Source organism: Ostrinia nubilalis, chromosome 7, assembly GCF_963855985.1.
Source record: "Ostrinia nubilalis chromosome 7, ilOstNubi1.1, whole genome shotgun sequence".
NCBI lineage: Eukaryota > Metazoa > Arthropoda > Insecta > Lepidoptera > Crambidae > Ostrinia > Ostrinia nubilalis.
In genome coordinates, this window is record NC_087094.1 from 5,655,422 (window position 1) to 5,884,359 (window position 228,938).

Genomic DNA, 228,938 nt, shown 5'->3' on the forward strand with positions numbered 1-228,938 from the left:
ACACAGGGAATTTTCAATTACGGCAATCCTGCGGTTTTTCATTCGTAATGTGACTTTTAAGGGTGCGCTTCGAGCGATTCAGTCATAATTGCACGCTCGATTCGCGAGCGATTCGTGTGTCACAACACTAACCACTAAAGAAATTAAAAAGGTAAGAATTAAACAAAATCCAATCCAATCCAATTCGACCATTTTACTCGCACAAGATGTGCGAGTCCGACTTGCATAATAATTTGAAATACAAATATTGCACATTTATAATTACTGAAATCTAATTTTGATGTTCAAGTGGAGGCAATTTTAAAAATTTCCAAAGTATAACGCGGCGATAGGGTTATGCTCGCACTCAAGTTTGGTGGGCGCTCATTTTAAAAAACACGCGGGGCTCGCAAAGTAATAATTTTTGTAAGACATTATTTACTTTTCTTTACGTAACTTTTTCATACCAAATATGTCAAAAAACTATTTGCTTCTTTCCTGATATCCCCCTACTATAATTCAATTAAGTACCGACTGTATCTTATCTTGATCTGTAGTAGAAATCAAATACAACCTCTACATCGTAGTGTACACATACATATAAAGGTAACTCTACAAGCTATTCATAAAATTTTAAAATAAATCATAGAGCTATAGCCCTATTTGCCATTGCATGATTACGTTCATAAATCTTGCAATTTAGGCGACCCACTACCCAATGCGCGTCACATAAGAATTTCTACTGCGGAAAATTTTCATAGCCATTGAAAATCGCGCTTCTCAGACCGATCACAACGCGCTGAAGCTTTCAATAAAAATTTATTGTAATGCAAATTGCATCTCTTCGGCAGAGTATGCTCTCTACTTATTCCTGAATGCTTTCAGTAGATTCTTTATGGAGCTGTCTAGTTCCTATAGCCTTTCATTCGTATGCGCTGATAATACTCTCTCAAACACTTTGAAAGGCTATGGATATCTTAAATCCTTTTCTAAATATTATAATTCGTGAGTATTTCTATTTGACGTGGCAAATGTTGAAAAAGTTTCGAGTTTAGTAAAAGTGGACTATTGAAGGCAGTAGCCGTTAGATTGTTTCGTTTTTTTTTCTACATGGGTTGAGATGGATTCAGGTCAACTCAAATTCAAATTCAAACATATTAAGTGTTTACAATTGGGTCTTAAATCTAAACAATGAGCTTATAACTTAATAACTCGTAAGCCTAATAGAACAAACAACAGATTTTATTAAAACTACGAACCTATTCTTAAATGTTACATGACTGTATAATATTACAGTTTAATATTAATAGTTACATTCCAGCCAAGGTTACATAAGCTAAAGTATAAAATAATATTTGACTATTCAATATTATATAAACTTTTCTTAAGTCAATAGGCGTATTTTATTCGTAATTTAAATTGAACGATGAAAATTCCAAGTTACAAGAAAGTTCGTTCAATACATTCTTCTCTTAATTAATTTAATCCTTTACTATGAACTGAATGGTAAGTCCTTTTAAAGCGTAGGAATAATACTTCAACGTGAAATTAAGTTGGCTTCGTCAAACCTAGTGAAAGAAAAAGTAATAGAAACGATAGTTTTAAACTCTTTCGCTCGTTGGTCTTTACCTTTAACGATGTTACTTCTCATCAAAATAAAAGTATTTTTATAGAAGTTAAAATTTTGATTTTACTCGTATCATCTATTAAATTAATATGAATAATGAAGCAATCGAACCAATTTTACTAATTTAAGTTTGATTTTTACTTGTTAAAGGCGGGCATTATTTTATTTCCATGTCATCATCATCATCATCATCATCTCAGCTATAGGACGTCCACTGCTGATAGGCCTCCCCCAATGCTTTCTATGTTGCCCGGTAGGTAGCAGCCTGCGTCCAGCGCCTTCCTGCTACCTTTACGATGTCGTCGTTCAACCTTGAGGGGGGACGTCACACGCTGCGTTTTCCGGTACGCGGCCTCCACTCCAGAATCTTGCTGCCCCATCGCCCGTCAGTTCTCCACACTATGTAGTCAAATAGAAATAGTACAAAGAGCTATTTCTCTGCATTTCTCGTTCACCAAACCAACCTGATAATATCTGTTTTCATAAGAAAGTAGCTGTCATTTTGCGCGTCATCTGTTTCGTAAGGAAAGGAAATTAAATCGGTTATCATAGAGATAAAGTCCATCACATTTTTAAGGCTGTTACGCTGACTCAGGTTATTTCGATCTTGACTGAGATAAAACGTTTTTATCATTCAATTTTCTGATACGATTGAAGCGGAAGGTTCATGAAAAAGATATGCAATTTTACAGGCAGTATTTACGCTTTTCGAACTAAATAAAATAGGACGTCGTAATTAACCCTAAATAAGTTTATATTAGAAACACCACTCTTTCCTAAAAAAAAAGTTGTAATATCAATTTAATAAAAGGTCGAATACGAAGTGGCATAATTAAAATATTGTTATTTTCGTACACATAAAATATTTGTGGGTAATTTGATCAAACGCCCACTTTATTTATTTACATCTGGCGATTGAAAAGTCGGCCTTAATTTGCGAATATATGTCATTAGGGTATTCAAATGCTCAATAAAGCTCTTTCTCATTTTTTTTACTTTACATGTCATTCAGTAGGTATAAAAAGGACTGTCTTTAAAAAGGTCGTATCTTCAATTTGTCAAGCTATAAGGTCAAAACTTCCATCATTTCTCCCAATGGCTAATTATCCCTTGAAAAGCTCCATTTATGAATGCAACAGAAATCTTGTTACGCATTTAAGAAATTCCATTCAAAGTTACGTCAGGTGCCCATTAGCCGTGTTAAATCCACCGAAACACCGTGCAACGTTGGCTTTGAAAAAATGGGAAAATTAAGAAAAGAATTTTCTTTTCAAAAGATATAACGTTGTGGCGCAATTGATGAAAGGGGCAGTAGGACCGAACAAGAGGACCAACGCGTCAGTACCTATTTTTATACCTTAGAATTTCGAAATATCTACAATATGAATAATGCAAATGTTTGAAGAGATATTGTTATATTTTGTGTAAATCACATGCACATACTTATGCTTGCCAATTTAATTCACTATATTATTAGATCCCCAGCTGATTTACTGTAAATTCATTCATAGACATTTATGCATAGCTTCATTCCACTGTTACTTCGACGTGCCAGTTTTATAATAATGTATTTCGTAATTAAATACATATAACATCTTTGTCAACATCACCATTATTCTCATGGCTGTATGAAAATTTTTGTTTTTGAACGTGTCCCGCTGGGGCGCTGTACAATCCGTCATACATTAAATGTCATTTTTTGACGCGCTCACTAGTGAGCGCGCGTTTGATGAGAACGCACACTCAGCCCTCTGCACATATCTTGCCCTACTGTACTTTAAGATGCCTATTACGATATTCACATGTAGAGTGGGGGTGTTGCTATTCTACTCAAACGGAACTACACATCTAAGACGAAATAAGTTCGCCTACTGCATACATTTCCATTACGCCAGCGCCGTACGTTCTGTCCCCTACGAACCGGCTAATTACGAGCCAGCAAAAGGCCGACAGAAAGAAATGTTTCGATGTAATTACGGCCCAGAATTTCTCGCTATGATTAACAAATTCAAAAGTTTCATTTACATTCAAAATTAAAATACTTTTATCGGATAATTTTTGTTCTTTCCTTTTGACATGTTTCAGTAAAAAGCTTTGTACTAAGTACCTATACTAAGTCGACATTGTTTTTAAGACATAATTAGGCACTATACTGTCTCTAGTAGGCCTAAGATGCGCGCCATGATAACTTTTATCGACGTCAAAATGTATGGGGAAAATCGATAAAATGGCGTGATAACCGCTTATCGCGGCGCGCATCTTAGGCCTACAGGTATTGTCCAGACTTAATTTATGTTACGAACACTAGATTATTTTAATATTAGAAAAACTTCGAAATGAAATGCTTCAAAATTAAAATCTGATGAGCTAACTTCGAATTAGTTTTCTTCATCGAATGTTTTATTGGTTTAATATTCTAAGAAAACTTTCAGTCTGAAGTTTTAATGTACATTAAGGTGTATTAAAATGCACAATGTAGGTACGTTTACTAAACTAGGAGTCTGTGTGCTTAATTTAATAAAAATCGCATATTTTATTCTTCTTATCATGTTGATTACCATAACTGAGGTACTCACTGATGTGAGTGTGAGTCCATGTGTCGTATTTTAAGAGCTGCCACGTTTTAAAAATATACTCGTACATAAATTACGTAGGCAGAATATCAAAAACACCCAGCAACTACACAAGACAAGTTTCTTGTTTTTTTTTCATACATTCATCCCCTTCTTTATTTTTAGAATCAATCTGAAAATAAAATATGCATCAGATATTGTACGGAATCATTAGCTACCTATATTTAAACACCCCAAGTTTTCTTCAGCTAAAGTTTTTTCCCTGGGAAGTTAAAGCCCGTTAGGGCCATATTTACAGTAACTCCTGAACTTCTGCGATAATAGAGGAAAGTTTCGTCGAGTTATCTTTAATTTTTTAATTAAGAAAGACTGTATTTTCATACTTCCGAACTAAGTTGCTTCATGTTTAAATATTAGCTATACATGCTTCTCAAATAATAAGGGGAACTTTTTCTGTCGTTGTTTATTTCTCTACCTATTCGGAATGGAAGGGAACCCCAAGTAAGACTCGCCTAAAGCCGTAACAAGGCAAAAGTAATCACTGTGCGCAATATCTTCGCAAAAAACGGGTAACATGCTAATGCCACGAGGCTTTACCACAATGGGGGTGAATTCAGTTGGCTTACACAATATTGAGGCTCGGTTTCTGCTTAAACCGTGAATATACATATGGTAGATGTACTTGTAATATTCCTTATGCCATCTATTGAAGCTTAAAATTAATCCTTGTTACTTTTTTAAACTACTCATGAAGATCTCCTGAACCCTAGCGACCATAAATTATTATAAGTCCATTACATAATGTGATATAGGCTTGTATAGCTTAATTTCTTTATGCACTAAGAAGAAACGCCTGCTTATAATATTACAGGTTGGTGGATTCCCAAAGCTTACAGATGAGCTCAAAAGGCATTAAGTCTGAGTAGCACCATTTTATCTTAGCTTTACCAAACGTCAAAAATCTGTCAAACTCCATACAAAAAGAATCGGTTATCGTTATGTTACCGTTAAAGTTAGGTAGCCTCAGCCTTAGAGTCAATGAAATAGATGGATTGAACCCTCAGATCAGAGAGATCAATAAAAAGGGGAAAAGAGCATATTAAATTGAGCCTACTGAACCTAAACACAAGTACTTCCACTGAAGCATTACTGTGTAAATAAAAAAGGGTTGGCGGCACTGACAGCGGGCGACTTTATCCCGTCCTCTCCCGCTCCTAATAACGCAGTAATTTTGCAATTAAGTTCCACCTTTTTCTTGTCCGTTGCGATTGCTTGCGCCATGGTGAATTGATGTTGATTTCTAAATTGTAGAAAAAAGATACAGTAAGAACTTCAAGATTTACTAAGCTTAAATATGAGATATCCAGCTAAATACAACTGCGACTGGACAGTTTTCTGTTAAGCTGAGGCTGGATTGCACCATCTTAAGAAATCGCAGCGTGAGATGTCCACCCACAAGGTGGACCGATAACATAAAGGTGCTGGACGCAAGCCGCTGCCAATCGATCAACATGGAAATCATTGGGGGAGGTCTATGTTCAGCAGTGGACGTCCTATGGCTGAAATGATGATGATGATGACTTCAAACTATACAAACAAAAAACACCGGTTATCGTTAAAGTCACTGTTAAAGTTAGGTGGTGAAGCTCAGCCGTGTTTGACTTTGTATGTTACACAAACTGTAAAACAAGGAATAAAACCATGTATTTGTCCTTACTAATTGCTGCCAGTGAGTGAAAGAGTGTCAGGAATTTACTCGCCAGTAGTCACCTACTGGTAGCGTACGATATTTTAGTGTATTTTTATTTAGTCGCTTATTTTGGAACCTAGGTCACCTATCAACGTACATTCACGGATCTTTATTCAATTAGCCAATGCTTTGTAATATAATTACGTGTGAACTAAACTACTATGAGGCATGAAATTGCAACAGTTTTTTAACTACGTGACGTCTAAGTTACGATGCTTCCTTATTTTAACTGATGCAAGGTTAAAGATATAGCTAGGTAGGTGTTATATACTTTAAAGTCTTCATAATTGATAGACAATGGTTATCTCAGCCCCCGCCATACAGAAAATTCGATTACACGGAACATTTTCGGTTAAAAAATAATTAATTAAAAAGAAATTAAAAGGTAAGTCACTGTTAATGTTCCCTCGTGCATACCTTTTTCCACTTCACTGTTTTTAAAACTTTTCAAATCAAGTCACCAATCTCTGAGAGAACAGAACCAACTGATGAACGCTGCGGGCTTTATACTTTCCCACCCATTAAGTATGCTTTAAATTAAAAAAAGCTGAAATACAACAAACAAACAAATAACAAGATTACCCCGGGAGAGAAATAAATAATGTAGCCGGAGCTAAGAAACTTTTTAACGCTCTCTTAAAACTTTTCCTTGTGCTTAATTACATTTTCATTTATCTTTCCTTTCATCCGTCTGGCCTAAGATTCGGGAACACGCCTATAATAAACAGCTTCCGTGTTTTGTAGTGAACCGACAAATCCGACTTTATTTAAGCAGCTTACTCATTACGAAAATTAATGAAGGACTAATGATACTGTCGCATTTGTTACATCTATTATTTTCATGTGAATGCAAATACATAAATGATTATGTGTTTTGAACAAATCCTATTGTTTAAGACTTTCGAATTCTTCATACTGTGTCTCTGTTCATCATCATCGTTTAGGTATGGATGATAAAAATCAAAATACATAGGTACCTATGAATTCATACAGACTTTAATTTAACAATACAACTTTATCTTAATTATTTTTAATCGTAACGTTCCATTTTAGCGAAAAAAATCAAAACACTTTAAAACATATTTATTATCACCTAAAACAAGGCATATTATTAATTAACATCTATGTATACAAGTCAGTCTTATGAATACGGGCCTACAAAATCCGACATTGTATTAAAATTGCGAAGAGATAGAAATGAGGAGGGAACATAAACTGCACCCTCTTGGCTCCTAAATGGTTTCGCAAAGGACTTGATTAGAATATTAATTTGGTATTACGACACATTAACATTCGCTGTACATTGAAAGTTTATCCTAACATCCTCAATAGTCGATAACTTGTAGGGGTCATTCTTACTTTTTTCATAGAAGACTTTCGATTGCGCAATGGTAAAAAATCTACTTCCAAAAAAAAAATATTTGCCATTTTTATTACAAAAGCAATTTGTAATGTAACTCTGTAGTGGCAAAATGCTATAAAACCCATTTATTCAAGATGTTATAAGAGTACCTAACCTAATTATTCAGCAAGGCTGCTAATCAGTAGAACCTCAATTAAAACTGCGATAACATTCCTCCCCACCTTATCGCAGCCAGGAGGGATTCTGTCGAAGTGACGTGAGCGAGCACCTGGTTCTTTCCAAAATTAAAAAAGTTTCACAACACTGGAACTTCGCAGGTCTCCTTCATTTAAATGCTAAGGGATTCCGCGTTAGTATTCATTGTGAGTTTTGTCATTTATAGAAAAGTTTCGTTTTCACCGGTTCCACCCGGTTGCCGGATTAGATTTTGAATTTCCATTTTTGCACGCACCACGTTGTGGCGGCTCGTTTTTTTTGTTTCTCTGACAAAACCTGTTTGCGAGTTTTCCCGTGGAACAAAACATGGATTGCTTTGGTGATTGTTACAGAAGTTTTGTTTGTACATACGCCGTGTGGGGTTAACTGTTTTTTCATACAGTTCTGACTATTTCTCTGGGAGTAAGGTCTTTTATATGTCAACATGTAGCGCTTAATTGAATACTAGCTTTAATTAAGTTTTCCTAAAAAGTACCTACCCCATTACCTAATTTATTATAATAACGCGTACTTTACAAGTGACTTCATCTTGATTGTTCATGTCATAAATTTAAGATACAATTTTTACACAACATAGACAGCAAATTTTAGCGGGACTTTATTATTATTCTCAAGTGACTCGTGCATTATCATCAACTCCTAACAAAGTCTGGTAAGTACAAAGTTTGTTTCTCTTCAAAATTATGATGTTTATCAATATACATTAAGGGGATGAGATTAAAATTTAACGGGAAAACCAAATAAAAAGTTTGACATAAAGAAAACACAAAACATTTTGGTTGAAAACAACGAAACAAGCTTTTGGAGTAAACAGTGCCTTTATTATAATTACATCGACTAAAAATAACAAAACTCTAAGTAAATAATTTCCAAGCGTAAAGTTTAAAGGTCAACATTGTACATAGTTATCGTAAATTTTAACATACTAATTTACATGTCTATGAATAAAATATTTAATATTACGATAGTTTTCCTTTGTATTTGTATTTTTTTTTAAATCGACTTGTCTCAGATGAAAATAGTGTTAAACTAATTGTTAGTCAGGTCAAAAATTACCTACTCTATATCAACTTAATTCTGTAATTACTAATGTCATTTGACTGAGGCTGCTTGAATTTTATTGGGATGTATTGACCTTTTGAAACCTTACACTTACAATTCCAGCTGTAAAAATTGTTCTAAACGCCAGTATTTCTCTTGATCCAGCCCCTCACGCTAGAGACATTCGTGTATACTCCTGGAATACCAGGTCTGGCGCAGCCTGTCCCAAACGAGACGACGCCCACTTGCAGTCCGGTTGCGTCGTTCACTGCTGGTCCTCCAGAATCACCCTGTAAGATATTGATTGTTTTTTGTTTATCTATTGACCACTATCGCGGGTTTGAAATACGCCACGCTTGGCAGGTGGGTTGGCGAGCAGTGTGGGACATCCACCAATAAGGTGGACCGACGACATCATAAAGGTAGCAGGAAAGCGCTGGACGCAAGCCGCTACCAACCGGGTAACATGGAAAGCATTTTGGGGGAGGCCTATGTTCAGCAGTGGACGTCCTATGGCTGAGATGATGATGATGATGATGGGTGTTTTCTATGAACTCGTAACCTATGATTTTACGATTTTGTCGTTCGTTTCAGCCAAATGTCGTACACTGTTGGACCACCATAATGGTCCTGCGCTGCCCGCATTCAGGTACATCCCGCGACCTTCACTAGACCATCGATCCGTGAGAGTCCTATCCACATTATGTCTTTCAGCCCGTGGTCGCCATTCTAGAACTTTTCTGACCTAACGACCATTTTGTCTGTTAGTAATTTCACCATAAACACCCACAACTCAAGGTAATCAATTACTTTGGAATAATGTGTTCAATGAGGGAGGTAGACGCGAGGTCCAAATGCTGCATGATTGGTTATTTTTGACATGACATTGACAGATATGTCAAAATCCACCAATCACGCAGCATTTGGACCTCGCGTCTACTACGAGTATTGCCATCTGGCGGATTTTTCAATCGCGAAAACCCTCAATGTGCTGTTTCGAATTTGAATTTTTTATTGGCAGTTTTGTCTGACAATAAAGTATTCTGAGTAAAAATATCAAACCTGACAGGAGTCTTTGCCGCCCTCGGGCACTCCCGCGCAGATCATCCTCTCAGTGATCGCGTTCTGGCCGTACGCTTGCCGGCAGTCTGCTGTCGACACTGTGGGTATCTTCACCGACATCAAATATCTGCTGGTTTGACCGTTTTCCTGAAATACAAAATCCATATTACTGCTTGAAGTCAAAGTGCAAAAAAGTATTCAATACACCGTGTTTTATTGCGCATGTTTGTCCCATTTGGTCAGTCAGCTGTAGGTTTATATTATAGCCCTCTCCCAATACACACCAATTTTCTATAAGTATTCAATACACCGGGTTTTATTGCGCATGTTTGTCCCATTTGGTCAGTTAGCTGTAGGTTTATATTATAGCCCTCTCCCAATACACACCAATTTTCTATAAGTATTCAATACACCGGGTTTTATTGCGCATGTTTGTCCCATTTGGTCAGTTAGCTGTAGGTTTATATTATAGCCCTCTCCCAATACACACCAATTTTCTATAAGTATTCAATACACCGGGTTTTATTGCGCATGTTTGTCTCATTTGGTCAGTTAGCCGTAGGTTTATATTATAGCCCTCTCCCAATACACACCAATTTTCTATAAGTATTCAATACACCGGGTTTTATTGCGCATGTATGTCCCATTTGGTCAGTTAGTTGTAGGTTTATATTATAGCCCTCTCCCAATACACGCCAATTTTCTATCTTGTCGCATCCAGCTCATGACCTTTTGCATGTCGTCACTCCACCTAACTGAAACGCGTTCTGCTGAGTTGCCAACGTTGCCGTCTTCACTCAAGAACTCGTTTACTCCAGCGGTTATCGGTTCTTCGACTGATATAACCACCCACTTACTACTACTACTCTACACTTCAGCTTGCTAATCTGGTGGGCTATGTCGATGACTTTTAATTTTTGTCCAGTCCATTATTATTACGTAACTTTATTGTTGAAACTTACGGTAGTATCTCCCCACCCAGAAACGAACAGCTCAGTGCCAGCCGGCACCTCCTGCCCTGCTTCTGGTAACGTCACCGCCTTCATAGTGGTTCCGTCGAGGGTCAGAGTTCTGGTCAGCCTGACGACGGCCACGTCATAGTCACTTGTCGCCGGGTTGTATTGAGGATGCTGCCTGTAGATGGAGGTAGAGGACATCTTGCCACCGCTCTCGGAGTCATCACTACCTGCTCTGACGTACACTCTTGATACTCTGCGGATAGCATTAAGAAGAACATCATCAGGTTTTAGCAGTCAAGTTTCTATCTACTTGACCCGTTCTTTTTAAATCTTAGGCTCAGTGGCACCATCTTATTTTAACCTTAACAATGACAATAACGGTGCTTTTTGTATGGAGTTTGACAGATTTTTGACGTTTGTCAAAGTTAAAGTAAGATGGTGCAACCCAGCCTTAGTGATTTACTGTCATCAGAGTATATCTATATAAGTTATCACTTATTATCTTATCTTTATTATATTCCGGACCCTATAACATGCTAGAGTGGGTTTGCCCTAACTAAAACTCAATGAAGTCATTTTAAGGTTCCTTACAAGTATGTTTTCTATTTTAAACTGAAAAATAAGTAAGCTTACCCAGTGAGACAATGCGCAGCTGTCAGGATATACCTCGAGCTGATGATGGACCCGCCGCACTGGTAGTAGTCAGTTCCTATCAGCACCAACAGGTAAACTATGTACGGAACGTTCTGGATGGTGTCATTGTACCCACCCACAATCTTGCCCCCGTTATTCTTGACGGCATGTCCGTGTCTTTTGCCTAATACATCTGTAAATTTAAATATTATTAGTTGGATTAGGGGAACTACTCTGATGTTTTGAAAAATGTCTTATGGATGATGATGGTATTTAAAGAAGAGAAGAGAAGGATGAGTCTCTAATGTAGAAATAGGATCATTATTTTTCAGGAAAACTATCATTTTCAGAATTAACTTTTGCCTTTTTTAATGTAAATGTTGCAGATATATCTACCTACTTCATTATCTAAACTTTTATTTAGATGTATTTCATTACCAGCAACAATACCTTAAAAAAATATGGAACTCCAGAACGTTATTATAACTCGCATTTGTTTCTTTTCAAGGTAAGAGTTCATTAAAACTACTTTGATGCTTCATTTTATAGTTACTTTGATTCTATTAAAACTATTTAAAAGAAACCTTTGACTTCAGTTTTATTTTAATCAAAGTTTTCAAACTAATTAACAGCTACATTGATCAAATAAAACTGTAGCGAAATTAAAGCCATGGCTGGCTAAGCTTCGATTAATCACAGATTCACAAAGCACTTCTAAATTAACTTCGTGCTTAATTAGCAAAAAACCTTCTTCATTAATAAATAATGAAGTTCATCTTTAATGAAATCCATTGAAACAAACTATGCTATAGACAAATGTTTGTTCGTATCTTTTGATAGTTTAAAATCTATCAAGTCACAAAGTTAACACTCATACATAGTTTACTTACTTTCATGAAGTTCCATGGCTGCATGATACAAGATAGTGAAACTTTATCGGGAAGTTCTGGATTCGATTCCATTTACTTACATTTAACTAATTGTTCCTTCTTTGGTACCGAAGACATTGCATAGGCCAAAGAAATTTGATTCCGTGCTTCCGATGGCACGCTAAGGCCTCAGCCTCGAGTTTAGCGGGCAGCGGGGCGGGAGCGGCGGCGGCGCGGGAGCGGGGCGGGCAACGCAGACCCGTTCTCGAAACAAGCGGGCAGCAGCTCGCGCGGCGCTTTAGCGGCGAAGTGTTGTGTTCGGGGTTGTGTTGTCGAGATATTTGTTTTTATTCGCAAACGAAATGTCTGAACAACGGCGACAATTTTATTTCGATTCAAATTTATTCCTAACGCTCGATTTATTGTGGGCAAAAGAAGGAGTGCGCTGCCCGCTCGTTGCCCGCTCCCGCGCCGCTGTTTTCGAGAACCGGTCTATTTGATTTTACGCATAAGATCCTGCCGCTCCCGCGCCGCCGCCGCTCCCGCGCCGCCGCCGCTCCCGCCCCGCTGCCCGCTAAACTCGAGGCTGAGGCAGGCCTGGCTCACTCCGCGCGGTACATGAGTACATCCGATAATTACCTACAGCGAAGCGCCCCGCCGGCGGGTATTATATCAGTCGAGTGTCACGCGCGCGCCCGTCAGGACGCTGGCGTGCGTTGTAGTATGTACCTAATTCTATGATCGAAGTATTATTTAAAAATGGACATAAAGAGAAATACATATTGTGCGGGGTTCGGGTGTTTAAATTCGAAAAGAAATCTACACCGGATTTATCTTTTTTTTCGCTTCCCAAAGATGCTGAAAGGTATGTTGGTCATGTAGGTAATCAATAATTCTTAGGATAGTATAGGAACCTAACCTACCAAGGTTTTCCATAATGAATGCGTACTTACCTACATACGTACCTCATTACATATAAGTAGATTAATTAATTTTTCACTAGACAGCAACCCTAACAACGTAAGAAGAGTTCAGAGGCACGCGATAGAAAGAGACAAAACTTGTAGGTGAATAAAATTGTAGGTACGTAGTGCTGTGCGAGCTGAATTCCACTGTATCGCGTCGTAGCAAGACTCGCATTTATTTAAATCGTCTTGCGGAGTAATCCTTCTGTACCTGTACTATTACTTATTCTGTGGCTGAGGTCTAAGTCGACGTCTGGTCGATCGTGACATTTCAGACACACAATGCCTATCCCCAACCCTTCTGGGGGCGTAGTGTGAGTTTACATCAAACGTCGTCACTAGTGAGCGCGTAAAAAACTACATTAAATGTATGACGAATTGTACAGCGACCCTAGCGGAACTTTCAAGAACTAAAATTTTCATCTATTTTTTAACGCGCTCACTAGTGAGGACATTTGATGTAAACTTACACTAAGCCCTCTGACCAGCGTGAGTCATGCAGTGGAGATTGACATTTCTTGATGCTGATGGTGATGATGATAGTTAGTTAGTTAGTTTTGCGGGGCAATCGAATACCGCACATAGCCTCATGATTGGGCCATTGTGCGCGATTTGTGGTTTATCTTCCTACTCCAACCACCCCAGATCCCCCCAGAAGGCGAGCAGCCCGTCTAGGCTGCTACATAGCGATAGCAGCGATAGCATACATGCTGCTGCCGTAGCGACGATGGTGATCGAAGAAATTGAGCCCGTTGTTCTTCCACGCTACTGCACTCCATGAGCACATGCTGCGGTGTTTCCTCTGCCTCCATGCAACCCCTGCACAGTGGGCTGTCTATAACACCTATGTTGTGTAGGTGCTTGTTTAGCATGCAGTGTCCGGTTATGACACTGAGGACCTTGCGGATGCTGTCCCTCTTTAGTCTGGTGAGGCTGCGGGAGAACTTTTTCGATACGTCCGGAACCGCATCTTTTGTTTGCCTGCATCCTTCGCTATTTTTCCATTCTGTGTGGTGTTTTTCTTCTATTTTGGAACGCAGCCAGTTCCTGATCTGTGCTTGTGGTATCGGCAGTATTGGTTCCGGACCAAATACTGTTGTGTCCGAACCTCTTCTTGCCAGTTCATCCGCTGCGTCGTTGCCTAAAGAGTTACTGTGCCCTTTGATCCATTGCAGGGTAACGCCATTTACAGCTGCAATGTCTTGAAGCGCTTCATGGCATTCCAATATAAGGGCCGTTGTTATTGTGTTGCTTTGTAGTGTAGCGCTTGCAGTACGGATGCACTATCCGAGATAATTCTTATGTTTAGACCTCGGATGTCTCTGGCTGCTACCGCCTGTGCTGCTTTGGTAATTCCAATGCATTCTGCTTGGAAAATTGTATTGTGTTTATCTAATGTTGTTGATATTCTTATATTTAGGTCATGATAATGATGGCAGTTCATTTGATCTGACAATATAAAGCCTCGGGGGTTTGATGTATAAATGCTACTAGCCTATGTAATTAAGTGAAATACATCATAAATACCGTTATTAATCGCCACACAAAGTACTAATCCAAGAGCGAGGTAGGATACTTTACACATGTTAGAAAACTATGGATACTATGTAAAAAAATCTCTGAGTTTCTCTTAAATACTATGTATCTCTATAGATATCAACATAACGACCGCAATTTCTATAATTGCGGATAATAACAGTAGGGGCGATAAGAGGATGGTTAAGAATCAATCTTAAAACCTTGTTGCTTTCAATGTCCTCTTATAATAACCATAATGACACTATTTCAGATACCACATAATTTAGTTGCTCCTACGCAAATGTACATAGAAGCTATATTCCTTTAATTACTGCCCGGATAATTTACGACAATAGTTTAGGCTTAATTACGCGTATTAAAGAGGCAGTTTGGTACGATATTAAATTTCTTCAACTCCAATTACGAATTCGTTAACAGTATGTTTACTTTGACAAACGATATGATCGTATTTCAAGAAAGCAGTCTCAACATGGTAGGGTAGAGTTTCCTTCTACGTAATCCACCATCTCTAGAAATTCTTAGTACTTCAAGGCAATTATCTCTTTGTGATACCAGTAAATGTAGGTACATATATCGATGTTGGAAATAAAGATACATTGTACTCGTATTGGCGTTTGATACAAGTATTCGAGAACTCATCGGTAATAAACAATGAGAATCGATTTAATTAGTACTAATAAAAAGAAAAACAGCATAAAGTTTTAAAGTTTAGAAGTTTTATTTGAGCAGCAACAAACAGTTTTTTTTTTACAAAACTAAGTAGTATGACTGAGCTGCACCACCTAACTTAGTCCGTAACTACACTCAACATCAAATAAACAGCACCTTCCGCGACGCGAACTTTAAAGATTTTCTTCTGACACAATTATGGTACCCCAACAATATTGGTGTTATTTGAAAGCCCAATAAATATCCTTAAAGAAAAATACATTTCATTTCTAAATAAATGATTAACATATACCATTAATGTGACTTGAAAATAGACCTTACTTTGGGCTCACCTCTGGGATCAATTAGACCAATTTTTATGGTTATAAAACCAAATAAAGATCTCACGTGTCCTCTTTAACAGATGGATAGCGATTAATCCCAACTTAACAGTTTTATAGTCATAAAAAATTACTATAGCGTAACTACCTATTTTTTGAAGAAGTGACTCTGGATCCTTGTAAAGACACATTTTTGGGGTAAAAACCTTTCCTTTAATGAAATGAAGTTTAGAACTAGGCTTTCAAATGGTACCAATGTTGGTAGGAAGTGGGGATGCATACGTTTGATAAGTGCTTGTCGCGGGAGGTGCTATTTATTTGATGCCGAGTGTATAACGATAACCGCTGTTTTTTGTATGGAGTTGGACAGATTTTTGACGTTCGTCAAAGTTGAAGTAAGATGGTGCAACCCAGCCTAAGATTACATACATCATTCACCATCAATGGAAAAAGGGACTTGTAGAGCAGCATGGTCAAATTTACAAAGGGAAAATATTATTTTATCATGGCAACATGACTGGTACAATAACTAATCGATATTTTATTAAAATTGCTGAATTAACTTGAGCCTAAGATTTTTTTTGCGACCTTAGAGGTAGACTTCCAGTAGATACCTACTTGTTAGCCAACATTACAACTTTAAAATTTTTGTGTTGTTGTCCAAGCCAGCCCGGTAAAGTCCTGTCCGTACAATTTATTTTCCAATTACCCTCTGTCGTGCCGATTATTGGCATTGAGCCATCAAAGGCGATCGCCGTAATTTTATTGTGCTCTCATTTGTAATTATTAACTTACAAATTAATTATCAAGTTTTATTAATTGCCTACAAGAAGCGGAATTGCCTATTGACGTGAACTGATTGATCGTTGTAGTTAACAGCAATCAATCAATGGACGGAATATACAATGGCGATTGTAGTGACCTAGTATGTATTAGTAATGATTTGGTTTGAGTTTGGGAAATTTAGTTTTCTGTTGTTACCAGAATATTCTTCGTATTAGATGCACCAGCTTTTGCCCTCGGCTTCGCCTGTGTGAATTTATAATATCATTGTAATCTATACTTATAATAAATCTGTAGAGAGCTCAATTCTGTACATGAAATACATTTTCAAAATAACTATCAGGGGGTGATTAGTGATCGATACTGATGCCAAAAATGCAATCAGTAAAATTTTAGTCTGTCTGTCTGTCTGTATGTTCCTTATAGAAACAAAAACTACTCGACGGATTTTAACGAAACTTGGTACAATTATTCTTCATACTCCTGGCCAGGTTATAGTATACTTAGGAATTCCCACGGGAACGGGAGTTAGCGGGAAAAAACCTTTGTATGAAAAAATCTATACCGCGTAAGATAGATGAAGGGGGTAATACGGGATCCACGCGTACGAAGTCGCGGGCGGCCGCTAGTAAAACAATAAAACTGTAAAATTTCATCAAATCCGTTCCGTACTTTTAGCGTGATAGAGCAACAAATATCCATTCATTCATCTATCCATCATCATAAACATTATAATTTATAATATTAGTAGGATAGTATCCTACTTATCCTCTTTCAAAGAATCATCTTTGCAGGGACTTAATGTTGTAGTTACAAAAAATGACGTAAGGAATCGTGATATAATGTTTATTATTTTGATCACAATATAAAACATTAACTTTGTTATAACTGACTGCAACAAAAGTGTATACTTTGATGTGCTTTGGCTCTACAATGACAAAGTGACCGTTCAATGGAAACACTGAAAGTAATTATTAGATCCTTTTGAAAACAGTTAATTTTGGTTCCTAAAGTCATTGAAAACTCCACTGTAATCAACTTTGACCTATTTATGCATGATAATTGCTATAATAACAAAGCCCAAATAAGAAAGTCGAATCGTTTACGGTAATCACAAACAAAATAGAATAGAAAACCAGAATTGGACTGTTTTCAGACTAAAAACTCAATCTGTAGGATCCACCAAAAAAGAATTTGACCAATAATTTATTATTAATTAGATGTAATAATAATAGAGCTGCTGAGTTAATGCATGATTAGGTATCTATTTTACGTTGCAATCATAAAGGACATCATCCATTTTGGTCCAAAATCAAAAGTGCCGGCCAAAAAATAAAAGTGCTGTATTCTGATAGAATACGTCCGCCTTAGCATTTATTACTATGGCACCAAAGCTGTAGCACCACTGTGCATCGTAGTATTTGAGTTCTAAAAATATATGAAACGACTGACTTTGATCTCAAATACTACGACGTACAGTGGTGCTATAGCTTTGGTGTCATAGTAACAAATGCTAAGGCGGACGTATTCTGTCAGAATACAGCACTTTTTTTTTATTGGCCGACATTTTTGATTTTGAGCAAAAAATGTATGAATCGTCGATGAATTTTAGATCTCAAATACTCGACGCACAGTGGTGCTACAGCTTTGGTGCCATAGTAACAAATGCTAAGGCGGACGTATTCTGTCAGAAGACAGCACTTTTTTTTATTGGCCGACACTTTTGATTTTGAACAAAAAATGTATGAATCGTCGATGAATTTTAGATCTCAAATACTCGACGCATAGTGGTGCTACAGCTTTGGTGCCATAGTAACAAATGCTAAGGCGGACGTATTCTGTCAGAATACAGCACTTTTTTTTTATTGGCCGACACTTTTGATTTTGAACAAAAAATGTATGAATAGTCGATGACTTTTAGATCTCAAATACTCGACGCACAGTGGAGCTACGGCTTTGGTGCCATAGTAACAAATGCTAAGGCAGACGTATTCTGTCAGAATACAGCACTTCAAATGCTAAGGCGGACGTATTCTGTCAGAAGACAGCACTTTTTTTTATTGGCCGACACTTTTGATTTTGAACAAAAAATGTATGAATCGTCGATGAATTTTAGATCTCAAATACTCGACGCATAGTGGTGCTACAGCTTTGGTGCCATAGTAACAAATGCTAAGGCGGACGTATTCTGTCAGAATACAGCACTTTTTTTTTATTGGCCGACACTTTTGATTTTGAACAAAAAATGTATGAATAGTCGATGACTTTTAGATCTCAAATACTCGACGCACAGTGGAGCTGCGGCTTTGGTGCCATAGTAACAAATGCTAAGGCAGACGTATTCTGTCAGAATACAGCACTTTTTTTTGTTGGCCGGCACTTTTGATTTTGGACCAAAAATATATGAAACGTGGATGATGTCCTTTAAGTATGTTTAAACAAATATTAGTCATAGGTAATTGGTTAGTGCCGGCGTTTTTTGTGGGCAAGATTTCTAAGTATAATAGCATGAACTACTTTCATTAGACTTACTACAAATTATCCGTGTGTAAACTCGTGACATAACAGTTTATGCTATCACAAAGAAAGAAAAAGTATTGCCACCGGCTACTGGCTACTGACCTACGCCAAGCTTTATTGAGTTATCTAAAATGAAATAACTGTTATCTTTGGGCTGTAACAGAATAGAATCACGTACAGGTGAACAACGTATTAAAGGTCGGTTGCGAAATTCACGTATGAAACACATAACTATAGAACCGTAGCGACATTTGCATAATTTCGTCAGTTAGGAAATCTTTTGTTGATCGTTGTCGAAAGCAATCGTTATCAATTAAATTGTTCATTGTGCCGCGTGTCAATTACAATTTGAGTGTTTTACGTGAGTACGTGTAATTGATGCGAGCGTTCGCTAGAATAGTGTGCGTGTTTTTTTTGTATTGCTAAAAATGTGATGAGTACAAAAAGAAACATTTTGAACTTGTACAAAAGTTTTGGTTGGTGAAAGACTACACATTTTTATTGCAAAACCAGATTTTGGCCGTTATCTACAAGTATCATGCACGTGAATTTCAGACTGTCGCAGAAAGTCTTTATCCCATGTGTGTCCCACTTCCAAAAACCGGGATAAAAACTGTCCTTTGTACCAAATTCCGTCTAAATCGGTTCAGTAGCTAGTCCATCCTTTCAAAATTCACATTTATAATACTGGCAGGAAGTAGACTTATAAAAATTAAAATTTATGTACCTATTTAGCTGAATATGCCGCCATCATTCCTACTTAATATCATAGCAGTTCACAATTTTATAACGAATCAAAACTTTTAGGGACGCCATGGTACGATTTCGCAACAAACTTCACCTGCAACTGCAAATAGCAGTCATTTTCAAATTACGAAATGAAATAATTAATATTCCTGTATAGAACTTAGATGCAAAAAGCGGTTTCCTATTCATGTAAAATGAACGAACTGAAAGACGGTCGTCAAAGCACACTGAGAGACTTTTTTAAAGGAATCGAGTGGTCTTGAAAACATAAAAGTGTTCTTAGTTTTAATAATTTCCAATTTGCCTGAGAGACGTCGGAAGCTTTTTACTTGTAGTGTCGCCAATATAAGTTCTAAGGAAAGTTCTAAGTTGTATGAGGAATCGACTGGTTTGACTTGACCAAACTATCGGCCGACAAAAAGTGTGTTTTCTTCGGGAACTCTTAGGCTAGGTTGTACCATCTTACTTTAACTTTAACAAACGACAAAAGTCTAGTCAACTTCCATAGAAAAAACACCGGTATGGTTATAGTCACGGTTAAAATAAGATGGTGCAACTCAGCCTTATATGCGTCAAAATTAAAGTAAATATCTCTTTTGCACGGTCTATAAGTTAAAATCATAATTATTTCAACAGATGCACATTTATTTAGCGTGTTGATATCAACTTAGGAAAATCAATTTTATCATTGTCATGATTTCAAAATATCTGTATCGTATGAAACTTAACCCAACTGTAACTTTTCTAAAGGATTTAATGTTATATCTACATAAAATGTACATTGCATGTTCATTTTATTAAATTAGGATAGGGTAATTCCAGGATACATGCCCCAGTGGGATAGGTGTCGCGATTTTAAATACACTATGTTACAAGCAACTTAGCCTAAAGTTATAGTACGTATAATAGAAAGGGACCTCCCCGTACCATTTTTCGCCTCGCAAACCATTAAAGAGTGCGTTCGTTTAGCCAGTGAGAGCAAAAATATTCCGCGGCCAAACCTTAGCGAGCGTCGAAATAAAATTGGTAAGTATGTTTTAATGGATAATTTTTATGTCAGCTGTAAAATGAAGCAGATTTTTATATAATTTGATAGACTATCTTATAAATTAGACGGGATAGCTATGTTTAATTCGATTTTTAGTGTTATTATATTTTTTATTAAAAAAGGCACCTATCCTATGCGAAAAGGATAGTTGCCTAATTTTTTTTTGGTATAGATGCCCTTAGGGCCATGTCCCATGCACCTAGGGGCATCTATCCTAACCTGTTCTTTTTGTCACAAGTAGCAAGTAAGAAGAAAAAAGAATGTAGTACGGCTAACCTTAGGAAAGTAATAAATAGGGTGCCACTTCTGATCGAATTACCTTTTTACCCGACTTCGGGTGGATGTACTATGTACTATTTTTAAGAAAAAATATTAAATTTCATTTTTAATTCATTTAATAACAAATAATCTTAAATTATAATACTTGGCTTGTTTGATTTCAAAATGCATTTGATCCTTAGAATTCAAAAACTGTATTAACGAGTCATCTATCCCTGCATCAGGCATCTATCCTTTGAAGCAATCATACAGTGAGTCTTCTATCCCCCACATTAGGCGTCTATCCCACTTTTTAGAGGTCAATTAAAATGGTATTTACTCAGAATCGGTATAACTTAAACTAAAATAATTACAGTAATATCATAGACGAAAGACCAAAGTTTACAGATACTAAGGTCAAATTGTTGATAAAAACTTACTGACTGAGTTACAGAGCTGTTTCAAAAAGTGGGGCATCTATCCTGGACTTACCCTAACGGTGTTGACTGTCCAATTAGTCTGTATATTTATTGAACTATCTTAAGAAAAAATATGTATTGTTCAGTTGTTTGTTTTCCTAAATAAATTAAAAAAAAAAAAAAAATATCTATCTAACTATAATAGCAGTTATTTTAAGAAACTAATGCAATACAAATAGTCCAAGTGATCCAGCTTAGATCTCATTCAGTTTAGATAGGAAGACAAACACAAATTCAGTTACAAATAAGTAAATGACGAAGAACGATTATAAAAATAAAATAGGTCATTCAGGTCCTTTCCGTACTGGAAAGCGCATCGTAGGACGTCCACCCACAAGGTGAACCGACGACCTCATAAAGGTAGCAGGAAGGCGCTGGATGCAGGCCGCTACCAATCGGCCTTTGTGAAAATCGTAGGGGGAGGCCTACGTTCAGCAGTGGACGTCCTATGGCTGAAATGATGATGATGATGATGAGGTCTTCCTTTCTAAGGCTTACAACACATTTTTCAACCTATTGCTCGAATCACCATTCCCGGCAGTGTCTCTACAGAAAGTTGTTCAATTATTGAGAAATAATTACGGAACTTAATATTAAATCAAATTAAATGTTCTCAACACAATAAGGAATCACATTTTCATTTGTACTTTCAGAGAGATTGATTGCCAAGATAACAATTTTATTTATTTTGGTATACAAAAAAACTTGACCGTTAATTTGAAACGCCCACTTCTAATTTGGCTTGTTTTACCGGAGATTTTTTATACTATCATGCACCTGTCACCCTTTATAATGATCTGTTGTCATTGATTGATAGGAAAATTGTTAAACAGCATATATTTCTCAATGTTGTCAGTAATAAGGATTATAATTGCTTATGTTTTTGTGTCCTACAACTATTTAATTAGACATAAAAAGTCTAAACGCATGTCACTATTAGGCAGTTGCATTATCATAAGATAATGATCGTTTCAAGTATATCGAAACACTGACGGAAGTTTACAAATAGGAAATATCGTTTATTTACGGGTAATTATACGATAAGCCCTTCAGTAAGTCAATTAAACCCTTATCTAATTGATCTATTAAGTATTTGAAATTGAAACTTCTGTTCAAATCAAACTTGTACAGTTTTAGGTCATTAAATCCATAATAATATTATAATTGAATATATTTACGAAGACAGATGAACATTATACATATTTATTTCTTGCCAGCAAAATTGAATTTATCCACAGCATTAATTGGAAGGCAAGCAATAAGGCCAATATGCGTAAGAATTAAATGACATCAAATCTAAGTCTAGACACATTTTTAATTATTTTTGTTTTGATTTACACAGTCCAGCACTAAAATCACAATACTTATGTTCATTTCCAAAATTCCAACTTACTTTATTTGCTACACCGACTTTTTAATTTATAATTTACATTTTCAACTCAAAGCAGTTCATTCACTACTTAAGTTTTTGTCAACCCGTCGAGTCACTGTGCTACGATGATAATTATAAAATACCTAACAGCAGTAAACCATTACACCAATTACATAATCCAAACCATTAACCGTTAAAATATTCATTTATTTTACAAGAAGCCAATATTTTATGCCAGTATTCGCTCTCATTACATAGCTGAAGAAAGTTAAACAAACTGAAGAAAAACAAAACACCATCGGCAAAAAATAACTTTCGTTCATTCCAGCCAGCGCCAAAAAGTTTTTGGCGGTAAAAATAAAAGGCATTAAAACACAATAAATTGTTTATCGGAAAAAGGTGGAATCGCGTAACAGTCACGTTATCGACGTGACTATCGTACCGAAATCGTTTTAATTGGCACCTATAGGAAATAGCTTGATGATGTCTTTACTTGGGATACACATGGCTGCGGCAGACGGCGAACATCCCGTACGTTCCTCATATTGAAGATTAAATACCTGTAAAGAGAAAATTGTTATTCGTCAAGATGCAGACCAGCTTCCCTTTTGTTGTTAATAAATACATAATATTAAGATGTAAATATAAATAACATTGCTAAGAGTGATTCAACAACAGTTGACTTTGTAATCTAGTCGATATGTGGGGGTCTCAAGACAATGTGACATTCTTGAATTTCGTGACAGATTGGTACAATTTCGTGATCTCTTCCCAAGTTCCCTAAACAAAGTGGGCAGTCACTTTAACTATTTTCGAACTCCACAACAAATATTCGTAACATTGTAACATACAAACGCCAGGCTAATACTAATGGAATTCAACGAAATCCAGCAAGTTCGCGCGCCAGACCGCTCGTGTGTATCGCGATTTTTCTCCTACGCCTTCGAGCTAATCAACCAGTGTTGTATTGACGCCTCATGTTACACTCACTGGCTCCGGCAAATAATTGGATCTAAACATTTTCCAAGAATATACCGTAACAAGGGGTAAGGCGATAACTCCCTTAGGCACGTCATTATTAGATCTCGTTTGCTAATAGGCAGTGCCCTTCGGATATCGAGTGTCGAGGATGAGACGCATTGTGTATAAGGTAGCCTTTGTTTGTCAAACTGGAGGAACCTGAGATGATGTGTTAAAACCATCTGCTGTGGGTCATACTCCTACTGCTAAAAGGGTGAATCCTCTAAAGGGGCTATTGTTGCATTGCAGGGTTTATATCTTTTCCTATTTTCAATCATGTTAATCCATCGTTAATTTTAGTAATTTCAATTTCTACCTGTTAGGGCCTTAACTTTAGCACTCCTGCACACGACGCCGCCACCGGCGTACATAGGGCTTTACTCGGTGCATAATGAACAGTGTAGGGGCGCGGCGACGGCGCGGCGGCGGCGCGGTGGCGGCGTCGTGTGCAGGAGCGCTTAGGCTAATCTTTTAAAAAAAATTAAGCGTCATTAATATCAAATTTAGGATGAAACTGAGTATAAATACTTAATTTCATAAGAACAGATTATCATATTACTTTCCAATTAAATTATTATCCTAAGAGATCACATCTGCATCCTTAGATCCGATTGTGAATCCAGAGTTTAAAAGTACTAAAAGTACAAAATTAAAAGTTAAAGACAAAAAAGTTAGTATCATAATTTTAAAGTACGAAACCACTTCGTAAGCATTCTTCATTAACTTAATTTCTAGACTAACTACCGTTAACCCATTAGGCATTGTTGCACCCACAAACTGTTATGTATTGTCTCATTTTGTACCAGATAAAGGTTAAATGGGTAATAAATCAAGAGGCCATCGTTAGAGAGGTCACTTCATCCGAACTATTAGTGCTTGTTACAGCATACATAATTGTTACATCGCGAAGGAACAATTAAGCTTTAGGTAAAAAGTACAAAACGTACAATCGAAATGAGTCGTGAGTGTTATTGACCAGGGCCTTAAAACTGATCGGGCATTAAACTTAGTAATGAGATTTTCAAGGTGCCCAAACAATGTTGATTGTCAGATGGGTGTTTGGCAAATAATATCGTATCTAGGCTTTCATTAACCACTCATGCAAAGTTTATGTTTTTATAAAAACCTATAATTTTTAGTTGTAGTCTTTGACATAGACTTTGTCTACTTTATTGGCATTTGCGTATTTTATTTCAATTAATGCAGTAAAAATAATAAAAAAGTTATTCCAAATCTTTTCCTAGCTTTCTTTCCCTCTTCTAATAAAATAACCACTCATTTTTAACAGAACAATTTTAATAAATTCTTAAACAATGGTAGCCGCATGCATACAATTGCTGACGCCTACTGCCATCTGGCGGCAAGTAACAGCATTCTAGAGATTGCTCGGCGCGTGCGGCTCTCACCAGCTTTCCGAATTTAGTTATCGTAGAAATACTATCACTCTTCCTCCAAATTAATACTCGTGTAGATATTACTTAAACTTGTAGTAATAAAATAAGTCGATTCCGGAATAGGGAGGAAATAGCTCCCTGGTGGTGAAATAAAATCATATGTAAAGTAGGTAATCATGGTACGTTGTATTTTTGTTTATAACTACTTATCGCTAATCAAGAGAAAGTCACAACACTGATACTTATTTGTAAACTAGACATTTAAGTCGTTAAGGCTGGGTTGCAGCATCTTACTTTAACTTTAACAAACGTCAAAAATCTATCAAACTCATAGTCGTCATAGTTACGTACGATCAAAGTTAGATGGTGCAACCCAGCCTAAGTGATAACAAACTTCTGAATGAATACATTCGTATTATTGACTTCAGGAAACAACGTAAAGAATTCGCGCATCTATCCAATGCGATGGAATGACGACCGGAACCGTTCTCTCTGAAAGTCAATATCAGCCCATTTTTAGTACTGAACATCTAAACAGAATGATAAAATAATAATACTCGTACCTTCTCGAAAATAATTCTTGGATCGTCGCCATAAATAAAGAACATTGTCTTGTTATTTATTTGGTAAAAAATATAAATCAGAAAACAAGAACAAATCAGATTCATTGCTGCAATTCACATTAGCAGACACAAATAAATAACAATCGTGCTGCGAAACTTCGAGACGATATTTTAAAGAGATAAACACGATAGCTCAATGAACGAAAATAGTCTAGATCTAGTTTTATTCTTAACATATGTTTTTTACCTTTTCTTACATTTTTTATCTGTTGTCAAACATGTGATGCATTTGAAATTATAACAAAAATATTCTGAAAGATTACTTTTTATGCAAAATATCCATAACTAGCGGCCGCCCGCGACTTTCCGTGGATCCCGTTTTATACCCTTTTGGGGTTATATTTTGCAAAATCCCGTCTTAGTGAGCATCTACGTTCTAAAAGGAATCCCAATGCAAAATTTGAGACTTGTAGGTGAGATTTTGTGATGAGTGCGTGAGTCAATCAGTCAGTGACCCTTCGGTTTTTTAAATATAGATTTAATTATTTTTCAGGCGGCGTGAATTTAGATTTCGTTCCTGAACTTAAGTGGCTTCGCTGCAATAACTAGCTGCACTCTACATTCTAATTAAGAAAAAAATGCTTTGCTCCGAATTCAACTCGTAAACTTAGCTCTAGATTAGATAGATTTTATTCTGTGTCCTACGTGCCTTTTCTCAGTCTCTGTGCTCAGGATTCAATATGCCGCTCGTAACAAAAAGACGATCACCTGTCTTCATAAGAAGTGTTTCGTCAACTCAACACGTGCACTGGAATAACCGTAGCCGTACTTATAAAGAATAGAGTTCGACTCGAGCGCAACTTACTGCAAGCGCGCCGCTAATACAATTTATTTTTACAAGTAGAGTTCTCATCAAGGACTAAGTGACACTCTTCACTTCCGTCCCTAGCTGAACCTATGTACTTAAAAATCTAGATTTAAAGAGCCTTACTTTTCTAGGCTAGGAATTGAACTCCTAAACTTTGCACTTACCTTACGCTGTGTCCTACATAATACATTCCTTCATCATGCTCCTAACAAAAAAGTACCACCTGAATTGAGAACCTCCACCTTTTGTTGATGTCAGTTAAAAAGACGCATCATTACCCCATGATGCAGAGCGCGCCGTAAAATATCCACATGAAGTAGAGTTCTTATACTGAGGCTCATCCAGGACTAAGTGACAGTCTTCGCTCCAGTTCCTAGCAGTACCCATGAGCAAAGTTTCAAAAAATACCTTGCTTTGCTCGAGATCTAACTCCTAAATTAAGCCTTTTAGTACTAATTCAGTGCCCTTAGCTGTTCAATACTCGCTCGGAATTCAATATTGTGTAATATGAAGACGATAAGTACTATAACCCCATGGTGCACAACGTATTTAAACGTACACATCATAATATATTCAATTAGAGGCAAATTACTGAATTCTATACCATTACTCATACACGTTTCGTCAACTCAACACGTGCACGAATGACACGCACTGGAATAACCATAGCCGTAGCCTATATACAATCGAGTTCGACTCGTGCGCAAGTATTGCAAGCGCGCCGCAAGTATCCTTACATGACGTGACAATGTTCGAGGCGGCGGTTGCGCGTCGGCGCATCTTTAGTGGTCTGTGTTGAAATAGTGTTGTGGCAGTCACAATAGCATTATTGCGAGCGATACGTGTTATTGGTGGATATGGATGAAGAAGTAATACATCATCGTTTTGATAATTTCATACCTAAGTCGTAAATCTCATTTACAACATTTTTCAAAATTTAAATTATCAATTTCATTTATTATAACTGAATATCCTACCATGAGCAGATTTTCCAATCGACGTAGATTTTTTTTTACTTTTTACATTTCAATGTAAAATGTCATGACAATTATTTGCAATTTGATTCAATTAGTTGATATAAATTACGACTAAATTCTGAATTTAAAAGATACATTTTTTAATTTTCAGTGGTAAGTATTCAAATAGTTACATATTCACCAACAAATGTAGAGTATTTCATCCAACAAACTATGTTCACCACATGGCAATTTATTCAAGCTCGAAATTCCAATTGATCTTGAGTGCATTTGTATTTTCGACTAGTTTTAGTTTGCGCCGCAGGATTCGAACCAAATTTATTACTCCAACTCTATTTTAAAGCCATACTACGATATCTGCGTAAATTTAACTGGAAATACTTTACTTCGCCTTCGAAAAGCGATAAACTGACCAGAATAGTTAAAATTATTTTACCAAAAACTCTACTTACATTTTTATTGATATATTGTTATAATATTACTTAAAGTGTTATTTGTCAACAGTTACTAATTTCGTCCTCATTAATGTAGATATTTCAAAATTGTTAGACCTTATTCAGAACCTAATAATCCATAGATAACAAGACGCACAGATTATCGCACGAAGAACATCATGAGTATAATCACGTAACTCATAATTTTTACGAATTCATTGACTTGAATTAAGTATGAACTATTAAATAAACTGTTATGACGCAAAATCAGCACTACAGATTCTTTCCCAACTGTTAATGAAACAATTAAGTAAACCATAAATGCTCTGATTGTGTTCTATGGCCATTAATGCACGCAATCACGCGAAAAGTGTCCATATGGCACCGTCACTGCGTATCCTTCACCTTAATATTCGGGTGCGTATTGTTGGGAGTTAGAACTCGAGTGATTTCTGATTTACGCGGCGCAGTGGACGCCCGCTTTTAGTTTTACTTTAGGAGAGCGTGCGCCCGCGCCACCACGCACAACTCTTCCGCCGAGCTCAGTGCAAGAACGACACTGGCCGAGTACGAACTTAGGACTGACGCGCGACTGTGAACTGTGAACTTGCGAGTGCTGTGTGTGTGATTTGTTTCCACAGAGATCGCGGTAAGTCATTTTTAACAAAGAAAGCACTTACGACATTCTTACGACTTTCGCTGAAGAAAGCGCTTAGTTGTATCTTTAGGACGTGATAAATGATTTTTATCGCATATAATTTATGCGGCTTATCAATTTATTATTCATGATGAATGGACGCTGAATATATTATTATGTACTTATAAAATAATTACGAGCATCAAATTGACATACGACCTGTTATTTAATGTGGCGGACTGACAAATTATGCTTATCAGCCATATTAAACGCATTAAAGTTAAAAGCCTCTTTTAACTAAGCAAATTGCCTTATGAATTGGAATATATTGTTATTATTATTAAATTAAATTATCTAAAGTAATTTTAAAAAAATAAATGTTAAACGAGCTATTAAACGTTTAAGCCGAAAAAAATTGTCGTAAAAAAATAAAAAAAATTAAGACAGTTTGTGTCAATTTTTTTTTAATACTATAAAAATGTTTAGTAATACGACTAATTAACAAAACGATGAAAACACGCATAATTTATACGACTTTCATTATTAGGTAAAATAAGACAAACATTTTTTTAATAAGTCCTTCTTAACAAGAAGGTGTGAACTTGGACCTTTAGCACTTTTACTCTACTTTTTATAATTAGGTCGGCATACAACACGATGCAGATTTGTCACCAAAAATAAATTAAATAAAATGTAGCAGCATGCATTTATAATTTTGCTGTCCAAAAAATCTGACGGTCATATTTTATTTTTATAAAATAAAATCTAAAGAACCTTTGTAATAAATTCAAATGCAGTCGAACAGAAACCCGTTTGAAGCTGTATATCACCGTGCAAGTTCATTGCATCCACTGCGGTCAATACCTGTTTCGGACCGATCCCTTTAGAATTAGAACGAATTGTATCGGACGAGTTTCGGACCGATTCATCTTTTTGAAATTAGAACGAATGAAGTTATGAAAACAAATTCGGGGAAATTGGAACGTCGTGTGGAAACCGTTGAGTTTGAAATTAGCATGCACATAACAATGTGGGTAACGATTTTTTCATCGACTAGTGTTGTAAGCGCCACGCTTGGTTAAATGTATAACATCATTGGGCCATAACGGATGAAAACCTATTAGCGTGATTAGGAACATTTTGAACGTTGCACCTCATCCTTTGATTAGCGGAAAGGATAATTGGTTGATGTCTAAATCAGAAGAAATATTGCGAGATTTTCTAGTCGTTCCAATTACTAAGATATTTAACGGATTTCAAACTAATCAAATGTTGTATTTGAAAGTATCAGTAATTGTTATGTATTTTTACGACATACTTAATGTCGTGAGATATTAAAAATATAAATTAAAGTAAAATCTTCTAAAATAGATAACAAAACCAACTCTATCATGGTGACTGCTATCTACGAAACGCGTTGCTGAATAATTGTCTTGAAAGTCCTCTACTCAAAAACTCTTATCATATTTTATAGATAAAGGACATTCGAAGTGTTAAAAATAAAAACAATTACTTACCTCATGCAAATAGATTTATTCTTAAATAGTTTGTGACTCATAAAATACTCGTAGTTAGTATTCTACGATGCATTTGCAAAATCCTTGAATTTTAGTTAGACAATAATAATATGTTAAATTTTTAAAACATTTTAACGCTTAAATAAAATTAAATAATGCTTGAACCTAAGTTTGTATGCGTCATACTTACAGACCTAAATGTGCGATGATCTATGTATTCAACGTCTCATCACTACAAATAAATCAAAGTCGTGAAAAAAATCATCCACAGATTAACGCCCACGTTAAATCGTTAGACAGGTAAATAAAAACTTTTTTTTTTCATAAGCGTTTGTGCGAATCGCCAGTGTCAATTTTATTATTTCACATTAATTCGGTTACAAAAATAAAAACAAAACTGTCAAATAAGACGCTTCATTTTCCCGCTTTAATAATAATGATCTCCAAATAGCTCTCTTAGAAAAAAGTTTTCACTAAATTGAGCTATTTAACAGTTTGTGTCTGTTCAATTTAAAAAGTGCTCCTTCGGCGGCATTTTCAAATAGTATGAAGGCTATTCAAAGACGATAAATTATATTTTAAAAACCAGACTCAACAATGCATTGTCTTCGCACCGTTTCACTTTTAAAATGGCTTAAGCTTAACTCAACAAACGCATAATTATAATTATTGAATAGCCTGAAAATGGGGTCACTTAAATTAAATAACTCGTGCGAACGCCATTCTTCTTTTATTTCATGAGAAAATTAGTCGCAAAGAACGTTCTAAGCGAATGTATGTTTATGGGTCCTACTCACATAATAAAAGGTATAATTGCATAATTTCAAGTGTAACATTGTCTTATTCTACGACAAAGTAGGTAATTTCTTAGCTAAACACATAATTAAATATTTGGCGCGTAATAACGTTGCGCAAATAAAATGATGAATATGGACTGAAATTATAACCTAGTTAGAATAATTTATAATGTTAGGTAGCAGACAAGTCTATGCCTAAAAGTTAGTTAGTTAACTGTTTTGCTCTTGGATTTGGCACAATCAAATGATAATTGAAAAACTGACTTTTTACACACCTCGTTTACCGTCTCCAACAGTAAACCTGTCTAAATTTATTAGTTACTACTGCAATCAAATAGACCATAATATCATCACTTTAACAAAACTTTTTCATCGATTCAGAAAAAATAATCGACTCTCCCATTAATCTTCGGGTAATATTTTTTCATCTTACAAAAATAACATTTTTTCATTGATAACAAAACAAACAATAACTAGGGCAATTCACGTGTAAAACAATAACACGTGCAATTACACGAATGGCTTATAATTTGTGGCACAAAACGAATAGTTTTCACTCGTCCCACGCTCGTGATCACCGACCTACAAAGATTTACTCTCACTGTCGTACTCTCGTGAACTGTACTTTACTCGGTTAATTAGATGTTTTACTTTAAGATTTCTTATTAATTTAGGTCACATTCATTATCAGTTTTAATTAAAAAGGTAAATATGCTTGTAAGCATTAACGGCATTATTCCCACCTCTCGTTCCCACCGCTGTAACTCCTGTGTAGCCAGGATATACAGATTGACCGTCAATAAACACCCAACCAGTGAAGGTCAAGTTTGTCCCGGGGGAAAGTTAAACTGTCATTGGACCCGCAACGAAATTAATCAGAAGAACCTAAGAGGAGTTTGAAGTTAATGTTCGACTTACTTACATGCTCCTGCAATACAAACTAAATGACCTGATGATGAATTTATTCATATTATTAAAATTTACGGCTAGATTTTAGTAGGTAGTAGGGTATTCTACTCTAATAAGCTTAATCGCCGTTTTACCAACGATTTCAGGTTCACATCCCTATAATTATATTTATGTTTATTAATAGATTTTTGAACACTATCATAGCGGAAAACAGCAATACGGAATCAAATGCACGCTTATTTTATTTGATTACATAATTACTACCTGAAACTTCTCAACTTGTATAACTAGCTGGTTAAAAAAACTTTTGTTAGTTAAAATACTCAACAATCACTAAACTTGATAGTTAAAAGCGTGACTAGTGTTAAAAAATTCAGCAAACAACAATTTGTTATTTATTGACTCTTGATAATTTAATGCATTGAATATTCATAAAAAAACATGTTCGTGAACATTATTTACTTTTCTAACAATTATTTGTGTTGTGAAACAACTAAGCTTGAATCTAAATTTCAATAGAGATTTTTTATAGCTCGTTCTTGATGCAGATGCGATCTATGATCTATACATATATCTATTCTGTAAAAACCTGTTTTGAGACAAATTATAATAATACTTTCTATCTATCCATGGTAGAGCTAGCTTACCCTGAAGATGCCTGTTCACTTGTGCCTTATAGCCTACAAGGGGTGGGGGGTAGCGGCATAAGGATGTATGATTTCTGAAACATAGAAAGGGGAATTCCACCCTTTGGCAGCACTTATTGTAAAATAAGTAGCGCATAATGCGAGTTTAGATTTCAACCCGTGATTTGACCGAATATTAAAGCTCCAGTAATTAAATTGTGTGAAGTAAAGTTTGTAGCTTCATCTCATACAGGCTTCTAACATATAAACATTTATGCAAATAGGTACTCATTGTTTTAAGGCTAGAAGCCTGTAGGCATCACAAAATTCTAGGTCATGACCAAGCAAAAACATCAGTTATATCATAGTTAGTGTTACTCGAAAATAATAATTAATAGTTGCCGGTTTAGGCCTAATTTGTAAAATAACTGAAATACCATTGAAGGTTTTAATTGCATTGTATAATAAAGCGTGCGTGCGCGCTCTACTAGAATGAATACATACCAGTTGGATCATAACAATTTCAATAAAACTAGTATTTTAAACAACGAAGCGGCATTGCGAATTGTTTAATTACACTCTATGAATATTTCATACACGAGTTACTACTAAGGCCAACGATGAAGGTAAAATTAGTAATTATTCGGAAATTTTGTATACGAACAACAAAGCCAGTTTGTTTCACTGGTTTAATAAAACCCATCTTTGGAATAGAAAACGGTTTTTTATGCAGAACAAGGCAGGAATTTTACTGTAATCGCACCTGATGATATGAGATGCACTCTAGGATGCATACCCGCCCTGTAAGTGTTTATTCACTCTTGCCCTGAAAATTGTTACTAGAATAAAGCACAATTACCATATTATATTAAGACATAATATACTTCAGTATAAAAATATAATTGGCTATTGTCATAATTCGCATGTCAAACTAAATGAATTATGCATTTAAATAAAAATAAGAGCATACATTTCCTAAAAATGTTAGGTGTAATCTACATGATTGTTAGTGCATTAGAAATGCAGTCATGTTATTACGCAATGGCTTAAAATAAAACTCAAAAACCTTGTGAGTTTTTTATAACGATCGAAAAGAAGTTGATGTTTTGCATCCTTATTAGACTATTATTATTAAATAATGTATTTCTGTGTAGGTACAAATTTTAAATTAATATAAGTACCTATGTATTTGAATATCGGTCGTTAGAAAGTTTATTCCTAAATGATAGAATGCAAAGTTATTTATTTATTTATTTATAATATTAGCATTCTATACTTAGCATTCTAAAATAATAACAATCGCTAATTAAAATCCGCAATAGGCAGTCTATGACAAACTGTACTCTTCTCAAGCGATGCAGCGTCGTCAAGGTCTTCTTTATTCATATAATTTATAAAACTAAGTAGCCGTTGGTTAGGAAAACTTCAAACGTAGTTAAAATCCGCGTATTGACAATGCGCCACCAAAAATTCAACCTCGCGGATCATATCCGCGTAAATAGGCAATTCGAAGTCCGACCGCGTAAATCCAATCCCCCCAGTTGCAGAAACTCTGAAACTAATTACGCAAAGTGAACCACTTCGATCTGGTCAGTTCCAGAAGAAATTTATGTTACACGCCGGAGAGACATATAGCGGGGTGCCGCGGTATATTCGTCACGCGGCGCGCATTGAAGATTTGCGACGAGAAAGTGCGGCGCGTAGCGTAAGCTATTCCACGCACGCGACGAATCTACGGCCCGGTATGGCACTGCGCACGTAGCGGTACTCTGACGCAACTAATTATACATAACGCCCGATAGATCCGATCAGGGCTGGCAGACGTGTTATTGGTGGTATTACGTGGAGGCAAATTACTAGGGTTAGCTTGACTCGTAGCTATTAGGAAATATTATAACATTTTTTAGTATATTTTTAGGTGCTATCGAGAAATAGAAAAAGAAAAGTCAATTTTAAATAGCTAGGCAGTAACCAATACCTCTTTTTTTGCGAAGTCAGAGACCAAATCCGAAATTTGGCATCAACCATACCCTACAGACAGTAAAATTATAAAACTTTTACACTTACGAGCAGAGAACATCATCTTATCTCCTACCTAGAAAAATACTAAGATGGCAACCATAAAATTCGTCTGATAACCCTAAACACGATCGAAGTTGCGGGTCGCCAAAGCGAAGCGAAAGTTCGACGTAATACTACTTAACGCTTAACGCCGGGGGCCGATGAGCAACAGATTCGCAGGTTTATCGTGGGAAGCGTCCGCTGCTCGTCAACCTAAGACCTTCAGGGCTACTCCGAAAGACTATTTACGTAGTTTCGAATCCATCTGTCACCGTCACTCATGCTGGCATCCCGCTTTGCATGACAGGGATAGCATTTGAAACTGCGGATCGTTTTTCGTAGTAACCGCTTTCCGGCTCTTAAGTTTTTCTTCTAAACTTTTCGGTCGTGAAAAATTTCGCTCGATCGCTTTATGGTGATAAGTCTTCGATACTTTAATTATTTATTTAACGCGTTAGCGGACAGTGAACGTCTAGCATGATAATAAGAGTTAATACTTCTGTTGTGTCTGGGAAACTGTTTACGAATGTGTTAATTAGGTAAATTAGTATAGTACTTAATGTTATTGAGCTGAACCTACATTGAGGTATCAATTGTATTTTTAGGTAAAGTTATAAGGTGATTAATTTGTGAAAACAAAACTTTGAATAAATTAATAAATATTATCTTGTGTTCGTCTTCTGCTCTGAAATAGGTATTTTAAACTGCCTACATTGAATTCAGTTTTTCCAAAATACCTGTTGGCATTGGTGTAAATTCACATAAAAATCTGGTTCCTAAATTGCAATGGCTGTACATTTCATTTCATATGAAAATAGAATGCTTACGTTCATTCCAAGCTCTACATCGAATATATCTACTCAATTACTAATCTTTAAATGAATATGCAACAGCTGTTAATAAATTTGAAATCTGTCAGTTCATATTAATTCGTGATTAAATCGTGGATGAAGTCGTAACATGTTGCTTGTTATGTAAATAGTCAAGTTTGTTTGTTTACTTTAGCGATGTTTGATCGATCATACAAAATTGATGCGTGTTTATTAATTTATACAAACTTTTCATTAGGTTTATGTTAACAGGTGTCAATATTACTCCTCATTTTTTCAGAAGCAAAATACCTGTTATTTAGGTCAGTTCTGATTCTAGTATTCAAAATGTCAAGGTTCTTCTCATTCATGATTGTTTTTACAACACAAAATGATGAATAAAATAAAAAGCTATACTTTACAAAGGTAACCTTTAGCTTTTTTCCAATGGAATTTTATCGGCAACTTAAATTTTATTTTGCGAAAGTTAAGCACTTTTACTGCACTATCGAGGTGGGTTTGAGAAATTCCTTGCATTTAGAGAATAATAACTTGAATTTTAAAGGGCATAAAAGCTTTAGTTCGGTTTTTACGTGGGAAGTAATGGAGTGAGGTGGAATATAAGACTGTTTTAAGGTGACATAAATTGTATAACGCCGGTGCCACATCGGTCGGGAGGGTTCGTGGTACGAGTCAATGCACCCGCGGGGTTCAGTGCTCCTCTCCTGACATTCGGGACACGTGCTGAATGTAAGTACTTACATATCGGGCGAATGTATGTGACAGTTGAGGTTTTGCGGGACGCCCCGGGAATTTCTATCGGGACACGTCGCAAATATTTTCGTCTCAATCGATGGTTGCAATCTTTCATTTCGTTATTTTGTTAATATCATTTTTAGCATATGATTCATTGTGAGGTTTATTTTCAAAAGGATTTATGTTATTCTCGGCCCTTCAACGACCATAATGACTAATGATAACCAGTATCAACAGCTTTTAGGTGTAAAAAAATTATGTTGTGTTGTCACACTATCGACAGCTGTTTATAAATCAATACATCAAACCCACTTCACTTTAAATACAAACACTTCAAAGTCAATTTGTTTTTGTTTTTAATCATTGTGTTCAAACTTACATAATTGTTTTTATATTTCATAATATTTTAATCCGCATAATTCGTCCAATTATCGTTTTATAACCGCGTTACGTCACACTTCCGAATTAATTGTAGTGATTCACTTTGTTTTCAATGATAAAAGCTTTTATCAAATTTAACCTCTTCAATGTAGAACAGTAATTAAGATATATTGGCAATAATATGTTGTTTATAAAATTCTAGACTCTTTTACCTGGCACGAAGCCAACCAAGATTTAATGTCATCAGTAGGGGAGAGGGGGGCAGCTTTGGACAGGGGCAGCTTAGAACAAATGAATTTAAAAATCACTGGTTTAGGCTACAATGGTATAAATCATAATTTATATTGCCAGCACTGATGCGCATAGCCGTCACATCTTATTTTTAATATCTAACTGTAGGTTAACCGGCAAAAGTGGTTTTTTGTTTTTGACTGCCAATTTCGCACTTTTTTATTTTGGTTCTAAGGATTTTGTGGACGTAGTTTTATAAAATAGTGAGTGGTTTGTTTACTATATGGAAGTTTAAATAGTTTCAATGAAGATTTGATAAGAAATTGCGATATAAAAGTATGTTCCGTTATTAAATTTATGTTTTTTTCTGGAAATAGACCCATGGGGCAGCTTTGAACGAAATGGTTGGGGCACCTTTGAACTTTATAAATTTTCTTTTTTAAGTAGTATTATGAAACCTTAAGTTTTCTAATACTTTGTAGAAGGTTTTTACATAAAAAATAAGCAGATTGCTTTACTGTGACAGATAAAATTTCAAGCTGGGTGAAGTCCGGGCAAAAGTTATTTTTAGTAGTTGATTGATATTTTTAAAATTATGCAGTTTTGTCTTTGATGTGTCATTAAACAGAAAGTTTATTAGAATTTAGTTAATTGATATATCTTATATTTACTTTTTTTTAATAATATCCCTAAGTTTTGTGTTACTTTGTACAGAGTAATGTAAAATACAATAAACATGTTACATTGATCCCAAATGACACTGATCATTTAAAATTTTGTTTATTAATTATTTTAAAAATACACATTCATAAATATTCAGTTTTATTTCATTAAAAAAAATACTAATTCAAAACTGCCCCAGGCGTGTTCAAGGCTGCCCCGACTACGGGGCAGTTTTGAACGTTTACAGGTCTGTGCAAAAATCTAAATATCTTAATAAGCGTTCATGAATAATTAAGAAGAACATCATTATTTTGTTGTGTGATAACCATGACCTCTATCTAGGAAGAAAAAATTTATGAAATCGTTCAAGTTTGGAAGATATTTAATAAAGTATGAAAATTGTTCAAAGCTGCCCCCCTCTCCATAACTTAATAAACGTCAGAGATTTTATTAAAAGAAAAAACGTGCAGTAAGTTTCAGTATTTAAATTCGTGTTAAATCATCGTAATGATAGAGGTGTCCTACCTACATTTTTTTGTATCTCATCTATTCGTGTGTAAATGAAGTTATATTCTTGGAATTTCTTTGTACAGTCGCGGAATGAAAAGGTTCGTCACCTTAGTGTCGGTTTTCGCTTGCACTAGGTACTGTAAGAGTCAAACCTGCCAACATAACAGTGCATGAAACAATGCTGCTAACATTTAAATAAATATGACGTTTGCTAACGAATAAGGTTTTGCTTGTTTATTTTTGTATCCCATCAGGGCAATGCAATGATGACATTGACCAATTGACAATAGTTTTTTTTATTTAATAGAAATAATAATGGCAGGTTGAACCAACAAGAAGGTTTTAGTTTATCAATCATAATAATCTTGACAAGATAAATCGTCAAACAACTTTGATCTGAATAATTTTGAACTTTACTGACGAACAGTTAAAGATTATTTTCTCTAAATCGAGATTATTCTGTAACATTGTTTCAAAAGGTAATAATTATGTGCTCGCGATTCGTTGAAGGAATCAATTTGAAAACTGACGAACCTTTTCATTCCGTGACTGTACATACAAATAAAGATTTGCATACTAGACTATTATGCCATTGCTCGCATAGTACTTGTAAGAAGATTAAGGCTGAGTTGCACCACCTAACTTTGACCGTAACTTTAACAATAACCGGTATTTTTTGTATGGAGTTTGACAAAGGTCAAAAATCTGACAAAGTTAAAGTAAGATGGTGCTACCCAGCCTAACTATTTTTTCTTATTCTCGTGTATCGCCTCCGCATGTTTTTATTGTTATTTTAATTTCTTGAATGATTTTATCTCAGTTACTTACCAGTTAAACAAATGCAAGAATGGAGTCGCCTGATATGTACAAGTCCTCGTCAATACCACATCCTTTCTTGAAGACTCTTGAGAAAGAAGTCTCGGTCACAACCTTAGTTGTTCGAACGTATACCTACATAATCAGGGTCACATGCCTTTTGATAATAACTTTTGCAGCAGAGTGACGTGCATTATAAGTAAGACTGCCTATTTAGCAAATGGAGATTTTTAATGAAAACTTTAGAAGAAATTTTCATCATTAACGTCTATTATTAGGCTGTGTGGTTTGAGCTAAGTCTACGGCCTCACTCTTCTCGTGGGTTTCGTAAGAGGCGACTAAGGGAGAAAGGGATAGTAGGCCATCCATTTGCCTCTGGTAAATTAGAGAAGCTCATGCACCTTATGCAATGGAAATTGAATGGTCAGTTTTGACCATTCCTTGAATGAGCTACGGAACCAAACAGTAGAACGTGACAGATGTGGTCCTATCCCCAAATAGTAATGTCCATCTACTTTAAATATAAATATTCTCTGCTAATTTTAAATTACACAATATTTAGCGTTATAGAGCAATATTTATCTTTAAATTTTCTACACAAATTACATTTAAAAACATGCATCAAAGTCATGCTTGCTTTCTACTTGATATTTCACAGATTTTAATCTAGCGCCTCTCTGTTTGGTTTTATTCTGCCGATTGATTGCAGCGATAGCCGTGTCGGTATGACCCAGGCCATTAGGTATGTAAAATGTTGCACTTTACTTGACATGCATTGTGACAGAATACTTTATATGTTACCCTAAGGAAGCGAAACGACGATGCTTCAAAATGTACGAGTATAGTCATGTAGAGTCACCAGTTTCATGATTGAGTATTTTTATGAGCCTCGTAGTGTTAGAATATAATATCATCACACAAACTATGTACAAAAAAATCTACAAGTAAGTTTGCATTCTACAACGATACCGAAAAGGTATCCATCCACTCAGCATGGTATAATGCCACGACAATGGTCTTTCGTGGTTGATTTAACTTACGAAAGTGTGAATTTGTAGTATAAAACAATCATTTCGTCTGTCTTTTTGACTAAAAAAAAATTATAAAAAAAGTAGATATAAACATATGAATAGCCTAACAAATAAAATAAGTAATATTCTACCAGGTCCTTCAAATAACTCGTCAACAAAATACTTACCTACGTATTCGACTACTATTGATTGCATAATTAGCGATAATTTTCTCCGTCAAACTCCGTTTAGTTACGTGCACTATTGTACAGAATCATTATATCTTGGCATTTCCGCGTTGCCCTTAGGCGTGTCTAAAGTTTAAAAGGTTCTCATCTAAGCGGAGATCGTTAAATATACAGGGTGTGTTCGCCACATATCAATATACAGATCTTGATGAGGTCCGAATATATTAAACAAATATCGTCACGGTCCATTTTAAAGGACAAATGACGCTCCTAAAAAGTTTGTTTCCAGCAAATAGGCTTAAAAAGTGCTTTTACATGTTCTATTATAGTTAAATACAACTACAAGTTTTGCTTTGTCTTTAGCCTTTGTCCAGCAGTGGACGTCTTTCGGCTGAAACGAACGAACAAGTTTTGCTTAATTTGGGACTAGAGGCGCAGTGTAAAATGTCCAAGGATTTTTATTAGGTAATTTCGATTGTTATATTGATTGTATTTCACAACCAATTTCATATACCTAACTCAACTAATTGATACCTATTACTTAAGGTATGTACTCACATGTATAGACTATAGATAGATAGATATATCTGATAGGTTAGGACTGGTATAATCACGGTAATAAGCATGGGTCCGCTAAGGTACGGATGGTGATTACAAGCCGGACCCAAGTAAAGGTAACAATTAGGATCATTCTATTCCGAAACCTAATCAAAGATTGCACAGTCTATATACCCACTGGAATTGGGGCTTTAACTTAATACAAGTTTAAGAAAGAGATATAATGTGCAATTTAGAATAGGTATTACTAATTTATTTTAGGTATTCCTCGAAACCTTCCTTTTAAAGTTAAAGGATTTTAAAGTTTATAATATGTATTTACTAAGGCTGAGTTTAACCGTACCACATTACTTTAACCGTAACTATAACGATAACCGGTGTTTTTGTATGGAATTTGACAGATTTTTGACGTTTGTTATAATTAAAGTAAGATGGTGCAACCGAGCCTAAGATGAATATAAAGTACCTACCAGGGCAACATAACATAAAAATAAATAGTTTAGGTGCGCTTTATTAGGTGCACCTCAAGATGGGTGCGCTTCGAGGAATGCCTCCATATTTACCCGACTGCGTCACAGGTCATTTATCCGAGGATTTTAAAACTAATGAAGAAAATTTCAAAACCAATAACGCCACTAAGCCATCGATCACCACTATTTATAACTTACTTTTAATATGGTAATTAGGTCTGTTTACGTTTGCATAATGTATGCGAGGTGACATTCAGGTCATATTCCGAGCCGGCACATAACTAACACTAACAAGGCGTTAAGTCTCTGGAAGAGATCACGATCGAAAGGATACATACATTGCTCTTGACATTTGAAGTAAAACTGCATATTAAACTGTTTAACGATAGCCTGCTTTGTGTATGCAGGTCTGCACTCAATCAACTAGCTTATAGAGACACCAATGCTTTAAGTATGCAGGAAAAACGTGATTCCTTGGTTGTAAAAGTTGTTAAGGCTGCATGCATACTGCGAAATCGACTGAGCGACTGGCCACTTGGAAACTATCTTGGCCGTTTTTTCGGCTACCTAAGTAAACTCCGACAAACTTTACTTCGACTTTACGTTACTCCGACATTTCTGAATATCGACATGACTTTACTTCGACACTACACTACTCCGACAAAGGATATTCGCCTTTGTCTAAGTAGTGTAGTGTCGAAGTAAAGTCATGTTGATATTCAGCAGTGTCGGAGTAACGTAATGTCGAAGTAACGTTTGTCGGAGTTCAGTTTTTGAGCCGTTTTTTTCGGCTACCTAAGTAAACTCCGACAAACTTTACTTCGACTTTACGTTACTCCGACATTTCTGAATATCGACATGACTTTACTTCGACACTACACTACTCCGACAAAGGATATTCGCCTTTGTCTAAGTAGTGTAGTGTCGAAGTAAAGTCATGTTGATATTCAGCAGTGTCGGAGTAACGTAATGTCGAAGTAACGTTTGTCGGAGTTCAGTTTTTGAGCCGTTTTTTTCGGCTACCTAAGTAAACTCCGACAAACTTTACTTCGACTTTACGTTACTCCGACATTTCTGAATATCGACATGACTTTACTTCGACACTACACTACTCCGACAAAGGATATTCGCCTTTGTCTAAGTAGTGTAGTGTCGAAGTAAAGTCATGTTGATATTCAGCAGTGTCGGAGTAACGTAATGTCGAAGTAACGTTTGTCGGAGTTCAGTTTTTGAGCCTGGAAATGGCTACACGTCATCTATTTCAATCGCATCCACGAATCTCTACGAAGGTTTGCAAACAAATGCAAAATAAAACCTAGTGCTAATGTCTATCATAAAATAGTAATTTCCACTACTCCTGCAGTAAATCAGTAAACCTTCAAAGACCTACTCGATCGGAATATAAAGAAACTTAACTATTAACATCTTATGTTGACATAAAGCGTTGTCGAGCGCGACATTAGGTAGAGTGAACACAAGGTAGGTCATGGGTTAAATTCCGACACCATTGCAAATGTTATCTTCCAGACAAAGGTCTTAAATACCTAATTTAGATTCACATAGCCCAACTTATATCTTCGATACTGGTGGTAAAATGTTTATGTAGAGATTTATTCGCTTCCATTGAATCAGAACATATTGATGAATGAGCGTGTTTTATACATAGGATAATCAATATTTTAAAAATACCTATTTTTCGTTCAACTATTGTAAATGATTTGCTGTGAAATATTTCATAATAAACTTAACTAGATTTTGTTTCTTAGAAAACTAAAGATAAGACGTTATTTTAATCTAGAGATTTAGAGATTTACAATTTTAATGAACTTTCATTAACTTCAAATTAACAGCTTCCGATGTTTTGTACTTTATTTCAGACATCAATTTACTATCTAGGTATAGTTCTTATTTATGAATGAAAAAAATAAGTACAAGGCCGGACGAAATAAAAATAAAAGCAAAGCGTTGATTTAAACGCCCTTAAATTAATTATGAACAGTTTCACTACTAAATTACTAAGCCAATTATCTGGCATCCGTAATCAAGTATGCATCAGCATATTCGATTCAACTTGTCAATACAAGAACTGCAAATTATAGTCTTTGTATTTAAATTAACGAGACACAACGTAGAGTCTTCTCGATCAAACCCAGCTGTTGATAATATCTGCATTCCTGCAAAAGTAATTTAAATTCGTCAAGACCGAAACGTTTCAGTTGTGGAAGGGTTTTATTGCTGTAGGTAGAGTGAGACTTGCTAGAAAAATTGTGAGGAATAATACTACAAATTGTGGTAGAGAAAGGTATGCATATTTGGATCGCGTACTGTGCCCTGAAAGGGACAAAAGGAAAATTGAGTCTGAATGTCCAATGCAGTCATATAAAACATTTAAAAACTTTAACTTAAATTACATGCATGGGATGGGTACAGTTCTAATCATATAGTTAAAATATCTACACTTGTCTTTTTCATTGTGTAATTGAAATTACGTAGTACCTACATCTCAATCGATGTAATTAGAATTGAGCATTATTTGGTGCATTAAATTAAAGGTAATCATCATTCTACACCTCACTTTGACTACGATCTTACCCGTACAATTCTTTTTGCAGAACAATTCAGGTATTTGACCGCAATGGCACCTGATGTTATATGAGATGACTTTATTAAGACTTTGTAAGTTTACAGCCAAAACCTTTCATAACCAAGCAAACTGTTCCCAGAATTGTTGAGCTTCAACTATCGGTGCGCCAAAATAACTATAGGTAAATAGCTAAGGCCGAGTTTCAATCAGCCGTCTATCTTCCGAGATTCCGAGAAATTTAGTATACGCTCAAGTTCGGCCGAACCTACGGAGGTAGGGTTGTCAGGTCCAAAAACACAAAAGCCGGACTTGGCGCGTAATTTGGCCGTACATTTTACCCTAAAAGCCGGACATTCATAGCGTACAAGTCTTTTATTCGGAAATATATTTTTTATGTGCTAGCAAATTTTCTTTTATGCTCTTTTTGGTGCGTAATGCATTGGTTGCGTCCCGTATAATAAACAAAATTTTTATAATTCAATATTAAGAATCAAAAGTACAGAAGTCAAATTACTTTTTCGGCCGGGTGTGTTTCACTTCAGTAGCCTTTTGCTCCAGCGTACTACCATGAAGGTTTTTCGCTAAAACATACTTCGCTAGATCGTCCTTCGCAGATTCGCCACGCCACTACGTACGGGATCCAAAAAGCCAGACATTACTTTAGCCGGACACCTGGCAACCCTATACGGAGGGATAAGATGCGAACCTCATAAACCCCGCGATTTAGATAAACCTATACAATCGGAAACGTGTGAAGATCGGGGATATTCAGGTCCGATCGAAATTGAGAGTACGTGCCGGCGTACAAAGTGGGTATTACGCTTTTACCAAATTACATGAATACCTACCGCTGATAATATTACTCTTCTTAAACCTCGTTTGAGAATACGGATGCTGATATTACTTTTTCTTAAGCTTTGATTAAGAATACCAAATTCATTTTTCGTTAATATTGGTTCCTTTGGAAGTTATTACTCTGAACTCGAACTCTTTCGCTTTCTGGGCGACAGTTCTTACTGTTTTTACCCTTTGACAGTTTTTACGAATCCTTGAATGAATCACTTTTATTTTAGTACGTCAGGACTTAAAAACATCAAAGTTTGTGCGGAACATCATTACTTACGATTTCCATTCAAGAAACGCAGTTCACTTGTTTTAGTCTTCGCGTGTAATATGTTTACTTCGCAAACCTGTTCATTGGCGTTTAAGTCACGTATTATCCTGGAATTGAGGTGCAAGATGCACACAAAACACTAAAACTTACATACAAAATCTACCAAATTACACTGGGAAGATGGTTATGTTTTTATAAACAAAGTGTGTATTAAACTACCATACAATAAACACAAATTACCTAGGTCAAGTACGAAATAATTGAGAAGATATCTTGGATATCTATAAGCTATAAACGGATGCACTTCGGTGGTACAGTGTTTATTATTTATATTAAAACTAGCTTTCCGCCCGCGGCTTCGCCCGCGTGGAATTTTGTCTGTCACAGAAAAACTTTATCGCGCGCGTCCCTGTTTCAAAAACCGGGATAAAAACTATCCTATGTTCTTTCCCGGGACTCAAACTATCTCTATGCCAAATTTCATCAAAATCGGTTGCGAGGTTTAAGCGGGAAAGCGTAACAGACAGACAGACAGACAGAGTTACTTTCGCATTTATAATATTTTATAATTATAATTATAATATATAATAATATTAGTTGGGATTACGTGACTATAATTCTATTAACTTTAACAACCGCGCGACGTTCATTTATTTTATGGTCTGTATTGAAATATTTTAGGTGCAAAACAAAAGATGATGCAAGACGATGATGACTTGACGACGTCATGGTGGTTTAAGGTATAAAAACCTTAGGAACAAAATAATAATAACTTGTTTTGGGGTCTCAGATTCAAGGTTGGATGAACTTCGAGGATCACATTGGCAACATACTCACATTTTAGTTTATTTTCAAGCTAAATATAGACTTAGAATTTAACTGTAGACTTGTATAACATATGCTAATAAATGAATGCAATAAGGCGTAACTTTACGTGCATACTCAACTTTGACGTAATGTTGTTTTAACAAGCAAATAAAACATAAACTAGGTAATTCCTTTCCCATTCCGTATTGAACTTGCTTGGTTGTGGCCTGTAGCTTTTATTTTTCTTCCTTTATTTTCGAATGTATTAGACATTATTCATAACATAAATCGACCTAAAATACATTTATTATGTGCTCTAAAAACGTACTAAAACTTTCCGTGAATATATCGTACTTTACTTAAAAATATTGTAACAAAGCACTTTCACCTTTCTTAACAGTAAACGATCATTAAGAAAGCTATAAACTATAAATCCATCGAATAGTGTCTTTAAAATAATTGATTCATTCACAGATGTAATCACATTAACTCCCATAATATAAAGCTGGGACAGGTCATTAATTAGAATTTTTATGAAACAAGTGCTAGACGTATGCTATTTTTATTCAAATATTAATTCGGTTAAACGCACATAACATGCAGGTGGTGCCGCCAAAAAAATTCAGCCTTATTTTCATGGGCCTAAGGAGCTATCTTTTTTTATAGTGCCTGTACATTACATCAGACTAAATCACCACTCGAGAGGACCTCGCACCGCGAATACATTGCCAGTTTTTATCTCGGAATCTGCATAAATATACACTTACATGATTTTACTCAGCATCTACAAGTTAAATTGCCGGAGACACGCATTTTTACTCTCTTATCACCATAAACTCCGTACAGTATGGAAGTAATAAATTCAGCTCATTTTTGTGCTGGTTACGTTGTATAAACTAAGAATTATGCACAAATTACCCAGTAAATGTGAATGTGCTTAATGGGACGATGGAAATAAAGATTTAGTTTCGCTGAATTAAAAGAACCAAGCGTTTATTGGCTCGCTAACTAAATTGGGACTTGGCCTCACACGCTGAAGAATTATTTTTCTTTTATTTACAAGTTCTGTGCCAATGTCTGGGATTTTGGAAGTATAAAATGGATTTCTTTTTGAGTGTAAAGAAACTGGTAATTAATTTAGAAATTCTGTTATCAATGACAGATTATGTACGAGTACAATAGATATTTGATTTGGTATGATTTTTACGTCAGAATTAACTTAGTCTCTTTCTCTCTCTGCTTTAAATAAATAATTTATTTCGTAATATAAAAAGGTTTACAATAATTAAAATATTGACCAAACTTCCTTTTAGGTAAAAAATATACCTTTGCCAGGAAGTGAGGCTCTTCTGTATCTAGGTATTTTGTTACTTATCTAAACAATTGTTTTGAAATAAAATAAAAACTAAGTTACATTACATAAAATACACTTTATACGCTTTCTAAAAGGATATCGGTACATTATCGTAAGTCCCACATAATTTCAATCTTCCAGAAACGCACATTATTCATGCCTAGTGAGCCTCGTTTACTCACAGTTCCGTTAGGTCACTTTATTTAAATACTAAATAGGTCATTAAATATTTATATAGCAAACAAGATACAGACTTTATTCTATCAACAACTTAATGGAGCTTGTTAAAGTAGATTAAAAGCACGCTAACTAATAGGCGGGTCGTTCTTATATGCAAAGTGCTATTCAATCAACTACAGTGATCGGTTCTAGAGAATTATTTTATTTACGAGCACTACATGAATAAAATGCTTAACTAATCTAACTACTAGGACTAAACTAGGTAAAGATAGTTTTATGGAACAATATAGACTGCCTTTGCAACGTTATTTTGCTAACCTAGAGATTAAACAAACTCATTAAATACCTACTTACAACTTTTCAAACTATCAACTATAGAGTCAAGCTTTATTTATATCTTAAATAAATTACTCTCTTGGGTGCAATGAAATTTATTAGAAAGTTGACGAAATTCGCGGAAAGTAATAAACCTTCTTATTTATTACTATTTGCAATTAGAGACAGACACTAAAATGGATTCATAAGACTTCTTTCTTTTTGTTGGACAAATCTTGTATATTCTCAAGATGACCTTCCTAAAGACATAATTATCCTATCTACTGGCTTTTAATATCTTTTTTTTGCCACTCTGGCTCGGCTAAAATGAAGTTGTATTCAGACTACTAAAAAGTTATTGCATGCCCAGGCAAGCAAATAGAGAGGTTTTTAAGACAATGTGACACAGAAATATAAGCTGATAGTTCGATGTCGGTGAAATGACACAATATTTTTCGCAGCAGTCATAGAAGGTACCTGTTCAGTTTCTTGCCGAAGCGTATTATTACGCGCAAGTCCTGATCACTTCCGATACTACGAAAGGAAGGTAGATTTCCCATGGGCAAGCAAGTGCATCATCAGACCAGCGATAATATAAATCTAATCCGATTGCATTAAGAAACCCACGCAAACCCTGCTGCTTGTTTATTCATTCAGGCTAATTGTGTACGACTTGTAATTGAGAACTAATTATTGAATGAATATGAGATTACTCAAGAGATTTGTTTAATCGAAAGCCACATTGTTGGCTCAATGAAATTTCAGATAATGTAACAGTTTTCCAATGAATAATTTATGCTAAAAGCTCGCTAAATTAAGCCTTTTTTCTTTCTCCTCTTAAGATCCTTTGGTAGAGCTTTAATATACCTAGGCTGTACAAGACAGTGTGGCCAAATCAAGTTATTTCAGAGATTGAAAAATATACATATGTGAATTATAATTGATTGGAAAAATAATAGTTGAATTTAGATATGATATTTTATGGTCTAACAATTTTCAGTTTTGTATGTTTCATAATTATTACCTACACGAAAATATCCTATACCCCTACTTGTTGTAAAACATATACATAAGTACCTACTTTATAATGCAAAATATCATATTTGCATGAATACATGCCGCATCAGCCTCATCAAAAATACAAAAACTAACTATAATTAATTACAACAACCGCTAGTACCATAAATATTATGCAGATGATAAAAAATGTACCTAATAGTTGCATAATACCTTATCTAATCTATTAATTTTAGGTTCGACCTTCCCGTTTCTTACGACCATCGAAGGACGGCCTCAATAGCATTCCATTCATGGGTACCTAACAATAAATATTATACAGACTATAAAAATCTACATAATAGTTACATAATCCAATAATTGAATTTTAGGATCGACCTTCCCGTTTTCTTAATACCATCGAAGGACGACCAAAATAGCCTTAATCACTATTATAATTGGAGTGAAGCAAAACAAAACAAGTCTTAGGCCGAGTTGCACCATGTTACTTAACGGTAACTATAACAATAACCGGTGTTTTTTGTATGGAGTTTGACAGATTTTTAATGTTTGTCAAAGTTAAAGTAAGATGGTGCAACTCAGCCTTAGATTTCATATCATTCTTCGTCCATTAACTACTAAATTTATTCCTAAGAATTGCAAAGCAAAGAAAAAACTTATCGACTAGTATTTTTGCATATTCATATTTTTTATTTACATATTGATTAATACACCAATGCCCGTTTTCACCATCAATTCCTAATTTTTAAGTGACCCCTATGGTATAACAACAGGAATTTTGTTTTCATATGGGTCACTTAAAAATTAGGGATTGATGGTGAAAACGGGCACTAATCACGTATTTTCTCGACCTGCCAGTGTTTTGTTTCTATCGCTGTAACTGTTGCATAAAAAGTAAGACAAAAAACCGTGCACGTCCATTTCAATCTTCTTGCCCGTAGCGAATTAACATTATCTCTCCCATCTAACTCTAGTCCGCGAGCCGTGATTGATACCGGAATCCAGTTTCACTTTCATTTTATTAGCGGAACAATATTCTTAGGCCAAAGATATTGTTCCAAGCTTTCCTTTTGCCTCAAGAAATGTATCTTTACAAATATTTGCGGATTCCACTGCCCACGACGACTTTCACTCTTTTTAAAGAAGCCAAAAAGAAATGACGATTGCGAGATATTAAAAATTCTAAAAATAATTTCAATACACTTACCTACGTTTCTTAAATCAGTGTATTGTACACAAAAATAAAAAATACAGGCGAGTTTCATCTTCGCAAAACAAACCGTAAATGGAATACTGGACCATAAATAAACCTGGCCATAAAGGCGTTTAAAAATACTCATAAAGGACAAAAATCCTATAGGTGCATACTTTGCTAGCATCAGTTTCTATAAGTTATCGCAAATGAAGGCGCTGCGAACAGGTTTGCGGCTAAGTATTTATTTCGCGCGCGATCTATGTCAAGATCAAGGAGTTACGAACGAGTTTGTTAGTCAGTCTGTGTTTACTATACAAACGTCAATGACACACTAAAAGGATTATCGAATTTTTAATTGGCGAAATGATTTTGAGATGGAAATGATGACCGGAACACGAAGCTAAACCGTACACGTTACACACACAACATCATCATTTCAGCCATAGGACGTCCACTGCTGAACATAGGCCTCCCCCAATGATTTCCACAATGGCCGGTTGGTGGCGGCCTGCATCATACACACACATATAGTTTGCAAATAATATTATGGGAGACGATTACCCGAAATCCTCAACCTTCTTAGAGCAACCTATCATACCTCTATTTGCCAGAAAACAACAATGCTGTTTTTACATTGTTGTTATGTGGACATAGACTAGCCAAAACAGATGTTGCCTCTTATGACATCCACGAGGAGAGTGGGATAGATCTGTTTTAATCTACCATTAAAATTAGATCTTTCAAAAGGTCTAGCAATACCTTTTTTCACGACGCACTCCCACGCATTGGAAATTCAACAGATTACACTTACAACACAAAACCATTTTGAACCGCAAAAGCTTTACGAACCGCCGACCTGCGTAACTAGATAATGGAATTTGTTAAAAACTCCAAATTCGATTACACGTCCACGCAAAGGAACGAATACCAATTTGTTGGGCCCCTCTTTTTTCCCATTACACACAAACTTAAAAAAACGTAAGCTCCTCTAAATCTGGTATTGAAATTGTGGAGACCTTAAGCCTATTTTATCCCTCGCTGAATAATTTTAACACATGACCAGCCGCCAGAGCCATTTTAGAAACGTTGCCTTTGTACAAACCCAACAAAAACAGAAATGTGAAATGAGAGCCAAGTTCTTGTTGAGAGCCTAGTTGTAGACTTCAACGACAAAAGAAGTGTGATCTAAATGGGTGACAAGTTCAATGGTCAGTCCTAAAATTTATTTATAACAACATAAAACATCATTTCTTCTTATAACTTAGGATAATATATTGTAGCCTAAGTTATGAGGGGGTCAAAAGTGGCTCCAAACGGCCACTGCTCGTGAGTTCTATTACTTGAACTTGGCTTGACACGCTACCGCGTGCCTAGATTATGTTTAAGCTTCATTTTACAATCTCAAGCATTTTTTGATCGAAAAGTAACATCTCATTTAACTTTTATAACACGTGGGGAATATACAGCTGCTCGAACAATTGAGTTTTACTTGCGTATATTTTATCACACTTCAGTTGGAAATCAGTCGACAAGAAACCATAGCTGTACTAAAGCTTATCAACTGGAGTGTTTTTTTTTATTTGTGCTTTTTTGAGCTATAAGCAGCCGTTTGGTGTAGTGGTTCTAGAACGGACTTCTATGCCGAGAGGTTCCGGGTTCGATTCCCAGCCGGGCAGAAATTGAATAAATGATGAATTTTCATTTCTGTGATGGGTCTGGGTGTTAGATGTATAATATATGTATTTAAAAAGTATCTATGTAGTATATCCGTTAAGCTAGCATCCATAACACAAGCATATTGATTGCTTACTTTGGGGCTAGATAGCGCTGTATGAAACTGTCCAAAGATAATTATAAATTTATATTATACCATTTTTTTATACCAATAATCATTTTGTAAAATATACGTAATTAATTGTACATTAAATAATTGCTCCAAACATTTAATTATTTCATAAAAAAGCCACAAGGTAAGTTTAAACTCCCCGCGGCAACTTCAATCAGGAGTTACGTACGGAAATAAGTCAGACTTAAGAGTTTGGAAGCCACGAGCTGGTAGAAAACATAAAATAATGTTTCGCAGCAGCCGATACTATAAGTTAGAGCGTTAATCTTAGTTCAGCTTGCTACTTGGTGAGCTCCGTTAGAACTCTTGTACACTTCATGTTTTAACAGCAGAGATTAACTTTATTGGAAAATTACAGTAGATTTAATAACCCATACGTCTTAGACATCAGACTATTGTGGTATATAATACTTACTGTCGCAAGCATACATTAAGGAATCTTACCAAAAAGGGGAAAAAGTATTTATTTTTTTAATAATACCGATAAGAAAGTGAAACGGCGTCAGTGACTCGGGAGCGTGCGGTTCGCTGGACGCGTGGGTTAGCGGTCTGCTGTCCACAAGTACTTCTGCTTCATGAAGAGCAGTGCACAGAAGCTCGTCTTTGGGCACTTTGCTCTACCAGGATAGCTTTCAGTGCCGTCTTCACTGTTCGAACCATCCGTTCCCACTTCCCACGCTCCCAAAAGATATCTGTAGCCTGTAATATAAATCAGGCCCAGTGTTTTTTCAGTCTGCTGCTATTTTAACGTCTAATAAATATAAAGTAAGTCTACTATTGATTGATGTATAACATCTAACTCAACCCTTATTCATACAAAGTGCAGAACGAGTCCGTTCTCTTAGCAGGAGTTCTCTGGTAGGTAGGAAACAGTTTTATGAACTGCAGGTTGAGAATACAGTGTTTGCTCGTAACTTTTTAATAAGTTATACTATAATAGTAACGAATAATTTCATTCCATCTTGTTTTACGATGTGCACGTTTGTATATGCATTGTTATAATTTTTTCAATACGCTTGTTCGTGATACTGCTATTAGAACAATTTTATTTCGACAAATAAACAATAACTTTATTCATTTTGCGAAGAACTATATACATCCGCATTATTGTATTTTAAACTTATTCCCAAGTGGTTCTTAAGATAGCATAGTTTATAGGTTTATAGTGCCAATCGTACATTAAGTAGGTACACAAATAAATATAGTTTTAATAGAGGATTCCTTCTGTTCGCACGCTATTTTTTCACAAATTTATATTATTATTTACCTATTTAGCTCACTAATAACGTTGTATAAAATGTTTGAGTGTGGGATATTCTACCATTATAACTATTGTTTACTTGAGTAGCATAAATAGTGTATTTTACACAAATTCAGAAAACTAAACATGCATATTAAGACCTTGACTTCGTTCACATAGTGTCGAAACAAGACAACTTGAGCGTAATTTTAACGCCATTCAACATTGAACTTATGACTGACAATGTATGAAATGTCTATTTGTTGTCACTCAATGAAAGTAAGTAAAGGTCAATGACCTGCTGAATCATTAATGTGAATTTCCAAGAACATTTGAAGGCTTAACGCACAGTTTTTCACGCGACTTTCCTCCTAAAAACTTGTCCAACCTAAATTTTTCGAAAATATTCTTTTCTAACACAATCATAAAGTTGATTACGAAACTGTCGATTACATCCAAGTAAATTATTTGCAGAGAAAGCGAATTTAATGGTTGCCTTCCATTGATATCATTGCTGATTCTTCACGAGCGATATGAATAATGATGCAGTTTGGAACCTATAATTACTTGAACATTTCTATTCAAATTTTAAATGATTTGATGTTACATAAGTTTTCTTAGGCTTTTTAATTGAGCCAGCAAACAATTTAAGTGGATAGAACTTTTGAGTGAAGTTAGTTTGTGTTTTTGGCATATGTAGAGCCACAGATTCGTTTACGCCTAAATCTGAAAATTGTATTGTGTTCTCGGTTGTTACAACTCAAACGATGAAAGAAGAAAAATATTGTAACATTATTTAAAAGTAAAAAAGTGTTTATTTCTTAACGATGACAAATAAGCGTACGTGCTTGTTTATTCATAAACACTTCAGGAAAGACCTTTTAGGTTAATCTTCCACTAGAAAATAATCTATTTATGAAACCTATTCTATTATTTAATAGATCACAAGTGATATTTGTCAGACGAACTGACCATAAATTACAAATAAATTAAATAAATATACCAGTAATCCAAATAGACCGTAACGAATAGCAAGACCACTTTATGTATATTAGAAGATCTACTACTTATAGGGGCAAGGTTATGGTACGATTTATCTTCTAAAAGGATAATATATTTTCATAAATCAGCTGTGATATATTAGCTGTCAAGATATGATCTTTGACTTACTACATTCTGAAGGGATATACTCAATATTATACAGATCATTTGGTAGTAGTTTAGGTATCGGATGATAAATATTATTCGATTATATTCAATACATCGAGGAGTTAGCGGGTGATTTGGTATAATTGAACAATAATATCTATCAATTTGCGGTAATATATTATTTTGATTCATGTCATGACACAATATAATTTATTAGCCACCAATTTTATCAAAATCCATTATTATAGGCGGATTTTATTAAATCTGCATTGTGTAATTAATCTAAGGCTGGGTTTTACCATCTTACTTTAATTATAAAAAACGTCAAAAATCTATCAAACTTAATACAAAAAACACTGGTTAACGTTATCGTTATGCTTAAAGTAAGATGGTGCAACTCAGCCTTATTCCATGATGTGACATTTATTACGTTTTGTTTGTTTTGTTGGGTAATATTGCAAGCTCCTAGAGGTCAATAGAGACAAAAAAACAATCGAATTTATAGATCAAGATTTTAAAATAGAATAAGTACTTCTATGAGGTGTTTATTGTCCCTCAATTTCAAAAATAAATAATAAATGTCAGGATAAGATCTCAGATGCGTTGCGCTCCTCCGAGTGACGCCTACGTTCCTAGTCGAGCAATGCGTCGTGTGGGCACGCCATTTTTAAATTAAATTCCAAATATGGATATCCATATTCCGACTCCTTTATTGAACTTAGAACTTCAATAATAAAAGACGACAAACAGTAGATTACCATTGAATTGACTTAAAAAAAATGGATCAAAGTCTGGATGTTATTAAGCTATTTAAACAACATGTTACACAATCTGTTATAGCATGAAAAGGACGAAACATTATTTTGTTTATCAACTTGACCTTTATTTATAACCATACCTCACATTAAGATGCGCGCTTTCCAATAAAAAGTATTTTATTAACATAACAACATGCTGTCCTTATCACTTGGCTATAAATGGAAAAGGACAATTTTCATCGACGCATCTTGATATCGGCCTTACAGTACAGTTGACAGCACATCGGACTTTATTGTTGTTGGAAAATGGCACTTATTGCAAGTGAATAAAATGCCACAGCTTAGCTTGATGATGAGCTGTCGGTACGATGCGCGCGCGCCGGTTCCGGCCACGACTTTCCAATGAAAGCGACAGCGGCCTTGCTTCACGGACCGCGGGCTTTAGGGAATTTAGTTAGCCCACTTATAGTAACATTAACATAAATAATACTAGTTTTGCTCTAACAACGCAATAATCACAAAAAATCTAGGTGTAAACGCTCGGTTAATAGAGACAAGTTTTTGTGGAGTTGTAACAATACTAAAGTTACGTTAGTTTCACGCGAACATAAGAATATTAATATAAGTTTGTTTTATTGCAGACACATTTACCACTTCCGTCACTAGACACATTAGTTTGCTTTTTATGAAACAAATCCAACAAAATGTTATGTGTATCAAGACTAATGGCTTTTCAAACGCTGTATTAATGTTTCCATGTTGTTCATAAACCCACTTCCCTTATTGAAAACAGCTAGCTTATTGCATACGATAATTAAAATATTCATTGAAGGCTTTCACTCGATTTTGAATGCAAAGTATCAAAATTGTTTCGTCGGAGTAGCGTCGGTTGATGTACCTCTTAATTTCCCAGTACATTTGTTAGGGATCTTCTGGGAGAATTACATAACAATCACGGCCCAAACAGGCTCATTTGCCGTATTTTATTGCCGTGGAGCGGCGGTGGATCAGCGCAGACGAAATGGGGCCGGTTCAACCGCTTTTAGCTTCATCGTTACCGCGAAATAGAGGTTGATTACGGTTAATTTCAAATAATAGACTACTATTATAAATTAATACGCATTTAAAAAAAATTGGCGAACAATAAACCGTAACAAATACTTATCTCTACTTTTTTTTAAACGTGAATATGGGGCCGACTCTACCACGCGATGAGTGATTAACTGATCATGAATAGATTGGCGCCCTGAGAAGACTAAATATGCAAATTATATCCAAAATATTTGTGTGTATTGATTCAACTGTAGTATATTGGTTTCTTGTGGGCAAGTCATAATGGAATGGAATGGAATTATTTTTTGTTTAAGCAATATCTTTGAGAAACTCATTTTAACTGCAGTTTAATTTTAAAGTGCAATTAAACGGGACTTCCTAGAGTGTTTTAGCAAAACAAAAAGCAAAGTTCAGGACATCGCATCGCCCCGGGACACATAAGCACAAGTCTCGCAGTAGTGCAACCGACGTCCATACGACTTCTTTAAAGAAACTTGATTAAACTGCATGTTTATGTGTTTTCATATACGTATGGGTATAAAAATGCATTTTCATTGACTGTAAAGCGCAAATTTATATGTGACTTTTTAAATTTTAAACGAAGGGAATGTGCTAGCTAAGGCTAGCTAGCACATTTCCCAACCTGTCTGGTCACCTGTGTAGAGGTCCTTATTTTTTGATTATATTGTTGAAACATAAAAATAATAAAATATTACGAGATTCTTGAGAGAATTTATATTGCATTTTTTACGATTATACCTACATGCTAATGAGCATCAAATAATAATATTTAAATCAACACCTGCACTGGTTTCATCATGCAATTATTGCTTAGGAACTATTAAAATAGAAAAGCATGTATTTACACGTGAGACATAATAATACAACTACAATTAAGTCAATTACGAGTAATTCAACAATGTTTATTGTTTAAGTAATTTCGTATTTCCAACTAATTTCAATACTTAAAATTTTCTAAAACTAAGAATTCTTTCTAAGAGAGCTAAAGAGCTGGCCGTAAGAGCTCTCCGCGTCCATATTAGCTCGCGTTGCTGATTAAGCTCGCGGGCCAGTTGCTCGGAACTACCTCACTAGTGCAGCGTGAGAGCTATAAACGAACTCGTTCGCTGCTGAAATTTTGTTGATAGAATTTTTCTAAAACCTCTCTACCTCTTTTTTTATTAAGGTCATTAAATTGTTACTTATCGTCATTAACACTTTTTAAACACTTAAAATAAGTACCTACACAGTGAATGAATTACAATCTAATTTAAGTGAAAAACATTATTTTTCTTTTGTTAATATCAAGTTTTCTACATTGAGTTTTTATATCGCTATAAAAGTGTTAATAAGCTAGTCATTGAGTGCACTCGGCGTCCATATTAGCTCGGAGATGATTAAAGTGCGATGCGAGCTACTTGCGCGGAACTAGCTCGCTAGCAATAAGTGAAATCTTATATTGCTGCACCTCTTTTTATGAACATTTTAAAAAGTATATTAAAAATCAGCGTACTTCACAGTTAATACCACGCTATCATCCATTTAGTAACATAAAGTATTTTAATTTTTTTTTATCTCAACATGCGACTACGTAAAACAGACGTCATATTAATTAACCAGAGGGCTTAGTGTGAGTTTAAATCAAGTTCACTAGTGAGCGCGTTTAAAAAATGTATGAAAATTTTAGTTTTTGAACGTTTTCCACTAGGGGCGCTGTCCAATCCATTTAGTACCAAATAAATATTTTTTTCTTTCTTTCTTTCTTTCAATCCGTCATACATTTAATGTCATTTTTTGACGCGCTCACTAGAGCGTTTGATTCTCACACTAGGCCCTCTCAATACAAATATGTTTTTGACCTCAAAAAACAAACCCTGTATTTTTGGAATAATTTATACATTTGCATTGCCACAACGTGTCATAGAAAAATGACGCATAAGTAAAACATTAGCTCATTCAAGTACGTATATCCGCATTATATGACACCGCTTAAAATCTTGCGTTTCGTCATTATTATGCATTATAACCCATTATAACCATTGCGCTGTGGTTTTTGTTACGAATTAAACTATCTAGACTATGCGGTTAATAAGCGATAGACGTTAACTAACCGTTGTGTGAAAGCGTTGTTAATCGATCAAAATCGTCATGAATTATCGCACCTTTGACATAGTTGGCACTTACCTAATCTAACTGTTGCTTGAGAAAACAAAGATTCGTAGAAACAAATTCGTTCGAGGTGCGTTTATTTAATCGTTTACTTAAATTGTAAGTAAAAAACTACATTGGAGATAAATTGTTAACTAAAACAGAAGTGAATGCATAATGGTCACTAATTGCAATGTCCGTCTACGTGGCAGATGTTGTTTTATTGATTTACAATTACCTACTTCTTTGAATTAAAACTAAACGCCCGTTACTGCCTATACGAGTATACTCGTATGTACGTTAAAAATCTAAGCAATGGACATATGGCCTGATTTTTTAACCCTGAAAAAGAGTCTATATTCGGAAGAACGTTTAAAAAACTGACACAATACACATCCTAGTGAAAAACAATTCAGAAATCATGTCAGCCAGCAGTAGCGACGCAGACGCAAATTTCTGTCAATCGCCGGGACAATGGGTGACACTTTTGACAGCTTCGTTAAACCTGAGCTATTAATTACCTTAACATCTGGTAATTGACGATTGACGATGGTCCCCTTGGCCTACAATCTAAGTCGGTTTAATATTAAATTTTATTTACAACCCACTTAAGATGGAACGGATGGAAGATAGAAATATTACCGTGGATGATTAACTTCCATAATTGACAGTAACCGTGTAAAATCAATTATTTTAGTTTGATTTATTGTGTAAGTTACAATACAATCGAAATATTTTAATGTAGTACTTTTATTTGGATAGCTGAGTTATAACGTTTAATGTATTATTACGTGTAATATTTCACAATTGTTTTAATTAGTAAAAGAAAGTTAGTCTGAATGCGTCTAATTTTGTGATGTAAAATAAGTTTGCTAATTATTTTTTTCTTTTTGCAGATAATCAGCCATTACAAATTGCAAGACAAGCGAAATACAGCAGGTAAGTTTTGTTTTAAAAAAGTGTCTCTGCATATTTCTAAAAAAGTCAATCTCAGTGCATAATAACAATGTCATCTAAGATGTAACCTAACTTAAATATTTTTGGAAGTTACTTAAAAAGCCCTTTGTTTTGATACCCCACTCGATAGGTTTTGAAAAAAAAAATTTCTCAAGATTTTAAATTTTAATATAGCTAGTGCCACTCTCACGATTAAGACGAATCTAACGACACCTCTCACGCTAAAATCCGTCAAGCCGTTTAGGCTGTAGGACATACATACATACATACACTCGAAAAACATAACCCTCCTTCTGGCGCAGTCGGGTAAATAATGCCGACTCAATCACGATTTTAAAACAGATTACAATAGTTTACCACCAGTAGGTACTCTTGGTGCTGAAGCCCCATTGCGTTACTGTATTTCCATGTTATACAATAATTGCGTCGCTCCGTCAGTTCTGATGCAAATTACGGCAATGACACTTGCGCAAGCGTTAAATAGATCGTTCAGTATCGATCTAGATCGCGGAAAAGGTGATCGCACACCAAACTATGTTAAAAAAGTATTCAAATTTTCATTAATTTAAAAAAAAATGTAATTTAAATAAAGTTTTGCAAATGCAAGTGGGATATCTAAGACATACTTATTAGGATTTGAGTACATATTTTTGCACCGCCTTACTTTCTAAGTCTGAACAGTGGTTGATTAGTAGAGAAGAAGTCTTTAAGTCTGCTAACAATACAATTTCACGTGTAAAAAGATTGAAATTAATAATTAAAATACCTATATTTTCGACGACAGCTTTGTTTTACTTTGAAATTTAAACGTAATAGCAACACTTTCAAAATGTGTCAGTACTTCTTCGTTTTGTCGTAGCGATCGCCGTAGAGCGATGCGCGCGCGCACAAAAGAGTTCAACGCACGCGCCGCTACGTGCGCGAGCGCGAATAAATACAATAAAACTTGTTTGTTTAGTGTTTGTTTGTCTGTATATTTTTATTGTTAGGGCTCTGAGAACCTTACTATTTTTAGAATGAGTTATTGTACGTCTTTGGAGAAGTTCTTATTTTGATCCTGGATTATTTATTACAAAATATTTCCTTACCTACTTTTCTGTTATAAACTAAACGACAAAAATGATACTTGGACCGTGCCTTACAAAGCAAGAAGATGATCTAAATGTAAAAAATAAGGTATTTTGTAGAATGTCTAAAGTATGATTTAAAATATTTTTATAGCATTGTAAATGCATCAATGTAAATAATTATTTATGTAGCACCCTGGTTTATACACACCTTTACAGTTCAACGCACGACTCGGCGCGCACGCTCTGTGCGCTATGGCCGAAATGCGCTTGCGCACTTAATTGTGGAAAAAATATGATTTCGGAAAGTGATACAATGCACAAAAAATATATGAGCAACTACTAAAGTTTACAAAATTGATAGCAATTACATTTTCAAGTCGTAAACTTTACCGAAAACACGTTTATCATCAGTGGGCTGAGTGTGAGTTTACATCAAAAGATTTTGTTTTGTTTAAAATGTATGAAAATTTTAGTTTTTGAACGTTTCCCGCTAGGGGCGCTGTACAATCCGTCACACATTTAATGTTATTTTTGACGAAAACTCACACTAGGCACTCAGGTCATTTTCTCTCCGCTTTATAATATGGAGGCAAATGGAGGATTTGACTATTTCCTCGCGGGCCAGACAGGTTGTGAAGGCACGATGCTCGCATATTTGTCCCATAATCGAATTATGAAATCTATGGGAAGATAAGAAATGGTCCTAATCACTTGGCTTGAACCACACGACACTTAAATACCTTACATGATCTAAACTGCCTATCGTGTATATGTTAATCTCTACATTCTATGTATATTTTATGTTAATGTCTCTACACGTTTTCAGTTACAGGCATATGTATACTGCGAAATGTATGTTTAAATTAGCTGTGTGTTACAACGAGTGTCAATTACATTTGTGACAAAAAACTTATATTAAAAATTAGATTAAAGAAATGGAGTAGTAACGCAATACTATGTAACACAAAGAAACATGATATAATAACATACTTTATGACAAAGTTCCATTCTAATAATATTCGCAATTGTATTAGTAACTGCAAGAACTGTGTAACGAATGACTAAGCGAGAGTTGTTTATTTTTCAAATATTGATTTTATATTTTAAATTATGAGATAAAAAATATGTAGAAATAAGTATAACAAAGAACATCTTCAACTATCTTCAATAATATTGTATTGTTTGTTTGTTTGAATTGAATAGGCTCCGAAACCACTGGACCGATCTGAAAAATTCTTTCACCATTAGAGTCCTATATTATTTTTGATGAACATAGATGATAGATAAATTTATATTTTATTGAAAAGTTCGATAACATAATATTATTAACTCCGCCATTTTCCGCAACTTACCCAGACGAAATAAAATTGTAACAATAAATATTATTTATGTAAATTCTGGAATTAAAATAGTCTTAATAATATTGAAATGAACCAACCACAGGTTTGAATAAGTTTGCTATTTGTTTTAGTTTGGCAATAAAAAGGTAGGTAAAAGGATGTCAATAATATCTTGGATTAGTCATACAAAATAGATTGTAAACAAGCTCACAGACAACGATTAAATAGTCGTCTGTTTCCATCTATTAAGGCTGCGCGTGCGACTGTACGAATACTAATTTAACTACTACTATTAATCTTTCCGCCATACAAATCCTTATATTATACAAATTATATCAGTCTTTATGTAATTGGATCAAACTGCAAAGAACATTATTAAAATTACTGTCATAAAATGTAAAAGCATCCTTATGTAATATTATCAGGTTCTAATCTTGATTGTTCAACTTCCGTTATCACCATTTCCGCGTATTCTTTCTTTTCAAAATGCTATCTAAACCCGATTTAAGTCATCAATACAAAATATTATGAAACACGTAATCTACACATCTATAATCATCTTTATAAGAGTATTTTACACTTATTGTGTATTTTGGATAGTGTTAATAAATGAGTGCAAAACAACTTCTTTCATGAGTTATAGTTATAAAGATAGAAAAGTATTTGGTTCATATTATGAAACCCTTACTTACGCCCTAATTCATAAACTATGAGGTCTCACAGTGCATGTGGACGCACAGTGTCACACACGAACCAATCACAGAGCTCTAATCAACACAGTGCGTTCGATTTGCTGCTTCACTTAAGCAAGCATCGTCTGTGAATACGGGTGGTAAACTCTATTCAAAATAAAGCATAGTTCCATGCCTCACAGGCTGAATTTCAAATTTTAGGCCAATTATAGGCTTGATTCCTGCTTGATAACGGGCTTTAATCAAGCAAACAATTATTTTACACTTGAACACATTAATTACCCTTCTCTTTGTAAAATAAAACAAAATGAGAACTTGGTGTTATGATTGAAATTCCATCCACCATTTTAATATCATAAATTGTATCTCATTACAGCGAAATAAATACATCAATTAATTAAGAAAATGCCAATCGCCTTTTAAGTAGCTACTAAGTGTTTATACGTTAATTATGATTTCAAAGCATTTAAAACATCTGTCAATATGATTTAAGCTTAAGCTTTGACATGCCAACGCAGAAATATGCTTTGCTAGCCTTAAAATACCTGAAGCTTAATGATGGAAATCATTTTAAGAATCTGACGATAAAATATATTAGGTGATAATAGAGCTGCGTGTATTTTAAAGGTGTGCTGTCAATTTCGAGTTTTTTTTAACCTTAATACTGTTAATTTTGTGTCCATATAAACATTACTTTCATATTTGTCAGCTGTAGGTATTACAGTTGCGGATTTCACAGAAAATTATGTCCAATCGTTTATCTATCGATAGAGAATTTATGCAAAATGTAGCGTCACAAATATAACACATGCCTTATTTATCGTTTCCAACGACAAGTAACTTATAATATGCTCGATTAAGCTTAGTAAAGCATTTGGAAATATGTATACCTACATTTTATTAGGACATTACTGATGTATCATTTCATACTTCCCGACAGACGGGTTCAGCGTGTGTGTAGATTGGTTATGTCATAACAAGAACTTACACTTAATTGCTAAAATTAGTAATAATATAATTACGTCAATTAGCCAATAATTACATTTCAATTTCGTTTTTTTTTTTTTTTTTTTTTTTAATGAGTGCTATTGATATGCACCTGCAATTGGAGCTAGTGGAGTACTCCAATTGCAGTGCGGTGATTTAGTTTGTTATTTTTATTGTTGTAATGTGTTGGCTGCTTATGTTTGGTTGAATTCTTTTAAATTATCGACTATATTGGTAATGTAGGCTTTAAAACTTTTTGCTGTATCTTCTTTTCTGATTATTTCTGAGAGATTGTATGGATCGATGTTTAACAAACGGGATATCATTTCATGATTATATCGGGCTGAAGCAAATCTAGGGCACTGTGTTAAAAGGTGTTTCCAAGTCTGTGGAGTCTGGTCATCGCAGGGACAGCGGTCATCTGCGACGATATGGAAACGATGTAGGTATGTACACCTACTGGTAGGATTAGTACGTATATTGGAAAAAGTTTGTTATACAATTTTTGACAGGTTTGCTTCAATACTTAAACTGCCTGTCTACTTACTTCGGCACTTCAGGACTGAAAAAAATGTTGGTGCTTATTAATTTAATTTCATAATACTGGTTACACAAACACGTGACTCGGTAACTGGATGTTACACTTATTGGACGAATGAAATGCTGGTAGCTGGGTCCGACTTGAAACGGGCGATTGTTAATCAAATATTGTGTTCGAGTATAGGTATGTTAATAATGTAAACTAGAGCGACGTTCCATCCAGCATTAATAATTGTAAACTTTCATGAAGTAGAAAATTTAAGTATTTGGCAGTTAGATTAATTTAGAATAATTTTATCAGCCTTTGTTTACCAACTGATTTGACATTCATTTTACCTCAGACCTGTGACATAACCCAGCGGTGATGTTGACTAAGCGTCTTCAAAATCGCATAAACTTTAACAAGATTAATAAATACAAAGAATGGCATATTTTAATACAAAGAAGATATGGTATATTTTCCATAATCAATTTAACATTAGCAGAAGGATCAGCCGCTCTCTCCGCAGACAGACGCGACAGGTTTGTCCGCTTTCGCGATCGCAGCTTACCGAGAGCTCGTGTTTCCTGCATCGATATGGCGTTTAACGATTATCGATTTAGCACATGTGTCGATTTGGGTTTATGTACAGATGGGCAAAGCTCGTTGCATTTATCGTACGATCGTGCACCTATCAGATGATAGGCACACGGTATTGGTAATCTGTATCCCATCAAAAACAATACTTGTCAAAAAAACCAAGTCTCGTAACTCAGTTGTTCTACGGTAAAAAGTTGTGAGATCCATGTAATAAATTATTGACTTGGCCGATGGCCAAGTCAATAATTTATGTAAAACGTTAAAGATTTCCTGGCCTGGACTTGGTATTACATGGATCTCACAACTTTTTACCGTAGAACAACTGAGTTACGAGACTTGGTGTTTTTGACAAGTATTGTTTTTGATGGGATCTCATTTCTTTTTGTATTTTGTAAACAGTTCTACTTTTTCCTTTTCGGTACCTTCTACTTATTGTATGTAGGTATATCTAACCAGCAACGAATTTTCTTAAAGTCCTCTCTCTGACTTATGAAATTTTCTTATTTTTGTAGGTAGCCTTCCGTTTTCTCTTTTCCGGTTCTACTTCTTGAGCTGAAAACTGGACCGAAATTGAAAAATGTTACTCGACTTGGCGGGGACACTACCGTGTGCCTTTATATTTAATTTTATATGATATTACAAACTTATTTAGGTAAGTAGTTAAATATTTATAAAACTGGACCGAAATTGAAAAATTTTGCTAGACTTAGCGGTTGCACTACCGTGCCCCCAAATATTTTAGTTTTTCCTTGATTCATACACCAAACACTACTTATATTCCAAATTTGAAGCTTCTAGGTCTGCTAGAAGTGCCTTAGAATTTTGATGATCGGCGAGTCAGTCAGTCAGTCAGTCAGTCAGTCAGTGAGTGACAAAATTAAGAAACTTTGACCCGTTATAATTCTTAAACTACTGGTTCAAATTGAATGAAATTTGAAATATACCGTGTCTTTACAATGCCTGCATGGATACTGAAAATTCAGTCTTCTAGTTTTATCCACAACGATGATACAGGGGGTCGAAAATGGCCTGAATTGCTTCGAGAAAAGGATGGTACGGCCGTGCCGCTTTTTTGCTCGACTTGGTGGGGGCACTGCCGTGCCCCCAGATTAGGTGACGTTTGGATTGAATGTATGTAGTATTGCTACTAAACCTGATAGCGCAAATGATAGAAGAAATGTATTTTTTTCTCCCTAGCCCAAAGAATAACTGGCAGAGAATGCCTTGTGGTATTAAGTTCAATCGATATCCCAATAAAGAATAACAAAATAAAATTCTCTGCGAAACAGAAAAAAAATAATTTCAGCAATCGCCTCATTTAATCTGCTAACGGTTTATAAAGTTGAAAATTTAATAAAAACGTCGATCATACTTCAGTACCTCTAGTAGGAAAAACTTTCGAGTTCGTTTCGTTGCGTATTCAAAGTGTCATCGAAAAATTTTGTATGAAAAATTAAACAGCGCCCCCTATATTATAGCCGCCCTAGGGGGCGCTGTTTAATTTTTCATACAAAATTTTTCGATGACACTTTGAATACGCAACGAAACGAACTCGAAAGTTTTTCGTACTAGAGGTACAGAGCGGTAATAAGCTTTTCGGCTCATTAATTGAATGCCATAACTCAATTACCCACGGTGAGTTCAAGATCATTGCCCCAAATTGACTCAACAAGGGTAATATTGGCGGAACTAACAAAACGTACCTACATGTAAACATAACGTGTATTTTGACATGTACATTAGGGCGCGAAGTCGTGAACTTCGGACGAAAATATTCGCCAAAGAAACTGGCCTTGTGTAAGTGGAATTCTTTTATCGCGTGTTCCGTATATTGAGAGAATAGGAAAGGTATTTAAAATTTTTGGAAAATAATATTCTGTAATGCTCTAACGTAAATTGCAACATGAAATTAGTACACATTTACATTCGAATCTTATCATACAACCCTTCCTGAGATTATTTTAGAATATATGCCTCGGATTCTGATTAGCCCGCAAAATTCAGCATTGTATAGGCTTGGGCCCAACCTGCAATGCCAATATATTTTTATACTTATTTTTCAAACATCTGGGTGGTCTATCACTGCTTGTGAATTTGTTACTCGTGGCTTGGATATAGCAGTTCCTGGTGAGCTGTACCAAGGGCCCCTTACTCACATACGGGTCCCTAATAACATGTCCGCTCGGCTCGTGAGGCCGCGTCACGAGGCCCGCGCCATTAGGTAATGCCTTTACTTTTGTACGTCTAGCTTCCTTGTGTGTGAATATGACATCACGTTCAATATTTTTGTTGTGTGTGGTCTGCTAAGAAACTTACGAGTAAATACTGGGTTGTCAAATGTGAAGTATATTCCTTTGTGCAGGCTACAGGCCATACGGAAATAGATAATCACCTACTATTTCAAAATCTTAACTACCTCCAATTAGGTGTTACTGAAACTAGTTTATACAAAGAGGAAGAAACTAATTTGTTTTAAGTTCAAATTCCAATTAACGGCCGGATAAGTTTCATTAAAAAGGTTCCTAATTTCGTGTCAGTAGATCAAACAACTCGAAACAAATCTACCGAACAATCTTCTGTTTAACAAACTCCCAAAGTGGGAGCCAAATTAAAAATATGTGCCAGGCTGAGCAACTAAACTTCTCTTGAAATTAGTGGTGAGATGTTTCAAAATGTACTCGTATTTCTTCAAATTTAAACTTTGATTGTCCCGAAACTGGGACAACTAAGGAAGTATCCTTTGTAATCTCGGAAAATCTTCGTCAGTAATCAAGCGCTGGATTCTTTGCTGAAGACAAACTGTGTAAACTTTGGGGTCCGAATTTCATGAGAACAATTGTAAAAATTTGGACGCACGCACAAAAGCTATTTGTCATAGTGATTGTTGCCGGCATCTGGGCAGTGGTATAAATCGCGGAGTTTGAGCATTAGCCGTCCGTCCGCCCCTAACGGGCAGGTAATAATTTCAATCTGCAGCTATCCTAACTTGGGAACGGGCAAAGTTGGACACATTATCTTTTAATTTCAGCCCAACGTGCGGACAAATAAGACGCCAGAGCCGACGCAACCCGAACTTGAGTCCGACACAGAAATAAATTGACGCGGAGATCGCCGTCCGACTGTTTCTAAAGCAATGAGATACGAAATTCTCATTAAAATTTTCAGACTGGAAGTCGGAATCCCGGTGCTCCATTGAATTCCGCCTTTTGAAACTGAATCACAAGTTTTAATGAATTACTCTGACAATAAAGTGTAGAACACAAAAATCGGTTGCTCATTTATAACTAACTAGCTTTTGCCCGCGGCTTCACCCGCGTGAAATTTAGTTTGTCACATATCGTCATAAATTATAGCCTATATATCTGGGTTATAAACAATAATACTGTAAAGTTTCAACAAAATCCGTTCAGTAGTTTTTGCGTGAAAAAGTAACAAACATCCAAACATCCAGACATCCACACAAACTTTCTCATTTATAAATTAGTAGGATGACTATCTACTATCCTACTGGATGAATCGAAAAGTGCGAGATCATCCTTGAAACAGTTTCCTGAAGTCGCGGTATCTTGCACAATCCTGCAATTAACATTTGGAAAATTAATAACAAAGCAACCAATTAGAACAGGTCTTCCCTGTTGTCTTAAAAATTTAAACATTCTATCATCCATAACATTAATTAAATAACAAAATAAGCACACAGAAATAAACACGCAATCTTACTTACCTACTCATTGTTACAAATACTAATTAAGTATAACCGTTGAACAAAATTAAATACCGTGACTGAAAACGTTCCAAAAAGGTGAACCTTGTATGACAGTAAGACTAAAAATTGTAAAAGGCCGTTTATGTTTACATTAGAGGATGCTATTTTAAGAAGGAAGCGATACGGAACCGCTCAGTTCACTTCACGCACGTCACGGACGATTCCATTATAACTATTAAAGCGAACGTTAGAAGGTTTCGGCTAAAGTAAACTAACATGCGCGATGCAACTGTTGCCTCATAAATTTTAATTAGTTATAATATACATATACGTTCGCTCGAAACGTGAATAATCTCACTCCAACTAGCTCCGAATTTGTTGCTTCAAAAAGGAATACAGACCTGCAGATTAGCAGCTCTTTCTTTCTTGTAAATGTTCACAATTGTTGTGACGCAATCATTTTTATTTATGTTTGTTCTGTCTACTTATGGTATAAGTTACAATTAAGGATAATTTTGAATCAACTGATATCTTATCATCATCATCATCATCATCATTTACATCATGTTTTAGGAACCGTATCAAAGTTAGTATTACAATATTGCTTCTAAGACTGACCAGCGTCAACTGAGAGTCGAGTTTTCATCTTACCTTGTATTATGCTAATCGGCGCCGAGTTCTCTACAGAATGAATTTAATTTCTTCAGGGCCGCCCGTTTAGAAGTTTCTTTTTCCCGACTTATTCAAATAGGTACTTACTGATTAATTTTGGGAACTCATTCTCAGTTTCATCGAATGAAACAAGTTTAATTAACAAGTTCAGTGCGACTCAGCGAAATTAAAATGGCCGTCTGCTATTTAAGGTGCGTCTTCACTAAGGCGTAATTTGACATCGAAGTTTCGGCCGAGCGTAACTAAACCGTAGGCATTAATTGAATTATACCAGGATTTATACAATTCACCTTTTTGCTGTTGAGTTGCCGATATTTCAACAATTGCACGCGCCATGATCACAGCTAAGGTCATGAAAAAAGTAAGTAGAATTTAATATTTGTCAATCGTGAATTTTTAGAAACCGGACTAGAAATTCACGTAATTTTGTCAAATAAAAACAGTTTGGGTACAAGTTTGGCATAGTTGGTATGGTTTACGGAGAACTGTACCAATTGGCAGGCGACTATATTAAAAAAACACTTTATGGTCATGCGGTAGCTTCAGTCAAATACTTCGTTAATGCTAGAACATTTTGTTACCTAAAACTGTTCGTGGCTTAGAAAAAACATCTTTATACACCAAGCTTAACGTTTAATAAAGTTATTTTAGGGAACACCTTCGTAGACGTTCTTAGTTTATCAGTGACGGGATAATTAAATCTAGGATGAATTTTGTACTTGCTCGAGGGTTTATATTTGAGGTGCTGTAATTATTTGTTTGTGTTAATACTTACATTTACTTTACTTCCAGACACTAATTAGGCATTCGTTGTGTCAATTTTCTAGTTGATCTATTTTATTTACAATCGTAACCCTTAGTTACGACTAGACAGGAACAAACAATGATGTATTACCATAATAAATAAACATGAAAATATTATCTACATACGCTGGAATATAAAATATTGCTTTCATTGTTCAATAGCATTCGGCGATCAATCTAGTTTAGACATGGTTGACAACGCGGCCCGATATATCACAGGCGCGGTAATAACCGGCTATTTGACACTATCTTAATAAGACAATACGTCACATTTGTTGAATGGGCAAACATTTAGGCAGTTTTGACATACGCCTTAAATTAACAAATATGGTTCAAGACAGTTAAAGGGCTTATCTTATTAGAGTTGGTACCGGTTACTCCACTCTAAATTACAAAGGATAATAAAATTTATCTAGCTTCATTTTTTAATGTGAGTGCTGTGTTGTGTCAACTGTGGTCATCTACGTTTATAACAAACCAGTATCTAAGCCTAATGACGTGCTGACTGTACCACAAGTAAGTATAATAATTTACTATTTATAGGTACTTTCACATCAGGTCCCCAGGGTCCTCTTCCTGTGAAGCTATTCATTATACTCATTCAATAATCATTTTTTATAATGATGAATGGATTGTCTATCACTATATCTAAAAAAAGCCTCATCAAATTGACTTTCGGTATCGTCGCCAAAGGTCACGCGCAGCTCTCTCCGCGACCTGTGCGCTCGCGCAACTGTTATGTGGAAGTTATTTCCTCGATAATGGCTGTGCGGAAATTTATGCACATTTATACAGCCTGCTCTTTCGCTGGTGAACAGACAAAGTCTTCGAATAACCCCCTTCTTTGCAAGTCGGGTAAAAAGGATGCTTTTAAGTTGATTCTACGAGATATTCTAGGGTAGTTACATTATTTTGTAACATAATCTCAATCATTTATTAACTTTTTTTATTTAAAGCATTATTTCCCAAAAACTTAATGCCATATATGGCAGTCTCTACCAGTTAATTGGGCCAAACAGAGAGAAGGCGATGCAAAAAATAATAATAGCAACATTACCTACAAAAACATCAGAAAATATAAGAGGAACTTACATTACTTTATTAAGTGAGAAGAAATTGAAATGGACACTTGTTATCCTGCTAAAATATCGTCGCCTAATGTTGACTTTTATTAAAATTACTAGGTATAACAAAAGTAAACCACTTATTCTTGATTACTTTATAAATACCTACTTCGTTCGTTCGTTCGTTCATTTCAGCCGAAAGACGTCCACTGCTGGACAAAGGCCTCCCCCAAGGATTTCCACAAAGACCGATCCTGCTCCGCTCGCATCCAGGCACCTCCCGCGACCTTAACCAAATCGTCGGTCCACCTAGTGGGAGGCCTGTCCACTAGGGTGTCCCGTCGTGTATGGAAAAAAATTTTTTTTGAGCTACGGTTACGCAAGAGGTATCAAAAGTTGCGTTTTGACATATAGATTACGATTAACATTAAATTTAATTAGATATCTGTCATCTTGAGGCCTCTACCTGTCCTTGAAAAAAATTTAAATTGCTATTTTAGTGGTTCCTAACATAAACTATAAATAATACAAAAATAGCCTTTTTATGAAATTTGAGGGTACACAATGAGTCACAGCAAGGTTTAAAATAGTTGAAAAACCAATAAATCCATAAATACTTTAAAAACAGAATTGGCTTTTTGACCAGAATTAGGCATTTACGCGCGTGATTTTAATCAAATCAATCAAAATCAAAATCAAAATCAAAAAATATTTATTCAGTTTAGACCACAAGTGGCACTTATGAACGTCAATAGAAAATAATAAAAAAAGAAAAGGTAGCCCTTATGGGGCACTTTACATGTCTCCTTATCTTTTGGGCCCTACCAGCGCTTCGAGACAAACATATGGCAAGTGCTGAGAAGAAACGCCGGAACAAACTCAGTCACCACTTATTGCCAGGAATTATCTAACGGTAAGAATAGTCAAATTTAAGTACATCAAATATGTGCAGACTGAACTGACCACGCATCCTTGTCATCAATATAGTCTCGAACCTTGTAGTACCCTTTGGACATAAGGGTATTTTTTATATGTATCTTAAATTTGTTTATTGGCAATTCGACAAGGTTGTGTGGTATTTTGTTAAATATGGTAATACATTTCCCCAAGAATGAATTACCTATCTTATGCAACCTAAATGATGGAACAGCAAGTTTATTCTTATGTCTCGTGTTAAATGAGTGGACGTCACTTTTCTTAGTAAATAAATGTATATGTTTACGGACATACATAATGTTATCAAATATGTATTGCGAAGCCACAGTCAATATATTGATTTCTTTAAAAACTTCTCTAAGCGAGTCACGTGGTTTAAGACCGTATATTGCCCGAACAGCTCTTTTCTGTAAAATGAAAATTGATTCTATGTCTGCTGCTGAGCCCCACAGTAAAAGACCATAAGACATAATACTATGAAAATAACTAAAATATACAAGCCTTGCTGTTTCAACATCAGTCAAGTTTCTGATCTTTCTCACCGCAAAGGCAGCTGAACTAAGTCTTCCCGCCAAGGCAGCAATATGGGGGCCCCATTGTAATTTACAGTCTAGGGTAATACCTAGAAAGACAGTAGAGTTTATCAGTTCAATGCGTTCATTATTTACTGTAATATTAGTATTAACTTGTTTGACATTAGGCATAGTGAATTTTAAACATTTAGTTTTTTTTGCGTTTAATAGCAATTTATTAGTTGTAAACCAGTCTAATACTTTGGAAAGAGCATTATTCACGTCGTCAAATATTTCCTGACGCCTGTCAGTTTTAAAAATTAAAGAAGTGTCATCAGCAAATAATACTATCTCACAAAGGTCCTTTGAATAAAAAGGTAGATCATTTATATAAATCAGAAAGAGCAATGGTCCCAGTATTGAGCCTTGGGGCACTCCCATTTTTAGGGGGGCGCCCGAAGAGTTAGTTCCGTGAATATTTACTTTTTGTAATCTGTCTGAGAGGTAAGAGTGTAATAGGCTTAAGGCCTTGCCTGATACGCCATAATGTTCTAGCTTAAATAACAGAGTTTGATGATCAACACAGTCAAACGCCTTCGATAAGTCACAAAATACACCAATAGCATCCTTTTTCTCCTGCCAAGCATCGAAAATGTGTTTGATAAGAGCAACCCCTGCATCGGTCGTACTTTTCCCTTTTGTGAACCCATATTGTTTTTCATGAAACAGTTTATTTAAGTTAAAATGAGACAGTAGTTGATTGAAAATATTTTTTTCAAATATTTTACTGAGCGCAGGTAGTATCGATATAGGTCTAAAGTTGGATGGGTCACTTTTGTCTCCTGCTTTAAATAATGGTATGATTTTACTATGTTTCATCAGGGTAGGGAACTGACCTTCGTTAATACATTCATTAAAGATATGAGCTAAATGGGGAGCTTGTAGATGGATTAATTAGAAATGTATTCCTAATTAATCCATGGGTCAGCCAAGATATCGATATAATTTGGGGATACTCAATTCCCTTCTCACAGCAGGTTAATAATTTTATTGCGCTATTATAAAACAATGATTGGCATCTCTAAGTGGTAGCTAACAGAAATGGCAGCCAATTTTAGAAAATCAACCATAACTTGAAAACCATTAGTCTGATTTCATTATTTTTTGATTTAATGAAAGCTCTACGTGTGCGCTTGATATTTTGTGGTATAAATTGTATCGATATAATCAACCTTTAGTTAGTAATTAAAGGAAAATGGAAAAATTTTACATTGTGGTGATACTACTTTTTAAATAATTTTTTTACAAAATGTCTTATACTCTACTAAAAATTTTACACGAGCCAAAGAAGTGTATTAAATTGCCTTTAATTTGATATATAACACGTATACGTCTCATAACTAAAAATATATGTTTACTTCCGTTGAAGTTCACCATTGATAAAAAACTGCGTTCAGAACAAAAACTTCAGCTAGAAAGTGTATGTAGCGTACAAAACTGTTATTTATATTTAATTGTATGCTAAAACTATTTAACATGTCAATAAGTAGTCAGTTTCATTATAATATTTTATAGATTTTTGGCTAGGTATTTTTTACCTGAAAAAAATCAAAAAGTATACTACTCCCATTTAATTGCAATTTTTTTGTTAAATTTATGATAATACTATCTAATATTATGACAAAAAAGTACGATGCGATACTTTACAGCAATAAAACCTCAAAAGAAATAATACCAACAGCCTCGCCGAAGAAGTAGAAAATTTGAGAAAAACAAGTCAAAATATGAATTCTGCGAGTTTGAACCAAACCTATTCCTCACTGGAAACAGTCTGTCATTGCCTGCAAATCATATCTTAGTGTTCCCCCACCACCGTAACTACAAAATAAAATGAAATAATTGTGAAAAAAATGTAATAGATGACAAACAGTGAAGGGCTGATTAAGTGATTTTTTGTGACATAAAAATGCCGGTAGAGCCCTTGAGATATTATTTTATATTTTTTTAATTATTTTTACGGTAATCTACATCTTATGACGCAACTTTTGAGGGGTATTGTGTAGCGAAAATATAAAAAAAGATATTTCGGGACACCCTACTGTCCACGCTACGTCTTCCGGCTCGTGGTCGTCACTTCAAATAGTTATCATCGTTTAATAACATTTGCTAGTATGTACAGAAAAGATAAGTAACATCGAACATAACCGTGCATTTTGAATCAACAAATATGTTTCTAATCCTATTAACAAACCATCAGATAAGGCACATACAGACGATGTTTAATGATACATAAATGTCGATAAAAAATAACCGTGGTAGGTGTTCCATACAATCCATACATTTTTTTATGAGGATTACATCAAAGATGATGCCATGTCACGTTAGGTAAGACTGTTTTTGTTAGCTCAAAGATTTCAACCCACACTCCTAGAAACAATAGGTACAAAAAACATAGTTTTAATCATCTTTATTTATAAGCTGGAACGAGTTATCCTCAATTAAGATGAATGGGTATAGTAGGGTACCACAACGAGATGGTAATTCTATAATGTACGAGTATAACTTCTGTTTAATCATCATAAGGTTTGTTCCCACGGACACATCTCGTTTTTAAACTGTTTTTTGCAGGATCCCGTTTAATAATTTCGAACGAACATCACGTTTTCAGTGTCCCGCAAAAAACGAAGAGTGATTCCTATTCCGTCCATTCGAATGTAAGTAATTCGAATTGCAAACACTATGGCTGAGTTGCACCACCTAACTTTAACCGTAACAATAACGATAACCGAGTATGACAGATTTTTGACGTTTGTTAAAATTAAAGTAAGATGGTGCAACCCAGCCTACATATGTGTTAACACGACAGTCCAGTTTTGCAGGATACTGCTTTACTGAATCCCGCAAAACTGGATAGCCGTGGGAACAAGACCTAAGAATATATTTCCTGTTTAATCATCCTATAGTTCTTTAACAACATCGTTTTACGACTTGAATTTACGGTCTAACATGGTTCAATCAGATCGATTTCATATACTTTCTATGTACACTACACAGTGTTCTTTCATTGGAAAATTGTATCTTTCCTAAATGTAATTAAGAATTGTTTAAAACTTTCAAACCTACGGTATTTAAATTCATTTAAATTTCAATGAGCGAAACTCAAGAGATTTACTTTAGCCAATTATAGTAGGTACCTACTATACTAATTTTAAACTAATTTAAGTTAGTACAAACGATGTAGATCAACGTACCATAAAATGACAATTTTATTTTGAGTTTTATGTCCTAAAAGTAAGGTTTACAATCAATCAAACATTTTCAGATTGTTGTACGCCTGTACATGCTAAATGATTTTCCTTAGACGTGGTAATTGGGTGTCAGACATTTTATTGAAATGCTAGAAAATTACAGTCGTCTAGGGAAATTGCGTATAATAAATAATGGTTGGAGGCGAATACCTTATCTTACTTCTACAGAACACTTGTAAGCAAACATGGTATTATGTTTGCCGTCCATAGAAATAGTCTCACTAAAAACTTTTTACAGATTTTATTTCATTTTTTTATAATGACTCTTTGAATGTAAAATTATATTTTTGTAACTTGAAAAAATATTGGATCCTCATTCAAACTCTCAACATTCCCAACATTTATTTTACCTCCTTCAAGTTTTTTTTTTTGCAATAAAAGGACACTTTATCACCACCTACATCAAATCTACATTATCACCATCATTTCAGCATTAGGACGTCTACTGTTGAACAAAGGCCTGCTACCTCCCTGCCTCCCCCAATGATGTCTGCATTCGCTTTCTTGCTACTTGTACTTATTTATTCAAAATTAGCTCAAATTTTAGGTCTAAACCAAAATTTTGTCCGTCTGTTTATTACAAAATAAAATATTCCGTATCTTAAATCACCAAAATATCATTTCCATTATGAATTTCAAAGCAAATTTTAGCCAAATCCGTCTGAGATAGCTATGAGCCTCGTGCATAAACTTGTCAGCCGAGATTTAGTTAAACCCTGGCTTTTACTGTATTTCCTCTAGCTGCCTTGATTTACAAACATTTTAACAGGTAGTACAGCTAAATGCTAGCTGCTTGTTTCTGGTACCATTACTCAGGTTTTAATATTTTTGTTATCTTTTATCACACTAAAATAAAAAAAAATGTACATATATTATGGCACTAGAGGACAAAAAGTTGAACCTTGAAATATCATTTTTTAAGATTAAAATTCGGCAGTTAAATATCCAGGGGATAGAGAGACTTGCGTAATTGTTGTAGAAAGGACTACGAGATTCTTAAAAACTTATATTGATTTCAAAGAGCACTTCTCGATTTCAAATGTTAGGCACAAACGGCTCTACACACCTAATTGCCGATGCGTGTCGGCTTTGTAACGATGATATAATCATCTAAGTTAATTCTCAAAATGAAAAATGAGAAATGAATCAGCTGACCGCGTAGCCGCCGGCAGTGTGCTTAGAATACCTAAAAGATATTTACAATCCGTTTGTGACAAATCAAATCTCACTCAAACGAACCCCATCAACTAGTAAAATAACAAATGACAGATCAATTTGAAAAACAAATTATCTGCGACTGACATTGATAGTGTAATATAACCTTTTTACCTCATTAACGAAATGTCCTTTATTTTCAAATCGAGGACCGACCAATAAAATATCTAAAGACCCTATTAAATATCTCATTTAAATGTTCAACAACATGCTAACTCCCTTTCAAAAAAGTCATTTAATGAGGAGCCCTGAAGGTTGTTGAAACTGGATATTAGTGGGTATAAGCGGTTTACAGTGGTTAAGGAGACAACCAATAAAGAAACAGATTTACCGTCAATGGGATGAAGGGCTTCTAACGTACCCTAAATAAAATGGCTTTTCTACATTTTCTTCTGAATAGCATTCGTTTAAATTGGAAAATTTAATTAAAATAATTTTCAATCATTGAATCAAACAAATTATCTAATGTGCCTATCATTAGTTTTATTTATTTCACTTTTAGTTGCATATTTCATAGTCATAGTAATTTATTCCATAAACAATAACATTATCGTATTTATCGTATCAAGTAACTGGATTTTGCAAAACCATCAAACATACAAAAGCTCTCCTATTTTTAACCGACTTTATGTTTAGTTAGTTTGAAAATAACAAAAATTGATCCACCTTATCTTTAGAGTAAGTTTTACCTAACTTTCCTTTCCGTATTATTTTTTTCTAACAAAGTCAGAACGTATTTTAAACATTCCTTCATAATATCATATGTATCACGCACAAACGCTTATGTCACAAATATGTGACAACATCAAAGCATTCATTTCTGTCATCATCCTCGAAAGATATCCCTCTTCGTAGAAGGGCCAACCCTATTTTAAATAACTTCGCTCTACATATAAAATAAGTCATTTATGATATTTCGAAACGCAGGGCAGTTAGCCCCACGACGCCCTACGGCGGTCTGTCAGCCCTACGTAAACTATAATAGAAAATTACTTTCCTATAACTTTATACTAAGTGATTTCGTTGCTACCGATCCCTCGTGGCGTAGACAGTTTATATAGATATAGTTACTATAGCAAGCAGCGAAATGAGGCGCAAATTCGAATCCCAAGTTTCTAATTCATTATTAAGAACAATCATAAAGTTTGGAATGAAGGATTTTAATTAAAAGTTACTCATTTGTTTGTTTCAGAAGGACAGAGCCACGTCGTCTTTGGTGAGTAAATTATTGTGGATATACTTTCGGATCGATGAGTCCGTGATTTTTGGATTTACTTTTGGTGTCATTTTGTTTTTGTAAGATCTAAAAATTCACGGTTCAATTTTTTTTTGTTAAAAAAATTAGGACACTAGAAGCATTGTTACTGTTAGGGTCTTACTAGACGTTAGATATAAATTAAAGGCGGACTGTATTTCATAGGTGTAATGATTATAAATATATCGCTAATTCGCGCCTACGTGGGAGGGCCGCGTCTGACACCGGTGACGGTCGTGAGGCTGAGTGGGCGTCGGGCGCGTACGGAGTGTGCCGGCGCCTCGCGCGGAGCCGATGATGGCCGATCGATGTCGATGAAGCCCGAGGACCCGAGAAGCGCCAACAGTTACAGTCTACAAAAACGTTTGTTACAAACTAGCTTATATTACCAGTACATAATAAGATGTCTGAGAGTCATAAGCTCTATGTGCTATCTGTACGAGCAGTTTTCCAGTACAGCACATCACGTATTTCCACTAAATAGAAGTGGACCATCGAACGTAAGTGGCCCCTACCTGCCCCACTTAGAAGAGCATGTCTTATTAAATTCGGCTGAGCGGGAACTATCGGACCGGCGCCACGGAAATCAAACTAATCGATTTTCATTTCGCTGGCAGGAAATTAAATCCTTTGAGAGTCGTTGTCGATAACGGATTTAACGGGGCTAAGCACGACACGTGTTCGCCAAAGCTTAAAGCTCTGCCGTGCAAAATGTTTAATATAAACGTGCTGTCCTCATTACTACAGGTTTATGAGGAATGGAGTTTTTTTGCTCGGTGAATTAAAGTGTATCTCGTTTTTAAGCTGCATAGGTGATGCTCATTATAACAGTGAAATTTTAATTTCCATGAAACACGGTTTTTATTTGTTAGAGAGGACGCATATTATGCGGTTTTTAGTATGCAAGTCTTTTTATGGTTCCACCCAAATTAAAATGATAATGAAACGAAATAGCGTACAAGAACTTGGCAAGGCAAAGCACATCAAAGCGAACGATATTTTTGTGCACGCTTCCAAAATATAATATTACAAAGAATACCCTTTTAACTAAAGAAAAATATTTCTCCCCTTTCATGTTCAAAGAACGCTGAGCACAGAACATTTTGTCAAGCAATGGCAAATTGAAGTTTTTTAGTTCTTAGCGAAACTATACTGTGTGCATGGACCGGATCAAAGCCGTTAAGGCCATAATTTTGCTTACAAAAGTATTTTCGCGGTTCCCTTACGATATTTTTAAGCATATAAAGAACTTTTATATTCCAATAAAAGAGTTCTTATACTTGTTCTCTCTCTGACCACGCACAGCAATTAGTTGGATATGCAACTCTTAAATGCCAAAAAATATAGACCAGTGAGAATTTAGAAAAGGAATTCCGAGGAAATTTTCCTCGATTAACTAAAAACGTCGCCCCCCTATAAGGGTGAATTTGAGACAATTCAGATGAGGGTTGAAAAGTTTTTGGAGAATTCGACGTTTGCCAGGCGCACATATTTTCAAAGTATTCGGATTTGTGAAAGAAGATTTTCACTGAATACGAGTAATAGGCCTATCTAATTTCAATTATTTATATTAGTTCTTTTTCTTATTAATTAAACCTCTAAGATAAAACTAAGCATTCTAACAAGTAATAAAGTCTCGTCGCATACAAATGATGTGTCGTAAAACTAGGCAATTATGATTTAATGTAATGTTATTTTATTCATCATGCATGCACACGTAAGTTTTTGCAAGCGGGTAATGTAATGTGATTGTAATCGTTCGTGCTGTATTAGAGCCACGACACACAATCGACTTTTAGCATCGGCGATCGGCGATTTAGCCGCTTTTCAAAACCTGAATGCAGCGACCACACATTCCACACCGCACACTTAAGAGTAGGCGCACACCGTTGATTTTTAGTTGGCCGATAGTTGTGCCCGATTATAATTTGTATGAAGAATCGGCCAAATCGAATCGGCGTAGTGTGCGCACTCCCATAAATATCTACGACTAAACTATCGGCCGAAGAAAAATCAACGGTGTGCTCCTACTCTTAAAATGACAAACGCGGCGATTGAGTCGCTTTTTGGAAGTTTGACGCAGCAGCAGTGGCTAAAATGCGCGATCCCAATACCGCGTCCGAAAGCATGAAGTTGCGAAATAGCGATACTGCATCGATGCAGTCGCAAAATCGCTGATCGCCGATGCTAACACTAGCACGTCTGCAGTTGCCCTTAGCGGTCTGCGCATTACGCAAGCGTTATGTCTGTTTATATTAGCCCTCGTTAATTGTTACATTGTTTTAAATGCTATCGATCAAGTGCTCACGTTTTCATTTAGGTAACAACCTTAATTTGTGTCTGCTTAAAGGTATAATAACTACCTTCTGTGCATTATTAACATTGAGTGGAATTTAATCGTGTAAATAGATAATTTATTTTATTGAATTTTGTTAAGTATTTGCCAAGTACCAATATTACTAAGTTTTACTACTATTTATATTACAATAATTATGCTTAAATGTTTAGGTGCGTGCTGGCAAGAACTTTGTTTTTCCATACTATCTTGGTAGACAGACAGAGAGACGTATTTTTTTTTAGGTCTTACAGAGCTCGAAAAAAGGGACAACGGAAGATTTTTGCTTCTCTTAATGAATATCAATGAACTGTTATTGTAGTATTACAGACCAAGAGGATACAAAGATGGTTATTACTAACTATAAAGACTCGATTAAGTAAATTAATTCACAAAGACAGCTTAGCGACTTATCCCGCTTAATAGTTGGGAAGACGACACTAAAAGGCTAGGCATTTGCTAAACGCCCGCCATCTCCGTTCCGAAAGTATTCGAGGACGAATCCTGAAAGAATTTCTACTCCCCATAAACTTTTTCTTTGTTTGTACAGCTTTTATAAGTTCTTGATAGAGCTTATAATTACATAATGAGTTACGCAGTGTTTGCATAATTAATACATAAAATGCTTAAACTACGTTTTATATTATTTTGATGGTCTTCCGGATAGTTTGAGGTCGTAGGTTAGTTTTACATTAGGTAAGTCTACAAATTCAAATTCATTTATTTTGCAAGTAGATTTATGAAAAGCTCTTTTACACGTCCGAATATTACTTTAAAGGTTGAAGTTTAACTCTACCACTGCTTCGGGACAACAAATGGGCCAGTGCTGAGAAGCAGCGCAAGAAACTCAGTCACTATTACTTACTTTTACTTTCAACTACCCAATAAATGTATGTATAAATATAGATTTATCTCACATGAAAGATCCATATTTGTAACCTTAATTATATACAGGGTGTTAGGTAAATGGGTATATGAGCCGACACTAGCCCATGTTAACATGGTCATATAAATGGTATGGTGAAGTCAGAAATTTGATATCATCATTTAAATTTTTTTAATTTTCATACAAAATTAATTTTATAAAATCCGATTTGTATGAAAAATAAAATAATTAAAATGAAGATATAAATTTTCTGACTTCACCATACCATTTAAATGACCATGTTAACATGGGCTAGTGTCGGCTCATATACCCATTTACCTAACACCCTGTATATAAATACAAAAGAAACCTGATACTAGAAGATCAGATTTTAGGACTACCCTACAAAATATATTGTCAACGAACAAATGAGGGGTCATCCGAACAACGGAAGCTTTCACGTATTCGTGCTAATATTGTTTAGAAACTTAATATGGCCCGTGACATGTTGATAATAACAAGAGCGGTTGGCATGTGATAGCATATCGCTAATGATGTTGTTATTTGTATTGACCGAGTTCGCTTCCTATTACAATTTTCCCCAAGGCTAAGGATGAAGGAAACACCGTAATTTACCATTACGGTCAGACCGTAATTTCAATTGTCGACTGAAGAACATCGTCAATGTAGGAAAACTTCTCTCTATATTGGCAATACAAGTAAAATAGGATCACGCTCTTACCAAACATTCAATTTTGAAATCTATCTGATTTATGAATCTATCTATCTAATCTAGCCTAGGCGCAGACTCCCAATATTTCTTCGGTCGATAGTTGGGTCGGGCTATTAATCAATAATGGACATGACGTATGGAAGTGGGCACATTACACCGATTTGATTTTCATACAAATTAAAATCGGGCCCAACTATCGGCCGACTAATAGTTGGTGGTCTGCCTAGGCTTAAAAATGCTCTTGAGAATTAGTTTCTCGGCTATTAAGCCATAACTCTTTTATTTGGAACGAAAAATGGGGGATACTTTTCTCTTACAAAGTCACAGGAAACTCACTTCATTCCGAAATCAAACAACTCAGATTTGACGTGACAAAGCCCTTTCATAAAGCCGTCCATTAATGCGTCGGAAGCTTTTACTTGCGGCGTCTAATGCTGTTTGTAAAAGTAATCTGATCGCGTGCCCTATGACATGTGTACAGAACGGACCCGTTCGATTTGTCGTAGACTGGAACGCAGGGTCCCGGGGGAAATTAAGGAGCGAGATACCGCACTGACCACGTCTTCCCATCGAGTCCCGTACATCTAAATCTATCCCGCACTGTACAACGCTGACTGACAGCGACGAGAAATGAATTCCGATCCCAAGGGCCATAGAGTAGGTGCAAAACAAAATATAATAAAGGATTTTTTTGATCTCGCTGACGTCAAGGAAGTCGGACAAATATCAATGTTGCGAAAATATGTCCGTATAATGTGTGTTTTTGTTGTTTTTTCCTCTTTCCTATTTTACTTTATTAAGTAGGAGCAAATGCACAATTAAAATTGGAAGCGCCCAACCACTAGCATTTCTAAAGTAATCTGACTTGAAGCTTGAATTCCCCAGCACCAATATTATAATTCTGTATAATATTTGTCTGAATGAGTAGAAAAGGCTACTTCACTCTTATTATAACTCTTTACAACACGTAACCAAATTCACCAGGTCATAAACAAAAGTTACACATAACGTAATCATAATAATATCGAAGCATTTAAACATTCCAAAATGATTTCAGAAATGAAAATGGAATTGGAATGTGGATTCCATTTATCATTATTTTTGTCCGACCCTTTGAAACTGCACCGCGTCTCTATTTTGAGAGAAAATATTAACTTTTATTACTAGCGGCCATTACTGGTATTTTCACTGGAGATTGCGATAACATTTTGAATTAATAAAGTCACGACCACGAACTGATATGAAACAAAACGAGGAGTTCTGTAATTGATTTATATTAGAGGTATTGCATAATATTAATTGATGTTGCAAAAACCTGATGAGTAAGGTATGTAGTTCCTCCTTTATTTTTTATTGTAATACGTTTTGTCTGACTTTGCAAAAAAGATAAAAGATGATGAGATTAACATAAAATTCAATAATCCTTTCTCGAGAACTCGAGAAGTAGCAATGCAAAAAAATAAGTAGAAAGCTAGACAGTGAATTTAAACTATATTCACAAAATACAATAAATTCATGTAGTTTATTGCTAAAGTAATTAAAATATTAATCAAAATCAACGACAAAAAACATCCATCAAACAAAATAGAAAAGTTTCATCGTTTAACTCTTTCATTCGTTACATAATAAGAAAGACTAGACGTATGCAAATAAAGTCATTAAAGCCATTCAGTAAAATTACATTATGCTAAAATATACTGAATTTCAACTGCATAGAGTATCTTATCTACGCAAATTTATGTGATGCACATCACATCTTAATGTGTGCACTATATTGCTTCTGGCATCATTATATCACCTAATGGGCGTTCGGCACAACTTCGTGAAACGTACAACTTATTAGTAAAACAAATGTACTTCCTTATAGCTATGAGAGTAAGGTTCAAATTCAAACGAAAATTTCACTTTGGAAACCAAATTACACGTTGAACTTCATAGGTATATCATTTTTATTGCCACCGCCGTAGTATGCGAAAAAGACAGGCATGCTAGTATTTTATACAGGGTGTATAGAGCAAAAACTTGAGTGAACTCAAATTAGTGTTTCGTATTCGATATTCCGAGAAATGAACGCCGAACGATTTTTATTCATAAATCCTTTTCAATTCCCAATACGACACACTATTTTCGTAGTACTGGAGAGACTTAGAACATATCCACATTTCTATGGGGGCTTACGCGGGGCGTGCGATATTCGTAGAAACAAAGATTTAAGAGCATGCCCGGGACTCTTTATAGTTTTACAAACAATAATACCTAATATTTATATTTACTCCTAAATACCTAAAATAGTAATTATTGTCGGTCTATCTCCACTCAATTTTTTGCCTACCCATCTCTTAAATACACCCTGTATAACATAGTTATACGAATAAATCGAAACGAAAGGTAGAAATAATCTAACTCCCCAATATTGTTCAACAATATTTTGACTAATACATATTATGTTATTAGAAACTGATTGTTTCTTAAACCGCAATAAATTTTGACTAAGATTCTTAAAAATACATCGCAAAACGAGTAATGCCAGAGAAAATTTCCAGCTTTCAAAGAAAACTGTCTTTATTTAATTTATGTAAATTAATGTTTTTCCCTAAACTCGGCAGTGCCTTTCGTACGAACACATTTTTGCGAAACCCGCCGTAGGAGTACAAGCACCTAATACGGTGAACAAGCTGCTTTATTTAATATTTCTACATATTCGTACTTAATGCCGGATTTTTATATTCTCCGTGAGCTCTCGTCCGTTACTTACATTTTTTTCTGAAAGCCAGGAGCCTTTTATGGGTTTGAATGATTTATGTGTTATTACCAAAATGTGAAACTCACAAATCTACTCTAACGTCTGTAGGAACGGCTGGATAATAAATACGTACTCGAATGTGCTTTCAAAATATTCGATACTAGCAATACTAGCTTTTGCCCACGACTTCGGCCGCGTGCAATTTAATTTGTCACTGGTCATTATACATTATAGCCTATATTCTGATGTATAAACAATAATACTGTAAAGTTTCATCAATTTTCGTTCAGTATTTTTGCGTGAAAGAGTAACAAACATACATCCTTTAGCATTATAATATTAGTAGGATTAACTTAAATGTGCTTGCCAATGACACATTAGTTAGCGCGATCAATTTGTTATTAACCACTTGCATGCAGATAACTGAACTATAATTAAAATGAAGTTTAATTAACTTACCCGTAATTGCTTGCATGCACCATATCCTCTACTGGATCCGTAAATGTATACCTACTTTGTCACATACTCTATGTGCATCATAGTGAGTGAGTCATAGAGTAATATGCAATTAATATAATACTTATGTCGCAGGATGTGGTTTTTAAACCTTGAAAGGATTAGACAGGATTAGACCTGATAAACTCTCCATGTTAAAACTAAAAATCATAGCTTATATCCACAAAATATAGTCACTATTTTCATATTAAGCAGGTTTACATATTTCAGAGGTCAAGTAATCGAAACTACATCCACTACTGGATATGCCTCAACAAAATTGCAATTAGGTCTTCACAAACAAGTTTTGGAATATTATTCAGATGGTTGTTAAATGTTCTCCTTGGCAAACCAAACAAAATCTATTCTAAACAAGCGCACGCGCAAAACAAACATTAAGGAACGCCTATTAGCCTCTTTCATTTAAAATGTTCATGCATTCAAAATTACTAAAACACTGTAACTTTTTAAGCCGAGCGCATATGACGAAACCCCCAAGGCTAGCGTGTATATGGGTACGTATCCTTTAAATAACTAAGTCATGAATAGAAGTCAAACAAAATAGAGCGCGACAACATTTCCACAGTAAAGGCCTCTTTGCGTCACGTCATTATGGTAGTTCGGCTTTATGCCGCCGGAACTTTTTCAACAGAGCAGAAGTTAGTGTGTACCATGTTTTGTTCTTATTTTAAATTTTGCAACAGCTACAACATTTTGTACTGGGGTACAATAAAGTGCAGCTGTTTCTCAGCATGAGCAGATTTTTTCATGAATTTAGTTTTTTTTTCTTGTTAGTTTTTGTATGCGGCCAGTGTCTAACGCTTTTTTAATCATCTATTAAATCCTTATGCCAGATTAAAATTCACTCAACTTTCAGTGGAAATCTTACTAGGGTGATCGCTATAGTAATTAGCCAATACATAGTTATTGGCCAACTTGCCTAAAATGAAAAGAAACAAGCCTAATGGAAGTTATTAAGAGAGGAAAAGAGACAAATATTTTTTCTGAGCAATACGCAGTCCAATGTAGTAAATATTTTTGTCTCTTACAGTAGGTAACAATCCAATATGCCAATAACTATGTATAGGCCAATTACTATAGCAATCACCCTAGTACCATCTGAGATTTCTCTACTCTAAATACCTATGTATGTGGTCTCTGGATGACTGCCTTTTTGAATAATTCATATCCGTATTGTCTCTTTTTATTGCACTATAATAAGATAAGTATATCAATTAATCTATTAAGCATTAAGTACCTATGACATTTCAAACTGCATACATTGTAAGCTTTTAGCGGAAGCAGCTTTTAGTCTGGATCATATACTATTCAGAAGGCCAACGGACAAGATAATAATATCACTTACAAAGCTATATTAGGAATGTTAGGGCACTAACATAGATAATGCAGTATAATTATGTTGCCAATATGCTGGTTAAATTGTAACCTTGTCATTAGATTACATTTACCTATCAAAATATGTATTTTCGCGCAGAATTACTGCTATGTATCTATAATATGGACTTAAAGTCAGTTACATTTTATGTATTATTTGTATTGGTGTCTATAGATAATGGATTTTAAATCAATAATAACCTTTAAAAGCTAAACTTACAAATGACGTCAAACGTGGGTATTACAAACTGTATAAAAAACGTTCTGACACAATAAAAAGTATAGGTATATCCATTGACTGATGTGTCACATCCCTTATTGATAGATGGTGCCTACTATCAAATTGGTTAAGTAATTACTGTGATTTTGTAAAAAACGAGAGTTTCTCTCTCTCTCTTCTCTACATCTTCGGTGCAGGCTTAATATTGCCGTCGCTAGGTGTCACAGGTGTCTGTTTGGCCGGCCCTCTGCGTCGATTCTCTAAATTGCTACTGTAAAATCCTTTTACGGCTATTCGAGTCTACGTTAAACTAAATGAACTGATGCAATTAGATTTATGTGTCTGATTGTTCAATAATTGTTGGCCCAATGATCTTAGAGTAGATTAAGGGTTTGGTTTTCCAAAAATTGTGCATAAAAGTCATTTGTTTCTGCAAATAGACTTTTAAAAAGCGCTTTTACGACCGTAATACTGAGAATTAAAACACATAGGTATGCGAATCTACTACATTCATTTGATATAACACTAAGGCTGGGTTGCACCATCTTACTTTAACTTTGAAAAACATCAAAATCTGTCAAACTCTATACAAAAAAGACCGGTTATCGTTATAGTTACGGTCAAAGTTAGGTGGTGCAACTACTCGTCCTAAGTAATGCCTACGGCTGTGGCGTTAGCCTTTAAAGGTTTTGTTTAGTAGTTTTAGCCTAAAAAACAACAAACATTCCAACTAATTTACTCATACATAAATACATATTGCTAGTATGTATGCATTTTTAGGTAAATTCACGTCATAAAACGTGTTATATTGCATCACATACACCCTAACAACACCAACAATTAAAATTACACAGAATTGCGTTGGTAAGAAAAACGTTTGATTATTCAACAGTCAATTATCCGGATAATATGCAATCTTAGGCATGCAGTTTTACCCACAAGTAGACTGTGACCGAGTGAAGACGGTCCAGTGTTAAGTGTAACGCAGCCATTCGATGATTATATCCGTTACAGAACATACCAAGGCACTTAAAGATATACCTACAGTAAAGTTTAAAGTCGCCAAAATGAATGGAGAATATGATAAGATCTACAATAAAGTTATGAAGAGGCCAACATTATTGTAAATAATGTTGGTATCGTCTACCTCTACTAAGCTGATAACGAACATTGACGCATTTAATTACAAAACTATAAACGGAGTTTTTTTAGCAATTTGATTCGATAATGTAACAGATATAGGCGATGCATAATTTCTATGATATACCAAAATGGGAGCAAATAAAATGCATATTTGCAGTAAACTTAAATGCATAACTATAATACGAGTACTAAGTGAAGTGAAGCGACAGTTGGTAGATTAACTAATTAAAAATATTTTATTTAAAAATCTACCCAAATTGATTCGTTTTAAGCATAAATTTGGCAAAGTATGTCAATTGATTGGTAGCGCCAACTGCTCGGTTATCGCTGAATTACTCATGCCGAATCTAAATGTATTATCTACTGATCAGATCCACATTGCTACACGATTTCACTGTTCGTTTACCCAGACGAGTCACTTATAGCCAATATTCGTATAGCTCCACAAATCGATCACATTACGCCAAACGAGACGAATGCATTAGCGCAACATGGCATGCTTTCACATAATAGGTGACACAATAAGTAGCGCACAGAGCAGAGAAAAGAAATATTTGCACAATACCATAATGGCGCTATTGCGTAGGGATTTTACTGCTCAACGAAGGACAAATCTAGTCTATAAGTAGCACTAAACGCGCTTTAAGGTATAATACCTCTGCGGTCGCCATTCTGCGGTTTCGATTGTTCTTTGATTAACCGATAATTGCCCACCAATCACATAATGATACTTTTCCGTCTGTCACCGACACTTTTAAGATCGTATCGCCAAATGAGATAAGCTTTCGAGTTTCGACTTCTCAGCTTGATTAAACATAACACATGTCTGCGAAGATTACCATCTCAAACCGTTAAGTGCCAATCGCAAGTGACACATTCATACGCAAATGACATTTGTGAACTGTCACCAGCCAAACAAAACGTTCGCGACACTTTCACCGCTAGGCATTCGGACGCACACCAGTTTTTAAAGTTTAAAAAGTAAAAGTGTATTATGAAACTGGCTCTGTTTTTGTTACGAATCATTAGAAAGAGAACAGATGTGCGTAGATTACGAGACACGTAACTAACGCTTCGTCATCTCTAGGTGTCTTGACAAACGTTTTTTCTTAACAGCGCCTTACGGTTTGAGGAATAAGGTTAAAAGTTCAGTCTTACCCGTATTATAAATGTAAAATGCAAGATCAAAACGTAGGTAATTAACAGCGTTGTTCATACGAGGTTATTAGTCATAGCATAGCGGTTGCGCTGAAACTGGCTGGCCCTTGGTTTCCTCTTGCGAAAGCTCCTATTTAAGATTCACAGAGGATACTGGGTCAATGTCCACGAGGCGGCGGACGCGCATCGCTAATACGCGTCTATTATTACATATTGCCATACTCGCTGCATTATGTATGTAGACCATACTAAGCTCCCATAACGACATGATGTACGAGTATCTATGTTCTGGGTGCGCACTTAAATTATCATGATAGGCAATGATCGTCAGTTTCATCGTCACATAATCATCGTCATCAGCTTAATTTGATTCTTATTGCATTAGATTGAACCCACGAATAGTAAGAATAAAAATCATTTATTGTTTTCCCTTAAACAATAATTATAGTAAACTTGATTTCTTTATCCAAATTGTATTTAATTCAAATGATTAAAAAGTACTTAGTTTACTATTTACGGGAATTAATACTTAAACTTGCACAAAATTTTAAGTGACATAAAAATTACTCCCCTCTCGTCGTTTACTCAAACGACTTAATTTAGATGAATGAAACATGAATAGAAAAGTTCTATAAAAAAAACGGTTGCAATTGTTTTTTCGTGGCATCCATAATTAGGCTAGTCGTACACAGAGCGATTGCGATCACCACACAACAACTGCATGAACGTAGACCACTTTAGTATTCCTTTCTGAATATATATGTTACGGTTAATGTGATAAATTGAAAATTATTAATAATAACCGGTTATTATGAATACTTACCGACAGTCGCGGTAAAAGTGATAAATTAATCACATTTAACAGTGATTATTTAATAATTCAGCCTTAGTACTAACAAATTTCATAAAAGAGAACAACATCTTGTGTATGTGCTCGTGTACAGCCAAACTTTTGAACGTTTTGATATCATATATTAATATAATTTGGCATAATGAGTTTGGAATGTTTCTTGCATAATATTACTTTTCCATGATGCCTATAACATAATGTTTTGATTTAAAGTGAAAAATAGGTTAAGGTGCGGCGGGGGTGGCCCTTGGGCCACCCCTAAGCCGCCTATTTAGTTTTATACACACATAAATGACCTCATATTAATCACATTTACCAAATCATGCGGTGATTATTCATAATAACCGGCGATTATTCATAATTTTCACATTTATCACTTTGACCGTAACATATATATACTCAACATAAGGATTGGCTGCAAGTCAAGCAAATATGATCCTTATGGTTTGGACATTGACTGAACTGTTCCTTTAAAAATCAACAATAATACTTAAAAACATAAATGACAACATTATCACGGACATTTTAATTAATTAGAAAAATCATTTAAAGCTTTGGTCCGGGCTATAACTTGGCATTATTAATTAGGTACATATCAGCTCCTTTGCAGCAGCAGTTATTAAAATCACACCTAAGACAAAGTTTACAGCCAGACTTACGACCACTGGGCGGGGCTTGTTATGATTAACTACATAATTACTATTATAATCTTTTTACATATGACCTAAAAAAACGCGGCCTTCATGGTAAGCAACTACGATTATTCTCCTAACCATTACCGTAGAAAAGGGAAGTGACGTGCGGAGTATCGGGTTCATTCAAGGCATTATTATTGAGCTAGTTTAAACTATAATTACATGCACTTAAGTTTCATTGTTATATGCTTTGTTCGAAATTGATATTCGACTAGATTGAATTATGACCCTAAATGACCATAAAATTAGTGTATAACAGTGGGTCGTTACAACGAAATTGATAGTGAATTTAATTTATCTTGATCAAGTCGTAACTCGTAATTAAATGCAAGTCATGACATAAGTATTATAATTCGTGTAAGATAGATAACACAAAGTAAAAGCATTTTCACGATAGGAAGTAAATAATAATGAAACAGCTATGGGAAATATGGTCATTATATATAATAATATGTTCGTCCTTTTCCCAAGTCAAAATCATTCAATATGACTTTGTCAGAGCGGCTTACTTTTCTTCTACTTGTTTTATGGGCGACTACATACGAGCAGTACAAGCACCGACTCTGAAATTTGTCTTGTCATACACTCTCTTTTTAGTTACACCTTTTAGATATAAAAGTGATCGATCTCGATTTTATAAACAAGTTAACTACATATTTAAATCCGTAACAAATCTACATTATTATTTCAACAGAAAACAATGCTCTAAAAACCAAATAATTAATCGTAAACCACGGCCACCATGAAATAGCACTAAACCACGTTTTATCACTGTATCGAAAGTTTGTACATAGTTGCACAAAGAACATATATTTTCATGGTTCCGTGCCTTAACTACTACAAACTATAAACCATTGCAAAATTACTAACCAAAAATTCAATGCCAACCAAGGAAAGCCTATTCGGTACTACACTCCAGTTACTTTGAACTGTTTCAAAATAATGTTTCTAAACGTTCCCGTGTAAAACAATTTATTCTGTGTATACTGAGTCTAATTGCTCACGTGTTATGTTTAATAAACCGCAATTATAACGCGATATGAAATACGTAAAATACATACACCTCTGCGTGATAAAGGCTCGTTTTGTAAAGTAAAATCGGTAAATAAATCATAACTACAGCAAAATCATAATGTTGCCAAATCGATTTTGAGAGGCCGATCTATTTCAAAGTTTCAGTCACCAACCCAAGGTTACTTGGTGGGAGTTTTTCCAATAAGTCTGTGAATAAAAACCATTTCAAATTAATACGAAAACATGAAGTAATATGATTTCCAAATAAGTCATAGCAAACTATAACTGGAACACTTTCATCTTAGCTTTACGAAGTCCTCCATGTTTCCATCATAATTTTCTCGTAACGCTACATTAAACTTTCCGAATGCAATATTTCCGAATTTATGTTAAAAACAGTGTCGTTGACTATTAAATTAATTCATTCATAAAACCGTTTGGCATTTGAGGCAAATTACATTAACATCACACGCAATAATTAATAGAGAGTTATTCAGTAATTAATGCACAACATCTTAAACTTTGTACAGGGTATATGAAATTAAATTCAAATAGGTTAATGATCAGTGCGTGTCGAAAATGTATTTATTTCCAACGTTATTGCACAGGAACTAGGTAAAAAATAAATTAATGTCGGAAAACGTTCGGATATTTCATATGACATTCAAATTTCGAACAAAACGGTACAACATTCAAAATGGAAAAGAGTGGGGCAACGGACAAAAATCGTATTATAATAAATACCAATCACGCATCCATTCGTAAATTTATGAAGGCTCAAAGGCTCGTACGTAACGACCCTTCGATTCCCTTTTCAAGCCGAATCTATTCAGCAAGCAAAAGCATTTCCTACCCTCCCCCAATCAGGGCTTTCGGAATATAATATTGCGAAGTAGGCACTTTTAATCGTAGACGAGGTGAATATTAAAAATGGTCTTTCACGGTTGACTGAACGGCTAAATTTTTGTTAAGGAAAGTCAATAACGTTCTTTGGGAAATGAGTGAAAGAGCTTTTCAGATGATTCCGTGTTTGAATAGTGTCAAGAGGTCCAGTCAGGAAATTTCCGATAATTGACGTAAGAATTATTGTGTAATCTTCGCCGCTATTTGTTTTCATTTCATAAATCAAAACTGGTTAGCGTTAACGCCCATAGCTAAAACTTAGGCTGAGTTGCACCAACTTACTTTAACCGTAACTACGACAATGACCGGTGTTTTTTGTATTAAGTTTGACAGATTTTTGTTAAAGCTAAAGTAAGATGATGCAACTCAGCCTTGGACAGACATACTATACATAAAATATACTCGCATTATATTGTATGAAAAAAGTTAGTTTGAGCTGAAACCCTTGACTGGCTTTTAGGCCTTATGAAACGGCACTTAAGACTATGTACCATTGTTTTTTGAAACAACGTGAGAAGACGCACATTTTCACTTTCGATCCTCGTTTTTCAACACGTAAACTCGCCACTTCAGGAGCGCTGATGCGTAAAATCTCCGGCTCATCGCGAACTTTCTACTCTTCTCTTAGTTGTTGTAAAGACGCGTCCACGGTTAAGGCTTATGAACCAATGTTAACCACCTTTTGGTATCTATGGAACTGATTGTTCTGGTCAGAAAGACATCAAGGTAGAAAACAGTCCTTAATTATGTTTATTTTTAGTAACTAGTTTGCATTTTTTTTAATTTCAAAGGATATGTTTATATTTGACCCATTTCCATAGGTCTCGTATCAGTTTTAGATACAAAAGTCTAGTTCTAGATCTTTTTAGTAGACTCAAAAAATCCCGGTGAGTCCAAGTGCCAAGAGCGCGTCCGAAATTAAAATTGTATTAGTTTTACAAATTAATAAGTAGTGTTTGTTTTCTTTCAAATAAACTAAAATAATGGATCAATCCAGCACACTCAACACAGTATCAAACCATTCCTAATAAATGGTATTGCAAACGAACATCGAGTCTCCGCACACAATACGTTTTACTATCGAATTTGATTTCCCATCCGTGCCTCACCATCCCGGGCGAGGTTTATCAAATGTCTGGTTCTCAATGCAGCTCCAATAACTAGTATATTTGCGAGTGTGCGACCACTATGTTGCTTCGTGACTTATAACTTTGAAAGCTGATAAGACCAAACAAAACATGAATCAATGCTATGTATGCTTTAATAAGATCTCAAGCTGGAGCATATCATACCTATATTATAGCCCCCTTATAACTCAAAAACTATGCAAAACAAATAAGACATGTCATGGGGTAATAATCTAATACTAAAGTAGGGCAACATTATGACATTTCATTGACTTGAAAACATAACAAATAAACATGATTACGCTCCAGTCTTCTTTATGTTTGAAAGCTAGCGCTGATCTCTTATTGCATCGTTAGGTACTTACTGAAAAAGTATCCTTAGATGCATGAATAAAATTAAGTTTGTGCATTCCATAATTTATTCACCATTTCTCTCTGTGATTGGTTAGGTGGTTTCCAGTTCGAGGACCTAGTAGATTTTAGTAGTATTTTTTTCTACCTTCAGTCTTGAAGCCAGCATGGTCAAGCCTTTACCTGTTTTAAAGTTTCGAACGTTTTAGTTAATGCCCCGGCAGTGCATAATTAACGCAAGGTAAAAGGAAACAGGGACATCAGTGCTAAATCCATTTGTCTAAGTTCGCTGAAGGGCGCGCGGCTCGTTAGCGCCGCCTTTGTAGCTGGAGCGAGACTGCTGGACTGCTCTGATTTTGTTAAACATTTGGCTTTGTTTATGCCTTTTTATTACAATACTATCTATACATATAACTGAAAGGTGACTGACTGACTGACGTAGTGATCTATCAACGCACAGCCCAAACCACTGGACGGATCGGGCTGAAATTTGGCATGCAGGTAGATGTTATGACGTAGGCGTCCGCTAAGAAAGGATTTTATGAAACTCCACCCCTAAGGGGGTAAAATGGGATCCACGCGTACGAAGTCGCGGGCGGCCGCTAGTAATAATATAAGACCCTGAGTCGCTTACTGTGGTGTTCAGTGCTATGTCCAGCTGTGGACTTCTAAAAAATGATGGTGATAACACCAACTTCTACTTGTACCGATCACCCCCTCCAATCAATAATCCAAAAAAATTTCACTTATGACAGTAAAATACACTTGACTCTAATTGCCCTAAAAGTAGGACGTGGGTTAAGGTAAATACAATTTTAAAACTTTATTGCACTTATAGTGTACAAAGGGTACAAAGCTCTCAGATCCGCCAGTCATTTGGGCAAACCATTTTCTAGCATCAGAGAATCGTTATCAACGAAGGAGAGTGATATTAAACACCGAGTATTATTTTATCCTTTTTAATATCCCACCTTAAGAACAGTCTAAGTAGACAGGCGACGCCTCGAGCGACGTCCTAGATTGCTCGCCGGAGGTACAGCTCTATTAAGAACGCTACCTAACCAACTTTAAGAAAGCTCCTCTTTACCCCCTCATTTCCTTCACGTTAAACAAGTAACAGTTTATTGCTACAGAAATTCTACGCGAGAAATGCCTTTTCAACCAAACCGGAGCATTTTGTAGTCCAGAGAAAATTACTGCGAGCCGGGAGATCGCTGCAACACTGTCATTAACGAAATACGGCTGCTGTAGTTCTGCTCACCTTGTTTACTACGGCGAAACAAATTTGGACTCAACTTTACGTCCTCGTAACAGAAAATTACGTGGCCATGCAAATCAGATGGGAGGAAGGGAAATATGTATTAACTCCGGACGCCTTTGAATGCGACAGAACAATAGTTCCTTCCTACGGTGGGAACACGTTATTATAACTGTCACTAACTAAATAACGCGATCGCGTATCGTCATCCGCTATATGCGCGTACGACGTTATTCACGTTTAGAAAGTAACGATTCGAATAAGTACAGTGACACTAATGTAAGAATAAATCACAGTACCTATCAACATTACGTTACATGATTAAAGTGATGATTCGATTTGAGCATCGATGAAAAATTGCGTAACACAATATAATATGGAAATGATACCATCATATGACATAACTATACAACTATGATGGGATGCAAATTGTAAACAAATGAAGCTAGTGGTCCGGCTTTTTGTGGTTTCACAAGTAAACCAACATGATGTGTTGTAAGAACAAAAAACTTCATTGATGTTTTTCTCGACACGTAGATAAATCGATTGTTTTTGTTCTCGAATGTTTTCATAACAAGGATTCGATATGAGATTATTTATTAGTAAATACATTGTATTTGATCATGCAATAATTTTAGATCATTTTAATTAAGTGTGGGTGATTATCACGACGTACAGTAAGCTTTGCTTAGTTTGGGACTAGAAGCGTAGTGTAAAATGTCCAAGGATATTTATTTATTATTTATTTATTTATTATTTATTATACAGTAGCAACTAAACATGGTTTAAATAACTAATGATTAATTACTAATGTAACTCTATTTAACTAAATAGCATTGCATTTAAATGTAACAACGTGCAAATAAGTCTCCCACGCTTTTGTGAGAAATTAAAATTTGTAGACTAGGTTTTAGAGATAAAATCGAGGTAGTTAAAACAAATGAATTATGTAAGGTTGAGGTGATGTGGCATTTAAACATTAGTACTCGTAAATGTACTAAAGAAGTGGGAAGACATTTTTATAGTAAATCTAGAATACGTAAGCATTCTAAAGTAGTAAACCTGAAATAGATTTAATACATGAGTAACTACTTTCAGTGATTCATTTCAGGTGTTTAATTCTGACTTAAACTTATTCTGACTGTCTAGACATAAGATTAGAGACGCTCGTGTAACTTATTATGTTTGTTAAAAAGTGAAAAAATACATTTTCAGTAATAAAATTAAAATCCACTGTATAAAAAATAGAAAATAAGTATATTTATGGTACACACTTCTCACGCCATTCCTTCAAATGTAAGTTATCCATTCAAGAACCTCTCTTCGGTCAGATTCAATATTTTTTTATATAAAAATATAAAACATCACGACATTGTCACTGACAAATTATATTTTCACTTTATGATTTCACTCGTTTAATTTGCACATTTTAAGACTAAAAAGGCACTATTGCATCGTAATTATTTAGACTAAATTTTTACCGGCCCAAATATTGATTGGCCAAATTACAACATTTTCCTCCAAATAATTTGCAAACACAATTGAAAAAATGATAAAAAAAACGTGTGACACGCGCCAGACCTGTTGCTGGCTCGAGGACAAGAGAAAATTAAAAAACGTAAACGGTGAAATATTTCTAAACGTCTTGCCCAACTGAACCGTTGCCAGAAACAAACGGTAACTTTGCGAAACTTGTCGTGATCACTAAACCGCAGCTTTTCCGCGTCAAGCAATTTTATACGGACCCACTTAGGCGATATTTCTAATGTCATTAAATATTACAACGCACGTGACGATGGTTATCCGATAGGACGACACAATTTATGAGACACGAAGCTTTGCGTCATTACACTTACGAGTATGTGTGACTTTCTAACCACCTACCACGATGCAAATGCACTTCGAAATAATGGCCATTGTTAAAGCATTAGAGACCATAATACCCCACCTGTCGTTAATCACATAGTGAATTATTTTAATGATGACATGTGTAACTGATCACCAAATAAATACAGAGAGCCATAAAATATCAGTTAACATACTCGTACATCAATCAAGTTGATTGATATCATCTTATGTTTAGATCCAGTTTAGTGTCATTGAATTTTTCTTAACATGTAACACAGTCAAATTAGTTAACATCGACTCTTCCATCAAAGTAACTTCAATGTTTTTATAAACCTCAAAGAAGAAAAAGTAGCGAAACTCATTTCGCCGGTAAACTTGACGCTGTCATCTGAATAAGCCGGTGCATTACCAAATGCTAAGTTAGATCGTGAGTCACTGCGACCCTATTATAAATGCGGCGTACATTGCGGCTCAATAGAGAATATTTAGTGACAAACTTCAATCAGAATCGTCTATGTATGCCTCGTAAATAGAAGGCGTCATGTTTGGAGACATTTCGCGGTAGTCCCATCTGGTTCCAAACGAGGTCGTGGTCTCTCTCGGTCAGCACCACAAACTGGTTTCATTATCAAAAGTCAATAACTTTCCGATGCATTCCGAGTCACGGCCAAGACTGCGAATAACGTAACGAGCAAAAGTCGCGGTGTAATTGCGGAAAGTGCGGTTGTAGACAACGGTGTTATCATCGTAAATAAAATATTTCGATCTCGCTCAACTTTCATTCTAATCTTTGTGTAAGTTTAACTTTCTAGTTAGGCCTTTTATTTGCTAAGTTAACTAAGTATGGTAACTCAATTATATACTCGTAAGTTAACTTCAACAGCATTTAAACAGCATAAACAGCATTTAGAATAACGTACAAAGCCAGGAAAATTAAGGCCATAATCGGCACTATAAAAGCTATTAAATTGCTTTACAACCAAATGTTCTTGGACAAATACTGCAATAATAACCCAACACCCAAGTGATACAAATTAGTGCAATAAATCAAGGATATCACGAGCACTAAATCTTCAAGAATTATTAAGAGTTGCCACTGGCTGCCACAAATAACTAGTTCTAAGTGATTTAGGTGCCAACCGGTGCAAAATCGGTAAAATAGTTCCCATTAATCCAGCGAACAACTCATTTGCCCCATCAGATATTCCTAGCTTTGAATAGTTCGTCTGTTGCCGGCAAATTGCCCCAAATTATACACAATCTTGAGCATTAGAAAACAGGGTGTTATTGAAATATCAAACTTTCACCTCAATGGTTTGGAATGTATGCAATCATGGCGGCACACTTCTTCGGCTATAAATAGTAATTGAAATGTTAACATATCTCTGTAAGTAATCTCATATGGCAATGATAAATGATTATGTAAACAAACAAAGATGATGATCTTTATTTAGCTAAGCTAAGTATGGATGTAAGTAGATAGACGACGGCACGTAAAGGTAAAGCATCTTCTGTAATTGTTATAAGTACTATTTTGCTACAAAAAGTCTGATTGTCCTGTCAACTGTTCATCTGTTTTCACTTAAGATAGACACTACAAACACTAAAAATATATGAGACTCGTTCATTACCATAATGCACCGAATCGATTCTCCTGCATTGTGATCTACCGAAAAATAATGCGTGAAATTGTAAGCAGTATGTTCCTGTTCACAATATTTCGATAGTTTACAATCTCGCGACTTAGATTGTAATCTTACGGTGACATATGTCACCAAATAAAAATATGTAGTTTAGATCCGTTCATTCCCATAATGCACAAACCCATGCTACAAACACAAACAAAACAGCTGTATCAAACATCGCAAGACGTCCGCACTATCTTCGCTCTAATTTCATCTAGACAAAACGAATTACTCCCAGCTACATCTAAATCCGTAGCCGGACTAATTCTCAAACAGAATCATCCGGACACAAGGAAAACGTGCTGTTGCTACAACAATAGAACAGAACGATCTTATTGCAGTCAGCGTGGCAGAGGGAACAAATGCTTTAATTCAATATAAGACATAGAGATGTTACAGCCAAAACTCACAATCAGTCAAAAGTGGTTCCGCCTGATTTAAAATTTTACCAAATTTTGCCAGAAAATCATCAAAAATGTGTTATAAAACAATTTTAAAGCGTCTATGTGATTTGTGCATATATCATGTCACCTATTCGCAGGTACTAGTACAGTAATGTTGCTTTTTAATTTTCTCATATTTTTAACCCCTGACGGAAAAAAGGGGATGTTTGACATGTCCCATCCCCACTTTCACCCCCCATAACTTTTAGCATAGACTACAGACTTTGTCGATAGTTGGGTCGGACTGTTAAAACTGTTTATCAGTATGGAAATCATGTATGAAAGTGCGCACACTACTCCGATTTTATACCGGCCAATTCTTTACCTAAACAAATTAGAATCGGGCCCAACTATCCTAAAAGTGTGTAGTCTGCGGGGAGTCTTGAACTCATAAACGCAGTCAAAATTGGTTTTGACCGATTACAAGTTTTGACTGTAACAGAGATACTAGATGGACGTCTCAAGCTCTCCTTTTAGCCGGCTTATTGCTGTCTCGCAGAAACCTCTTGCAAGTCCTTTAATGAATAGCTTTAGTTCAAATGCGTTGAGCGTTCTGCAGTTGATATTAATTATGAAATGGAAGTAATCGTTTGTTAACGTGCTTAAGGCGGTCTAGTTATTTTCTGGTCTTGTTTTCTTTTACACGTAAGTACCTACTCGTACATGCTTTGTTTGTACGGTTCCACTGATTCTAAAATTAATAATCCAAACGCATCTGTAAGGGAAAGACGAAGATTTTGGCACATTCACGAGTATTATGTTTTACTTAACTAAGTTCAAATATGGAATATTGTCTACTACAGACTTAAGTAATTAATTATTGTAAGGTACTTGGTGAAAACTAACCGTTGTTTTAGTACAACAATTAATTGTGAAGCTTTTCGTCTCATTGGAGCTAAAATTAAGTTTCTTCCGCCACTAATAAAAGCTTTTTGCGAGACTTTAATTCTATATTCAGCAAGATTGAAAAGAGATCAATGATAAAAAAATCTAACAAACATTTTCGCCTTATTTAAATCGTAATACAGCCATGACATTTTAAGAACTTGAGGGATATTGTTCGAAAGGTTGTTACCGGTATTAAAAAGCTTTTTAGTTTTATTAGAGTCAGTCATATCTAAACTATGTATATTCCTTTCTCTTCTAATGACGCAAATAATAATAATGTTCTGTTATTTTCAGAGGCAATCATTAGACTATTGTGTAGGTATATCTCTGACCACAACTGGTCAACAAGTTGACCTCTAGTCATTGGAAAAGTTCTAGCAAAATCAGCTCACGGAACCAGTTAGATATTATGATGTTACATACCTCTAATTATGCGTTTAACCAATGATATCTCAATTTCCTACAATAAACTATTTATGCCTACATTTTTATTGACGTTTTATATTGACATTTGTGTATTATCAACCTTAAATTAATTGACCTCACAATGTTACATCGCGGAATGTGTACACATTTTTGTGACCGCACAAACCCATAAATTGGCTAACAAGTTGCAAAAATATTACAAGTATTTATAGTTCTAGCTTTGCAACAGAAAAGTAAGGCACTATTATCTGCAATAAATGGTGTTTCGTCAAGCCATGTAGGTACCTATTATACTACATTATGGTATCGCACTTCACACCTACATTTTTGTTCAATATCTATCAGTTCCAATGCTAGTTATTATGCAAGTAAAAATCTAATATTACATCGCGGAATGTGTAACGCATTTTTTGTGACGGCACAAACCCATAAATTGGCTAACAAGTTGCAAAAATATTACAAGTACGTTATAGTTCTAGGTTTGCCACAGAAAGTAAGGCACTATTATCTGCGATAAATGGCATTTCGTCAAGCCATGTGGTACCTATTATACTACATTATGGTATCGCACTTCACACCTACATTTTTGTTCAATTTCTATAATTTCTAATGCTAGTTATTATGCAAGTAAAAATCGAATATTTACGCACCAGTAAAGTTCTATAGAATTCTAGCTATATCTATCCATTGAGTCAACCTTAAAATAGGTGCACTTAAGTATTGCGGAAACTAATTGAATTAGTGGAAAAAAATGGAAACAAAAGAAATCTCGTTCGAATCTGCAAGTCACTTATTCGTAACATTTCGGGCGTATTTTTTAGATTTTTAAGTGGAACTTTTTTACGACACACATCGTGAGAAAATGCAAGGTTTTTAGAATGACTCAGTCGAGGAAAAGCCGATTCGTATCGGTGCAGTAGGCGACTTGTTTATGTCAAACATTAACTAACACAAGGAAGTTAAGCCGCTCTCACATACGTCACTTATATCGCGAGTTTAAACATATTTTTGCATTTCTTTTGTCCTATAACAATATTTACATATCGCCCGTTCACTAACAATGAGGAAATACGTTTCCAACAAAATTTATTACCAGACGTCAAATTCTAAAACTTTCAATAGACGACCAGGTTATTTGTTTTGCTCCAGTCGGATCATTTGTCAATGTAACTGGAACAATTGTTCAAGGTGATATCTTACGATTTCCGTAAGGCCCGGTAATTTGTTATGAGGGTGCCGTAGGTGAGAGCCCTTCGTGACGCTTTACGAGGCCCACACGTAAACTATGACGCGAGTTACGGCCGAGCGGCACGCCAGTGTTGATTGTTTCTGACTGCATTGTTAAATGCTGTCCAAGTCATAAGAAACAGACAATAAACTTTTTATTTTATCAACACAACCACTTGTCAGTAAACCATTATTTTATGTCGACAGACAAAGGTATTTTTTGCACGTGATTTTTAATAATAACCCCGATATATCTCACTTCCGAGCAGATAAATGTCTTTTAATTAATATAATAATCAACAGACCACTTAAACATATTTTTTACCCAAACAATACTGGTATGCTACTAGTATTGTTTGGGTTTTAAATAAAATGTGAATATTTCGAGTGTTACACAGTAGCTCACTTCTTTATTACGGATGCTATTACAACTTTCATTCAGCTTAAAAGTATTGGCATTGGCAATGACCGCTTTCTAATATAATTGGTGAGTGTTGCGGAAAACAACTACTTATTTATAGACTTTTACATCCGAATTATAACAATTTATAAAGCTATAAAATTGCCGTAAACGTAACTTACAATTTCTTCCTCCGTTAGTTTGAGAAATATACTCGTACTATTTGAAAATGTGCTTTGTTTTTATGTTCTCTCTTGTTAATAAATAAATAATATTTTATTGTATTGCATTGCAGTATGATACTGATATTATATTTTTCTTTTAATTACAATGTGCATACCAAATCATGTAACTAATCTAACTAATATAAACTAGCAATGCCTGGTACAGTAGTAAAAATTACGTCACGTACGGATTGTACTCATGGTACACCTACTTACAAAAGATAACATTGAAATTAAAGTCTCTTAAAATTCAAATAATTTATCACAGAAGTCTGAAAACAATGGTTAATAAAAGAATTCCGTCTGAAAGATCTATGGTATGGTGATATTATTATTTTAATTATAATGACATGTGCTAAAATTTTTAAAACTGATCGGAGGTCGCCTTTCCCTTGCACCATACCAGTTGACCGCCGGTGCACGATTAGGGTCAAGCGCCAAGGTCTCGTTACATAACTCGAATATCGGAGCTAAATAATTGATATCGGCCGCTGTTACGCACTGTCCAACGTCTTGATTGATCGACTTTGTGCGAGAGAAATGGAACGGATGCGATTCGAATCTAGAATCGGTGGAGCGTCAAAAAAAGAAATGACATAGACTCTCGTTTGTTTTGTTTTTGAGAGTTCGCTGATTTGAGTGTGTGCGATTTGATTTACGATTGTGATTATACTCGTACCAAGTTTCATATTTTGTTTTACTATTTTTTATGGCATGATTATTTTATTTTATGTATAGACATCCTATAGTCAGTTAACTTTAAATTTTAAGATAATTTTAAATACTGCAATAACCACGGGACCTTATTACCTGTTTTATTAAACAGTTTTTAAAACTCTAATCTAAAAATAGGCTAAAAAATATTTTTAAAAGCTGCAGTCGCGGAAATAAGTTCGTGATTTGTTGACGAGCACGTTGCAAACTATTTCTGTCGACCAAAAATAGACCATTAACCGGTTGACAAAGCAACCAAACAGGCACTTGAAATATTGACCTAGAAGGCCTAGCATGACAACATTAACAAATTACTTTGAAGCATCGAATAGCTGTTATTTTTAGCCCAGCTGAGATCCTAATTAGTTCTCAAGTAACGTAAAATTAAATAATAGTTGCTTAAAAAGTTTGCGATTATGTGACGTGACACTAAATCCCGCTATTTTTGTATAATCTTTTAGCAAATTGCTAAGAAAGGATGTACACCCACTGGAGCGAGCGAATACGTCGTAGGCGTCAAGCAATAACATTCATAGGTTTTTCGCGACTTCCACGCGCTCTAGTGGAAACGCGATTAGTAAAGTCAAGATATGAGGAACGTGACTTCTCGCTTGAATGGGAACGCTACATTTTAGCACGAGTAAACATGAAAATTGCTTCAATCCAAACAAACTAACCTCTAATATAAAATCTCGCATTGATCGGATTTGTAATTCGCCATGAACGCAGTGGGCCCATATTTGTCTTCTGATCGGGTCTATCCCCTTTCTATTTTCTCTTGCATTTAAGAGATGAAAGTTAATGTAATAAAATATATCTAAGTATCTTACACGTAATCATTTTTTATCGATGATGACAAAAAATAACGATACAAAATTAATTCCTTGTTAGCATAGTAGATATCCGGTATAAGATAGCCAATTTTACACGAGCTCATCATCGAATAGTTCATTAAAATCAAAAAGTATTTTCGCACGATAAATCACAGTGATATCTCAATGCTATTTTTGTATCAAAACAGATCTCCGAATAAAGTGGCGTACCGCGAGATATCTATCGGCGAAGCGTTCGCGCTGCGCTGTCTTATTGATACGATGCATTGTTCGATAACCATCTCCACTTAGCACCTTATGTTTGCTCTGACTTTGGACTATCAAATATCAAAGCATCTACAGCCTTGGTATTTACCGTACCCCAGTTTCCTTCAACCTTTGGTATTGCCATTTCATCGATAGTCGTATCGATCTTGATAATACACAATGCGCCTTGTTAAGGCACTTGTCTTGTCTCTCTGTCGTCGCTTAAGCGACTACTTATCAACTATTTTCTAGCTTAATAAACGTTCACACGTCAAGTTCCAATTATTTATATCTCACGGTGTACTAGGATGATGACAGAATGGTATGTTAGCGAGTGTTCCCACCACGAAATTAAATGAGCATCACTTTGCCAATCTTTCAGGCAGTTTTTGTCGCAGATACAAGCTAGTGGAGAGATTTCTGTAGTGTGAATAGTCAGGGAGCAACTCCATATGAGGTCTTTGTTGTACGTTTCTTTTACGAGAAAATAGTCGTTTCTCATCAATGGTGGGACAATACTATCCTACGGCAATGACTCTCGTTCTGTCAACGTCAGTTGACGTTTTGAGTTCATTGTCAAAGAGTGACCCCAGGGTATTAGTGACTGGAAGGTATTTGGGGCAGCGTAATATAATCGCGATAACAGCCAATGAGCACAACGGGCGCTTTGAATTAGCAAATGAGCTGTCACAATGACAATTGATTCATGAATTTAATTTGGCCGACACAGTAGCCCGTTAATTTAGATAGCGGTGAGTGATCGTCGCGATTGTGGGTATAGTTTATTCGTATTATATTGTTATTTCATGCAATTTTGCTAATGGATAAAATTTGCTAGCTGCTAGATTATTAATGAGGAATAAAAGGTGCTCTAATGTCGTAGTGTCGGACTCTACATACTGTTAACACGAATTTCAATATTCCTAAAAGGTTTCAACTTTTAATAATGTTAGAACTTAGTTTCTGTTGTCCTCAAAATAGCCCCAATTTTGTGGGTTACTTTTGTATTAAATTTCTATTATTTCATGAAGACTTTCAATAAAATTAGCTGTGATAGACACATACTTAGATGATATGGGTAAATATCTGATTAGGTTCCTACAGAATAATAAGGGCTAACTATAATCATAGGTGTATCCGTTCTTTCCAGGAAACCTAAACCTGACAGGACCTGTTGTGTCTAGTTACTGATTTTGATAAATTAAAGAGGGTTATGATCCAGCAGTGAAGACTAAATTACCTACCTACCTGATGAAGATGATTAAAAGTGTAGTGTGGATCAAAATGTATATTTATAAAAGCGAAAGGTCACTGACTGATTGACTGACTGACTCACTCACTCATCACGAAATCTCAGAAACTACATGTGCTAGGAGTCTCAGATTTTACATGGAGGTTCCTTTTAGAACGTAGATGCTCACAAAGAACGGATTTTACGAAACTCTACCCCTGAGGGGGTAAAACGGGATCCAGGCGTACGAAGTCCAGGGCTGCCGCTAGTTATTGATAATTTTTATTCCATCCTATTACAAAACAAATGCTAACTAGAATCAAATACCCAGGTGACTCAGCACGATTGTGCAATCATTTTGATTTGTTTGTTGTCTGCCTTTTCATTAAACAAAAGCGTGCCGATAACTGCCCAACGCAGATCATGCTCGATAACGGTATTTGACATTGCCTTACATCGTGACATTTGACATGACCTTACAGCCCATGAAGGTTCCCGTTTGACATTGTTACACAAAGGCAGTAACACTAATTATATTGCCTTAATGAAATTGGGCGGGCAAAAGAAATATTTCAAATTATAAATAAAGCTTCAAGGAGATTTGATAACTAGTTATTTGAACCTCACGAGCTAAATACTAAAAAGGCTATTAACACTTACAATGTCAAAAGTCACTTCTTGCTTATTGTGGAATGTCGACCATGTAAACTTACATTCATATCATAAGTATAACAATAACATAAAAATAATCCTCTTTTTATTGCCATTAACATCATAATATGGCTTTAAAATCCCAATAAACAAAAATCGCAAATCAAGATTACTATCAAAAAATTAATAAAAACAAAGAAACTTCTTGCTGAGCACTTGCCAAATGTTGGTCTCGAAGTGTGGTACTGGCACTTATTATAAGTAACATTAGATACCTCAGTTGATCAGTCCTTACTTTGTGTCGTCATACTCATAAATTATTAATCTGCAAAAAAACCTTAATTTCGTAATCCGACCATAACATTTCGGTAATCGAATTAATCCGGCCCACCTTTATTAAACTTTTTATTCGCTTCTGCGAGTGGAGGGTTAAAATACGAGTATTAATAAGAGAGGGCAATAATTTCTTATTGGCTCTAACTTGTATTTATGGGCCTCGTCTGGCCTTTGAGGATCTCTCCTCCCTCCATCGGATTGGACACACGGCGGCATTACGTTTGACGTTTTAGAAAAAATCGAACTACTGCTACCTGTTATAAGGCTTAGTCATGCTTTGAATTTTTTGTTCATGAATACTGACTGTAGGTATACGATAGGATACTTAAATAGTGAGTTCAGACTAATGTCTCTGAGTTATTTGTTTCTATTCGAAATACTACCGTATTATTTTAAAAAGTTTTTTCAATTCGTGATCTTCATCAATTCAGCCAATTTAATAGCAGTTGAGCTTCAAAGAGCATGATCTCCTACTGATCCAATCAATAACACCTATTATCTCATGATCTTCTGTCCACCAAGCGTAGGGTAGGTCTTACAAAAAGTTTGCTAAGACGTGAGACCAATGGTTTGTAAACCCTATTATTATTTCGGCACAACGGAACCAATCTTAATAATCACAAAGATCAACTTAATTAGAATAGATCAACTTAATTATAACAAACCATTCGTGTACAAGTACTTACCATCGACATGTTCCCAAATTACACAACTCAATTTACACAAGAGATAATTCGGCTTATAACCAAAACTAAGATTATACGTAATACTGAAATATCATCTCGCTACATGACGTAATCAATCTCCCAGACGATTAACATGAGCCTCCCATAATGAACAGGAGCAAACGTGCAGTCACACTACAATGACAACAGTAAAACCATTTATTACTTGGGGATCGTGAATGAGATCGCACCTGCGATAAAATAGTGAACCAACTCAGGGCGATAAAAATAATAGTCTAAAGTGACACTGCTTTTGTTTCACTGCTACTGAAATCGAGGGTCATTTTCAGGCATGTTTTTCACAATTTTACGCGTTGAAATAAATAAATGTGATAATAATATATGAAAAAACTTATAAAAATATGTAATAGATTAATTAAAAATGTCAACCACTTTTATTGACAAAACACGTAATGTAATTTTGATCGGTTGACTTCTCCAATTCTCCAAAGAACTGTAAATTTTTGGAGGTACTATGTATATCAAGTTGCGTCCTCAATAGGTATATTAAACTAACATATTTAATTTCCAAACCTAGAATAAGTGCTAATACAACTCAAGAAAAAAAATAAGTAGGTACTTATTCATAAAAAAATATTGATCATGAAATTGCTGTTCAACTTTGGAATTAAGATTATCACAATTTAAACTTGACCTGATTTCTCAGCTGTCGTCTATTAAGGCCCGATTTGACTAAACTTTTATTCGAGAATAACTCCTGGTATAACTGGCACATTGACAGTTTCAGTATGAGAAATATGTCAAAACTGACGATTTATTCTGAGATTAATATTTATTCCGTTCATTGTGGAAAACCTTGGGGGAGGCCTTTGTCCAGCAGTGGACGTCATTTGGCTGAAAAGAAGAAGAAGAAGAATATTTATTCCAGTTTGGTCGAATCCACCCTAAATGGATTAGCTGATCTATTTGACGAACACTCCGACAATCCTTTAAATAAGTAGAACTCTTTTCTTACTCCGCACCTATTTCTCTTATTGCGCAAAAAATAAAGGTCAAAATTGATACAAAAGGCGTTGCTGGTAATGTTAACATAATGCATAGTTTGCAATGAGCAAGACAATAACCAGGTATTCGGGTTCTACTCGCATTGTGTAATTCGTAATGGGATTGTCTCAATGTCAGTCTGTACCGCTGTTAAGGTAATTAAAAATTATAATGAACGTATGAGAAATACACTTTTCTTGAATGGGAGGTGGCTTTGAGCATAAATCGCTTCATAATAGTCTGTCAATACAAAGATGATTATGAGCAGACAAGGATCTAAATTGACTGTAATATTAAATTAAGAAATGTTGTATTAATTTAATTGATTCTTATTTAATTGTGTAGGTACATCTTGAAGGATGGACAGTAGTAGATTGCAATCAATTTCAAAACTTGATTCACATCAAATCCAAAACGTCAAGACAAATACAAAAGCAAATAGAAATAGGTATTGCTTACACCGCATCATAATTTGTTCCTTATCTTTACAAATCTTTTTAAAGCCACAAGGTTAATAAACATTTGTAAAAAGCTTCTCAGCATTAGCTTCAGATGAACTAACGAAGTATTACTTTAACAAGACAATGCTAAAGTAATAATTCTTAAGAAAACTACTTTATTTCGTCTGACGTGCAATTTAACTAAAGCGGGCTATTTCCAAATAAGCAGTTTAATTTCTCACGGCACGCCCACACCTTACTGTATAGTTGTTTTCGACTCTATTTTGTAGGTCGTAAGGAATATGAAGCTGTTTGAATATTTACAGAGCAATCAATTCCCGAAACGGCAACCTTGGGAGTGTTACATCGAGCCCAATATTATAGACTAGTAACCTTTCAGCACATTGTAGTTCAAAATTGACACTTTAGTGATGCGTCGACAACATAAAACATAATGAAATCGATAAAAAATAAGTCTATACAAATAGAAAACCACGTTGAACGGACGAAGTAATGTTTTTGGGACTCAGACGCCTGGTGTAAAACTATTTTGTTCGCAGTCTGGTTAATGGTTAATCTGAAAACAAATTATTCAGCCATGTCATGTCACATGCTTTTGTTAGACTAGTTTGAACACATATAGAAGTAGAAGACTAGTAAAACATCACATTCGATCTAATAACAAAGCTCAAAGTTAGTACATACCGTGTGAACTGAACACATGTTCATCACTAATTTTCACATTCGTATATTGTTCTACGAGTACAATCAACTTCAGACGTTGACTAAAGACTAGAGCTTTACAATTCGATCGTAATGAGGAGCACCGAGTAACGATTACTCGCGAGAATCGAGTCTATAGTCAGGTGATATCGACACTTCAACTGGTTTTGCATAATAATAGCACAATGGGCCAGGATCGTGTAGTTACAAAATGCCGAAGAGTGACACCTTCTCCAACGCCCCCTGGAGCTCATGAATTATTCGGAGTTGTGACACGCGGCCCCCGCACTATCGACAACTAGTGATGTATGAATCCGATAAACATTGTTGGCAAATCTTTAGATCTCATCTTTTGGCTGAAAATGAAATATAAACTTCAATTGCAATAAATCATACCCTCAAAATTGAAATTGTAATACAAACATTAGCTTCTTAATTCGGCTCTATCATTAAAACCTTTTATTTGAAACTTAATCTTCGTAGTTTGAATTAGTTTGCAATAGTTTATATTTAGTAAGAAGATGACTTTCCTCTTTTAAAAATGTAAATAGATAAAAAAATATCCCCAAAAAGTGTTCCCTAACATTTCCCTCAACAACGTGATCATTTATCAGAATAAAGGACTTTTTGATGAATATTTATAATCAAAATGTTGAACAGGAAAAAATATTTTCGATGTTTGAAAACTTGGTAAAAATATTGAACACAAAATAAGTGCTATTAAATAAAATATCTACAGGGTGGCCCAGAAAGAAATTCACTTTTGAAAATTCAAGGAAAAAAAATCTGTGTAATTTTGTAGAACTTTATTCATTACAATTCAAAGAAAATGAAATGAAATTTGTTTTTAAATTTATCTTTATTAAATTACATCGTCCAGGAGATTTCCTTGACGCTTACAACATTCGATCAACATGCATCAAAATCTTGAAATGCGTTCGTTAGAATTACCTCAAAACTTATTTTCCATTTTTTGCCGAATGTTCAGCTTCACTTGCTGCATGGTTGTTGGATTATAAAAGTATACTCTATTCTTAGGGTAACACCACAAAAAAGAGTTTTCTGGAGTGAGATCAGGACTTCCTGGTGGCCAGGAGATGTCTCACCTACCTGAAATTATTTTTTTGTGGGAACATTTGTCTCTTACCATCTAAATGCTCTCATTTGAAGTGTGACACGTAGCCCCATCTTGATGAAACCAAGTGCTCCTATCATAGCCTTGCGAATCATGCCACTTTGAAATCAAGAAGCTTTTTAGCATGCCAGTATAGCGCTCTCAAAAATTAATCATCTTTTCGATGCAACAAACCAATTAAGCAGGGGTGAAATCTCATTGCCACTAAGAAGCCCTAATCTCATTCCAGCAGACTTCTTTTTATGGGGTTACGTTATGAGCAGTGTATACTCTAATAATCCAAAAACTCTGCAGCATTCATCCATCCTGAATCCATTTCGATGTAACTCTAACGAAAGTTTTCCAAAATTTTTATGCATGTTGACCGAATGTTGTAAATGTCAAGGGAATCACATGTACGATCAAATTTAAAAAAGGAAGTAAATTTAAAAATAAATTGCATGAAATTTCCTTTAAATTGCAATAATTAAAGTTCTACAAAAATGTACAGTTTTCGTTTCCTTAAATTTTCAAAAGTGAATTTTCTTCTGGGCCACCCTGTACTTTTTCCTTAAAAACACGATACTGTAATATAAGTTTATTAATAAATGTTAATATTCTTTGCAGAGCCAGCGTTGGAGTGGACGGAACACTTAATAAAGGGTGAGTTAATATAATTTACTGCGTTATTTTTAATATAAATTACTCACTCGTTTAAACGAGCGGAAAAGGGACCTATTTTTAACACTTCAAATATTAAACGTAAACAATGTCAATGTTAGTCGAAAAATCATCAGTTACATTAAAAAAAATTCTAGTGATCTTAATCAGAATGATGCTGTCGGTTATCACACTCTCTGGACTTTATTTACAATACTAGGCTATAGTTTTCCTTTTGAAAGTCCATAAAAGCTAATAAATACATGACTTATTTATCTCGATGATAGGTAGTAGTAACACCAGCGCATTAAAAAAGGAGTTTAACTTTGCCTCTAGGTCTTTCAAAAGAGTCATTGCAAGGGCGAAATCGGAGTACATTGGTAGAATTGGTGGGAAGCTAGAGCGTCTTCCTTCTGGAACTCGTGCGTTCTGGTCTCTTGCCAAAGCTATCCAAGGAAATTTTTGCACGCCATCATTTCCACCCCTGCACATGGGAAACGGTTCGTTGGCCCACGATGCAAAGGAGAAAGCCGATCTTCTGGGCAAACTCTTTGCGTCCAACTCGACACTGGATGACGGGGGACATGAGCCACCGATTATACCAAGGTGTGAGAGCTGTATGCCGGATATCCGGTTCCACCAAAGCTCAGTACGCCTGGCTCTATTTTCCCTGGATATCCATAAGTCGAGTGGGCCCGATGGAATCCCTCCTATCGTGCTGAGGACGTGCGCTCCAGAGTTAGCACCGGTTTTAACGCGCCTTTTTCGGCTCTCCTACCTCTCTGGCATAGTCCCGACCTCATGGAGGACAGCTTTGGTGCACCCGATCCCTAAAAAAGGTGACCGCTCAAATCCGTCCAACTATAGGCCGATAGCAATCACCTCCTTGTTCTCGAAGATAATGGAATCCATTATCAACAGCCAGCTCCTTCGGTACCTAGAGGCCCACCAGTTGCTAAGTGACCGACAGTACGGTTTCCGTGGAGGTCGCTCGGCTGGTGATCTTCTGGTCTACTTGACACATTGTTGGGCACAGGCGATCGAGACTAAGAGGGAAGCATTGGCGGTCAGTTTGGACATGGCGAAGGCCTTCGATCGGGTTTGGCACAAAGCGCTTCTTTCGAAGCTCCCTTCCTATGGGCTTCCCGAGAAATTATGCGGATGGGTCGCCAGCTTTTTAGCAGACAGAAGCATTAAGGTCGTTGTCGACAGCAAATGCTCAGACTCTATGTCTGTGAATGCTGGTGTCCCCCAAGGCTGTGTGCTATCGCCTACGCTCTTCCTTCTGCATATCAATGATATGCTGCAAATTAGCGGCATTCATTGCTATGCGGATGACAGCACGGTTGATGCCGCTTATACCGGCCGCGCAAATATCTCTCGGGAGAACGTCATTGAGAGCCGTAACAAACTTGTGTCCGAAATTGAAACCTCCTTGAAGGAGGTCTCAGACTGGGGTCGACGCAATTTGGTCCAATTTAACCCTACAAAGACACAAGTTTGCGCGTTCACCGCCAAAAAGTTGCCGTTTGTCGTATCCCGCTGTTTCGAGAGCACTCCCCTAACTGCCTCAGCCAATATCGGAATCCTTGGTGTCGACATATCGAGCGAAGTCCAGTTCCGTGGTCATTTAGAGGGTAAGGCTAAATTAGCCTCGAAGAAGCTTGGTGTGCTCAATAGATCGAGACGGTATTTCACTCCAGCCCATCGTCTGCAACTTTACAAGGCGCAGGTTCGGCCTCATATGGAATACAGTTCTCATCTTTGGGCAGGTGCGCCCCAGTACCAGCTTCTCCCTCTGGACCGCATTGAACGGAGAGCAGCTCGAATCGTTGACTGCCAGGACATTTCGGATCGGCTTGACCCCTTGGCACTGCGTAGAGATGTATCCTCACTGTGCATCTTCTATCGCATTTATCACGGGGAGTGCTCCGAAGAATTATCCGGACTTATTCCTGCCGCCACTTTTCGCCACCGATCTACCCGACAGCACTTCCACCCCCATCACTTAGATGGTTGGCAGTCCACAACAGTACGTTTCTCTAGAAACTTCCTGCCCCGTACAACCAAACTGTGGAATGGACTGTCGACTGCGGTGTTTCCGGACGGATACGACCTGCAAGCTTTCAAGAGGAGAGCGTATCTTTACAAGTGCTATCGTTGAATATTAGAAAAGATGTCTCATTACTATTCGTTCGTAGTGCCTTAAATTGATAAAATCTCCTTTTTGGCTATCAAAATAAGGCTTTGCATATAAATTCAACATTTGTTTGTTTTTCATTTAAAGATAATGCAAATCGAAAACGCAAATGGGCACCTCAAACAAGAATAATTTTACTGATTCATTTGTTTTAAACACCTTAATGTGATAGAGTTACTTTACATAGTACGATTTGTTTTAAACCTGGAATGCGACAAACTATAAGTCACGATTTAAAAAAAACTAATTTGACAGGTAAATGACTTGTCACGTGTCACTCATGAGTTGTACAGACTGCGTGACATGGCATTGGTGGGACAAGATGGCACATTGCCACACACACCTTAATCAGCTGTCAACAGGGTTGAACTTTAGTATTGTTTTAGGTTGTTTTTGATGTAATGAGATTTAACAAAAGAAAATACTGTCACAGTCGCGTGTACAAAACCTTACATACAAGCAATTTAGGCCCAGAACACACGGTGAAACGCAATTGCAACGAAACCGCAACTTCTAGTTACTTTTGAGTTGCATCTATGTTTCTGCCATAAATTCCGTTGAGAGACAGTTCGTTGCGGTTGTAGTTTCGTTGCAATTGCGTTTCACCGTGTGTTCTGGGCCTAAGGGATAATTTTGAACGTATTTTTTATATCTCACCTTCAAACGGGTGACTCCTGGCAGAGTGCATTCGTCTAGAGTCGGCTGGATAGCAAACACTTCCCTTAGCAATAAAATAACAATTAAAGTATTTAATGAATCTTTAATTCATTGCAATAATATGCATTTATGGTATCTTCTGAGGCACTTCAACTAAAATAGGTACGAAAATAATGTAATAATGTAGCAATAAGGATCACAATAATGGATAGTTGTATTCATTATTGTGATCGTACCTATTCAAACGCGTAGGATGACCTTTAGAATAAATACAAATAAACTGTTATTTCGTATCCACGATTTTAAGTTGCCTATTGCATATTAAGATACAAAATCCACTACGATGCGATGGAATTTGCAAAAGGCTCTTTGTGCTTTTGAAGGAAGATTAATTGTCACTTACGTTATCTAAATCAAACAATTTTCCTTACATAGGCAAATATATCAAAACTATTACACAATATACATATCCTTATCATACTTTGTTTAAAAATAATGAAAACAACAAGCAAAAGATCTGGGTGTCCAAAGATGAATATATGAAAAATGAATGATATATGAAGTTTTTCCTAATGAAAAAAATTAAAAATCAATTATTTTAAAGAATGTTGAGAAACGTCTGTCGGAGTTGAGTTTTTAAGTCGATATAGAAGTTAAAGTTAAAACCAATCCCGCCAAGTAAAGACCTTTTAACCTTATTTAATTGATGGTCTCCGTTAATTGACATATCCTCTTAATTATCCAAGATGACGTACACTAGGTAACGGTGATAGGACACTCAAAATCCAACAACGGACTTTATGAAGCGTCCTTAACATAATTAAGTGAGGCGAAGCTAAAAGGTTCACTGTCAATATCATCCGCTGGGATGCTGCTAAATGGATTAGGGTAAACAGCATAAACAGCCTTTTGTATCCGAAATTAAATGTCAGCCGACGTCATTATTCAGGGCGGGTTGACACGCACGATCGCGGGCGGCTGCCATTGCGCGTTGATACAAAGAGGGCGGTTTACACTCTACGATGTTAATATCGATTAATATATATCTCAGTGTTAATTATTTAATGATCAACTTTACTAAGATGCAGCTTGCAAAACCACCTTATTATGCTATTAAGATTGAGCAAAGTTATTCATAGATAAATACTTAATAATATGCAAAAACGCGCCAAAATCCTGGTACTCTCAGTTCTTTTTTTACACTCCAAATACAGATACTACTGGTGATAAATTCGGAAACTAGTCACGAAAACCACTTTTTCTTGTACAAATAAAGTAAGTATCATAAATACAACATAAAAATAAGGTGAAACGTGAAGGTGCGTATTTTATTTCGACATTGTTTATTTACTATGGTGCAACTTTTTTCTAAGTATCAAAGTTGGCTTGTGGTTGTCTTCGTATTTTTGTGTTCCACAACCAGTATGCAATGTCTCAGCTGTATCCTTATTTTCTATTGTTGCAATCAAACGTGCTATGAATAATGTATCGCGAGCTCGCTTTGTCGATGACACACAAAAATGCAAGATGTAGAAAAGCACTCAGCTCCGATCGTCTTAAAATCATTTGTGTTGCTTTTGCTTTTGTATTCTTATGGCAATAAAGCGGCTGCCTTTGAAGACATTAACGTCAAAGCTTCAATTCCCCTCGCATGGGTTTTTGATGGGTTTCTTTAAGGCAAATAAACATAAACAAAGATGACAAATTCATAAATTAAAAAGACTTACGCCCGTATTCACAAACAATGCTTGCTTAAGTGACGCAGCAAATCGAACGCACTGCGTTGAATAGAGCTCTGTGATTGGTTCGTCTGTCACCCTGTGCGTCCACGCGCCCTGTGAGACCTTATAGTAATGTTTGTGAATACGGGCGTTAATTGTTTGATGTGAAATAAATAAAAGCCAACATAATCGGAACGTGTAAACGCGGTTTAGTTAAACCATTAATTATATTCGTAACGGCTGTCGAAGATGCCTCCTAAACCAAACTTCGCGCGGTCTAAACCGAATTTATTAGGAATTCATTTTGTGTGACTGAACATTGTCGCGCTCGTTATATCGCCATAACAACCTACTGTGTTCCAGCTAGATGTATTGTCAATTATACTAAACATTAGCTAAATATTGTACAGATAATCCTTCTGTTTCTCCTTTACAACAATTTACACTATGTAGGTATCGAGTACCTACTTTGCCAGAATTGTCAACTATAAAAAATACTATTTGGCGTCCTACTTTGTGACAGTAAATAATAGTAAGAAATACTCAGTTTACTCATTTAAATTAATCTGATTTAAATAAGAAAGTACACAGCCAAAATAAATGGTTAATGTAATTTATTAACTGCTTTATCTTTGAAAATCTATTTGCATCTTATTAGATGAGATTGACAGATTCATTTAAAAAGCGGGAGACTGCGTCTCGATTGAGTATATTTTACTATTTCATTTGTTTTGTCGAAATATTTTGGATCACGGTGCCCAAATTATTTAACTAAACGAATTGTGTATTCATTCATTCAAAATTGTGGTAATTTGAGAGTATTCCACTTTGACAAGATATTTATTTATGTTAAGTATAAGGAGTACAGTCTGATAGCTTAAATAGGAGATACTAGCGGATTCAGTAACTAGGACTGGCCGGCTTATGGCCAAAATTATATTTTTCATTTATCAAACAATATTATCCTCCTTGATTTGTTTAAGATCTACATCGCTATCGTGACCGTGAGACTAGTAGTAGTAGAGAAAGAAGTAAATAATTGTAGCAAACCATTACCCTCCTTTCTGCAAGTCTTCATCGATTGTCCTATCATAAAAGCAATTTAAATAATTGATACCACACCATATTCCGCTCGGTCGGGTTATTCCGTATTCGACCCACGACAACTCAACCCATTTCTTCACTCATCCCAAATTAGTATTCCTAGCTCTACCCATTACAAAATTTCGTTATTCTACCCAAATGCATTCCTTACTCAACCCAAAGTAAATATACCAAAAATAAGTATGGATAGCAAAACGTTTACTGTTTTTTCAGAAATTTAATAATGATAAATACATACTAGTATGTAAATTTATTTATAATTAAATAAAAAAATTAACTAAAATAAATCAAAAAAATTATTTTATTTTAAGGTAAATACATAAACAAATTAAGAGGCTCAAAACTTATACCGCGGGATTAGCTGTCCACATGAATACTTTTATTATTTTTCTTTTGTTATCTCATACCGCTTGAAAAAAAAGATAAAACATACAATATTGTATTATTTAAATTTTTGGACATTCATGAACAAGTGTCTGGGGAAAAAATTATACGCCATAGCTTGGTTATACTGATTTAATAAAAAATCACAATCGTTTGATTTATAGTAGATTTATAGTGGATTTATATAATATAGATTTTAATTAGTCATTATTTGATTTGTGTCCTTTTGTGAAAACCGTTTTTCAAATATATTATTGTATCAGAACTCCTGCAGTTTTATTTAATAGAACGATCTTAACACAAAAGTTAACTGAGCTTTAATTTCTAAAAAATATATTTTTATTCTGACCGTGCATAAAAATCTTATATTTTTGAAGTGGTTTTAAAATGGGTTGAGCTAGGAATGTTTTTGGGGTGAATAAGGAACATAAAATTAAAAATTTGTTGTGGGTAGAGTAAGGAACAAAATTGGGTTGAGTCAGGAAAAAATTATGAGTGGGTTGAGTTGTCGTGGGTCGAATACGGAATAACTATAAATGCCCATCCATCCACGATCTTTGATCGCAAGACCTCAATTACTATGCTCTGTGAGTCATTTCTAGCTTTGAAAATTTATAGGCGTATAATTTTGTGGCTGCAACCACCTACTTTGTAATCAAAGTGTCTCCTAGAGCTTCTAGGAAATGCAGCGAACATGAATGAGGACTTATTTATGAAGTTCGTGACTAATCAATTGATTGAACCATCATTATGTCGTTGTGTTCAAACGATCAGGCTTTAGAAATGCGCTTTCTTTGTTGTATTTAGATTAAAGCTTAATTTTTAGAAAATACGAATAAATGTAGTGCAAATAAATAAAAAGAAAAAAGAGGTTTTTTCAATTTAACATTGATAGCAATACCTATCTAAAAATACGATTGTTGTCCTTGGTCAAGTTGAATTAATAACTAAGCCTTTAATTTGTATCAATTGGAGCCCAACTTCAGCAAAAGTACCTACCTTTGATTAGAACAAAATATACTCAAAGTCCCCGGATAAAACCGTCCACCACAGTCGGCAACTTATAACTACGTCCATTTTCAAATACGCTGTTATCTTTGTGGGATTACACCTGTGATTCCCAAAGTAGTTTGTTTCGACCCCCAAGTCTATTGGGATGTGTCTAAGTGATCTACCTATGTAAAGTAAAAAATTGAGTGGTTTTTGGAATAGAGGTTCAAGAAATGCCCTAGATTCATCGTCACCATCATCATTTCAGCGACGGATGTCCGCTGCTGAACATAGGCCTCCTCCCCCAATAATTTCCAGATTTGCCGGTTGATATAATATAGGTACGAATGAATGAAATAATTCACTATACAGCACCGACAAAAAAAATTATGATATTAATGAGTTAAAAGTACTTACTCATCTGCCTTTGTAAGCAATCCGGAACTTCAGGTCTATCCAAAACAGAAAATCTTGGAAATGGTCCATTCAATCAAAAGGTTTGGGAACCGCTGGCATAGACGATCTCAAAGCTGTGTTCAACTGCAACAACAAATGCAGCTGCAGTACTGGGACCGCAAAGGGGCGCCTTGATTAGGCTGGGGCGGACAGCTAGCTAATATCGCTATCCCACTACAACTATCCGCTTCTCGATAATAATTTTGAAACAATACAGGTTGGTCTTGAATGTAGTTCACAAAAGAAAAAGGTTTTGTAATCGCGTCGAAATTTTTCCATGCACACTTTTATCCGATCTCCATTTGGTAACTATAATAGCCACACGGCTTTCATTAAAAGTATCGAAGCTTTTTCTACAAAACGTCTATAGTTTGGGTCTGACTTATGTGCATCGCAATAAAATTGTATCATTTAAAAATGCGCGTAGACAGCGCGGTTAAGAACGCCGTGTGCATAGGCTCTTACTTCGGTTGTGTATTTTTCTTAACAAATTTCGACTTCACCATAAGACAATGGTTTTGAGAGACATGTTAAATCACGTTGTGCATTTTAGGCCACCCTGTATTATCTCGTCTCGCGATAGTCGTTTGTTATAATCGTCGGTTTAATAAAGCAGTTGTCTAGTTAGATCAAACCAGCTCTCAAGCAATATCACTATCAGCTTTCACGTAACTTTGAACGATTGAATCGTCAAACATAGTTTCGAACTTGTCTGATAGATTGTTTATTAAAGGTTTACCTAGCTAAGTTTAAACCTAAGTTTAATCGAGTGATTTTAGATGATTAGATTCTCTTTGTGGATGCTTTTGATCATCACTTTGTTGTGTGCATTTTCTTGCACACGAGAGAATATAATAGGCTTCGTTATCCTTCAAATTATACCGAGGTCAAGAACTTTACGTTTTATTACGAAAATGCTAGTAAATAAAGTAGTTCATAGTGCTTTATATGCGTAGACATAACATTTTCAACTCTACAATTACATACATCTGATAATATTCACGGGCAATCTGGAGATTTAACATTCATAATGGGATGCTAATTAAATAAAGTGCAGCCTTGCCTATGAAGATTCTAATCCGTTGCACAATTACCGTTTTTTAACAGCAGAATGCTTCCTTTGTTTAAATTAACGACTGACCACACTCGCTGCTAGGCCTGCTAGTGCGTTTGTGATTTTTAGATTGCTAAATCATACTGTAGAATCATCCATATCCATCCATGTTTTCGAATTAAAACACAATCTTCAGATAACACACTTGTGTATTCGTGGGAGCCGAGACAAGAGAGAGCAAAAACATTTCCATTGCACAAAAATAAGATCCACATTTTAGTGTTGACGTGCAATATTATTTTTATGTTTGAATGCAATAAAAGAAACTTATTTTGTGTTTTGTTTAGTAACACACCACTGAGCCCAATCCTCGAGAGCTAAAATATTTCCATTCATAAGGTTAGATACCTAGAATCCTGGACCGAACATACAGTTAACTTGTCCTGTGGATTTTGTACCAATTTGGTTAAAAGATTATAATCCGGGCGTTTTCAAGGCGAGAGTGAATAGGCACTTACAGGGCAGATATGTACCATCATAGACTGCATCTCATTTAACACCAGGTGCGATTGCGGTCAAATACCTGCCTTGTCTAGCATATAAAAAAAAAGATTGCAGGCTTGTATCATATTGATTGTCCGACACATGTTAAAGGGCACTTTGACTTTTAGGAAACTTACCTACTAATAAGTAAATACTATTATTATTAATAGTTAGAACAACAAAGATGACATTAGATGTTCCAAGATAAAGCCCTGGAGCCTTGTATTTTGCCGCGCCTGCAAAGATGGCCTTACCATACCGTCATAGATTGTTTAATTAAATTATTGTATAGCTAGCGAGCTATTGCGTGGATCTACTCCCGACGGGTATAAATAAGCTTAATCGTGGGTTGTCTGGTTTTGCAACGCACCTATTGTTTATTGTGTTAGGACCTAAGTTCATGAGAGGAGCGCTAGGCATTTCGCGAAGGTGTGTTGCTAAATACTTAAACACTAATATTTTATGTTTTTTCCTTTCTGGTTTTTAGTACCTATATGGAAGTATAGAGAAGATTTATATCCAACATAAAATATTTCAATGGTAACCGATTGTAAAAACGCTAAATTTGTCAATGGTGCCTTACAAATTCTCTATGTGGCTTAAAAAGAACTCGATACAAAGAACTTCTCGTACTTTTGCTCTGAATTCGTTAAAATTTGTATGCAAATACAAGCAAAAAGCCAATCTCATTCGTACGAATAAGGCTTCCAATTGCTGTACATTCATTATTCTTGATTGATTAAATAAAACTGTGTTTTACAGGTTTTTATAAAACTTATTTTTTAATAAAAAAAACAATGAATTGTTAGGTAAGTTACAAGATAATAATTCAAACATCATTCTGTTTTTATAAACATTGTTCGACATCCAATAAAAAACGCAAAAAGTTGGACATGAAATTGATCCAGTAGATAGATTGTATGTAAAACATAGCATTATAACAAAACATAACAGCAAAAAAAACAAATGCTTGCGTTAAATATCATCGAAAATGAAAAAATAACAATTGCCACTAAACATTAACAAATGAACATCGCGGCACCTTGAAATTGAACTTGAAAAACTAATCTTGAATAACAAATATTCTAAACATCAATCAATATTTTATGCCATATAGAACAAAACCTTGATTCAATTACCTCAAAAATATCAATATAATCGCAATATTTGTGTCTTCTAATTATTTTCTCAATGCCACTCATACAATTACGTCTAAAATGGTTTGAATAATACCCATTCTTGACTATTCAATGACCTATTGACGTTCAACGGCATTTTCATAAAGCTTCGTTTTGATAAACACCAGTATAAACATCAATTTAGAGTAAATAATAGCAATAAAATTGAGTAATGGAATACCGCCGAGGTGAAGAAACAAATCTTACACGTAGGACTTGTGAAAACAAAATTATATAAACACGGTTCAATAAATTGTTTTACGACACACACTTAAATAATGATTTTTCGGCCGAATTATTTTATTTAAGTATCGATACATCGATCTATACCTATTCGGTATTAACTGTCGTCATGCTCTCTCTAAAAATATGTTTGTATTTCACTGAGAGAGCTGGAAAGGTCAGTAATGAAAATACTTGTTAACAATTTGTATTAAAAATGGAAATAAGTAGCCATCGCAGGCTTTTCGCGAAAGATGAAAATCCGTTACTTTCGGTTCAATACTGTACTCGTAACATCGACAAAGTAAGTACTTACATAAGGCAATGTATTGTTCCCGTAACATCAACAAAGTAGATCCCCTTGATGCATAATTTACGTAAAAATATTTAATACTGCCTGTTTTTATGAACACCATGATTTGCAAAACTTTCTCGTATGTTGGAACCTTAGGCTGTCGTAAAGTTTATGAATTTTGTCGTAATATTATGAATTTGTATTCTACGCAAAAGCCTCAAGGAAGTCATGGTGAAAATGTAATATATGAAACTTTGTATGGAGACATAACAATATCTTTAAGTAAACAGCTTTGTTATTACATATACTGTTAAATTGCGTTTTAATGTTATTTAAACTAATGAAAAGAATGGTTTATTGAAACCAGTCTACAACGGGATTCTAATATTCTTATGTGTATTATTTTAGTTGTAATAGCATAGGAACTCATTACAACTAACGCTTCATAAGATTTAGCTTTCCTGAATACATAACTATAAAAGTCCAAATAATATACAGCCATAAGCAACTGCGAATAATAAAATTTAACGAGTGTAATCAAATTATCCCAAAATATTGCCTTATTAATATTTATTATAATAACCGTGCTCAAGGGTTTGCGAAATGAATACTTTAGTTAAGTGAAACAAATTTGTCTAATCAGAGATAATTTTCTTGTTGCATGCATTGTTATCCAGCTCATTCCATCGCAGCGTTGCACAGCCTCGTGTGTTTACAGGAAATTAAGTAGATAATCGTGTCTAATTGTAAAGGTAATCACGACTAAAATCTGTGCTCACACAACTGTATCCAAGCTAATTCGCCTTGAGAACAGAGATTTCTAATTTTTCGCAGCGCCCGCGCAGGGCGCCCGGGCGTTTGCCTAACAATGTAGCAAGGTTTGGAAATACGCGAACCCTAGGACTACTTTATTATACATTGCGCGGTGTGGAACGATTAATCAAAAGCGCTAGAAGCGCAAGCGCGAGATCTATCTCATCCATCTATGAAACAATGCGATTCGCAAACGTGTACAGTCACGAGCACAAATACTATGGGAATTGATGGGTGGAATCAACATTGGTAGCGTTGTAGAATTGTAGAGTAGACCCCTGCTATCTACTAGTGCAGTGGATTGGCCCGTGGGATGTCTGTCGCGCTTCTTGAAATACCTACTGAGCAAGAGTGTTAAAATGACGACGAGATAATAGTGTGTGAGAGAGAGAGAGGCATCGACATATCGAATAGAATTATAGAGCCTACTCTATAACAGCTATTCTGGATCTACCCGTGGGAGGATTTTCTTGCTTCTTACTCGTAGTGAACCAGAGACTTAGAACAACGGTCAAAAGAGAAAGAGACGAATGTAATCGATATATCGAATAGTACACATTTTAGAATAGACCCCATCTATCCACTAGTGCAGTGGATCAACCCGTGGGAGGTTCCCACGTGCGCACTCGTAATTACTCGTTAACCAACAATTTACGCCTTGTGACAGCTTCAAATTAGCTTTGTTGGGGTTAATCACAATCTTTCGGCCAGCACAATGATTTACGACACTGGCTCTAAACAAACGGGTTTGTTGGTTATCTATACTTATAATAAATCTGTAGAGAGGTCAATTCTGTACATGAAATATATTTTCAAAATAACTATCAGGGGGTGATTAGTGATCGATACTGATGCCAAAAATGCAATCAGTAAAATTTTTGTCTGTCTGTCTGTCTGTCTGTCTGTCTGTCTGTCTGTCTGTATGTTCCTTATAGAAACAAAAACTACTCGACGGATTTTAACGAAACTTGGTACAATTATTCTTCATACTCCTGGGCAGGTTATAGGATACTTAGGAATTCCCACGGGAACGGGAATTAGCGGGAAAATACTTTTGTATGAAAAATCAAAACTGCTTAAGTTAGACGCTTGAAATTTGGCATGGAGGTACCTTAGTAAACTTAAAGCTTAGTTACAACAGGATATTGGAAAATTCCCACGGGAACGGGAGTTAGTGGGAAAAAACATTTGTATGAAAAAATCTAAACCGCGTAAGATAGACTCTTGAAATTTGGCATGAAGGTACCTTAGTAAACTTAAAGCTTAGTTACAACAGGATATTGCAAAATTCCCACGGGAACGGGAGTTAGCGGGAAAAAACAATTGTATGAAAAAATCTAAACCGCGTAAGATAGACTCTTGAAATTTGGCATGCAGGTACTATCGGGGACTCGGACGCCTTGACACCTTAAGGGCCTAAATTGTTTGCACACACACGCTCGATTATGCTACGCCCCCGTTCATTCATGTTTCGGGTCTAAGCAGCGTCGGCGCACCACTGTAGATGTTTGCCCTAGCAAACCAAGCTCTATGTAAAGCGTTTAGGATTGAGTATTGCTTATTACCCGCATCCGTAGCGCTCGTTTAAAATAAAGTTTGTTTACACTTTGACAGCAACAGACTGACATGCAAGGTGACATGTCAATGAAGTTTTCAGTTACTGTTGCCATTAAAATAAATTAGTACCATTAGTTTTCCGCAACATGGCGAGGGTTTTTATGTTCCTGGTCGGGCTATACTTAATAACATTCTCGTATGTATTAAAGTTTTAAAGTACAATTTTGGTCGAGTCTTTTAAAGGTAAATGGAAAAAACTCAGTTCATGATGATAGCTCTGAAAATGTCCACTAATCTAGGGCTGTCTCTTACACAATTATAATAATCCCAACTAATATTATAAATGCGAAAGTAACTCTGTCTGTCTGTCTGTCTGTCTGTCTGTCTGTCTGTCTGTTACGCTTTCCCGCTTAAACCTCGCAACCGATTTTGATGAAATTTGGCATAGAGATAGTTTGAGTCCCGGGAAAGAACATAGGATAGTTTTTATCCCGGTTTTTGAAACAGGGACGCGCGCGATAAAGTTTTTCTGTGACAGACAAAATTCCACGCGGGCGAAGCCGCGGGCGGAAAGCTAGTTTCGAATATAATTAATTTTAAATCAAAATATATTTATTATTTTGTTCAAAATAAAAAATGTTGTAATGATTCCAAATATAATAGGCTAATTAGAGCATATTTCAGCTTCATTGGTCATTTAGCCAGTTTGTCATGTTTACACAAAACGGTATAACTGATTGTTTAAAATTAATAGAATACTCCGAAAACAAAAGAAAAACCTCATAACGATCCAAAAATTTGTGAGCATTTTCATAATTATCTTATGCACACCATTTATTTGTCCTGTGCGGGCTTCGAACCCGAGACTTGGCGCACCGAGTTACCGGTCGTAAAGATAAATCGATATTACTTGCATAAACAAAACGAGTATGCATCATTTCCGAATGAATTAAAGCCACCCATACTTAATACCTATTGCATAAAACACCAACAACGTTTCAAAACAGAGGTAACTTTGGTGATGCAGACTTCATTAATACATTAACATCCACGTTACAGTTTCATAATTCGTCCTGTAATTTGTCAAAGCTCCAAATGAGATATTCACTTGTCCTGACGCCGCGAACGACTCAATTTGTCACCGGAATACGGTATCAATTTCTGATGTATGTGTTAGTAATACAGTAAGTCATTGTTGCCACTCGTACTCATGCTAATCTCATTCAAGCCGGGGGCGAACCGCATTTAGGGCGCTTTTAAACGTAATCTCATAAATATTTATCCACCAAGTATGTGAGACGCCTGCATAAATTAACAACCTGGTACATAATTGAACAATTAATCAACTTTATACAACACGTTGTCTCAATAACGACAACCGCGCAAATCTAATTTTCCATCTATTAACCATAGCAAGCGTTGAATTATTAAAGTGGAATGGGTCGCGCGAGTTACACAAAAGTTGATATTGCACAAAAATCGATAAAATTCGTCGAATTATCATTGCCGTTACTAGAAACCTGTCACGAACATCATCATCTGAAATCACGATCGGAATTACTAGATGGTACGCAATCCAATTTGGTTGACGCTTGCGCGCGGACGGCACAATGCAATTTGCTATTCAATGCTTGAACACGCATGACATATTTCCTCACTACCCCATTTTCATGTTTTCATCGCGCATCGTACCTGAGCGCGACTATTCGATGGAGTATTGACACTTGAGGCATTCGTCTTCGAATGGGAAAGGACGTGAGAGCGAGCGTACGCATCGCATATTCCTCACGGTCCGCCGGCTCGAAGTATCAAATTTATTTTTATGTATATTTTTATTGTTTGCGGTTAGGATTGTCGCCTCCTTAGGGGCTGTTTGTATGCGGTCTGAGAAGAATTACGTGCGCGACCGAGCGTATCCACTTTGGAAGTGGCGATAAAACAATTTGTTTAGAAAATGTGCTGTATAATGCGTCTGCATGTGCCACTGTATGAACGGAATCTGTAAACTAGAGGAGTTTTAGTGTTTATTTTATAGCTGAACGTGTCCATTGGGTGTGCTAGAGGTTCACGGAGCGAGGATGAAATGCATTTTTCCATATGAAATGAGTGTAGGTGCCTTACGTATTCAGTGCAGCTTTTATCTGCGATTTCGTATGCTGGAACAATTACACGTTAAAACGTTGTACCTACCTAGTTGATTCATGTTTTCAACGAAAATTGAGTTCGCATCAAAGTCCGCTTTTGGCCACTGAAAACAGTATTTGAGGCTTATCTCATAATAAAGGATACAATAGGATTCCTTCTTTGTTTGTTTTTATACTTTGGATTTCACGAACTACATATTTGACATTGACTATATCTACTATGTTTTGAAGCGTCAGAATTTTCCATTTCACATATGAAACTACACAAATCTTATATAAATTCCATTGACGAAGAAGCCGAATTATTAAACCGTCTTCCCACCAAAGTTGTGCGCCAGAAATGCGCAGGAACATTATGAATGGCGCGTGATTGCATAATCCGGTTAATCCCCAGCTAATTGCGCGCTGCCAGTTTTCAATTCCATATCCCAGAGCGTTGTTTTCGGGCAAATCGTGTTAAGCAACCGCCATGCTGGTGATATAATAACAGACAATTTTGTAACTAGTGGAGTTAATTAGATTGTTTAAACTGTCACAAAGACTATTCTTTGAAACACTTAAGTACCTACTTTGTAAAACAGGTTTATACCTACTTAAATAAATGAGGTAACACTAAACAAAGTTTTAGTCAAACATATTTTATTCTACATAGTTTACGAACTGAAGATTTTTAGATATATTTGCTCAAGCCAATAATTCCAAACGTAAAACCGTATCCTGGTAATTAAACAGAAAACAGCGAATTTGGTAGTCATTCTCAAACGATGGTGTGGTTGATCTTAAAATTGATTTGCGTATGAACAAAAACATTTTGCTTTAAGTAGTGAAAATCCGTAATCTATAATTACATACTAACCATTCATAATGCATTTGCGAGTACCACGTATCACCATGGACAGTGCATTACCCAATAATTCCGTAAGCCGCTAGTAATCACCGCGTAAATGAGCTATGATGAATTTTAATTAGATCATTGTTTGGCCTCAGGCTTACAATACGTCATTACACTGTGGTCCACACTGTCGCCATAACGCAATTATGGAGGCAGTGAGAACGCGTGCGAGCATTACAAAAACAACTATAGGAATAGAGAAATTGAACCCTTTTTCCAATGTTCTCAACTGCCTCAGAATCAGATTTGTGAATGTGGTTCATGTGGGCAATCAATTTCTACTTGACAAATGAGGTTTTACGGCTGAAAATCAGTGGCTTAAAACTTCAAAACCTACAGTCTAAAATTAAAGCCACTGCCATTTTCTCGTAGATTCTGAGCTCTACATGGCCACGTTTATTATTTAGGAACAATGCGTGGCAAAGTTCCTATATTTTTTGAGTCTAAAAAAATTCTGAATTTCTCATTCATTTTAAGCAATTCCGAAGATTCTAGAAATTCTTAGAACAACCCTTAACAATTTGCTCAAAGGTTCCAGCGCAGGAGTGTTTACTCTCAACTCGTAAACAAAATTTAACCGCGTTATTACTATCCATTCCATTCCGCGTGGAAAATGAAAAAAATTGCAACCAACGTTTAACAGTTCACGCGAAACCTTTAGAAGTGTAGAGGTTTCTCTAAATCTAAAACGAGGTAACTGCTAAGACCAAGCTGCAATTCTCTGAAGGGAATCCGAATAATTTAGTTGCTGTATTAAGGAATCTACACACTAAACCCGCCGACAACCTGGCAGCTTGGTGTCTGCGGCTTTATTTCAAAAGAATCATATTGACGACTTGTACCTGCGCGTGTCACCTTGCGATTTGTGGCAACATTTTAGCGGCATATCTGCCAATACTCAAATTTGCCCGCCGACACTCGCGAGAAATGCAACAATGACAGCACACGTCAACTTTCTGCACGCGGTTAATAAAGCAACTGTCGCATTAAGAGTTGATAGCAACTGCCAAAATAGTTGGCGATGTCGAGCCGCCGACAAAGTTTTCTAAACGATATGTGATGCCGCCGACTTACCCGCCGGCGACTCATGTCGGCGAGTATGGTGTGTAGACTGCATTACTGAGGTTGAAGTCACGTTTAGTCGCTTAAATGTAGAGAAAATGTTTCGACAGACGACACTACAGGATCTTTGAAGCGAATCCAGGAAACTGCGCTCTGAAAGCAATCAAGTCGGTGTTAGCGTTCAAAGTAATTTCTTTGGCTTCTTGCGCACCGATAGTTGCTTTCATTACGTATGTAAATAGCAAGAGGGGTACCTTAATTGCTTTGAAATCGCTTTGCTCCCTTATTATATGCGAAATGGCAATTTCAAATAGACGCAATGTACTAAGTTGCAGGGCAAATATAATATACATTACTTTGAGCAGTCCTATAAGTTCTATAAGTTAATTTTTTCTTATAATATGACTAAGCTGCAATCAAGTTACTTCTTTTAACAACCTTGATAAGAGATAATTATACGAGTAACTTTTTAAGCCATTTTGTTCAATAACTGTTACACTCATTATATGAATCATATTTATGTAATTATTTTGCGAAGATGGCCACTACACACGTAATAAGGCACAGCTTTTGTGTCCTGCTGATACGGCACTAATTACTACTTTCCTTTACAGTTCATCAGCTTAATCCAGGGATCACCGATTCGGGGAATTCCCCTAAAGTTATCAACTGCCGATTACTCCCTCTGACGTTAAACCGGTTGATAAAAATTAGGTTTTCGAAAAAGCGGCTTTTACGAGGATCGCTTTTACCTACGAGCCTTTTCTCTCTGTTACAAAATATTGAAATTAATCCCCTTTGAAGTGGCACGAACCCTGTTAATTACTAACAATACTAACTTTGTAATAGGAATTCCAGGATTAATAAAGTTTCAATTTAATTCCGAACGTGAATCGAAACTCATACAATATATTAATATTGATCCGTAAGCGGACAGGTTATTGTTATTTTTAGTTTATGTGGATCGTAGGGAGGTACTAAACTAATAAATAAACAAATGAAGTAATTTTGAAGTATTTCATATAAGTAGGTACTAAAAATATTAATTTGATAAAATAGTTCTAAAGTTGGTATCAATGCTCGTACTAAGTCAATGGTACCTAAACCAAGTTCATAAACCAGAACATAAATGTGTTAAAATTAATACACTCAGAGCATCGCCAACCAAATACGAGTGTCGTAATAAAAAGTGAAATTGTAATGCAACTCGTCCAGAGTTAATCAAATTCCCGTGACGTGCATAAAATACATTTTTGCGTTAGTTGACTGCGAATAAAACTGCATGCGAATGCACTCGAGTCGACGACAAACCCAATTAGCGCATTATAACATTCCGCAATTTTACTCGGTTTAATAAGGATGGGAATTTAATGCCGAAATCCTATATTTACAATTTTTAGTTACGTTTCCCATCCGTACCGTGTAAATGTTTCAGACCATGCAATTTAAATTGAATCATTTTAAAGCCACGGTTTTAATTGGTGTTTTTTTATTTCGTTAATAAGTATCGAACAGTTTAATCTATAAAAACGAAATACCACTCACTGATCACGAAATCTCAGAAACTATAACACCTACGAGTACATCCACTAAGAACGGATTTTACGAAACTCCACCCCTAGTAACAGGGTCCAGTCATACGAAGTCGCGGGCGTAGTATTATTTAAAGTAATCAGAGAAATTGCGATGAGAATTCGAACAGTGTAGGTAATCCAAAGACTATAAATAAAATATCCGTAACTTCCACAGCACTGATTTTGATACATCGGGGTGTTTTTATGCACAAACTCGGTTACGAATGCAAATTCGATGCTTTAGGTAGGAAGTGAATCGCTTTGTCACTGCCCGGGAAATTTTACATTCATGTGTTCACTCGAATCCTAACTAATGCTATTAAAATCCTTTGACCGCGCTAAAAGTGTAACACACCCGACCGCATACGAATGGAATTTTCTAACAAACGTAATATGTACGGTTTCAGAGTTAACGGTTATCCAAGGTATCCATTAATTAGAGAGGAATAATTGCGAAAAGAACGTATTACGTGGGGGAAACCCTATTGTGGCTGTATTTTGCATTCTGTGGACGTATTTCGAAATAATGTTCTGTTCGATAGAGTTCTAAACTTTACTGCAATATTGCAGATCCTTTGTATTATTGAAGAGTTGATATTTCTCAGTCAGCTAAGAGATACGTACATTGACAAAACGTTACTTGATTCGTCAGTCGAATGGTACCAAACTATAATTTGTCCGAATAAAGTATAAAACTCACGATCATCAAAAATGTCGACATTGTCTAAGTTTAAGCGAACTAAACAACAAACTAAATTAGTAACGTTGAGTTTAATTAAAATGTCGTTCATTTAGGTACTCAAAGGCTGGTAAATATGAAACTTGAGTGAGAGAGCACCTCGCCACACTGGCCTTTCACGACTCTATCACTGAATAGAGCCCTTTTGACTCACTCCGCTAATTAGTTTGGATGCATTCTAGTCCACGCTAGAGATGGGCGAAATGTCGAAACCGATTATTCATATTTTTTCATAATCGATAGTTAAAAAATAGGCGATTAAAACTGGGATAGATTGGTTAAGATACTTAAATAAATGGAATAGAATAAAACGTCTGATAATTTTATCAATTCTTGATATAATGTCAGTAAGGGGGCGTCCATAAATTACGTGAGACAATTTTGGCTATTTTTCAACCCCCCCGCCCCCCTTGGTGAGATTTGGTGAGATTTTGCATGACCCCCTCCCCCACCCCCTAATCTCACGTGATATTTTAAAAAAAATCCGAAATTTAATAGTTTTGGAGTAATTTAACTGAGAAAGTTTTTTTGTGTGCTTAGTGCGAGTTTGCATTTACCGTTGTCGCTAACGAGTGCATCAAAAAGATCTATAATGTTTAAGATGTTTAGTTCTTGAAAGTATCTGCTACGGACGCTGTACAATTATGATACATTTAATGCATGTCATTTTTTACGCAGTCGCTAGCGGATGACGATCGATATAAAGTCGCACTAAGCCCACTGATTACAAATAGATCCAGAAAAACACGTGTAGTGACAGCGGTTAGTACTAGGGTCTCATTTTTTTTTACAGAAGTACCTAGTCTAATTATTGTTCCTTTCTACATAATCTAGCAAAATCGATTTTGATAAAAATACTTCTTTTATAATTTTCTTAATTTCGTTATTTATTCTGCATTTTAGTATTCACACATGCAGACGGAAGCATTTTTAGTTTTATTTGTTTAGACGGTTGACGGTATAGAATAAAATGTCATTATCATCATAGAAAATATTTTTTTTTACGGTCCCGTAGTCCTGACAATGAAACCCTTATAGTTTCGATATGTCTGTCTGTCCGAGGTTTTGCTTGGAAACTATTGGCACTAGAGAGCTGTAATTTTGTGGAGGTATGTATATTAATCACGCCGACAAAACGGTAGAATTAAATTTTGAAAAAACATTTTTTTAGGGTAGCTCCCCTACATGTAAAGTGGGGATGAATTTTTTTTCAACTTCTACACCATCGTGTAGGATATCGTTGGACTTGGGGGTTTCAAAGACTATTTTTCGATTTAGGGATCCGATTGCAAACTATTAAAGTTTAAAGTGCCAATTTTTGTTCGAGCAGGGCGTCCCCCCCTCTAAAAACAAGACTGTTGGCTTGAAAAATCTGGAAAAATTCATAATAATACTGCTTTTTATGAACTTTCAAGAAAACTATAACGGTTAGGGTAGGTCAGTTAGTTTAAGAGTCATTTAACTCATGTATTATAAAAATTCTTTAGAATAAAATATTAAAAGCGACTTTAGATGAAGTAATTGCTTGCTTCTGAAATATATTTTGTTAACGACGGACAACTACGGAACCCTACAAAGCGCGTGCACGACACAGACTTGCCCAATTTTTTTACTTAAGATTTAAACCCAGTTTTCTGGCTAACTCTATTTCTCTATTTCTTGCGGAAAAAATTACGTGATATTTCCTGAGACCCCCCCTCTCCCCCACGTGAGATTTAGTGAGGTTTTTGTTGACCCCCTCCCCCCCCTAAAAGTCTCACGTAATTTATGGACGCCCCCTAACTCATTGCTAGAAGTCCTCGTATGTACACTAAACATTCCTGAGAAAACTTATAAAAAATTTCGAAGGAGTTACTTGGACAACAAAACAGATTAATTTCTTCAAAAAGTAAATAGCAAAAATGCTATTAGGCGGTTATCACACTGCGCCGGGCTCCGCGCCGCGGAGCGCGTGATTTCATATAAAAAATCACGCGGGCAGACGCGTTGTCAGTGTGAAGTGCCGCGCGTGTTTTCTATACAAACAGAGGTACTTGCATACAATGATTAAATCTGTCGTCCCGCGCTCCGCGGCGGAGCGCGGCGCAGTGTGATAACCGCCTTATGGAGACGATCCCATCACTCACATAAAAACAGATTTTCCAAGCATTCAAATCTGACAGCACCACATGCTATTAAAAGGCTGAGTTGCACCACCTTATTTTAACCCTAACAATAACAATAGCCGGCGCTTTTTGTATGGAGTTTAACAGATTTTTGACGTTTGTCAAAGTTAAAGTAAGATGGTGCAACTCAGCCTAAGTGCGGGAACTATAAAAGGCTTGCCTAGTTTGTGAAGGTGATTTTACTTACAAAGAAATATCATGGTTTTACATCAATTTTAGAACTTTAAACCATAATTCACCTTCAAGCTAACTTTTAAACTGCAAGATATGTAGATCTATAACTTTACGAGCCACTAAACCGCAATAGCAAAGCAGTTGTAGTTTTCTTTGCGAGTTTATGCGGCTGTAAATTCGGGCGTACCCACGCCTCGATCCTGCGATAATTGTGGAGACCATAAAGATACAGTCTAAATACCCGGCAGCCATGTTCGTTTAAATGTGAACTAAAATAAAAATAACTTGAATAATACTGAGGAAAATCGTTCTGAACTTAACAATACCAAAAATAACGATTAATATTATGGAAAATTTAGGCCCGTAATATGAAATTAATCTAATAACTCTATTACATGTATGTGTGTATTCGAATATCAATGTTTTGTGAAATGAGAATAGGCCTTCAATCTTTAAATACTTAAAAAACTCGAGTTTCTTAAGAAAGAAAGAATAAGAAGAATAAGAAACCAGAGTTCAAAAATAATACCTGTGTCTCTAGAAACTGTAACATTCGTTATCAATTTCGTATTGATAAAACCGCAGAAATTTTCAAAATATCTACATCTCAAATTACTATTTTTTTAAATCGTCTACATAAGACGTGCATTCTAGAATGTCTAAATGGGTTTTAGGTGATGTTTAGAATCTAGCAATTCTACACTATTCTGCCTTTATCTTCAGAACTTCAATAACTGACACATACGAGTAGGTAATTCACACTATTTAGTTTCTTTGTCCGCTCGTGAAATTTAAAATTAAATTTAAATTACAAAGCGCGCGATACACGAATAACCAATAAAACACATATCGGTTTCACTGCATGATTAAAAATATTTAATCACATTTTTTATAATTATCACGTTGCGCGAAACTTCGTGTAGCCAAACCGTTTTCCAATAAAGTTATCTTTTAACATGATCGTTATTTTATATCGGTAACTCTTAATTAAAGATATTACTAACAGCGGAAGATTGTTGTTAAAAGTTGTTAATTTTTCGTACATTAAGCGGTTATTTTATAGCAACTTCTCACGTCGGGAGCCTTGATTACCGGTTATTTACTAATCACGGTGGTTTTAGGCACGGTAATTATAGAGAGCGTGCGCGTTGATGGGCATCGTGGAAATTACCACCGCCGCATGGTTAGAGTCAATATTTCCCCAGCAGGAATGCCGATATGTAAAATGAACGACGTCATAACTCAAAAAGAGTAAACAACTAACTTCGAAGTCCCATGCTGCTGAAAAACACTTAGGTATTAAAAATGTTGAGTACTTGCATAGAATAACTTCGTAACTTTATGATTGAGTAATAAAAATAATGTGTTGCTCCGTACAATTCTTATTATATTGCTTTGGGGACTTGTTATACTCGTATTAGTTCGTGCAATTCAAGCAATTCTACAATATGGACCCAATTAGGGCACAGCTAACTAAAGATCATATTGTATAGCAGTTTTATCAAATATTAAAACGCTTTCCTGAAAATTCAAGCAATTCTGTTTTCTTTTTCAAAGGGAAATAAAAATTAAAGTATTTTTCCACTAATTGTACTGGCTTTTGTGTTTGCAACGTGCCTTATTGTCTGTCTATGCTTGCTGTCGGAATGTAAAATGAACATCACACTAATTACGTTGGGGCAAGCATGGCTTGCGTCGAATCAAGACCGACTATCAGAACCATCACACGCTGTTCAGTCATTCACAGTAATTAAGTTTCCGATTTGACAGTCCAATGTCTCGTTAAAGAGTCAAGGGACCTGCCAAAAGCACACGTTACTACATTACAGTACTTCCAATTTTGTAAGTAGGTTGGGTTACTAATTAATTGTTAATTACTTATTAAGTAAGGAAGATTGAGGTATTGTTATTTTTCAATTACACAAATAATCATTTTGATATTATTAACTTTTATTATTAATTACTCCCTGCGGATAAAGGGCAATTATCTATTTTATTAACATTCTATTACTATTAACACATAATAGTCTTATTATTTGAATTACATGATTCATATTTTATAAGCGGCGTAAGCTTTCTGAACCCCTAAGCTATTAGTTCTGAAATCTCTTTCACGAAGAGTATGCTAAACTAATCTTACGCACCCATTGACTCTACATATCATAATCCATAGTCTTAAGAGATCTTATAGTGATTTTGATCATACACAATTACACAGGTAGAGCCGAGAGTAAATGCTAGCTAGCTACTAATATTTGAGCGGACTTCCGTTGTTTATGTTGGTAATAATATTGACGTCAATGTCATCTCCATACACCGTAACTAACTAACTTTACTTCTTTTGTTTCCAAAAATGTAGCCTTTACTGTCCCTTGAAATAGACATACCTCATATTTTTAGGGTTCCGTAGTTCTGACAAGAACCCTTATTTATATTCATGGCCTTCTTCAAAAATGACTTAAGTGGTGCTAAGACTATTTTTCGATTAAGGGATCTGTTAGCGTAGCAATATTACACTTTGAAGTGCTAATTTTTGTCCAAGTAGGGCGTCCTCTAAATTCCAAACGTTGTACAAACACTTCTCTCTCCAGAAGTTTGTAACAAAATAGTTTTGTACAATAAACAGATTTATTTATCGATATTAGATTCATTACTTCGACATGCCCATTAGTTTAATATTCTAACTTAAAGCCATAGCTTGTAATAACTCGGTTACGGCAATAAGTTTATAGCTGCGTTGTAAAGCTAAAACGCCCAATTTTCATTAGGTCTAAAATATTGTGCTTAACAGCGCTGCGGTGTCGATCAATTGGGTGTCGGGCGCGAGCGACAGCGGTAATCCAGTGAGAATTAGAGATAGGCTGTGGGTGTCGATATAATGATTTATCGATACTTTTCATCTCTGCCTCTGCATCTTCTTGTTGCTCTGTTATATACTTAGTTCGCTTGGTTTAATGGCTGCTATCACAAATTCCTCATTATATTTGCAAAGATCCTTATAATCTTAGTAAAAGAAATGATAATACCTACAATAAGTAAAGCTAATTAAAACTTGTTGCAATCAATTTCTTTGCCAATTAAGCGTTTCTGAATTTGTCGTCATCAGTGCTGCTGTGGTAAATTCATGGAATAATTTGTGAGCAACGAATTGCATCCGCAATTTGAAACTCTACAAATATTCCGTAATCGATTAAATTTTAAAGCAAAAAAAACGTTCTATCGATACTCAGTAGAGATACTGACAGGTTTGGGGAGCTTTATACTAAACACAAACAACATCGACAGCCGAACATCACTCGCGATCATGAAACGTGAACCGCGCGGTGCGACGCGCTTCGCCGCGTCCTATTTCCCGGCGGACGCACCCGAAATCATAATCGAGTTTGCACTTAGTTTATTAGCACGGCCCCGTAAGTGTAACCGGCACCGCAGTAATCGTGTATCAACAGACGATGATTGTCGGACTCGATCCCAACTCGGTAATCGATTCGGTTACCGAGTAATCGAATGCTTCGAACCCTGCAGCTGTATGATTGAACGGTTTTGGTTTAGTAAGAACGAGGCTAATGCTTACGTACGCACAAATACAATTCAGTTGTACGAGTATATTCACTTATTCAAAAACCGGATATTCATATTAATTCTATTACAGAAAAATTATGCCCCCAATAGAATAGGAATAAACTATTAATTTGTTCATGACACAAAGCAAATTTTAGACATGATATGCTGAGTCATTCAATCCCGAGCTAAGCAAAGCTTGTAATAGAGGTACCTATTAGACAGTAGACAACATAAAATACTAAGAAATCACGTATTATTTATGTGCAATAATATTTAAAACTTTTTCATAGCTAAAAATATGAACACGCAAACAAATTAGTTTAGCTGATACCAGGTACGACGGCAACATGGCGGATGGCTATAAAGCCGCCCGTCAATGCGCTGACGGCTGCCATTCAGACTCACGGCTCTGATCCGCATCGATTGGCCACGTTCAATGGATGCGCTCGGTATTGCGGCCATTGTTGCCTGTCTCGGTAGCAGCAAGTCAAGACGCTAACACACAGGGTGTGAGAGAAATTGAGAGAAATTTTGACAAATAATGAAACACAGGTTCATAATTTTCACTTCTACGCTGACGGCTGCCATTCAGGCTCACGGCTCTGATCCGCATCGATTGGCCACGTTCAAGGGATGCGCTCGTTATTGCGGCCATTGTTGCCTGTCTCGGTGGCAGCAAGTCAAGACGCTAATACACAGGTTGTGAGAGAAATGTTGACGATTATTAAACACTGTTTCATACATTTTGAGTTCTAATGAAACACAATGTAGGCTTTCCCAGTTACAAAAATACAACAGTTGACCTTACTAATTAGCTAATTAATACACATCCGTCTCTACGGTAAGAGGTAAAATTATACAAAACATCACTCTTTTTCTGAAATAATAAAATTAAAGATTCTGTATTCACTGTTATCTACATCTTTTACTAACGAATTTATCAGTTTTATCACACCCTGTATGTTGTCTCGTTTACACGTTAGACACGCCTAGAAACTCTCACGCACTACAAAGCTAAAGGGATGATTGGCTGGTAACATTCCATTCACAAATAAACTGACATATAATATTCTCAGAAGTAAAGAAAATGAGCGAACTATGTAGAGTTTAGATGTAAACAAAATGTATCTTTTATTAAGGTCCACAAAATAAGATCTTAATGCGTTAAAAGCTATCAAGTTTGCTATTTCGTTGTGCTTTTATGCACCCAGACGCTATAATGTTAATTTGAATGATAATTTTACGACAAAATAATACCCATAATATTGTACGAGTACCTTTACGATGCAAGTTATAAAATCGTATATCGTATTTTCGCGAGTGCTAAATTATAAAATGATCAATAACTATTCGCCCTATGTCAAAATGGGGGTGGCATTTATCAAAGTTAAACTGTAATTACGTACACCTGAAGAATATTAACAGCAAATGTTCGGTATTACGACTACGGCGCAGTAATTGCGCGTATATCCGCCATACGATACGGAAATTACAATTAAAACCATAAATTGGTACAGGATTAAACGTATCGTTAGCTAAATTGAATCGCATGTGAGCCTGCGTAATATCTTTAATATCTTTACATTAGGATACCATATTCTAATCGAAGTAATATTTGACTACACTGAAGAGCAAAAAGTAAATTACAGGTGCAGTGGAATAAGAAAATATGAATGTCATTTCATTGTTTTTTAAGATTCACGTCTTCTCAGTTTGTAAAAGTGTACCAATAATTTTGCACGTGACTGTATTACAGCTTTTTAATGAAGGCCGACATTGTTCATAAACATTCGCTCGCAATACGGCGCGGAAAGCAGCGTTTTCATAGTAGCAATCCTTTTAAAACGTAGACAGCAGTTGATTGCTCACCACCGCGCGGGAATCAGCGCAATAGTTCCGAAGCTGTACTGGCTTGAGTCAAACGATACAGCCAGTACATTTCCATTACTTCAACTTGACCAACGCTGTTCTTTTTACAAGCTTTTATTTTTTTATCTTGTAGGTTGAGACAAGTCCAGGATCTTGGTCTTCTTTATTTGGAGTTCGCCCTAAATTCGCAGTAGGTATCATACAAAGAACTAGCTAGTAGTAGAACTAGTTCAAGTTATATAGCATTGGCACCAGCTCCCAGTCTTTTAATCCAATTTTAGCTGTCTAGTCTTTTTTAATCTAATTTTAGCTGTCTAGTAGTAAGAGAATAGTAAGCCTTATAAAGAGCTGGCTCAGGCGAACAGGAGTTACGACCAGGCTGTGTGGCATTCCTATAAAAGACCTGGTGGCTCCTCTCCTCGCGCTAAGTCCAGACTGTGACTTAACTTTCCCGCGTCTCGTGATCACTGGTCTTCTTCCATGTAACGAGCTGGCTTCTCTCCTCTTACTGTGTCCAGCTGTGTAGCATTCGCGTCAGCTCCCAGTTCATTTGCCAGTCATTATTCTCGGGCACGTCGCGCGTCACTCGCCAGCCACTTGGGTCACACGCTGCGTCAATAATGCATGCATTCGATGGAAGTCATAATATTGTGCCTATTATGCAACGCGTCAGCTGAACGAGGAACTTTTGAAAAGCTGGCTTAATAGCGTTGTCATTGAAGATTGCAGATTTAAATGATGACTTTAAACGAAGACTGACTGTTTTATAGTTTTGTGAGAATTGGAAACGAGGCTAGAAAAAGCAAGGTATCGCACATCAAATTCTACTATTCTTTTACTCCCAGCAATAGGGAGGGAAATTTTAAAACGACTGTAAAATCGACTTTCCCATAAAAGATGGTTTTTGCATTACGAGCAGTCTTTTACACGTTAATGCAATTTGGCCAGCTGTAAATATACAAAGTCAGTTCCAGCCATCATAGAGTAGCTGCTCTACTGGCCGTGCAAATATTTAACCCATTAAGCTATAGAGACCTGCAAACGACGATATTAACCACGCACTAAAGCCATCTAGCTTTTACAGTAGAATACAATATTAAAGTGCCTAATATTATGTACTAACAGAAAACATTCTATGATGTTTACAAAACATTGTGGTGCCATTTGTTTTATACTTTTTATATTATTATTTTACAAACTAATAAATTTAATAAATCACAATATTTTATACGTTTTTATCAACTCCAAAATATTCATAACGTCAATTTTACTGAATTCACAGTTCGAAACAACCTTTTAGCTTTAAATCAGAGCTTTTTGGACGAATTTTTATTTGCTAAAAGCGTTTCAGTTCATGCACTTTAGTCCGATGTAGCAATTACTCCGATTGGTCGGTTGTTTGTCATGTACGTTTTTATTAACAAATCAACTTACAAAGAAAGTGCAGGTGCAGTGGTAACAGTCAGCGTCAAATAATTCGTGACACCCAAAGTAGCCAAAAAGTTCGCAACATGTCTTTGTTCTAATTGAAATAAGGTTGTGTTGTCAACATTTTGACCACTTAAGATGTCACTATATTTGACTGTTGTATTTATTTAATTCAACACAATACTTATATGTCGTAAAGCATTTTCCATACAAATCATTCCATACATTCTCTAAGTAACTCTTCGGTACTCCAAATTCTCCAAATTCTTGGAACATTATCTAGACCATGGTCATAATGTGACAATTGTAAGCATACTTGTCTTGCATATAGTAATTGAGACAATAACCTAATCTGAGTATTCCTGATTCTTGAATATACATATACGAATTATTCTGTAAATAGCCACTTATTGCGTGACGATCTGTAGCCACGTCTTCATATGCCATTTAAAATAGTATTTTACACAGCAAAAACACAGCTGCAAATGCTAATTAGGTTTAAAATGAAGCTGAGTTTTGAAATTGGCAGCCAACGGCCAAGGATAGACAAACAGTAATAAGCATTGTTTCTACGTGTCAACTACAGAACAACAATTTATATCCATTTATTTTCGCATCGAAGTCATCAGCCGGTTGCGTGATACGGCGATTCGCGATTCCCCAATTGAGTTTTGATTGTGTTCCCCGAGCGTATCGAACCTGGGCCCTCGTTATTCATTCGACACACGCCACCGGCCCTTTATACTCCGCGGCACGTCACAAATCATCCACTTACCCTTTACAAGGATTAGTATTCGGCAGGTGGAGTATTTTGCCGGTGAAAATAAAATTTCACTTGCAAATCCCCGGTATGGCAACACGTTTGGGTTTTTCTAAATGGTTTGAATACTTTTTGTCACAGTTATTTATATACCAGAATATGCGGAATGTTAAAATAATATGTTTTTATATTTAACGTCCATTCACCGATTTTATACTGACGAACGATTTGGCACAATGGTTGAGAACTCGACAATTTTGCCCGTCGTGGATTTGACTCCCCTTCAAAGCAATTGTTTGTGTTAACGTGTACATGTACATAAGTAATAACATATTTCGTTTCTCTCAATTAACTTGTGTACCTACTCAAACAAAATGATTAACGAAGTAATATGAAAAGTAATTCGCAATATAAGTTGCAAAGACCGCGTTCCTAGCTCATTTTCCTATTTGTTCTTGACTTTTTTGCTTGCATCAAAACACTTCAGCAAATCTGTTGACGAGTCTTTTCGGGGTTCCGTGACGTATTTCATTACAAGTAATTACATAATGTTACACGTTTTTCTTTTGTTTCTCGTTCGCATGAGTTATGTCAAATATTTTAAGTAGGTATCTTTTGCCGGATTTGCTTTCCACTGTGATTTAGGTAACTAAGATAAGCTCTACAAAAATAGATAAAGAAAACTAACAGTTCTTGATTAAGTATACAATATTATAATTATTTTGATTAAGTTACACGATATTATTGATAGTAACTATACCACACAGGTAAAAACAGTATGCATCTTCAAGTATGTTCTTTGAACAGTTCAAACTTTATTATTTGAAATGGTTCAATCAGAAAAATATCAGTAGGTATACATCCTATATCAGTCATAATCTATCTAATTCGGATTACTAATGTTTGGCCAAAAAACGTTTCCCAAATTATCACATCGCAAACAACGTTTCGCAAATTTTCATTTGGCAAATTCTCATTTGGCAAAACAACTTATTGCAAACTTTTAATTCGCAAATGTTGTTTTTGGCATATTATTGTTTAGCAAATTATTGTTTGGCAAAGTATGGTTTGCCAAAATGTTTCATTAGGCAAAAATATTTCACGATAAACTATTTACAAAATAATTTGATTGGTGAATAGAATGATATTATACAAATTAGCTTGTGGTTATTATTTTGTTTAGTGGGGAGTTAATATAAAATTTGTTCTACATTAATTCATTCTTTGTATCGAAATTTCCAAATGATTCATTAACAATAGAGGTGATTCTAGCGCTCGGCGGCCGCTGCCGCGGCACGCTTCGCTCGCCTTCGCGCATTAAGGGTCACTGTTCTAACCTAACCTAACCTACTATTTTCTGCAATACCTACTTTTTTCAACCATACTATTTTCTGCAATGTTTTACATAAAATTCTTGTGAAAACCATGATCATGTGCCTTATGCTTTGATTTGTGGGTAACGGTGGGTAAGTATGTGAAGTGTCAATTTGACCAAACAAATTATTTGGGATATAATATTTGGCAACATAAAACATTTGCTATATAAACATTTGCCAAGTAAAATTTGGCCAAATGATAATTTGACCAAATGAATTAGTTGCGAAAAGCACAGTTGCTAAAAGTTAATTTGGGAAATGAAACTTTGGCGATAAGTTGTTTGCGAAGTGAAATTTGACGAAAAGTAATTTGGCCAAACGGAAGGATACCATCTAATTCAGTATCATTTATCCTCTTAATTATATAACAACACTACGGAACCTTACGCGAAAACCTCGCTCCCTCTCAAACCGCCTTTTTCATTTGTAAAGCAAATAGCAGGAGTGCAGCCGCAAGGGATGTTTAATAAAATCGCGCAGGATGTGGCGGGAGGGCTCGAGGGCCCTTGGGCCGGGCCTGCATGTGCACGGAGCGTAAGCACCCACTGCGCATCGCGTGGGGTCGCCATGCTGTACGAATTACGATATTCGTTTTACGAATTCGGATATAATTTTGTTTTTGAAATTCATTTTCTTTTTATATGAGCACGGAGCATAAGCACCCACTGCGCATCGAATAGTGTCACCGTAATACTCGTATAGGTACGAATTACGATAACCTTTCGTTTTTATTTTGTTTTGAAGTGTTAAGCGTGATTAAACAATTGTTACTGTTTTACGACTATCCACTTAGGTCTATTTTGTATTGTATTTACGAATATCTATGATGCAATTATATTATTCCTGTGTTATTTCTCGTTAGTGATTTCTAATAAGATAGAAAAAAAAAGATCTCACACCTAAGATGGTAGGGTAAAAAGATTATGAGACATGTAGAGGCTCCTTAAGAGCAAAATGACGATTTGTAAGAACTATTTATTAGGCTAAACAAATAAAGAAATTTTGACTTTGACTTTTGACTTTGACTTTAAGGCTCTACTAACCGGCAAATTGTTTTCCCACTCTATTTTTAAATAATGTAATAAAGCTAATATACTGAAATAAACCAACAGCTACAGCAGCAGGTAGCATCAGTTGAATACACTGAGGTGTATAATGAGTTATAATGACAGACATTTCAACGTAACGACGTGAGCGTGCTGCATTTCGCCGTCACGTCAAACGTCACCAGCTTATTTGCTTCCCAACTAACTGCCTCGGGAAATCCCGTGTAATGCAGACGCGTGGAAACCCTACACACGTGAGCTGCGGTCTCTTAGAACATGCATGTCTATGAATAATGGCGGAGGAACGTGTCGGCGAATAAACGCGTTGCACGCTGACTTAATCCGATCACTTTGCAATAAATGCTGGTTACATTGCTTTGATGGAGTTGCCGAAATTTCCTGTAAATTCCAAATTCCTGTAAGTCAATAGATATTTCCAATATGGAAGTCAATTTCAAAGTTGAAATCTACATAGATATAAGTACCTAGTAAAAAGTACCTAAGTATTCAATTTGATTTTGATAACCTTTTATTCTGATTTCATTGGAGATAAGATTCTTAGTAAGTAGGTACAAAGCCTACTTATTTAATAGTACCGCTGCAAAACTTGTGAACATTTCTTTCTTAACGACTCATTCAAACCCATTATCATTTTGTTCCTTATGTTTGTCGTACTTAAAAAATACGAAGTGCTTATTTCTAATTCTCAATACCAATTCAAAGCCAATTCGACTAAGCACCATAACAAATCAAAAAGGCGAAAACCAAGCCTTTTCTAAGAAACGTTACAAATAGCACAAAAAACATCACGCTTCATGGCAACCCACAACATCGACGTCATTTCTAATATTGTAGAAGGAAGTGATATAATTGTCTTGCTATGTGCAAATTAATTAATTCAAATAAAAATAATAAAACAATTAAACACGTGATTGCGCAATTCATTTTTGTAGAAAACAACTACCAGGATGAGTAATATAATGAGGCGGTCACGGAGGGCGATATTTCAAATCACCTCATCGTATGGGCTCGCAACAAAGGAGCTTAAGTGCTTTAGCACTGAGAGCTATTACCTAACGCGTATTCACATTGCATGAATGGTGAGAGCTTAAAATAATGATTTATGCAGCGCTATATGGCCGCAGAGCGAACTGCCCGTCCGTAAGCCGGCGATCCTTAATTTGCATGTTTTCCCAAGCAATATCAAATATCGGAGCCGGCGCGTCTTCGCCGTATCGGTAATTACACTTCGACTCCTATATTATTACGACGATACAAACAGCACGGGACTCCGAATAAATTATTCATGAAAGGATAATCGCGATTAAAGTGTGTATATCCGAATACTCATTCATATTCGAGCTCCAGCTTCCCACGTCAATTACTGCCGCGACGTCGCGCGTTTAATAAGAGGCGTATAACCAAATCTTTTAAGTGTTGTGTCACTGCGGCTTATTATATCAGCCTGTGAAATTAGTTTGGGTTGTTTGCCGTCAGTGGACCAGTGAGGGGAAAACTTGTAACGAACTTTGACCCAGTTGTTATCGAGCCATCGATATAATGGAGGAGCTAAGGAGTTCGCCCATGTTACTGGATATCACTCGGTGGATCTGCCAGTCAATGATATCAGATTTCACATTGCATAATGAAGTCGTGAGTTTGCTAAGCACCGCCGCCTTTTGCTTTTAATTTAACATTGTTTTATGATTTTAACAAGGTTGACTGTTAAAATAGCAGACTATTAGACTCGTGTATAATATTTGAGTTGGTAGAAAATTAACGATATTTAATTCTAAAACTGAATGAAACTACAGTATTATTTGTAAAATTAAAGACTGACCAAGCAAGGATGATTTAAAAATATGCCATTTATTTATAAGCTGCACTAGGCTGTCATTGATATAAATCTGATCATTATTTACTGAAGAAGGTCAAGTCATTTTCGCATCTACCACAAATCAATTTTCATTTTGACAGTGTGTCATTGCAGGTTTGAATCAACCTGCACGTCCGAAAAAAACGTGATTCAAACAGTGACATCAGGGTTATGACCTCAGTAGTTGCGGTATACGTAAAGTTCTACGAAAAGTCATAAAGTCCTGTCATTTTTATGAGACAGTTATCGTCACCACGTAGCATGAGATCACTAATACACCGGGAAACGTCCTACAGTAAACTACAGCTTTTATAACGTATTATAATTACAATCCCTTAACAGGTCAACAAGGTTCATACGGAAAGACGCGCACGCATGAACCGTGCACGTAATTCTTCCTCGTTTCATGTAACCACAGTTACTGGTAGGGAAATGAAACTCTGTAATACTTGAGGGTAATAGAACATTAAAACTGATCTTCCATAGAAATTATATTGATACACTAAATATGAACCCAAATTGAAATCATACCGTTTGTGAGCGTAAATTCCAATTAACAAGAGCTCTAATTTGTATGTGACTGCGAATAGTAGAACGTACATTGAAGCTTAAGGTACAGGTACACTTTGATTGAGAATGTTTCGTAACGAGGTAGGTACCTACACTGGACCTCAAAGAAGTTAGAAAATCTTTCAATATTTTAAAGAGTACCTGACTTAGCTTCTCACAAAATTGCATTTTATTTCATTACAAATTACCACGTTCTAGGACGTTTTCGGCGATTACCTTTGAAAAAACAAAATGATATTTCAAATTATCTGTTTTCTCGTGCACCGCACATCATTATACAAAGTAACGAACTAAGTAGGTAAATACTAGCTGTAAAAACATCAGATGGTGTTGGCACGAGTTTATTCGCAATACGTGCGCAATTCTGAAGTTATCAATATTGATTGCCGCTCCGTTTGATTTTCCCGGTGCCGTAAAATTATCAAACAATTAGAGACTGTTAAACTTTGGAAATCAAGCTCACGGTGCGATGAAAATACGGCAATTAAAGGTATAAGCCATTAAAACCCATGAAACAGGGATAGCAATGTTTTATGGCGTATATAATGTTTTATAAATAGATTTTGCTGAGATTATCTGGAATTACGTCTCTATAAAAAATATTTCTAGTAAACTTCTGACCACCATGGCATTTACAGCATTTTAACATAGGAAATATGTATTTCCCAATTTCGAGTGCTACTTACCTACTTTCATTTTTGAAATACCAAGACGAATTTGCAGGTTTTTGACCATTTTTTTTCTTTACAGATACAATTCACCATTCAGACAACATAGCGGCCACCTTAATTGTAAGTACTCAAATTTCATTAATGACTTAATTTTTATCATTTAATTATGGCTTCGAAGAGTCTCATAACCTCCTAAACCATATTTCGGCATCAAGTTTCCCTTCATTAACTTTACTTTATCGAGTCGTACCTACACTTGAAAATAACGCAGAGAGAATTCCTCTGGGCCCAGTTTAGTTAATCCCTCTTTTAATAGAAAATTTCTTTATTTAAATGTTAATTTGAAAAAAGTCTCCGTCCATTCTCGAAACGGTAAGGGATGAAAATCTATTAACTCCGAGAACTAAAACGCTGAAAAAATGCATTCAATCTAGATTTTTCTTTCCAGTAACCTGACGATTAACATTTCATTCATTTATTCTAGACTTTTTGAAAACTGTAAACACTTCCAGACCGACTCGTTTTTTACAGTTTTTGATTAGCAAATTCACGAAAATGACAGCAGTAGTTAAGAAAAAAATTCTCACAGAAATAGGAGTATGTGTTTTTATGCGGTAATAGTCTATCCATCTGCTACTGCTATTCTCTAAAGCTTTAATTGAGCTACGGACTAACTAAAATTTTTAAGTCTACAGAACCTAAACACAATGAAGGTTCCAATCGATCTCTGAATGCATTTTCCAAATGCCACGAAGCATTCCACAAATCGGGGCTTCAATAATGACGTTTGATTGCGGCGGCGTGAATATAATTACGGATGGTATTGCCGCTAATGTGCAAGCCGCCACGACTCAAAAACTCAAATATCTGCCCTAGTACAATGAGCTTTGAAGCCACAGTTGACGTATATACAGAAGTTAGCTTTTACAGTAACTTACTTGTTTTTAATAGGTGATATTGTATACCTAATAAAATAACTCTACCTGCGCCTACCACTACGACTTCGTAGAAGAGGAAGTACATTATCTTTCATGAAAGTCATAATAATATAGGTTATGCTAAAATATTTATCATTAAATAGGAGCCACTACTTTCCTCAATCCTTAACGAACTTTATGCTACATTTAACGACTCTAAGAATAGAGTAGGTAGATCCAATAAGACTCTACGTAGTGTCCTTTTTTGTTAATTTAAGAACCTCTGAAGAATGATACCTGTTTCTTTCTATGCGTAACGTAAATTGTGAGGGTACTTTATCATCTCTCTCTTGTAACAATTATTACAAACCTACACTGTGCGCCCACGCCAGCGTTGCCAGACGTCCCGATTTTGGCGGGACGTCCCGATTTTTAAATCAAATTTAAATGTCCCGCGCGGGACAGGCTCGGTCCCGCTTTTCGGAGAGAGACACTCACTTCACCAGACTATTGTTTGAAACGCCATATTATTCTAAAGACGAATTAGAGTAAATCTGATTTAAAATATTTTTTTTTTGTTAAAATACATTTTCTATGGCTACTTTTGCTATCTATTGTCACGTAAACGTAATTTTAAGTCAAATAAAAAGATAAATATTTGAAAACCTTTGATTATATACGTTTTTTTACTATGTCCCGCTTCAGACGGAAGAATCCCGCTATTTTCACTCAAAAAGTACCAAAGTCCCGACTTGGCGAAAAAAAAAACTGGCAACGCTGGCCCACGCACGCTAATAGCTCTCGGGACCCCAATTAATGCTTTTAGAATGATCGATGGCATTCGATCTAAAATATTGCCATGTTGGATGCGCCCGCGCTTGGTAAACAATACACTGTACTTGCGCCCTTGACTTTTTCAATCCAAGCAATGAAGGTCACTATAATAATAGGTTTATTATAATATTCTCAATGTAAATCAAGGAAGAGATTACACAGTCTTTATTGATTTCATAGACATTTGAAGATCACGTACACAATATAAATATTTGAAAATTGTTTTTTGTATGACTCACACATCACTTTGAATGCAGACCTATACTTAATAGAATCGTTTATTTGCATCATGTGCCGAATTTATGTCTTGATTTTGAGAAGGATGCATTTTTCAAAATTCATTTAACATTTATTAAGCGTTATTAATCAGCGCTATCAAAAATATTTAAACACAAATACTAATTTAAGGCACAGAGTAGACGTGCTGACATCCCAAAATATCAAAACGTCTGGCATTGAATTTAAAACGTACGCAATTCAAACAAAACAAAGTCCTATTTGTCATTTCTCAGCGTCATATCGTAGACTGAAAAAGGTCATTAATGACGAAGATGATCGCGCGTTGACAGCTGACGTCTGATTTGACAGGTCAAATCACAGCGCTAGCAATTAAACGTTTCGTCTAGTTAGTTTTAGTAATTGATGATACGTGAGTATGTGACCTCATGTGTCTACCAACTCATTCATCGCGCGGGCTCGTGCACTCATTAGTAAAATGCTCAAATATATTGTTAGCACATGATGCATCATGACTCATGAATGATGTATGTGTTACAAACAATTTAATACTGAATGGGGACTAAATGAGAGCTTCTTACTACTCTTTGTAATTACGCGCTTTCAATTTGAACAAATTCTTCGCTGATCAAGATTTGAAAGAAAGAAAGAAAGAAAGAAAAAATGTTTATTCAGTATCATCGACAATAAAGTAGGTATAAAAACAAACAACATTCAATTGAATTCTATAAAAAAACATAACAGTTTCGCCTTATCCGAGCCTTATTTTGGAATCCAATCAATTCCAGGAAGCTATAACCACGTGTCGTGTCCCGGTACCCCAATAATTTTGCCGTTCAAAATAAAAATAGCACAGCGGGACCGCGATTTAATAAATACGATTCACTCGCCTCAAAATATACGTCGTACCTAATTCAGCGTTTCATAAATAATTTATTTTTGCTCCTTGACATTGTAATTCGGGTCTTGATAAGCTTCCGCGCGCCGCGGGCGCTCTCTGGGGGCAACCCTTATCACTACGTACTAAGAAACACCGAAATTAAGATGAAAGACACTCAAATTTGCCGTCCGAAAAACCATCATGTAGTTTGTTTGACTTCTTCGGACTAGAAATCCTTCAAATAGATTGCGCAAAACTGACTCTCACTTTGTTATCTATCTATTTTCATTCATTACCAAACAAAAAAGCTTACTGAACCGATTTCCTAATACCCTATTTTGTTTACAACAATTTATTGTTAGAGTGATGGATTGCTTTCAAAATGCTTCGGTTTATTATAATTGGATAGGATGCTCTGAATAGGCTCTCGATTCTCGTACACAATGGGAATACAATGACTTCGACCTTGCTGCATTACATCGGTTCAATCAAAATATTGGGCCAAAGGTTATATCAAGAACCACGGGCGGTTGGGTCGAGCGCTAGCGACGTCAACGGCACTTGAGCCACTTCACCGAACCTCAAAATACCACTGGAGTCACGGTCGATCGAACACGGAATCAGGGCTCCTATTCTGGCATTAAACTCGCATAAACTTCTCGCTCTAACAAGGATGTGTCAAGCGAAAAACAAACACCTAAGACAAACGACGTGCCAGAATACCCCTCCAACTTTTACCGGAGCTTGTTTAGATCAGCTTGATTTAATCGCACCTCGGTTAAGCCACGCTTAATGTCACACTTAACTCGGCTCTTTATACCTAATTATGTCGACTCATCGCTTTTTATATCTTTACAAAAGATAATATTGAGAATGGCGTTCAAAGAAATTTCAAAGGCGCGTTACCTGTTTTCTTCCTTCCTTTTGACAGGACAGAAATTCAGAGTAAAAAGTTACACGTTTAAGTTAATTAATGAAGTACCTGTTTGCTTAACTCAGAAATAATGATAACGATTTTGTTGTGGGAGCTACGGAAGATCTAATTATGTCTCACATAGGAGTGTTCAGGCTCTGTGTAAAAGTTTGTGTTTATATTGTATGGTGAAATTTCCAAACAGGATATAACAATCAGAACTTTAAACAGAGACTGTTTTCCGAGCAGCGTGTAGCGGGAACAATTCATCAAAAATCTAATTAAGTTCGTCGGTGCGATGCTCCAGCCGTGACCCGGTGACAGGAGATTAAGTTCAACTTTAATTACGCGAGCACTATTCTAGTCAACTCGCTATTTTACTACAGCGTCCTCCCGCGCTCACCTGCGCGCCGAGTCAGCGCGATTCCATTTAAGTAATTTTACTACATTCAAATTCATGCAAAATCGCTTTTTATTCCAGACACGGTTAGACTAGGCGTCCATAAATCAGATTTAGTGCTGTCACGCCGCTCGTGTTAACTTCGTACCGATGATACCGGATTAAGAAGAGTATGAACTGCTTAGGACATTTTTTTCACGATCCTGTTAGCAAGCAATGACTTTGCCCTGCTAGTTAAGACATAACAAAGATATATGTCGGCCGTTTGGTGTAGTGGTTCAGAACGGACTACTATGCCGAGAGGTCCCGGGTTCGATTCCCGGCCGGGCAGAAATTGAAATGATGAATTTTAATTTCTGTGACGGGTCTGGGTGTGACTATGTATAATATGTATGTATTTAAAAAAAAAAGTATATAAGTAGTATATCCGTTAAGCTAGCACCCATAACACAAGCATTAAGTTGCTTACTTTGGGGCTAGCTGGCGCTGTGTGAAATTATCCAAAGATTTATTATTTATTATTATTATTATATTATATAGATCCATCCCTCTCACACATAGCGACATATTTGCATGAGCGACGGCGACATAAACCCGAAAATACGGAACCAGCGTTCGGAAGTAGCTCTGCAGTTAACAAACCATTGTGTATATTCGTGAAACTTTTAAATTGTGCTGGTATTCAACTAACAAACACTCGCAATTATTTCGCTGCCGTTGTTTGCTTATGCGATTAATCTCAAAAATGTGAAATGTGCGGAATAACTGTGACTGTGTGTTTATCTTACGAAGTACTTGTGATAGTACAAAATGGATTCAGCGATTCGTTTGTTAGCTGGTGTATGCTTGTGGCATCAAAGCTCCCACTATAGATCGTTTCATTCTCGAAGACGCGCCCCGCCATTCTTCCGCTAATGTTTGAGTGTTATCGGTACACTACTATAATGACGCTCGGATTGCTCGGATCAAACTCCCCGTACCCCGCGCCTCCTCTGACCAAAAATTGGTGGAGCGCGTCTTCGTGGATGACGAACATAGATTTTTCATAACATTTTTGAGACTCTTGTTAATACCTGACTTACCTATTAAAAACGGGTTACCTACGCCATATCGAATGACAAATGATCGAAAATCAAAATATCGAATACGTTTCATCGAACGATCAAAATATCGAACGATCAAAATATCGAATGCTCAAAATATCGAACGTTCAGAATATCGAACGATCAAAATATCGAACGATCAAAATATCGAAAGTCGATATAGACGTTTTTATTTAATTCATCTACCTTGCTCGGCCCCGGTGCATGGTTGTGTTTGGTCGTACAGTTTTGTTTTGCCAGATAATGTGTGCCTTAAGTATTTTTGTGCCTGAAAAGTTTATAAATTTGTAGAATAATGTCCGTGGGGACCTATTATAAGCCTAGCCTATCCCAAAAAGGAAAAACAGTCCTCATTTTGGAGGGCTTTGTAATGGCAATGAACAAAAATGTTGATGAAACATTCTATTGGTATTGTTCACAAAAATATAAATTTAATTGTAGCAGTACGGCAATAACAACGCTTCAGCAAGGAGCCGAGGAACATTTATTGAAAAGTTGTACGACCAAACACAACCATGCACCGGAGCCGAGCAAGGTAGATGAAATTTAATAAAAACGTCTATATCGACTTTCGATATTTTGATCGTTCGATATTTTGATCGTTCGATATTTTGATCGTTCGATATTCTGAACGTTCGATATTTTGAGCATTCGATATTTTGATCGTTCGATATTTTGATCGTTCGATGAAACGTATTCGATATTTTGATTTTCGATCATTTGTCATTCGATATGGCGTAGGTAACCCATTAAAGAAGACATGTAATATCAGTCACAATAAAGGTCATACAAATTTTATTTTATATAAATTAGTAAATTGCCATCATGTTTGTTCTCAGTTCGGCACTTGGAGCTTTCAAGTTTGAACAGCTGGATTTGGCTGCTTCAAACGGAATACATAATGAAATTGATAATTAGATAATGCGTGCAAACTAATTAACTGATTATGTTATGATCCCGTGTATCATAAGCGGCATATATTAATGTTTTAAGCTTATTATGTGGTAATTATTTATCGTAAAACGTTTTCTGTTTTCTTTATTAATCTATGAGTAACGTATGGAAAGGTCAAATGTAGAGTCACACCCTTGTCCAACCATTGGCATCTTATCGATATTTAATTGTTTACATAATCGTGATACATGAAACCCACTTTAATTTTATTTTATGTTGAACGTGAATAAAACGCCATGAACTTAAGCATGATTGGTTCAGAAACAAAAGTATCAAAAACCAAGGGCATCAGTGTATAGATGGTAATTAACCATAACATGTTCATTATGGTGTAGTAGCTTAATGGAACATTAATTTAGCCTACACCAATGAGCTGCCGATGAGCGATAAAAATCTAATTCTATAGATAGATGCTCACGATTCTCAACATCATTTTGAAATGCTACGTAGTGATTTTGTATTTTTATATTAATTAATCTATCAACTAGGTAATTTCAAACTGGCAGCCATAGAGAGAATTCCCTGGAAATAATGGTTCGGAAATGTTAATGGGCGATGGAGTGGACTGTATATTATAGATAGGCCTGCTGGTGATGATTATATGCAAGAAGCAAGGAAACACTCCAAAATAGGGCCAAAACAGTATATTGCTCAAGACATTAAAGTAGAACACAAGAGAGTAGAAAAAGCAACTTCAAAATCAAAAACAATATTAAAAAAAGTAAAAAACCATAAATAATATCAAAAAAGGATTTCTGGCCAAACTGCCAGCAACAGGAAAAATATATCCGAAGCTTACACAAGATATTAATTAACGATCATCGAAATAGTTATTCTCGTTTATTTTAATTAAAATGTTCAAAGACCGTCCATCGTACTGCTGCCTGAAGCAACAAAAAATTATTGCCAGCTTTATTATTTTTAATCACGGCACCAAAAATGTTGAGAACCGATGCTCATTGTTACACCGAACATTGAAAATCGACGTCGCTGCGATAATCTCGGCTTAATTAAAACGTGCAGCGTCGGATTAATAAACTATTATGCCGATACCTTGTATTTACACGACGACCGCGTCATCAAGTGCCTCGCAAACTTTAGCGCCAGATTGAAGTCGCTCGTTTAATATTGCACAAGCTGCCATTTTTATTAAAAATTGCTATTGACAAGCTTAGACGGTGATCCCGTTTTCTATTCCGAGAACAAAACAAAATTAATTATCTGCGGGATTATTTTTTACAGTGCTCAGTTTATTTACAACCCGTCCGTTTAATGGACAAACAATCCCATTGTTTTCAACAGACAAAAATGAAGAGGCTAATCCTTTAATATTTTTTGCTTATTGAATCTGTAATTTTGTGTAGGTACTTACCTGCCCTGTTAATAATGAAAAGACGTAAGACGTAAAGTATAAATAATTGATGCTGTTGTCGAAAACTCAGATACTACGCCATAAGTCACAGATTCAATCCTCGCACAATACAAAATAAAGTCAAAACTTCATTATTTGCATAGACTATTTAAATAGTACTTACAAATAGTAAAAAAATAAAAGCCTATTAAAAAAAATGTTTGCACTTAAGAAGCTTACTATCTCTCATACCTACCTAATCTTTTTACCCTACCAGCGCAGCGCTTAAGATCATGAGCATGAACTATTTACTTTAGTAAGTAATATTGGTTACTTATATTTACTGCTAATAGCTACATTACTTGATGGTATTATGGCTTAAACTTGCGGTTCTAATACTTAAATTTTAAAGCTAACATTAATTCACATATTATTATTGTGTTTGAAACACGTCAAAATCGCTTGGCTCCTAATTAACAGGAATATAAACGCACATTTTCCGCCAGCTTTGGAAGCACGGAATATTAGGTAACCATATAAAGCTGTATCGATTGCATTAGGCACTCTGCCGGTTGGCTGCCATAAACTCAGTAATGGCCTGTAGTATCCGACCTAAATATTTGAAATACGCATTAACAAAGAACGCCACCATCCCAGCAGTAGTTAATGGTGATGAAGTACTATGTATGTAGTTCTGGAAGCAATTTGAAATTCAGTTTGCAGTGGCAACTTGTCACTTACGGACCTGAAAATGGCGGTGTTTTTACTTTACTGATTTTTGTAGTGTTTGTTTTTATAAAGTTTAATGTTACAAGGTCGTAATGATATTTTTGTACTATTTAATCTAACCTTTAGATGCTTAGTTATAATAAATCATAATTTTACGTTACGTGCTGAAAAAGCTTTGCCCTTGTTTAAAGCAGCAAATGCAAAACTTGTGTATTATTATAGCTAATACGTATTTAAGTAGCTGCAGATTCAGTTCATTTAACTTCTGAAGATTGAATCAGTCGTATTATAATATTAATGGCTGGCTTTATGCAGTAACGTGCAATGCTTTAGGGTTACCACATATCTATATTAGTTTGGGAATCTAACAAAAAGCCGAGGCCGTCTTGGACAAAATAATATTTGTGCACATTTTAAGAGTTTCGTGATGGAATCTTGGTAATTATAAAATGACTCGTGTCTTTATGTCACAGGTTCATTGATATAAACTTTGAAATGTAATGAAAAAAAATGCATATTTGATTGGAACGGCACAATTTAAGCGGATTTTTCGGGGCGAACTCTTCCGGGGAGACAGAGGATAGCTGTTTTAATCAAAAATGTGTGGAAATGTCCGGAAAATTCATGATGTGTGGTTAACGTAAACGTGACGGTGAGCACACTTATCACCGGCACGAGGGTTCGTGGCGCTCCCGACAGCCGCGGTCACGATCGGACGCATTATGACATTTGTGACATTTAGTGCGCCACGAATCTGACGTTTATCATCTGCACTATACTAAACAGTGACGTTAATCATCTATTTCAATTGCTTTTGCCTTTAACTTAATGGTAAGCCTTACGACCGCAATTGATGCAGTTGCGGATTCAAAATTAGCGATGGACAAAAATGCTATGAACTTTTCAGAATTTATTACGTATCCTTATTAATAGATAAGTGAAAATCTCTTTAAAATCTTTTCAGATACCTATTTGAATACGCTTAATTTATAACACCCGATAAACAACTTCTTGGGCACGTTTTGCAACTGATTTGTTAGGTTGTATTTTAATGTTTTAGTACTATAATCATAATTAAACAAATAATGTTTAGAATATTTAATGCCAATTAAATACAGTTACTAAACCCATCTCAAGTTTAAGTACATAATTTATGCACGAAATCATAGATGCGTAAAATTCCATTTTGCATAATATCAAACAAGACCATCCGGAGATCGCGTCGCGGGCAAGCAGAGGGAGATGTCACGTGAATGTTAATTCCCTATTAGTATTCAAGGCGAAACAACAACTAATAAAAAGGAGCCACCGTGGGGAAAATTGAAAATATCCGCAACCATCAGGAAAATGAGGCGGCCTCTTCGCGCTGGAATTAGAATCGGCGCGGGCTTTGGACGCGCGTCACGTGGCACGAGAAGTTTGTTTACGCCTCTATTTGATTATAATCCCGCTTCCTTAACGAGGGTTTGAACGGTCTGATGGAGGGACAGCAGCGCTAAATATGCTTCGTGTAATGATGACAGTTTCAGAGTACCTATATGTCTGTGTATAATAATATGTATAGAGGCTTTACCTAGATGTATGTGGTATTTTGCTTTTTGATTTATTTAGATTCTTTAACCTATACTTTTAGAAAGAAAGAAAGAGAAAAAAAGTGTTTATTTAGTACACACGACAGCATATCAGGTTACCCATTTTTGTTGCAAACTCGCCCCTATTACAACTGCACAAGAACCCACAGTGGTTACGTTGACGTGCCGTCGTCCGTACCAAGTATTTATTTTTATTTTCTCATTTCCATATCTCTTAACCTAGATTTCCTCCTACGCTGAATTCGGTCGCGTACGTGATCCATGCGTACATCAAGCCTTTTCGATGTAATTATAACAGGTCAGTTTAGTCAGATCAAAAATAGAGCTCATTTGCATGTAGCTCATTTCTATTTTATGTTAACAAAGACCTCAGTAGTAAGTAAATAAGTCCATAGCAAGCTGAGCAACGTACGAAAATCCCGTGGAATACAAACTCCACAAAATTCGTTCGTTAAAACCGTCCGCGCAGTTACAATTTTATTAGGTACTGCGCTTCGAAATTCAAACCCGTGTCATTCGTAAAGTTCCACGTCAACAGTGGAGCCGACATTAACTCAAAACAAATGCTAGCGTGCAGCGATGCCGGCCATCGCCGACCGCAAGTGCACTCGCGGTTCGACTGCCCCATTCAGATGAGCCTGGCTATCCCGCACCCGTATTACGAAACCTCATAACAACCAACCGAGCGATAATCTCCTTCTTTTCACAGAAAACTAAACCTTATTCCTAAGGGAATTAACGACAGAAGCCACTGGTCGCGATATAGATTAGGTCCATAATAAAGGCATGGAAAACACGAGTATGAACGTTGATTGGTTGGTTTTATCGGAAAAACAGGTAAAGCCGGCCTTTTGAGATCAACTAAGCCACTTTCAGTGGATTGAAGTATCGCATTCTTTTTCAGGCAGGTATTATGACTAGCTACAGCGCGGCAGCGTCATATACGTACGTAGAGCCATATGCCAAACACTAGGTGTAAATAAAAGGTTATAAAAGGCATTAAACCTAGGAACAAAACTAAAATTCTTCGTATGTCTTTTTTCATACAATACAAAAACAAAACTAGCATGTTATTAATACTTATCTTTAATGAGGTTTAAGTAGTAAGCTGTCCAAAATCATCAAAGAGATTTTATTTTTCTTCAGCTCTCTATGTACAGTGCATAGTGTTGTTTTCTTTCTTCGATATACTGTATGGAATCCAAACATCAAAACAAAAATGCGTTGGTACTATTTGATCTTCATGGTACGGGGGCTGACCGCCACTCATGCCGGCTAACTCGTAGTTTTATCGCAAAAAACACAGCCCCGACGAACTGGCCTTTTGATTTCTCACCGATTGATCCCCTTTCAATTACGCGGGAGTGGTTCGATGATGGCTGGGATTCCGGGAAATAACCGCGGTTTTTTTGTACCTTCGACTTCACTAGCTGAAAGCTATTACTAGTTTTGGCATCGATTTTCAACCAGGTGTTTTTTATTCTTGTTTATGGTGAGTAATTACGAAACGATTTTAACTATATGAACATTGATACGAGTATGAAATCATAATATACAATGCTCTATTACGCTTGTTGTTTCAATAGGTACATACATTTATTGCTACAATCCAATTCCAGCCTCGTCAAACATCAATGCAAAATCAGTTATCGCTGCGTCCCCCGCAGTTGTTAGTCGCTGATGACGGACAGATTCCATTAAGCAAATAGATACTGTAAATGTAATTGGATCCTTTGATCGGTGATGGGACCGCAACATCCTGAACAGGCACGGTATGCGTTTGCGAGCCGCGGTGCATCGGCCAAGTGCACTCGGCCGGTTTGCTTGTTCACGTGCCTCGCGGTCACCTGGATTAGGTATTTCCACGAGCATTTGAATTGATCTTTACGTGGTGACTCCTCTGCAAAAATAGTCTACATCGCAAAATTTTCAACTTAATTTTTATATTTCTGTATGTAAAGTTTTGTAGATCTATAAAATAATGGTCTTATTCATTTTCGATTATAGTAAGCTACTCGGAATCAATTATTCTTCTCATGTTGGTTGTTAAAATCTGAATTCTAGGAATGTAAATATCTAAAGCTCATTGATAATTTGAATTCTACGAAACTGCTCTTTGCATCCGCAAGTGCCTCGTTAGCCGACGTTGAATTCCATTTCCACGTGAAATTCTCTCAGATTACGTTCTTACTGTTTTGTTTGTATGCTTATTTATATTTTTACTGATTGGTGCCGTCATCATCATCCCACATCTGCCCACAATTGTCATGACGAATCTTTGAAGGCTTGTCTTAATGCAATAATTAACTCAATGCCCAAAACGCACGGAGAACTCTTAAACAATGCCAAATTATGGCATTGATGGACAAATCACGCGTCAGTAGGTGTTTTATATAATCGATAACCAACCGAAACGTCTTTAATAATAGAGTACAATATTTAATTACAGCTCGAACACGTTGATTAAATTATTAGCTATGGGAACGATGTCCAAGTGTGAAAACAGTTATGGTCAGTAATTAGCATACAGTAGAGTTTTAAAGTGTGTAGCTAGTAATTTACTTTACATTCATTTACAATAGATGGTATTATTAGTAATACTGTTACCTACTCGTATTAGGCCTGGTTTCCACCAAGGCGGAGCGGAGCGGAGACGAGAGGAGATAATAATACGGACAAACGGGCTAATAGCGAAGAGCTTCGACCAACATCTAAAGAAGCTCTCGCTGGATGGTTGGCTCAAGGGTCAGATGCAAAAGGCGGTGATCCTCAGCACGGCACGCATTGTCCGGAGGTTCCTCAGCCTGTGACCCTGATCACCGGTAGCTTGGGCCTTGCTCCGCTGCCGGCGGATAAACTAGTTTTAAGTGTTTTTTTTATAATGTATTTTTATAACTTTTTCTTTTGTAATTTACATTGTAAAAAAATATATTTAAAATTAAGACAAAAATGTAAATTAAGGAATAATAATAAATATAATAAATATCCTTGGACATTTACACTGCGCTTCTAGTCCCAAACTAAGCAAAGCTTGTACTATGGGTACTAGACAACGGATATAAACAAACATACTTAAATACTTATTTACTTATTATACATATTTTGTAAATACATACTTACTTATTATACATAGAAAACACCCAGTCCAATACAAACAAATATGTTCATGCACACAAATGTTTGTACTGTGCGGGAATCGAACCCGCTACCTCTGGAATAGTAGTCCGTTTCGAACCACTACACCAAACGGCCGAGATGTGCGGTTAAGCTTACTAGCTTCACCTGTCGGTTATTTACACCGAAATGGAGCGGAGCTGAGACGAGAGTTGTGTGAGCTGTGCGTAGCTGTCAGCTGTCAATCTATTGCTTTCTACGAATTGTGTAACGTGTGGAAATAATGAAATCCGATTGGTTAATCCTCTAAAACACATCTCCTCTCGTGTCCGCTCCGCTCTACCTTTATAGAAAACAGGCATTAGATAGATTTTTCAAAGAAGACCATGTTTATCACCAGCATTATGCCCAAACTCATATTTATTAATTCTCCTGCTACAAATCGAGGTTCAAGCGCCCAAAGCCGCGCGCAGTCGTTGTAAATAAACTCAATGACATCTTCGTATTGGCCGGGTCAGGGGGCTAAACACATTAGCATGTGCAATTGTAATCTCGGCTATGTAATGGCAGCAAATACGCGATGCATGCATTAAACATGCGTCGTCCGTACTAGACTAAGAGCTGGTGAACGCCAGACCTACGTCATTTTATAAAAGCTGAAAGTTTGTCAGCGTATGCTCCCAATATAGGATAGAATGTTGGTGAATCATGAAGTTTGGGTCATCGTGGCTTTGGCAGCTATCCTAAAAAAACTGTCTGGCAAGGAGTTGAAACTGTCAATACTGTCGCTAACAAACTTTCAGCTTTTATAAAATGACGTAGGTCTGGCGTTCACTAGCTCTTAGTCTATACCCCGCGCTTCACTCGCCTGCCCCGGGCGAGGTCGACATAATTTGCAAATAATACCGTGTTTAGCCGCCTAATAATAGAAATGTTTATGCTAATACCTTACTATATAACTATAGTTTATGCTAATAAATAACGCCTGTAATACACAACGATTTTTTTAGGATAATGGACCGCAGAGGAGATGGATCTGCCTATATCCAACGGGACCTGAAACCAAATATGTTATTAATTGTTAATTACATTTTGATCTCTTACGTAGGTATTTACGTCTATAATAACAAAGTTAATAGCTTTATTATCTTCAAATTAATTAAATCTTAATTATTTTCGTTAATATTTCAACTAACATTCTCAATTAGAGATTTTCATTTTAAATTGAAACTAAAATGCCCGTTCCATTTCCCACAGCCATTAACAGAAACACCCACAAGAGCTACGGCCCACTCACTAAATAATATTAGGCAGCATAAAGCGTTACCCCATAATACCTATTTCGCAGGAACCCTTGGTACCAAGTGCTCAAGTAAGCGGATTTGACAATGAGGGGATGGAATACATTCTCACTATACTCGACTACTAGGAAGTATTCAGTTATGGTTGTAGGCTAGCCACCAATTTTTAAAGTAGAATTATGTAGTATTAGGTCCGATTCGACTAGCAATGTTAACGATACCTTAGAGGTACATGGATTGCTTAAATGACAGCAAAATCTTTTTGCACTTTTGATAGACAAACGCTGATCCCCCGCATTTTTCTCTATAGAATAGATTTTGAAAAACAAAATTGACACGATTTTTTACCATCCTTTGAAACTCCGAAGGGAACAATTCAGTTATCTAATCATATAATTGTAACATACTAAGGCTTAGGTTGGGTTGCACCATCTTAGTTTAACTTTGACAAACGTCAAAAATCTGTTAAACTCCATACAAAATACACCGATTATCGTTATAGTCACGGTTAAATTTCAATGGTGCAACTCAGCCTTAGTTGCACCATCTAACTTTAACTTTGACAAACGTCAAAAACCTGTCAAACTCCATACAAAAAGCACTGGTTATTTTTATTGTTACTGTTAAAATAAGGTGGTGCAACTCAGTCTAACACATTATACATACGGCTACTCCAGCGCAAATAAAATTACGACGTTGAGTTGGAAAAATGTCGTAGTCAGGCCGCCTCATATGAGAATTCTAAAATATCAGCGCTACGACATCGCAGCAATAGCTTACGCGCTACGAGTTCCTTATGTTCGTAGCTACGGCGCATTACAGCACTACTTTACAATATTTTTTTACTTTGGACAAGCTTAGTTTGGTTTAACATTATTTGAGATTATTTTTAGAAACTTTAACATAATGTCCAATACGTAAATAACTCTTATAAAGAAAAAGATTGTCATCAAATCTGCGTTACCAATAACGCAAAAATTACATTAAGGCTGAGTTGCACCACCTAACTTTAACCGTGACTATAACGGTAACCGGTGTTTTTATATGGAATTTGACAGACTTTAAAGTTAAAGTAAGATGGTGCAACCCAACTTAAGTCATTTCCAAAAATGACTTAAAAATAAACTTAGTATAAAAACAAACCTAGAAGTACACTTAATAACATTCTTGAAGTACCTACGGTTGGAAGGAGTAAATTAACGGGTGACTAACAACCCTCCCCCAATCTAAAATTCAAAATTCAATCAAAATAGATTGTCATTGAAAAATATCACCAAACTCGATTACCGAAGCGCTTATCTTAACGTTCCATCTTTCGTTACGATATTGACATTCACTTTAAAATTGATGAGCAGTTTATTAAAATATTTGACATTACGCTTCCAAAATATTTCAAGTGATGTGATTTTCGATTCAAAATGTAACTTTAAAACACCTAAATAAAGTTAGGCAATTCAGTTCCCGAAGGGAGGTCTATGGGAAATCGCTTTTTGACGACTCATAAAAAGTACATACATATTGACTAGGGTGTCGCTATTATATGACTCATGGTAATGGAAAAAATAATCGCTGCAAATTACAACCCAATAGCAATTAATGTAGAGTAAAACTATTCGAAAGCATAAACATTGATATTTTTTGCAATAACTACCTTTAAACAAATAACTGAGCTCATACAAAACAAACAACATTAAGATTCCTCTTGCGCCATTTCTAAAAACAGCGAATAGAATCACAAGCGTCGTCTCGTAAGTACACACAAATGAATTTAAATCTTATTCAATTAATTCACATGAATAATTCACCAAAAGAATGGTAATGTGGAAAGAATTCCAGCCATTGCCAAGAATTTGAGACTCCTAATTAATTACTTTTACTAATATTATACGGATATTTTGCGTACCTATACAGATTTTAATTTGTTTTCGTACTGCGTGGGCACCTTTGAAATCAGAGCTCTTATTATTGCTTTATTAATTGAAATATAAATCTTATTATTCTATTGTAAGGTACAATATTTATTTAAGTGTCTTTTCTTCTTTTACATAAAATGAAATACCTAATACCGTGCTTAGTTATTACAATAATGTTAATATTAGCGATCGCGGTGATTGTTAGTTTTGAAAATATTTTTATCTTGCGATTTGTGATTTGAAAGTAATTTGAAAGGTACGATACTGTGACACGATGTGAATACCTTAGTAATAAGTACTTCGTGAATATCTTTGTTTACAAATAAGTAAATTATAATTGTGAAATGAGGCTGCCGAGGAGTTTTCCTTCGCATTCCGGAGAGCTCTAACATCATATCCGCTTCCTAGAGCGGGACTAGTCGACTAGCAGACTAGTAGGAAATAGACTTGTCGGCGCCACTCTCATATTACCACCTTTATAGAACAGAGGGTAAACAAACGGTAGTTTGGACTTTGAGGAAATCGTTTAAGTTTTTCCTAGTACTGCAAATACGGCATAGAAAAATGTTTGTGAAAGTTCAAAACTTTACTTATCCTACTTATTTCAACGCGAGCGGTCGAACCAAAATTAAAGAGTCGATGAAATGTTTTTATTTATAATAGTAATTTCATGAAATGGTCGGGTTCATTAAAAATATTGCTCAAGATAAAAGAATTGGTAAAATAATATTGCATCAGCAACCCACCCCGTAGTATACACAGAAAACCAAAGTAAAATTTCCAAGTCTCAAACATTCAAGTTTCCCTGGAATCCAATTCAATTTCAATGGAATCTTAGATCCCGTCTCAAAGTTTCATTTTCAGAGATGTGATAGGTACCTTTTGGGTTCCAAACAGAGTTTCTGTTAGACAGTCTCTCGCTATTCATAATAGAGGGGCGATTTAGCAAAGGAATACTCATTTCAATTTATTAAAAATGTTTTTGTGACAGATGCCAGAGGCAGTACATACTGAATTTGAAGCCTATTCAGTTTTTAATTACCTGATATTTCAGAGGAACTATCCTCAAGAAAGACAATAACGCCCGTATTCACAAACATTACTATGAGGCCTCACAGTGCGCGTGGGAGCAACGGGTGACACGAACCAATCACAGAGCTCTATTTTCAACGCTGTGCGTTCGATTTGCTGCTTCACTTAAGCAAGCATCGTTCGTTAATACAGGCCTACACCTTTTTTTGCGACTGACTGTATCGACTGCCAGCACATTCGTAAAGGTGAACACTCGCTAAACAGCATGCACTTGTGCAAACTTCGGCCAGTCATTACTTTTGAATTGCAGCGATGCACATGGAATACAATATTGCTGCTTATTGCACTGGTGATATTCTGGCCTTGTCCTGGAGTTCGGTTTATTACAGACAACTCAAGAACACATCTTTATAACACGACAAATAATATTTCAATTTTACTATGAAGAATCGAAAAAAAAGAACATCGTTAACCATAACAAACCAAAAACTCTCAGACAACAGACCTATTTATTTTGTGTGGTGCCTACTCAGCACAAATAGTGATGTACGGTGGTACTTCAATGTAGCGATGTTTTCTGTGGTATCTACTTTTTCCAACAACATTATGTTGCTAAAAAGGTCCGCATTATGCAAACACGTGCACGCTTTGAAAATGTCACGCAAATCGGACGAGACAAGTGCGATAAAATCCTCGCATCAAATTTTTAGCAACGAAAGCTGTTCTGGTTTCGTGGGCAAGGTTGTTGGGTAAAACGAGACTAGTAAATATTTAGAGTATTTTTTACATTTTATATTTCGACTGAAATTAGCTGAATTTAAGTCTAAGCTGTGGTAGGTTTTATTCATAATTTTCGATATAAAAAACATTGTATACCATAATTAAATTCATATAAGTCACAGCGTGAAATACGCAGACACTAAATATTGTACAAACTTTAATTATGCCCAAGGGAAATTCTGTACAAGGACACATTTAAGACAGGTTAAGTTTCAATTAAGAATTTAACGATTTCCACAAAATCTACTGCGCATTTTAAGCAGCAGGGACGTAAATATGTTTGCGCAGTCCTAGGCTCCGCTGCCCGCTGATATATTGGCCCGCTCGCCACGCAGCCGCTGTGTCTGGCTGAGTAATAAATTTTGTGACAAACAATATTCCAGCCTTTGTCTGGCGCGGACGAGCTCGATCGACTTTACAATATCGGAGACCAGGTGCTTGTATTTCGTGCCTATTCAAGGGTATAAAGATTTATTCCGCTGGCCATAGTTCGGGGATGGGTACAGCGTAAGCACAAATTGGCCCGCTTGCTCCCGGGCGTACGTATGGACGTATTAACGTATTTGCTGGTTGAATATTCCATCCTTAGAATATAAAATTATAGTGTAACATTATAGCTGTTACTGTTACGTACACTTTTGAACATAAGCATCCCCCAATGATTTATTGGTCGGTTGGTGGCCGTAAACAAGTAGATTTTACAATCTAAATGAAATATTGATTATACCCTGGCTCCTTTTCTACGTTTCATTTATTTATATAACATAGCACAAGTTTAAACTGGAATCTCAAGGAATCTTGAAAAATATTAGTAATGTTAAAACAGTTGATGAATTAATACCGTTAAATTCCTATAAATATTGCTTCTAAATTATATTTCAGCTAGTTCTCGGACGCAATTATTTGTGATCTAGACCAAACAGAAGTCCAATTTGGTTTAAATTATCGATACCCTTGACGTTATTAAAGGGTTATGCTGCGAAGGACTTTTATGTATTGGCTATTCTGCCCTCCGTAAATATAGGACTCCATTACAATAAATAGAGGCATGACATTCCAGTGACTAATTTGACATTTGCTGACCTTTCAACGAGACCCACGACGCGAGCCTGATAAATAGGCCTTAACCTTACTACCTAAGCGTTTTCTGATGAAGTGGTTTTGAAGGAGGATTTTTCTGTGGAAAAATAAACATAATATGCTAATATAGTCTAGTTCTTGCCCGCGACGTGGTCCATGTAGATTTGATAAAAAGTGACATAACTAAATAAAGCCTACCTTATTTACAAAATGGTGATGTAGCTTTGTAGTTGTATCAAAATCGACAAGAAGACGAGCATAGATACATTTATAATAGAACACTCATGTCGTTGTTTTACACATTAGCCGTTAGCAGGTTTCTGATTCCACACAAAAACTTTAATAGAAGGTAACTACAAACTAACTGCGCTTATTACCAAAATTAAAGTACCATCTAAATCCGTTGTGCCGCACGAATAGCAATGAATCCTAATCAAAGCCAGCCCAAAAATCACTACTCCAAATGACAATAATCGGCGCACCTCCACCTGTTTATTCGACAAAGCTCGCAGAGACCAGATTCCCATAAACCTAGTATAGAGCCCACTGGGAACGTCGACTCAAAATACTTTCTGCTATTCCAAAGATGCAAATGGGATAGTGGAATTTACCGTTGAATACCATACACACTTTGCACTATTCATCTCGGCGCTCAATTTAGACCTTTGACTGGGTTTCCAAGGCTATCTATCGATCTATAGGGTAAATATTTTATTATCTGAACTACTTGAAGAGGATTCAGACGTTTTTATTAATAGTTTACACGGCTTAGGTAGGGATGAATTTACCGCAGCAAATACGCTGTGTGAAAAAAGCATTATGTAGTTTTGATTTCAAAACAGAAACATACTTTTACGTAGGTATATTGTGTTTGAGTTTTACGTGCATAATAATGGTTTAACTGTGACGAAATAATATGTCTAGACGAATTAGATAAGGGTCAAGATCAAGTACTTAATCTGTGACAAGCAGTTTATTGCGGAAGTTTTTTTTTAATCATGTGTTCTTTGCGCGTATTTGCTGAATTTCAGAATCAATTCATAAAAGAACACTTAATATGATAAAGATTTTCCTTAACAGTCGTCATAAGATCTACTGTGCATGAGTGTATGGGCAATCATTCAAAACCTTCAGAGTGGCATTGTGTGCGCGTGAAGCGTGTCGGCGCGCCCTCTGGCGGTGACTCACCGATCGGAGGCTCTACCTTACGAAACCTGCCGAGCCGAAACAGACAATACAATCGAATTTCTGAAATAATTATAGCTATTTTCCAGCAATAGCAAAGGTTTAATAGTTGGGATACCGCAAAAAGCAATCTTGGCGATCTATTTAATAATAAATAGGTACGTACTATCTAGAAGTTTATACCGAAAACAAACAGGCCCGGTTATATTTCAAAGTTCGTATAAATGAATACTGACCAGCTGATGAAAAGTTTAAATTTTTCAGGATGTTGTTTAGTTGAAACTTTTTCAGGAAGTTCGCGGGTGCAAAAATGTAAAGTTTTTAGATTTTAGATAGTGCACTCTAAAAACCTTGTATTTTTGTACCAGCAAACTTCTGGCGCTTATCAAATTCAAAAGGCCTTAACATTTCTCAACTTCATAATATTCGCCTCAATAGGAAGTCAGAAACGCCACGTTGAGAAATATAGTAATATCGTATTAAACTGATAGTCTTTAAACTATCACGAGTTTGTAGTTAGCGCTTAGTCCTTCTCCGTCACCCATTAATCGTGGCGATGCGTGCTCTAGGGTCGCCACACTTAGAGATATTCAGGCACTTTTGAAACCATATTACTTACATTAAAATTAATTTAAAGGCTAAGAAATATTAATCCACCTTTAATCGACAAGAAAGACCCTGCCCTGCCCTACCCTCCACAAAAAGCAGCAACTTTTCTGTATAAGCAAAAAACTTCGCACCTGTTAAATAAAATCCAAAACCATACTGTTAACATATAATGTGTCGTCGTCAGTAGTTTGTTATGTCCTGCAATCTCCTTTGAGCTATCAAATTTCATAAAGGCAACCCTACCGTAGTATACGGTCGCATCCAGCACAAGTTACTGCATATGCCTGGCTGGGTACACGTCTAGATAACAATGATATTTTGCCTACAATACGCCCTTGTAGCTGGCCATAAATAAACACGAGACTTCATGACTACGAAGTATGAAAGCCAATCAGTTTGTTAGAAATAACGAAAGCCTTCATTTATTAAAAAAAACTGTCTTAAATAAGCGCTATCCAAAGATTCCGTTTCAACCAAATGACGTCCACCAGTTGGACTAAGGCCTCCCGCAAAATTTCCATAACGGCCGGTCCTGCGCTGCCCTTATCCAAGTACACCCCGTAACATTCACCAGATCGTCGGTCCATCTAGTTGGGGGCCTGCCCACGCTATGTTTCCGGCCAGTGGTCGCCACACGAGAACTTTTCTACCCCAATGGCCATCAGCTCTACGAGCTATGTGCCCCACCTTCTGCCACTTGATTTCAGCAATTATTTTAAAAAATATGTCAATATATCGCACCTACGGTGCAATAACGTCACTTATGCAATTTTTTTCAAAACTTAACTGAATCAACGTAAACCAAGTAAAGGTAGATTGGAGTATTTTCTCATAATCAGTTCAGTTTTGAAAAAAATTGCATAAGTGACGTTATTGCATCGTAGGTGCGATATCTTCAAATCTACATGACTTGAGTGACATCACCTTAACATCATAGAGACAAACAAATAATTAAAATTACAATATTACAACGGCATTATGCCAAAATACTACCCCAATCTGACTTAAATAAGGCTTTTATCAATTCTGTTTTATTTATCGATGAACGCATTTCGGGCTACCAATGTTTCCCATCTGTATTCATTCATGCATAACTCGGAACAATAAACGAATCCGAATATTAATATTTTTATCTGCGGGCTTTATTAATGGCGTCCCACCCAGATTGTTAATTATAATACACATGGTAGTGTTATGGGAATACAAACCATATTACAAGTCTAGCGATTAAATAAGTTAGTGCCTGAGGTATGGGAGCGGCACGGAAGAATAGAATAGAATAGAATAGAATATATTTATTTGTAATAAATGTGGTACATACATAGGTGTTTTAAGTTTAATTGAGCATTGCACATTTAGCTAAATTTTAGCATACAAATATTCATTACAAAATTAATAAAATGTCACACTATTAAATTACATTACATTAGAGATTGATTATTTAGGAATTCGTCAATTGTATAGAAGACATTTTGTATGAGCCATTTTCGTAATGTCGACTTAAAACTAGTGTAAGGAAGCTCTTTCAAGCAAGCAGGTATTTCTGGGTGAAGGGTATTTCTGGGTGAAGGGTATTTCTGGGACGTCAAACGTCAGCGAGACTTCAAATGTGCTTCAGATTTGTAAACGCTGTCAGGCAGGGTACTCACCTGCCATGTAGCACGTAACGTAGCATGTAACGTAACCAACCTTCAAGTGAGTACGGCTCGTGCACGGTCATCGCGTATCAGGCTGCGAGCTCCTTAATCCTACTGCGAGCCGCCTTTGTGCTCGCAGTGATACCGCCACTCGGCGGGTCGCTGCGATCTCCCTGCGAACCACGCGCGAGCAGCTCGCAGCGGGTTCGTGCCTGTACTCACTTGATACAGTATCTGATACATTACATGCTACACGGCTAGATGAGTATCCTGCTTGACATCATTATGTCAATGTCACCCATCTTTGACTGACGGACTCGGTTTTTGTTAGGTTTCATTAAGTTAGGTTCTAAAACGAACCTAATCGGTTTCCAGAATGTCTTCAGCAACCTAACCTCAGCAAGAACGCTAGACCTATAACAAGATATTTTCTTTGAGGTACTTTAGGACCTAGGGCCAGTGTGTAGATACTGGTAGTGCTTGTTAGTAATTACAGCTAAACATGTTGATAACACACTCTTAACTTGTAAACGTATAAGTATACTCTTCCCGGCAATTTACGATCGTGGGATTACGGGTAAAGATTGCGCCGTTACTAGAACTGCTTTTTATATTAGGTACATAGTTCTATTTCATACAATTAGAATTTAATTAGAATGTCTTGAAAATATTACTATTTACCTGAAATCTTAAGATCCATTCATCCAAGTACTTTTAATGAAACAAAAATTATTATCCATTATTTTGTAGTTCCTCAAGAGACATTATTTTGTCAGAAACTTTTATCGGTTACCGGTATCAAGACTAATATTGTTATAAATAATTACGTAACATACGAGTAGGTACACAATGTTTGACCATCAGGAGCATAGATGAGTTTAAGTTATGAGTACTGTCTCTCAACTAGACCTTTAGCTTATTTGTTAGTCGTGTTCGCCAAGCTTCACAAAACACTCGTACGTCACCATCTGTCAAAACGGGTGAGGGTTCTGCTGAGGGTTCGGATTTTCGGAAAGTTCTGCTGTGGAGTTATTAACGTAATTAACGATTGGGACCGAGCTGCCAGCTCCAGGGCAGTCCAACACTACGTATTTACGGGTACACCTACACTGACACCGAACAGCTTTTTAGGACTTTCCCCCGAGAGTAGGGCTACCACAATGTTCGAATTTTTCCGGAAATATCCGAACGTGGCGTGGTCTGAACTTTTGAGGGTCCGTGCGAACTTGTAGTCAGCGTCAAATAGTTCGTGACACCCAAAGTAGTCAAAGAGTTTTTGTTACAATTTGTCACGAGCTATTTGACGAAGACCGTACTTTATAATCTAAAAGCCACTGTGTTGCTAATTCACAATGGAATTGCAAATTATATTTTAGTGAGAAATACTCACATGTGTGTTGAAAAATGACATATGACACACAGGAGTTTGTGCTACTAAGTTTACGAGTAACAAACAACAATAGTACCAAACGTACCTACTATTGTGAACCGTGAGCTAGTATAATAAATATTCGGGCCTTTATTTTACAATATCCGGCGACATTTTTAGGTATTTCCAATTTAATGGTTACCCTACCTGGAGAACCTTTACACACAGCGATACTAAAACGATACGTGCAGTCACGAAATTTTACACTGTACAATCACGATGCACTCAGCTCTAGCATTTTACGCGAAACGCGAATGCTACAAAACGTCAACTAGCTGAAGCTTTGAACCTCCCAAAGGTTGAAACAAAGGGCTGGAAAAAATGAAGTTGGAACATAAACATGACAAAAGAACAGAATTACAAAACTTTTGAACAGAGCACTCGAGTTTTTGTGACAAAAAAAAAAACAAAATTAGATTTGTTCCATTAAGGCTTGGTATTTCTTCTAAAGTAGGTATTTCGCGCTGTCAAAATCTGCGCGCGCAATTCTTCCCCGAAAACAGCGCGTCAAAGAGCTCCCGCCACAATTTCCAGCTACACAGTATAGAAATACGCAGTTGGTTAGGTTAGGTTGACTTCCTTCCCTTCAAGCGTCACACTCACAACACTTTCTAATACAAATCATATCCAAGTGATACAAATTAAAACACCTTTCAGACTTTTTGGGAATATATTCTAGAATCGAATAAATATAAAATATAACTGCAGAAGTAAACACGGTTCAAAGTGGCCGTGGCGTCGCCCGACCTTCTGGAAGTGCTGCGCCGGCTTAAAGAATTTCAAGATTACGTCACCCGACCTATCGGTAGGCCCTTGGAAGCTTGAGCGATTGGAATTTTTTTATGATAAGTTACTCTTAGTAGCGATTATTTAGAGCTTGGATAATAAATTTAATTAAAGTTGTTGCAATTCACGAAGCTTTGCATGTGGTTAATAACATTAATCAGTATAGGTACGCATCAATTTTGTTCAGTCTCTTTGTTTATTAATAAATAAAAATATCATACTAAAATTGCAGAAACATATTTGTTTGTTTTGGTCTGGGTGTTTTCTTTCTATAATATGTATGACGTATGTACGGGGTTCTGTACCCATCGAAAATTGCTATGAGCATCACACGCGGTTACCTGCGTACCTCTGTGCACTCATGGGAGTTTAAGCAGAGGTCCCTAGAGTTTGACTTTGAGCTTTGTTTATAGTCATTACGAAGCAGACTGATGGGAAACTGCACTGTCTTGAATTCGAAAGGGTAATTTGACGGTGTTTGGGGAATTCTAGGAATAAATACAGAGTCTCCTCATTGAGATTGAGACATTTCAATTTGAGATTTCACTTGACATTGAACACAATCTGAAATGGAGTTTTCAAACACTTGTAAAAATAAAAAGTAATTAAATCAAAGGCACTAAGTGGTATTGATATCAACTTCGAAGAAAATGACTGCCAAAATTACTTTCTACCCGTTCCACACGTCTTTCATGAATTATATTAAGGTATTGTTAAACTAAATTTCAAGTAGATTGAACCAAGGAATCACTTTGTCCCATACAAACTTTGCCCCCTTTTTTCACCCCCTTCATTTCATGACCCCATTTCGGAAAATCTTTTCTTATGAGATGTCTACGTCATAAAAAGAACACACCTTCCATCTTTCAGGTCTCTACGATATCCGTCAGTCAGTTAGGACAAAGCATTTTTATTAGTTGTTCAAAACTCTATCGTTCCAGGTATGTCATTGACAGGAGGGCGCTACTATCTTAATGGGTTATTCATTAGTCCACTTGACATTTCAGAATCGTTTGACTTTAGATACCTAAGCGATTTGATATTCGGAGTCTTTTAATGAAATCAAGTTCTGAATTAACTGAGGTGTTGTACCCGATCAAGCTTTTCATTGCAGGACAGTTAAATAGTTTTATTATTAGTTTCTTCTCTAAGTCTTAATTTGTCAGAGTAGGTAAAGGCTCCATAAGAGCAAAATTTAGCCATATAATAGTTTTTAATTTTTTTCTTGAAATATTTGACGCCTTGTAATCTCTCGTTAATATAGGTCCACACAAATAAAGAACGTTTGACTTCGACTTTAATAATTATGCTCTTACATTTATAAATAAACTAGCTTTCCGCCCGCGCCGCTTCGCCCGCGTGGAATTTTTTGGTTTTTATATAACCTATTATTACACTCAGATATAATGTGGCTTTCTATTGGTGAAAGATTTTTTAAAATCAGTTCAGTAGATCCCGAGATTACCCCTTACAATTTAACAAATATACAAACACACAAACTTTACCTCTTTATAATATTGGATTAAAGATAGGTAATTTGAAACCCTATTTTGTTTTATTCTTTTTTTTTATTTTAAATATTTCACGATCCAAACTAATATTTACTGTAAGTAAATGCTAAATAGTAAATATTAGTTTGGATTGTGAAATATCCTACTAATATTGTAAAGGCGAAAGTTTGGATGTCATGATGTCTGGATGTCTGGATGTTTGTTACTCTTTCACGCAAAAACTACTGAACGGATTTTGTTGAAACTTTACAGTATTAGCATTATGACGATATGTGGCAAATAAATTTCAATAAATAAATAAGACGTGTCTAAAAGCGCCATCTATCGGCATTGGTTAAAATCTACAGCACTGGACAAACTACGGTATGACGTTCGTAAATATTCATTCGGGGGAAACCGTGAAACGCCATCTATCAACATGGGTAAAATGAGGTAAAACATCATATCTAACGGGGGTAAAACGAGGTCCACGCGAACGAAGTCGCTGGCGGCCGCTAGTTTATAATAGGTAGCTTTCCCTCCGCAACCTTATTGGTATTCCATGTATGTGTCTTTTAACTGAGTTCTGTTAAACATTTCATGTAAAATTTGTTCAATTATAACTCTATTTACATCTGCATCTGTAAGCAAGGATTCATGTTCTCCAGCCCAGATGCCGAGTAAACAGAATCGTCTTTCAGTGACGTGCAGCTGCCCCTATATTTGACCCACTGACCTAATTTTTTATTATTTATTTGTGTCAGTGTGCTCTTCTAAAGAGTGAAGACGATTGTATGTAGGTACTATTAAAATGTAATTTTAACTCATTGGTTTTGTCTCATATTTGAGGAATGTATCATGAGTAGAGTCTTAGTTTAAAAGGATGCCAACGATTTAAATTTCAATAGGTAGACAAAATTCAGAATTCTTAATTATCAAAAATTTTAGCTTTCTCCAGTAACACTGGTATTATTATACTGTGACTCATCAAAGTCATCATTGTCAAAAATATTGACAAATCGAGAACTGTCACGGCCAAAAAACTGGCACGCGTCCGTCCTCCGTAAGCGCCACCGCGCGACTGATTGAGATTGTCCAAGCCGTCATGGGCGATTTTTTCCACATTTTTTAACATAGTAACTAAATAAGACGCAATATAAAAATTTCATCCGTTAAAAGCCCTCAAGTTATTTCTGAACTTTAGTTTAGTAAAAGATTCAGAATCTCAAATCGCTTATTTTAAAAATAAAACCATAATTAGAAAACGAATAGAGGTAACTTTGGGAATTTATTCTATCGAGTCAACTTCATCAAATCGTGTTTCCATCCGTTAATAGCCCTAGAAAATATCCTCAACTATGCCCAAAAAAAATCTTAGCCTTTTATTTTACTGTTTAGTACCTCAAAAATGAAAAATGAAAACCTCATTTTCGCCATTTTCTCTGTTACCCGGCCTTAAACAGTTGTAGCTAAACTTTAAAAGACTGCAATAAACACATTGTGCGGTGAATGTTTTGGACGCCATATTTTAGTAAATTATACGAACAAAAGACGTGTTTAACGGGAAACAATTCAGTCTGAATTATACGTTAAACGTTAATGAGGCCCGTGTTTAAACCTTTGGGCATAATTTGTAATGACCTTTTGTCTCGCATAATTTGGTGTTCATTATTAAGGATACTCCGCCGTGTTGCAATGTTCTGCTTTATTTAGGCTAAACAATTATTCTTACTCGAATTTATAAAGCTGCCGCAACACGTTGACACAATGTTTAAAAGCGCTGTTCGGGAAAAACAAACATTGATCGGAACACCTTCATAAAACCGTTAGCGCGGCGTTTTAATACAAATATTCGTCACGCATGTAAAATGTGCTCGCGGATTGAACCTTCCACCCTCGTATTTGCATTCAAACGAGATGAGCCCGAAAACAAAATGAAAACTCGTTTTGGACATCAACGTTCGCTGTTTAAAATTCTTGGAGTCGCCCTCCGAATGGCGGAGGCCCGGAATCCAAATCGAGTGACAAGCAATGTGTTCACGCTTCGGGCGACCACGTTCATCATACGAGTGATTCTCGCTGTCGGCATACGCGAATTTATTGAAAAATTAAGCAATGTTACCATTTCATTCACCTTACCGTGCGCCCGAGCCGTAATAACGTTTAACGATTCAATTCTCCTTTGTAATAAAAAGAAAATGTTCACGCAACCTTTCCCGCAATTCGAATTGAGTTACCGTGTGCGGACGCGGCCGGAGCTCACCTCGCGGACACGTGACTCAGGTGGAGTCGGATCACGTCAAAGTAGTAAAATAATAAAACTTTATCCTTCACGTCAACGTTTTGAATAAAATGCAAAACGTGTCTGGGATGCAGCCAAAACGGCTCGGCGCGCCTCGGGCCGTGGCTTACTCTCGCTTGAAAAATCGCCGATTGGGAATTTGTTCATTGGGTGCGCCGCGAGAACCGTTTGATCGGCGATAACGCCTAAATTATTGCCATTATTCTAGTCCCGTGTTGCTGAGAAGTAACCACCAAATCAATCTTAATGAATGATCTGAAATGGAACGCGATATATTTGACTCTACATTAAAATACCTTTCTAGAAGCATAACAAATCAAATGGTAATTTATATTAGGAACATTTAACAATTCCTGGAACATTAAATTCGCGATCATAACCGGTCCATGACCAATCGACAGATAAAATTATTTTTAAATTGACTCTACATAACGAAACCGCTCAATCTTAAACGAAACAATATTTGCAATTTATTTAGTCTACTAGAAAATATCTATAGTGAACGCTTGAATTTCCATTTGTTACCAAACAAGTGGTGCCAAATGAAGAGCGAACTGCTGAGTGCCGTCCTCGAGAGCTTGTTTACTTTAACATAATATTCTGCGCGGACTCCGACTCGTATCCTTGCGTATTATTGAATAAAATCCTCGCTTCAATGTATCTGCTGCAGCGTATCGCAACGCAATGGACCAACTATCTCCGAACAAAGAAACGGCTTTTCGGTTATTCACGCTCATTTATATCAGTTTTGGCCAGTTAGTTCTTTATCGGTTCGGGTCCGAAAGGGGCATTTCTGCGGGTTGCCCGCGCTCTCCCAACTTGGAATATAAATTTGGCCGGGAGCCCCGTTGTTTGTCCGACAATAGGCATGGTTGCCAACATAAATTATCGGACAACATTCGTCTCGAGTTTACCAACAACGATCGCCCAATATTTACATAGTAGTATAAGGCAGTGATGGATTTGCATTGAGTGTTCCATTTTTTCCTCCGTGATTCTGGGGGATTTATTTTTATTGCTTGGTTCCATAAATTGCGGTCGATTTGGATTTATTTCTAGAGAATGTAATAAAATCGTGCGTTAGTAGTTCAAGTGTAGTTGAGTTCTTCTCTTCTTTGAAACACTTAAATCCTGAAAATCCTATTGGTTTCAAACTGCCTGTAAAATCTTTTCATCGAAAAAAATATTACCAACAGAGCTAACAGAAAAATTCTAAGAATGGCTGTTTGATAGCAGATACGTATAATTGAGCTGTCGATTAGGTATCCAATTCAGTTGAAACCACATGTAGGTTGTTGATCAAAACATCTAATCGCACAACCCAAGTTCCAAGAAACGACAAATAATACAAGAATAAGAATCGCCCGTTTTCAATACCTCAAGACGCTTATTTATGGAAGTTGTCGGAGTGAAGAAATGATGCATTGTCGCGCATCGCACAATCCCAAGGCGGGGATTAAAGCCTTTGTAAGGACGTCTGGAAAACTGGGAAGAGGCTTACGCCGTTGAATAGAGCATCGTAAAACATACGCGGAAAACCTGTCTCGTGCCCACGTAATGTGATGAGGATGCGGAACCAGGCTAGGATAGGCTTTGAATAATATCGCTGAATAGGCTCGGGAACTACAGGTATAGGCTTACATTCGGCTTACGGGTATTGTCATATTTTCGTAACTTATTCATGTGTAACGTATGAAGGTAAGTAGGTACTCGTATTGATTTCAACGTAAAGCTGGTGTTTTTGTACGAAGTATGTTTTAAGAACTTTAGATATTATGGTCATTGGAATTAAAATATGAAATACCTAATTATTTTGCATTACCCTACAATATCACACGTGATAAATGAGAAAGATATTAGGTAAGTCATTGTCTAAATATTTATTAGTCTTAACCTTTAATTCTCATTTAAAATAGTCCATGATCTTCTTTTGCTTCTAGTAATGCTACGGTAAAAATATTCCTTTGAAGTACTATGTACTATTTTCTTACAATAAGGATTTAATCAGAATAAATAACATCCCTGCATAACGATGTTTCTGCAAGTGTTGTAATAAAAGCAAGTCGTTAAGCCAAGGTTGGTCGAACAAGTCCGACAAGTGAGTTGGCGGCGCTCCAAGATCAGGCCAGCAGCGGCCTGCCAACATGGGGCCGAAACAGCCTACGGTAATAGGCTCACAATCTGGAACCCTTGGTGTGGACAGCACATCAAATCACACATATTTGTTGCAAAAGGACCCATATCACAACTACACAAGATTTTAGTTCGAAACGCTTTTGAACCTTGGCAGAGAGGCAGTCTGGAGGACAATCGCTGGAACACTTGTGTTTTCTTCATATTAAACTTAATTAATCTGTGTCATTGACGGGGCGGACTGTAGTCAGACAGATTAATTATAACGTAATTGAGTTATTCGTTATGGTTTCTTTAAATAACATTTTTTTGTTTTCTTTTTAATGTTATAAGGTTTACCTACGGATATTCGATAGATATCCAAATCATCACTGCTATTCTCAAGAAAGAAGATCAGTATGATGATAGTATATCCCAAAACTGAGATCGGCTTATAAATACGGGTTCCCATACAGTATTTTATTGCCCGGCCTTCGGCCTTTGTACTAGTATCATTAATATGACGGATACTCGCATGGATCTCGCCAGACTGGATTGGCTGAGCTCTATACCAGTCTGTAAGCTCGCCTGTATAGACCCACGCCTCATTAAATTTTGTTTGAATAGAGGGATGAACTGGTACGTACTTGGTCAGACAGGTGGTAGCATCAGCAGAAAAAATACATATGGGAATTTTATTTTATCTTATCACTCTTAATGTTATCCAATACTCCGATTTTTGGTCCGTCTAATTTATGTAGAAATTCATCACTGCTCCCTGTCTGTTGCCAGTAAGTAATTAGCATGGCCATCTTTCAAAATCGCTTCAACCAGTTTGTATTGTTACTGAAGTCTCATCACCCTTAAACAAGTTCATCAGTGCGGTTGAAATATTACTCAGCTCCGTGCGTTTATGAAGAGTCAAGACACCTTGATGAAAACAAAAAAAAAATTCTTACCTACTACGTACCTACCTACCTATACATGCTAATTGAGTTTTCGTTTGTAATAAAGTAAAAAATCGCTGAAAACTGTACAAAATCATCACATTTGAGCCTGTTCAATTTGCTGTCGTTACCGCGTGTACACGAGTATCGGCTGAATAGTTCCAGACGGGCCCGCCACAAACATCACCGCTCCATCACCGCGCCCATCTCGCGAGCAAACACTGTCAACTGCCGCCATTCATCCTCGCACGCACACACATTAAAACAACTGCTCACATAAACGGCATTAGATATTCGGGCTGGGGTCGCAAAGCTGCCTTTTTTATTCGCCAGTAACAGCCCAGTAGCGGCGTAAGGGGGGGGCGGTGGGGGCGGTCCGCCCCGGGTGCCAAGCATCAGGGGGTGACACAAGTCTCGCAGATTGGTACTCTGTGACACATCTGCATGGCAAATCTGCGGTCTATACGGGAGGGGGGGGGGGGGAGGGAGCGAATGTCTTTCAATCTTCGAGTAGGTCCCCCACTACATCGGTAACCCTAAAATTCTGGGGGGTACCAGGGGGTGCCTTATGCCTTAGGACTTATTGACGGGGGGGTGATCGCCCCGGTGCCAACCCATGCTACGCCGCCACTGTAACAGCCTAAGGTAATAAACCGTGCAGCCTAATTTTCCACACGCAGATGATCGCTAACGGAAAACAAAAGAAAACGCGCCCTGAAAAAAGAACCCTGGATTGATGTGTTCGAATTTCAAAATTACTTTATTCTAATTTTTCCAACAATGACAAAACAAATTCAGCCAGTACGTTATGCTTTTTGGTGAGTTCATTTTATTTTCCAAAAAGCAAATCATGCGGCTATGACCACTTACTGATATATCTTTAATCAAAATTTGCCTAAAGAAGCGTATAAAGCGCATCCCAAACAAGCATTTAAATCTTTCCCCAATGTTTCATCTCAGTGTTTGCTGTACACTTTTCCGAGTATATCACACGTGGAAGAAAACCAGCAATTACTTTAATAACTTACACCTCCATCCTGGAAGTTTGCTTTGCAAAGTCTACCCAGCCTCACAAAACCACACACGTCTTATGGCGGGAGTAGTCACACTCATCCCTACAAAGGCCGCCTTTCACTCCTCAGAGATCTTTTATGCGGAGGGCTTGTGACGGCACCGCGGATCTATCTGCGCCATTTATCAACATTTTGCAGAGATAATAGAAAAACTACGGCTTGTATCTTGGATATTGTGTTTTTTACGGTATACGACACGCTTTGTTATGCAGCATATTACGAAAGTTTTTAAGGATAAGGGGGAATTTACCTGAATTTTAAAGGAATGTCAGTCTCTACTTATGTAATAGCCCGTGTCAAATGAAATTTGCAATTTTACAAATAAGTAAGATGCTGTTGTTTATGTGTTTTTAACCGACTTCAAAAAAGGAGGAGGTTATATTATGTTCGACTGTATGTATGTTTTTTTTTTATATGTATGTTCACCGATTACTCCGTCAATTGTGGACCGATTTTCAAAATTCTTTTTTTGTTCGATAGGGTACACTTCTGAGGTGGTCCCATTGTCACCAAGTCAGGATCTGATGATGGGATCCTAGGGAAATCGAGGGCAACCCTCAAATTTTATAGGCACGTATATCGTTTTTCAAACCTTTTCTTAAGTTATTTAAGTATTTGCTCCTGGAAATCATCATCTCATATTGATGAGCTGATGATAGAAGGTACAACTCCTTAATGCTTAAGAGTTGGAGAATAATTCTTTAAATTTTATAGATAACTATAGTTTCTAAATTTATTCAAGTGTTTGCATCAGATAGTCATCATCTCATCATGATGAACTGGTCATGGTAGGTACAACTCCTTAACGCTTAGGAGTTGGAGGATAATTTTTTAAATATTATAGGTACAATTAGACCCACAATTGTATTATTTCATGTTTTTAAGGTAGGCTGACGGTTTAAGGTCTTTTTAGGTTGCCGATATGATAACCTGTATTTTGTAGGGAATATTATTTTACACTTGACATGAAGAATATAGTCTCAATGTACTGCCTTCAGTGGTAACATCAAGGTAATAATTAGTTAACTAAAAAGCAAGAAATAAGTAAATTTTTATAAAAAAAATAAAACCGACTCCAAAAAACAAACACTAAAAAGTAGAAAAATAATTACTTATTTATTAGGACGAATTAATATTTATGTTATACCATGATTGATACTTCTGGAGTCGGTGCCAAGATTATGAAACGTGTGAAGTTTGCCTGCACACACACTGTTTGTTTTTTGGAGTCGGTTTTATTTTTTTTTATGTCATGTAACAAACCTATCTCTCATTATAAATTAGGTGGCGAAATCATGAAAATAACAGAGAGTATTTATTATCAAAAAAAGAAGTAAAAGTAAAGTTTAGTTCAGCATTCAACACCAGTCATCAGATTCGTTAACAGTGCCTTAACATCACAAATGTACAGCCCAGATAGCTCAGCTTACAATCGGAACTCGGTAAGCATTGAAATGCTTTCAACACGCTCGGCTATGCCGCCGGCCGACGAAGCACAATACATGCCAATCTACGCAGGAATTTGGCTTGGAAGCCTCTTCTATAAGCTAGGGAGAGCAGCCATCTCACTCATATAGAATATTCAGCGTTATTTACAGTATTTACTATACAATACGTCTGAGAACATTATGTGCAACTGCCAAAATTCAATAATTTAAGCATTTTGTTACTCTCCCAGGTACCGTAATCACCTTTGGAGGAGTGAGAGAAACAGTTGGATTTATTAGGTAACTACATAGATAGTTCTAGTGTGTATGAAGATAGGTTACCTTAGTTAGATAAAGATCATGACTAGGAAAAACACAAATATTAGCACAATACCACAACTCAAGGATTTACATCTTACATAAGTACATATAAAATCTTGAAAATTCAACTTCATTCTTTTTACTTTTGCCAATTTAAAAAGAACTCACACTTCTTTTTGTGGTCTGGCGGTTTTCTTCGTGCTGTGGTGGATAGTTCGGTCCACAGTCCTCTACGTTTACGCGGGGCGTGCGGCCGTCAAGGGCTGCACTTTATTGACTACGCACATGCATGCACAATCCACACGCTGCCAAGAAGCGTTGTGTGTGTTTCATTCATTCCACGTAATCACCCGTAGCAAATAGCTGACTGAACTAAAGGCTGCAGAACGTTTGCTTCCTTTGCCATTTCTATCCGCATAAAAATTACGTCAAGAATTTTGTTTTTTTGATTGGCGGGATTTGAAAAAGGAAATCCGATTTTGAACACATTTTTAATTGTTTTTTTATTTTCGAACTGGCCACTTAATTAGCAGGATCGTAATGATCAAAAAGTTATGAAACTCGTACCTACCTACAAACAATAGTCATTAAAAGCAATGCATATTTAGGATTTATATTTAGGGGACTTTCAGCAGGGTGCCCTCTCAGACGCATAACATTTTTCATCATAATTTAGTTTGGCATAACAGTATTTGCATAAAGTTTTTTCGCATAAACTTTGATATGCATAGTTTTCTAAATGCATAATTGTTTCTTAGGCATAATAATAACTTTCTCTAATTTTCAATACCATAATTTAAATAATCATAAATGTAAAGAACATAATTTTCATATACATAAAGTTTGTTTTTAATAAAATACTACAAACATAATTTAATTATTTATAACATTTAAAGTCATAAAATATTGTCTATAAGAGCAACCAACATTGAAGAGTAAATAATTATGTATTTGTGATGTTACGAACGATCCTCCTTCCACCTTTATACTCTTTCGGCCTATAGATTTGCAAAAACTAAAATTCTCTGTATCATTGTCATTTTTGTTCTTAATTTTTGACCTGTCTCTTAGAAAACTTAAGCTCGTGAAAATACATTCTGTTTGATCTCGAATCCCTCTTATCTATTATAACGCACATATTATACAGTCCACATTTCTTTTACAACATTAAGCTTGCCTGGTCTGAAATTATGTTGATCCCGACTGGCCGTGGTCTCTTCCACGTGGTACTAGTCTGCCCTATACTAGAGTGTAATTTAAAAGCCGGAGGCGCGGAGGGAGTGCGGTCCTCGCTCGCTGTAACATAATATCCGGCAGCCGTGCGAGCTGGAGCGGCTGAGGCTGGTCGCCGAAGGCGACCAGCAAGCCGAAGCTGCGGAAGCGAGCATGGCATGCCGGGTATATGTTACGCCAGAGCGGAAGGACCGCACTTCCCGCAGCGCCGGAGATAAGGCAATCCTAATGCATGCTTCCTTGCTGCTTGCTTGCATGCTTGCTTGCATGCTTGCGTGCTTGCTGCTTGATTGCATGCATGCTTCCTTGCTGCTTGCTTGCATGCTTGCTTGCCGCTTGCTTGCTGCTTGCTTGCATGCTTGCTTGCTGCTTGCTTGCATGCTTGCTGCTTGCTTGCTTGTTTGCAACCTTGCTTGCATGCATGCTTACATGCTTCCTTGCAGCTTGCTTGCATGCTTGTGTGCTTGCTGTTTGATTGCATGCTTGCTGCTTGCTTGCATGCTTGTTTGCATGCTTGCTTGTCTATTTATATTTGTTAAAAACTTATATTTTATATGTATAACATTTTTATATTTCGTATTTGTTAACATTATGGTATTTTGTATATTATGAATAGTAATATTTATGGAATTGGTTTAGATGCCAATAAATGTTATGCCTAGAAATCGTTATTAAAAAAACAAGAATACAGAAAAAATATATACTAAAATATTATTATAATAAAAGTGGTTATGGCAAAAAAATTTATGCCTTATCATTTATTCTGTATGAACGTTATGCGAAATGATGAGTATGCCAAAAAACTTTATGCACTCTTAAATTATGACAATATTTTTTATGCAACCGAATATGGACCCCTTTCAGCATTACAAATCAATTTGGTATGTGAGATAAAACAGTAACTAAGTAATAGGTATTTAAAAATATGTTAGCTACTGATAAAGAAGATGATGCAGGATATCCAACGCGGCGAGTGCTACATAAATTGTGTGTCATTGCTTCTACGATTATCATAATACATAATGCATTTTATTCTCCCATAAAATAAATTGAACTTTCTATGCTGCTACAATTTTCCCATACAGAAAAACCACAAATAATGCAATAAGGATGTAGCAATGCATCATTATAGGTCTTGTAGCGAGCCCTCCGCAAATGCCAGGCTCCGAAGGATGCCAATCGTGAATTACCACAGGCTATTGTTGGCAATCGCAAATTGCAAAGTGAAGTGTACAACTCTACATAAACTATGTATTTTTCACGCGAGCAAATTCTAGTCTAGTTGAAGACGCGACAAAATTATTGACTATCGACATTGTAAAGTACTCAAACTACATAATGGTTTATTTACGCATAAGCTATTGGCGCTCTTTCTAAGACTAAGGCACTTTTGGAGCCATGTAACATTAAAGTAAACATCTTATTAGCCTTATCTAAAATACGACACCTACATTTCTACTGTAAGGATGCTGCGTTTATAAAATGTAATCATAATTAAAACGTGAATAAAATTGAGGCGTTGAATAAATATTAACCCTTTTCATAATTAAATCTTTTCACTGCGAGTTCTCTCTTTTCCGTCCTTGTTAAATGAAATAAACGTTTAATAATCCATTGGAATACGATAATAATTTATAAAGGCAATGATCATTCCGGCAAACGTGTTTATATTAAAAGCTGTATTGGTTTGAGGCAATGAATCGGTCGACCGCCGAAATGAGAGCGGACACCGCACCATTTTGCATATCGAGTGATTATTTTGTCCGTCGATGCGTTGCGGCCTGCGCAGCCTGATTTTATATTCATTTGTGTAGAGATTAACATAATAATGTTATTTTATCTATGCAGCGGTGGATTGCCGTTTACTCATTCAAATTGGTGGCCGCTCGCGCTAGAATTGCGTTAGTTCATTGAATCACGGACTGAAATGTTGATCGATTGGAATGAAAACAAACGAAATATTGTTTGCTCACTCAAACAAGTTTATTTACCTAATCGCTTTATTACTAGCACGTGCAAACATACAAATAAACAATGGTCGTAACCACATAATAGTGCTTCGGTTATGTATTTCAAATATTTGTTTATCATATTGCTAACAGTTTATTATTGTGGGTAAGCGGGTATTCGAACTGAAACGAAAAACTCGTGTCCCTAAGCTTCTTGTAGATATAAAAGTGACCTAAATATTGTCTGTTTGTTGCAGGTACTATCATAAAGCAGATGCGTTTGTCAAAATGCGACTAGAGCAGTCGCGCGAGCGTTGCTGACGACCCCACGCGAGCCACCGACCACCAGCCATGTACTGCCGATTCGTCCTGCTGGCGGTTGCCATCCACCTCTGTTAGTATTCTTCTCTTTTCTTTCTTGTAAATAATGTCAAGAACTTAGAACTTAACTCAGCTAATTCGTGTTGAATCCACTTCAATTTTGCACCAAGGTTTGGTTTGGTCCGATCGAAAACCTGCTATTGTAGATTTGTTACTAAAATTGATTTTTGGATTATACTCGTAAACATTCATAGAATAAAAAGATGATTGATGGAGAGCTTTACCTATATCTCGAGAATATCTCGAGAATATTCAGGCAAGAGAATCCAGACATTTCACTTCTGACAGTCCGAAACAGTAGCGTGAGCCACTCTTTACCCGACTGCGCCAGAAGAAGGGTTATTATTGTATGTCTTAAATATCAAAGGTTCTGACTACTGCGGAAATTCCAAACATTCTCCAAACGCTACCTTGACCTCAGCATTGTAATGCAGTAAAATATCAAAGCAATTGGTAGTAGAAAGGTTGGTTCAGGGGACACAATAAGGAGTGTGATAACTATCTAAGGTGGACCATCCTCGAGCACTTGTGGTAAATGGACTGGAAGTAACGGGATAGCGACACGACCCCGCCTGAGTTGTTACCCACTTCCCAATACGAGAGTGCAATGTAAATTTCGTTTTGGTACAGGTTTTATAGCACAACTTTGTACAATTTTCAACTATTCCGCGCAGATACTTTGAGCGGTTGTAAACGAAATTCAGATATCTGTGAACAGTAAACGAACTATAAATTGTGTTTTGGTACACTTTCGAAATTATGGGTTAATAATATTTTGTTACTTGTGATAAAGTGTAATATTAATCTTAACCGACCAAGTATTTTTTTTTCTCTTGTTTATCCAGATTACACAGACGTTTACAGATCATTAAATTATTATGTAGTATGAGATGAAGTGAATGTAAACAATGTCTTCAATGACATGTGGTTGTATCACAGATCATTTGCCATCCAATGGCACTGAAGTAACGTCGTTACCGAGTTTTCTTTATCGGAACATTTCGCAGCGAGCTCTCTGCATAAAAATGTCGTATCTAAACTCCATATTGGAATATATGTTTTATGATAAATCCCAACGAGATTTACTTATCGACTTTCAGGGCGATGGCTATATTAAACAGATATACAGATTCTTGACACTCGTGTTTTAAATTTACGCTCCATTTCCAGCGACATTGCATTTAAACAACACAGCTTTTGTGCAGCTAAATATATTAGGGCTTTGAACTAGCTCTTCTTTGTTACATACTCTTCTACTTTCTAAAGTCTTCATACGATATTTTTGCAACATAATATAAAGCTGGAAACAATTTTACTTTAACTCAAAATAGGGTAAACCGTATAGCTATTGCCCACCTAAAGATTTCAAACACATTGAGATGAAAAATTAGAGAAAGTATTTTAATTATCGACCATTTATGACTTTTTTCTTATAACTCAATAAACTGTTAAACAGAATATTAACAGTTTTTAGTTAAAACTTACGTAACTTAGAAAATATTGAAATAAATTTAAAATCCTCCAAAAAGCACAGTCATTGCCCATTACTTACACTAATTGCCCACACCAAAGCACAGTAATTGCCCAGTATCTTAAAACAAAATAATCAATTTTAAAATGACAAAATAGGCTTTAAATAAACAAAACAAAACATTAAACTTAAATTTTAGTAGTACAGTCTTCAAAATTTCAAAATAAATTGCGTTTGGCCTTATTAACATAAATATTATCAAATATTTCTTGAGCTGATGTTGATGAGTCAGAATCGGTAGAGACAGAATCATCTACTTCAAAACATAGAAGACGCAAAAATTTGAATTTAATATGTATTTATTTTTTTATCTTCTTTGATATCAGTTCAAGTGGTTGCTCAGAATGTTCAATTAGCTGTTGGTTATTCTTCCCTAAAGTTGTATCTATTTCCTTACAATTAACATTTTCACTAGTAGATTTAACGTAGGTTTTTCATTTTTTGTATTTGCATTTGAATTTTTATCAATTTTTTCAAGCCAAACCATATTTTTCAGCAATTTATCTTGTAGATAAATTGTTGGATACATCTTGTACAGCATCGATCGCTTTTTGCAAATTTTCTATGCTATATTGAACTTTTGGAGTCTTTGGCATACTGAAAATGAAACATTAAAAGCCATTTCAATATTTATTATGCCTGTAAATTGCAAAACAAGTGTAGCAATGAGCAACTTAAACACTGCTACTGCATGGTGGCAACACTCTAATAATAATTGCCCTGGGCAATAACTATACATTAACATATGGCAATAACTGAAATGATGGTGGGCAATAACTAAAAATATACAGATTTACGTGCAGTGATTACCCACCGTTAAAATGACCGTTAGAAATCAAATTTTATCAGTTATTTTCATTGATAATGAAGAAAACACTTATAATTTCATCATGACTATACACCATTAGTTGAATATTAAATAACTTGGAAAAAAAAATTAACCTCTAAGCAAGTAATTCCTTAGTAAAATTGTTAAAGTCTTTACCTGTTTGAGTAACATTTTCACCCGTCTTGACAAAATCCGCCATAACTTTTTTTTTTAGTGTTTCCTATTGTAAATTTTAAATCTACTGTACATTGATCACGGAGCCATCTACTTAGTAAATTCAAATCTAACTAGAGTGATTCAAAGTCAGCACCTGACAATATTATTCTTAAAGCGGGCAATCACTACCAGTGGACAATCACTCTCTGGTTTACCCTATATGCTATTTTACTACAGTTTAAAGGTCAACAATGTAGAATCCTAATTGTACCATTTCAGGTAGTTTAGTAGCAGCCGATGGCCCCGTGTACGATGGGGGCCAGCCGACTCCGAACGCTGCGCCCGCGCCGGCGCCTGCGAACAACTTCTTGACGCAAACCGTCTACGGCTTCCTCGACTTCACCACCACGATAGGCAACACCGTCATGGTCTTCTCGCCGCAGTCTGCCCCACCACCAGGTCGATTTTTATACGATGGTTAATTATAACTAAATACTTCGTTTCACTCTCGTATCTGTCTATTACAAATGACTATTACTCCATTGTTAGTGAATTAAATCATTATAACGAAATAAAATCAAATTCAACCTTTATTCTGCTGACTGAAAATGTCTCAGGCAGGTTCTAACGAACATTTTTTTCATCTTTTCAGAACCACCGAAAACTGAAAAGTCTGTTCAAGAAAATATTATAGAAACTAAACCACCTCCACCCTCCGTCACCAGTGTGAAGCCAGAAACAATCAAACCTAGCAAACTGTCTGAAAAAGAAAAAACTAATAAACCAATAGCCCCCGCTGCTGTATCTAGTGCTATATCAGTTGTCTCTTCTGCACCTAAAAAGGAAGATAAAGTAGCCAATACGCCGAAATCAATCGCAAAAGAGCAAAAACAAATAATAACCAAAGTCGAGGTAGTTGCTGGACCCTCCAAGATTGTTGAAAATAACTCACCGAAAGCATCACAGCCAAGACAAAGCAAACCGAGCAGTAAAAAACCCAAACCTGAAAGCATAAAAAGTGTAACAAATGTTGTCAGTAGTAAAGTAGAGGTTAAACAAGCGCCATCATCAATAATAATCGAACCAAAAGTTAGTAGTGTAGTTCAAATCCAGTCAAGCCAAGCTGATGACGAACCTGCAATTTTAATTACTAATAATAACATTGGCGAGCCGGAATATGATTTCTTATCAAGACAACCTTCTGAATTCGTAGAGGAAACTTATAAAGTGATTAACATAAGGCCTTCAAAATCACACGGTCAGAAACCGAAACATGGCCACAAGCACAGAGTGCATCCACCCACCCCACCTCCTGAGGATGATGAACATCCTGTTGGTCTTGTAACAACTCTTGGAGGTACCATAGTCAAAGATGGTCTTACAACAGTACACGAAACAAGCGTAATAGGTACATATATTTCCGGCAAATACGCTCAAGTCTTAAACAGTAATTCCAAAATTTTACAAGGGCCCGGCCATAGAGCTAAAATTGCACCAAGCCCTACTCACAGAATTCTAAAAACACCGGCACCTGGTATCAAAAATCACAGATATAACTTAGAGCCCACTCCATCGATCGATGATGACGCGAGCTTCAGCAAATCTAGTCGTAGGCAAACCAGCAGCGGAGGTTCTTTCAAAAACCGCCATAGAGTTAACGGCAACTCTGAAAATGACAACCACGAAGCTGTGCAGCCTAGCCCAAGCAAAAAGTTTAAAAACAGAAATTCTGCTCATTCCCAGCGAACGCAGAGGTACCATTTATTTATTTTCTACTCACTACTTGCACCAAATTTAAATTATTGCCGACAAACTCCTTTTCAACTAATAATGTAAAATAGCTTGTTATAAAAAAATACTAATTAAACATGAAACGCGGCTTGTCGACAGTAATTGCATTTTTATTTTCAGTACACGTTATGGCCGACCTGCAAACGCACCTCAACTGGCAACCATCTCTGTTTTCAGTGAATCACCGGCACCGTCATTTTCAAATAGAAGAAAGAACAATCGCAACTCTGGGCATAAAACTGTTGTAACCCCATCCAGCAATACTGACAATCAGTCAAGACGTGGTTTCAAGCCTCGTATTCAAGCGACACCTGTTGAGCAAGTGACTCCGGCAGCATCTACCAGTGTATACAAATTCAAACTTAATCGCTCTCCAGGCTCCGGGCGCTGGCAGTACAAAACAAGTCCGAAACCGAAAGTCACTATTAGAAAGATGCTGGGTGATGACGAACAACAAACTACTCCAGTTTCTAATCCTCTTCTCGACGATCCTCAATCGAATGAACTCTCCCCACAAGCGAGATCAGATAACGACCTCGAACTATCAGGCTCTCAGAGTGGACCTGGTACACTTCTCGAAAATGATACCGATGACAACTCGATCGAGAAACCTCCACCAGTCGAAACATTGAAAGTGGAAATTTCAACACCTGCTCCATTTAGAGATGTTTACTATGAAATCGCAACTATCAAATCTCCTTATACTTTCCAGGTACGTAACATTCGATTAAAAGACATATTCTTTAATGTATTATACGGATATTCATATTTGGTTTATTTTGCAGGTTGGACGGGTCAAAAACACTCGTATAATCACCGTCACCTCTACAATAGAAAGGCGTATTGAACCCACAATTTCTCCTAATTCGCAAAGTTCTCTCAACGAACCGTTGACAGAAAATATATTAGCGACTGCATCACCATACGGAAAAGATCATAATCTTGACTCCAGCATAGCAACATTGCCCGCTATAACTTTGTCATCTGACATGGAAACGCCACCATTAGAGACGGTCACTGAAACGTTCAGCACCACTCAAAACATGTTGAAAACCCACATTTTACCAGTTGTTAGAGACACCAACATCACTAGCAGCTTAACTTTCATACAAACATATCAAATAACAAGGTTCGTGACAGCGACGAAAACTTTGCCACCTATGGACTTCTTCCAATTCATACCCAGCAAGACATTGAAGGAATTTAACAGCCGCCTTGATGAGGCTGGATCTGAATTGCATTTGGAATTAGATTTTGGAGACAGTAATGAAGATGAAGATGGAGTTCTTAGACGTGTCTTCCCACCAGACTTAGATTTGGCTAATGTAGGATCAGAATTCGACTTGGCTGAAGTAGACAAGTACGGTGTCCCAGACAATCATTTAAGGCTCAAGAAAGCACATGGACAATATAAGAATAACCAAGTGACCGAAGCACCAACTCCTCCTACTCCCGCTTTGACGCCAGAGCAGGCACAACAACTGGCACTCCTGCGTCTCTTGAACCCAGCAGCGGCCGCTCAGATACCCAACGTGGTCACCACCTCAAAACCAGTCTTGAAATATGAAACGGTGTACGAATCTCACGTTATCCCTATATTTGACGGCAAAAATACTATTCAAAGTACCATATCTAGACCAGTGGCTACAATCACGAAAACGGAATTTGAAATTGGTACAAGTAGCCTGCCTGCTCTGCCGCTTCAACCCATCAATCCGCTTTTCCCTCAGCAGCAGTTCACCGTTACTTCGACCCCTGTCGTGATGAATACTGAAGTCACAGCTACCGATAGTCAAATTTTGAAATTGACATTCGGTGCGAAGACTGTGTACACCACATTATTCACGACAAAGGTCGTGCCAACGGTGCTGACGTCGTACGTGACGTCATCAATCCCGGTGCAGGCGAGCGCCGGATTCCCGGGCTATTTCCCTGCGCCGTTCGCTCCCTTCCCTTACGTAGGTTAAGTGTTTTACATGATGTGCCTGGACGTCAATAAATTGTGAAATATAACTCAAAAGTTTTACGCGAAAACGGAAACTGTTCAATGTGAATGCGTTATTGTAGTGCACGTGATAAACTATATTGCGAGTGGGTGAGCTGTAAACTGTGCGAAAGCAGCAGAATGTTAGGATTTATAGCCTTTGTGGAAACACGAAAACTCTAAAGTTGTATTTCTTCTAAAGTTTTCCGAGTCGAGAGCTGTGCAGTGTTGCATGTTTCTCAACCGCGGAGGGAGATGCTTGCTGACGGCAAATAAATGTACTCATTACACTGCCATTTACTTTGTAATCGATTAGAGCTTTGTAAATAATGTTATTTATAAATACTTAGTATATTGTATATAGAGAAAATTATAAATATTTTGTAATTAGATAAAATTGTAGATAAATTTAGATGACGTAATTTGTACCTACCTAAGTATATTTGATACGTTTTTATAAGTGCGGTAAAAATGCAAATGGGTTGTATAATTTTAAAATATAAAATGAAATTATAACAGTGCTTTATTTACCATCACTAAACATAAGAAATCTCCCCTACTTTCAATACATTTTCCTTTTTCTTCTAATCCTGGTGAGTAGGTAGGTAATAGGTATTCGCTTAAAAGGTTCGTATTATAGTGAAGTTTATATCCACAAAAACACTACACTGATTAAATTGTTTACAAATATACGTTAGTTTAGGAGTAGCCTGTCTTGGATCTGATAAAAGATTCGGAAAGCGAAAATCATAAAGACAATGTTATGGAGGACTTTAATATCGGAATAGATTACAAAACGAAATAAAAATTTTGCCATTCACAAAGAAAAATATCCAATTTAGAGCAGATCCTGCGCGTAATATTTCACAGACTTGAGAGGTATATTTCCCATGATATCTTAATTAAAACCATTTCATACTGAGGGCGCCGAAAGAAACAAAGAGGCTCAAGTTATGAAACTAAGATTAATGGAAGCTGTTTTGTAAACTTAATAAGTAAATGTTAATCTTAGATTTTTCTCCTTGAATTATTAAGTTTCGCTGTGAGTCAGATGTAAGATTAAAGTTTTATTGCTTCGGATTCTTTTCAATTTATTTTCTTCAGAAAAAATATTCAAACTCATAGATCTTAAAGCTTAATTCAATTCATACTACCGGTATTAAGCTACAAAATATCATATAATTAATATTGAGATGTTATAATTATTATAACAATGGTCACAAAGTTAAACTTGACCGTGTCACTCTACAGTTTATTATTACTTTTACACACTTACTTCTTTGTCTTAAATCAGGTTCTTAGATTATAAAATATGGTCATACTCGTATGACTAGCATTATTAAAAGAAGCGCTATTAGCAATAAATCTACCCAAAGATAGGGATCTACAAGCACAAGTAAACAAGATGAGGAATTGAAGAAAAACAAAACAATTTCCAGAGTCGTAGCCAAGGAATTGCCAGAATCTCTCGACCAAAAATGATACTTAGGTAGCAAGTAGCTATAGATCTGAATGAACAAAGGGCTATATTATACATAGGTATATTAGCAAGTAGCTACCAAGGCAACAAGTAGTATGTACTCATAGCTATTTGAATAAAATGTGCTTAGTGTATGAAAACCGAACACACAATGAATTTACCTAATACAAAATGAATTACATAAATACAATAAGCCTTAAAAAGCAATACTAAATCAATAACTTTTGGAAAGTTATTCAAGACACCGTTTCGTTAACTTCACCACATCAGCTTGCAGAAAGTTACATCTGCCATCATACGGAAAAGATGCGTAAAGCAACTACATACAATAAGTAATCAGAAGACGTGTAATAGAGGTATAATTTTTACTTAATACACAACGTTTTAAATGCCTGCAATATGGATTTCTAGTTTAGTCTAGGTACTAGAACTCTTTGATTCCAGCCCTGCTGCGGTCTGTCTACTCCAAAGAGCCGTATTAAAGTTTGCTTGCGGGTTTATGTGAGCATTTTTCACACTGGAAACTTAGCTTGATAAATGGTGATTGTTCGCGATGTATAAATTTGTCGCCGTCGCCTCGAGTGATAAGTTTTATTCGTGCAAATCTCCTTGCAATGGCTGTAAACAATGTTTTGCCGTGTAGTTCTAGACTCGTCGTACCAATCATGTTGGTTTTACAAATCTTGATTTAGGTTCTTAATCGATTGCTTTGGAAAGCAAATGAGCATCAGCAATTTCAGACCAGCTCTAACATAATTTGCTATGAAAAGTTTAAGCAATAATATTGGCATCCTAATCTACAAAATAGGTTACAGTCCTGTTATAAAAGCAGATTCTTGATGCCTAAACACATTAGTAAGTATACCTATTTAGAATCGAATGATTTAAAAGTGACTGCCTATAAAGCTATCAAACAGTCAATAATGAACATCTGTTTTGGTCAGACTCCGTACCCATTTCTAAACCCTGTCTGCGTATGACAGCCTAGCTTCGCGAGGCCACGCGCCTCGGGCGTCTATCAAATTTTGTTGACGCTTCTAAAATCATAGTCATACTGCATTGCTAACAGTCAATTCTATGATGTTTGGATGGTTACCTAGACATCGAAAAAGTTGTTTGAAACCTTAACTAAATTTTCTGACACGATAGAGTTAAGATTAAGAGCATCCTCGGAATTCTTAAAATTGACGTATTTTTAAACCACTAAGCTCTATGCTGAGTGATATACATACAAAGAATTCTTACTTGACTTATGGTCCTATGTCCCCTAGATGGGGCAGAGGGCGTCCACAACAGTCCTCCATCTCGTTCGGTCTTGAGCTTCTCGCTTGATCTCGCTCCAGGTCTTGCCGATCTTCTTCGCCTCGTCCGCTACAGTGCGCCGCCTAGTTTGCCTGGGTCGACCACGTTTGCGTTTTCCTTGGGGATTCCAATCCAGAGCCTGCTTAGGGATGTGATCGGGGTCCCTTTGGAGAGTGTGGCCAATCCAGTTCCACTTGCGGTGCTTGATCTGCTGGTCAATCGGAATTTCGTGGCAGCGTTCCAATAGCTCGACGTTGGAGATTTTCTCGGGCCAGTATATGCCGAGAATTCGGCGAAGGCAGCGGTTGATGAAGACCTGCAGCTGGTGCCAGATAACCTTGGTGACCTTCCACGTTTCACACCCATAGAGCAGAACGGATTTAACGTTGGACCCGAATATTTTGATCTTGACCCTTCGGGTCAATTTCCGTGACTGCCATATGGGGCGAAGTTGTGCGAAGGTAGCTCTGGCCTTGGCAATGCGCGAAGTGATGTCCTCTTCGGTACCTCCAGTTTCTGACACGACGCTCCCGAGGTAGGTGAAATTGTGGACTCGTGCCACATCCTCTGCACCAATCCGTAATGGCGTGCAATTTCCCACACCAGATCGCATCTCTTGGGTCTTCCGGCAGTTAATTTTGAGCCCTGTGATACCCGCTTCTCGATGTAGGTCATCAAGTTTGGATTGCATATCGTGATGCGTGTGGCTCAGCAAACAGAGGTCATCGGCATAATCTAAGTCTTCTAAGACTCCGATTATACACCACTCTATTCCACGCCGTTGGTCTTGATATGCGCGATTTATGACTCCATCCAAGACAACCAGAAAGAGAAGGGGCAAAAGCAGGCAGCCTTGCCGGACGCCCGCATGCACCTCGATGTCTTCGGAGATGAAGCCGTCGTGAGTCACCGTACAAGAATATTTCCTGTAGATGGCCTTCAGTAGGTCGATAATTTTCGGCGGGACACCAATGTCAGCGAGTCGCGACCATATACTTGCCCACTTCAGCGTATCAAAGGCTTTTTCAAAGTCTACAAAGGTTAGGTAGATTCTTGTTGTGTACGTTTCGTTAATCGAGTATTTTCGGGCAAGTGGGTGATTAACCCGCTGTACCCTAGTCCGGTGGTGGGGCTGCCACCTCAGAGCTTCTGGACTAGCTCGGTTTTTTTCGGGTATCCTCCCTAGTGATGAGATTCTGTTTTCAGGCGCAGAATACTCGCCTTTCGCCCTGCATCCTCAGCTCAGCTGCAAGTCTAGGTAGTGGGCACGCAGAGCGTGGCTGCAGCAGGTCCCAGGGTGGACGACGAGGACGTGGATGTCGCGGACTGGCCGGGGTTCTGCTACATCGGTGTTCCACTACTTAACACAGCAGAGGGCTTCTTGGCATTTTGTAGGCAATGCTAACCTCACTACGTCAGCGATTACCACCAAGACCATGCCCCGGCTTCCCCCCCTCCCCCTATGCTGAGTGATATACATACAAAGAATTACTACTATTAAGATTACTAGTTGAATTTAATGCTATCCATACGAAGGCGAACTGCTTCAGCTAAGTCCGTTTCCCAATCAAAAATTCACGATAAAGCCGGCTTAAAAATCGTTTCGATATCATCGGTAGAGTCGGCTCTATGCTTTTCTTTGTTTTACATTCTAATTTGGGAACATAGACTTAACAATTCTAAACTTACAAAGAATTTGACTTCTGATTGTTATCCTTTTTCTGAGATGTATAATAATAATTAATCTTATTCTTTAGAGAGTTTAATACTATTTCAGATTCGCTCTTTGCATCGGGGGGAAGTCGATATATGTATTTCAAACTCCTCCTATATTCTTCTGATTCAATTCGTTGCTGGATCTAAGACGGCTATCCCCGGGGCTACTCAACCTTCACTGGTTGAATTTCATTGGAAGCCAAGCTGTAGATCGTGGCTATAACAATAATATAATAAAAGGTTTAACTGCCTAAGACTAACATAAGTTTTGTGAACTCAGTCACAATCCATTCGATAGAAGAAGAAGAAAATGTAATTCCGTAAGCTAAATAATCATGTCACTAATTACAAGTAGAATTAGAACGGGCTGATGACCAGAGGATGGTGAGGTAACTTAGTTCAGCGTTTGTGTACTTGCTGTTAAATATATTCAAAACAAATTTGAAAAATATAAGGGTAGTTGAAAATCTTCAAAAATTTAAAATTTTATTTTTATCAACCGTACCTCAGATTGTTAGATCTAAACGATGGAGTCCATTTTAAAAGCGAACATATTTTAAAATGGCGGACATATCTGTCGTGCCACAAATCTGCGCGAACGGGCGGCTCGCGCACTGATTGAACGAGGTTAGGCGAAATCGGCTTAGCGTCCGATGGCGAATGGGGAATAATTTCATTCTACCAGCGCCCGATCCACCTGCTACACCGCCATGCAAATTCACGATGTGCCACTTTATAGAACGTGTAACTGAATAAATTCAAAAAATAAAAGTGGAATAATGCGGTTATGATGGACCAATCTATCCGGATAATCTAGTAATACGACTCAACGACTGATAATCCTAATGCGACCATGGATTAGTGGCGGAATGGTGTTGAATTCTTTGCAGAGGTTTGGACTTTGGATTCGATTCCTGGTCTAGCTAACATTATGTTCAATGTTATAGTAAAATTAACGTAGAACAAAATAGACTTTTTATATAAACAGAGGATTATTTCAGCAGAACAAAGTGAAAATAAAATTATATTGCCCAGTCAAGGAAGGAACTTTATTACTTATCTTATCACACAAAATCATTACAATTGTTAATTTGATAGCGGACAGTAATGAATACAGCCGATTATATCTACAGCTCGATTACAAAGAAAATGATAACAAATAAAGTACGTCACACAAATACTTCAGTGATACACGGTAAAGTACTGAAATTTTGCAGTGTAAACGTATTTGTGTAATTAAAATTTAAAACACTAATGATTCTTGGAGGAAAATGCATCGAAACGACATAGTTGTAGCTGCTATCCTTGCCACCTGTAAGTATTTACCACCTAAGTATATTTACTATTTATATTTTAGCTTACCAGACAAATAGCTTGGAAAAAACTTAGGAATGTCTAAACAACCACAATCTTAATTTAGGGCTACTTCTTCATCGATTAGGTCCCTAGTAGTCGAATGACGATTCGCGTCCACATTTCAAGGTATACCTACCTCAGCCTCAGGTATTCACAAAATAGAGCCCAAGTAACAAATATTACTGATTCTGATTAGGGCATTTTCATTTGGTGGCCCTTTGTTGTACATATTATTATCCTGTTTATCCAACTTACGCGATAGAATAGAAGCTAAGACAAAAATAACTGTACCTACTTTTAATACAGTCGACACAAAAGATCTATGAATGATAATACACTGATACACTTTATCGAGAATTATCATTAGTTTCGAAGTCTTGTTTGCCAATAATGAATGCTTCTTAAAAATGACTCATCATAGTCACAGGAAACCCACTGCTGAGCATAGGCCTCCATATCGATTTACATATTGACCGATAGGTAAAAACTACCTATTTACATTTAAAAATGACTCGGCATAAAATGAGGTTTATGTATCTGAATCAAACTCTAATTCATGCAGGTGCCTGTATAGCAGTGGCTCAAACCCCCGTGCCTCGGTGCTTCGACTTCACCTGGCTAGGACCTCGGTATTCCAATGAGAGTATTTTTAGGAACGCCACATGCCAGGACGCAACCAGGTTAGCCAGCGGTATACCTTGCAGAGAACCACTTGTAGTCTCTGGTAAGTGTTGTCAGCAAATCGTTATTATTTTTTATAATAATACTTAGTCAGGTTTAACTTAACTAATTTCTTTGTTACTTTCAACAAATTACCAATCCTACATAGGTGTTTTTAAATGAGACACTTACTTATTTTAGGTGAAATTTTCGAATTTTCTTCGTATTTGTAACATACAACATACCTACAATTTCAAATGTTTCAGAGGACGGCACTTGGCCAGACGTGCACTACATTTGGCAGAACTATGCGGAGCACGCGTCCTGCGTGCTAGCCAGCAACGACGTATGTGCCCAGTTCACCTACTATTTCAATGGACAAGGTGTGTATTAGCTTAGCTAAAAGAGCCTTTTCATCACCCAGAAAGCAATTATTCTTGTAGTTTATATCCTGAATGAATCACTTTATATTATTAATTGTGATACTATAGCCTTTATATCTGTGAAGTAGAGCAGGTATGTCAGAATTAAAATGAGTCGCAAAAAATACTTATTTGATCAATAAGTATGTGAATTTTTTAGCGGAAAATTCAACCTACATGTGCACTCGAGCCGTGGACAACATGGGAATGGCCATCACAAGTGGCTGTTATGATCAAGTGAACGGAACCTTCCGTACAAGGGCTTGCTTCTGTCGCTCTGTAGCTGGAGCTATACCATGCAACAACGCGGTCGTCAACTCAGCTATATCTTTGAGTGTCTTCATGGCTGTTATAGGAGTTATGGCTGTAGAGACACTACGATCTATTGGTATTAATAAACTAAATATATTTATTTAATGTAAGACGTTTCTATTTACTCAATCAACATTAACCTGAAACTTAGATAATAATCCATGTTATTAGTAGGTATGTCACTAAATAATAAACCTAAGGAGAAGGCGCAGACTTTTTGTGCCTCCAGTTTGGCATCAATGGCAAGTTAAATTGTTCGCAATCGCACGTGTTATGAGAGATGCAGTCTAGGATGCTACATATCTGCCCTGTAAGTGTATATTCACTATTCACTTTCGCCTTATGTCTAAAGTCTATCTCGAATGCTTATCGCTACCAGACGTTAAAATCATACGCACACTACACCCACTCAGACCTCAGGTGCTCATCAGTGCTAGTCACACAACACAACTCGCAAGGTTTAAATTAATAACGAGATCGGTTAATAACGATTAACGTTATAATACCATAGACAAATATTATTTTGACAACTGACGTGTCCTTACTGTCAGCGTCAGCTGTCATTTATGACATTTGATGGTGGTTTGGTTGCCACCGTGGTAAAATATTCACTTGCGAAAATTGTGATAAATGTGCTAAAACTAAACAAAATTCAATTTAAACGGTGACAAAATGTACTCCGTATTAACAAGAGGCAATGCAATACTAACGTACACGTTAAGTGTCTTAGCATGTCTCACATTTTTATGTTTTCTGTCCACATTAACTGTGGATTACAGAACTGCCGCACAAATGAACACAGTGAAGGTGGTCGTGTGAGTATAAATCGATATTCTATTGTGATATTAACAGTTTGTTTCGTTGCTGACCCTTTGTTATATATCTTACAGTAAAAACGTCCCAGATTACGGCGCCTCACGTGAAAGGAATGATCTCGGATTTTTGACTTTCGATCTGAAGACTGATCTCTCCCACCTCTTCAATTGGAATGTGAAGCAGCTGTTCCTGTACCTAACTGCTGAATACATCACTACCAACAATGAACTCAATCAAGTAGTTCTTTGGGATAAAATTATCCTCCGTGGAGAAAATGCTGTATTAGACTTTAAAAACATGAACACTAAATACTATTTCTGGGATGATGGAAATGGTCTAAAGTAAGTTTTTTTTAATCTCTTGAATGTATGCAATATGTCCAGTATAATAGTAGTAAACCAGACTGTCTACAAGAGAGGAATTCTACAATACAGCAATGTAGTAAAATTCCTTTTTTCCTGTTGTAAGTTGGTATCTAGAGAGGTACTGAACTTTTAACATCAACAATCTAACTATCCCATACATGATTGTCTCACTTAAAAAATTAAAATCTTTTTCTGTAATAGGAATAGCTTTCCTACTTTCTCTAATCCCTGAAATATCATTAACTTACAAAGCCCTACACCTATAACTGATACTACTAATAAAGCTTACATTATTATTATATTTTACAGAGGTCACAACAACGTCACACTGACCCTGTCTTGGAACATCATACCCAACGCAGGGCTGCTGCCGAACATCCAAGCTCTTGGACAACACTCTTTCAAGTTCCCCACAGAGTATACACAGACAAAGGTATGATCCGAAAGGATCCACCATTAAGTTATGGTGTAGCTGAGATTGCTATGATAATTATTATGGTAAGATTCGTCAAATTATAATGATTTACTGTATGCCAGTCTTTAATTTTAATATCCTAAACATAAACATAATTATAGTGTTTCTAGAGATCAGTCTGTAGGATCTTTTTGATTATCGTTAACAGTTTAAGAATAAGGATGTCTGACAGTTTATTCATTATATTATCATCTTTGTGAGTTCCTTCCCTTCCATTTCCTCTCCCAAATTTTTTCATTTCATACATCAAGGTGGGACAACTATATGGTCCAATAACATCCCATATATTATGATGAGATGAAACAATAAAAAACAATCAATTATGTGTATTGTATATTTATTTTATCAATTACATTTTAAACATTTATCTTTTCGCTCTACATGTGTTGTTCTACAGCAGAAAAAAACTAGGTATCAACTATTAATTTTATCTAAAAAATTGTATATTTCGTAACCAACATAGGTAGTATTAAATTATAAAAGTTTATCTGTTATTTTGTAGCAAATGCATAGATTTTCAGTAGGTTTTTGTGATTGTGCGTAGACAACTGCATTAGAACTTAATACATAATTCATCTATAATCTATTCATACATACTGATTTTACTATATTTTTATATAATTTTCAACTGCAATTATTGAATGCATAAATGCAAGTAGACTAAAGAAGCAATCTGATCTACTATTTAATTAATGTTCATATTTTACTACATACATTTTAATATCTCCCATAAGCACAATAACTATCATGTTAATGAGGTAAAGGTATTTTACAATTTCAGAGCCACTTTAGAAACATTCTATCAAAATACAAATTACAAACCTAAACTGACTATAATTAGATTTATCTTGTAAATTTTATCCTTAATATATTCTAATAAATGTTTGGATTTTATTACTCTATTAGTAGAAATAATTAAGTAGTATTTTAGATAATAATAAGGGACAAAATCTTTGTAAATAACAACATATCTTTTGGAATATAATATGTAAAAAGAACAAAGGTGAAAATGAATAATTATTCTATGTGAAAACAAAGTATTTTATATTGTGCATATTGATAGGAAATAAGTGGTATGAAAAGAATATTCAACAGTAAAGTACACATAGTACACATACACTATAATTTTTAAGTTCAATATTAAAAATTAACCGACACATTAAAATTATTTAACTAATTAAAAATGCCCTAAATTTTAGATCAAATATTTGTGATGGGTCTACAGTCAATTTTAAACCAAAGAAACTTTCGAAGTGACTACATTCATACTAGTGATCATTATTCCATAGAAACATGATAAAATCTTTTTAAAAGTTTATACTTATCTAGGCAATCTTCGATAATTTTAGCAAAGATCCCAAATAATGGAAAATTCTCGAAGACATTGCTCTGTTTCTAGGAGGAATGATAACTATCATTAATACGGTCCCTCAATTAGAAATTGTACTCATAATTAAATGTCCACGATGACAATCACTAGAGACTTGCGGCAGAGCTAGATATTCAAAAAATTTAACAACAGTACTTACATGTAACAGTATCATAATCATATTGCTTGCATGCCTTTGGCATGATTATTTATATTTACGAAGGTTGCTACTACAAACAACTACAATCCACCATTCTACGATTGTCCCTAACATTCAAAGCTGATCCCACTACATTGCATGAAAAAATATTGCATATTTTAGTACCTAACACACTGTTGCTTTGCACAAATCACCCGAAAGATGAATCGATGAATTCTTTTATGTTACATTCAACATGTGTTATTGTTAAGAATAATAAAAATTTATGTGACCTGTTTATTGAAAATTGACTAGTATTTGTGTGATAGGGTGTTACTGGATAACTAAGTAATGATTTACTTATGAAACTGGTTCTATTTCGTCATTGTAGGTCCCATAGTACTCTGATTTTAAAATAACTATAATTTCACTAAATCTATCTGAAATTCGAGTAGCCTACATAGTGAGATAAGTGGTTTATAATGAATTAAACGTAAGTTATTTACTACCGAGTATTATATTTTTATTAAACCTGACAGTTTTAATGAGCAAATGTTTGAGTGAGGACTATTAATCTACTGAAAAGCTATTTCAATTAGATGAAGAATGTGTTTACATTTATAACACTTGTAATTGTGAAGTTTCTATAAACTTCAGAAGCATAACACAGTCAAATTTTACATCAACTTAACAGCAAACACTAAAGATCACAGTTTCTGCCACATTATGTGATTTGGTTTCATACATTGTAAGAATAACTAATAAATGATGGCTAAACGTGATATACTTTACCATTACAAGATAACATTAGCATCTAACTTAAATGTCATATTAATATTTAAATTTATATAATTCAACATCCAATACAACCAATTGAGAAACAAAACAAAAAGTTTTTTAACTACATTGTAATCATTCGCTGTATGTTGTCACAATTAATATTTTGTTTACAAATGTGAAACATGAGAGGCATACTGTCAAAAGACCTAACATCCAAAATCTGTGAGTAACAGGTAAAGTTTGTATACTGGAACGGTGACTCGTCTGCATCACACCTCTCCGGCACACCTGAGAAGCTCCGTCCGGGTTATACGAGTGGATCAGAGTGAGAAGATGAGTTTCAAGTGTGCGGACAGGTGAAGTGTAGTCTACCTATATGTGTCGTCGGCGCGGAGGCCGGCAGGGCGGCGCGTTCAGAGGCGGCAGGGCTCCACCGCGGGCCGTCACGCGCCCGTCAGCGGCGGCCCGTCGGTCTGCACATCCTTGTCCTCGGTGGGCGGCGCGCACGCCCTGTCTGATCCATACCGCCTTGACAAATCCAACATCTCCCTCAAACCCTGTAATGGTTTAAATAAAAAGTATTAGACATTGCCATAAAAAAAAGAAAAAAATCCTCTGGTAAGTAAAAATATTTTTTTTATTGAATTGGGGAAACAGGTTCATAATATCCTGTCCAAGTCTACAGATTAATAAAATTCTGGCTAGTACAACTCAACTTTAATCCACTGCAAAATTTGTTAACTCTTATGTACCTACCTTATTTTCAGTGATAAGTCGTTGATAAAGTTCTTCCTCTTTTCTGGTGTCACCATTCTCATCCATGTTAACAGCTTTGTACATGATGCTAGTCATCTCATTGATCCTCTCAGCTTGCTGACGAATCAACTGGAATAATATTAAAATTTGCTTCAATTCGCTTTCTTTCGAAGGATTATATGAAGTATGGATGGAAGATAGTCCTAATAATTATGACCTTGAGTCAAAAAAGTCATCAATCAGATAAAGATAAATCATAAAAAGTAACAATGATTACCTCTTGTTGTTTTTCATTGACAGCAGCAGTGAAGTCTATCCTCGACTCCCATATTCTCTTTTCTGTGTGTTGGCGGTACTTGGACATTATCAGCTCCAGTGCTCGTCTGTGGTCTTCCAGAGCTGCCCGCAACTCACCATTCTCACGTTGAACGTCCCGCATCAACCGTGACTCTCTTTCTATGCTTGCAATCAATGCCCCTCTTGGCCTTTCTCTGGAAGCTTCATTTAGTGAGTCCACTTCTTCTTTGTACTAAAAAAAACACCATGTATAAAATTTACATGTAATTATCTGAAATCTTTTTAGTAATAATGTCAAATTATTTAGCTTATTGATTCTTATTTTTACGTTTGCCCAAAACTAGACTGCCTACACTCATTCATGACGTGTATAAAATTTGCTGATAAATGCTATTGATAGGTACTTTTGTTTACAAATATCTGCAGTAATCCTTATTACATGTATTGTAGATCAATTTAACTACATAAATAATTACATTACTGATCGAAAGGTTCACTTAAAACGGAAGTATTTCAAAGAATAAATCTTGTAAATTCATTCAAATATCGACTGCTGGACAAGAAGACGGACAGCTTCGGTTTACCTGTTTCATGGTGTGGATCTGTCTGTAAGCAGTTTGAGTTTCAGTTAGTAGAGCATCAGCTTCAGTTTCTCTTTCTTTGAGGCGCCCTGCGAGTCTTTTTGCATCCAAAATGATTTGCTGTATGGTCAGTGACATCTGAAAAAGCCAGCAATGTAGAAAACACTCAATTTAACTCAAACTAAACTTAGATTCACAATCACACGAACCCTGATTTCAACACAAAATAATAAACCGAGTACCGTATCATCTATTTAATTTAACACAATTTATAAACGGCACGAATTCTCTGAGAAAAATTAAAAGACGCACATCAGCTGTTTCGAAATTAGAGACGGGCGGCCATTAGCTTTCATTTCAGAAGGCCTATTAGGTGGACAAATTAAGATGTACCTATTTCGACGAGAATGTTTACTTGCCAATATTAAATAGACCTAAGAATCCTAGAGTAAGAAAGAGAAAGACAATATCTGGTAGTTTTACATGTAAACTCTTAAAATTTGCACGGTTGTGTGACATGACCTTGATAGTCTATGGCATAAACACGTACGAACTCAGTTTAGAAATTATTGCAAAATAAATATTATAAGGTGTACCAGAATCTCATGGCAAATAGGGAAAATAAACTTTGTTGAGAGCAATACTGGGGAAATTGGAATAAACGATCTTGATACTGTTTATTTTTTTATTTTTATGACTTTAATATTAATGAACATGAATTCCGAATATACATTTTAGGTAGGTATGTAAAGTAAGTAAAGTAAAATGTGTATGAAGAATGTTGTTATACATCAGGTTTTTAACATAGGAAAATGTCTTGAAAAATAAATAAATCGTATATTACTTTAAGTAACTAATTTCATTATGCATCATTCTTTTAACTTATCACTTCATTTAGAACTAGAAAACGATTCTAAGAACTCCACTTGCATTTCTTGTTCTTCAATAGATGATCAAGATAAAGAGGTATAGGTGTACCAGAATCTCATGGCAAATAAAAATATTGGAAAAGTGTGTTTTTCATATGGCAATTGTCTATGGCTTTATTGTCACCTGTCAAAGTAAATCAAGAGATCTGTCAGCCGCTGCAGAAATGTTGTAATCTCTTCATGCCTATTTGTTATTTTTGTGAAAAAGTCGAAAAACCTCAAGCAAATCATATTGTTTTCAATGTGTATTGTAAAATAAGGCATAATTCAAAGTCAATCTTTGATTTTAAAGCGCGTCGTTAAGTTGACAGTAAGTTGGAGTGAAATGTTTTGATATTTTAATAATGTTACAGAAAATTGTATGGTATAGTAGTGAATTTTCACAAAAAATTCGAAAATCTTTTAGTGTAGCTCTCTTTTTTTTTCGAAAATAAAGGAATTTTCTTTCAGCAAATTTTTCTATCTACAGTATTAACCTTTAGCTACTGAGGTGGATTTAATTTCACGTAAACACTGACGTGGGGGCCTGAGAGGCCCGTACATAATATGTGTGCTTATATTAAAAAATACAAAATCTTTTTAGGGGTTTATGTTTAATAATTATTAATAGTGGTTAAATTTAAATACAATAAAACCATTTTTAACCGACTTCAAAAAAGGAGGAGGTTATTATGTAAATTATTTGTTAATAAGTACGTATTATTTCAATATTTAGAAAACATGTAGCATTTTTGGCAAAAATCTCATAAAATCATGATTCACAAAGTTATCATGAAAAATATTCATAAATTCAACAAATCAACTTAGAATCTTAATTTTCAATAGTCTTTTTAGCTAATGATATATCAGTAATCCTAATATGAAATAGGGGGAAAAAAATTACACACATCAAATAGTGCGAATTAAACACAGTCTGGATAAACTTGCTTTGCTCAGTGAAGGAAGCCATACATGTTTTTAAAATGTAGATTTCATTTGAATCTTCAAAATACATGTATGGCACTTGGTTTCATTGTTTAAATCTTGATAGACAGGTACAGGCTATCATTTCCTAGCAAACGTGCAAAAAACTACTGTTCTTCTATTTTTCGTTAAATGCTGGTTATTTTTACTTCCGAGATACCGCTTTCTCTCAGACGACATACTGTGGGCTCCGTATTATAGATTTTTTCAAATTATTTCAAGAAAAGACGACAACTAAATGAAAACTATAAACAAAAAAAGTTACGCCAATACTGAGGTGGGGGCCTGAGAGGCCCACAAGAAACTTTAAAATTAATTTACCTACTGAAATTGCGCGTGCAATCACGTGCACCGTTGTTGACAGCCTCGGCGCAATGAAACTCGAAGGTACTAAAAGATTCCGGTGTGTCGTGCACGTGGGAGAGGAGAAATTCAACAATTTGACTTTTGCAAGGCCTGAGAGGCCCCCACGTCAGTAGTTAAAGGTTAAGAGTACCAGGTGGCATTACAAAATTCCACTCTGTATAAATACCTCTTTAACTTGATCATCTATTGAAGAAGAATCAAGAATTGCAAGTGGAGTTCCTAGAAAACGTCTAGTTCTGAATGAAGTGATAAGTTATAAGTATGATACATAATAAAATTATTTACAGTAATATACGGTTTACTTATTTTTCAAGACATGATAAATGTTAAAAACCCGATGTATAACAACATTCTTCATACACAATCTAAAATGTATAGGTAGGCATTCGTACTTCATGTTCATTAATATTAAAGTCATAAATAAAAAATTAAACAGTATCAAGATCGTTTAATCCAATTTCCCCAGTATTGCACTCAACAAAGTTTATTTTCCCCATTTGCCATGAGATTCTGGTACACCTATATTGTAAATAAATTGCTCTTCCAGCATTTCAATGGCGTAGTTTCCTGATGTTAAAAACACTACATTTCTCTGAATGGGATTAAAATACAACGTATTCCTTTTGATATCCCATAACTCTAGGGTATTAATAATACGACCACATAATAGGATCGAATGGCATATTTAATATTTTTCAATTCATTAATTTTTTTCATTTTAATTTTTCAAACAAAATTAAATTAATTCGCCAAAAATAATAATAAATAGTTGGGTAATAAACTAAATGTATCAAAACATTTCAGTCCAACTTACTGTCAACTCGACGACGCGCTTTAAAATCAGAGATTGACTTTGAATTATGCCTTATTTTACAATTCACATTGAAAACAATATGACTTGCTTGAGCTTTTACGACTTTTTCACAAAAATAACAAATAGTCAAGAAGAGATTACAAAATTTTTGCAGCGGCTGACAGATTTCATAATTTTTTTTGACAGGTGACAACTAAACCATAGACAATTGCCATATGAAAAACACACTTTTCCAATATTTTTGTTTGCCATGAGATTCTGGTAGACCTATATTACTTTTACAAAAGAGAATGATTTACAATACAAAAATTGATAACTAAAACCATTAATTTTTGTAGAGAGTTGAACTCAGTTCAAGTAATGTAATAGCCAAGCCTTTTCGTACTTACCATGGCTATAGGCAGCATACTTTGATAACTTTGACCTATCTTTGCGAAATGCAAAAAAAAGTGTTTACCCTTGTCTGTGGTTTTGCTTGCGCGGGAAACGAAAGCAAAAGCGGGCTTTGTTTCGTAGTTTAGTAAATTAATAGTTTTTAAAATAGAAATAATTTATTTAACAAGTGAATATAACAATATTAATTAAGTTAAGTCATTATTAATAACTCTTACAATGTTAGTAATTAATATAACTTACCCCTCTGCCTTTTTGGATCGAGATCGAGATTCCTAACAACATCAGCAGTTTAGCACGCCTACTGGTAAGTAGTTAATTTGATATTTTTATTGTTTCATCATCATCATATTATGCAATGCGAATTAAACATAACTGAAAAAGAAGTGAAAATGTCATGTTTTTTCTACTTAAATCCATGGGGGTGATCGCCCCGGGTACCAACCCATGCTACGGCGCCGCCACTGCTTCTACCGATAGGTATTTTAACTAGATATCTATCTACAGGGTGGAAACGATAAGTGATCTCATTCGATTATTTCTAAACTATACAAGATATCGAAAAACTGGTTACTGATCCTGAAAGTGCTTCACGAGCTCTATCCAACGGTACCAATAATAGGTTACAGAATTAACTGGATCTATCTGAAAATTAAATGTTTTCAGCATCCATACTAAATGTATGCCAGCCAAACAATATTAAAAGTATTTTTTTTAATTAAATAATTAACACTTAAAATGAACTCGTAAATTGCATTCTTTTTTAAATTATTCTTGGAAAACATTGGTTTTAGGATTTACTTGCTATAATATTATCAAGACAAGAGTGCCATGAATGTAGCTGTACTAAATGTATGGAAGCTGGAAACATTGATTTTTCGGATGGATCCAGTTTATTTTGTAACCTATTATTGGTACCGTTTGAAAGAGCTTGTGAAGTACTTTCAGAATCAGTAATCAGTTTTTCCATATCTTGTATGGTTTACAAATAATCGACTGAGATCACTTAACGTTTCCACCCTGTATATAAATAAAAATGAATTGCTGTTCGTTAGTCTGATTAAAACTCGAGAACGGCTGGGCCGATTGAGCTGATTTATTTACTGCCTTTAAGGCGGAACAGAGTTCGCCGGGTCAGCTAGTTGCATGATATAAAATATTTGCTAATGAGTGTTAAGGTGCCCACGCAATCACTTGTTTTTGAAGGAAGAGATGAATACTAAAAATTAAAAACTTAAATCCTTGTAATTTTGCGAGAAATAGGTTTTCATGCCCCAGATTTGAAGTATTTTCATCGATAAAATTGTCCATAGATTACGCCCCTTAAAGTTTGATCACTACATGCCCAGACACACTGTATACTCACTATTACCTAACTAGACACAAAATAGATCATCATCATCATATAACACAAAATAGATAAAATACTTTTAATACGTAGGTAATACCTACTACCCTTTAAGACTAGGAGCTTGTATAAAAACACAATTTTATTGAGAAACGTTTATTTATAAAAGCAAAACATAAGTAATAAAAATATTTAAAATATCTACTGTATTATAAAATTAATATCAAATTCATTTATTGCTGTATCATAAACTTTTGACTAGCATTTCTGACAAATAATATTTAATTACTTAGTGTTCGTCATGAGATGCTTTTGCAGCAATAATATTTTTATCTGTTTCTAATACTTAATTCCTACTTACTATTTCCTAAGGTTTATTTAAGACACATAGCTTACATAATTTATAGTCCGCCCGCACAAATAGAAACTGTCAATTTTGTAAATTATTGTCTGATAAAAATAGATTAATAGATTCAAACAGTTTCAACTGTCTCAGTTCGTTTCTTCATTTATTTTGTTAAAAAATAATCAGTTTCTATGCAGTCTATTGCTATTCAAGTGGACTACTAATTGACACCCAATGTAATGTAATTATATTCATTCAATAAATATGTACTTATAGCTAGTGGTTAAACACGTACATGAGTGAAAAGCGCTGAAGTGTTGTGAGTTAGTTAATTATTGTATACTTAGAGCTTACAGACGGTATTTTACGTAAGATTCAGTGTTATCGTAGTTAATTAGATACAAATTGTGTGAATTTGTGTCTGCGGCGACGGCATATTTTTTTTAGGCTGCTTAGACACTAACAGATAATTAAATCACGCCGATGATGTTTAAGTAAACGGATTAACCCCTCTTTCGCAAGGTCAAGCGACAAACAAAAGAAACTATTTTTAACAGGTGGTTACAACTTTATTAACTGACAAGTTCCTAATAAAAAGCGACTTTACAAACAAAATGCGTAACTTATAATTTATTAAAAGGTTAAATTCAAAGACGTTTAGCCAAAAACTCCCTAATGACCTTATTAACTTTTGCTGGTTCTTCTTGCTGGAGGAAATGCCCGCAGTCCTCGATGACAGTTGTCTCAATGTCTGAGTACTCCTGCTTCATGATGTCCAGGACTGATAGGTCTATGTAAGGGTCTTTGGCAGCGTGGATCACGAGCATCGGCACCTTATCGGTGATATGCTTCTCTGGCAAGCAGTAAGCGAAGTTCGCTCTGTAGTAGTTCACCGGAGGAGTAAAGGCAACTGCAACGAAATTAATGATTGAAAATTCGAATCAGTCAAAATGTCTAGATACGAGTACTCATAGATCTTTGCTTAAGTTCTTTTTTGTAACTAAGTATTTATAGATAGGTATGAGTAGTCTTACAGTTAATATTTATGAAAATAAGTTACAGGTTCAATATTTATTCAGTCAAACCAATAAGGCACACTTGTCAAGAGTGATTTTCAAATTATTTTGTACTTGAACAATGATGCAACTAACAACTTACATTGTTTTCCAAACCAGTATTTGTAACACTCCATGTCCTGTTGAGTAATAGTGTCTTTTCCCGGTACCAGCATCGCTTTGTCGAAGATCACCAGGTTGTCCAGTTGCAAAACATGTTCTGCCAGCCCAGGCATTCGGTACATGAACACGTACCTAGAATACAGATTTTACGTAAGTCTTCTAGTTACCGTAGCATATCGACCTTATTATGAAAATGGCTACGAGCTAAGTAATTATGGATGATTAAAGAACCAAGGTAAAAATGTCACGCCGTACCTACATGCTGAGCAGTTTCTTGCTACTTTTCTCAGTACAAAACAGTTTCCCTATAAAGAAAATTCTTAATATCGAAATGACACCGCTATTCTATAAAGAATAGTTGACGACTGAATTTGCCCTATAACTATAAAGCATATTTTAATTAATCTACCTAAGTACGTACCTATTTGTGTAAAGGCTCTAACTAACACTTATCAAGGCAAGGTAAGGCGCGTCCTGTGAGGTTGGTATTTAACTCCACCATATGACCAACGGAGAGGAGGCGTGGCGTAGAGTTCTCACCTTCATCTGTGAAGCAGTCATTTCACAGAAGGAAGCGGCGGAGAGGGAGCGGGAAGCATCACCCGACGCACCCATTGCCCGCCGCCGACGTCATGGGCACAGAAGGAGGCTCTGTGACCTCCATCTGCCCCTTCCTAATAGGCCTCGGCCATCAGATACGGGGGTGTCTGGTGGCGTCTAAAGAGGCCGCGATGGCGCAGCACGTGTCCTGCGTGCCGCTCGCAGGAGGTTGAAGGCGTAATAACCTTCCTTGGTTTGGGGCTGCGCACTAAGCGAGTGAAATGCCGAGCAGGGAACGCGGACGAATGCTTGAGGCAAAACGCCGATAGTGATGGCCCGCGTTCCCGACTCATATGGCTACCGAGGGCAACGTCAGGTTTTTAGTGGGTAGGCCCTGCCCACAGATATGGATAGATGCAGCATGTGTCAAAAATTGTATGAAGCCGAGCGTGCCACTTTTTAAACGTCATTAGTGTCATTTTAGCGAATTTTAGTGATTGCCGCAACGTAAAAGTAATCGTATCATCGTACTGCATTCGCAAAGTCATCGAATGATATCGTGTGACTCGATTCAAAAATTAATTAATTCCGATAAAACTGATATTTTGTTAAATTTATAGGTAGTCTGACTGTGGATTAAAATAATTTTGTAGCGGTAGACGTTATTCTACAATTCTACATTATTAATTTGCAAATAATATTTTTGTTGTGCCTAATGTTTATGAAAGTAATGATCGTTATTCTATTATGTTAAATAGTACTACTAGTAATTCATACTTAATTCCATACTTTTAAATATCCTAGTAAGTAAATGACCTAGTTTCATAAAATAAAGACTATTTTACTCAAGCTTTTTATTTTTAATAAATGTAAAAATGCGTAGTTTTGCCAATACGTTTTCTTTCATAAAGCTAAGTCAGGTACCTAGTTTTGAGATATTTCTAAACGACAAAATCTCGGGCGTCGTATACATAGACTAGTAATAGTGTATACTGCGATCACTGACCTAACTTCTTGATTTGTATATTTCGACGTTATACAGTGCACTCTGTCTTCCGCGATCACTGATCTAACTTGTTTTATAATTCTTCTACTGCTACTTTATTCTAATTAATTACATATTTGTTACTCGTTGCTGTTAATTACAATTCTCAATCCGTAAATAATTTCTTCTCTCTACCGTGTTCGTACTAATGTCCTCGTAAAATCATCGTATCCGATTGTTGTAATCGGATTACATGAACATCACTCGACCATGTATGTCCATTTGGACATATCGGAATGGCACGCTTTGACTAGCAACTTGCTGTATCTACTCTAATCCATATCTGTGGCCCTGCCCTTCTGGCAGGGAGAACCCCACATAACCCACTAAGTGCCCCCGCGGCTGGTGGGTATACAAATCAATGTATTTTCCCGACGAAAAAAAAAAAAGGTTGGTATTTAACTATCGCAGAACTTATCAGACTAGACAATGTTTAAAAACAAAAAACTACCTAACCCATAAAAAAGTTTCTGTCCTAATTTGCAAAGATATTGCGTGTGTCGTAGCGTAGGTGCCATTACGTATGAATATTACGTAAATTATCCACGCTAATTAACCACCCAGTAACTACAAAGGTACAACATTGTTAATTAAATTCATTTTCAATACATTTTTTGCAAAAAGTTACCTAACGAAAATACGTAAGAACTTCCTCAAAATCGTGGTACGTCCAAAAAGATAAATACGTACAACCAAACCTGCTTTCGATTCCGAATGACTAAAGTGCGCAATCTTACGTTACTTATTAATTATGTAGGTAGGTGTCTTCCAAAACCCGATGATGGCAATGACGCACCATGTCCACATGTTAGCTACTTATAGTGACTTTTGCCATAGGTACCTACCTAGAGATTATATGTTAATTAACTAATATTAATTTTAACTTTTATTTTACAAACCAAGTCCGGTTTTTTTACAGAAACACGAGTTAATGAATGATGATAGTATCACCATTAATTATGTAAATAGAAGATGTAATAGGTCCAAAGTCAAACCAATGAAAGAACTATACAACCTATAATAGCTTTCAGCAATTAAACAAGGTTATACCTAAGTCAAGCAAGGACATCAAACAAACAATTTATAAAATGCGGGTAAAAACATTTAAGACGAACTAATTTGTTTTCGACTTTGTGAAAATGTTCGTCAAAAAGAACAAATAAGTACCTACCTAATTATTAATGAACCCTAAGCAAAAATCCTCAGTGCTAAAAATTGCCTAGGTAGGTAATCTTTAACAAGACAATGAAAGACTGTAATGATACTTAGGTAATTACAAGCTTGAACAAAGACTTTCAATGACACACACACAACACAGAAAGGTTTAAAAATGTTACCTACAGTTACTTAACTTTACAACTACATAAGTCGTATTGTTTCGAGAAACATCACAATTAACAAGAAAGTATTCACTGCATTAATAACAGCTACTTCTGATCCCTTTTTATACAGTTACTTACATAGGAAGTTCAACTGAAAACTACGAACAAGATGTGGATGATGTATCTAAAAATATCTTAGTTAATGAATAGTTCGTACCATGATTTCTTCCTTTGTACAGGATTAGACCAAATTGATTGCATCCAGGCTTCTCGAGACAGGCTCGCCAACAAAACGACACCACTCAATACATCTGGATAGAGGTCGCGGAACTTGCAAGCGATCAGACCACCCCAATCATGGGCGACCAATATGCACTTTTCGCGACCTGTAATTATAAAATATCTCAAATTACAAAATATTTAGGCTGAGTTGCACCACTTAACTTTTTTAAGCGTAACTATAACGATAACCGGTGTTTCTTGTATGGAATTGACGTTTGTTAAAGTTAAAGTAAGATGGTGCAACCTAGCCCTAACTGTTCTAAGGTTACTAATAAAATATAGTAGAACTATTATTAGGGCAATAGTAATTAACCTCCTTTAGATTGTATCAGAATTTAATTTGATTGCACCTACCTAGCTGACGAATGAGATCTCTAACATCTTCTATTAATTCCTCATATTGATAAGCTTCAAGGCCTTCTGGTCTCTCCGAGTCCCCGTAGCCCCTCATATCTACAGCAATACACCTGCAATAAAAATAAATATTTTTTGTAATGTTATTAAACGGAAAAATAAACATCATATTTCATAATGTTACATAAAGCATAACCTAACACGGACTTATTCATAATTGATTTTCCTTGAACTTGAGTTTGATAAATTATAACTCAAAGAATTACCATTCATTAAGTAATTCATGAATTCGTATTAAGTATTTCACGACACTTGGTGGGGGCTGCTTCCGTTATAGAATAGAAATTATAATCAATAGTATATTATTTAAATATATTTTGAAGCTGGAATTCAATGGAAATTATGAAATAGACTTGATTTGATAAAGAAGTAGAGCATTGCTTTAAAACAGCTCTATTTCTGATGCTGATTTCACTACCAGTCATAAAATTGGTTGAAGACTTGAAGCCTGTTTCAAGTATTTACTATAATCGCATTTTAGAAGTAAAAATGCAATTAACTATCGCTGCTTACCAATAGTCTTTCTGGAAATCAAGAATCTGATGTCGCCAAGAGTACCAAAATTCTGGGAACCCGTGGAGGAACAACATAAGGGGCTTCGACGGATCTCCACTTTCCACATAGTGTAGCTTTATTTTCTGGAAATGCAAAAATCATAAATTAAATAGCTAGTAAGTATTCTACATAATGGCTAAAATTATCACCCGCGTGTCGGCTTTTAAGGCTCTACATATTATGTAGGTACTTGAAATTATACAAAAAAACCCGAGCCTTAGTTCGTAAGTATAAACGTGAGTCGCATTATGTACTAAGGTTTATGTTTGCATTCCTATATAAAAATGATGTAAGGTATATAGGTAAGTACATAAGTTAGTTAATTATCCATTTAATAACTATCCTACCCAAGTATCTTGTGCATGCTTTGATTACAATCATTAGCCACTTTTCTGCCTTTGAATACCATTGTTTAAAACTATAATGTGCTACAAGCAGTGTCTATTCTATACTATACTTACTCGTATCTGTTTCCGTAATAAAATGTTCTTTATAACGAGTTGTATTGTATTGTAGGTTACTAGGGTTTAATTGTGGGTGGACGTCCCACGCTGCGTTTTCCCTTACGCGGCCTCCACTCCAGAACCTTGCTGCCCCATCGGCCGTCAGTTCTGCGTACTATATGCCCTGCCCATTGCCACTTCAGCTTTCTAATCCGTCGGGCTATGTCAGCGACTTTAGTTCGTTAATTACAATTGTCTTTTTAGGGTTTCCGTAGTCCTGACAAGGAACCCTTATAGTTTCGATATGTCTGTCTGTCTGTCCGTCTGTCCGAGGTTTTTTTTCTTTATTTTTCAAATTAAACTGATATCGCTTAGTTTGTTAAGCGATTTAATTGTTCTAGGACCTAGCTACCTACCTAGAGTCTAGGTAATACCTGCCGTCCCCCGGCGGTAGGTACTCGTATGGATAGGCCATTTTCCTGGGTTTATAAAAAAAAAAGGTAATAGTAATTATTATAAACTAACAATTCCTACATGTAGATTGTAGAGTTACAAAAGAAGACAAAAATACCCCTAGAATAGTGTAACATACCCACTATAGCGGTTTGAATTTGCAAGCCAAACTTCTTGCACCCTGCAAAGTCTGCGGCGATTGCCATGGTGGCGGAAATCTATGTTTCTGACTAAGCCTCCTAGCTTACCCTTTATTATACCGGTCAAACTCTCGGAAAATGGTGACTGATTAATGGACACTGCTCTAATACTGGCCTGTGAAGTCTTATCGACTGAAACAGTGGTCGTGCAATAAAATTTGTGGTTCCGTATGTTAGTCGCATAATACAAAGGTCTGGTAATGCGCGCGGTGACTGTAATGCGCCAGGAAAACAGATCCAATTATTGGTATGCTGACATCGGCAATTACAAAGTTGCAATGACGTAACCCTAGATTAAGGTGTAGAGTCACTGTGCCATACGGCCGTAAGTGCCGTAAGTCTGAAATAAACGGCTATCAATCGAGCAGATACAGACAGATATAAATATTATCTAGAGCAACGAGTTTATTATCAAGGAGATAATAATTATCTCCGATATACCTACCCTGCTAGGTTAGTCTAGAGTCTAGACTAATAGTTATTAAGAAACGTGTCTGATTTTATTTTTAAATCAAGAACATTACACATTTTTAAGAGGCGTCAAAATTTCTCTCTACATTACATGTTATCCCTTTATTATAGCGTAGTGGCACCAATGATCGACACTTTAAGGAGATATTGGGCTTCTTATTAAGATTAAAGGTCATTTAGTCATCTTTAAACCAAAAGTAACGATTGAGCATGATAAGGTATATTCTTGAGATAAGAATAGGATGTATTATTTTTATTAACTATACACGGACTAGAAACAAATCCCAAAAAATGAAAAAGCATATAAATCTCCAATCATCGACACCGAATCTCCAGTAGTCAACACCCAGTCATCGACAGCTGCCACTTACCGACACCCAGTTATCGACGATCTCCTTTTTTGGCAAGTACTCGACCAGGTTTAGGTCGGAAGCTCTGCCAGTCCTGGCTGGTTTACTGCCGGTCGACTTAGAGGTACAGAAGCGTGCGGCTATGTACTTCGCATCAAGGGAAAATATACCTAACCTCCGATTTCTTAAATAGCCGCGATAGTTCTAAAATAAGCCGATTATTTGATTCCCGAGAAGTCGTTGAAGAGGAATTACTTAATGAATGGCAAAAAAGATGGGATACGTCAGTCAAAGGGCGTCACTTATATAATTTCTTCCCGAATGATCTCTAACTAGGCGATGGTTAGAAATCGACCATTGCTCGTCGCAGTTCCTCACGGGACATGGCAACTTTAAACATAAACTTCACTAAGTAATTCAAACTAGTTCCGTATCCTTTTTGCGAGTGTTCCACTAATGATGTCAGTCATGAGCAGTCTGCCCATCATTATTATCTTGTGGGAGTGTGATCTTTGGAAACATGAACGTAATTTAATGCTTAATTCAATACAACGTACCTACATCTGTTTCCGCAATTTATTACACCGATCTTGTCGCGACAAGGAAAAATTTCCGTGCTTTTAAGCGGTTTTGTGAAAAATATTATTGGCAGGTAGTTGCTAATTGCTCATAAGATAAGCCCCCTTCGTGGTGCATAATCTTTTCTTAAAGGTTTTGAACCTTTGTTTGTCACCTGTCATCCGCTTTGCAATGGAGGGAAGTCGAACCTTAATTTCGAACTCCTCCTATGTTCTTATGAATAATTTCGTTGCGGGTCCAATGACAGTTTAACTTTCCCCCGGGACAAACTTGACCTTCATTGGTTGGGTTTTTGTGGCGGTCAAGCCGTAGATCCTGGCTACACAGGAGTTGCAGTGGTGGGAACGAGAGGTGGGAATAGTCCCGATTTTAGTTAAAACTGTGCTCGGCCCCATTATACAGGGTGGAAACGAAAAGTGATCTCACTCGATTATTTCTAAACTATCTATACAAGATATCGAAAAACTGGTTATTGATCCTGAAAGTGCTTCACGAGCCCTTTCAAACGGTATCAGTAATAGGTTATAGAATTAACTGGATCTATCCGAAAATTCAATGTTTTCAGGCTTCATACTAAATGTATGCAAGCCACACAATATTAGAAGTGTAAATTTTTTTTATTCAATAATAAACACTTAAATTGAACTCCAAATTGCATTCTTATTTAGAAAACATTGGTTTTAGGCTTTACTTACTATAATATTATCAAGACATGAGTGCCACGACTGTGGCAGTACTAAATGTATGGAAGCTGGTAACATTGAATTTTCGCTTAGATCAAGTTTATTTTGTAACCTATTATTGGTACCGTTGGATAGAGCTCGTGAAGCACTTTCAGGATCAGTAACCAGTTTTTGGATATCTTGAATAGTTTTTAATATTAGGTGTGGTTTTACTAAATGTATGGAAGCCGGAAACATTGAATTTTCGGATAGATCCAGTTTATTTGGTAACCTATTATTGGTACCGTTGGATAGAGCTCGTAAAGCACTTTCAGGATCAGTAATCAGTTTTTGGATATCTTGTATAGTTAAGAAATAATGGAGTGAGATCACTTATCGTTTCCACCCTGTATAATATAGTGTAACCCATTGTTGTTTTTCCCGAAATTTTATCATGGAGCGTAATCCTACCTAGGTACTCCGAAACGTTTAGCAGCAACTGCAATCTTTTCGCAATTTTAACAGCTTGTACAGCTTTTTCTAACTGCTCGGGAGAATATTTTTTTCTCGAACCAATCATCGACATATATTATTCCCCAATAATCGACACTTGTCGATTACTGGTAGCTCGACTATGAATAGTTTACTTCAAATATCTACTAAATGAGCAAAGTCATAAGAACTATATTCGGTTGTCAAATGAAAAATGTTCCAAAAAATTACTATCGACACGTGTCGATTATTGGAAAAGTCAGTTTGTGAAAACCAGTGATCGACATCAACATTTTACTAATATCAAAATAACATTTTAAATTCGTTATAACAAAAATGGATTCTATAGTTCATAAAGTAACCCGTGAAAAAGATAAAATTCAAATAAGTTACAATACAGTAGTGTAATTAACAAAAAATGTACTCACTTCCTTAAGGATTTTACTAAGAAATGTTGTTATTTTCGCCGGTACTCCAGCCGCAATCAGTTGTTATACTGCCATTTTCAAAATAAATTGGCGGATTTTGCTTAAATGTCAATGGGAGGCAGTCAAAAGTGTGCTTTCTATGGTACAGTGTTGACATATTAAGAAATCGATTTTATACTCTTATTTTATTGAATCAAAAAATAAAGTGTCGGTCATTGGTTCTTGTCGGTCATTGGTGCCACTACGTTACCTAATATCCTGACTTATAGTTATTTATCAAAGTATTACTTAAAATTTAACTGCAGCTAAGATAATGTCTTACGGTAACTACTTGCATCGTCCTAAATAATATTGAGCTGCCCCAGGGTAGCCCGATAACATTACGATTACGACGAATATTGTATAAGTGCATGTATCAAAGTACGATTACTGTTAATATCGATTCGTGCGAAACGTCTGTTCTCAATAGGGACAACTTTTACTTGGAGAGCAAGATTTATTTGTCAAAAACATTTTCAGCTTTCTACAGGATTGACGCTCTACCTCGACGACAAACCCGCGTTTGCGACATCTGAATTATTTTCAAGATTTATCAAGATCTTGAACATTCTTGTTGCATAAAGTCATATGTAGACCGAGATCCAAGATTGCTATGCCTTGTAGGGTAAATAATGAGTCGAGGTGTGCGTGCCGTGCCGGTGCATAACATATACAGTGCATTCACTCGAGTGCCCGAGCGCAGTGTGCAATACTGCAATAATAGCCATTGCACATTTGCAAAGCACCAAACACGAAAGTCGTTCCGCTTTCTGGTCCGGATCTCTTCCGGATGGCTGAGTAAACCTAACAAGATTTTTCTGGGATTTTCATCACGTGGGCAGGAGTTACAATATTATGACCTATTTTCTGTAAAATATCTAGAGTTTCTTCGATGATAGATACATAGGTAGACACAATATTATGATAGGACTTGACGCTAATAAAACATTCAATCGTATCATACAAAGAGTTGAAGACGTCATGGTAAAATTGCGCGGATAGTGTCTCCCCTTATGTCCAGCTACTGTGGACTGGAATAGATTGATGATGATGATACTTAATACAAAAAAATTTAGGGATCGAGTCAATGCAGACTCTCTATCAAAGATTGAGTAACAGACAGTGTAATACAAGTTGTCTTGAGGATGTCTATCGTGAATTTCAGTTATTTAAAGATAATTATAATTTTCATTGTCCGGTGAAAATCGTGATTATCTAGAAGCCCTAAGAAGGTCGATTTCTTCCTGATAACGCTGATAATGCTACACAATCATGTTTAATCGATGCAAAATTATTTAGTGTGTGCCTAAACATGATTTAAATTATACCCAGTCAGTCATAGTCACAGTAGTATTTATTATTCTGTGGTACCTAATAGTACCTATTTAATTCTTCTTATTTTATTTATAACCAAGCAAACTAGGCTATCTAGGGCTCCGCTCGTGGCCTCATAATCAGCTAAGTGGCCTGTATATTTTGCATCTGTGTAGGTATCACTTTACTATGAAAGGCAAGCGAAACGAGTAACGTCAGTGAAAGTCGTTTGCGGAAAAATATTTTATTCTACGGCTTTCCCTAGTTAGATTGAATTTACAAATCCATTTCCTATTATTTATTGAACTTAAGAAGACTTAAGAAATAATGGATGTTACCTCTTAAGTCCACCATTATTTAGTTTAGCAACCAACTTTCGAAGCATTCCAGTAAGATTCTTTGTATAGTTTGGTTGGCACTCCCCACGTTTTACCTTCACAAAACTTATCAAATAAAAAACAGGAATAAATTAAATAAACCTTGAAAGGTTACGGTAATGGGCAGGTAACCTTAAAAATATTTACGTATGCTTTTGAATTTTTATCAAACAAAGACTTTAAGAAAAGAGTATCTAGTCAATATCAACTTTCAAAACTGAAAAATTGGATAATATAATAATTGGATATTCCGTGGGCTATACTTAGAAAGAACGCAATAAGAGTGCGGCCGAAACTTATGGCGTACGCACGCACCATACCGTGCGTGCTTCTTATACATTTTTCTATATTTTTTAACGTAGTAGGTATATTGTGTTGTGTACCTATTATTTAATTCTTACATTTCAAATATCGCTACAGTACTTACCTAAAGAAGGTGTTTACAGAATGCATGCAAATGTTGTGTCTACTAGTTAACAGCTGTAAACACCACTATAGGTATATGTACACAAGACGGATATTTTTATCAGTTGTTGTGAAATAACTATATAACATCTGTTGGATTAAAAATATGTTTATAGCTTTAACGTGGTTTAACGTTGCAGTTTCAGGTGTTACTTTATATTAGGTACTTTCTTTTAAGGTTCTACCCACCTACTTACATTTAAAGGCACGACGTTTGTGGTGAATGTGGAGAACGTAAACCGTACATAATTCAAAAGAATTGAAAATTACACGCAGAAGGCAAAAGCTGACTTCAACTCTTCATAGCGATGACACATTTTTACCCAAAATTATTTTTTAAGCAAGAATGTAAGAAAGAAGTTACCGTTTTATAAGATAGGAGTAAAATACATAATAATAATTTGTGTTTTATATTCCGTAACAATTTTTTTTTCTTTACACTGTGTATTTTCCTTTCAACTGGTGGCCATGGCATCATCCTGTATATTTTTCACTCTTGCATTTAGTGTGTATCGTATAAAATGCTTCATGAAAATTTAAAAAATTAAAATAACTTTACTTACATTAACTTTAATATATTTGTGCACTCCATACTTCGGGTCAGAGAGGCAGGCCGGAGGTTCGAGTTTCCTCTTCGGGGTTAACGAATTCACGAACAAGCCCTTTACATTATTCAGCGCAATAATAATTAGCACTACCATACAGTAGTATACGGTTAACAAATTGACCACAATGAGTCGGTACAACTTTGTGGATAGATCCATGACTACTTAGTACCGACCATCGGTATCACAGTATTAACACGCGGCTACAAGAGCCGGCCGCCTAAAGCAGACTGATCCGAGTTCAACAAGTCCTTTGGTACGTAACGAATACCTACAGCTGCTAGCAAGATTAACCGTGCTAAAGTCGAAAATCCCTTACGTTTTCGCCATGCCTATGAATGACTTTTCTTAGCACGCAATGAATAGGTGTTGGCATTGACACGATGCAAAGTCAAAATATTCATTCAATTTGCAGATAGGTAGGTACTGATAAGCCATAGCATAGGTAGGTAGGTACTTATCAGTGACACACTAATAAATTAGAAAACCGCTTAATGTTTTTGTCCGTTATTTAAAGGACTACTTATACCTAATTTTCGGCCGTTTGGTGTAGTGGTTCAAAACGGACTACTATGCCGAAGGTCCCGCCCGGGTTCGATTCCCGGCCGGGCAGAAATTGAAATGATGAATTTTAATATTTTTAATTTATGAGACGGGTCTGGGTGTATATGTATGTATTATGTATTTACAAAAAAACAAGTATTTAAGTATGTTTATATCCGTTGTTTGTACCCATAGTACCCAAGCTTTGCTTAGTTTGGGGCTAGCGGCGCAGTGTAAAATGTCCAAGGATATTTATTTATTTATTTATTAATGGGAATCTTAACAGTTGAGTTAAATGTATTTATTTCTTTGTTTATTGCACCATGAGGTTCTTCTGTTTTTACCCGACTGCGCCAGAAGGTTAAATTGACAATTTTCACGCGTTGCCGGCACATCTAGTTCACTGAACTAAGTACCTAATGTAATTAGAGGTCTTCGTTCTAGCAGTCACCACTCACCAATGCCATACTAATGACTTAAGCCATTAAAAGATTGTACTTATTATTGCAACTAGCACTTAGCTGGAGTATTTAGGCAAAAAAAATATATTTACTTATCCACTAGAAAAAGGTGTGAAAAAGTAGCAGACAGACGTCTGTCTGTCTAGTAACTAGTCTTAGTTGCTTTTGAATTGATAATATTTTATTTAGGCAATTGTACCAACTTGGTACTGTACTACTACCAAAGCACGTTATTTATTATTCACGAAAGTTGTAGCATTTACAATGTATTTACGATTGTACCTACCTACTAATGTGTGATTGAAAGTATCGAGGGGTCAGCTAAAAATAAAACCATTGCTTTACGTAATAACAAATAATAAACTTTATTCACATCACAATGCAACGATTCTATATTATGTGGCCACAAAAAATATCCTAGAAACAATTTCTACAAATTGTCATGGTCTCTAAAAATAGTAAATGAACGTAATAATTTTATTAAAAACAAAAGGAATCCTATTGCTAACGTTCCTACCACTAGGTACTTACTTTTTCATTTCACTAAACATTTTTCGGTGCTTGTGTAAAAATAGAAACTTCTCATGTTTGTAGAAGCGTTAACAAGTAGGTGTGATCTTTTGATTAAACCATTATTTGCAGGTTATTCCTACTGAACACCCTGTATTTGTTTTAAAATCTCATGATCACTCCCACTAAACACATTTTATAGTTCGATTAATGCTGGTGCCTACATTTTTAGCTCGTGGTAGAGCTGTTTAATAGAATCACTACACCCGCATTTGGATTTGGATTAATTTATTAATCGTGCTCTATAAAATTACAGAATATTATAAATAATAACCTATTTATTACAGACAACTGCCCGTACCTACACCAATTAAGTGCTAAGTATTATTTTCAAAAGCTTAGAGCTGCCTGATCGTGTATTCTGAACTAAGTAGTGCTACTTAAGTTATATTTCAATGTCATCACTGCCTATAAGTATTAAAATAAAATGTTTTTCTAATAAAAAATGTAAATATTCCTTCCAACTACATAATAATAGAAATACAGATACATTACCTTTTTAATAGGTTTGAATCACGACTTATATTGTTCTAAAGGTCGATTCAAAAGATGCCGATCACAGGAAATTATATCTATAATTTCTGCAATAATATTCCAGTAATAACCTTATTATTAACAACGTGTGCAAACGTACGTTTTCAATTAGTAATGCGGTATCTTTCTTTATTCTTCATTGCCCATAAATCTGCTTCTGGGCCTTATTAAATTGATATCATTGAATAAAGCATCCACATCACTAACGGGTTCTGGGTGCCGAGACACGTCACGCATGCCTCTCCACGTATCAATGTCGTTCATGACGGTCATGGTAAAATTCCCGAACGTAGCGTTTGGAAGAGCGCTGTTTTCACCATTTCCCCCGTTGTTCTCTTGATTGAACCGTTCCATGGTTTCTTTTTCTATTCTCTCCAGACGCTCCATCACTTTCGTGGGATCCGCATCTCTTGGCCGTTCGTTAAAATCGATGTCGATGTCGATTCTGAAATTTTTTCGATTGTTAAAGTGAAAGGCTGAGCCAGTTTCAAAAAACTCTTACTGTAACGTATGACTACGAGAGAGTACATTGAGACTTTAATTGGTTGAATTTAGATATTTGGTACAACCATACCTACATAAGCTATTCCCGATACTACTACTACGATACTGTTTTTAATATTCCCACTTAACATTTTTTTGATTAACCCATGAAACAATTTATTAGGAGGTTTAACTTTTTGATCCATTCTGTGTATTCGAAGTTACGGAGACATCATGCATAAAATTAATGGAAGGCTATGTTTCAATTTATCAAACAAAACGCTTATAAAGCTAACCGTCTGTTGCGTAGTCAATAACTTTCTATACAAACATAAGTACGCGACTAGGCCATATTTACCTACCACCACGACTTGTGTTTGTATCAACAGAGCAATATTTGACAAAGATTATGTCCTTAGTTAAAGACAACCAATTATGATCAAATAACCCGAACGAACTAAACAAAAAAAAGTAACAAAACCGATTGAATAAGAAAGAAGCTCTACCTACGAAGTAAGCAACTAAAGTTAAATAATTCTGTCACAAAATAAATACCTACCTACACGTTAAGAAAAAAGGTTTTGTTTGAGTTATCTACAGAATAAAATTATTGCTAATTCGCTATCAAATAGGTACATATTTTTGATCCCATAACAAAGACTCCATAATTAAATTATTTTTTTTGTCCTACAAGTGAGAGCCTTACCCGGTTTCCTCCCTGAATTTCGCCCAGTCTTCGAGACGAGGTGCCCTTGGTATTTCTGCTGCTAGGGCACGAGTAGCCTCTTCCATCGCCTGTTCGACCATCTCTTTCTCTTCGTCAACTAAAACCAATTAAATAAATGATCTCATTTTAAAGTCATAGGCCAATCAAATTAGATTTTTTCGAAGAATTAATTCCCAGCAAGCTGGACATCGTTTTAATACTCATTTGTAGAGCAGAAAGTTATCTCGTCTCGTCAGTTACTGGCTCCCAAAAGTTATGTACACCACCAGCTGGGATTTATTGTACACCACCCACAAAACAAGAAAGCAAGAGATACACATGGACAGTACAATATAGGCGGTCTTATCGCTATAAATAAGCGGTCTCTTGAAGACAACCTATGGAGAGGAGGACAGTTGTTTAAAATAAGTTCTTATGTTAAAAAACGGTAAAAAGACAGGGTGAAAGTGTATCAATAAAAAATGAATGCACCTGTCTTTAAACGATTAACGCATTATAATGAGAAATGCCTTACAACCTTTTGAGAGAAATCTTGTTTCGCAATAGGCCGCATGCGTGTCACCAGACAATACGTTTACAAGTTGACACATTACGTTTGCGAAGAAATCTTATAAATTCCAACGTCTGTAAGTAAGTAGGTAGGTAGGTACCTATCCTATCTCACCATTATGATGATGTAACTGATGTTTAAATAAACTTTTTGATTGATTTAAGTGGGTTATAAGATATACGGGTTATGGTATACGACATACTTAGTACACCCGTTTAACAAGCAACTAAATTATAAGTAAGTAGGTACCTTTTAATAAGATAAATATAATTCAGAGAACATAAGAAGAATGACAGTGTGCCAATCAATATGTTTTGGCAGCCAATATGTTGGCATGATTTGACTTTATATAGGAATCAAACCTAAAACTTGTCGCTTCTGAATTTATGCTATTCTCACTACGCTATCGGACCATCTTAAAGTTAAAACAATGAAAACGAAAGTTAAAGTTTTTAATCAACTCGTCCCTTATTCTTTTTAGTAAAACACGTTTGGTTTTTTAAAACCAATAATTCATTCGTTCGTGACGTAACTACCCTTTCACCGGGTCATAATAAAGGAGTTAAACAAAATAGTTACATTGCATCTGCTTATTAATAATTAACTTACCGCAATTCTTCCGGGCAGTTACGGGACGTCGCAAAGCTCGGGTCAGATTACCGCACACGGGCTCGTGAGAAGTCAGCTTGCTGCCACTACAGCGCCACTCCTCGTCTTCCAATTAAAACTCAAGTGTTAGTGTTCGTTTTTTTATAGCTTAATTTGATATGTAGGTACTTTATTTTTCAATAGCAAAAAGGCACATATTATGAGCGTTATCAAATAGCCAGATAATTTGCATTACATCCTCAACACCCGGTTCCCAAAAGTCTAGCAGAAGCTAAGTAAATGGGTATTCATTTGATAATTTTGAGATAGATCCACAGAATAGGGATGGAACTAAGTAAATCGAAATTAAAATGCGTTATTTTTAAATGACAGCAGGATTACCAATGGTAGGTAATCCTCTAACAGCTTAGTACCTAATGTTTACCTACCCATCAAAGAGTTTAGTATCTGCAGTCTGGTCGGAGCGTCTATATTGGGTCGCTCGTGAGCAGTACGTGGCCTCGGTGGCAGGGCAGGGCGCACTGGTCGTAAGCCCGCACTCTCAGTAGTCGCCGGTCGTCGGTGTCGGCGAATGGTGGGCAACACTTCGTCCTCAATACCTTCGCCGGTCTTTTCCTGTGAAGGATTCGTCATAATATTTAGTAAAAGACCACGGATATAATCATGAATAAAAAGCACCGACTAGAACTCATGTCGCACTGATGAAGAAGCACTTAACACAAATTAAGTACCTCAGGAAATTGTGATGATGGTCCTGGCTCCGGTTCAGAAGTAGAGACTTCTAGGGATGGTTTCAGTTCTGCCATCTCTACATCACTTGCTTCAGAATCTGAACTAGACATCGGCCCAAAAATACCTTCTGTATCGTCTGTTTAGGAAATACATTACGCTTAATTTTATAGACTTATCTCAAGTTGATATCTTATAAATAAAAAGACGATTTTGCAAACACTTACATTCGATATCTAGGTGCAATGGATGATCATCCAAATAGACAAGCATGGGTAGGGAGGCCGCAATCCGTGACCTGTATTGAGGCAAATCTGCTGCCGGAGAGCCTTTCAAAGTCAACCGACGTAATGAACCGCAAACACCAAGAGTCCAGATTCGGCTGGTGTCTGGGACAGGATTGCTGGAACCCCAATTGCAAGTTGTTGAATTCATTTTATACCAACTTTTTTTTAACAGGTAGAATCTTTTTATACTAAGTAATACATACTCAGATAAATTGAGTGTATGTAACTTCTGCAATGCCGCTAATGGTTGTAGGTCTTGAAGACGGTTTCCAGACGCATGAAACTCGCGCAAAGCACCTAACCCCCACACTCCATCCAAGCTGGTCAGGCCACATCGATTTACGCTCAAAATCTACAACATTTTTAATACGCTTGATTAATCCTAAACTGCAATAACTCTTGGCAGTTTATTCAAGCCATACACAGTATGTGGCGAATTATTTTATTGGCGTGATGATTTTTGACGATGATAAAGGTAGATTAGCCAGATCATAAACTCTAAAAAAATTAATAGACAAACGTTACTTTTAAATGCACTAAGCCAATCCCAAGATCACGTAAAGATGTAAGAGCGCTGCCATCCAGAGTCAGCGAGCGAAGTCTAGGCGCTAGCACGTGAAGTCTCCTCAAGCCGACTCGTTCAGCCACTACCCGCAGTTTTGCTTCTCTAATGCGTAGCACGTCCTCGTCAGTGGCCACACCACTACACTGTTTCTGAATACATTTAAAATTATCATTAAATTATGTAGCTATTCTACCGTGGCTATAATTATTCCAAAACATGAAAAAAGTAGTAAATTAAAAAGTTTTCGTGATGTTATACTAACGCTGAGTTAACGATTTCGCTTTTCTAGGCTAGAATTTTTTTTTTCAGGAAATTAATTAAAGGTAGATAAGATTACTAAACCGCAAAACTTTCACCAACCACATAAAAGAGAAACTCACGAGTAATTCGATCAACGTCAGTTCCCTAGGAATCACTATTCGTCGATAGCCAGGAAGACGTCGCTCAAGTTCGTCTTGGCCTGGTGGTTGTTCAGGCTCTGGAGGAGGCATCGCCAATGCTCTGTATCAAAATCATTTCAAATGTATAAGTAAATGGTCACTAGGCCTTTTTGTAAGAATATTTGTTTAAAAAGTACCTAATAATGCGTGCGTGCAAGTACTTCGCATCGCACGTACCTCTACGTACAAACCTGAATAATGGAGTGGCGCGTATAATTTGGGGCTCAGGCGAACTAGCGCTAGATATTTCAGAGGGTGATGGCGAGGCAGCAATGCTAGGAGTTTGAGGAGCACTGCCAAGCTCCACACATGGTGCTTCAAAAGCAGGCATTTTAAATTGCAGCTGTAATAAAACATTCATAAACTTAACTTTATTATTTGGGTTGCTAAATAAGTACTTATAGCGTAAGTGTTTTACCATTAACTTACTTCACTGTTTGTAACTTTTCAAGTGAATAATAAATTATATAACAAGAAACAATAATTAATGTAAAGTAAGAAAACATTGGCTTGCATTATTTGTAGACAATTTTGACATTTTGTTTGTTTATTCCGGCCATTTTGGTAACCATTAGCAACATTACTTTTCTTCTTGGCGGGCTGCCTTTTACGTTGGCGGGAAAGTGATTATACTATAGATGACCCACGCTGAACTGTCCCGCCAAACTCAATGACAGGGGGGCGCTACCATCGTTCAACTATATGGTTTCCAACATGGCAAAAATCGGAACTAGCGATTCGGTATTGACGGTGGCGCCCCACTGTCAATGTCATGCACAGGACAGTTCAGTATTTTGGAACTATAGTCAGTTTGCTCTACGTCAGAAATCTCATGCTTTTTAATTCCGTTGTTTAGCCGAATATGTGAAATAATGGTGGATTATCAACCATTATTATGTATTTGTCGGCGCCGGACACAGATGCTGCAAATTATTATTGATGATTAATAGTACCAATCTTAATATTATGTTATCTGTAGAAATCTGTAGAGCAGAAGGTTTGTGATTCCTAAACGTAACACCCGACTGATGCGCAGAAAAAGATAACTGTCAATCAGTTGTGTCATGTCAAGTGTGAGCAGGCGGCTGCGAGGTTATCTTTGAAAGCGTATTGAGTTCGGTGGAACGTTAAATTGTAGGAAAAGTGATTGTCAACCATCCAAGATATTATCTCCTTGCCCGTTAACCCACGCCTATGGAGATTCCACCCCTAGAGTTCCTTCTGATAGAGACCCAGTGCCTTTATCAGAAGTGGGATTCGAAGGGCACTATTCAAAGGAGATAAATCTTTCAGCATGCACACCTACGCTACGCAACTGATCAAGTTTTACATGGAGGATGCTGACTCAGACATTGAGAGTTGGTGCAGGTTGACGGAAATTATTGTGATTGACGTAAGCTGGAAGGGCCTTTGTGAGTGAGTGAGTTGAGGGGGCCGGGCCAAGGGCGCCCGAGCCACCCTGTTGCCGTGGTTGAAGGGGCTGTTTACGCCCGGGCCACGCTGATGTAATGTTGGTTTCCTGGTCGCATGGCTGCATGCCTGGATCAGCAGTAGTAGTGGTGCGGTTTGAGGTAAATGGTTGAAGGAGCCTTGGCTTAAGCCTTGCGCATCGGGCCATGTTACCTAAACTCTGGTTTCCTGGTCGGCCAGCTGTAATGTGTTGGTTTCCTGGTCGGGCCAGCTGTAATGTTTTGGTTTCCTGGTCGGCGGGGCCTCACCCCGGGCCAGCTGCAATGTTTTGGTTTCCTGGTCGGCGGGGCCTCACCCCGGGCCAGCTGTAATGTTTTGGTTTCCTGGTCGGCGGGGCCTCACCCCGGGCCAGCTGCAATGTTTTGGTTTCCTGGTCGGCGGGGCCTCACCCCGGGCCAGCTGTAATGTTTTGGTTTCCTGGTCGGGCTTCGCGCCCGGGCCAGCTGTAATGGTTTGGTTTCCTGATCCAGGGTCATCACGCCCTGATCAGCTGTATTTATTGTGATTCTACGATCTGATATTCGCACGCTTTGTAGTCAGGAATGGACGAGCTGTGATAATGAGAAATTGAATGTTTACAGATGGACAAACCCTGGACTAAGCGCACGAGGCCGTGCGATAGTCAGGCTGGCCGTGTCGGCGCCGGACACAGATGCTGCAAATTATTATTGATGATTAATAGTACCAATCTTAATATTATGTTATCTGTAGAAATCTGTAGAGCAGAAGGTTTGTGATTCCTAAACGTAACACCCGACTGATGCGCAGAAAAAGATAACTGTCAATCAGTTGTGTCATGTCAAGTGTGAGCAGGCGGCTGCGAGGTTATCTTTGAAAGCGTATTGAGTTCGGTGGAACGTTAAATTGTAGGAAAAGTGATTGTCAACCATCCAAGATATTATCTCCTTGCCCGTTA

At 36.1% G+C, this 228,938-nt stretch overlaps 6 protein-coding genes across 10 annotated transcripts; 2 read left to right on the forward strand and 4 right to left on the reverse strand.

The window, feature by feature from the left end:
- Positions 1-8,307: 8,307 nt before the first annotated feature.
- Positions 8,308-14,655, reverse strand: LOC135073561 (trypsin-7-like). The gene is made up of 5 exons (XM_063967730.1): positions 14,565-14,655; positions 11,204-11,396; positions 10,574-10,823; positions 9,612-9,758; positions 8,308-8,839 (listed from the first exon to the last, which is right to left on the reverse strand). Exons 1-5 carry the CDS (start codon positions 14,620-14,622, stop codon positions 8,687-8,689), a joined length of 801 nt encoding a protein of 266 aa, XP_063823800.1. The 5' UTR covers positions 14,623-14,655; the 3' UTR covers positions 8,308-8,686.
- Positions 14,656-28,482: 13,827 nt separating this feature from the next.
- On the forward strand, positions 28,483-190,371 carry LOC135073102 (uncharacterized). 3 transcript variants are annotated; one of them, XM_063967138.1, is made up of 10 exons: positions 28,483-28,677; positions 58,624-58,666; positions 77,303-77,326; positions 110,437-110,472; positions 145,633-145,673; positions 183,441-183,577; positions 186,360-186,539; positions 186,733-187,834; positions 187,992-188,583; positions 188,657-190,371. In XM_063967138.1, the coding sequence occupies exons 6-10, from the start codon at positions 183,535-183,537 to the stop codon at positions 189,836-189,838; spliced, it is 3,099 nt and encodes a 1,032-aa protein (XP_063823208.1). In that variant the 5' UTR covers positions 28,483-28,677; positions 58,624-58,666; positions 77,303-77,326; positions 110,437-110,472; positions 145,633-145,673; positions 183,441-183,534; the 3' UTR covers positions 189,839-190,371. The 3 variants fall into 3 exon arrangements, with proteins under 3 accessions (XP_063823208.1, XP_063823209.1, XP_063823210.1); XM_063967139.1 differs by having other exon boundaries at positions 77,306-77,326; XM_063967140.1 differs by having other exon boundaries at positions 28,484-28,677; positions 188,049-188,583.
- Positions 190,372-195,491: 5,120 nt separating this feature from the next.
- LOC135073090 (signal peptidase complex subunit 3) lies at positions 195,492-198,815 on the forward strand. Its single transcript, XM_063967127.1, has 8 exons — positions 195,492-195,667; positions 196,272-196,433; positions 196,636-196,752; positions 196,952-197,056; positions 197,655-197,674; positions 197,773-197,918; positions 197,994-198,260; positions 198,594-198,815. Exons 1-8 carry the CDS (start codon positions 195,625-195,627, stop codon positions 198,721-198,723), a joined length of 990 nt encoding a protein of 329 aa, XP_063823197.1. The 5' UTR covers positions 195,492-195,624; the 3' UTR covers positions 198,724-198,815.
- A 264-nt stretch (positions 198,816-199,079) lies between these two features.
- On the reverse strand, positions 199,080-203,056 carry LOC135073089 (FGFR1 oncogene partner 2 homolog). 3 transcript variants are annotated; one of them, XM_063967125.1, is made up of 5 exons: positions 202,924-203,056; positions 202,685-202,819; positions 202,081-202,332; positions 201,804-201,932; positions 199,080-201,604 (listed from the first exon to the last, which is right to left on the reverse strand). In XM_063967125.1, exons 2-5 carry the CDS (start codon positions 202,817-202,819, stop codon positions 201,491-201,493), a joined length of 630 nt encoding a protein of 209 aa, XP_063823195.1. In that variant the 5' UTR covers positions 202,924-203,056; the 3' UTR covers positions 199,080-201,490. The 3 variants fall into 3 exon arrangements, with proteins under 3 accessions (XP_063823195.1, XP_063823194.1, XP_063823196.1); XM_063967124.1 differs by having other exon boundaries at positions 202,891-203,055; XM_063967126.1 differs by having other exon boundaries at positions 202,994-203,044.
- Positions 203,057-208,387: 5,331 nt separating this feature from the next.
- On the reverse strand, positions 208,388-220,294 carry LOC135073091 (epoxide hydrolase 1-like). Its single transcript, XM_063967128.1, has 6 exons — positions 220,013-220,294; positions 213,135-213,259; positions 212,562-212,674; positions 212,143-212,311; positions 208,999-209,150; positions 208,388-208,750 (listed from the first exon to the last, which is right to left on the reverse strand). The coding sequence occupies exons 1-6, from the start codon at positions 220,211-220,213 to the stop codon at positions 208,488-208,490; spliced, it is 1,023 nt and encodes a 340-aa protein (XP_063823198.1). The 5' UTR covers positions 220,214-220,294; the 3' UTR covers positions 208,388-208,487.
- A 1,104-nt stretch (positions 220,295-221,398) lies between these two features.
- LOC135073562 (uncharacterized) lies at positions 221,399-227,102 on the reverse strand. The gene is made up of 11 exons (XM_063967731.1): positions 226,982-227,102; positions 226,744-226,895; positions 226,493-226,613; positions 226,073-226,261; positions 225,751-225,899; positions 225,488-225,663; positions 225,263-225,399; positions 224,960-225,146; positions 224,532-224,636; positions 223,352-223,469; positions 221,399-222,607 (listed from the first exon to the last, which is right to left on the reverse strand). The coding sequence occupies exons 2-11, from the start codon at positions 226,881-226,883 to the stop codon at positions 222,292-222,294; spliced, it is 1,638 nt and encodes a 545-aa protein (XP_063823801.1). The 5' UTR covers positions 226,884-226,895; positions 226,982-227,102; the 3' UTR covers positions 221,399-222,291.
- Positions 227,103-228,938: the final 1,836 nt, after the last annotated feature.

Coding starts and splice junctions, on each gene's coding strand:
- LOC135073561 (XM_063967730.1), bottom strand. CDS start 14,622: ATGTGTAAAGTATCCTACCTCGCTCTTGGATTAGTACTTTGTGTGGCG. Junction 9,759..10,573: donor CTGGGTGGGGAGATACTACC/GTAAGTTTCAAC, acceptor TTTGTATTTCAG/GAAAACGGTCAAACCAGCAG. Junction 8,840..9,611: donor GCGGCAAAGACTCCTGTCAG/GTTTGATATTTT, acceptor AATATCTTACAG/GGTGATTCTGGAGGACCAGC.
- LOC135073090 (XM_063967127.1), top strand. CDS start 195,625: ATGCATCGAAACGACATAGTTGTAGCTGCTATCCTTGCCACCT. Junction 195,668..196,271: donor AGCTGCTATCCTTGCCACCT/GTAAGTATTTAC, acceptor TAATTCATGCAG/GTGCCTGTATAGCAGTGGCT. Junction 197,057..197,654: donor AACCTTCCGTACAAGGGCTT/GCTTCTGTCGCT, acceptor CCTTACTGTCAG/CGTCAGCTGTCATTTATGAC.
- LOC135073562 (XM_063967731.1), bottom strand. CDS start 226,883: ATGCCTGCTTTTGAAGCACCATGTGTGGAGCTTGGCAGTGCTCCTCAA. Junction 224,637..224,959: donor GATACTAAACTCTTTGATGG/GTAGGTAAACAT, acceptor TTTAATTGGAAG/ACGAGGAGTGGCGCTGTAGT. Junction 223,470..224,531: donor AACTGCCCGGAAGAATTGCG/GTAAGTTAATTA, acceptor AATTGGTTTTAG/TTGACGAAGAGAAAGAGATG.
- LOC135073089 (XM_063967125.1), bottom strand. CDS start 202,819: ATGTCACTGACCATACAGCAAATCATTTTGGATGCAAAAAGACTCGCA. Junction 202,333..202,684: donor AGATCCACACCATGAAACAG/GTAAACCGAAGC, acceptor TGTTTTTTTTAG/TACAAAGAAGAAGTGGACTC. Junction 201,605..201,803: donor GACTTATCACTGAAAATAAG/GTAGGTACATAA, acceptor AAACCATTACAG/GGTTTGAGGGAGATGTTGGA.
- LOC135073102 (XM_063967138.1), top strand. CDS start 183,535: ATGTACTGCCGATTCGTCCTGCTGGCGGTTGCCATCCACCTCT. Junction 183,578..186,359: donor GGCGGTTGCCATCCACCTCT/GTTAGTATTCTT, acceptor GTACCATTTCAG/GTAGTTTAGTAGCAGCCGAT. Junction 186,540..186,732: donor GCAGTCTGCCCCACCACCAG/GTCGATTTTTAT, acceptor TCATCTTTTCAG/AACCACCGAAAACTGAAAAG.
- LOC135073091 (XM_063967128.1), bottom strand. CDS start 220,213: ATGGATCTATCCACAAAGTTGTACCGACTCATTGTGGTCAATTTGTTA. Junction 213,260..220,012: donor ACAAATATATTAAAGTTAAT/GTAAGTAAAGTT, acceptor TTGCATTTCCAG/AAAATAAAGCTACACTATGT. Junction 212,312..212,561: donor AGATCTCATTCGTCAGCTAG/GTAGGTGCAATC, acceptor TTATAATTACAG/GTCGCGAAAAGTGCATATTG.